The sequence below is a fragment of the Balaenoptera musculus genome, chromosome 19, assembly GCF_009873245.2.
Source record: "Balaenoptera musculus isolate JJ_BM4_2016_0621 chromosome 19, mBalMus1.pri.v3, whole genome shotgun sequence".
NCBI lineage: Eukaryota > Metazoa > Chordata > Mammalia > Artiodactyla > Balaenopteridae > Balaenoptera > Balaenoptera musculus.
In genome coordinates, this window is record NC_045803.1 from 39,254,289 (window position 1) to 39,542,646 (window position 288,358).

Here is a 288,358-nt window from a genome sequence, read left to right on the forward strand (position 1 = left end):
TTGGGTCACGAATCAAGCCTTGGTAAATTTAAGAAAATTGAAATTGTATCACGTATCTTTTCCGACCACAATGCTATGAGATTAGAAATCAATTACAGGGAAAAAAACATAAAAAACACAAACACATGCAGGCTAAACAATACGTTACCAAATAACCAAGAGATCACTGAGGAAATCAAAGAGGAAATCAAAAAACACCTAGAGACAAATTACAATGGAAACATGATGATCCAAAACCTATGGGATGCAACAAAAGCAGTTCTAAGAGGGAAGTTTATAGCAATACAAGCCTACCTCAAGAAACAAGAAAAATCTCAAATAAACAATCTAACCTTACACCTAAAGCAACTAGAGAAAGAAGAACAAACAAAACCCAAAGTTAGTAGAAGGAAAGAAATCATAAAGATCAGAGCAGAAATAAATGAAATAGAAACAAAACAATAGCAGAGATCAATAAAACTAAAAGCTGGTTCTTTGAGAAGCTAAACATAATTGATAAACCATTAGCCAGACTCATCAAGAAAAAGAGAGAGAGGACTCAAATCAATAAAATTAGAAATGAAAAAGGAGAAGTTACAAAAGATACCACAGAAATACAAAGCATGCTACAAGACTACTACAAGCAACTCTATGCCAATAAAATGGCAACCTGGAAGAAATGGACAAATTCTTAGAAAGGTATAACCTTCCAAGACTGAACCAGGAAGAAATAGAAAATTTGAACAGACCAATCACAAACAATGAAATTGAAGCTGTGATTAAAAATCTTCCAACAAACAAAAGTCCAGGACCAGATGGCTTCACAGGTGAATTCTATCAAACATTTAGAGAAGAGCTAACACCCATCCTTCTCAAACTCTTCCAAAAAATTGCAGAGGAAGGAACACTCCCAAACTCATTCTATGAAGCCACCATGACCCTGATACCAAAACCAGACAAAGATACTACAAAAATGAAATTACAGACCAATATCACTGATGAGCATAGATGCAAAAATCCTCAACAAAATACTAGCAAACAGAATCCAACAACACATTAAAAGGATCATACACCATGATCAAATGGGATTTATCCCAGGGATGCAAGGTTTCTTCAATATATGCAAAACAATCAATGTGATACACCATATTCACAAATTGAAGAATACAAACCATATGATCATCTCAGTAGATACAGAAAAAACTTTTGACAAAACTCAACATCCATGTATGATAAAAACTCTCCAGTGGGCATAGAGGGATCATACCTCAACATAATAAAAGCCATATATGACACCCACAGCAAATATCATTCTCAATGGTGAAAAGCTGAAAGCATTTCCTCTAAGAGCAGGAACAAAACAAGGATGTCGACTCTCACCACTATTATTCAACATAGTTTTCGAAGTCTTAGCCACAGCAATCAGAGAAGAAAAAGAAATAAAAGGAATACAAATTCGAAAAGAAGAAGTAAAATTGTCACTGTTTGCACATGACATGATACTATACATAGAGAATCCTAAAGATGCCACCAGAAAACTACTAGAGCTAATCAATGAATTTGGTAAAGTTGCAGGATGCAAAATTAATTCACAGAAATCTCTTGCATTCCAATACACTAATGATGAAAAATCTGAAAGAGAAATTCAGGAAACACTCGCATTTACCGTTGCAACAAAAAGAATAAAATACCTAGGAATAAACCTACCTAGGGAGACAGAAGACCTGTATGCAGAAAACTATAAGACACTGATGAAAGAAATTAAAGATGATAAAAAGAGATGGAGAGATATACCATGTTCTTGGATTGGAAGAATCAACATTGTGAAAATGACTATAGTACCCAAAGCAATCTACAGATTCAATGCAATCCCTATCAAATTGCCAATGGCATTTTTTACAGAACTAGATCAAAAAATATTAAAATTTCTTTGGAGACACAAAAGACCCCGAATAGCCAAAGCAGTCTTGAGGGAAAAAAAACGGAGCGAGAGGAATCAGACTCCCTGACTTCAGACTCTACTACAAAGCTACAGTAATCAAGACAATATGGTACTGGCACAAAAACAGAAATATAGATCAATGGAACAGGATAGAAAGCCGACAGTTAAACTCACGCACCTATGGTCAACTAGTCTATGACAAAGGAGGCAAGGATATACAAAGGAGTAAAGAAAGTCTCTTCAATAAGTGGTGCTGGGAAAGCTGGACAGCTACATGTAAAAGAATGAAATTAGAACACTCCCTAACACCATCCACAAAAATAAAATGGATTAGAGACCTAAATGTAAGACTGGGCACTATAAAACTCTTAGAGGAAAACATAGGAAGAACACTCTTTGACATAAATCACAGCAAGATCTTTTTTGACCCACCTCCTAGAGTAATGGAAATAAAACCAAAAATAAACAAATGGAACCTAATGAAACTTAAAAGCTTTTGCAAAGGAAAAGAAACTACAAACAAGACGAAAAGACAACCCTCAGAATGGGAGAAAATATTTGCAAACCAATCAACGGACAAAGGATTAATCTCCAAAATGTATAAACACCTCATGCAACTCAATATTAAAAAAACAAACAACCCAGTGAAAAAATGGGCAGAAGACCTAAATAGACATTTCTCCAAAGAAGACATACAGATGGCCAAGAAGCACATGAAAAGCTTCTCAACTTCACTAATTATTAGAGAAATGCAAATCAAAACGACAATGAGGTATCACTTCACACCATTTAGAATGGGCATCATCAGAAAATCTACAAACAACAAATGCTGGAGAGAGGGTGGAGAAAAGGGAACCCTCTCGCACTGTTGGTGAGAATGTAAATTGATATAGCCACTATGGAGAACAGTATGGAGGTTCCTTAAAAAACTAAAGATAGAACTACCATATGACCCAGCAATCCCACTACTGGGCATATACCCTGAGAAAACCATAATTCAAAAAGGCACATGCACCCCAATGTTCATTGCAGCACTATTTACAATAGCCAGGTCATGGAAGCAACCTAAATGCCCATCAACATAGAAATGGATAAAGAAGAAGTGGTACATATATACAATGGAATATTACTCAGCCATAAAGAGGAACGAAATTGGGTAATTTGTAGAGACGTGGATGGATCTAGAGACTGTCATACAGAGAGAAGTAAGTCGGAAAGAGAAAAACAAATATCGTACATTAACGCATATCTGTGGAACCTAGAAAAATGGTACAGCTGAACTGGTTTGCAGGGCAGAAATAGAGACAGAGATGTAGAGAACAAATGTATGGACACCAAGGGGGGAAAGTTGCCAGAGGGTGCGGTGGTGTGATGATTTGGGAGATTGGGATTGACATATATACACTAATATGTATAAAATGGATAACTAATAAGAACCTGCTGCATAAATAAATAAATTTTTAAAAAATTGATATTACACACACACACAAGAAAAAAGAAACAATTAGGTAGACAGAGTACCTGAATGTCTTGTTTTCCCATCTCTTATCAGGAATTCTTAAATGTGGTGTGATCCCTGAGAAAACATATTCATGTGGAAGTTAAGAGAAGTCCACTGAAACCACAGTGTTCATAGGAAACCAGGCCACCCTCATTCTTATTAATGGCAAAAGATGGGACCTGACCATAGGTTAAAAAAAAAAAAGGAAGGAAAGAAGATTCTGCCTTATTGTTCAAGAAATATTTGATTATTGGCCTAAATAGAACTACCACTTTAGATTGGGGGTTGTGTAAGTTACCTATATATTACACTTATAGTCAAAAAGCCAGAACTTAATTTTGAGGAATAGTTATGATGCTATAGCCACAACTTTAGGTGGTATAACTGTTATAGTGCTTTACATGGGTTTACATGTTTAATCTTTGCAACAATTTTTTGAGATGAATACTATTATTAGCATTACTATTAGGGATAAAAGCAACTAATTTCACATAAAAAATCTTGCATCAAAAAATGGTTGTGAAGGGATAATTTATCATTGTAAACTCAGACTTAGGGTATGACTGAAAATGAGTTTGCTAACCTTAGGAGATGTGAGAGTAGAGGGGAAAAAAAGTGAGGAAAGGTGGCTGTTAATTTTACTTCTACTTCAAACTTCCAATTTGAAAATAGTGATTCAAGAATTTGGGATCTTGGGTTTGTAATATGAGAAATTAAGAAATTATGCAAAATACTCTTTAAGATCATTTTTATTTTAACAATCCTATCATTTTTTTCTTCCAAATAGCAAGTTATTTATGGAATAGTTTCTTGTTATTGATATTTATAATAATTGATGAATGATTCTTTAGTTTATAAACACCATATAAAGCATTTGGGAGGACTAAATGCTACATTTAATTGAAGAAGTTTTCATGAAGAGCTGTTTTTACATATTATTTAGATCTTCTGTCTATAATATATGTGATAATTGAAAGCTGGTTGTTTACAAAACCATACAAAGAGCATAGCAAACTCAAGAGACAAAAGGGTGAGGACTATAATTTAATGAAATTATATTTGCTAACACAGGCTAGCCATTTGTGAAACTCCGCATGTCTATATTAATTTCACACTGCCCTGATTATGTGTAGCACTTTGTTCCGCTGAACCAAAATTTAGCCTCAGGATCCTTCTCAACACAAGGCTTTAGTAGCCATTACTGACGAAGTAGAGGTTTGCCACATAAGGTGAAACTTCATTTCCATCTAAAGGGTACAATATCTATCCTGTTGAAAATGAAACAAACATGCTTCCATACAGGTGTCTCACTTAGGTACATCTGAAACTGTAAATGTTTCTGCAAACTTTTAAGGAGAACAGCTGCCCCACACTATGAAGAAGTGCTTAGAAAATTGAGTATTTTCTTCAATTCTCTCTCCACATATAACTCTCTTAAGAACCTTTGTCCTGACTCTGTTAAAAGATAAAGACCTGAGAAAACTCTCTGCTGAGAACATCTCATTCAGAAGCTGAATATCTATTTATAGGCTGGGGGAATTAATAATAATGTTACCTAGGCAGTAAGTGTTAGATTAAAAAAGGAAGCCAGTGTTCGCTTGTGTTAATGGGTCAACAGACAGACTTTAGGACCCACCACCTGGCACATCTGGGCCTGCTGCTTCTCACACAGGCCCCATGACACATTGGAAAGTCAGGAAAAGAAGCGTCGCACCTTTATTTGTCTCTGAGCTCAGAAGAGGTGGTGTTGGGCCTGAAAAGAGCTTGGAAATTACAGCCAGGTAAATAAGGATTCATAAATTAGTTACGATGTTTGTTACTAGCTCTTGGGGGTTATATAGAGGTGCTCCCCAAGCCAGCAAATAAATTAAATGAGCTGGTGTTCTAAGAAGGAAGCTAAACCTGCCTCTCTGAAGTGATCATGGTGTCCTGAAGCTCCCTGGACACCATGACTTGATAGTAAAGTTGATAGGAATAACTTATCCAGAGTTGGAACACGTCCATCCAAAAGGTGGGAGGAAGTGGTCTGCCATGGAGACCTAGTAAGGGAGAGTCACAGAAACACATGCTGGCAATGTGTAAAAATGTCTGTGTAAAGACATCTAGATGAGGAGGAGCCTTAATTAACGACTGTTTTTTTAAGATAGGAGAGGGGGGTGGAACAGCAATTCTAGAATTCAGCGGCCTTCTTCAAATACATTCAGATAACATCTTTCAAGGAAATGGGAATGTCCCTAAATCACTAAACTATCTTTTTTTTAAAGTCCAACCTTTATATTTCAAAGCAGGAACTTTGAAACTAAAACATCTAATAATGAATAAAAGGCTACATCTCGAAGAATTGCCCCGACTAGATTGTTCTAGCAGTAAGAACAAATTCTTTTCATCAATACTGTTGTCTAAAAGCCAGCATTTTATGCTGAGGAGAGCAAGAGCACTTTGAATCCCAGGAGAAACTTTTCTGATTTTAATTTTTAATTAAATCGTTTCTTGCCAGCAATAAAGTAGTTTAGGGAAAGGTCATCCACAAAAAAAAAAAAAAAAAAAAAAAAAAAAATCATGATTTTAAGTGGAGCCAAGAGAATGAGAATAGAAAGTGTTTAAAATCTTCTCTAATCTCCCACAATACTTTTAGAGAGTGATGCAATGTTTAGTTGAAGGGAATCAGCATTTATCAAGTGCCTACTGTGTCCCAAACTCTGTGCCAGGGGTTTAACTGGCTACTGTCTCAAAACACCCATGAGGTTTGATCGTAACTATCCTGATTTTTCAGGTGAGGGAACTAAATTTGGGTGGCTTTAAGTAATGTGCCCCTGATTGTAGACCTGAACATGGGAAGATCTAAGACTTAAACCTCAGGTTTCGGAATTCAGTACCCACTTTCTTAGGCATAATCCTTCTCAGTGAAGGAACACACAAAAGAAACTTGAACACAAACACTTAGTAATATGCACAGCCAGAATCTGATAGAAAGAAATTCAATTCCCTAAACAATTTCCTATAAAATATAACAATCAGTCCTGCCTCTTTTCTTAAATAGGAAACTACAATCCATTGGATTAATAATATTCTTCTTTTACTGATGCTTGATATATCTTTTTCTCAGTAAATTTATTATGTTTGAGCATGTATGCATATGTGGGTGTATAATGTTTGCTTCTAAAACAAGAGGGCCTGATATTCTTCTTCTTAGATGCCTGTTTAAATTAGCCATGGGGAAAAAATTATAAAGTGATAAATTCATGCATTCACGCATACATTCTTTTAATGTCAATAGCAGTGTGATCAGTTAACAAGGTAACACTGGTAAAATCTTTGTTTTGATGTGAAATAGAATTACATCTCACTATTCTTTCTAAATACAGAGAAACTTCACATTCCTATGGATGCCATTTTTAGGTTTCTAAGTACGTGGCAGCCAATCATCCATTTATAAAGGAAATTATTTTTTCTCTGAGGCAGAACTTCATTGTACACTAGAAACTTATAAATGAAATTCCAAAAGAAATTAAAATACTTATGGAACATAGGGAAAAGGACTACATAATTATGTGACTGTAGTGGTTTGGAGCACTCAGTAACCTGGTAAACACTTAATATATTGATATGATCATCATTGTCTCTACTCCAACAGGGTGCTCTGTGTGAATTGCTCTTATAAGCCAATCAGGATCACACTTATCCTTAGGAAATAAAGAATAGTAGCAATGCCTGTGATGCCTATAGTGCGTTCATATTTCTAAGAGTCCACTGTTTCATTAGTCCTCACAAAAACCCCAGGAACAGTGATGATTTTTCCTCTCCAGAGAGGAAAACAGAGGACCAGAGACTTACACTGACTGCCTAATTTGACTCTGATAGTCAGTGGAAGAGCTTTGACTTGTGACATGCTCATCTTCTAAGTCTAGAGCCACAACTTCATACCACAACTACCCACAAAGAGTTCCAACAGTTTGATCACTTGACCTACTGCTGGACGACATTGCTGTATATCACTTATTCATTTAGTGAGCAAACGAGTAAGTGCCTGCTCTGTGCCCAGGACAGTGCCGGGCACTGGGAATGCTGTATTTAGCAAGCACTGTCACAATCTGAAGGGGCAGGTGAATGTTAAGCAACACAAAGCCTGATTAAAGAAATATGGTCAGGTGAGAAGCTGACCAAAAGTTCGGAGAAGACACGTCTAAGGAATAAATAAATACAATTTCGTGGGAATCTGAAGACTGAATAGGCATTAACCAGACAACGTATATATACTGTGTATGGATCAGCGTGTTCTAGGCCAAAGCGGCAGAAGGAGCAACGGCTCTGTGATATGAGTAATATGAGCTGAGGATGGAGAAGTAGGTGGGGGTCAGACTATAACAGGTCCTCTAAGCCATTAGGATTTACCATATCTCTAACAAATCAGTGGGACGTGACTAAAGGGTTATAACAGTTTGGGCAGAGAAAGGGTGATGTGACTACATGGTAGACTGGCAGCCTCAAGAAGACTCTACCTAGTTGGGATCCTCTGAAGGTAGCAAATGATATCTCCACTTTATTCTCAACTAATATAAGCAATACCAGATCAAAAAAAATGAAACTTTTTTTTTTTTTTCTAACAAGGACCTAGTCTCATGTTACAAAAAGGCTGGGTAAGGCTGCAATACTTATTATCAGTCCCCAAATATTCAGCATATAAAAGATTGCATGTAATTTCGGGAGTGGAAATAATCTGAGAAAAGCTTGAGTCATAGCCCTTCCCCTTACTGGCAAGGAAACCAAGGGTCAGGAAGTGAGTTATCAGAATTCATGGAGCAAGTGAGAGTCAGGAGCAGGGTTTTCTCTGGCTGCCTTAGCATTTTCCATTTCTAGGGAGAAGTGAGCAAATTTCCAGGGGGATTAATCTCCCCTCTTCATTCTGCACTATATGCAACCAAGATGATATGGTACCTTTAGATAACAAAGAGTAACAGCTCTCAGTTGACTGTCAAATATCCATTTCAGAAGCAGTGGGTAAATTAAATGTAGGAGGCACGTACACATTTATGTATTTTCCATATCAGAAAATGACCTTGTTCACCGTCATCTTCCCATTGAGGCATCTCCCTCAGCACAACATATATTAAATTTATGGATACAAGGTATAAATATAGTCACTAGCCATTCATTCAGCCAGCATGTATTAATCACTGTGTGCACAGCACCATAATTCAATTAAATTCAGTTCACTTTTATAAGTATTTGAAAGGCAGCAAGAGGAAAGAACACCAGATGCAATTTTGAATCATGGTTTCAGTACTTCCTGAGTGTAATGTTAGGTGAAACATATAACTTCTGCAAGTCTCAGTTTCCTCATCAGGAAAAGGAGGATAATAAATAATGACCTCATTATGTACGGAAACTAGTAAATGAAGTCATACTGCACCTAGTCCCTGGCACATAGTACTTAATACATGTTTCCTAAGTCCACGGTGACTTAAAAACACTCTGGGATTTTTCACTTTTCTTTCGGTGATTCTCTGTTTCTGCACAGATACTTTGGTATTTCTCTACTTGCGGGCCTGCTTAAAACAGAACCCATCTATTCCTTGGGTGCAGCAAAATGAACCCATTACTATAAAACCGCCTCAAGGATTATGAAGTGGAATTGGAAGGCTGGGCTCTGTTTTGCCCGGTGTTGGAGCACCATCCCAAGCAGGGAGGAAATACCACTCCTTTCTCGGGCACTGGAAGATTCTTCCATTATATTTCCACCATAAAGTGAAATTGACTAGAAGCCTTTACTGAATTCTTTCCTGCCACACTGTGGTTTGGCCCATGAGTGAACTGCTAACTGGCCGCTCAGTGTCCTGGACTGTTCTGCGAACCCAGAACTCAGCTCAGCTGAGGAAGCAGCAATGTCTAATTACATTAGTCTTGAGTGCCAAGGACAGAGTGGCAGAATTCATGAACTGCTGGGAGAACCACTTGTGTATCATATTTCTTTGACCATGTAGCTGTTTTCCCTGTGTGTCAATTTCTAGTTAGAGTTGGGGATGTGCCTGACAGTGCTCACCTTCGAAATGGGGGAGATGGCGCAGATTTGAAACTGTGCTTGCCATTTGATCAGATAGACAACCTCTTTATGTGTTTAAATATGAAGAATTCTACTGCATCGTGGTACACACACACAGACACACACACACAAATATAAGTGCGCTGTCTACTTATACTGCACTTTTAAAAATATACAGATGGATATAAATTAAAAGACAAGGGGTTCAGAATCAGTTGAATTTGGAATTGATCCTAAACTCAATCTCTTGCCAGCTTCATGACTTTGAGCAAGTTACTTCACCTTTCTGAGCAGGGCCAGGATGAAGGTGGTGTCAAAGAGGCACCTAGGGTGTAAAATTTAAGGAGGCACACATGACCCTGAGAATCTACTTAAATTTTGCACCCCAGGAGTCTTGCTTGTCTCACCATCATGCTGACCCTGTCTTGGAGCTTCAGAATCTTAAGAATCAAGACATTTAAAGCACCTACTGCACTTCTCGGCACAGACACCAAGTAAATGGTGGCCTTTAACCAGAAACATTCACATATATGGGAGCGAGTGTGCCAGTTGCAGCCAAAACCACATCCAGATATTACGCGTGTCCCCCTTCCACGCTGGGGCAGGGTGGGTGTCCGTGACCACCCAGGGGTCCACCAGGAAGCAGCTACTGATGACATGGCAGGGATGTTGAGATCCAGATTAAATAGCAACATGTGGGGTTTCTGGAGCAGTCCTGGTAACCCAGTCCACGCACACTCCTCAGGGAGCCACCAAACTAAAGCAAAGGAATACCAGCGTAACATTAGGAATACTTTTCCTGCTCATGTGAGTTAATTTTAGGGAACAAATAAAATAAAATAAAACAAAACCAACATTCTGCAACAGTGCCACTGTTCATTTCTGAGGTAGGTTTTTTCCTATATAATGCACACTTGTACATACTTTGGGTTGTGTTTCATAAAAAGATTTCTTTTTTGTTTCTTACTTAAGATTGTGTCACGACTATTACTCCATGTCATTAAATGTTTTTACAGTGTAATGGTTAATGCCTGAAAAGAAGGCCATTTCATAGATGTAGCATGACTAATGAATTTTATGTTGTTGGGTTTTGAACTTAGGTCTGGAATACATAATATATTTTTTTTTAATTTTATTTATTTATTTTTGGCTGTGTTGGGTCTTCGTTTCTGTGCAAGGGCTTTCTTCAGTTGCGGCGAGCGGGGACCACTCTTCATCGCAGTGCGCGGGCCTCTCACTGTCGCGGCCTCTCCCGTTGCGGAGCACAGGCTCCAGACGCGCAGGCTCAGTAGTTGTGGCTCACGGGCCCAGTTGCTCCGCGGCATGTGGGATCTTCCCAGACCAGGGCTCGAACCCGTGTCCCCTGCATTGGCAGGCGGATTTCCAACCACTGCGCCACCAGGGAAGCCCAGGAATACATGATATTTTGATGAATATCTTGTCCTCATTTATCAGTCCACTTTTGTTTATGTATTAATATTTGTCAGTGGAATTACTCATCAAATGTTATGAACATTTTTAAGGCTTCTGATGCATATTGGCAAATGTCTTTCCAAGAAAGCTGTACCAATTTACATTACCCACAGCTGGTGCTACAATGTGTCACAAGAGGACATTTTCACTGTTCCATGCTTGGCAGTTGAGGGAACAGACCAGGTCTTAAGCTGTTTAACTAGGGACAAACCTTCTCCTGCCTGCGATGGCTCTTCTCCACTCAGCTACCAGCCTGTTTTCTTAGCCGCTCTACTTGTGTTCCATCCCCATGGCTATAATCCCCATGGATCTGACCGAAAAGCAGGGCGTTCTTCATAGCTTTGCTTCCCCACTCTTCTGTAAAAGCAAACGATGGTATCAAAGAGTGAGTAGGCTGTGCTGGGCACAAAACAAGGGGAAAGGCACTGCAGAAAATTGACCTTATGTGCAAAGGTACAGCTGGATAAAAGGACAAGACGTTTCCAGGAATTAGTTAAATATGTAAACAAACATTCAGCATCTCAAAGAGTGATGAGAAAAATGGCTGGAAAGGTTGGTCTGAGTCCTTTATTTAAATTACTCTTTACTAAGCACAGTGTATTTTACTTTTTAAATTCTTATTGAAGTCTTATGGGCAAGTGTTATTATTCTCATATTAGATGAGAAAATATGTTCAAAGAAGTTCGGAGAAATTCAATTCCGGTCCCCCCAGAACAATCAACTAGTGAACCACTAAGCTTGGATTCAAACCAGCCTGACCTCTATGATCATCCTCTTTGTCTCACAATGTACTTTGGCACCAGGCAAACTAATTTGGATAGTTGGGCTTAGCAAGTCAATATTTTTAATCCTTCTGATCTTGACATTGTTTTGAAGTGGTTTAGCTGTTCCAACTCTCTAACAATAACTGGTAACTCGGTATTTATGCTCTTCCAGGCATTTTTCCAAGAACATTACTTCTAAGAAGTCATTTAAACCTCAAACATCCCCGCAAGGTAGGTACCATTATTAGTCTCATCTTACAGTGAGGAGGCAGAGGCCCACAAAGGTTAAGAAATTGGTCTGTAGCTGTGAAGTAATTGCATGTGGTAATTGAGTTTATCACCCAGATCTTCATAATTATGTCCTGCTTCAGAGGTGTTCCTGGCAACACCTTACATCCCGTTGTGGACACAGTGGTGGAATCCACAAGAGCCACCTGGACTGCACTGGTAGCATAAAAGCAATAGGTGAAACACCATAGGCCAGTTGTTTTAGACCTCGGACTTATCAAAGGTTATCAAATAAGAATAAAAAGCCAGCTGCCTCTATATCACTTGCAACTAAAATATATTCAAAGTTACTGATCTTGGTGGTGCCTTACCATCTTTCCTGTGCTGGATTTCACAAGTCTGACCTTTAGACACATAACACTGCCTGCATCCCCATGCCCTACACCTGGCCCCTATTAGAGTGAGCACATGCTCAACATTAATTGCCTGAATAACTCCAACCGAAGAACGGCAGATGAATTTAAGCAGCGAACCATCCAACAAAGAAATTTTCATTAATATTCACAGAACTTAGAGTGCAGTAGAGCAAAGATTCAAACTGATGTTGGTTTTAATCTGGTGGTGAATACATTCCTACACTTCTTGGTGGGGTGCGGGGACAGATGGGGACAATTCTTTCATGCAACTAAAATATAGTGATTTCCCATGCTCTGGTGTGGACACAGCCAAGTTCCATCTGCAACATGACCTTCAGATTCAGGTAAAAAGGTTTTAACTCCTTTAAAGACTTGGGTATATCCACATGCTGCTGCAACATTTGAGTGGAAAGTAAAAAATATGGTGCTTGTTCCAGATATTTTTTCTTCATTGAGCATATAGATGTTTCAATGTCTTCAAGTATTTGGCACCAAATAGGAAAAGAAAAATCCAGGTGATAGATTACATCTTTCCCTTTACATCTACACATTTTTGTGGGGCATATGAAATGGTGTGCTGCAGGGATCTATTTCTGGTTTGAATGAATAAACTAACCCATGAGTGTTTTTCTATTTTCTCCAGCAAAATAGAAAATAGCCACACACCACACAATCTCAGGGCTTGATATTATATCTCACCTTGCCATGAAAAAGCTAGGTGTATTATTTGGCAGAAAGAATAGAGGATATCTGTAGGGTGGGGAAGGGGAGGGACAGTGTTGTTTCTTCATAATATGTAGAAGATATTTGGAAATATTTGAGAAAAGGAATAGATCGTTTGGAAAGAACAGGGCTGAGGAGTCACACTGATCTTCCATTTACTAGCTATGTGATGTTGAGAAAATTGCAAAACCTCTCTGATCTTTGATTGGAGTGTCAGAGAGAGCAAAATTCTCTCAACTGCTGTAAGGACTAATGAGATGGCATTTGTAAAGTCCCTAGGTAGCTTATATTGGCACTTCATTTCATAACACTGTTCTAACCTCTTTATATAAATCAATTCACTTTAGCCACAAAGTAACCCTATGAGATAGGAACTGTCATTTTACAAATGAGGAAACTGAGCCTCAGAGAGGTCAAGATAGTTTTTTTGTAAATGACAGAACTGGAATTTGATCCCAGGCAACTTTACCTTGAAATCAATGTTTTTAACCATTATACCGTACCACTTCTAATATATCGTAAATGATTTATAAACGCCTGCCATTTCAGGATTATCTGTTGCAGAGTTAGCCAAGTTCTCTGAACAAGTTCCTCCCAATCAGAACACTCATAGGTGTCATCCCTAATAGTGGCCCAAGAGGTTTCAGACTTGTGTTCCAAACATTTGATGTACCTCAAGCATGATTCACCTGAACATGAGGGAGAATACAGTATAGAAGTAGAGAACATGGGCTTTGGAGTCTGGATGTATTTAGGTCTAAAGCCCATTTTGCCACCTAGTAGCTGAGTGGCCTAAGCTAAGCTAAGAGGCTTAGCTTGCTTCTCTGCTTGTTATGAGGACTAATTAGTACCATAAAAATAACACCGTTGAAGTTCAACAAATATTACTAATTGTGATGATGGGGTCACAGTAGTGGTTGTAGAGTAGTAGTAATAATTATAGTTGGAATGGTAATCATAGTAGTAGTAGAAAAGTAGGGTATTAAGTTGCAAGGGCCACAATAACAAAGCACAGTAGTCTGGGTGGCTTTAACAACAGAAATTAATTTTATCATAATGCTGGATACTATAGATGTCTGAGATCAGGTGTTGGAAGTGTTGGTTTCTTCTGAGACCTCTCTCTTTGCCTTGCAGATGGCCTTCTTCTCTTTGTGTCTTCACATGGTCTACCCTCTGTATGTGTCTGTGTCCTAATGTCTTCGTATAAGGACACCAGTCCTATTGGGTTAGGGTCCACCCATATGACCTCAATTTATTTTAATTACCTCTTTAATGACCTTTTCTCCAAACACAGTCACATTCTGAGGTACTGGAGGTTAGAACTGCAGTATAGAAATTCTGGGGGCCACAATTCAGTCCATAATAGCAGGTCTTAACACAAACCAATTTCCTGCGAGTCAAGAATCCTTCAGCATCCTTAATATTATGGAATTTAGGACACTTAACCTCAGAAGTAATTATATAAGTAATGTAAGACATTGGACCTTGGATACTCAACCAAGAGAGCACCACAGAGTGTGTGTTTTAATGATGATGGGGATGGTGGGGGGCAATACTGGTATTTGAATGGGTGGGGGTCAGGGATGCAAAGCAAGGACTGTCCTGTACAATGAAAAATTATCGTGCATTCTATATGACTTTTGAAAGTCCACCAGATAGTTAGGTAGATTAAAACCTCTTTATAATTATATGTACCTAGATTCAAGTCCATTTTACATATAAACATGTGGCTTTTATCTCATTGCTTTAAAATGCACTGAATTTTTCAGAAATACACCTTCTGTGTAAATTGGGGAAGGTAGATTTTTAAAATCTTACCAAGTCAATTATACTTCAGTTAAAATAAAAAATTACAAAGAGTTATTAGTTAGAGAAATACCCCCTACTGCTGTGGGTTTTTTTTTTTTTTTTTTTTTTTTGGCTGCATTGGGTCTTCGTTGCTGTGTGCGGGCTTTCTCTAGTTGTGGCGAGTGGGGGCTGCTCTTCATTGAGGTGCGCGGGCTTCTCTCATTGCAGTGGCTTCTCTTGTTGCAGAGCACGGGCTCTAGGCACACGGGCTTCAGTAGTTGTGGCATGCGGGCTCAGTAGTTGTGGCTCTCAGGCTGTAGAGCGGAGGCTCAGTAGTTGTAGCACACGGGCTTAGTTGCTCTGCAGCATGTGGGATCTTCCCAGACCAGGGGTCATACCCATGTCCGCTGCATTGGCAGGTGGATTCTTAACCACTGCGCCACCAGGGAAGTTCCCCTACTGGTGTTTATACTGCCAGTAAAATATATCTGTTTCAGCCTGTATTTTTGGCTGTTCCATTCATGGTGATTTTATGTATGGATATAGGTATCTTACTACTTCATTATATCTTCTTATAATGTCATGTCAGGCATTATAACTTAATTATGGGAAATAGTTATTAATATTATCACAGTAATACTTGTGCATAATAGTTATTACTTTATTGTAATCTATTATCTTTAATTTCTCTTCTGTATCACGATTAGGGCATTGCACTGATTTTATAAAAATGATGTATGTAGATAATTTATATTATTTATGAATTTCATTTCAGGATGATGAAGGGAATATTATAAAATATGTGTTATAAAAAGAGGCATTGAATCAATAGGATTTAAAATAACTACTGTCATCAGTGTTCCTGGGATTAGAAAGTCTACAGTGGCTAATGGGTTGAATGTTGGACCCTAGAATTGAATCCAAGGTCACAGAGCAAGAATTAGAATGTTTGTATTGTAGAAATACAATTGTATTGTAGAAATGTTGACTGCATTAGAACTCCGACTCTGAGCAGGGTTTCCCCACACTAGCTTTTCTGGTAACCCATGAGCACATATAAAGAGCCTTTGGGTTTGGGAAGGAAAGCTGAGGTTAACATGCAAAGTTTGAGTACCCTAATATGTCACTTCTATTGGTGGTTTTGTTTGTTCATAGCCCTAAATTAATTGTTCATTCAGCTTGGAGCTGTATGAAGGAAGAAGATAAAACACAGTAATTAGCTTATTGCCCTGCAATTATTGAAAGCCTATGATGGCAGTCCCTATAGGTATCTTCCCTTTGTGTAACACTCTTGGAAGAAAATGTTACTTTATACATAGCTTAATTTTGCTTATTTTATGGCATGCCACATGATTCTGCCACCAAACTGTGAGTTAGGACAGGCAGCGGCACCCTCCCCTTAGCTTTAGATGAGTGAATTGAGTCTCTTAGCTTCACCACGATCACCATGGTTCAGAAAAATATCTCAGTAAATTTAAGCCATTGATTGACAAAGCAAATTCCATCGAAATCTGCAACGATCCTCCAACACATAGATGATAAAATTCAGATTCTCTAGAATGGCATTTGAGCCCTGTCCTTATGATTCCCCCATTGATTCAGCCTCATCTCCCATCCCATCTCCTCCAGGTCCAATCCGGCCACACAAACTATAGGAGATGCATTACCCAACATGACCTCCCATCTAAACTGTTTCCAACACTGGGTTTCCTAGACTACTCAATATTAAATTTACCCTCAATATTACCCTCAATATTAAAGACCCAGCTCAAATGAGAAGCGTTCCTATTTCATCACCTTTCTTACCTTTCCCCTCCATATTCCAATGTCTCCCCGCCATATCACTTGTTACTTTAGAGTGTCATTAGTGATGAGCCTATTTCGGTGGACCCCACCCAATCAAGTAGTTTTTCAAAGGAAAATACTTTTCATCCTTATCTTGTATTTCCAGAGTCGAGAACAGAGTTTGGGACATTGCAGCTTGGTCCTATTCAGTGAATAGAGTAACTGATGACTACCCACTACAGAGTGTTTCGCCTCCTTGTATTTTAGAGTAAGGAGAGAGAAGTGATATTGAAGAACTGGGAGCAGTTAATCAGAGTTACTGGTAGAATCCTGTAAAAGTGGTATTTCCTTAAAAAATATAGGCTGGTAAGTCAACCTTGGTTGGGGTAACAGTTTTTGAGTCTTGGGCAGAAGGCTTGAGTTGAGACTTCTGGTGAGGCCACTGGTCTTTTACCAGTGGCTATGGTGCTAGAATGGCCCTCCCTCTTCCTGCTGAAGGCAACAAGGCAGCCAGAAGCGCTAAGAGGAGAGGAACCCTCTAATGCACAGCTGGCAAGAGGAGAAGTTGGTGCAAACTTTCTAGGGAGGAACTTGTACGTCTGTGTGTAGAAAATTTTATTAATAAAGATGTTAGCATATTCCTTCTAGAATTATTGATATGAGAAACTACTGAAGAAATTAAATGTTTAAAAGTAGGGACTAATTCTAGTAAATTATGTAATATCTACATGATGAAATATTGTGAACCATTAAACACTTATTCCAAATAATAATAATACCAACTGCACAGCTAGACAATTTTTAAACATTAGCCATTTTCATCCTATTATCAAGTTTAAGATATAGTCCTTCTCATCCCCAGTTTATAGACAGAGAATCTACACTAACAACAACAACAAAAATGTAGTCTTGCTTAACATTACATGATCAGGTAAAGCTGGGATTCAAACCAGATGTGCCAAATGAAAAAGTCCATATTCTTCCCACTTTAGTGAATTGCTTGTAATACTTTCAGTGACATGGGAAAGATGTTCAGGCTACAGTGCTACATGACAAAGATGATTATAGATACAGGTGCTATGTTAAGACCATGAAGGAAAAATAGAAGAAAAAAAAAAGAGGGAAATAATAAATTTGTGGTTTGGTTACACACCTTTTCTTTTCCTTGTATTTTTCTGTTCTTCCTAGTTGTTCTATAATGAGCAGGCATTACTTACATAATACAAATATTAAAATAATATAGGACAAGGAAATATTCCAGTTTTATTGTAGATATCAAATAAGATGGCATTCACTTATTTTCAGGCAGATCCTAGTGTACCTACTGAGCAAAACTAGGCAAGAAAGAGACTTCACTCTTGCTTGTTCCCAGCAAGTCCTGCTGCATTTATAACAGCATCACAGAACTAAGTAAAGCAGCATGGGTCAGGAGGGACAGGGTGGTCAGGTGACAAATGATCCAATCTGGTTGAAGGTAGCAGCAACCAAGAAAAGCCATTAGGTTTGGTGATTAGAAGGATATCGGCAGCACGTGCCAAAGTCGGTGGGATATCAGGTCCAGAGCCAGACCACAGGGTGTGAAATAAGACAGAGAAATGAGGAAAATGTCAGCAGGTATATACCACTTTCAATCAATGGGCGAGTAATAGCATATCAATTGAAGTGTGCCCAAGTTTATATGAAGGTTGCCCATTGTGATTCAGCAATCATTTTGAATTTCTCAACCGCAAATATTCATACACATTTGACAGGAGGTAGAAATTGGCGTTGGTTGTTTCTAAAGGAAGGTCTAAGACTGAGCCATTTTTGGATTGCCGTCTTAATACTCTGCTAATATCTGGAATAGAGTGAATTTTTTAGTCTTTCAATGACCTCATCTTGAAAATGGGGTTGTCAATGCAATAGGAGACTTGGTGTGGACCAACTACTGATTTAAATCCTTGTGAACTAAACATTCTTGCTCCAAGTAGCTTTCTAAGAAAAGAATACTACAGGAAAAGCAATTGCCATTAGCTCAGCCTGCCCTGGGAGAATTTAATGAAAAGAAGGAAGCTGGAGAGAAAACAGCACTTTTTAGATACAACTGGATACCTCATTTCCACGGGCTACCCCATCCTAATTTGTCTAAGCAGGATCCCTTTTTCTCCTGAGCCCAGCAAGGTTTGCCAATCTGCCTTCCTTTCTTTAAGTGGCCGCCTCCAATTTAACATATTTACTGGCATCCTCAAGTGAGCCTTCAACAGAACTGAGCCATTTAAGGGTTTGCCCTCATCTTATTATAAATTAGTTTTGAATATCTCTCAGTATGCACAACATTCCTCAGCTACCCAAGTTAGAACTCCTTATTAGACTAGGAAGAATTTGCGTTTTAATTAGTTTTACCTCTGGTGTACAAAGCCCACTGAGATTACTACACTTAGTAAAATTTAATTAACTTGACAAAAGATCCTAATTGTTTTCGTACCACTGGTCCTTTGCAGGGCTAAAATTAATGCCCTCCAAATTAAGCGGCCACAGCAAAGCTTCACTCTGACTGCCCTATATTGAAAAAAAAAATGCAAATTATAATTCACAGGAAGTTTTACTTTGTCAGACACCAGGATTTGGGTGCATAGGCAGAGATTTACAAACCCCTTAGGAAGAGCTGTCCAGGGGCAGGGATGAGCCCCCTACCCCCAGCACACACACCATCTCTCTCTCAACTTCATTCTTCTGGAAAGCTTTGTGGAAATGAGATGAGGGACATATTGATTTGTTCAACTCCTCAAAGACCCAAGCAGACATAATATATCATGTGAATTAATAATGAAGGTTTATAAGTAAAAATGCTGAATGAATAAATATTCATTCATTCATTCATTTATCTTTCATTTACTCCTTTAATGTGCACTTCCCAAGTACCTTTGGGGTCAGGTGTTCACAATGGAATATCTGATCTTTAAGAACCCTGAGCCTTTACAATGTCATTCCCAATGTGCAGCTTTCCTTTTCGTCTGCTCACTCCATCTAATATTCTGTAGCCTTCAAGACCAGCAGCATTTTTGTGCTCACTCCTTTGTGTTCCTGAAGCATTTTGTCTTCCTATTCTAGTAATGCTAACTGCATTGGAAGGATATATCCTGACATCGTGTGCCCCTGCTGCTGGCTTTTGTTTCTTTGTGGCAAAGTAGGTTTTAACCTGGTCACTCTTGGACCTTGTACAAGAAAATCTTTGTATTTTGGTCTACTCTTCAGAAGTGATAATAGCCTCTTGGTGGAAGTTCTGAAGGATTGAATGAGAGCTTCATATAAAAAGAAATGGACGAGGTTTGGCATAGAGCTGATGCTCAGTATTTTATCTTATTTTTATTTTTTTATCTTTTATTTTTATTTTAAGAACCAAGTCAGTTCCCTCAACCCTGATCCTACCAGGCCTAATTTCCCTGTCTCCTTCCACGGACCACCACGTAGTTTGAGAATGCACAGCCCTTATGATTAAGCCCATCTGACTTATGGTATATTTTTGACCTGAGACTATCATCATCATCATCAATATTACTATTTATGTAATGAACACAAGACTATGCCTGTTGCAAAAGCTGTATCCATTAAGTATGGCTGAAATTTTAAAAAGAGTTAACATTGAGTATGGGCTGCAGCATTTCAAGAGGTCCTAGTTTCTTTGTTGCAGAATCAGGCCACTCTGCCACATACTGGAATATTGTGCTATGCCCAGAGCTTTGCTTTCTTTGCTCTGTTTCTAACCGACTACCCTTACCAAACGAGTGAGGACTCTGAAAAAGTTTTTTACTTCACCAGTCAGTGTGGTCAACTGCCTAAAAAGGTCTTTCCTCCATTTCTGAAATGTCAGGTTCCTTCTCTTGTGTTTAATAACAGCCTCCCACTCCAGACATCCCTTTTGGAACATGTTGTTCTCTGCTTTGGCTGCCAGTCACAGTATCCCATCCTCCTGAGTGTGCACATCTGACCTGGGTCTGGACACTCAGGGTGCCCCATCCCAGTGGCCACAGTGACTACACAGTGACGATTCTGTTACCAGCCTGGATTGCATATAGACGAAGTAAGCTCTCCATTTCCTTCAGGTTCAGAAAACTGAGCTGGTGGAAGCCTGGAGCTGGGTATGCCTGTGTCTCTTTTTTCCAGGATAACTGACTATGGGATGGAGGGCAACTTACTGAGAGAATTAAAGCTAAGACATGTAGAAACGGGGAGGAAGAAGGAGAAGAGACCTGGAGGGGAAGAGAGGGAGATGACAATATTCCTGAAGTCACTGGAGACATTTGACTCCAACCTCAGTCTTTCTCATTATGTGAGAAAGTAAATACTCCCCGCCCCTCCCCTCCCATCCCCCTCCTTCCCAACCCCTCACCCCTTGCCCTAGGTTAGTTTGAGTCAGATTTCTTTTACTTGCTACTGAAAGACTTTTCCTCCATTCCTTTGTACCTTCAACCCCTTTATCATGCCTTCTTTCAAATTCTTTTCTTCAACAAGGACATGACCATCTCCAAAGATGGGGCTGCCACCAGTGCACAGTTTTAAGGGAATGTAGGTCAAATGCTGAGTGCCCGTGAGGGTGCCACTCTTCACCCTGCCTCCAGGCTGTGTACATCCTGAGCACACCAGACGGGGTATGGTTTCAGGGGCTTGCTCCGTGCTCGCTGATGAATTCTGATGGGGTCAGCCTTAGAGAATCTCAGGCTCTTTCAGCACCAGGCCTTTACAAATTTGAAGGACAGCCAGAAATAAAAGAAGACTCTTCCAAACCACTGCGCTTCAAACCACACGTCAGACTTACAGCTCAGAAAGGGGCTTTTTCCTGCTGAAGCAGATAGACCTTGGCAATTTCCCCTCTACAATGAAAAATTGAACTTTAGACCACATTTTAAATGAAATGAAGTAATCTTTGTTTTTCAAATACTATATATTTGTAAGGTCAACCATTAGCACAATATTTATGAACTTTGACAAGCACACATTTTAGCACAGGAGGAGAAATGTATATGTGATTGATATCCATAGTTTTATATATATATATATATATACACACACACACATACATATATATATACATATATATATATTATGATTATGTATATATAATCATACCTATATCTATATCCATTATCCATAGCCATAGCCATATCCATTACCTATATCTCCCTTCTTGCTCTAAATTTCCCAGGGATCAGATCTATAACATTTATGTTATTATAAAAGAAAAATAATTGTCCCCAACTGTTTTTTAGTCTATCCACAACTACTCTCACTCAACAAAACTTTAATGAGCACCTACTACATGCTGCTGAAAGGTGCCAGGAAATGAAGATAAGGGAGAAAAGTCCCTGCTCTCAGCTTATACTGAACTCATCTGCCCCCTATTTCATAGTCACATTTTGCACTTATGCTTTTTCTTCTCTCTTCAATACCCTCTCCTTCCTGATGTGCATTTGTCCGTATTCTTCCCAAACTTTACAATCTATGAAGTCATCTCTGACATAGGCAATGTGGAAATGGTTTCTTTTCTAGATTTTCATAGTTTATTTGCTGTCTCTCCCTTTGGACATATAATATATTTGGTCATTTAGTAGTTATTTATGTGCATGTCATCTCTGCAAATCAGAGATTCTATCATACAAGTATAGATATATATTCATACATATGTGTGAATATGCACATAATATACATAAGTGTGTATGCGTGTGTGTACATCCTAGGTAGCACTGACTATAGTTACTGTGGTTAGTACCGAGTCTGACACATCATAGGTGGTTAAAGTAATAAAAGAATGTTCAGTGACCATACAAATGACTGACTCAAATTCCCCATTGAGTGTAAATCCTTCCCACTAAGAAATGCTCTTTAGAGAAAGTGATTCCCTGAGACTGTTGTATTTCCCAACAAAAATGCTGAGGTGTGTTTGCACTGGACAGAATGAATTGCTTCCCTGTGACTCAAGCATCCATTTGAGGGGTGACATTACAAGTTCCTGTAATGACACCGAAAAGGATGGTATTGATCTCTGAAATTGGCAGGTACATGTCCTGCAGATGGAATATTCATTTAAGAAAATTACAAGGATCAATAGCTCAAAGGTCATCAAGAGAGATGACAGGTTCTAATTTCAACATATGGCCTGCCACAAGCTAATGAAAAGGGAAAGGGCCCATTTGTCACATCTGGGAGATAAATCTTCCATGTGCCTCTTTATTAAACATAAAGTCATGCAAGCTCTCGGCAGCTGTGGCCTGGGCATCCTAATCTGAGAAATGGGGTAAGGTTTACTTTATTTATCAAAAGTACTGTCCAAAGGGAAAGAAGTGAAAGCAACATTTGTTAAAAGCATGAAGCACATGTGAAGCTTGGCAAAACACACTTTCACAAATGCAATCAAACCTCATACTCCCAAAAGCCTCATGGGGCAAACAATGTCATTTCTGCTTTTCAGATGGAAAAACTGAAGTCCCCAGGGCTGGCAGGGCTTAGCACACTCTCAGCATCTAATTGATTCTGGGGCCCAGAATCTTAGCGCCAAGCCTTATGGAGTGAAGACTCCTGAGGAGAGCAATTGTCACGTGGACTGAATTTCAGAAAGATCATCTTGATCCCTAGCTGGATTTACCACTTTCCTTCTGGCTGACATTTGTTCTCTCAGCCTCGGTTCCCTCATCTATGAAGTGGGAATAAGATGTGTTAGAAAGGTATTTAAACACTGGAGGATTCTTGAAGCTTCTGCACATCACACTTTTAAATGTCAGAGCATTTTATTTATATGTTCAGATAGGGGAATATTTTTACCATAAAGGTGAGGGTAATGCCACATATAGGAGAGAGGGCTTTTTAAATTTTTTAGTTTGTTATTCACCTATCTAATTCATTTATGATCCAGTCCATTAACTTTAACACCAGTACTGGGAATATTACCCTTCCTCCGCCTCATGGAGATAGCAGAATTCATTTTGGATTCTTGGTTTCCCCCAAAAATCCATGCTTAGTGTCCCTTCCCTTCCACGCACTATGAAATATACAGGCAAATCCCAGATCTGATCCCTGGGAAGTTTAGAACAAGAAAGAGAGATGGTATAGATATAGATATAGTTATAGATATAAATATAAATATGAATATTAATCACATACACATTTCTCCCCTATGCTAAATCGTGTGCTTGTCAAAGTTCATAAGGGCACAGAGCTACATGCCTCCTGCATCAAAACCCTTAAGATTCAGGCAAAAGAAACCAATGTCCCTCCCCAAGGGCATGTTGATGGCACCAACAAATTGTCTGGGGCTGTAGAACATTAAAGAGTTGGCAGACAAGAGATAAGATACTGGGAGATGCTTTGGAGGAGGGGGAGAAGAAGGAAGTAACACACTGGGTCCTTGCTTTGTGGCAGGCGCTGTGCCAAGCATGTTGCACGCAGTGCATGGTTGGCGTGTCCAGACAACATGAGGCAGGCCTATGGTTTTGCAAATAAGGCCACTGAAGCACAGAGGGAGTAAGGTCTTCTCCAAGTGCATGCCTGGGAGGACGGGAACCCAGGCTGTCTGACATCACCGATGTGCTTCTTGGGGCTGCAGATTTCTTCTTGGGGAGGGGATGCCCTTGAACTCCAGGATTTGGCCCAAGCAGACTGCACTGGTTTTGTTTTGTTTTCTTTTTTGTCTGCGTTGGGTCTTTGTTGCTGCACGCAGGCTTTTCTCTAGTTGCGGCAAGCAGGGGCTACTCTTCGTTGCGGTGCGCGGGCTTCTCATTGCGGTGGCTTCTCTTGTTGCGGAGCATGCGCTCTAGGCAGGCAGTCTTTAGTAGTTGCAGCACGTGGGCTCAGTAGTTGTGCCACGTGGGCCCTAGAGGGTGCAGGCTTCAGTAGTTGCAGCGCGTGGCCTCACTAGTTGCAGCATGCGGGCTCTAGGGTGTGCAGGCTTCAGTAGTTGTGTCATGCGGGCTTCAGTAGTTGTGGTGCATGGGCTTAGTTGCTCCGTGGCATGTGGGATCTTCCCAGACCAGGGCTCGAACCCGTGTCCCCTGCATTGGCAGGCGGATTCTTAACCACTGTGCCACCAGGGAAGTCCTGCACTGGTTTTTAATTCCTTGGAGATTTGGGAAGTGACCAGAGACAATAACCAGCCACACTAGGCTCTGCTGATAAGACAAGAGGTAGGCGTGGGGCATAGCCTGAGGTCCTTGGGTGTGCATTTCTGGGCAGAGAGCCTGGAAGGAGGAGAGGCAGTGAGAGGCTAAGGCAGCCTTGCCGCAGTCTAGGAGGGGAAATGGGCTCTGCATCAGGCCTTGCACTATAGCTCCTGCCTCCTGGGGCCAATGCCACAGACAGTGCTCTAGGAGCAGGGCAATGCCAAAAAAAGGCCTTCTCCTCTGACCTCCTCTGTTATTTCTGGATCCTCCACCACTTTTGATCTCTCTGGCCAAACTGGGAAGTCCCTCTCCAATAGCAACCTATGAAGGTTATCGCTCATCTTCCCTTCCCTGTCTTTGCCCTCTGTGTTAGCCCTCCTGCACTTTAAAGATATTAAAATATTGTATGTCACAGCATTTTCTTTAAATAATAAATTTGCTGCAGCAAAATTGGAACAGCTTTCGAAGCACATTCTTTGAGATGAACCTTGATGTGATGTATTACAACATTTAAAGCAGGAATTCCATACACAAAGGACTCATTGGGACCTGAAATGATGAGATACATATGAAAAAGAGCAGTAATGGGAAAGGCAGGCCCCTCTCTGACCTTTGCTTCCCACAGTCAATACTAATCATGTTCTTTTTTAATGACACCCACAGCTCTTGCCTAATGAAAATTTTCCCACTATGAACTTCTGTCAGGAGAAGAATGCACCAGAATGATGCACGTATCCACATCTGGGTACTTACAGGGGTGTATTAGCAAATCTGAAAGAAGGACAAGCCTTCATAATAGCACATGCTTCTTTTCCAAAAGCTGATGGTAGCTATTCCCAATTTGTGTTTATCTCAAGGGCAGTAAAAATTCTGGCAAGTTGGCATAAAGAATATGATTCTTGGGCCCTAATTTAATAATATGGGGCCAACTTCAGAGACATATTTCTAAACTACCCTTTTAATTTATTTTAATACATTAGTCAGACATGGGAAGGGAGTGGACATAATTACCACACTTTTTGGGAGATCATACACTGTTTGCCAGCTAACACTTCAAAATAAAGGTGGCCCTCTTGAGAAAATTATGGTCTCTTAATTTTGTGCTATTGCATTTTAAGTCACCTTTGAGATTTTGTAATAACCTATAATTGATTGTTTTAGTGAATTGCATCTTAATTGAAAAGTATAATGTCTAAAAGCTATTTTAATTAGCAGTTATACCAGCATTTTGCTGCTGTAAACCCAAAGAAAATAAAGAAATGAGTAAATAAGTACATAAATGATTTGCCAGCTCTGTCTCATGGCAGTGTTCTGTTTCAGAACACAGAGCTGTGAACTGGGGATCCAAGGGTAGTTATAGAAAGACTAAAATCGGCACCTCTTAAATGACTTAAATTTCAGTCCAGGAAAAAGTAGCTGACTTTTCACCCTAGCCATCATACCCCATTGAATTGCCTTCTGTCACCCAACTGCTGTTTCAAAAAATCAGGTCTTCTGGACAAGGCTAGTTTTAGATTTAGAATCATGGATTCTTTACAAAGAATTAAAGGAGAATGCTTCACAAAGGATTTTTCCTATATCATTCGGGGGTGGGGGGCATGAAAACCTATAAAACTAATGCCTCAAAGTCTACTTTTTTCTTAATTTATTTACTTACTTTTGGCTGTGTTGGGTCTTCATTGCTGCACACAGACTTTCTCTAGTTGCGGCGAGTGGGGACTACTCTTTGTTGCGGTGTGCGGGCTTCTCACTGCAGTGGCTTCTGTTGTTGCGGAGCGTGGGCTTCAGTAGTTGTGGCACATGGGCTCAGTAGTTGTGGCTCGCGGGCTCCAGAACGCAGGCTCAATAGTTGTGGCACATGGGTTTAGTTGCTCTGTGGCATGGGGGATCTTCCCAGGCCAGGGCTCGAACCCCTGTCCCCTGCATTGGCAGGCGGAGTCTTAGCCACTGCACCACCAGGGAAGTCCCTCAAAGTCTACTTTTTAAAAATCTGATTTCCTTCATTATAGCAGTATTGAGTGGTCAAAAGTCACTCAACTCTACATTAAAATGTGTGTATTTACTATATGTAAATTATGCTGCAATTTAAAATACACAAGTATTAGGAACATAAAAGCCCACTTTACCTAGGTTCCTGGCCTGCTTGGCTAATTTAATGTGGCATCTACTGATTAAGAGAGCCACTCAGGACTTCCCTGGTAGCGCAGTGGTTGAGAACCTGCCTGCCAATGCAGGGGACACGGGTTCGAGCCCTGGTCTGGGAAGATCCCACATGCCGCGGAGCAACTAGGCCCATGAGCCACAATTACTGAGCCTGCGCGGCTGGAGCCTGTGCGGCTGGAGCCTGTGCTCCGCAACAAGAGAGGCCGCGATAGTGATAGGCCCGCGCACCGCGATGAAGAGTGGCCCCCACTTGCCGCAACTAGAGAAAGCCCTCGCACAGAAACGAAGACCCAACACAGCCATAAATAAATAAATAAATAAAAATTAAAAAAAAAAAAAAAGAGAGAGCCACTCATTGCTAGTGAGGCAACAAGACTTAAGGTTTTGTGCCACTGCATGTTTACAAAGATGATTATCATATAGTACCTTCTGTATTCGTGGTGTGCATTTTTTAATGAACCAAACAAAAATGTTTCAAATTTTTAGAAAAAAATGGGAAATCTTTGCAAAGCCAAGGGACATGAAATTGTATGACTTTAAGCCTTGGAGGAACAAAAAAGAAAGAAAGAAAAAAGAGAGAGAGGTGGGAGTGTAAGCTGAACCTGTTTATAATATATTTAACCAGCCAATTACACTGTTAGCCCACAATGGCAAATTTCTCTCCAAGTACTGCTTAGCTATTCCTCATTCGTAGCACTAATTTTCTTCCAATTTGCTACTGTTTCACAAAGTTTTGTCAATCATACGCATTTTTTTAGAAGATTGAAATGGCAAGTTAATGGTTTACTCTAAAAGAGACAAACACCGGGGGGAAAAAGCAGCTGCAGCATTAAACATCGATGGAGAACGTCAATGTAATGAAGGAGCTAGCATGCAGTTAAAAGGAAGGAAGTGCTCGAGGAATGAAATTCTAATGTGGGGAGTTCTCTAATTTGTAAATCTATTGAGGATTGTTTAAACATGTTCCCTTTGATCAGTAAAAATCCTGGTGGCCATTTGCATTCCCTCCGAATGTCCCCAAACTGGTATCTGCAAGCTTAGCAAAGTTGGACACAAATGAAGTCAAGGCAAACCCAGAACATCCATGTGTGTGCCGTTCCTGCAAAATTTTGAACTCAAGAGCAAAAATGGTGTGAACCTTAATAATGGTGAATTGAAAAGATAAAAGAAAGTTAAAAGTGTCTTAGAAGAATATATATGTATTTTAGAAGAATTCTAGTCCAGAATTTCCACATTGTCTTCTTTTTTTTTTTTCTTTGAAATCTAAAGAAGGATGGAGTGGGATATGAAAGCTGAACACCAATATTTAAGTCTCTGCATTAGGAAGCTTGGCATATCTGAAATAGATTTAGGGAGAAGGGTGTGTCTGCCACAAAGCATTTGCTACAAAAGACTTTCCTTGCACTTAACTCTTTTTGTTTATTCCAAATGCTTTAAGTTATCAAGTCTGTCACTGACAGCATCAAATAAGAGACCTCCTCTGGTACATGCTGCATATTTTTGTTTTACATGACTTATCTTTGCTTAACCCACACAACATTTCCAAACCTTTCTCATTCTTCCCATCATTTGATGGTGTGTGTGTGTGTGTGTGTGTGTGTATTCTTACTAACAATTTTCTTCTTAAATTTTCTATATTCTGCTATGACCTCTTGCTGCACTTTTGGTCTACAATTCGAATCCCACTGAGTTCCACTGTCATTAGCTGTCCTGGGTAAAAAAAAACCCTGCCCTTGTTTTGCTCCTACCTTCACACGTCTCTTTGAAGGGACTTTTCCTGATTTGTTAATCAGATAATAAATGTGCCCAAATACTAGTTACAATAATGTCCATTTACTTCCTCTTTGGAAGTGGGAGATGGATCAAATGAGTGGGTAAGGAAGAGCCTTATCAGACAGCTAGGAAAAAGTTCACTTGGGCAAGACCAAGACCGCTATAAACCCTGAAACTTGATGACGTGGGGCTCCAGTGACCCTCTCATCACAAGTGGGAAGCAAAGGGAAAACGTGGTACCCTTTGCCCCAGAGAGCTGGGACCTCCAGCTCTGTCCTCTGTGTTGGCATAGCAATAGCAAAGCTTATTCTCTGTGATGGGGGGTAGATGGGAACTCAGGATTATGGATAATTTCTGTTTATTTGTTTTAAGAAGAAACTTCAAAAGTAAAAGATTATCAGATGAGCAAAAGTTTCCTACCAACTACAGACGAGTGAATGAAAAACTTTTATCTGGCATTTTACAGCTGGGAAAACTGAGGAGAGAGGCATCTAAATGACTAGGCTTCTACTACACATTACATTGTATATGCACACATCCATTATTAACACAAACAAAACCTTTTCCTTTTGAAAATACACCCTATGCCAGTCCCTGTACTAAGTGCTGGGATAAAGTGATAGAAAGGAATGACCATGGCCCTCATGGAGTTTACAGGTTAGTAGAGGAGACAGTCATTAGAAACTGATATAATGGGGAATTTGGTTTTGTTTTGGCCAGTGTGGGGAAAGGAGTTTATTTTGATTTTCAAATTTAAATAGTTAAATTATTTTTTCTGATTATGGAGAAAACGTGTGCTCATGCATAAACATGGCATCACACCGTGCGTGCTGCTCCCTACGCTGCTTGTATCACTCAGTAACTCAAAACATGCAGAGCATGCTTTCCAGCATCAAAATAGGCTTCGTCTATTTTTTTTGAATGGCTGCATGGTACTTCATTGCATGAATGAACCGTTTCCCCTAGTTTTCAGTTCTTTCTCTTTAAATCATAATATTCCTGTTTATATCAGACTTTAAATATGGTTCTTTGTGATTTGCTGTATGCTTTGGAAGCATGTTAGACAAAATGTTTGAGAGCATTTTATAAGCAATGAGCACAATGCAAACTGTTATTTTTCTGTTTCTTTTCTATTTCAAGAATAGATTAGTATTTTGCTTCACGTAAACGGTGATCAAATCCTGGTTCTACCAACCAAAAGGGATTTTTGTCTTGTTTTGTTTTTCTCTCTCTGAAACGTAGGCTCCTCATTTTCAAAATAGGGCTACCTACATCTCAGGGTCTCCCAAGGACTAAGGGTGTCAATTCAGATAAAATGCTTGGTTCTGTACCTGGAATGTAAAACTGCCAATACATGTTAGGCGTTTTCATTGCTGTCACTGCTCCACTCTGAACTCTCGTTACCTCTATTACAATTTACTCCTACCTGAACTCCCTGTATCCAGTCAGCCTCTTAGTACTGTAGATAGGCTTGAAATGCTCGTAAGTACCTTGTGTGCGTGAATTCAACTAGTCTTCCAACAACCCATAGATGGGTACCATGATCACTGCCACCTTACAGGCAAGGAGGCTCAGAGAAGTTAAGCAAATTGTCTAAGATCATTCTGTCTATAGGTACTTCTCTAGGGTGGTATACAAACTAGGAGAAGGGAAAAGTTATAGTTGACACTGAAGAGATAGGCAAAAGCCATATGACATAAAGCACCTTGTGCATTGCAATATAGAACATGAGTTCAAAGAGCTCAGCTCCACTACAACAGCAGATAATAGGATCCAAGTAGAAGAAATCATCTCTGAGGGGCCAGCATGTAAGACAGGACTAGTATGGAGTGCCTGAGACTCGTGGCCATGTCACCAAGCCTTGAACTGGCCTGACAACAGTGATAGTATCACTTATTACTTATTAAACATATTATATACAAGTCATTGTTAGAATTGGAGGTAGAGTCAAGATCAAATACCAGGACTGATCAGGACTGCAAAGCTTTCTGAATTATCCCTGCATTAATAGGACCACATTTGTGATTCTATGACAGAAATGTCCAATGTGGTCTATTTGATTAGACATTCCAGCAAGAGAAGAGAAGAAACCAAACTCCTGGTCATTCCTGTTATCCACATTTGAATTCAGAGACGTTTTCCAAAAAAGAGGAAAAATATTTCTCTTCCAAATGTATCCTTTGTCTCAGAACTCTTTAAGAAAGACAAATGCTGATATAATGCAGTCATATGTATCTGAGTAGCTTGATATGTAGTAGAGGAAAGACTATATATTATGACAGACAGCAGCATGTGGAGGAAAATTCCATTGCCACGTGATAACTTCTGCTTCGATAATACATTAAAATTCAATAAGAAATCTCTAAGGAGTGTGGTTTGATGGGTTGGGATAGAGGAAAGCCCAGCATAAATAGCCATTTATGTATGAGATCACACATCAAAGAGCTGTTTTCACTAAGACTGAAATAGCTAACTAGGAGCCCATCTGACAGCAGGATGGAGTAGACCCTCCATAATGCATGTGTGTGAATAGGGCTGATATCTCAAGGGGACCCCCATAATGATGATGATGATGTAGTTTCCGAGAAGGGTGATACTACTTTATCTTGGAGAAAGCCTGAGTTACAGAAACCCAGTTTTCCCACTTCACCCACACTCATTATCATCAAGAAATGCCTTCATGTTTGATTGCTTTGAAAATGACTGGTTAGTGCTGGAATGAAAATTTTATAAATTATTCTGTTTCTTTTATGATTTATACAAGTTGGCAGAAAAGCATTCCATTAATCTGAAATTGCTTCCTTAAAAGGAGATTCTAAAACAAAACAAAAAGATCATCTTACCCTGGTGTGGAATGGTGGACCTTGTAATCCTGTTATTCTTCACCCAGTACTACCTATGCCTGACACTAAAGATCATCTTTGCTGAGATGATCTAAAAAAAAAAGTTAAAATTCAATTATAAATTCATCCATTCAACAATTTGAATACATCCTCTGTATAACAACTATGCTGAGAGCTGGGGATACAAAGATGATTGAGACCTTGTTTGTACTCTCAGGAAATGGAAAGACTCATAAATCAACAGTTACAATGCAATGTGATTAGTTCTATAGTGTGTGTGTTTGTGCACATAATCTGATAAGAATGATAGAGTTTATCTTAAAATGCAAAGAATAAAAGGAGATAAAGATCACTCACAGACTATGGAGTCACTGAGGCTTTGGCTAGAATGAACCAAACTTCAGTAGATCAAGGCAAGGATACTCAATGGAAGCATTTTAGGGCAGATAAAAGCATGGCACATGTCACAAAACAGCTAGCAATTTTGAGAACATTCTTTGCTCTAAAATATCATGCTTCCTGAAAATAGAAAAAGCTTCACAAAAATAGCATCTGCTTCTCAAGTTGTTGTAAAGGTACAAGGAAACACATATAAGACCCAAGCAGAGTGCCTAGCGTATAGTGTATGACCACTATGACTTTCTTCACCTACTTGCCCAGGATCCCTCAATCTATTAGACCATCTGGCCACATCGTGAAACTAAGCCCATAAGAGTAGATCTTTATCCAGAGAGAGCTAAGCTCTTTAGTGTCTTCCAACCCCTCTGACATTTTAAATATGTAAAAATCAAATTCTACCAGCAAGAATCCCTTTCAACCTTGTAGTTTAGACCTAATTATGTCACCAGCTCACCATGTCCACCACTGAGAATTACTGGGCTTCAAAGACTACTCTACCTAAACATGTGACTCCTTTCTATGTCTTCTCTATATATGTCAGTTCCATAAGTTCAGTTCCTATGAAATAGCTCACCCCTCTATCAAATTTATAAAACCAATGGACCCTTTAGTTGAAAAAAAATCACCTGTGGTTTTTCATCTTATGATAGTTATTATCTTAATAATTAATAATAAATCAGTACTTATAGTCTGCTAATAAGTTTTAATTCTGGTTTGACCTCTATAGCTCTGAATCTGAATTAATGAATACCTCATTAATAAAATGGAATTAATAATACCTGTTGCTTCCAAGAGGTCAATACTGATAAATACCAGTAGATCCTACAATAATTTCAATAGATCCTTGAGACAGGATCTATTGGTATTTATCTAACAGACTTCAAATCCTGTGATCAAGCATCATGTAGCTCCAAATCCAAAATGCTTCCCCAGTAACTTGCCTATTCTCTGATTGGTTCCTCCCATAGTATCCTGGGCTGTACAAGGTACTCATGACATCTGCACTTGTCTCACATATTCAGGGGAATGATACAGTTTAACAGAGAGAAAGAGAGATAGACAGACTGACAGAAACAGTGAGAAAAAGAGGTAGAGGATAGGGGCACCTGGGGATCTGAAGGTATCCTCACTCTCTACCAGTATACTAAGAATGCTGGCATTTCATTAGAAAAGTTCTTCTCACACTTAAGAACTCTCCAATCATAAAAAGTAGGCAACTTACTTCTCTACTTAGAACAATGCAGCTACTTAAGTTTGCAGGTAACTTTTCTAAACCACTTTAGAAAGATGAAGAATTAGGTATCTGATCCCATAGACTTACTTTGGGACTTCATTTGAGGAATGGAAGCAAAAACAGTGTTCTACATTACAGAAGAATCGTGTCCCCTAATGGGGCCCTTTGTCAAGATTCTATGAAGAAAACATGTGCCGTCACTGTAAGAGATTTGAGCCTAAAATATAGAATATTGATTCTAAAATATTATGAGGAGAAAGCTGGGAAGCGTGAAAAGTGCAGAAGAAACTCCTAGCATCTTAGATTTTGAAGATCCCTTAAAAGCACATGGCTCCATACCATAACCTTGAATCCTCCATTGTCGTTAAGACAGCTATCTAACGTTTTCTGAAAACCTCCAGATATAGGAAATCCCATTACCTGCCAAGACAGTGCATTTGATTTGTTTCTGACATTGTTAGAAGTTCTTGCCCCTTTTTAGATGAATTTTGCTTCTCCAGTTCCAACCTCACCCAGCATGAGTGTGGCCCCTTTTGATCATGACACATATTCAGTAAGACAAAGGGGATATCATCCTCCCTCCCCTAGCCCCCAGAGTATTCTCTGAAGTGTGGTGGCTGGGTCTCAACTATTTCTGGGAGTAGAGATTCATTGCAGAGTTAGGGTGGGAGAAGTTGTCAGGAAACAAACTGAAAAGAATAGTACTTCAACACATCTTAAAGGAAGAGAAAGAGATCCCAGGTCTTTTGCAATTCTTTGGATGGAGAAGCAGCTCAAGTTCCTAATATGATTTGACAAACCAGGACTGATGTTACATTGGGGTGATTTTCCTTACAGGTGAGTAATCATGAGAGGAAATGGGCGTTATTCAGAGAAACCACCGTGCTGATACGGATAATGTTCCTCCAGCAAGCACGTGCACTTAAACTCCTTTCTTTCTGTGCCTTTCTGGTCTTCCACACATAGATGTTTAATTCTCCATTTTGCCATCAATCAGCTCACTGCTCTGGGAAGAGTCTGTGGATAAAAGCTGCTGGGTGAGGTCTGCCTAGACCTCCAGATGCACTCAAGGCACCAAGAGCTTCTAAAGAGCTGATGTCAGGATGGGGCCCTTGATTAATGATTCCCTGGGACATTCTGAGTCCCCTGCAGGGACAGGAAAGATAAGAGCCTAGACGAGGCTGCCAGAAAGCCCTGCTTCAGAGGAGTGAGGTCAAAGTCAAAAACATTGGCAGGTCTACTGCAAAACCCAAGGCCAGAGTTTCCTCTGGGGCAGTGTGTTTGCTTGCAAAGGCCAGGAAGAGAGCAAAATATCATCCTATGGCACTCAGAGGCAAACAAGACAGATGGAGTTAAAGGGGAGAGCAGAGACAAGAGGAAAACTCCACAGATAAGTGAGGCAGAAGGCGCCTGGGGATTTGTTCCAGAATGCATGATTCCATTTGTCAGAGGAAGGACTGTTTTGTGTCACCAGCCTTTGGGTCTTCTTACTTGGGGCGGGGGGAGGAGGGGTCATCTGCTCAATGCAGGAACACCTCAAATTCTGGGACTTTTTGATAAATTGCAGCTCTAAGTTTTCAAGAGCTGGAAACAATATTCTCCCTGGTATGTGTCCTCACCAAGGAAGGCCCCTCTGGTCTTTCACTTAAAAAGAACATCTCAGGCCAGGAACAGTGCTATCACAAACTCAAGGCACGATCCACTCCCAGAAGAGAAGGAACAAGAATATTGTCTCCTTGATTTTATCTCCTGAATAGTCACCCCCTGCTGGCTGCACCCCAATCAGAGCCCTTCTCTCCATGCCGCCTGAGCCTAGGGCTTTGTCCCTCTCAGCTTGGATTATCACAGTGGGCCTCTGGTTGGCTCCATGGCATCTGTCCTAGTATCTTCAAGCTAGTCTCTCAAATCAGTGATCCTCAGAAGTTCGTACAGTGTGTTGGGGGGGGGGGGCGGTGCGAGGGGTGGGGAAGGTTAGCATCCAGTGAGTATTCTTTAAAAGTGATCCAGTTTAGGGCTTCCCTGGTGGCGCAGTGGTTAGGAATCCGCCTGCCAATGCAGGGGACACCCGTTCGAGCCCTGGTCCGGGATTATCCCACATGCCGCGGGGCAGCTAAGCCTGTGCGCCACAACTACTGAGCCTGTGCTCTAGAGCCTGCGAGCCACAACTACTGAGCCTGCATGCCGCAACTACTGAAGCCCATACACCTAGAACCCGTGCTCTGCAACAAGTGAGGCCACCGCAATGAGAAGCCCACGCACCGCAATGAGGAGTGGCCCCCGTTCACTGCAGCTAGAGAAAGCCCGCATGCAGCAACGAAGACCCAACACAGCCAAAAATAAAAGTAAAATAAAATAAATAAATTTATTTTTTAAAAAAAGTGAGCCAGTTTAAAAATATATATTTTTGTATGTGTGTGTATACACATATATATGTGCACATGAACACATAGATATGTATAAACAGGTATGTTTAGATTTATAGATATGTGTGTTGATATAGATATATAGAGCATAGTATCTATCTATCTAGCTGCCTAACTATTGCTTGAATGCACCCTGTGACTTTAGACCATTTTTGCCATAATTCTTAGACATCTAGGGAAAAAAAATGTCCGGATCATAGGATTTCTTAAAGGTCCCTCCTTAGCTATAAATTTCTCCGATATTTTGTCTGTTTGAGATTACACATTTGTCAGAGGGAGAAAAAGCTGACCCTTAACTTTATTGCCAGAGGACTGGAACTCAAAGCAATATCTATGCATTCATTCATTCACTCATTCATCTTTCAGTAATTATTTACGTACAGATTGGGCACTGCATGAGAAGCTGGAGTTACAATGATCAAAACAATTTAGTGTCTGCCCGAGAGGCTCAAAGTTTATTTGAAGAGACAGGCAAGTAGAGGGACAGATTTCAATACAATGGGATAATTTTGGTAGCAGAAAAGTACTCAGAATACTTATTATCCACCCCCCCAAAAACAGAACATACGCTCTTGTATATGCCATATAAGATACGGAAAAGCAGAGATTGATATTAGGATGTGGTTTTGCTCAAAGAAAACAGGCACTTGACAAATTATAGTAGCAGATAGTTTAAACCAAACAACTAAATGTGTCTTGATCTTGCTTTTGAATAATTCTTTTATTTTTGACTGAGTGGTCACCATCCCAGCTGACCCTCCCTTAGTGCTAGACAATCTTGTGAAGGTAGCAAAGTTAGCTGCATTTTGAGTGTTCTGAGCTCCCTGATCAAAGACCAAGAGACAGTAAGAAAACTTCTTAGTAAGACACAAGGGATGATACAAAAGCTTAAGGGAACAAGTGTATAATTTTTTACTGTACCATCGAGCCCCACTGCACAGGAAGGTAGTGAGCGCACTTCCGATACATCCTGTGGGAGAAACGGCACAGACCACAGCCAAACCATTCCGTGATCCTGCTGCTTCTGGCTTGAGAATAACCCCTGGCTCCTGCCCCCATGGGGTGAAAGCGTGGGTGGGGAGACAGGTGCTATCTCACACACGAGAGGAAGATGCCAGTGAATTCCACATAGGACTCTAAATCTGCTAGGATTTGGAGAGAAATGATGGTCAAAAGCCAGATGGAACCAGAATCATGATAAGAAGAAATAGCTGAAACTGAAGGCTTAGTTTCATGATCTATAAATGGTGACTATGATACACACCTCTTGCCAACCAGGTACAAAGGCAAAATGATGACATTTATAAAGCCCAGCATCACCTACTTGGTAGCCCAGCATCCTCTCTGTAAGGATGCTGTCTTAGCCTGTCTGTCTTGAATGGTCTTGATGACTTTCTCCCCCATTCACCCTCGATGAGTCCTGGAGGCCCAGACTTATTCCTTCTGATGCACCTTGTCTGACCAAAGCAAAAGGCACCCCCATTCTTCCCATCCCAGCCTCTCCTCCCCTAAAAGTGGTAACCAGCTAAGAAAGGAGGAGCCCTGATCCCTGGGGAGTTCTGCAGGAAGCTGAGCCAACACCCACACAGCTGCCAGACAGGAAGCACAGCAGACAAGCATTCTCTTCCCAGGGGACTGCGGCTTACCAGCAAAAGGGATTCCAAGGCTGGAAATGTAAAGCCACGAATCAGACACTTGGCTACCTCAGGCGTCCTCACTGCCTTGCAGTATACTTAGATACTTGTCACTCCTTCCAAAGGTACAACTGAGAGCCTTCTGCTGTTGTTGTCATTATGAATACAGAGTCTGAAGATTCTGGTGGCAACACAGCAATGGAAATGAGAAATTAAGATTTTGAAAAGCAACATGGTATGGTTAGGAAAAACACAGATACTCTGAACATAAAAGAAAAAAAAAACACATTGTCCAATAAGCCTGTAAATTAGTCTCAGTTTCCCTGCAATCAAATGCATGAAAATTTACAATATATAATTTGACTATCAGTTTGGCAAATATGAATGAATGAATGAATGAATGAATAAGAGACATAATACCCAGTGCCAGTAAGAGTTTTGGAAACTGGGACCCTCATGTACTATATAGGAACAAAACCTAGCACCACCTTACTCGTTAATGACATGTTTGAAAAATTTTTAAACATGCTCTGTGCCTATCACCCTTAGGAATTTATAGTAAATGAATCATTGGTTAAATATCCTGAAGAAGAAAGAACTCTGTTTCTTCTTTACTCTCACATTCTACTTCCAGAACATTTCTGACCCTGCTGGTCACTGAATGTATGGGGGATGCCCCACACCAAGTAATTCTCAGACGTCAGCAGGGTGTCCTACACTTTTACTCAAACTGGATGCTCTCTACCTAGAGGTAGCATCCGATCCCACAGGTCAAGGGCTCAGTCCCACAAGACTGACCCCACTGCAGATGCCAGTCGCAAGTCCAGGTTGTAACCTGTGCTTCTGACCCACTGGCTGTTAATCCGAGTTTCCCACGACCCCCTTTTAGGGTTTGATAATTTGCTAGCATAGCTCACAGCATTCAGGAAGACAGTTTACTTACTAAATTATGGGTTCATTATAAAAGGATACAACTCAGGAACAGCCAGAGGATTAGATGCATAGGGCAAGGTATGTGGGAAGGGACACAGAGCTTCCATGCTGTCATCCTCCAAACAATTCCACGTGTTCACCAGCCTTAAAGCTCTCTGAATCTGTACATAAGGGGCTTACATGGAGGCTTCATTTTGTATTGTACCTATGGTTTAAGTACCATTGGCCATTGGTGATTGAATAAGTCTCCAGCCCCTCTCCCCTCTCAGAAGGTCCAGCCCTATCACTCTAATCACTTATTTACCTACTACTAAACGACAGAGATTATGCTAAGGAATTTACATGCTTCATCTCATTTGAGCCTCACAACTTTTCCGAGGGCAGATATGATTAAATATTGTTATTATAATTCATATGGAACCATATACAAGCCAGGCAACTTCATTATCCCTCCTCACACAATTAAAATTTTTTTAATGAAAAATATCTAGGGACTTCCCTGGTGGTCCAGTGCATAAGACTCCTCGCTCCCAATGCAGAGGGCCTGGGTTCAATCCATGGTCGGGAAACTAGATCCCGCATGCATGCTGCAACTAAGAGTCCGCATGCTGCAACTCAGAGGTCCGCCTGCCACAACTAAAGATCCCACATGCCACAACTAAGAACCGGTGCAGCCGAAGGAAGGAAGGAAAGAAAGAAAGAGAGAGAGAGAGAGAGAGAAGAAAGAAAGAAAGAAAGGAAGGAAGGAAGGAAGGAAGGAAGGAAGGAAGGAAGGAAGGAAGGAAGGAAGGAAGGAAGGAAGGAAGGAAGAAAGAAGGAAAGAAAAAAAATCTAGCAAGCAAACAATTAGAAACAATTCAAATGATATCCTGGGATTTTTTATTAATATGGGAAAAACAAAAAATACAGGATTTGATAGGAAAACATACCATTAAAACTTTATACATAGTATAATCTTAACTGTAAAAAATTCATACAAACTCATGCATAAGGAGAGTGGGGAAAAAAATCCAGCAAAAAACTTATAGTTGTTTCTTTGAGCTGTAAATTAAGGTGGTATTGAGTTTTATGTTCATGTTCCTTTAAAACTTCAATATGAACCTAAATTAATTTTATAATGAGAACATTTTATAACCATAAGTCATATACTCAGGTAAAATATTAATTTTAAAAGAGTGTAAACACATAAGTATGTAAATAAATACATTAAATACATAAGTAAACACAGTAGTAAATATTTTCTCTTACTCAATTTTACTGAGGCCTGAGGTAGTCTGGCTTTGTCTCTATGCTTGTTTAGGATAGAAACAGAAAAAAAAAGGAAAGAAACAGAAAACTATGTATTCCTGGAATGCTATAAGAGAGCTGATGTTAAAATGCTTTTTTGACATAAGGATCTTAATCTTGTCTCCACATTATAATGACTTGGTGAACTTTAAAGGTAACAGAAGCCTGGTCTTCAACTTCAAGAAATTCTGACTTAATTGGTGGGGTGTTAGACCCAGGAGTCAGTATTTTTTTTTTTAAACTTTCCTAGCTACTGCTGTGTAGCCATGGCTGAAAATCATTAGATTGTATTCTTTATATTCCAAAGGCTCTTTCCAAAAACTGTAGCAAGCATTTCAGAGTATCATTGATGGAAATGCTTCCCCTCACAGCCTCCCCCCATACACGTATACTCAGTGGCTTGACCTAAGCCTACTTCTAAACTGGACACTTTTGTAAATTTTCTTCTATCTTCTCCCTCATTTTTCTTTTCAAGCTTCAGACAATGCTCCAAAGGATATCTTGAGATTAAAAAAATTTTTTTATCCTTTATAACATACTCTTTTTTATTTTATTTTATTGAGATATAATTGACACATAACATTGTGTAAGTTTAAGGTGTGCAGTTTGTTGATTTGATACATTTATATATTGTAATATGATTAACACAGTAGCCTTAGCTAGTTAGCTAACACCTCTGTCATGGCATAATTATCATTGCATTTTGTGGTGAAAACATTTAAGATCTAGTCTCTTAGCAACTTTGAAGTATATAATACAGTATTGTTGATCATAATCACAATGCTCTGCATTATATCTACAGAACTTATTCATCTTCTAATGGTATTTTTATACCCTTTGGTCAACATCTCCCCAATTCCCCCACCCCCAGCCCCTGGAAACCACCATTCTACTTTCTGTTTCTGCAAGCTTAGCTTTTTTAGATTCCGAATATAAGTGCTACAGTATTTGTCTTTCTCTGTCTGACTTATCTCACTTAGCATAGTGTCCTCAAGGTCTATCCATGTTGTTATAAATGGCAGGATTTCTGTCTTTCTCATGGTTGAATAATATCCCAATGCACACCTGTGTGTGTGTGTGTGTGTGTGTGTGTGTGTATTTCACATCTTCTTTGTTCATTCATCCATTGACAAACATTTAGGTAGTTTCCATATCTTGGCTATTGTGAATAATGCTGTAATAAACATGGGGTGAAAATATATTTTTGATATCCCATTTTTATTACCTTTGGGATTACTGGATTACGTAGTAATTCTACTTTTAATTTTGGGGGAAACCTCCATACTGTTTTTCATAGTGTCTGAACCGATTTACATTCCCACCAACAGTGCACAAGGGTTCTCTTTTCTTCACATCCTCGGCAACACTACTTATTATCTCATGTCTTCTTGATGATAGCCATTCTGACAAGTGTGAGGTTATAGCTCATTGGGGTTTTGACTTGCATTTCCCTGATGATTAGTGATGTTGAACATCTTTTCATATTCCTGTTGGCCATTTATATGTCTTCTTTGGAGAAATGTCTATTCAGTTTCTCTGCCCATTTTTTAATCAGATTGTTTGTTTTTTGTTATTGAGTTGTATGAGTTCTTTATATATTTTGGATATTAACCCTTTATCAGACAGATGGTTTGCCATTGAATAACTTCCCTAATATTAATTCTTTGGTTAGCACTTTCAAAGGGCTTGAATATTTTCATGATTCTGGACGTTTTGTATGTTGATGTCCAAAAAGTTTCTATCAATCTTCATTGCCCCCCCATAGCATAACAATTTGCTAGTTCACCACAAAAGTAAAATGCCAAATTACTCCATTTTTCTGTTTTTGATTATACAGCAGATGAAAACATTCCATCTGTATCCTCATTTCTGATTACAATTTGTTCTTCCTTACTTGAGAATTTTTCTGTACTAATATATATTATAATCTGTAATTGTTTTATTATCAATATGTGTAAATTCAACAGGTATTTTAGATATCATCACCATTGCTGATGATTTTAGCCTTTTTTTTCTAAATCTGACTTAAATTTGTTTGTTTTACTTTACTGTAGAGAACATTTTCATTTTATGAGAGATAAAACTGTTGGATTTTTCCTTTAAGATTATATTACTTCAAAATGTATAAGTATTTTCTCATAAAGTGTTGATTTTATTTTCATTTTCTGTGCTTAGATTATATATGTCCTTTATCCATTAGGAATTTATACTAGTATATAGATGCAAAGGATTTATTGAAATTTTCATTCCCTCAAAAATTAGCTAATTTTACAAACATCATTTATAAAATGGTCGCTTCTTTCCAATTATATAATGCTACAATTTTACAAGTCATATGGGTACCTACGCATACAGGTTTTCCCTTCTGTCTCATTGATCCATTTGTCTGATTTTGTACAAGCACCATGCTGTGTTATGTTTTGCTGCTGTATAATATAGTTTTACACCCAAAAGAGCTAGCATCTGCTAATTCATTAAGCCATTATTTGACATGTATATGCCCAAATATATTTTATAATAATTTTACTTTGTTGCAGAGAATTTCCTTTTGATGTTTTATTTCGGACTAGATTAAATATGTACATTAACTTATGGACTAAAGACATGTTAAGCAAATGGCTTTTTTGAACACTTAGTGAAATTTCCTAATACTCACAGCCACCCATTAGGAATCAAAGAAAAAAAGGTGATTACCTTGTGTCTTTACTGAGGACGTAATTTTGATAGTCCCTTTGGACTGAGTTTCTTACCTCCCGGAGGTCTGGGTATGAGTGTTATGGAGAAAAATCACAAGATTTTCATTTCCACTTTCTGACAGCGACATTAAACAAACAGGGCAATAGCAAATCAATGACTGGCATTGGATTTAGATTTCACCTGCAAACAAAGCATGCAGTGCCACACTGAGCTTGGGTGCATAATCATGCCTCATAACAAGAAAAGGGTCGAGGCAATTACGCAAGGCAGTCACGTTGCGGTGCCAGCCTTTCTCCTTGCTCAGTTCAAATATTATTGCTTTTAAATGTCAGCATATCACCATTGTAAGCATGTGTACTTATTAAAACTTCTTCTTCCTGAGACATTTCAGGTGGACACCTTGGAGCATGATATGTATTTAAAATGTTAATCACAACTCCAGAAACAGCGAAGCTTGGGTTGGAGCTGAATTGTCTAGGAGAGAACCGAATTTAATTAAGGTCCTGCCATAGGTGTGCAGTGTTAGGCATGTTCAATTCTCGTGCGCTCTCTATGAGGGCGGGATGTTTCTAAATTCCCACTTTACAGGTGATAAAATGAAGTTTCAGACTCTGGGGATCAAAGTGAGCCTTAAAGGACACCCAAGACACTGCCCCATCCATTCCTTGCTCACGGGTGTCTTTAATATCTTGCTAACATTGCAGAGAAGTCTTTCTGAATACACATGTCTGGACATCTCTGAGGATATGAGCTCATGCCTCTTCCTCCAAAGGGAGCTCAGTCCATTCTGGTCTGACCGTTTAAAAGCAAACAAACAAAACAGCACTCTTGAGATCTAACTATATCCAGTTTCCTGACCCTTTCTGACCTTAGGCTCTATTTGTGTCTTCTAAAGTCAAGGAGAAAAGTTCTTATCTCTCTGTTCAGATATGACTCAAAGGCATCGCAGGGACCAATCATTCCCACTGAGTGACAAACTCAGCATTTATGAGACAGAGAAACTGGCACCTGTTCTGATATCCTCACTGTTAGGAACTCAAAGTGCACTGTCTCTTTTTCAAAAGACCACATCCTTCATCCTAAAGGTATCGAGGAAAACTGGTTTCCCCCCAAATGTCAAGGCTTTCACTGAAAAATCCCTGAACCTCACCTTGAGCCCAGGGAAAACTGTGTCCTCAGCATCCATTTCTAAGATCTCTGTCTTCCAGGAACATATCACCTTTCCTCTTCCTAGAAAGTGGAGGGAAGCCAGAATTTTACATTATTGTTCTTTTCTCCTTTGAAACCTCTCAGGTGATAGCTTTTCAATGTCTTGTTTGATCCATCCTGGAGTCCCTCGGAGAATGTATGGGTGGCTTGTCCCTTGGCCAGTCTTCCTGAAATCTCATTTCTCTTGGCTCTGCTTCAGAGGGGAGCTGGAGACCAGACCATTCCAGGTTATGCCCTCTAATGAGGGCCTAGAGTAACAGCATCAGGGTAGGGGATTTGATGTCAGGAATGATCAACATCCAATCACTGTGAAATTATTTTCTGACTCCAGCTGACCACGCACTTTTCTTTGCAGCTGCAACTTCATTAAATGGAGGAGTGAGTTTCCAGCAAGAAAAGGTCAACATTTCCATTCGGGCATTCAACATCTCAAGATGGGTTTGAGGCTTTAGTGTTCTATTGATTCAGCCATCCCCATGCTGAGCACAGAACTTTGCCCAGAATAGATGGGCTGTGTCAATCAAAGCTCACCAGTGGGGCTATTTATTTTCCCTTTGATTCATGGGGCTATCAAATATTGAAGTTGAAGGGGGACTGAGGTAATTCTACTTTGGTATAAATGTGCAAATAGGACTTTACTTTCACAACTGTTATATTACTGAAATTAAAATTCATAAAGAACACTGAAATGACACGGTTTTCTCCTGCATGCATTTAGCAAATATCCACTAAACATGAAAACTCCAAAGTAGGAATCTCCAGAGGAGGCACTAAATCTGTCTAAAAGAAACTATCATAATTAAGTGACATAGAAATATAAAGCACTGTTGATCAGGGAAGAGGCAGTCTTTGATTTGGAATATAACAGAGATTGGTGGCATTTGTACATGCAGAGATGAAGGATGCTCTCCTGATGGAAGGAGTAGTAGTAGTTTACCTAACTGATGTTAATAATGATAGCAACTTCTCTAATTTTATACTTTTTGTGTACTTTTATGGCATTTAGTTGCATCCTGTAATGTTTTTATTTAAAAAAGCTATTTTTATGTTACACATGTAAGTTTCTTCTCTCAATAGTGTAAACTATATGATAGATGTTGTTTATCAGATTTTTTATGAACCCTGTATTTTGGGAGCTTTGATTTTTTTCAGGTTTTCTCCTTCTAATCTCCCTAAGGTGGGATTTTCACTCTGAGTGGATCACCTCCACTCCCCACACACACACACTCATACTTAAAAGATTCAGTTTTTCTGGTACCTTGGAAATTCTTTGTTCTCCAAGTTTGCCTTTGTCTTTCCATTCCTAGCTAACCCGCTTTAATTTCAAACATATTTAAGTAGCAGTGAATGTATCAAATAAACACTAAAGAAAATGATTCAATCACTTATAATCATATCCCCATACCCAAAGGCTATTTATAAACCTTCTAATAAAATGCCTGCCCTTTACTTTGTGTGTTCGGATCTCCAGTATCTTTACATCTCCAGCACCTTGGCTAATTGATTTCATAGGTTTTATGTTTTACTTTTTTTTGGTAAAGAAAAGGATCAATTTCTCCCTCTTTAAGCTTTTTATTCTTTTTTCCTTTGAACTTTTCTTTATAGATGTCCAGATTCTGACTTTCCTGAACCAGAATATAATACCTATGTTTAATATAAATTATATATATCATCTCTTGAAAAATGTATGCATAACCATTGACTATATAGGGTGACTGAGAAATTACTAAGTCTACGTATGTGTACGTTCTGTAGCAGGAGGAGAAGAAAAACCCGAGCAGAGTAAGTCATCTTGTCCCTGTTGTGTTGCTGTGTGACATGAGTTAGAATGGACATAGCTCCTTCCACCCTTTGTGTTTGGAAACTGGCTGTGCAGAATGCAATCATGAGCTCATCTTGACTGGTCCCCAAGGTGATGCTTCAGGTGTGCTTAGGAGCAGGTCCTCTGATCTTTTCTGCACCTCCTCATTTAGCTGACCTCAGCTCACTCTCTGGCAGTGACCCTGAAGAAGTCCCCATTTGCCTGGGAAAAGCTGTGCATTGGATGGTGACTCTATGCATGCCCCCACTCTGTGTTCCTCTGCCGTCCTGTCCTCTGGTCCTAGGATAAGCCCCTTCCCTGGGATCCACATAGGGCTGCATAGACATGGCCAGCAAGGTGCATGAAGGTTGTGTTGAAGATCTGATTATAGCAGAAAGAAGTACAGCCTATTTGCCCCCTCCTTTGGACACAGGCCACACTGAACGCCTCTACAGAAATGAGATTTTCTCACCCTGGTTCTTTCCTGCTCAAGATGACTTCCTCCCAGGGCGATTGATAGCTGGAGTCCCCATTCCCTTTAAGAAACACTCCCCTCACCTCCATCCCTAACACTCCCTACAGGAGACCCCCATGAGACCCTATCACAGTACACAGACACCAGCACATTTCTCAAGATATGAGTTACTAAATCTCTTATATCCCCACATGTGGGATAGACCTCAGCCTATACCAGTTCTCTGTAGCCTCTCCTCCCCAAAGGCTTCAGAAAATCTTGATGCCAGTAGTTTCCTTATCACGACCAAGAGAGAGCCAACCTTGCACAATAAACTGATATCATTAACTTCATCCTGTCTCTCCATAGTTATGTGCAGCTCATCTTTCTTCTTGATCCATTCTTTTCATATTCCCGTGGACTTTGGACATAGAAATTAAATTCAGCAAACATTTCCTGAGTCCCTGTGATGAACCTGAACTTGAGTCAGCACTGTGGTTAGGACTAATTTTAAGAAGAGAGGTCAGAGGAAAGGTTCTGAAGGAATATCTGCAAGGAGAAGAGTAACCTAGTTTGGCTGGAGTATGTGGGAGGATGTCATGGAGGTAGTATCATAGACGTTGGCTCTTGAATAAAGGTGATTATCCAAGAACAATCACCCACTTATTATTCAGGTATATGCCAGGAATATTCTCTATTTGTAAATGATTGATGTGATGATATTTCCTTTCATCTCTTGGGTGATACCCAGCAGCTCATTCCATTAATTCTTACCTAGAGACTCTGGCATACATACTCTCTCTGTGTCTTAATATTTATCTTTCTAAGAACTCCTATACACTGCATGGAAATGTAAATTGATGTGGAAGTCTTGCAAAGCAATTTGACATTAATGTATCAAGAGTCTTAAAAGTGTTCATACATCACACCACCAGGTTCCACATATATGTGTTAATATACGATATTTGTTTTTCTCTTTCTGACTTGCTTCACTCTGTATGACAGTCTCTAGATCCATCCACATCTCTACAAATGACCCAATTTCGTTCCTTTTTATGGCTGAGTAATATTCCATTGTATATATGTACCACTTCTTCTTTATCCATTCATCTGTCGATGGGCATTTAGGTTGCTTCCATGACCTGGCTATTGTAAATAATCCTGCAATGAACATTGGGATGCATGTGTCTTTTTGAATTACGGTTTTGAATTATGGTTTTCTCTGGCCCAGTAGTGGGATTGTGGGTCATATGGTAATTCTATCTTTAGTTTTTTAAGGAACCTCCATACTGTTCTCCATAGTGGCTGTATCAATACATTCCCACCAACAGTGTGAGAAGGTTCCCTTTTCTCCACACCCTCTCCAGCATTTGTTGTTTGTAGATTTTCTGATGATGCCCATTCTAACTGGTGTGAGGTGATAGCTCATTGTCGTTTGATTTGCATTTCTCTAATAATTAGTGAAGTTGAGCAGCTTTTCATGTGCTTCTTGGCCATCTGTATGTCCTTCTTTGGAGAAATGTCTATTTAGGTCTTCTGCCCATTTTGGGTTGGGTTGTTTGTTTTTTTAATATTGAGCTGCATGAGCTGTTTATATATTTTGGAGATTCATCCTTTGTCCGTTGATTTGTTTGCAAATATTTTCTCCCATTCTGAGGGTTGTCTTTTCATCTTGTTTATGATTTCCTTTGCTGTGCAAAGGCTTTTAAGTTTCATTAGGTCCCATTTGTTTATTTTTGTTTTTATTCCATTACTCTAGGAGATGGATCAAAAAAAAGATATTGCTGTGATTTATGTCAAAGTGTGTTCTTCCTATGTTTTCCTCTAAGAGTTTAATAGTGTCTGGTCTTACATTTAGGTCTTTAATCCATTTTGAGTTTATTTTTGTGTATGGTGTTAGGGAGTGTTCTAATTTCATTCTTTTACATGTAGCTGTCCAGTTTTCCCAGCACCACTTATTGAAGAGACTGTCTTTTCTCCATTGTATATCCTTGCCTCCTTTGTCATAGATTAGTTGACCGTAGGTGCGTGGGTTTATCTCTGGGCTTTCTATCCTGTTCCACTGATCTATATGTCTGTTTTTGTGCCAGTACCATATTGTCTTGATTACTGTAGCTTTGTAGAATAGTCTGAAGTCAGGAAGTCTGATTCCTCCAGCTCCATTTTTTTCCCTCAAGACTGCTTTGGCTATTCGGGGTCTTTTGTGTCTCCATACAAATTTTAAGATTTTTTATTCTAGTTCTGTAACAAATGCCACTGGTAGTTTGATAGGGATTGCATTGAATCTGTAGATTGCTTTGGGTAGTATAGTCATTTTCACAATATTTATTCTTCCAATCCAAGAACATGGTATACAGGCTTCTTTTTTTTAATGTGTAATATTTGCAGTCAATTTTTAAAAGGCACCTTTTTATCAAAAAGTTTTTCTTGTCCTTGCCAGGGCGATGTTTTGTGCACACGCGCAGAGCCCAGATGTCTCTGTTTGCCTCCCTTCATAATCAGACTCGGGTGCTCATAAATTTCACATTTGAGGCTTCTCAGCCCACACACACAACATCAGACACAGAGGCCAACTTGCTCCCTCCCTGGTCAGGGTCATTTCTATCCAGCCCACCCACAGAGCACAGAGAGTCTGGCTACTTTAATATACAATAAACATACATATTTCTGTGACTTGTCTGGTGTTCCTGAACCCTGAATTGTGCTAAAGAGAAAATTCCAACTTGTTTGATACAAACTTTGGTCTTGATTCAGCTGTTACTCCTACGCCTCTCTCATTTGGCATGAGTTTGGTGTCCCACAAATGTCAATATCAGCTCTTTTTGGAAGGTCTCTGCACCTGGCACTGCCAGCCTTCTGCTATCTTAGCAAAGTTTTGCCGCAAGATTTCCATAAACACCTGGACTTCATGTTTAGCAACGCCAGTGCATTCTTCCCACATTGGATGGACTCTTTCTCACATTTTGTGATGACATGCTCATTGTTGCCCCAGGTTTTCCACTGCCTACAGCTCTCATGTACCCCTGATCATCCAGCCTGAGATTTAGTCCAGGTAAGGAAGCGAGACTGCTAGTAGCCTCCTCTACAGTTTGGTCTGCTACTGAAACATACATAATCTGATGCTGGTCATTGTCTTGTCACTTTCTCTCTACCTTTCCTTTTTCCAGAAGAACTCCAGCATGGGCAATTTTGCTGAGTATAATTAATCAATAAACAGACATGTATTGAGTGTCTGCCACTTGAAAAGTGTAGTGCCAGCTTCATAGGAAAGTTAGGGAAAGAAAAATGGGCATCCTTACCCTCAGAGATTGAATAGTCTAGTGAGGGAGATAAGATAGGTTTGGTTAGCATCTAAACCTAAGGCATAGCAGGTAAGTGATGCAGAGGAAGGAAGGAAGGAAGGAAGGAAGGGAGGAAGGGAGGAAGGAAACTAATATTTATTAAGCCCCTTCCATATGCTAAGCACATACAAATGTGGTACAGAGAAATAAAGTCAATGATTTGAAAGAAGTCAATAAATACTCACAATTGTATTTATTTTTATAGAAAGAACAGAAAGATAAATGAAAACTCAGTGCATGGGGGAAGGGTGAATTTGGAGCAGAATTTCAAAAATCCAGGCTTAAGCGATATAAGTTTGTGTAGATAAAATTAAAGTGACAAGGTAAGCAAATAGAGATCATGTGTGGACAAAACATCACTCATTCCCTGATTTGGTATATTATACACTTGTTGTGGGAAGAAAATAATTCCAAGACTCCTAAAATGGTAGAGTAAGGAGGTTGGTGGACCCTTTCCCTAGCAAAAAAATAAATTTAACTGGTGGAAATTATAAAAAATAAAACAAAACAAAAAAAGATTACTTAAGGTATCTGGAAATGGTTTCAAGGACATACTCAAATGAAGAAATATGTGTTCAAGAAAATTTACTAAATTTCAATATGAAAAGCAAGAGTCTGTGACATCTGAGCCAGGACCTGCTACCTTTCCCCGCTAGCTCCATGTTACAAAAAACTCTACCCTGGGCACTCTACTCTGGACCCGAGAAGAGAGAGGCTCCCCCTTCCCCAGCTCACAGTGCGGGGGTTACTGGTCCACCTGGGAGAGGCAGGCTGCTTGCGGGGTTTTTATCCCCCACCCCTATGTCACAGAGTCTCTATTCTCTATTTCAGTCAATAGGCTAAAAGGTGTGAGGCTCTTTTCCCTCCATCCATCCCTCACTCCTAGGAGAAGAGAATGCTTCCAGCCCCACCCCTCCATCAACTCCTCCCCATCACCTCCACCCCAGTTCATTCATAGAGAGGAGGTTCTATTCTGGGAGAGGCAAATTGAGAAGACCATGGACTTCTGCTTCCACACAGTGTCCAATAATGGAGCATTGGTGTCACTCTTGGAAAACTGGGTCCCATCCCCAGTTCTGTGCAGTGCCCAGGGGAAAGGCAGGTCATAAAGACAAGAGCTCCACACTCTGCTTCCTTACCTATGAGTGCTATGGTCTGAATGTTTGTGTTTCCCCCAAATTCATATGTTAAAGTTCTTACCCTCAAAGATGATGGTTTTAGTAGGTGGGGCCTTTGGGAGGTACTTAAGTCACCAGGGTGTAAAAGAGGCTCCAGAGAGATGCCTACCCCTTCCACCATGTGAGAACACAGTGAGAAGGTGCTGGCTGTGAAACAGGAAGATGGTCTTCATCCAACCATGCCGGCACCCAGATCTTAGACCTCAGCCTCCAGAACTGTGAGAAATAAATGTTGTTGTTGATAAGATAGCCAGTCTGTTTTGTTATAGCTGCCCAAAAGGACTAAGACAATAGATGTTGTGGAGAACAAATGAGATCTTGGTGGAGAGCAATTAAGAAGAGGCTGGTAGATCCATTGTAGAAGCAAAATGGCAGAGCCAACAGAAGTTCAGTAGAGAGAACCATGTAAACAGACAGAAAAGAACATAGGCAAAACATTCTCTGACATAAATCGTAGCAGTGTTTTCTTAGGTTAGTCTCCCAAGGCAATAGAAAGAAAAGCAAAAATAAACAAATGGGACTAATCAAGCTTACAACTTTTGCACAGCAAAGGAAACCATAAACAACACAAAAAACTACAGAATAAGGGAAAGTATTTGCAAATGATGCGACTGACAAGGGATTAATTTCCAAAATATACAAACAGCTCATACAGCTCAATATCAAAAAAAACAAACAACCCAATCAAAAATGATGGGCAGAAGATTTAAATAGACGTTTCTGCAAAGAAGACATATAGATGGCCAACAGGCACATGAAAAGATGCTCAACAATGCTGATTATTAGAGAAATACAAATCAAAACTGCAATGAGGTACTACCTCACACCAGTCAGAATGGCCATCATTAAAAAGTCTACAAATAAATGCTGGAGAGGGTGTGGAGAAAAGGGAACCCTCCTACACTGTTGGTGAGAATGTATATTGGTGCAGCCACTATGGAGAACGGTATGGAGGTTCCTTAAAAAACTCAGAAAAGAGTTTTCTCTTTCTCTTTTCTCCAGCGATCCAGCGATCCCACTCCTGGGAATATATCCAGAGAAAACTCTAATTGAAAAAGATACATGCACTGCAGTATTCATAGCAGCACTATTTACAATAGCCAAGACATGGAAGCAACCTAGGACAGAATCTATTTACCTCTGGTAATCACTTCAGTTGTTTGTTTCATCACACAGGTTTTTGGACTTCAGACTTCAGCTGTATCCTCTCCCCTGGAACTATTCTGTATTGATAAGGCTCTAAAAATCCATCTCTGGTCACAAAGTAAAGTCCCCAGCCCTACCAGAAAAGTTTATTTTCTTAAATTTAAGTAAAGTAGCAACTAAGATGTGAGAGTTTAGGCACAGATTGGAAAACCTTCCTTTCTGCCCACATCAGGAATGAACAGGACTGCTTGGGGCAGGTCTGCTAGCCTGGAGTGGAAGTGCACAAACAGATGATGGAAATGTACTCATACAGCTGTATGAACAGATGCAGTGAACTTTCTGTACCCCCACAAATGCCAGATGGGCCTAAAAGTGATGAATATGGACGTATCAAGAAAATGTCCCTTCTCACTCTCAAACTGAAGGAGGTCTCCCTAATCACCAGAGGTTGGGCACCAACATATACAGCTGCCCAATTCCCCTATTTGAGCATTTAAATGAAGTCCTCTCCAAGAAGTGTTGGTATCGTTGCTTAGACTACGAAGCAGATGGAGTGTAGTTTATAGTTCAATCAGGAATCCAAATTAAAGTCATTGGCTTGTTCTTAATGGGATTAATGGGTGTTGATGAATACATCCTGGCAGCTTGAGAAGCTGCCTGGTTTTGGCATTAAGCCCTCCCTATGTTAAGTACACATAGGTATGCCAAGTGGCTAGGTCCCCACCTTCTGAAATTTCAGATCTGGACCAGGAAGCCTGCTGGGAGGATGGCACAGGATGAAGATGCTCTTGTTTATTAAGGCCCCAAAGTTTTGTATCCTATTACTTTCTTTTCCATTTCTTTTATTGGGGTGTAAGTTATATGCAGTAAAATTCACACTTTTAAGAGCAGAGTTCTGCCAGTCTTGACAAATATAGACAGTTACATAACTACCACCATAATTAAGATATAGAAGAAAATTCCCCCATCTCTCTTAGTAGTTGACTTCCCCCCTACCCCCAACTCTTGGCAAACACTGGTCTGCTTACTGTTCCTATAGTTTTCTTTTTGTAAAAAGGTCATATAAATGGAAGCATGCAGTATGCAGCCTTTGAAGCTGGATTCTTTCACTGAGCATAAATGCTTTTGAAACTCATCCATGTTGTTAACTGTATGAATAGTTCATTCTTTTTATTGGATGTACCACAGTTTATCCATTCCCAGTTGTTTTTATTTCACTTGTTTAAATACCTCAGAGTAGGTATGCCTCACTTTATGAAAAATTGCTGAAAGGTTTTCCAAATCGGTTGTAATATTTTGCACACAACCAGAAACATATGAGAATTCCAGTTGGTCCATGTTCTCGCCAACACTTGGTATTTTTGTTGTTGTTTTTGTTTATTTGTTTTATGTCACCGATTCTGAGAGGTGTCTAGTGGTGGTTTTCATTGTGGCTTCAATTTGCATTTCCTTAATGACTAATATGTTAAGCACCTTTTCATGTGTTTATTTGCCATCCATACATCTTCTTTAGTTTAAAAAAAAAAGCTAGGTTTTCTTAAAATGGGGCTGTGTCAAAATATTCATTGTGACATTGAGAAGTATAGGTGTTTAGACCTATAATACCCACACCCAACCCTAACATTCCTGGGTTTGGTAAGAGTATTTAGAAATTGAAAAAATAAATAAATGAAGGACCCTTAGATTTTAGATTTAAATCCCCAACAATCAATGTATAAGCAATACCCCTAATCAGTGATTCTATAGTATCTCCTTAAATACCGCCAGTAATGGGGAGCTTATTATTTTCCAAAGCATAAATTCCATAGTCCTTCCTTACACTGAGAATAATTTTTAAAATTATTATTCCCACCCACTATACTACCTGGAGGAAGCCTAACCCCATCCCACAGGATAATCCTTGGGATTATTGTCAGTCCTAAACACATCCAGACAGGTCTATTTTCTAGACTACCAGGACTGTACCTTTGGCCTTTATCCTTGTGAAATGGTTTCAAGATCCTTTATCACTTAAATGTCAGTTTGTTAGTACTTTTTGACAACTGGGGTTTTCATATCTAGAAACGATTCTATAGTTGTGATGTGACTAGGGCAGACAGACATCTATTATCTTCCCCTTTATTCTGTTGAACAAATAAAGGAATGTACCTATAAAATAAAATGATTATTTAGAGAAGGTATTAATGCCATACTGAAAGCTCTGAGCGGGTTGGCTAGGATAATGCCTGCAGTAAACTCTAGTCAGAACTTCTGTCTGCTCAAGATGGCTAACTTGTCCTCCTTCCTCTTGTATCTCTTTTCTCTAAGAGATCTATTTCATATGGTACAACTGAGGCTGCTCTCTTCCTACCCACTCCTGTGTAACAACATGTCATAAGCATTTACCATGTCACCATGTTACTTAGTCATTTTTGAATCATCACTTTTGATAGCTACATATTAATCCATTGAGAGACTGTGCCATAATTCCTTAGCTCACATCACGTTGCTGGACATTTAATTTGCTTCTGATACCACTGACCACTCTTATGAATATACACATGCATGTATTTTTCTGTATTTGGGTGACATCCCTGGATAGATTCTCAGTAGTAGAATGACTGCTCCTGTGACATTTTGGCTTATGATACAGATTACCAAATTGATATTCCAAAGTAGTATACCAATTTACATTTCTGCCATCAGAACACTAATGTGTTTGCTTCTCTGAGTTCTTGCCAGGACAAGCATTATAATTTTAGCCGTTTGTATTTGTTTTTATCTTGGTTTCATTGAAATACAGCAGTTTAAATGCTACTTTAGTTTAGTATATATTTGTTTGATTACTAGTTGGTGACGATATATACATGATTTTTCTGGGCTGTTGCTAGTCAGTGCAGTTACTCTTTTGCAGTTTGTTCATAATCTTTACTCATCTGTCTATTAGTACTTTATTGACTTATTTGAGCCATCTGGGTGTTAAAGATAGGATCCCTTTACCTGCCGTATTTCACATACGTATTTTCCCATCTCTCTCTTTGCCTTTCTAGTTCAGTTGTCTTTGCTTTAGCCGTTCCCACTGCTTGAAATACTCTTACACCAGATGTCTGTGTGATTAGCTGCTCCTCCCCTTCAGGGCTGTACTCAAATACCAGCTTCTCACTGAGGACTTCTCTGGCCAGACGATATAAAATTTGAGTAACTTCTCCTCCACTTGACAATTCTTTTCCACTTTCTTTTTTTTTTTTTCTCCTTACCACTTTTCACTGTACAACTATATATAACTTTAACTTTAATTATAATTACAACTGTATATACTGTATTATCTATTACTGATTTGTTGTGCTTACTGTCCTCTCCCATCACCAGAATGAAATAGCAGAATACTTTTGCTAAATATTAATCAAACCTGATTCTTCTTATGTTCTCTACCCTACACTATTCTATAAAAAAAAAAAAAAAAGCTGCCAAAATGTTTTGAGCTTCTAGCCTCAAGGATATTTGCCCTGGAGAAAGCAGACATAGCCTAAAGTCAAATAGCTTTTCAAACTGTTTTGTAAAACATGAAATCCAATGAAGAAATAATAGCAGTGAGAGGGGAGACATTTAAGTTTCCACCTCCACCCTCAACTGAGGCAAAAAGGTGTGATGTCCATCTTACTGGGCTGCCCCACAAGACCCACAAGGTGTCTGCTAAGACTGCACTGAGGTGGAAATTAAAGGTCTTTCCTCCATTTTCCAGAAGGTTCCCGGATTCCAGTGCAACCCTGAATAGGAAATTGAGGGGCAATAAAGGCTGGGGTGCAATTCCTCCAGTTTGGCAGAATGAACATGCCCCTGGAGACTAAACAGACTTAAAAAGAAAAAGGACAGTGGTATTCTTTGTAGTACCAAGGTTGCTGTCTGAGGTACAAAATCTATACAATTTCCCTAGTCAGAGAGCTGTTGGTTACAGCCCTACCCACCTTGAGCTGAACTCATCAAACCAAAGCAACAGAATTTGGTACATACTCCAGGTAGGAGGTTTTGCCCACTGACAGCTGACCTGAGAGGGACTTTTTCATCCAAATGTGGCAGGCTTGACTGGGGACTTGAAGGACGTATTTTAATGGGATATCAAGTAAGATAAGCAGCCAATGGTGATTTCCAAGAAATTGTGTTTGGGGGTTTCTTCTGGCAGAATCAAGGTCATGACCTGGTCAACATTAATGGCTAGAGGAGTCTCAGACCTATTGCTACTTGTTTTTCAAATCTCCGTTTACTTAATGGGGAGTCCTGTGGGTTATGAAATGATTTACCCCAGATGGTTCTGTCACTGTCAGTCACATTCTGCAGCACATGGATCCCCATCCATTCTATCTTTACTCCACGTGGACAGGGGACTGTTTGCAGTGGGATAGCATTCACTTTGGTTCCATGTACATATGAGGAATGTTTTACCTCATACCTTTCAGATTAGCTCAGAACTTTGTTCTGTAGACCAGAAGCATCAGCAACACCTAGGAACTTGTTAAAAATGTATAATCCCAGGCTTCATTCCAGACCTGCTGAGTCAGTTTTCAACAAGATCCCAAACTGGTTCACATGCACATTCAATTTTGAGATGTGTTGGCTTAGACTAGTCACTGGAGAAGGCTTCTCAGCCCTCACTGTACATGCATTAGAATCCCAGGGGGGAGGAATTGCCCCTGAGGCACTGGCCTTGGGTGCAAAATACAAGGGAGCTCTGAAAATTCAATTATCAAGACAAACAAAATTTAATGCAAACTTTTTTTGAAAGTCAGAATTAATGCAAAAAATACATGATGAAGAAAATATCAACTCTTTAAATAAAGACAGAATTAGTATTACTAATTTTTCCTTTTTATTCTGGCTCCAATATTTCTAGATAAGGCACTGCTTTAAAAAATACAGATGCATTAAGTACCATCTCATTCTGAATCAATCAGTCTGGGATGAGGGCAAGACATTATTGTTGTGGAGGAAGAAAATTTCCTCTACCCTTCTAGGTTCTTCTGGCTGGTCTGACTTAAATTGACATGAGACAAATTAACAGGAGAAAATCAAACAAAATTTAATAACATGTATATGTGGGAGAGACCCAGGGAAACTGAGTAACTTGCCAAAATGGCTGAAATCCTCAACCTCAAATACTATCTTTAGCTAAAGACAAAAGAGGATGTTGGGGCTAGTGGTGTGGTCCTTCAGTGGGGAGGACAGCAATTCACATGGAGCTGGAAAACCGAATGTTTGGTAAACAAATGTTTGCTGGGTCCTGCAGAGACACTGGGGCACACAGAGGAGTTTTAACAAACGGACCTTGCTAGGTTCCTCCTGTCTATACACCTGGCTCATACCTTAGTTATCTATGGTGATGGCTCCCTTCTTTTAAGTGGTTAAGAAGAAGGCCAAAGGTTCTTTCTGAGTCTTTTGGGCCTTAAAAATAATCAGCCTAAATTGATTTTTATGCCAAAGAGACATATTTGGGGATGGCAAATTTTACTCCCCTACATTATCAAGAACAGCAACAACAGTAAAGCCACTTGAACATTTTCTTTATTTTTTATTATGGAAAATGTAAAACAAAAGTAGAAAGAAGAGTGAGCCCACCTGTATCCATCAGATAGCTTCAGCAGCTACCGACACATGGACCATCTTATTTCACCCATATACCTTACTATTCCCCACCCCATCCCCAGCCCCAATTTATATGAAGTAAATTTCAGGCATCATAATATATGTATTCTGGTATGTGTTGTAAAAAGAAAAAAAACTCTTTAAAAAAATGAATCACACTAGCAATAACATAATGACAAATTATTATCAAATATTAAATAATATCAAATATCCCATCAGTGTCCCAGTGCCCAAGTTTTCTTTTTCTTTTTAGCATTTTGTTTGTTAGAATAAAGATCTAAGTAAGACTGAATAAGTATCCAAGATATTTTGTTTGGTTGCTATATCCCCTAAGTCTTACTTAATCTCTAGGTTTCTCCTCCATCTGAACATCCCCAGCAGGCACTTGTTCTATTTCGCTTTTGTTTTCCCTGGGCAGTGATGAGTGTCCAGCTTATAATTAGGCGTTTAATAAATATTTGCTAATTTAATGAAAACATAAGTGGGGATTCATCCACACTATATAATATTATTTAAGTAATGTAATATAATTTAAGTAAGGGTTAAAAAAAACTTTTTTGATATTGAATACTGCTCCTATGTTAAGTGCAACATACAGAACATCAAACTGTATAAACAATATAAACCCAATATTCTTTTTTTTATTTTCAGTATTTCTGTATCCTGGGGAAGAGGGTTAAGGTTGCTTTTTAAAAATCAGTCTTAAAATTTAAGCCTGCAAAGATGGTAGAAGTTTATGTGGAGTACTGCTTTAAGATTAATGAGACTGAGTCTCAGGTCTCTTTCCTTTTCTTTCCTTCCTACAGTAGGCTGATCACCTTTCTGCGGTTGTGGGAAAAGTCTCTATGAACCACTGAAAACCTGTTACACTGTCAACATACTGTGGGATAAAATTATTGGTAGGATGACCATATAAATTATTATCCATAATGGGCCATTTTGGAGAATGAAAGGGGCACTCTTAAAAAAATTGCTCTAGAACCACAAACAAAAACTGGGACTGTCTCAGGGAGAACTAGCATACCCATAAGAAGTACCCTGCCCCTACTTGTTTCTAATAAACAAACAAACAAAAATTATGGCTATGGGATATTTGGATCTTTGGGACTTCAATTATCTTGCTGGAGAGTTAAAAAAAAAAAAAATCCCACACAGTGAGTGGTATCTAGAATATATTCTATTTCATTTGGAGTTTTACCCATAATGCTGAACAATTGAAAGGGAAGGACTATGAATATTAAATGGGTCTAATTTCTAGAACAGAGCAGGCTGCCAGTAAATTGTCCATTTGATTCTTGAGCCTGGGAATCATGTTCATGTTGCATTCATTACAGGTAAGATGTAAGAGCAGGTGTTTAACATTACCAGAATGACTAATAACTGCTTTAGTTCCTTTTCTACCACCCTGTCTGGGTATAATAATGCATCATAGTTTAAACAAAAATGTATCTCATTAACCAGAAACTCACTTCATAGCACAGCTTTCTACATCCTTTTGGGTCATTAAAATGGGATTTTGAAGCTTTCTTTTTTTTTTTTTTTAATTTATTTAATTAATTAATTTATTTATATTTTTGGCTGCATTGGGTGTTTGTTGCTGAGCGTGGGCCTTCTCTAGTTGCGGCGAGCGGGGGCTACTCTTTGTTGCAGTGCTCAGGCTTCTCATTGTGGTGGTTTCTCTTGTTGTGGAGCATGGGCTCTAGGCGCATGGGCTTCATTAGTTGCGGTACTCGGGCTCAGTAGTTGTGGCGCACAGGCTTAGTTGCTCCACAGCATGTGGGATCTTCCCAGACCAGGGCTTGAACCCGTGTCCCCTGCATTGGCATGTGAACTCTTAATGACTGCGCCACCAGGGAAGCCCCTTGAAGCTTTCTTTCACTTAAACATTGGGAACCCTCAAAAGAGGGTCCTCAAAAGAGCTCATCTGGCCTCAAAAATGGCCAGATGAGCTCTTTGTGCACTCATGTAGTGCTGTATTCACTTCATCTAGAGTCGCTTCTTTAGCACTGGGGATGCCAAGCTGTTCAGTGCTGTAACATTTGGGATGCTGGAAAAGCTAGAGGGAAAACCCCAATAAGGGGTTAACAACTGCTGATCAATCACGGCTCTGAGTATCTGAAATGCCTGTATTCAAGGAGTGAATGCAGTTACACTGTCTTCTCTAATCCTCATTTGGTTGACAACATCATTGCTATTAATAATTGGAACTGAAAGAAGAAGTTGAATGAAGTCTCACTCGATTAAAACTAAACATTAAAAACCTAGGGTTGATAATGCTTATTGTTACACATTCATTAGTTCAACAATTATTTATTGAGCTCTTTTATATGTCAGGCACTGTTCTAGATTCTGTGTGTACAGATGAACAACACAAAACCACTGTTTTCATGGAATTTTCATTCTGGTGGGACGGGGGACACAAATAATAAACAATCCATAGATATCAATTATAATGTCAAGTAGTGCTAATTGCAGTGAAAGAAAAAATGAGATAAGGGGCTTGGAAAGGGACTCAGAGAGAAGGGATATTATTTACATAAGGTGGTCAATGGAGGCCTTTCTGAGGAGGTGACATTTAAGTAGAGCAATGGTGGATGTAAGGAGAAAGTCAATGTATCTGGGCAGGAAAAAAACACCTGGCAGTAAAAAACTGACTCAATGGCTGGTAACTCTGGAGTTCAGGCTTCTTAGAACTGAGAGTAAGGTCATAAGCAGAAGATCCATATTTTCTTTTCAGATCCTCTTGTTGGTCCTCTGATTCTTGAAGCAAGGTAACAACTTCTAGGACCTCAGTTCTTTTATCCATAAATGGACTGGTTGGACATGATCAGTGTTGCCCCAACTCTCAGGATACCGCTGAATTCAACATCACCCTTCTCCCCCCACCCTCTTCCCAGTCAACATATTTGAATAACTGTTTAAATAATATACATTTATCTTTAAATAGCTCATTTTTTATCTAAACAGATGTATTTTTAAAGGTTTCTGCACCCAATTCCAGTGGAGGGTGGAATGTCCCCACCAACAAGCAATCACTGGACACAAACTGGATATCCTACAAGTCAATTCAATTTTGAAACTATTCTGGAGATGGTGTTGTTACCGAACCACAGGTTGAAGGCTCAGGCCTACAGGACTGTTGCCCCTCACCCTGACCTATTTCAGATGCCAATCACAAGTTCAAGTTGTCACCTGTGCTTCTCACTGATTGGCTATAAATTGGTGGTTCCAACAACCCCTTCCTTGGGTTTGATTAATTTGCTAGAGCAGCTCAGGGAACTCAGAGAAACATTTTACTTACTAGGTAACTGGTTAATTATAAAAGGATATAACTCAGGAACAACCATATGGAAGAGGTGCATAGGGCAAGGTAAGGGGAAGGGGCATGGAGCTTCTAAGCTCTCCAGGTACACCACTCTCCCCAAATCTAACATATTCACCAACCTGGAAGCTCTCAGAACCCTCTGCTTTTGGGTTTATGGGAGACTTCATTACATAGGTATGGTTGACTAAATCACTGGCAATTAAATCATTGGTGGTTAGATTCAAACTCCAGCCTCTCTCCCCTCCCTGGATGGTCAGCAACCAGCCCCCATATCCTTAGGTGTGTTCAAAAGGTCACCTAATTAACATAACAAAAGATAACTCTATCTCTCTACTTAGGGAATTCTTTTTTTTTTTTTTTTAAATACATCCTTATTGGAGTATACTTACTTCACAATGCTGTTTTAGTTTCTGTTGTACAACAAAGTGACTCATCCATATACATACATATGTCCCCATATCCCCTCCCTCTTGAGCCTCCCTCCCACTCTCCCTATCCCACCCCTCTAGGTCATCGCAAAGCACCGAGCTGATCTCCCTGTGCTATGCAGCTGCTTCCCACTAGCTATCTATTTTACATTCGGTAGTGTATATATGTCAATGCTAGTCTCACTTCACCCCAGCTTCCCCCTCCTCACCCCGTGTCCTCAAGTCCATTCTCTATCTCTACGTCTGTATTGCTGCCCTGCCACTAGGTTCATCAGTAGCATTTTTTTTTTTGTTTAGATTCCATATATATGTGTTAGCATGCAGTATTGGTTTTTTCTTTCTGACTTAACTTCACTCTGTATGACAGACTCTAAGATCATCCACCTCACTACAGAGCTCTGTGCCAGAAATGGGAGGGAGACCAAATATATATTTCTTATTATAAATCACAATGTCACAATTTTAAAAGAAAACGTTGTATTATTGCTATGAGTGGAAAACTCTCCATGGTATGGAAGGTAACTGCACAAATATACACACGGAAAGAAAACCATGTTATTAAATTCTATCTTGACATTTGCCGCTGAGGACTTTAGGCTTGAGGTTTTATCTCCTTTTCTAAAACGGGATTTGCAGTGGTTAGACATACAGCCCCAGACTAGGCCTTACCCCATCAGAAGGAGCAATGTAAGTTTTACCAACACCCCTAAAGGGCCAACAGTTGTTTATTGAACATCTACAATACAGCAGGCTCTGGTCTAGGATTGGAGATCATGGAGAAAAATACGAAGTCTTTGTTTCCCAAAAGGCTTACAGTCTAGACAGTAAATAGATTTACTGAAAATAAAAATAAACAAAGCAATGAAAAGAGAAAAAAACTTAAAAAGTGATACATGTATTCTTGTTAAAGAAAAAATTATTCATGATATCTCTTAAAGACTGTAAGGCACATTTTCTTCAAGTTGGGCTACTATGTGAGGTGTTGCTGTAGGGGAGAGAGATCAAACTCAGTTCCAGTAGGACAAGTGGAGATGTGTATCCAAGGAGCAGGTCAGTGGATAGAACATTACTAAGAGGAAACCTCAAAGGTAAGGGAGATTCTCGGTAGACCAACCCAACAGAATTCTTGCTGAAGACAGGCCATGGTGATTAAGACATGGAGGGTGGAGAATTTTCCCTAAGCAAATTTAGCAAGATTCTTGCTCAAACTGGATTCTACAAAGACAAAAAAGGCCAAGTTTGGGCCTAATCCAGCAGCTGGGTCAGAGGAGCCTGATTAAAGTTCAGTCAAAGGAGAGAGTCTTTGTCATTCTGCAAAGAATGACGGAAGGGCAATAGGGAATAGGTGATAGGCAATAGGGAATAGAAGGAAACTTTAGATTGGGTGGTTTGGGAAAGAACCAGCTAAGGAGGAAGCGGATTCCAATCAGAGGGAGAATTGTGTGTATGTTATCACTTTAGTAATTTAAAAGAGGACACTATTCTCTCTTTAGTATTGTTAATGCCATGTAAACCTTTTCTTCCAACCACCAGTGATGCAGAAATGCACATTCCAAACTTGGAAAACAATGGACTAGAAGGATCAAGTTTCCTCATAGCCTAGACCTAAAAATCACTATAGTTGACCCTCCAGATAGGTGGGTTCTGTGTCCACAGATTAAACCAAACATGGATGGGAAAAAAATTTTTTTAATTCCAGAAAGCTCCAAAAAGTAAAAGTTGAATTTGCTGCAGGCCAGCAACTATTTACATAACATTTACATTGTATTTACAGCTATTTACATAACATTGACATTGTATCGGGTATTATAAGTAATCAGGAGATGATTCTTTTTTCGAATTTTATTTTATTTTTTTATACAGCACGTTCTTATTAGTCATCAATTTTATACACATTAGTGTATACATGTCACTCCCAATCACCCAGTTCACCACCACCACCCCCATTGCTTTCCCCCCTTGGTGTCCATACGTTTGTTCTCTACATCTGTGTCTCAATTTCTGCCCTGCAAACTGGTTCACCTGTACCATTTTTCTAGGTTCCACATATATGTGTTAATATACGATATTTGTTTTTCTCTTTCTGACTTACTTCACTCTGTATGAGTCTCTAGATCCATCCACGTCTCTACAAATGACCCAATTTCATTCGTTTTTATGGCTGAGTAATATTCCATTGTATATATGTACCACTTCTTTATCCATTCGTCTGTCGATGGGCATTTAGGTTGCTTCCATGACCTGGCTATTGTAAATAGTGCTGCAATGAACATTAGGGTGCATGTGTCTTTTTGAATTATGGTTTTCTCTGGGTATATGCCCAGTAGTGGGATTGCTGGGTCATATGGTAATTCTATTTTTAGTTTTTTAAGGAACCTCCATACTGTTCTCCATAGTGGCTGTATCAATTTACAATCCCAACAACAGTGCGAGAGGGTTCCCTTTTCTCCTCACCTTCTCCAGCATTTGTTCTTTGTAGATTTTCTGATGATGCTCATTCTAACTGGTGTGAGGCGGTACCTCACTGTAGTTTTGATTTGCATTTCTCTAATAATTGGTGATGCTGAGCAGCTTTTCATGTGCTTCTTGGGCATCTGTATGTCTTCTTTGGAGAAATGTCTATTTAGGGCTTCTGCCCATTTTTGGATTGGGTTGTTTCTTTTTTTAATATGGAGCTGCATGAACGGTGTATATATTTTGGAGGTTAATCCTTTATACGTTGAATCATTTGAAAATATTTTCTCCCATACTGAGGGTTCTCTTTTCGTCTTGTTTATGGTTTCCTTTGCTGTGCAAAAGCTTTTACGTTTCATTAGGTCCCATTTGTTTATTTTTGTTTTTATTTCCATTACTCTAGGAGGTGGGTCAAAAAGGATCTTGCTGTGATTTATGTCAAAGAGTGTTCTTCCTATGTTTTCCTCTAAGAGTTTTATAGTGTCCAGTCTTACATTTAGGTCTCTAAACCATTTTGAGTTTATTTTTGTGTATGGTGTTAGGGAGTGTTCTAATTTCATTCTTTTATATGTAGCTGTCCAGTTGTCCCAGCACCACTTATTGAAGAGACTGTCTTTTCTCCATTGTATATCCTTGCCTCCTTTCTCATAGATCATTCGACCATAGGTCCATGGGTTTATCTCTGGGCTTTCTATCTTGTTCCATTGATCTATATTTCTGTTTTTGTGCCAGTACCATATTGTCTTGATTACTGTAGCTTTGTAGTATAGTCTGAAGTCAGAGAGTCTGATTCCTTCAGCTCCACTTTTTTCCCTCAAGATTGCTTTGGCTATTCGGGGTCTTTTGTTTCTCCACACAAAGTTTAAGATTTTTTGTTCTAGTTCCATAAAAAATGCCATTGGTAATTTGATAGGTATTGCATTGAATCTGTAGATTGCTTTGGGTAGTATAGTCATTTTCATAATATTGATTCTTCCAATCCAAGAACATGGTATATCTCTCCATCTGTTGGTATCATCTTTAATTTCTTTCATCAGTGTCTATAGTTTTCTGCATACAGGTCTTTTGGCTCCCTAGGTAGGTGTATTCCTAGGTATTTTATTCTTTTTGTTGCAATGGTAAATGGGAGTGTTTCCTTAATTTCTCATTCAGATTTTTCATCATTAGTATATAGGAATGCAAGGGATTTCTGTACATTAATTTTGTATCCTGTGACTTTACCAAATTCATTGATTAATTCTAGTAGTTTTCTGGTGGCATCTTTAGGATTCTCTATGTATAATATCATGTCATCTGCAGACAGTGACAGTTTTACTTCTTCTTTTCCAACTTGTATTCCTTTTATTTCTTTTACTTCTCTGATTGCCATGGCTAGGACTTCCAAAACTATGTTGAATAAGAGTGGTGAGAGTGGACATCCTTGTCTTGTTCCTGATCTTAGAGGAAACGCTTTCAGTTTTTCACCATTGAGAATGATGTTTGCTGTGGGTTTGTCGTATATAGCCTTTATTATGTTGAGGTAGGTTCCCTCTATGCCCACTTTCTGGAGAGTTTTTATCATAAATGGGTGTTGAATTTTGTCAAAAGCTTTTTCTGCATCTATTGAGATGATCATATGTGTTTTCTTCTTCAATTTGTTAATATGGTGTATCACAGTGATTGATTTATGTATATTGAAGAATCCTTGCATCCCTGGGATAAATCCCACTTGATCATGGTGTATGAGCCTTTTAATGTGTTGTTGCATTCTGTTTGCCAGTATTTTGTTAAGGATTTTTGCATCTATATTCATCAGTGATATTGGTCTGTATTTTTCTTTTTTTGTAGTATCTTTGTCTGGTTTTGGTATCAGGGTCATGGTGGCCTCATAGAATGAGTTTGTGAGGGTTCCTTCCTCTGCAATTTTTTGGAAGAGTTTGAGAAGGTTGGGTGTTAGCTCTTCTCTAAATGTTTGATAGAATTCACCTGTGAAGCCATCTGGTCCTGGACTTCTGTTTGTTGGAAGATTTTTAATCACAGTTTCAATTTCATTACTTGTGATTGGTCTGTTCATATTTTCTATTTCTTCCTGGTTCGGTCTTGGAAAGTTATACGTTTCGAAGAATTTGTCCATTTCTTCCAGATTGTCCATTTTACTGGCATAGAGTTGCTTGTAGTAGTCTCTTAGGATGCTTTGTATTTCTGCAGTGTCTGTTGTAACTTCTCCTTTTTCGTATCTGATTATATTGATTTGAGTCCCCTCCCTCTTTTTCTTGATGAGACTGGCTAATGGTTTATCAATTTTGTTTATCTTCTCAAAGAACCAGCTTTTAGTTTTATTGATCTTTGCTATTGTTTTCTTTGTTTCTGTTTCGTTTATTTCTGCTCTGATCTTTATGATTTCTTTTCTTCTGCTAACTTTGGGTTTTGTTTGTTCTTCTTTCTCTAGTTCCTTTAGGTGTAAAGTTAGATTGTTTATTTGAGATTTTTCTTATTTCTTGAGGTAGGCTTGTATAGCTATAAACTTCCTTCTTGGAACTGCTTTTGCTGCATCCCATAGGTTTTGGATTGTCGTGTATTCATTGTCATTTGTCTCTAGGTATTTTTTGATTTCCTCTTTGATTTCTTCAGTGATCTCTTTGTTATTTAGTAACATATTGTTTACCCTCCATGTGTTTGTGTTTTTTACGTTTTTTTCCCTGTAATTGATTTCTAATCTCATAGCGTTGTGGTCATTAAAGATGCTTGATATGATTTCAATTTTCTTAAATTTACTGAGGCTTGATTTGTGACCCAAGATGTGATCTATCCTGGAGCATGTTCCATGCACACTTGAGAAGAAAGTGTAATCTGCTGTTTTTGGATGGAATGTCCTATAAATATCAATTAAACCTATCTGGTCTAGTGTGTCATTTAAAGCTTGTGTTTCCTTATTAATTTTCTGTTTGGATGATCTGTCCATTGGTGTAAGTGAGGTGTTAAAGTCCCCCACTATTATTGTGTTACTGTCGATTTCCACTTTTATAGCTGTTAGCAGTTGCCTTATGGATTGAGATGCTCCTATGTTGGGTGCATATATATTTATAATTGTTATATCTTCTTCTTGGATTGATCCCTTGATCATTATGTTGTGTCCTTCCTTGTCTGTTGTAACATTCTTTATTTTAAAGTCTATTTTATCTGATATGAGTATTGCTACTCCAGCTTTCTTTTGATTTCCATTTGCATGGAATATCTTTTTCCATCCCCTCACTTTCAGTCTGTATGTGTCCCTAGGTCTAAAGTGGGTCTCTTGTAGACAGCATATATATGGGTCTTGTTTTTGTATCCGTTCAGCAAGCCTGTGTCTTTTGGTTGGAGCATTTAATCCATTCACGTTTAAGGTAATTATCGATTATCGATATGTATGTTCCTATGACCATTTTCTTAATTGTTTTGGGTTTGTTTTTGTAGGTCCTTTTCTTCTCTTGTGTTTCCCACTTAGAGAAGTTCCTTTAGCATTTGTTGTAGAGCTGGTTTGGTGGTGCTGAATTCTCTTAGCTTTTGCTTGTCTGTAAAGCTTTTGATTTCTCCATCGAATCTGAATGAGATCCTTGACAGGTAGAATAATCTTGGTTGTAGGTTCTTCCCTTTCATCACTTAAAGTATATCATGCCACTCCCTTCTGGCTTGTAGAGTTTCTGCTGAGAAATCAGCTGTTAGCATACAAGGGAACTCCAATAAGGTTATTTGTCATTTTTCCCTTGCTGCTTTCAATAATTTTTGTTTGTCTTTAATTTTTGCCAATTTGATTACTATGTGTCTCGGCATGTTTCTCCCCTTGTGTTTATCCTGCCTGGGACTCGCTGCACTTCCTGTACTTGAGTGGCTATTTCCTTTCCCATGTTAGGGAAGTTTTCCACTATAATCTCATCAAATATTTTCTCAGGTCCTTTCTCTCTCTCTTCTCCTTTGGGACCCCTATAATGCAAATGTTGTTGTGTTTAATGTTGTCCCAGAGGTCTCTTAGGCTGTCTTCATTTCTTTTCATTCTTTTTTCTTTATTCTGTTCCGCAGCAGTGAATTCCACCATTCTGTCTTCCAGGTCACTTATCCATTCTTTTGCCTCAGTTATTGTGGTATTGATTCCTTCTAGTGTATTTTTCATTTCAGTTATTGTATTTTTCATCTCTGTTAGTTTGTTCTTTAATTCTTCTAGGTATTTGTTAAACATTTCTTGCCTCTTCTCAATCTTTGCCTCCATCCTTTTTCTGAGGTTCTGGATCATCTTCATTATCATTATTCTGAGTTCTTTTTGTGGAAGGTTGCCTATCTCCACTTCATTTAGTTGTTTTTCTGGGGTTTTATATTATTCCTTCATCTGGTACATAGCCGTCTGCCTTTTCATCTTGTTTGTCTTTCTGTGAATGTGGTTTTTGTTCCACAGGCTGCAGGATTGTAGTTCTTCTTGCTTCAGCTGTCTGCCCTCTTGTAGGTGAGGCTATCTAAGAGGCTTGTGCAAGTTTCCTGATGGCAGGGACTGGTGGTGGGTAGAGCTGGCTGTTGCTCTGGTGGGCAGAGCTCAGTAAAACTGTAATCTGCTTGACTGCTGATGGGTGAGGCTGGGTTCCCTCCCTATTGGTTGTTTGGCCTGAGGCAACCCAACACTGGAGCCTACCCAGGCTCTTTGCTGGGGCTAATGGTGGACTTTGAGAGGGCTCATGCCAAGGAGTACTTCCCAGAACTTCTGCTGCCAGTGTCCTTGTCCTCATGGTGAGACAGAACCACCCCCCGCTTCTGCAGGAGACCCTCCAACACTAGCAGGTATGTCTGCTTCAGTCTCCCCTGGGGTCACTGCTCCTTCCCCTGGGTCTCGATGTGCACACTACTTTGTGTGCGCTCTCCAAGAGTGGAGTCTCTGTTTCCCCCAGTCCTGTTGAAGTCCTGCAATCAAATTCCGCTAGCCTTCAAAGTCTGATTCTCTAGGAATTCCTCCTCCCGTTGCCAGACCTCCAGGTTGGGAAGCCTGACGTGGGGCTCAGAACCTTCACTCCAGTCAGTGGACTTCTGTGGTATAAGTGTTCTCTAGTTTGTGAATCACCCACCCAGCAGTTATTGGATTTAATTTTATTGTGATTGCGCCCCTCCTACCATCTCATTGTGGCTTCTCCTTTGTCTTTGGATGTGGGGTATCTTTTTTGGTGAGTTCCAGTGTCTTCCTGTCAATGATTGTTCAGCAGTTAGTTGTGATTCTGGTGTTCTCGCAAGAGGGAGTGAGAGCACGTCCTTCTACTCTGCCATCTTAAACCAATCCCCCAGGAGATGATTTAAAGTAGGCAGGAGGTTGTGCTTATGTTATAAGCAAATACTATGCCATTTTATATAAGGGACTTGAGTATCTGCAGCAAAGTTGAGAGGCGTCTGGGAGAACCCCTGGGGCCACAGTCCTTACATGGCAAAATGAAATAGCCATCTCTTAGAAGCAGTTTAAAGCCTGCCCTGAGGCTATTGCATCAAAGTCTTCAAAAGAGAAGCCCAATCTCCCTTGTCTTCACTTTTGGATCTGAAGTTATCTCTTGCAGATGCTAGAAATATCTGGTTTATTGTAGGAAACAGCCCAAATAACAGCAAAAACAACAATAAAATCATTCATTTGTACAGCAATTATACATTTAATTATTTTCCTATTCTAGGTCCATCTTTCCTAGAGTTCTTGGAGGAATGCCAGACAGAGATTACATATCTCCACGGTATAAAGTCAGTGAGACCCACAGACATTAAGTGGACTTTCCAGGGCTAGCAAGTCACATAGATTATCAGATGGCACTTCACTGATCTGCTCAGTGCATCCAGGCCCAATTTGATCTGACTATGTGTTGGGTGAATATCCAGTCATGACAAATCTAAATCCAAAGCATTATAATGGTACTATCAAAACATGGGGGCGGGGAGTGAGGGAAGATACCCAGAGGAATTCTCACATATACATTTCCAGTAGTTTTAAAATGCTATAATACCTAGACCATAAAGTGAAGAATTTATTTTCCTTTACCCATTCATCCCTATATTCCTGCCCCAAATATTTACTCAGCACCTATTTTGTGCTAGGAATCCAAAGAGAAAAAAAAGAAAAGGTGGGTGCCCCCACTGATCTAGTTTGCTAGGTCACCATCATCAAACTGACCACCTCTTTACTGATTTATAAGAGAATAATTTGAAAATTATGTTTCCAAGCACTACTATTTCATTCACATTCCAGTTAGTGTTTGGAAAAAAAAAGAGGAAGAAAATTACCGTAGCATAAAATAATTTCCAATTTCCTGAGTGCTAAATGAAGTAAAAATTATGGTTAAATTAAACTCATCAGGATGGTTATTTTAAAAAAACGTATGCTAATGAAATTATATGTCTTCAAATCTAAATATTTTCAGAGTTATGTCTATTAAAAAGGAGTTCCATTTTTGGAACAAGTGAGCAAAAATATATCGAATATGAAATTCCCCGTATTAAATGTCAGTTTGTGCAGTTCTTGACAAGCTCATCCAAATTCCATGTATCACTTGATACACAGTTTCTACCCAATTAAATATAATTCATAATCATGTGAGTTTATTTATTGTCTTGTAATGGAACATTTAAGACCTATTTTACCTGGCACTTTGCCAATATCATGCTATCCATTGTATTCAAACAGGTGAATTCATTCATCAGGTAATTAGCCTTATTTAAAAAAAAATTTTTTTTTTTTGCTGGTAGGAAACTTAATCAGTTCTCTGCCTGTCCTAAACTATGGTGTGCCAAGCTATGTTCTATTGTTGGCTCAGGACAGAGAGATGATAGAGTGAATTGATTTTGAAGAGGAAAAGGGAGGCATAAGGAAATGAAATTCTTCCCTTACATTGTTCTGCAACCTGGGATTGGGAAAAGGATATTGACGCTAACAGTATAATTGCTACCTTATTTTAAGGGTTTGCCCTGTTCTAGGAACTGTTAGTGGCTCTAGAAACATGTGCTCATTTATTCTTTACCACCACTGGCCATGTTATTTGCATTTCATGTTTGTGGAAAATGAAGTTCAGAGAGGTCAAGTTACCTGGCCAAAGTCACACAGCTAGTAAGTGTTGGAGCCAGGCTTTACACACAGTGATGCAATGAATGCCACACCCAACAAGGGGTAGTATATTGCTTTTACTCTTGAGCTGAAGATTTGAGGTCCATGAGGTTTGAGCCTTAGACTAGTGTTGCCTCTGTGAGCCTGTGACAGATGACCATGTGCCAGCCATCAGCTGATTAAAGTGGCAAGAGCTATAAAATCACATGTAAAAATGTATTCAAACACCTTGAATGAAGAAGGCCCTTTTATGAAGACAGTAGCCTCTGATCACAAAAATCATTAGCTGAGTTAGACTGCAAAATGAAAATTCAGTTCTTACTCCCAGTCTACTGGGGCCTGACAAAGACTCCAGACTGACATTTTTCCCCCCACACAATTTTAGTGCAATGAAGAGGATGGAATATCAAACTTCTCTGTGAAACATATTATAAAGAGTTATGACATGCCTAATCAGCTTCTTTTATATTTGATTTGCAACATACTGTAGAAAGACTGCAAACCCCAGCAAAAAGAATTCACAGTCCTGCCTCATGTATCACTTTGGACTTGGAAGGCAGGCTGGGCATTCAGAGGTGTGACTAGATCCTATTGTCCAGCTCTGTGGTGAATGGCAGCTTGAAGGAGCGTCCATCCCAAGTTCTTACTGCCAAGCTTGAGCTAAGTCACTGATTATGAGGAACAGTCATCGCTGTTAGCTCTTCAAGTTTAAAGGATAAAACCCTTGACCAAGGTGGGAGAAACGAGATCTATTCCCATCCAGCTTTGACAATCACCTCCTGTGTATGTGTTGGAGAGACACTTAGCCTCTCTGGTCTAGTAAGGTGGGGATTGTAGCACATACTTTGTCTTCTCATAGGAATGAGATCAGTGTCGTATCTAGTACACGTTCTCCCACACATTACGGGCTCAAAAAAAGCCTCATTAATTGACGAAAAGAATTAATGCATTAATTAATACTCTCTTCTTATTTTTCAAAGCATTTGATATACAAGGATAAGGTTTATGCTTACTAATGATCCTTATTAATAAAACTAAAGTCAGCATTACTCTTCAACACCAGAGGGACTTACTTTACCGTCGAAATACTCCTTTAAAGTTGGGAGAGAGCAGTGAAACCCAATTAGAAATACAGTCACTCCTGAGACTTCACCACCTGATGACTCTTACTCCACATGCCCAGCCCTACTTCTGTAGTGAGCTAAGTGGCAAATCCATGTTTCTGATCACCTAGTTCCACCTAGCTGCCACACAAGCATCTCTAATTTACAAGTCCAACCCAAACTTAATTCAACTTCTTTCCCCCTAAACCACTTTTCCTTTTGGATTTACAATCCCAGATACCAAGAGCACAATCCACTCAATTTCTCAAGTAAGGAAGCTTAGTATCTCACTGGCACTCTCTAATCAGTCATCAAATCTTGATCAGTCTGCCTTATCAGTGTACCATCATTCATTCAAGTATTTTTTAAAAATATTTATTTATTTTGGCTGCATCGGGTCTTAGTTGCGGCATGGGGTATCTTCGCTGAGGCACTCGGGATCTTTTGTTGCGGCGCGTGGGCTTCTCTCCAGTTGTAGCATGCAGCTTTTCTTTCTCCAGTTGTGGCATGCAGGCTCCAGAGCATGTGGGCTCTGTAGTTTGCGGCATGAGGGCTCTCTCGTTGAGGCGCGCGAGCCCAATAGTTGTGGCGTGTGGGCTTAGTTGCCCTGTGGCGTGTGGGATCTTAGTTCCCCAACCAGGGATCGAACCCGGGTCCCCTGCATTGGAAGGCGGATTCTTTACCACTAGACCACCAGGGAAGCCCCTCATTCAAGTATTGACTGATATGTTTCAGACAAAATGCAAAGAACTGGGAATACAAGAAGACAAGATCCCTGCCCTCTTGGGGCTTGCATTCTGGTGGGGTGGTCAGACTCACAGATACAGGAAAAGCCAATAAGCAAAATAAGTTTACAGAGTTGTAATTGATACAAAGGAAACCAACAGAGAGTGAGCTGCTTTAGATGGAAGAGGGGGCACATTTTGTCTGTACGAGGAACTAAAAGGTGGCCAAGGTGGTTGGATCACAGTGCACTGATAGGAGAATGGAGTAAGATGAAGTTGGAGAGATTTGCAGGGCGCTGATCATGTAAAGCAATAAAGTAAGGGAATTGATATATATTTAAGACTTTGGGAAGCCAGTGAAGAGGTTTAAGTTATGGCGTCATGTGGTCTGAGTTGGGAGTTCATATCCCTCTGGCTTCTTTGTGGAGAAGTTGGGAGCAGGAGATCAGCTAAGAGGCTGTGTTTGTCCTTCAGGTCAGAGATGATGATGGGTTAGACCAGGCTGGTGGCAGTGCAGGAACAGCAAAGCCTTGCCTCTTTTCCATCGCCAATTTACTGAATTATTTTAGGATACTTCTATCACATTTTGACTTTCATAATAACCCTCCTGACATGCCTCTAGGTTTATATGCTCCTAATCTGTCCTCCACACTGCCTGGCAGCTAGATTTGGCCACTCTTCTGCTCAGAGATCCCAACTCACCCCCCATTGTCCTACAGAGGCTCTCAAAAAGAGGTGAAGGATGTTGCATAATTACCCAGGAGCAATTTCAAATACTGTTGACCAGGTGTCACCCTATACACAGGGTTATACTCTCTGGGCAACTTGAATGTGTATTTTTTAATGAGTTCTCCAAGAGATATAGATAATCTGCTCTCTTATTTTCTCCATCATGCCAGGAACAGTGGCGTATAAAATGCAACTTAGCTAAACACAAGATCTGTCCAGAAAGGCCATGATTGGCGTACCCTCCATTCACAGTCAACATCTCACCATATCCTGTTATGTCTTTTATTTATTTTCTTCCCTCAACTCTGAAGGAGAGGAAAGAGCCTGATGCATTGTCTGGGGAGGTGGGTGGGCATAGAGGTAAATAGCTGATTACAAGGCAAAAGGATAGATATTTTGGAAAGGGTTGGAAAGCCTGAAACACATCAGGAAGCAAGACATTCTGCAAGCTTGAGAAACTAGCACAGGGTCTACAAAATAAGATTTTGATGAGTGAATGAAGGAGTGAATGAATGATGATTGAAACAATACCTACTACTGAAGGACAAGAATAACAAAGCAGAGTCCTTTCTTTAGCTGAATCCAGGTCATAAAGCAGTGATTACTTTATATTGAAATAAGGAAGGACCACTTAAACTAAGATTGCTTTTAAGGTAATATGTTCCAAATGAAAAAAGGACTCCACTAGTCGGGAAAGACGTTTTATTCCCAAGCTTCTAAGAGGGTTCTACAAACAATAGAGGCTTAAAGTAAAAAAGAGAAGATAAAAAGAAAAACAGGTATTTTTAACTATTGAAAAGTAGACAACTTTTTTTTTTTTTTAAATTAAACATAAAAAATGTGAAACTGTAGTTGTCAAATCTAATCCAAATACATTCCTAGAAAAAAGGATCATCCACGGTGACAGGCTTACTTACAGCTGTATATTTGTTTAAGTGCTATTCATTTTCTTTTTTTAAAAAAATTAATTTATTTTTGGCTGCGTTGGGTCTTTGTTACTGCATGCAGGCTTTCTCTAGTTGCGGCGAGGGGGGCTACTCTTACTTGCGGTGTGTGGGTTTCTCATTGTGGTGGCTTCTCTTGTTGCGGAGCATGGGCTCTAGGCGCACAGGCTTCAGTAATTGTGGCTCACGGGCTTAGTTGCTCCGCGGCATGTGGGATCTTCCCGAACCAGGGCTCGAACCCCTGTCCCCTGCATTGGCAGGCAGATTCTTAGTCACTGTGCCACCAGAGAAGCCCCAGTGCTATTCATTTTTTCCTTTTGAGTTATTTCTTCACTTCAAATTCAACTGGAGATCTGTGCAAATCTAGCAAAATATTCTTTGGATTACAAAAACCATATAAAAAATGAACAAAACCTGCAATTATGGAAGTCTTGAGAGTGTGCAATCCTTCACTGAAATGAAAGATTCCAAAGTGACATTGTCCACAGAATTTATTCCATTGAAGTGTTCAGACAATTTGATTTAAATGCAAAGGAATATGGAAGTGAGCACTTCATCAAAACATTTCTCTTTGTATGCATTTTGACTGAGTCATAAAAATAGTATGTAGCAGGATATCAAGAAATTGCTTGAAACAAACTCCCACAATAAAGTTAAAAAAAAAAAGAAGATAATCTAAAAATTATCTGCAATCCAAGAGAAAGTGTGTGCCCTCTGTCTAGGGGAAAGAGGAAAAGCACTTACAGCATAGCATAACCTGTATGTTCTTTCCCCGAGTATTGCTATGTTTTGACCTTTGGCCCTATGGAGCAGGTGAAGTGTCCTTCACAGAAGTCCCAACCCCCAGGCAGCAAGATGGGACTGCAGGAGACTGCAGGCATACTCACAGATCAAATGGCATTGACCCTCAGAAGCCACCATGGTCCCTGTCCTCATTCTGAGCTTATGGCCCAAAGCATATTTTAAAACAAGGTTTGGAAATGAATTGCTCTTTCTTTGATCAAACTTTAGAATGCCACATTGTTTTAAGAGGAGTTAAAATTATAAAAGGAAAAATAAGCAGTTTCAACTGGCAGAGTCATTATGATAGCCTGGCAAGATCAAAGTAAGGAAAAATAGAATAACATTGGAGGTCTGATCTGATAACTACACATGGCAAATATATATTTTTGACTCTTCACCCCCCCAACCCTCAAATGCTCGGTATGGGGCATAAAATCTACGTCTTGAATTTCAGAGTTCTGATAGTTTCATTCCCTCATGGGCTCGTTTCTCATAACCATCAAATTACTGATACACAAGATAAAGGCATATTATATAACAAGTATTGCAAAATCATAGACTGACCTAGATCTTTAGCATCCTTCATTTATAGAAGATGCATGTGAAGAGAAGTCAGGAAGCTAACACCGAGAATGAACAAAAAAGCTTTACACAATGCTACAGAATCTTGTCTGAAAAAACACTTGTAAAACATATTTGATTTTAAATAAACAATAAAAGAGCAGACTACAACAGATCATAAATAGAGTTATTAAAAGATCACAAATATCTTAAATTAGAATTATAAATGGGTCATTAGAAATAATTTTTTTCAATGTTAAGAATCAAACCCAGAATTAAAAAAGAATCTTTTTTTATTTCAAAGGTTGCTTCTTATATTGAAGCTCATATTAAAGCAACAGTACAATGTTCATAAAATATAAGTGTGATGCCGTAACATTTCTTACATGTCAGAATACTGATATTTGTATGTATACTAAAATAAGAACTTTAAAATTGTACAAATAGATACATTAAAAATGACATAGAAATAGGGCGCCTCTCACTGAAACAAGACAGTTATATCTGGCACGTATTAGTTTAAGATGAAAGTAGAAGCAAAAAGATTTACAAGAATCAGCAGTAACAAGAATTGATACTCAAGAGACATAATTGTACATTGTATTGTACATACATTGTATGGGTTTAAGCTGGCTGAATATTATATATTTCAAGTTTAAAAATGCACTACATATAGAGTGTCCATAGTTTAAGGCGAAATTACAGCTCAGAACTGTTGTCCTTTCTAATTTTGTGGAAGCTTCTTTGACAAATTTTTTAAAAAAAGAAGAAAAAAAGACTTAGATGTTCATAACACATAAACAATTTCCCTTCATTGTGAGTTCACCGTTAGACTTCCCCTTCTCTTAAATATTTTGTATGCCAAGTGGTTTTCCTCTAGCCAAGTTGATAAACTTCAATATTTGCCTTTTTTGTGAGAAAAGGTACTTCACAGTATTTACCACTTTGATGTCCTTGCAGTTTTATTAAATGTATCCTCTCTGTTAAAACTTTGCTTGTTTTAAATGAGCCTTTCCTTGATTTAAAAAAATACCTGTTTACATATCTTCTAGATTCTTCAGAACACCAGACACAGTTCTTAAGGCCAAATTTGTATCGCTATTGTTAAGAGTCGTCATCAAACGTGTCTTTGGAACCGTACAAGTCCGCTAGTTTCTTAAATCGAGGTCCCCAGTTCTGTAGGTAGTCATAGTCCAAGTCTGAATCTGTGGTGGCCGACTCTAAGGAGCTCAGGGAGCCCGCCACGGAGCCCCTGCCTTCGTAACCATAGATTTGGATGGAGTCATAAGGAGGGGCGGTCGGGTCATTATCCGCCTCCTGTATTCTCGTGTTGATGAAGTCATCCACATCCACACTGTTGGGTGCTGGCCGGAGCCCAGGTCGAGGCATGTACTGATATTCAGGTTTTATGTCTTTGCGAGGGATAAATCCATTGATACCGTCAGGGTTCTGGAGGGTGGCGATATCAAAGGCTTCTGTGTCTTCTTCCCCACCCCCCTCATCATCATAGGTAATGATGTTCTCACGGACATCTTCTTCCTCGAAGACAATGAGGGGTTCTTTCTTTTGCCTTCTCAGTGTCACAAACAACACTACGATGACTACAGGGAAAAAAAAAAAAAAAAAAAAGAAAGGAAGCATAGGTTAAGCCCAGTCTTCTGGGTTCTTTTCCCAGGGAAACTCTGCTTACCTTAAAGCATGGTGTACACATGCTTCAGAACTGGGACCAGTCTATGAAATGAGAGCTTTACCTGGAATCCCCAAAGATGTGCAAAGTTGCCCTCCACCTGGCTCTTCATCTGCAAAATGCTTCCAGGAAAATATTATATCCAAACAAACTGGCAAGTTGCATCTATTTTGAGTTTTTACAAATGAATCTGACACTATTTGGAAGTCATCTTCAGAAGAATTAGGAAGATTCTAAATATGTCTGTCTGCAGCCTCTTAAAAGTGGGTTATGCCTGTTTCTTTTTGCAAAGGAAGACAGCTGCCTCTCCAAAGTTTACAAATGAGGACATTCAGAGACTTGAGGTCCTAACTTTCTACAGGAGGTGCTGAGCCCCTGCCCAGAGTTCTGAGGTGGGGTCAGCATTGACCTTTACTCTACCTTTATAAGAAATCTTATCATAAGCATGGCTAGACTCTCTTCGCACCACTGTATAGAAGAGGGGTAGTTTATAAAGATCCCTAAGAGACAAATGACAAATCTTCTCTATTTATCTGAACACAGGGAAACAGCGTCAGCTGAAACTCCAGATAAAACCACTGTAACTGTCTCTTCCCTGAGAGAGGGGATTCCACTAAACTCAGGTCATCTAGGATGAATAAGCAGAGTTGCTTATAAGGAAAGCTCTGACACTGTTTCATTCTCTATCAACCCCCCCACCTCCCCACAATGTTCCATTGGAACACTCGCCCGCACACTCAGCAAGATTGAAGAAAATGTTTGTGGCTGAATTTGGCAAGTGACTTGAGAGCCCCTCTGGGTCCACCATCACTCTGAGATGCAGGGATGAGGGTCTGCACTTGACCAGACTGTGAACGGCTTCCAGTGCTCACCAGGCAGTGTCTTTCCCCTGTGCCTTCTTTAACAGCACCTTCACCAGGACCACTCTTTTTCACTTTCTTTGCTTGGCTGACTCTTTATCTTTCATCACAAAAATCCTTCCTGATATCCCATTCTGATACCAGACAGGGCTATTGGTATCCACTCTATGTACCCACCTGGCCATCATGGTGACACGTGTCACACTGTTCACATATCTGCCTCCACCACTAGATTATGAACTTCTCAGAGCTTTTCTGTTTTCTGCTCCCTCTGCTTGGACTATCCATCCATCCCAGCCCCTTTCCCCAGCTGGAAAGCTCTTTCAGCATCTGATAAGTACGTTACATCCTCCAGGAAGTTGTCTCTGACCTTCCCAGTCAATGTCAGGTACCTTCTCCTCTTGTGCCCCCACTGCCTTAGGTTCATGTCTCTATCATGGTGCTCACCATGTGCCTCTGCAATTTATCTGCTCATGCCTATTTTCCTCAATAGACTATGAACTTTTTGATCACTGAGATCTTGTATGATTCTTCTCTTTATCCCCCAGGGCTGAACACAGGGCCTGGTACCCAGAAAATACTCATTAACTATTGGTTGAACTAAACTTGCTGGCTCTTCCCTATGTATCAGGGACACATTAATTCATTCAGTGAAGAACTAACCATCATGGAACAAGTATAAATTTGATGTCAGACATACTTAGATTTGAATCCTGATTTTTTTGTCATACACGAGTTCTGAGACTTTGGGACAACTGATCTAATCTTCCTGAGGCCCGGCACTGGTAGATGTTACCTGCATCAGCACATTCCTGCTATTACAGAGTAAACCACAGATGGGACCATGTGCAGAAGAGGGGCACCTAACTCAGCAGGCAAGTGCAGGAAAAGCTGCTCTGGGGTCCCCATGAGCTGACGCATGCACCCAGATATTACACATGACATCTAGAGGAGGAGCCCAGATCCAACTTCAGCCAGGCCAGTCTTCATCCAGGTCCTTGAGTCCTTCCTAGACCATCTTTGACATCACGATTATTCTTTCTACCGCTAACTCTTCTCATTCCTCTTGTAAGGCACACCATTGTTCATATACTAGGTCTCTGCCTAAATCCCTCTCCTGCAAAATCTCTGATGTCCAACCCCATCCCCTGCTGATGCCCCCAGATGTCTTCTGCTACGCAGCCCTGTGATGCCCGGCATTTGGTCATCACAACCACCCCCAACTCGGCTCTAATGCTTGTCAAGTTGCCTGTTCCCCCGCCGTACCCTAAAATACACGAGCAAGCAGGCACCACCTCTTTTTTGTCTCAAATTGCCTCCACGGTATATAGCACAATTCCCGGTAACTTGAGAAATATATGTTTCAAGGGTGGGCATCTGGTTGAAAGGCCCTTCCTACAGGTGACCTGGGAGGTCCCTTACCCAGGAGAATGACGATGCAGGCAAGGATGGCGATCAGCGCCCCGGTGCTCAGGCCGGCGTTCAGGATGTAGGCCTCTGCGTTGCAGGACAGCAGTGCCCCGTTCACATCACACCCACAGACCTTGATGGTGAGGGTGTTGGTGCTACTCATGGGAGGGATTCCGCCATCACTGATCACGATGGGCAGGAGGTACAAATCCTGCTTCTGCCGACTGAACCCTCCGCGCCGGGCATACACCCCTGCGGTGTTGTCTGTTGGAAGAGGGGAGACAAGGTGTACTCGCAGAGCAAGACCATGGATTCACAGACTTCACATTTTTGCGTTCAGCTTGGCTGATCTGAATGTGCTCTTCTCACCACGAAGGCTACAACCAGAATCCTCCCCACTTGTTCTTTAATCTAGACATCTATAGAAGCTGCAGTCATTTGGCATGACAAGGATCCCTGAGTTTTGTCCCATCTCGAAATGAAACGCAGAAATCAGCTCTTTTTTATTTCGTCGATATAAATGCCTTCAGTGGCCGGGTAACCACACCGTTTTCTGTTTGGGTGTTGTCCCTTTCCTCAAATACAAGAAAGTATGGGCTTCAATCACACACTCTATGTTAATGTACGATAAAATTAAATATATAGGCGAGTGTGAGAAAAAACACACAAAACCCTTCTTTTTCATGTTTGCACTTTCCCTACTTCATGACAAGCCTTTGGCCAGTTTTTGTTAGTTTTTTGAGAGATTTCTAATCCACCCTCAAATCTTGCCCAAACTATGAACCCACCTATAAGTCCTAAAGGAAAATATCATCTTTAAAGTGGAAATATTTTATAAACCCAGCAGCAGGTTTACAGTTTCTCTGAAATTCAGCCACCCAGTTAAACATGTCACTCCTGCTTAAAAAGATGACGTTTTCTCTGCTGCTCACACAACACAGCCCACATCTGCGCGGTGGATCACCAGATAGTTCCCTGATCTAGATTTTACCTTGCCTTCCAGGCTCATGCCCGCCCCTTCCCACACGCCCCAGTTCAGCCTGCTGTGCAGAACTCATGTCTCTTCCCCAGCACACTACACTCTTTGTACGCCTTGGTTTTGACCCTCTGCTTTAATGCCCCCCAAAGCCGTTCCTTTGATCATGACAAGTGAGCTTCTCAAGCCTCAAAACTGAATCCAAAAGTCACTTTCTGGGAGCCCTTTCTAGACCTCTCCCCTCTTCTCCTTTGTGACCCATCCCACTGTACGTTCCTACAGAAATCAGCCTCCCACTCTTCTGTCATTATTTGGTGGCATAACTACTTGGGTCTCTCCTAGACTGTGAACTTCTAGAGAGTAGGGGCTTTTATCTGATTCATCTCAGTCTCTCCAGTGCTGGACACACAGCAGACATTCAATAAATATTTGTTGAACAAATGTCGTAACCTTGTTCTGGGAAAAGTTTCACTCAAGTTCCAGATGTTGGTTTTCATGTATTTCCCAATCGTTTGTAACCTATTCCCCCAAATGCTTCCTCATCATGTTTTCTGCATATCTGTACCAGCCAAAAAGAATTTTTCCAGGCCATATGCTCTGCGTTTGGAAAACATCACTATTATAAAACTGTGGAAGTTTTGAATATACTCCATCAAATTACACACACACACACACACACACACACACACACACACACATCCTCAATATGGCACACATTTTTTTGTGTGAGTTAGGAATCAGTAATTTATAGCAATAAGAATGTTATGACCAACATGATGGCCCAATAGCCAGCATGCTTTGAATGGATTGACAGGACCATGAATTAGCTCTTGTGGTAGGAAAAATTATCTTAGAATCTAAAAATTGAATTCATATATTTTAGGTTAAAGGAAATGTAATATATTCTCTGTGAGATAAAAAATATATACAAATGGCAGATTCAGTCTCATTTAGGACTGAGCAGATATTCTGAGTATTGCAGAAGGTAAGGTGGGTGTACCTGCTGGCTTTCGGGAAGACTTATTAATGATGGATCCTCTGCCCTTTGCTGCCAATCTCTCAATAAAAACAGGGCAGAACAGCTAGCCCTCATTTCTGTATTTTCTGAAGTTTGTGTGATTGGCATATATTGCTCTTACCACTGGAGGAAAATTATATATACTATGAAAAATCATGAAAAAATAAAAATAAGCTGGTCAAATAGAATGTTAACATTCAGTTTCCTGACCGTGCCTTCCTCCTCTAGGCTATAACATTGTTGTATGCTTAACAAATACAAAAAAATTACATATCTACATAATTAATTCAAATGTTATTTTTTCCGTCTCATAAATTTCTTTTGAGTTCAAGTAAGACTTTCACAAATTAAATGTTAAAATATCTACCACATTTTAATGATCTGAAATGGCACAAATGCCGTCGTCAATAAAAATGAGTATGAAAAATTTACGAAGAAAAGCAAATTAATTGCTCGATCAAATATACTTCTCTGATACAAATGACATCCCCAAGAGGGCATTCACTTAGTTTATCTATTGGGTCCCACCCTGTTACCCATGGTGTAGTTTGGAGGGAATGTGACCTGAGTGTTTTTATTTTTTTAAACCTGTGGAAGCCATAATTTAAAATCTATTTTTCAATGTGCCATCCATGCAAGACTGTACCTCCGCATCATAGCAGGCTGGCTTACACATGAAGGTAATTGAAAATCAAACACTAATGGAAAACATGTTTCTGAGCAGGACACCAGCCTGCGAGTTCAAGATGTTTCACATTCTGAACAGCTGAGTCCTCTCAGACACACTGTAACTATGAAATGGAAGCTCATCAAAGTACCCGGCTGACTGAACCATTTACTGTCTCTGAGTGATTCATCAGTAGAATCTCGAGAACTTTTAAAAACTGTCTTCTAGTCAAACATGTTTCACATATGGATTTTAAGATTAGTTTGAGAGGTGGAAGATAAATGGAGTGAAGGTCTCTTCCTGGGCATATTCTAAATCCATGCTTTAGAATGAGTCACTTGTCCTGTCAGAGCCTCACTTGTTCATCTTTAAAATGAGGACACTGGTTGATATCAAGCATGCCTCACGGGGTTGCTTTTGGAACCAAATAATATAATAAAAGCCCATGGTTGTCCTCTGGACTTTGCTTCCAGAGGGCTCAGGAATCATTCTACCAGAAAACCTAGCACCAGTATTGAGATCCTCCAGGGATGGTGAACTGGTGAAGGGTAGATATGGTTAGATAAGAAACATGTCTAACCAGACTAGTTTGGAACTTAGGTGGTTACTGTGGCACTTAGGTGGTTGCTGTGGCATGAATGCATAAAATATCCCCCCTCTAGATCTAAGTGGCCCCAGCACCAATGGGGGGATGAGATTTTCTGGGGGAGGGCCATATCAGAGGAGACAGTGCCATGTTCTCTGATAGGCTTTCTTGTGGTCCACTCTGATCACTGATCTTTTACTAACAAAAAGAGCCACTATGGGCAGGGACTCCATGAAAATCAACTCTAGAAAAACAAATGGAAAAAGAAACAAACAGTAATAAAAAAACCCTCTAGGAAATCAATTTTGCATCTTAAGTTTGGCTACAGATTCTCTCATCTCAATTATTTCAATTAGCCAGCTACTCCCTATCTATCTTTGAGAGGGTCCCCCTACTTTGGACATACATATTTCTGAGGTTTATCAGTGACCCAAAAAAAATAAGAGCTTCTGTGAGGACACATTTTTAGGGAAGTGTCAAATTGGCTCCATGGTTAATAAGATGAGGCAGAAAATGACAAATGTTGTATGGATTTTTAAATTTCCATCAAGAGATTTCTCAGATCCTTCTCCTTTATAAAGCTTCCAAAGAGCAAATCTCTCAGTATTTGGGGTCAGACAGACCTGGGTTTGAATCTCGACTCTTCTACATATCCAATTGCCTGACTTTTAGACATGTTAGGTAAATGTCTTGATTTGCTGTATTCTCATCCAGAAAACTAATAATTTTTAGGGTTATATCTGATTCCATTCATAAAGGTACTTAGCATAGTGCCAGGCTGTCGGAGCTGCTCAGTAAATACTAATTCTTTTCTGGAAGCTCTCCTCTTGGTGCAGTAGACTAATGAGGAAGAGAAACATATTGACAAAGAGAGGAAAGTGAATTCTTGGAAATGTCATCGCAGTTTTGAATGCAATTGCCTACATAGAAGGGCTCATCATCCAGAGGTAGGAAGATAGTTCATGCTCTTCAATCCTGGGTGATATATTTCCCATGGTAAGAAAATGTTTTTCAAGCACCTCGGTGTTTCATCCTGACACCCAATATTCTCCTCCCTGGCCACAAACGTGGAAGCAGTTAGCAGTTCCTTTTTCTTACCCCTACCTAGGCAAAAACTTGCGAATGAGGCTATAAATTACTAGTATATGTGATGTACAAATTGTAGTATTTCTATTAATGGAAAATAAATTCAGGTTTCAAATTTTTATGGCTACAACCTGGACTCCTAATCGTATGCTGTTTTTATCTGCACACTTTGTCATTACACTAACAAAATGTAAAAGTTCCTGATAATGATGGTCTCCATGGTACCAGTTTGGAGATGCAAATGTACGGGCTATGATGATGATGTCACCCAAGGGAGGAATATATACAACTGATATTAAAAGGGAAAATTATGATAGGGGAGCAGCCTTTGATACATAGACTGCACAGGGTGCCAACCGTGTATTAGGTAAAAAAATAATGGGAACAGGGCAAAATGGGCAGTATATGGGCATAGCCCCTGCATATTAACAACTTGAAAAGAGGGATCACTGAAGCAAAGGATTAGTGCTTTCTGCTCTCACCATGATGTCAGGAGAGAGGCTTGGCCTAAGGTGAGAGAATGTTGCCCCATTAGCTTTCCTAAAGAGCATCTTAAGATGCTCTTCCTTACCACTTCTTTTCCTCTGTCCCTCTCTGTTCCAAAGCTAAAAATTCCCCCACTGATCAACTTGATCAGAGATACTTTAGCCTGTGAAGATAGGCGCTGTCTGCATCAGACTGGAGCCCATCTCTTGAGACTGTTAAAGAAAAAAAAAAAAAGATATGGAGAATCTAGGCCAAGCCTTAAGCCTTGCTCTTATTTAATTCACTTCTGACCTAAATCTACCCACTCTACCCTTTCTACTCAAACCTCAGAGACAAAGTAGATCTATCTACCACATTAAAAGCTTCCACACACTTGAAGACAGTTATGCAGTCACTAGCAGAATAATCATTATTTGATTACTTTCTTCTGGGCCCTCTCTACTTTCCTTAGAAATGTGGCAATAGCTGTATCAGAATAATGAAAATATATATATATATATATAGTGTGTCCCAAAAGTCTCAGTGGAGTTTCAAGTTTAATAATTTCAGAAGTATACATGCTATACAATTACAAAAGACATCATTGAAAAGTCTAGTTATTTAGGTTTTTTAATACTCATTTAGAGATATGATTTTTGAAAAATTAATTTCAATTTTTGAAGCCAGTATTTGCCACCTTGAATCTGAGGGAGGGACTGAAATAATAGAAATTTCAAATAACATTTTTAAAGTTTGTAGCATTAATTTTCTGATATGAATAATGCTTAAAGGTGAACTTAATAGCTTGCGTATATATCTTTTCTTGTCTTTCTGAACACCATATGAGCTGTCTATCTACCCGTAGTCACTGCTCATATCTCATATTTCAGTCTATGGTAACTGTTTGAATGTCTGTCCTCTCCATCGGACAGTAACCTCCCTGAAGGCAAGAACCTTGCTCACTCATCATTGTTCGGTTAGCAGTATTTTGTGTGTTAGAGGACTAAACAGTTGAAGGATGTTTCTTTCACTATATCTCAGCATCCATCTGGCTTTCCCACACAGTCAGATTTTACTGATAAGCTTGCCATCAATTTGCAGACTCCATCTTCTCCCACTTTGTACGTTTGAACCCAACTCGATCAGCGCTGCCTCTATCAATATTATGGATCTTGTTCCTGGTAAATATCTTCATCTCTTTGTCTCATTATTCTTTTCTCATTATTTAGGGTGAGTCAGATTCAACTAAGTAACATTTATTGAGCTGCTAATATGTGCAAACCTTATTCCTTGTTACTTCCGCCTACCTTATCCCAAAGAATTTTTAAATTATGTGCAGAAAGTATAATTACCTTTATTTTATATGAAAAGAAATGGATAAACAAAGAGGGAAGCAATTGATCACAATAACATGGAAAATACAAACAAAACTATGATTCAGACTCCTCTAGGTTTCACTATATTTTCCCCAGTGCACAGCAGACCCTAGAATCCTGATATTATTGCATGCCAATTACATTGGTTCTTTTTTTTTTTAACCAAATTTCCCCAACATGGTTAGTTAATTAGATGGACCCCATCACAGCCTATAGCTAAATCCAGATAGACTCAGGTCCCAGATAAAAGAGCTGCTCTTAGAAACCTAAGACTTTATGTCAGAGAGACCTACAAAGAATTAAGGGCACTCATTCAACACCTCTCTTCCCATAGCACTTCCAGAAACACACACACACCTTCAGAAACAAACCAATATGCAAGGGGCAAAAAGAAATCTATTATTTTCTCAATATTTTGGAATAAAGGAAATGCTACAATGAGGTAAATTCTATGAGACTAGCCTTAAACTATTAATGCAGAAAATTGTTTGATCCAAGACTCTGATGGCTGTAATGTTTCCCCTCTAAATCAAGGAGCTGCATACTGCCGGGGAAGGGGGAGTATCATGATCTTTTATTTAACACCTTTGATACTGAGGGATCAGCAAAATACAAAATGCAACAAATAACACTGTGGAATAATTGCCTATGTGCAGGTGTGTATGAGGCATCTAAGTGTGCCCTGTTTGTGGTATCAATAGACTTTTCATTGTTATAAATTATCACATCCCTTAGAATCAACTCTCCCTCCACTTTTGTTAGAAGACAATTTTCTCCTTGGTGATAGGGAGGGAGAAAGGAATATATTTCTTGGTTTAAGACAAGGAAAACTACCAAGGAATTCAGCGGGATATAAACATTTAGGGTCTTTTAGTGAGTTGAGAAATCCCAAGAGTAGTTAAGTCAGTGACCAGAGGGAACTTTGAAAGAATAATCTGTCTGATCCACCAAGAAGACCTATTTCTCTTTCTCTTGGGTTGAGGAGGGGGTGGGTTTCCAGATAAATTGTATTCTGTGTTGGACAAACTGCAGCAATGAATTTCAGGCAGAAAAGAGAACATAATTATTTATACAGTGAAAATGGCAGGGCATTAAAAGCCATCTGCCATTTTGATCTGCCAACAGAGCATCTTCCATATTGAAGCAATTAAGGGGGGAAAAAAGTTCCACAGAAATCTGTTTGTCTATCTTTGAATTATAAAAGTGAAAAACCAGAAGCATATTTAGATGATTTTTGGTGCTGCTCATCAAAAAAAGAACTGTCCTTAGTTTAGACCAAAAAGGGGGGGGTGGGGAAGAGGAAAGAAAGAAAGATGTTTGCCAATTGGTCTAATCAGGGTCAGTCTGTCTTGGCTATCTTTCCTTACCCAGCCAAGCCTGCTTTCCATACAAACTCTTTTTTGTTCTCTTTGTTTTTTGTTTTTTTTTTATTTTTTAGCAGTTCAAACTTAACTGAATGTATCAGGTATCAGAGTTCATTTGATCTATAACTTGGCCCATATTAGATAATACACTTGCAAAATAAATACATTTGAAAGTCACCTCTTCCTGGATCCAAACCTTAGATTTCCAATATAACTTTGTGGAATAATAAATAATGAAAGGATGAATGGATGGATGATGTGGTATTGGCTCCTACAGAGCATTCCAACACCAAAAGATGGGTTGTCTTTTTCAGCCTGAAGCTTATCTCATAACATAATCATTTTTCCACAGTAATAACTAATCCCTGAAATGTCTGAAGCACATTACATGTCTTTCCATCTACTCTTTCACTTTAATTCATGCATTCAGTTAACCCACTTTTCTTAAGTTTTCGGGTACTGCCCCGACAGAGCTCATATTCTAATGGGAGACAGACAGGGAAATGTATGCTTAGAACGCAGAGTGATAAGAAAAATACTAGAGGTTAGTGCAGTGTTCCTGGCGCACAAAGGACGTAGCATCCAAATGGGCTGGGAATGTCCAGCAAAGCTTCCCCTAAGAGACTTCATTTATAGTGAGACTTGAAAGAGGAGGTATAATAGGCAGTGGGGGGTACATTTTCCACAGAACAAAAGCATGGACATGTGAGAGCATGGCATATTTGGGAAACTAAAGGTGGTTTGAAGTTTCTGGAGCCTACGTTTTAAGGTAGCAAGAGAAAGGAGATAATAGATGCAACGTTTATGGGAGGTAGATCATATAATTTCTTGCTCACTAGGCTATAAAGTTTCAGTTAAATCCACCAGAAATGGAGACCCATAGAAGAATTTTAAGAAGAAAGACATTATCAGTAAGGGCTGAGTTAAGGGCGGGCAAGACTAGAGTCAGACAGCCTGTTTGGAGGCCATCATGATAGCTACAGCTCCTCTGCAGGTAGGTCACGAAATAGTCACTATCAAAATTAGCTGTGCTTTCACCGTATAACTAACTTTGCTGCATGTGCTTTTGGGAATTTCCTGACATCTGGGACTATGTCTTATTCACTGCTAAAGCCAATATTTAATCTTTAACTCTTGCTCTTTTCTCTATATTTTATCATTGTTTAGAATAAGAGGTTTGGAACTTTAAAATGTGAGGTTCAGTATCAGGATATGTCAATTTAATTTATCAAGTCATTAGGTCAAGGGTCAAAATCATACCGTCTCTTTGTTAGAATCCAAAAATCGTGATTAAAAATTGAACATCCATGTTTTAAAAATGAAATGCTAATGGAAAGGAAACTTCCTAAAATACACACACACACCATAACACAAATCTTAATTTTAATCTTCTTAATTTTAATCTAACAACCAATATTATGCTTAATGATGAAACTCTAGAAGTAATATCCCCATTAAAATAACAAGTAAAGCCATTATTATTGCTATTATTTCACATATAAAATGCAAATCTATGCAATTTGTAAAAAAACCCAAATATTAAAAAAAAGAATGAAGCAAATTGTTATTATTTAATTTTTATGTAGCTGTCTCCCTACAAAACCTAAGAAAATAAGCTTAGAAGTTACATCACTTTAGAACAATGTCCAAGAATAAATGAACTAACTAAAAGAGCTATAGTTTATATTAAAAATTGTCACTTAGAAAATATACATAATTTAAAACTCTACCTCATAATAGTATCCAAAATTTAAAGTAGCTAGCCATAAACTTAGTAAGAAATGCATAGAACAAAAATGAAGAAAACTATGAAGCATTCCTGATGGTAATAAGAAGAGAACTGAGTCAGTGGAAAGTCAGATCATGCTTCTAGATAGGAAGAATATTTTAAAATTCTTAGTTGTTAAATTAATCCATAAATTTAAGGTAAACTCAATAAAATTCATGAAGATACTTATCAGGCACCTGAAAAATAATTCTAAATTATATATGGAGGAACAAAGAAACCAAAAGCTAAGAAAGAGTAATAAAATGAAAATAATGTAGACAAAACCCCTGTCAGATTTTAACACACATATTATACGTGTGCAACCATTAAAGAAAAATATGATACTATCATGAGAATAAATAGAATAGGGAGAGTTGATAGTCCAAAAAAAAAAAATCTAAGAGTATGTAATGTAGGTGAAAAAAAGGACGGCGTTGCAAAGCAATTAGAAATGACCATTTCTTAAATGATATTTAGGAAATGGCCAACAAAGGGAGCCTGTGTATTTATTTAACATGGATAAATGATTGAAATGGGAAACATGATATATAAGAAAGAAGATAAACTAGGTGAATATTGATATCACTTTTGCATGAGGAAAGTCTTGCTAAGAATAATTTTAAGCAGAAAAACTGATACAAAAAGCACAACATCTATACTTTAGAACATAGCATAATCAGGACTGAAAGGACATTGAAACATTGGAGAAATCTATGCAATGGGTATGATAGGTCACAAGTTAACAGCATTAAAAGATGAAGAGACTTCATAAATCAATTGCAAATTGATGAATATACAATTCAAAAACTGGGTAAAGGACATGAGTAGCTGATTTATAAAGCAAAAAAAAGAATCAGGGAATTCCCTGGTGGTCCAGTGGTTAGGGCTCCAGGCTTTGACTGCAAGGGGCACGGGTTTGATCCCTGGTCAGGGAACTAAAATCCCACATGCCACGTGGCCAAAAAAGAGAAAAAAAAAAAATTTTGGACTTCCCTGATGGCGCAGTGGTTAAGAATCCGCCTGCAAATGCAGGGGACATGGGTTCAATCCTTGGTCCTCGGAAGATCCCACATGCCACGGAGCAACTAAGCCCATGTGCCACAGCTCCTGAGCCTGTGCTCCAGAGCCCTCGAGCCACAACTACTGAGCCCGTGTGCCGCAACTACTGAAGCCCGTGGCCTAGAGCCCGTGTTCTGCAACAAGAGGGGCCACCACAATGAGAAGCCCACGCGCTCCAATGAAGAGTAGCCCCTGCTCGCTGCAACTAGAGAAAGCCCGCACACAGCAACGAAGACCCAACACAGCCAAAAATAATAAAAATAAATAAATAAATAAATAAATAAATAAAAGCAAAAAATAAAAAATAAAAAGAGCTTCAATTAAAAAAAAAGAATCAATACTTATTTAAAAAATCCTAACTTTACTAGTAATGAAAGGAATTGAAAATTTTAAATGTGATATGTGATTATAATTTACTTATCAATTTGTGAATCATTTAAAAAGAATAATAGTATCTAGAGTTGGCCTGAATGTGAGGAAATTGGAGCTTACCTATTTTACTGATGCTATTATAAATTGGTATAATATTTCTGATAGGCAATTTGTCAATTAAGTATCAAAAGCTTCTGATACAGTAATTCCACTCTAGGAATCTATCCTAAAAGAATAATTAGATATTTGGCAAAGGTGTGTGAAAACAACATACTTACACAACAATAGTCAACTGATATCATGTACCTTTGTAATGAAGTTAGGAGGATATTTAGGGAAAAAAATGTTGACATAAGTATACTAATGCTGAAAAATGCATATCATGTATTATTATGTAGGGAAAAAAGCGGACATCATTTTACGGTTGCCTTTTTTAAAGATCAAAATATATGCCAAGAAAAAGTCTGGAAAGCTATAAAAATTAGCAGTGATTATTTCTGGATAGTATATTATCAAGTTATTTTATTATTTCAAATTTTATTTCTGCTTGTTTGTATTTTATAATTTTCCTACAAGGAATATGTATTAATTATGCAGTAGAAGAAACTTATAAAATTCTTTGCAAATATATTTTACAACAATTACCATGGCTGTGATTAAAATTAAACTTGAAGTACAGTTTGTCCTTTTCTATTCACACTTTCCCTGGAATACTAGATTGATGAATTTATTTTAGAGTTTTTCTCTTCTGAAGATCATTGTTATTTGATTATGGGGTAAACAAAGATTTTTAAAGAAAATAATTAATTAGAAAAGACACAAGCTCTATATTCATAATATATAAAGTGTTACTACACGAGACAGAACCCTTTAAACATTCAAACATTTTAGTTCAATTCACTTATTGCTAGAGTGACCTTGGGCAAGTCTCTGAATCTTATGATGTTTCATATTCTTTCCTCATCTAGGAAATGGGGATAAAAATATCCAAAATGCCTACTTCCTAGGGCTGTTTAGGAACTAAGTGGAACAATGGCCATTAGCAGGTTTTATAATCCAGTGAAGAACTACATAAATGAGAGGGGCTATTCTCAGTATTTTTTTCTTTGCACTTTTCTTATTCATTACATGTTCCTTGTGTTTTTTAAAGATGCCATAAGTCTAATATTTTCAAAGTAAATGCATCTCAAAGCCTGGGTGGATCAGCTCTTCATTTCCCCAAACAGCACCACTCTTGGTATTATTAGCCCAAGATGGACTCATATGTTGAAGAGTTATCCAGTGTTCTACTTTCCTGCTGCCTGCTGGGTTGTCTTTGAAGCTTGGGCTGTAGAATGGAGTAAGATAAAAATGAAATAAAAGGCTTGTGTGTATTAAGATGGCTTCCCCTCTTATATTTTTAAAGAGGCCGAACGCTTGTGCCGAGTTTAGGCAAACACAATCCTGATTATTTACATGGCATAATGGAAGTAAGCACTCAAGGAGAGAGAAATCTGATGCTTTTACTCAGCATGCTGTAAATCATTATCTCATGTTTTCTATGGAAAACAGTCTCAGCTGGGAAATTTGGTAACTCAGTAGGCTATTAATAGGATGTGGAATGTGATTATTCTTTTTGGATCACTTCAATATGTAATTACTTTTAGGATCTGGTAGAAAGAAACTCTATTAAATGATAATTATAGGACTGTATTTGCTTTAAAGTTTTGTAATAGCTCTAAACATGGGAGTTTTCATTAACTGTTTGCCATAGTTAATAAAGTCATTTTTCTTAAAAAGTAGCAATTCCCTGCAAAAGTGGTAGCTCCACAAAGGATTAGTTTCTTATAGGAAAGGGCAGGGGAAACAGATTGTGCAGTAGGTTGGCTTCTCCATGGTAATATAATCTCCTTGAAAATATAGATGGTGTCCCCGAAGTACTGTGACAAAGTGAAATATTTATAAGTCCCTAGAGAACAATAGGTCTTAGTATAATGTTTTCAGAGGGTAAACAGCAACTAAATATTATTGCACACATAAAAAGAAGACAAGGCAGGTGATGGAGGCAAAGTTGGCAAAGAAAAGCCTAGAAACACCAGCTGTTTCAGGAGGTGTCCAGCGATAAACAGGGATATTGCCAGAAATACATCCAGCAGTTAGACCTCAAATGTAAATTAGGGATTATATGAACACACAGATATAAGGATCATAATGAAATGCTCAAATCAGTCCAAGAAATAATAATAAAGTATGCCAGGTCATATCCCCCCAAATCCAAGGAGCATGGGGCACAGTGGTTCAGGCTGCAACCTCTAGCCTCTGAATGTCCAGGTTTAAAATCTAGGTCTCGCTCCCACATGGTTGATTTACTTAATGGCCTGTCCCTCATTTTCCTCATCTTCAAAATGGGAATGATAATAATAATCCTTACCTATGATGCTGTTGAGAAAATTAAATAAAGTATGGGAAGGATCTTGGCACGGTGTTTAGAACATAGTTACTGGTATGTGTAATATAGATAACATTGATAATGGTGACGGGGAAAGTAATATTACTTATTAGATTAATTTAAGATCCTATAAACCCGATCTCAGTCATCAAGAAAGCAATATATCTATAACCTCGTACATAGCTAGCATGTGTCTAATGAAAACATGTGTTCAGAAGGATGACATTTTATTCTATGTCAAATCATGGCATTTGTCTTCCTGTTTTTACAGACCTGCATTGTCACAGGCTTATAGCAACAGGTGCAGGCCAAAATAGTCTTGCCAGGAGTCAAGAAATTTACTTTTTGATCTTGGCTCTGCTATACACTTTGTCAAGGGACTGCATCAGTTTGGGCCTATACTACAACAGCAACAAAAAACAACTACTTCGAATAATTTCCAAGTCTAGAACCTCCTTGACTAATGAAATGAGAAGTAGAAATCACATCAAATTTTGCATGTTTACAGTGGAGAAACAATGCTTTATTCATGCCCTTCAGGCAATAATTCCATAACTACCTTTAGGTATCAAGCTCTGTACCCAACCACATTGCATTAAAACTATGCTGGGAAGGGAGGGGCAGCTGAAAGATTACATTACCTTACAAGGTTGAACTAATCTCTTTTAATGCTTTACTTAATATCAATATTCATAAAGCCATGCTTCCCCCTAAGGATGTATCAACCTCTTAAAAAAAAGATAAATGAAGTTGTTTACGTATTGACCCTGTAAGCCTCCCCACTTGGTTTTTGCACTGCTTCGTGAATATCAAAGCCAACAACAACAAAAAAAGTAAAATAAAATTAGACTCACTTATTCCTATGCACCAAGAGAGCCCACATCTCAAAATAAAGGTGGCATTATTATTTCTTGTTTGTTCTTCAACAGAAAGGCATTATTAAGATTAGGGGAAATACTTGTGCTCTGCAATATAAAAGCCATTTATTTTCCATTTCTACTTCTCTGAATGCACAGGAACCTTGGTACGAACCTCTGTTGTCTCTGACTGTGAAATTTGGATTGTGAATGATTTCAGGGGGTAGACTGAAGATAAATCTTGGTCCATTGGCTGTGTCATCCTTGTCATCTGCACTAATTGTAACAATTGGCTGAAAGAGAAAGGTGGCCCATAAATAAATCATGCTGACATTGGCACATCATTCATTCAAAAATTCCTGGCTGGCTGAGAAGCCTGATTTTAATTAGAGAACATAGCTCCAGAGCTAAACCAGGGCTCTGAAGCCTTCTTGGGCAGTGGGAAGTATCTCCAGGTGATGCTCTCAAAACCAAACTCTGTTTCTAAATGCTTATTCATAGCCAAGGCAGAGCAGCGTTACCTGGTTAGAAAGTGGCTTGGTCTGGTCACTCTCACAGATGAAGCCTTCATAAGGGGCAGCAAACTTGGGAGCATTGTCGTTGACGTCAAGGACCCTAATGGCCACAGGGACTTTGGCTTCCTGATGCCGGTTGTCTGAAAGGAGAGGATTGAGACAGTAAACATGTGCAAGGGAGGAATCCATGTTGGTCCAAGGTTACTCTTGGGAAAAAGTGAGCTCCAGCCACTCATTCAGGCCCTGCGGGGAAAGGCACTGTTGGCACAAAAATCACCTAAAATCCAAAGTATGCCAAATCCAATGTGAGGGGGATGTCCTAGAATAAAGGTCAACATTAGACCAGTAAGAAATAAACCACTTTTCCCTTTCTGTTGAGGTTTAATTCTAAATGCTTATAATGGAGCCTGGCCCCCTCAGAGTGTAGTCAACAACAGCAGTTCTCCAAGTGGGATCCCCAGAGGAGCATCAAACAATTTGGGAATTCATTGGAAGTGAAAATTCTCAAACCCAACCCAAGACCTGAGTTAGAGGCTCTGAGGATGGGATCCAGAAATCTTTGTTACAACAAGCCTTTCACGATAATCCATTGCATGATCAAGTTTGAGAACCACCGGTCTATAGGTAAAAAAGAACCCACAAATCTTGGCTCTAAGGATTCTGCTGCTCTGGGTTTAAACAAAACTGAGGATAAAGTGGGGAATCTTTCAGTGGTGGTTAAGAGTTTCAAGCTGCTACAGGCTATCAGCTCATGTGCCAAGTCTGTACCCAGTTCTGCCAAAGAAAATGAAAACATCTCTATTTGCTTATATGTCTCACTAGATAGACGACCAAAAATAAATTTTAAAGATTGAAAAATATGTTTAAGACTAAAAAAAAAATTGTTCTATCTCAGCTGTCTGTTATTTTCCAGAATATATAGAAAGTCTCAAAGAATAATATTTGGTAAAGTAGGATCAAAACCCTTACGATAATACTTACGGATTTCTGCTGCAAAAACTGATATGTTGAGCCAGGCAGTTTCTTCTCTATCTAAAGGTTTTGTGGTTTTAATAAAACCATCCTCTGGATTAATAGTGAAAAACCTGTCCAGGTCAGTGTGACGATCGATTGAATACCTAAGCAGAATGCAAATGAGGCAATTAGACCAAGACATTCCAAGCAGCTTAATATTTGAATATTTTCTCCATGCTATATTTAAAGCAACTTTTTCAATGAATTGCTTGAGCTAGGTTTTCTTTTTAATCAGATTTACTTTTCAAACTTCATACATTAATCTTTTATAGAAATCATTTTGCTACATTGGAATTCTTTATTCAGGACAATGAATGAAAGAGCTGTTTAGCATATTTGATTGAGAAATGGAATAATATGTTGCATATCTGATTGAGAAATGGAATAACATGCTGCATATTTCTTCGTATTTACTACAATCACCCACCATCTGAATATTTATGAACCTGCATTTGGGAAGTGGGTTTGCCTTGCTCCCAAACTACTCAGAAAGTCACAAGTGTATGGAACATTTGCCAGATTTTTGCATATGAAATATTAAATAGTCTTAAGTTATCGTCAAAGATCATTTACGGTACTAAAAAATCAGTTTTCTCCTTACTTAAAGGAAAATGCTAACTGTATTTTGAATAAATTTATTCAATTTATTTGGTTTTAGGGGTTCTCAGGTAGCTTGGTTCTGAATTCCATTGTGAAATATGCAAAGAGGACTTGGCCATTTGTTTGTAGAGCATTCTCCCCACACTTTAATGACCCCAGGCTGAGCCTAACAGCATAGTTGGAAGGTTTCAGCTACTCCTGTCCACTAGAAAATTTGCCTTTTTCTAACAAAAGACAAAAGAATTTCCAGAATATTATGGGGCAAGGTGAGGTAGAAGATGGGTCAAGAGGAGTGGTGTAGTAACGTAAAATAACTTGCCCAGGATAAAGTTCTGGAGACCTGGCTTTAATAAGTGTTGACAGTTGTCCCATGGCATCCATGGGGGATTGGATCCAGGACACCTGAGGATACCAAAACCCATGGATACTCAAGTCTCATATAAAATGGCATAATATTTGCATATAACCTACACATATCCTCCTGTACACTTTAAATCATCTATAGATTACTAAAATACTTAATACAATGTAAATGCCATGTAAATAGTTGCTGGTGTGCCACAAATTCAAGTTTTGCTTTTTGGAACTTTCTGGACTTTTTTTCCCCAAATATTTTGGACCTGTGGTTGGTTGAATCCATCGACATGGAATCCATCAACGCAGAACGCATGGATACAGAAGGCCAACTGTACATATGTCTGAAGGCATTCATTGAGGGCCATAAAACCAAAGAATATTAGAGAATATTAGCAAAGACCATGGATGTCACAGAGTTTAGTCTCTTCAATCTACAAACGATGGGATTTGCAAATGGTCTATTATCTCGCTTCTGGGGGAGCCAATATTAGAACCTGGATCTTCCAGTTCTAGATCATGTTCTTTCCAAACGAGAGGAATTTAGTGCAGAGCAGCACTTCGCAATATAGAAAACATAAGCTCATCCATGATATCGCTGACTTCACAGCTCCCTATGAGAATGGAATGATGAGTCCCCTTCCCCAGTGAGGAAAGAGAAGATAAACTATCACACACCTCATAAATGTCAGTAGAGGCTCCGTGACTAAACCCTCAGCAGAGCTCTATGTGAAAATAAAGAGAAAATAATAGAATATTTTGTCCCTGCCACTAGGGAGTTTACTATCCAGTTGACATGACAAGACAGGCTCACAGGAAGAAAGATAATTAACAAGTATTATTCTATAGAAGTGAAGCGCATGGATTTTGGTTTTGTAAAGTCCTAGGTACAAGTTCTTGCTTGGCTACATATACGCTGAGTGATACTGGAAAAGCCACTTAAGTTCTTTGAATTTCAGCTTACTTATCACTTAAACTAGAATATTAATAATAACCTAACTTTTAGGTTATCCGTGAGAATTACATAAAATGATAGATGTTGAAGATACATAACCTAGTGCCTCACACATAGTAAACAGAACAACGAATATAGCTGCTCTGATTTTTGTTGTTGTCGCTGCTATTACACACTGTGGACAGATCAAATGTCAGTCTACAGAGTATGACTTTCATACTATAGCCAGTGAAAAATCATGAAAGGCCTTTGATCATAGGAACAAATAAACTGATTCAGACTATCAGGGTGATGAATAAGATAGGGTGGGCAAGGTGGTCTGAGCTAGTGAGAGTGAAGGAAGGAACAGAGGAAACTTAAGGAGGTGATGTATTGATAGTTTTTAAGGAGTGAGGTGATAAGAGAGTGAGGTATAGAAGCGACAGAGGGAATAGAAGACTATGTGATAAAGACAGAACCAGTAGGACTCAGTTGATATTTGGAGATCTGTGGGAGGCTGGGAGGGTCCTTGAGAGTTTCTAGCCTGAGTGTCGCAGAGAGGGAGACATTGGGAAATACAAAGTCAACTTACCAGGAAGGAGAGGTTGAATTTCCACTAGGGCTATGCTGCCACACCAGGAGAGCAAGATTCAACTTTATCAGAGGTTTCACAGAGTCAGGGGTATAGTCAGTCTTTTTTTTTTAAGTATGTCACAAGAAGTATAGGCTCAAAAATATGTTTTTAATGAATGAGCCAGTGAAGGACAAAGGAAGTGGGTAAAAATGCAGAGCAGACAGCAGAACAAGAACAGAATTAGAATCAGGGAGAAAGATCAGCCTAGAGGCAGAAAATTTAGAGCATTAACTCAATTCAATCAGTAGCATGGACGGAAACTCTATAGATAAGTGGACACAGAGAGAGAGAAAGTCTGAAGTGAAAGGCTGAGTGTCAGGGAGCCCCTGGTGCCTGGACTGAGATCTCAGACTAGTGGAGACACCGGGTACGTCTGAGGCATGAAGAGGTCACTACCAGTGAAGCTAAGAGGAAAGAATATTTCAGGAAGGCAATGGTAAACGAAAAGGTCTCTAATGCTAGAGTCTGAGAAGAAAGCTGCAGAAATTTCGAAGCAGCTAAGAGTTTGGCTGACACTATAAGGCCCTCCTACCCAGTATGTTTAAGGACACAAATGTCCTTAAAGGTGAAGATAAGCACTCAGGAAAGTAGGTAGTCTGGCTAGGAGACCCACTGAATAAAAAACTTTAAATGTTATTCTATGAATTGTTTGGCAATTCTAAGAATGAGGACCTGAGTGGGTGAGGGGAGTTGGTTCAAGGGCCATAGTGAGCATCTTTGGATAATTATAGACATGAAAAATGTCTCCATGCACAGAATAGCTTCCACTGAAAATATGACCCAAATAACCGATCACAGATGTGGATCCTTGGAGATAACGAGGTGCCAAGGAAATGAGCAGCTGTTCCATGTGTTTTTACATCATCACTCTTCTAAAAAGCTGCTAATGCACCTTGATATTCTAGGCCAAAGCTAACTCATTTAAAATTCACACCATGAACATTTCTGAGTAGTTTAAAGGTGTTACCAAGCTCCTCAGTCGTTACCTGATGTATCTTCTTGCACAGAGAGCACGGTACTCAAACCTTCCTGGGAGATCTTTCCATTAGTGGCTGCCCAGCGAGAGTAAACCGCTCATCATGGACTCAAGGCAGCTCTGGACTAAAATCCAGTCTCCAATACTGACTGGTCATGTGACTTTGGGTAAGTCACATCATCTCTTTGAGCCTCAGTATTTCCATCTATTGGACCCTAAAGTGATCACAGCCTCAAGGGTGTCTGAGGATTAACTTAAATAACTTAGTGCAGGGTTGTCTGGGGCCAAGAAGATGCTCAATAAAGGGTAATTTCCTTCCTTTCTCCCCAAGGGGGCAATGTTCAAAGACTTAAAGGCAACTGAACAGCATTTACATTTGGGACTTCCTTCTGCTCTGTCAGCATTTTCTTTGGTATAAATAGAAAAACTCCATTGTCCATGGCAATTTTTTTTCATACTCAGATCTATTTACTTTTCTTCCCAGCTTTATTGAAATATGATTGACAATTTAAAAAGTCTGTATTTAATGTGTACAACGTGATGTTTTAATATAAGTATACCTTGTGTAATGATTACCGTAATCAAGCTAATTAACATAGCCACTGCCTCACACAGCAACCACTTCCTGTGTGTGTGTGTGTGTGTGTGTGTGTGTGTGTGTGTGTGTGTGTGTGTGGTGAGAACACTTAAGATCTACTCTCTTTGCAAATTTCAAGTCTACAATACATTATTATTAACTATAGTTACCATGCTGACCAATATCTCCTCATTTTCCCCACTCCCTAGCCCCTGGCAACCAGTGTTCTACTCTCTGTTTCTATAAGTCAGACTTTTTTAGATTCCACATATGAGTGATATGCTATATTTGTCTTTCTGAGTCTGGCTTATTTCATTTAGCACAGTATCCTCCAAATTCACATATGTTATCACCAATGGCAGGATTTTCTTTTTTCAGGCTAAATAATAGTCTGTTTTATATATATAATATACACACATATATATATGTGTGTGTATATATATATATATATCTATATATATATATATCTCACTATTTCTTAATCCATTCATCTGTCAACGAACATTTAGATTGTTTTCATATCTTGGCTATTGTGAATAATGCTGCATTGAACACGAGAGTGCAGATACCTGTTCAAGATGCAGCCATTATGGAAAGCAGTATAGAGATTCCTCAAAATGTAGATGGAGGCTGGATTTGTTCTGTGGGCTGTAGCTTATTAACCCCTGACCTAGACAGACACATCCCTGGCCCTCTTTGACTGTGCCAGAGACAACACAGTGTAAGCTGTCATTGTGATGTATGGTGAGAGCTGTGAGGTGGAAGCTGCATTTGATCCACCTTAGGGTGCCCTGGAAGAATTCCTAGAGGAGGTGACACCTAAGTGGAGGTGGGAAAAATGAGTACCATGTAGCAATTTGGAAAGGATGAGAGTGAGATCTCCAACCAGAAGGAAGAACACGCGAAGGTCAGGAATTAGAAGAGGACAGGAAGTAGCCCCGTCTAGCTGCAACTGAGAGTCTGATGAGAAGGGAGAGTAAGACAAAAAGCAGGAGAGACCAGCAGGACACAGCAGGAATTGGGGGGGAGGAGCTCAAAGAAGAGCCTTAAGCCAAGTAAGAGAATTGAGACTATTTTGGAGTAGGGGACAATGGGAAACAATTTGATCAATGATTTTTTTTGTCGTTGTTGCTGTTTAACTGAAGTATGATGTGATGTTTGGATGTGCATTTTAAAACACTCAGTCTGGCTACAGGATGACGGAAAGGTAGGTGGGAGATTGGGGGTAGGGGGACCATGAGGAGGCAGAGGAAGGAATCTAGGCAAGAAGGGAATTAGGGGAGTGGCCATGGAAAAACAAACACCTGCTAGAATCCAGTCCAGGGCAGGTTTCAGCCAACTTTACATTTCTGCCCTATATGGACATGCCTTGAATCTGTGACTCAAGCCTCCTTCTCAGCCTCTTTCTCATCACCCTCTCATCTTCATCGTCAATCTCCTTGGTCATTAGCTCAGGTTGGGGAGCAAGGGAGACAGGGTTCTAAATGGCTTTTCTAGCTTTCTTGTCTAAGTCACAAAAGTATATTTGTGATAATTAAAAGCATCCTAAATTTGAGGGGCACTTTGTTATCTCTTCAAAGTGCTCAGCAGTTAGATAGATAGACAAAGCTTGCCTTCTGAACCTCCTGTTCACTGTCTGTGTCTCTTTGGTTAAGTCACTTTGCCCTGCAGAGCCCCAATTTCCTCTTAATTTAAGAGATAATAATTCCTAGAAAATAACACTGAGGGGATAAATTGGATTATATATCTGACACCCCTAGTACAGTAACTGGAGCATAGGAAGGTGTTCAATAAATTAGAATTACTGTTATTATTTCACAATCATTATTTATACTTCACCACAGTTCTCTGAGACAGGCAAAGCTAAGGGTTACATCACCTAGTATACATCGGGAAATCTGCTCCAGAAATTTTGGAGCTTGAACAAGTCTATCCAAAGAGTTGGTGCAGAGGTGGAGTAGAACTCATGTCTTCTAAGTCTTCATCTTGTTTACATTGAATGATATCTTGGACCCTTTTTGAGACTGAAGGACCTGGTTCCTATAGGGATTTCCTAAAACTTCTTGCCTCTGGAATTCCCCATCCAGGATTTAAAAATAAATCTCTCTGTACCTTATCGGGCTATTGGCAGCATCAGGGTCTTTGGCATGCACTCTCCCCACCACAGTGCCAGCAGCTGCATTTTCTTGGACTTCATGGATATAACTCGGGGCCAAGAACATGGGGGGCTCATCAGCATCTTCCACTGCAATCTTGACCGTCACGGTGTCTTTGAAAGGCCCGTTGCTGATGAACTTTGGGTCGATGTGCACGTTGGCTGCCTCTACCTTCAAGCTGTATGCTCTTTTGGTTTCAAAATCTACAGGCTGGCAAGAAAGAAGAGAAGATTGACAACCAATTCCTTGAAAGAATAATGGAAAAGAAAAACCTGATTGTTCTATAGGGCACCATGAATAGTTGTTCAAAGAGAGAAAATCAGTGTTTATTCAATATCCAATTACCTGAGCCATTTGGTTAGAAAATCAGACAAATCAATTGCTGAAACTTGGAATGTGCTTAATGGGTAATTCTAGGAGCATGACAGACACAGAAGGACCACATCATCGAAAGTGAACCACATTCTATGAACACACTAAGGCTGCCCAATTCAATCACTAAAATCATTTAAGGAAAGGAATTAAGACATTACAAAAATAAATGTTATAGCCCATTCTGAAAAGTACTAAGAATCTTGGTGATAAAAATAGTCAATGAATTTCAGGCAAAGAAAAAAGCAATGTCTTGTTAGATGACTGCTCCCCTCCACACATACACACTTCTGGCTTAATCATATTGATAGTCTCATTTTTAAAGTTGCTGACCATGTAGCATTTCTCAAAGTCTGGGACCCTTACCAGCAGTGGCCCATACACTGACTTAAGGTGGTTTATGGGTAATTTTGCGTGGGTGGGTTTTTTGAATGACATTATCCTAATTACTGATCCTATTATTCCTTTTCCAATTCTTCCATTCCCAAACACGTCAAGGACATCTCAGTATACTGCTAACTTTTAACATACCTGTTATGCTTCCTGATCTCCCTTTCAAGAGACTATGATATAACTCTCTAGCTAGAATGTAATGACATCGTTTTGTTTTGACTGCATTCATTTTTAGGTTACCTCCTACTTATGGCAAGTGATATAGTACAGTGTGAATACTTCCCTGTTAAAAGAATACATATATGTAAAAAAAGTCCATTTAAAGAAAAACAATTATAAACAATATAGATTTTACACAGACGTGAAAAAATATTAAGAAGCAGCATTTGAATGGCTGTCATTTTTAAGAAATTGATGGTAAGCACTCCCTAAATCTGAAGGAGACAAGGTTCTGTGACTCAATCAGTAAAGGGTGAAAAGTAAAATTATAGAAGAGAAACAAGCTTTCCTGCCTAGGAAACAGAACTTTCTAATTAGTACTCTGGATGATACTGAACTCCCACATGTTTGGAGTGTTGGGTCTTTTAAGGCTAGCATCTGCCTGCCATGTTGTCATCATCTGCCTGGTATTATTTTGAATGGGCATATAATCATAGGGCTTAGTCCTAACCTAATTCTCCAGCACTCTAAACTGAGGATGATTCCAGTTTCAGGAAGGTTAAACGCATTCAACACCCTTTACACTTTTTCCATCATTTTTCCACCCCCATCTCCCCAGAGTCAGAGAACACTCCCTTTTCCTGAAGCAAAATCTGTCACCAGCTGCTCCGACATTCCGGACTCAGCAGCATCTTTGTCCTTCACTGGGTTACTGAGCAGCAGAAAGAAATGATATTTATAGGCTGAAGGTATGAGACTGCTGCAATTCCTCAAAAATCTCTGCTATTATTAGACAAAATTAAAACATGAATATGATATTCTGAGACCAGGTAAGAAGAAATTTTCTGATCTCAGATAGCCTGTTGATTCTCCCAGAACAGAAAGTTTTGAACTTGGTTTAGACATATACCTAAGGACCCAGAGCATTGTTTCCACTGGAAAGCCTTGTTGTTGTTGAAGCCAGTATAGTCATGCTGCAGTTTGACTGATACTTTTTGAATCTCAAGCGAAGCTCCCCAGATCTTTGCAAGTGTTTGTCTGGGATGCCCTTTCCTAGTTTGGTGAGATATTACTGTCTTCTGGTGCTCATCCCAGGCTTGTGAAGTCCTCCCCATCTCCCCCAGACAGATTTGTGTGGCCCCTTAGTTGCCCATCTGCAGTCCCTCATCCCCCACCCCAGCTAGGTGAGGAGCATCCCAAAGGACTCTACTGAGTCTTGTTGATCTTTGCTGATCTTTGCCTCCCCAATGCCCAGTAATGACCATACCAAGTGATCACATGTACCAATCATTGCAACTGAATGGGAAGCAGAGTTGATGGATGGACAACATTTAAGCATTTGCCTACAATTTATTCCCTGCCTCCTTCCAAAAGGGATTTAAAGTAGTTTCCCATGTGAACCTTTATATCCATGTTATGAGTAGTTGAAATAAAGCTAAATGAGGCAACATACTACTTAAGCCATAAAAATCTCAATACCCCTGAGTTTACTAATCCCACCCCTAAAAATTCTCCCTGGGGGATTAATTCAACAGAAAACCCAAACAAACAATATTCAAAAATGCATGATGTTTAGATATCATAGAGGGCTTATATTTAATCATGGGAAACATACACACAGAACACCAAATCCAACTGTGAGATTTTATTAAGGAAATAATGGTCCATCAATAGGATGGGATGTTATGTAGTCATTAAAAATAATTATGTATATTATATAGCAGCATGTAAAATGTTTATGATGTGCCATTAAGTTAACAAATCAGATCACCCTATGACTGCAACTGTGTTAAATGTTACACATCCACATCTATATACATGTGGACAGAGAATATAAAGAAATAATCAGGCATAAAAGTGGCTTTATTAAAATTATTATTTTAAAAATATTTAAAATGCCTTCTAATGCTGCTCTCACACTGCTTTACAAGCAGTTTATTTGTTTGAAAGTAAATACCTCAGAAACTGTGCCGGGATCTCTCAGTGATAATTGGAGTCCCACTCGGTCAAAGGTGCTGCACGATTGGATTTTCCTCCCCAAGTCTACCAAGCCACCTACAAGTCTCATCTTTATTTTGCTAACCACACAGAGATTGTCTCAATATCCTGAAGGCAGCTTCTCTCTCTCATGCACCATTATAATCCTGACACCTACTGTGTCTGACACAGAGTACTCAAGAAATATTTATTGCTTTCTAAGCTATTCAATAAATGAATGACTTTAGCTCCTAAATAACTCTTGAATTCTTCACCTCTACCTCTTTTGCCTTCTTCAGGTCTTTGTAATTCCTCCCTTGAATTCCAACAAGATTTCTTCAACTGGTCCCACTGTATCCATCTCAAAACCCTCAAGACTGAACTTATTCAAGTTTCTTAACTGTGTCCTATTTCCCTCAACACCAGTCCTTCGTGAGCTCATTTTCTCTGACCTTCCTCTCCTTATCTATCTGGTAATTTCCTATTCATCTATGAAGGCTCAGCTCTAGAACTGCCCCCTGTAAGCAGTCATTCATGACCCATAGTCACAGATCTTATCATACTTTATCACAGTTGCTTCTCAGCTGGGGAGTGATTTTGCTGTACCTCACCCCAGGTATGTTAGGCAATGTCTAGAGCTATTTTTAGTATCATAACTGGTGGGGCTGGATGTGTGCTTACTGACATCTAGTGAGGAGAGGCCAGGAATGTTGCTAATCACCATACAATGCACAGCCCTGCCCCTACAGCAAAGAATTCTCTGTCCTGAAATGTTAATAGTGTCAAGGCTGGGAAAACCCCCTCTACGTTAATTGTCTTTTCGCTTTTAACTGTCCTGTTAAATTGTGATCTTGTGACCAGGACTCTGTTTCTTCAGTTTTAGATGTCCAGCCTCTCACAAAGGGTGTGCCTGACAAATAATAATAACTCAATAACTCTTGGTAGAAAAAGGTTGAATGAATTAAGGAATGAGTGAAAAAACTATATTAAAAAATATTTTTAAAAGACAAAAATATTTTCACGGATCTCTCTATATGTTTTTATATTATTAAATCATATATATAATGATTTCTATAAGGATCCATCATTTTACTCTATTAAATTCACCTCTCAATATTTTTTTCCTGCTGGACAGTTGGAACATTGTGTTATAAGCTTAAGCAAACGTTCTTTTACAAATTAAAGAACATCTTACTCTGTTTTAAACCTAAACATCAGTGCTTTATAGAAGATTATTCCTTTGCCCGGAAGAAACACATTGAATTGGGGGAAAATGTGCAAATTAATCATATGCAGAGAGCTCATGTGCGATGTGTTAGTTCCATGGGGTGATTTACATGTTTCAGATTTTAGAGACACAGTGTGTGTTTATACCCTGAATACATTGAAAACAGGTGACAACCTAAGCATAACCAACTACCCAGTTACTTGAACAGCAAAGGATGGGAGGCAGGAATCGCTGATGTCACTGCTCATATGTCAGTGGCAAGCAGGAGGGATAGAAATGTTAATTAACAAAGCCAGTTGACAGCTCTATGCTACACATAGTCACACAGCTACTTTTCCAGAGGAGAAACCAGAAGAAGTGATTACCCCAGCCCCTTGTGACTGGTGATTAGGCTTCTGTGGCTACACCATTCATCATCACTAATGTTGACTTTTCCAAGTATCCAGAGTTCACCCCGACTTCCATATTCTTTTATTGACAGTCACTTCTACTTTCTCTTTGTTTGGGTCCCCTCATATTTCCCCCAAACCCAACAATGCTTCCTTATGTTGTGAAAAGTCGGCTTCCTAGAACACCTCTCTCCTTGCTCTCCTTACTGAAAGGTTCCTCCCAGGCATCTCCCTCGGCCCCACCCTTGCCTCCTCTCCAGCTACTGGCCTCTTTATTGATTCTTCAAATTAATTTTTTTTATCAGTGTTCCAGGCCAATCTTTTCCATCACACCAAGGAGCTTAATATTCATGTTACAAAACCAAGTTGAAAATGAATACTTGATTAAAACCAAGGTAATTCCATCATCCAATTCAGATTTAATACTCCATATACTTTGATGATGGAGAAGTGTTGATTTCTCAAGTGGTAAATCAGGGGTAAAACCGTTTTAGAATATACTGTAACTGCTTCTTTACCTGAAAGTGAATCAAATCTGGCTCTCTTCTATAACCCCTTTCTGGTCCGTCTATTTGCAAAACGTCTAGAGTGGGAAGATGTTCTAGAATACACTAAGTTTGAATTCCATGTCTTTAAATTGCTAGCTGTGTGATTACAGCAGGGTCAAGTTATTTAATCTGTCTGAGCCCCAGTCTCCTCACAATTAAACTGAGGTGTCATTGCTGACTGGGATAATAACATCTACTTTATATGATTTTTATCATGTAAGATAAATGAATGCTTATAAGAGGCTCAGGCTTTGACCAATATTTAGAATTGAGTAAATGTTAGATTTTTTTAAACAAAACAAGAACAAGCAATAATCTCATTTTTGTAGTGAATTAATCTCAGGGACACATTTTTAGCAACAATTTAGCTGACTATGAGGGAAGGCCCATTATTATTGCTTCTCAGGTTCAGTTTTGAGGGAAAATCAAGCAGAGGATTGGTTTAAGTTTCATAGAAGGTCCAGCAATGTAATGGACCTTGGATGTTTGAGATAAGAAAGGTTCCAAAGAGCCTATATTAACAGACTCAGCTTGGCAGAGCTAAAGAGGGAACTTCTTGTATGCTCAGGGCTGTCTCTCCAAAATCTAGATTTATCTAGCTATCTTTCTTTCCATGGGGAAACTGTGCCAAGTCATATAAGAACTAACCAGCAATATCAGGGCAGGTATTATCACTCCCCCTTTTTTTTCCCAGTTTATTGAGATAAAATTTACATACAACACTGTCTAAGTTTAAGGTGTATAGCATAAAAATTTGACTTTCATACATCAGGAAATTATTACCACAGTAAGTTTAGTGAACTGCCATCATCTCATATAGATACAAAAGAAAAAGAAAAGGAATTTCCTTTTGATGAGATCTCTAAGGATTCACTCTGAACAACTTTCATATATAACATACAGCAGTGTTAATTATATGAATCACAGTGTACATTGCATCCCTAGGACTTATTTATCTTATAACTGGAAGTCTGTGCCTTTTGACCCCCTTCATCCAACTTCCCCTCCCCCTACCCCCCCACTTCTGACAACCACACATCTGGTCTCTTTTTCCATGAGTCTATTTGTTTGCTTGTTTGAAGTATAATTGACCTACAATACCATCTTAGTTCCTGGTGCACAACATAGTGATTTGATATTTCTATATATTTCAAAATGTTAAGTCTAGTTGTCATCTGTCACCAGACCAAGATATTACATTATTATTGACTATACTCCCCAAATCATTCAAAAACTAACCATCAAACTCAGGCAGGCATCATCGGCCCCTTCTGCCAGCTTCCTCTGGAATACAGTTCTGTTATCTCCCCAAAGCTCAGAGCTCAACTGCAAAGTCAGGTCCAGCCCTCAGTCGTCCATATTCTCCTTTCTTTAGCCTTCAACTCCCTGTTTCCAGCAGCGGTGCCTTGGCAAGGCAGGCCACACCACTGCCATATCTGATTCCTCACCCTAACTCACCTTTTTCAGTTTCACCACGCCCTCCTGTGTTTCATAGTCCGTTGTGATTTCAAACAATTCCATCCCATCTCCATCAACAATATTGTATGTGACTAAGCCATTTTCTCCAATGTCTGGGTCTTTAGCCTTCACTCGTCCCACTTCCTCCCCGGGGACAGCTGCTTCTGACACAGACATCTGGTATACGCCTAGAAGAAGAAGACATCTATTTTTATTTTCCCTTTTATTTGGCAGCTGTAAGACTTTAGATTTCGTTGAATCTCAATAAATTTCTCAAAGGGTTTGACATTGAACTTTCTATTGATTGAAAACATGAAAGAAGTGAATGGATGGGAGGAAGATCCCACATGGCTTGCTTGTCAAAGAAATGTTTTCTGCAAAGGATGATGAAACAATATCAGGGTCCAGGGTGGTAGGGTGGGGTCACCTGTCACATGTGAGAAAGGAAAACAATGCCCAGTTACATTTCCCATCAGGAACTGATGGAGGGCCATGTATATCTTCACACATTCAAAAAAATCAAAACTTCTTTTTACGTCTTTGGAATGGTCCATAAGTTAATTCTAAGGCTCACATATGGCACTGCCAGGTGCCCAGAAAAAGAACACCCTTCCCTGTTTAAAAGCCTTCCGTAGCTCCATATTTATTTTAAAATCAAATGCAAGTTGTATCCTTCATGGTCATGATCCTTCCAGCTGTATATCTGACTTTCTTCTTACTTTACCTCCTTCACCATTTGATTAACTGATACCTTATATGGAAAAGCTTCTCATAGTGTGACATTTCCATATAGATTTGTTTAATATGTATCAGGAACCTAATATATGCTAGGCACTGTCCTAGCCTTTGGTGACTCAGTAGTAAATGAAAGAGTCAAGATTCTTTCCTCATTCTAAAGAGAAAAAACCCCAAATGTATACATACGCTGATATCATTGCTAAGAAGGAGAAAAATAAAGTGCAGTGAGGGACAGAGGATAATGAAAGAGTGTAAGTGTGACTGTGTATAAATGTATGTTGTGTGTGAGTGTGTTTGTTCATGTGAGTGTGTGTGAATGTCCCCTGAAAGGACTGGGCCAGACAAATCATGTGAATACCTGGGGATAAAAATTATAAACAAAGCAAGCAGCAAATTGCAAAAACCCTGAAGTGGGAACACAGTGAATACATACAGAACAGCAAGACCACAAGTGTGATTGCAGCCTTCTGGTAAGGGTATATAGGGGGAGACTGGGGCCCAACTGTGCACAAAGGGCATTGCAGGAGATGGAAAAGACTTCAGGTTTTCTTTAAACTTGGTGGGAAGCCACTGAAAGGTTTTCAGTAGAGAAGTGAGATTTGAGATAATCTTTTTTTTTTTTTTAATAAGTATTTTAATTAATTAATTTATTTATTTATTTTTATTTTTTTTTGGCTGTGTTGGGTCTTCGTTTCTGTGCGAGGGCTTTCTCTAGTTGTGGCAAGCAGGGACCACTCTTCATCGTGGTGCACGGGCCTCTCACTGTCGTGGCCTCTCTTGTTGCGGAGCACAGGCTCCAGACGCGCACGCTCAGTAGTTGTGGCTCACGGGCCTAGTTGCTCCGCGGCATGTGGGATCTTCCCAGACCAGGGCTCGAACCCGTGTCCCCTGCATTGGCAGGCAGATTCTCAACCACTGCGCCACCAGGGAAGCCCTTGAGATAATCTTATTTGCATTATCACAATTCAAACATATTCTCTGCGAAACAACGTAGAGAAGCAAGGGTTGGAAACCTGGCCTCTACCACTTTCAAGCCAAGTGGTCTTGGGCAAGTTACTTAAGCTCTTTAAGCTTTAGTTTCCCCTTATGTGAATTTTATCAGTTCTAATACTCTGTCTACATTTATCTGTTGGGTTGGCCAGAAAGTTTGTTTGGGTTTTTCCATAACATCTTTTAGAAAAACCTGAGTGAACTTTTTGGCCAACCCAATCTATTGTTTGGCTGTGAATACTTTCAGTTCAGATCCATATTTAACTTAAACACACCATGCCCTCCATGGTAAAGGACAAGTGGGAGGTGGGAGCCTCTGCAGATAATTACCAATTTACATGAAGATTTAGAAAAACCTACTCCCAGTTGATTTTCTCTAAGTCTTCGTCAAGTTCATAGCTGTAAAACTGGTATCTTCACAATAGTGACGTAACTTTACTCTATGATTGTATGTGAGCAGGGGCATTAATCACTACCTGCTAATAGTCCTGCGTGGCCTTTTCCATCCAGCATACCAGCCAGCTTTAGAGTGGATAATGAAGATGCAGTTTCTTAGAGCGCTCTGTGAGGCTTAAGCTTATTGGGGATGCTGAACCTTGTGGCTGACCGGGCAGGGCAGTCTTCATCTCTGCGGTGACTTTAGGAGAACTGGCTGTTGCCTTGCAATCCTCTATCTCAATGTCTCCCTTGCATAGATTGTTGTCTTTGGATTCCTTTGAGCGACCATGCATGGTGCCTTCCTGGGGCCATACTTGGTGGCCTTCCCTGTTCTCTCATTTATACAAAGTGCCATCTCTCTGGCAATAAACTCACAGTCTCTACCAGCTGCCCTCCTCGTCAATGAAGAAGACACTTTCATGGTGAACTCCCTGAGAACTAGCAGCAGCAGCATCACTACGATCACACTGTACCTCTGTCTATACTATAACGTACACATAACAGATCTGTGTACAAAATCTGGCTTTGCCATATCCTTCGGGCAAGTTACTGCACCCTTCATGGAACTCAGTTTTATCTGTAAAATGGAGGCTCTCGTAGAGATCTGTAATAGTAGTAACTATTCACTAAAGGATGGTAGTCGTTTTAATTATGATTATTAATAATGACCTTTCAAATCATTTTTTCTTTTGTTTCCTGCTGCAAGCCTATCAATTTTGTAGAAGGGCCATAATCCCCTAGATAATATTGATAATAATGGCTAACATTTGTTGACAACTTATGCCAGATAACATTGTGAGATTTTACACTAGCTCATTTAGTTCTAACGACATCCTGTTAATTGAGCCCTGTGGAAGATTGTATTTTGCAAAAATAGTCCAAACAGTATCTCCAAGCCCACATGCTTTTCTTTCAACGTGACTTTAACAGTCCTTCCCTTGAAAGGTGGGGTCTACAAGAACTCCACTTACATTTGGGCAGTCTTATGACTACAGTAGAAATGATGCTATGTGATTTCTGAAGCTAGGTCACGATAGGCAATACAGTTTCTGCTTGGTGTCCTTGGGGCTCTCCTCACTTTTAGAACCTATCCAAGCCACTCCTTTGAGGCTGATATGAAGGGGAACCAACAGCCAACATTAACTTGCCAGCCATGTGACTGAGCCGTCTTGGAAGTAGATCTTCCAGCCCCAAACTGTGCCAGTTGATGCTATGGAAACAGAAACAAGCTGCCTCCTTCAGGTTTTGCCCAAATTGCAGACTCATGACAAAAATAAACGATTATAATTGTTTTAAACCACAAGATTTGGGGCAGTTTGTTAGGTAGCAATAGATAACTGATTCAGGTACTATTACATATCCAGGTTAGAAATGAGAACACTGAGACAGAGAAAGGTTAATTAATTACTACATCACACCATGAGCACCTAGCAAAATGGATTTTCTGTTCCCAGGGCTGCAGAACATTTTATGTCTCCACTTTCTCCCACTACCTCTCCTCCACTTAAGTTTTTTGTTGTCTTGTTTTTTGCAAGAATGATATAAAGAGCCTCCATTTTTCTAGATTTCTTCTGGAAATTTGAGTACAGCAGGAATGGGTCAGAGAAGAGTTGGCTGTGGCACCACTGGAAAGTGAAAGCCAAGCCCACCTACTTACTCTGTGGAAACTTTGGTGGGTTGTCGTTGACATCAGTCAGTGTGATCGTCACTTTGGTTGTCCCTGAGAGTCCGCCCATGTGTCCACCCATGTCCTTGGCCTGGATCACCACGTGGTACTCCTCCTTAGCTTCCCTGTCCATGTTGGGAAGGGCTGTTCTGATGATACCTGGACAGGTGAGCAGGGAACATCACAGATATTCATTGGTAACATTATAACAAAGAAGGTCTAGGCACAGGGGAAGCAAAGATGAATAGAACAGCACCTGCCCTCACAGAAGAGTCACTCCAACATGGTAATTATCATCACAAGTAGCCATACCTGGAGCATGATATAGATATATTTTCTAGCAAATTGTCATAATTATTAATATAGCATTAAAAGTTTATGTTTTATATGTTGTACTGTAAATGCAAGTAATACCTCATCCTTCTCAGGTGTGACACTTAAAGATCCTAAAGACTGATATATTTGAGGACACACTGCATGAACATCAGTAACATAAACCCGTGCTTTTGGACTGCCAGCAGAATCTTTTGACTATCTATGCCTGCATGCAATTCTTAGAAACATTTCTATGGTCCATATTAAGTTAAAAGTAGAAGGTGATATATTAAAATGTTAATATTAATTTTTTTAAAGTGTATACCAAATGGGTTAAAAATATATACAATGCTTATACAAACACTTACTGTCTACTATCTGCTATCACTGGAAACAATGATACATTAATAATTGAATTCTACATCATCTCTGGATATTAGCACATTATTGGTGTGGAAACCATGCTCACTTAAATCTTTTGGGAACATATTCAAGCTTTCTCTGTCTCTAGATACGGTAACATTTATATTGGAAATATAAGAGAGTGCTGTGGAAGCTTTAAGCCCTTATCCTTTTCTGACCCTGACGTTTGTATGTTTCTCAGCAACATCCTTGAACTCACTGAGCCTCATTTTTCTTGTCTGTTAAATAATTTGGTAGGTTCAAATTGGTGGTTCTTAACTATGAGTCCCTGAGACACGAAAGTTGCAACTGGAGTCCTTCCAGCAATTTTAACATCTCAAAAATCCATATAAAATCCCACATTTATCCTTGGTTAATCTGAAAATTAATTGGCAAAATTAACTGGTAAATGCCTTTGATGAAATGATAGCAAGTAGCCCCATAATTTGTGATCTGAAGCAAAGAGGCTACAAATAAATGATTACATAGGTAAGTGGAAATTATATTCAATAAGTGGGCAAAGTATCTGATTGGCAGGCTATGTATATACATATAAACATATATATTTGATAAATTTTAAGTATAATAATAAAAGCGGATTGTTTGTAAACATCTTTCAAACACATGGGGGTATGTTGTGGAAAAAAGAAATGAGTTTGGGGCGTAATATCGTGGACTAGCAGTTTCACAGGACTTTAGTGTTTATTCTGATAAAAGGATCCTAGGATCAAATTTGGTACAAATGGAGTGAAACATTTTGGCATGGGTTTTGGTTGTTTGTGTTTGTTCACTCTTTTGGTTTGCTATTTGTTTTCTGTACGGAATTTGCAGAGCCTCCTTCTTGGATGCTAACGCCCGCTGGGAATCTAAGCACAGTGGAGGAGGTTGGGGATATGCCTCCTCCCAGACACACGTGAGCATCAGTTCCCAGCCCCACCATCCCCAGCCCTGGCTTTGAGAGCTGCCAGTTTTCATACCAGTCTTCAAGTCCTGTGGTCTCTTAATTTGGATCCACAGTTGAATTTTATGATAAAACATATTTTAAGATAAATTCTTAAGTTTAAGTTGAATTTTAAGATATGGTTTTAAGAGAAAAGTTGCATCTAAGATTATATTTATTACTGTGACATGGTGCAATACAGACAGTATCTAATCCTCACAATAGTCTTGTTAGGTGGCCCTTTTTATATTTTAGAAACCTAAGACTCAAATAGGTTTTAGTGAGCAGACCTGGACTCCTTATTCACAATGTGTCGCAAATCGCAATGCCATTCCACGGTACCTGTCTGTGCTTCTACTGAAAAGTAGGGCTGTCCTTCCAGGATACTGTACACTAACTTGGCACTGTTTCCATAGGTGGGGTCATCTGCATCTGAAGCTGTCACCTGGATTACTGACGTTCCTTAAAAGTGAAATACAGTCATTAGCAACAGTCCCTCAGCTTTTCAAATTATATTCTAGTTTGCAAAGTTTTATCTTAAGATTAAAAACTGAGGAGAGCCCCAAAATTATTCAACATGCTTTCATTTTCCGGGATTGAGATGCAAAAATAACCTCCCTCCCTCCCTCTCTCCTTTCCTTTTGGTTTAATTCCCATAGCTTAAAAATGAACTTTCTATATTCATAGTGCATCCTGCTATACTTAGTAGTTAAAATAATAATATGAACATTATTGCAAAAACATTCTAAGACCCATGCAACTGGAATGTTCAGTATATCAAATAATTAAATAAAAATCTTCCCAAAGAGTATAATAAAGGATAATTAATGATGAATTGCTTTTCATGAAAGGACAGAGTGCAGTCTTCCATCTGTAGCAGAGCAATAAATACATCGTTTTATTGTTGCTTTGCATGTAATAAAATGGCTGCTAATACTACATTTTAATTAATTGATGGCTATAAATATTGTACAGAATGTTGTTCCCTACTGGCATGAAAATTGCATCTTCCCACCTCTAACAGGTCTGGTAGTCATATAACACAAACCACCAGTAGACATCTGGTGAGACCTAAGGCAAGCATTTGTGGGTCACAATGGAAGGAAACCAGGGAATTGAAGGAAGATGGGATTCTGTTTTTCCTAGAAAAAAACCTCTGTTCCTTGATGGTCACAAGTATCTGAGGGCATGAAATGCTGGGCTTCAGAATGGGGCAGGGGAGATGCTCAAGGGAGAGAGCTGGTTATTATAGAATTCCTCTGTGCCAGGCATTGTTTGGGGCATGTTCCATGTATTCTGCCCCTCTGCAGGGTGTTTTTACATTCACTGTGCTTGTGAGGTACTTAGTATGACAGGTAGGAAGTTTTGCAGCCTATTTTTCAGAGTGGGTTATTACCAGAGTCAGGAGTCTACCCAGCAAACAACCAAACCCAAGTTCTTTCCAAGACAGTTTCAGCAGAGGGGCCAGGTTCTATGTGAAAGGCAAGGGAGCCCATTTACACAGCCTCTGACAACCCTTTAATTTACAAGGCTGTCAGTGATTTTCACATGGCATAAAAATAAATCTCACTTTTTTTTTCTGTAATTCATTATTTCGTACAAACAACTTTTTTCTGAGCTCTTCCCACATAACTAGGCACTATTCTAAGTAGTGGAGATTTATAAGGGAGTCAATAAGCTCTATTCTCTACCTTCATGGTAGAGCTAGGGAAAGTATTATTTTTTATGCTTAATTTGCTTCGAGGAATCCACTAAGTTCATTACAACTCTTTGTATTTTACATCTATGTTGTTTAACTCTCATTAGAGTTTACATTATCCTCATTGTATAGATAACGAAACAAAAACTGAGAAAGATGTAAGATGTTGTCTGGGTTGACCTGGCTGGTCAGAGGCACGGCCGTGATTCCAACCCAGTACTGTCTGGCAGCAGACTCTACCCTCATAGGCCACGATGCAAAGTCTGATGTTACTCCTTAAGCACCAAGCTGCCCCAAGAGGTGGGATCAATGAAAATTCCCCTCGAGCATCATGTTTGATAGCTGGCCTTTGTCCCCTGGCTCAGCTGCGGACAATGCTGCCCCCTATTTACTGATTTATTTGATGTCTGCTACTTCTCATTAAAGTCCCCAGGTGAATACTGAGAAACTAAAGAATTGGGCAGGGCAAAGGGAAGAGAAGAAGGCAGAAAAGGCTCAGCTGGGTTTTCATAAAGTATGAGAAGGGTTTGACTTTAGCTGGAGGAGAAGAAGGGGACAATTTTTTTTAGCATCAAAAGTTCTATATGCAGAATGGAAGGAGCTTAGAGTTGTAGAGTCACTTCTGTAGCTAACACTCTTGAGCAAACTGATTCCCAATCTTGGTGCTTAGTTTTCTCATCTGTAAAATGGCCCTGATGATCCTTACGTTCATGGGAACTTTATTTTATTATTATTTTTTAAATTTATTTATTTATTTTTGGTTGCATTGGGTCTTCGTTGCTGTGCACGGGCTTCCTCTAGTTTGGCGGCGAGTGGGGGCTACTCTTCATTGTGGTGTGCAGGCTTCTCATTGCGGTGGCTTCTCTTGTTGTAGAGCACAGGCTCTAGGCGCACGGGCTTCAGTAGCTGTGGCACGTGGGCTCAGTAGTTGTGGCTCGCGGGCTCTAGAGCACAGGCTCAGTAGTTGTGGCGCACGGGCTTAGTTGCTCCGCGGCATGTGGGATCTTCCCCGACCAGGGCTCGAACCCGTGTCCCCGACAATGGCAGGCGGATTCTCAACCACTGCGCCACCAGGGAAGCCCTCATGGGAACTTTAAATCTCTGGTTCACATAACCATACTCACTCCCTGATTAGTACAGCTCTGATCACTGTGTGAAAAACAAATCCTTCTTAATATGAGGCATGCTTCTCAAAAGCCCACAACTACATGCATTCTATAAAGCCAAACAAAGTTTATTGCCAGGAGAAGGTAGCTAGTTGAATAAATCTTTCACAGAATTGTCCTCTAACAATGTGATGTGTCTTTATGCATGATAAAAGACATAGCTGCTTCTGAATTATTCTAACAGATGATGACACAGTGTCATGGTTAGGTGTATATTCTGGATTGACTTAATAGCTCAGATGACCTTGAATAAATTAATTAACCTGTTTCTAGCTTGGGTTTCCTATCTGCAAAATATGTCAAATAGGACCTGCCTCATTGCAAAGATGAGTCACTGCAAAGATTAAATGCAATACTGCATGTAAATCATTAATTAGCATGGTGCCTACATGGTACAAATATTGCCATTACTTATTGAACACCAACTAGCACTAGCGACCAGATGTATATTATTTCTAATCCTGCATGACTAGAAACTTTTATCCCCATTTTACAGAGGAGAAACTCAGGCTAAGAGAACAGATGCAACTGATTCCCAGTCATAAGGTTAATAAGCACCAGGGCCAGGATGACATGGATTTGATTACGTTTTTCCTACTCTTCCACACCTCCTCATATTTTGTCAGCTTAGAGTTTAAAACCTCAGGGCAATTTAAAATATTTGAAACTTCAGCTACGTATATGAAATTTTTTTGTTTGTTATTCTGCCATAGAAGATACAGCATACATTCTACTACCCGACTTGGGAGAATAGGCACCAGCCTGCCCACCCACAGAGACACCAGGCCTGCAGGTGGAGTGGGTCCGCCCTCCCCTGCCCTTACGTACCCACGTTGGACCTCTCGGGCACGTTGGCGTGATAGGTCTCGTGTAAGAACTCGGGAGGGTTGTCATTAATGTCCTGGACCTTGACAATGAATTCTGATGGTGGCTCCAGGGGCCGATTGGTGTCCCTGTCCACCGCCTGAGCCATCAGCGTGTACTGGGCTCTCTCCTCTCGGTCCAATGTCTTGGTAGCATGAATGTTCCCTGATTTGTCATCAATCACAAAAATGGTTCCGGCTCCTTCACCTGAGAGAATGTATTTAATGTTCCCATCACCAGAGTCAATATCGGAATGAAGCTAGGAAAAGAGAAATCAAGATTTGTAATTCCAGGACGGATGCACTGGGGAGGTAGAGACACACATGCTGTTGAGACAATACACTGTTTACACACACACACACACACACACACACACACACACACACTGAGAGGGAGATGTTCTCACCCCATTTTACAAATGAAGAAATGTAATCTTAGAGAAGATAATTGTCTTGGCCAAGGTCACACAGCTGGGGAGCAGTGAAGCCAGGGTCCAAACATTTTTAAATTTTAAGATTCATGCTCTCCCTCCCCCTCTCCCATTACATATGCACACATACAAAGTATATATAATATACATTAGTTCAGTTATTTTGAAAGTAATATGCACATACTATAGAAAATAAAAAACACACATTTGTGCAATAAGTAAATCTTATAAGTTCTGATTCCCATTCCTTCTTTTTCCCTGCTCAGAGACAGCTCTTATGACCAGTTTCTTGTGAATCCTCTAAGACATATTCTATGCATATGCAAGAATATCTATACAGATACACGTGCTTTGGTTTATTTTTACACAATAAAGTGCATAGTGCGCATACCACTCTTCACCTCTGCTTTCCTACCACAATAAATTCAGAGGACCCTTCCACACTGGTACATATAAATCGACCTCATCAATTGTATGGATGTTATTATAATTTCAGTCCTCTTCCAAAGGACACTAAGATTCCAAAGGACACCAGGCTTTTGTTACCTCAAACAATCCATTGATCAGACTTTCTGGAAGACCTGCTGTGCGGCGCAGGAAGTATGAGGAGCTGAGGATGGAAGCTGCCTGCACAAGCCCCCATTCCCGTCATAAGCATGGGGTGGGTGGGGTGGGGTGATGCCGCTCTTAGACATAGAAAGACTGTATATCCTTGGGAATTTCCCCTCTGTTGACAAAGCCCAGAGAAATGATGGGACTTGCCTAAATCCACAGTTGGCAGGGCCAGGAGGTCATCCAGGTCTCCTAACTACCCACCTGTGCCTTCTGCCTTGACTCTGCTCTGTGTTTTGTAACATGGAACTGCCCCCCAAAGACCACATCCAATTTTCCTGTAGCAATAAACTCTTTATTGTACCTTGTTGTCCAACCTCAATTTCTGCAGGTATCATCTTGATGAGTTCCTCTGCCCTCATTTTACCCTTTGTGGGAAAAGATAAGCATTACTTTCACCATTCTTATAGGCTTCAAGAGTAGCCAAGTGGATAAAAAGCCCTTGGTTCTACCTACTACATAAGAAAACCTAGTATAAACTAAAAAGCTTTATTCAAATGACATTTAAATATAATAATGCTTACTACTTATAATTATTATCTTATTATTTATTATTATAATTCTGTTTTAATATTATTAATGCGATTTTAATTATTATTATTATGAAACCGAAACCTAGAAAGCTTGTCCAGAATCACAAAGCAGGATTGAACACATTGCTTTTAAAAATTTTTTGTATTGTTTCAATTTCCCCCAAAATATCTAACTGATTTACAGTGCCTCAGTGAAACACCAAATATTTCAGCTCAGGGGGATACCTGTAGGTACAAATTACATGTTGATTTTAGTCTATAGTGCTTCTCAGGAAAAGAAAAAAAGCATACTTTCCTTCAGAACTTGTTACTCATAACAAGCTATGTGCTGTCATGAAATTATGATTACACATTTCTTATGAATAAGGCAGTTTGCGAGTAATATACAAAGCTATTTGAATATATGAAGCTAAAAAGGATGACCCAAATTGCCCCAGTCTTCATACAAGTTTCCACAGTGAGGGCAGGATCCCTGCCCCCATTCCTCTGGCTCCCCACCTAACCCCCAATGATAGTTTATGTTCATTTGTTTTCCCTGCCTCAGACCTGGCAAAAGTCAGGGGCTCAGCCACGTGAATGCACAACAAGGAAATCAATGCAACACTTACTTTAATGGGAGTGTTTAGACAAGGAATGTTTCTAGGGACCTTCATATATTACATATGAATTTGGCAAGACTCTTGGGAATTAAACAAATTTCATGATCAACCAAATAACTGAAAAAAATTTAAATATACTGCTCATTATTTTTATCTTGTTTTCAGAGTTCTAAGTTGGATATAAATTCCTTTTTTTCCCTCTCCAACAAAGATGATCCATACAACCAACAATGATATTTATTAGTTTCAACACAAAAAGCAGTTTGGCAAACCATTCAGTGCTATCAAGGGATCAGTTGCTGAGGTGGACACAGCCAGTTCCTAACTCCCAAGACTGATGGCATCCCCTCTGCAGAGCACAGCATGATGCAGACTGTGCTTCCTGCAGGAAATCCAGAAGTCCATGGTTTGCCAAATTCCACTTTTTGAGAGCATCTTAAATCACTCAACCTTGAATGTCATCAAATCAAAGGTTTTTAGGGAACAAGTCATCTAGTCTAATCCTCCTATTCATGGGGAACTACAGATCAGCATTGTCTCAAAAGGAAGTTCCATAGGATCCAACCACTTTATTTCTTTTTACCCCCATCCAATCCGACATCAGGCTCATTTTCATGTGTCTAGATTTTCCATCCTCTTCCATCTGCTGCCTTTTAGGAGGCATGACACCTGCTTGCTCCACAGAGATGCTGAAACGGCCCTCTAGGTCCTGTCTCTTCTGCACTCCCCACCCTAATACACACCCTGCTCCCCACTGAGAAAGTCCCCGTGGCAGATGTTCTGTTTTCTCAGAACAGTTCACGCACAGCTCTCCACATTGTTCAAGCCACACAGCTCCTGCTGTGGCTCAAGTCTCTTCTTCCTCTCTGGGCACACAGCCCATCTCCTTGGTGGAAGGAATTCTGTGTGCCAGTTGTTTCCCTGTGCTCCATTTCTCAAGGATACTTCTACTTTGGGTGTAATCTTTCCATTTTGGATATAAATGATGAAATTGCTCTAGTACATCGCTTCAAAAAGGCACTTTTCCATCCCTTAACAATAGTATTGAGACGCTAATATGAACCTCCTCCAAAGATGTCACTTCCATAAATATGGAATGCTCTTCTCAAGTTAAGCAGCAACTAAAATAACTTCATTGGAATCTATGAGGCTCAGAAATGAGCATCCCACAAATCTGCTCTTGTCCCTTTCCCCCTTCACAGGATAACTCTTACTCATCCTTCAGGTCACAAGTTGTTACCATTGTCTCCATGAAACTGCCCTTCATCCCTCCCAAACTTTACCATGTAGATTGAATTGCTAGTGAATTTCTTCATTATTCTGCTTCTTGTTTTAGTTTTTTAATTGCTTAGGTAAGTGTCTCTTTTCCACTAGTCCCTGAACTCTTTGAGACCAAGGACTATTTTACCCTAGTTTACCATTTGCCTCACTCTGTACCTTCCCATAGCAGGCTTTATGTTCTTATGTGTGTGAACACCTATCTCCTCGCAGTTCATGTCAGTGTCCTCTAAAAGATGGCTGTATGTTTTACCATAATTGATATAGCAGACAGTCAGTTTTTTTTAAATTAATTAATTAATTTATTTATTTTTGGCTGTGTTGGGTCTTCGTTTCTGTGCGAGGGCTTTCTCTAGTTGTGGCGAGTGGGGGCCACTCTTCATCGCGGTGCGCGGGCCTCTCACTATCGCGGCCTCTCTTGTTGCGGAGCACAGGCTCCAGACGCGCAGGCTCAGTAGTTGTGGCTCACAGGCCCAGTTGCTCCGCGCCATGTGGGATCCTCCCAGACCAGGGCTCGAACCCGAGTCCCTTGCATTGGCAGGCAGATTCTCAACCACTGCGCCACCAGGGAAGCCCCAGACAGTCAGTTTTTCAAACATATTTTGTTTGTTTTTGTTTTTTAATTTTGGCTGTGCTGTGTGTCTTGCAGGATCTCAGTTCCCCAACCCGGGATTGAACCCGGGCCTCCTCAGTGCAAGTGCCGAATCCTAACCACTAGACCACCAGGGAGCTCCCTCAAACATATTTTGAACTCTCTACCCTTGCACTTTTTGGAGGGGGTACACAGAGAATGCAGGATTTCTCAGTAGCACTAAGACTCTCAAGCCTTCTGAAATGGGTTTTGCCATCCCTAAGCCAAAGTGGATAAAATTCCACCCATTCTTATGACACATCCATTCATCTTGTCAAATATTCACAGAGGCGTCCCCAAAGCTGGACTTTGGTACAGGACCTGGGGATACAAAAATGACGCTGTTCCTGATGGAAAGTAGCTCAGGGTCCAGTGAGGGAGATAGATGAATACGTAGACACGTGTACTACAGGAAGGAAAGCTATGATGAAAAGAGTCCAGAGCATCATAAGAACACAAACGACGGCATCCAAGCTGGGGTTTGGATGTGGTAGGGGAAATGCCCCCAGTTGGAGAATGGTTAAATAAATAATCATCATTTCTATTCAGTAGACTACTGTGTAACCATTAAAAAACAGAGTTTTGAGGGCATAACATCAAGTGGAAAACTGAAGTGTTCTTAACATGGATAAGTCTATGAACTAAAAAAAAAAAAAAGGCTAGAAGAATGTATGAACAATGATTTTGCGGTTTTTACTGATGGCCAGACCATTATTATTTTCCCTCCTATATTTTTGTTCTGACCATACCCTAGTACAGGGATGGTGGAGAGTGAGAAATAAATGTGGAGTGACAGCAGCCTTACCCTGCCCACGAGCACGGGGTCAGGCCCGGTGTACTCCTCTATCACGAAGAACTGGTTCCAGACCCAGCCTCTCTTGGAGCGCTGCAGCACCTGGCCCTCCTTGCCCTTCTCGTGGTGCCCGTGGAATGAGGGTCGCAGGTGGCTCCTACGCTCCGTGGCGAAGGCCTGGCTATGGCACAGCATGCCCAGGCACACCAGCGCGGCTTGTAAACAGTAGTTCTCCTTCATTTTTGGTTACGTGGTAGGCACAGGAGAATGCGGCTGTCACCCCTTCCAGCGACTGTGCTGCGGCCTGGCCAGTGGTGGCCTGCCACGCGTCACGCCGAGCTCACTCGGACTGGAATGTTTCTCCTCGCTGAGCACATCACGTCAGGGCTGCCCACTTCCCCGGTCGGCCTCTGCAGGGAGATAGAAAGGTCAGACTAGTCGCAGGCTCCATCCCCACTTCATTTCAATTCCATTCTGTAAACACTGACCCACTTTGGACCCTGTTAGGGCTTTGCTCTGGGTACTGAGGCTGCAGACGCCAGTGACAAATAGTCCCTGCTCTCTGGCCGTTTACCACGCGGTGGGTAAGATAAACACATACACGAAGAAACCCCTCAAGGTCGATATGAGGATAAAACGTGTGCGCTGTGGAATTCAGCTGCCCAGGTCTGAGTGTCAGTTTTACCATTTTCTAGCTCTGGGTTTGGGGTAAGCCGACACTGAGCTCAGCTTGCTCATTTATGAAATGGGCTCGCGAATCGAACTCACTGCAAGATCTACACAGGGATACACGGGTAATACCCCTAAGTCTCTTAGCACAAGGCCTGCTATACAGTAAACGCTTCATATTTATCTGTTATTATTAGGATCATAACTGTGCTTGGGTATGTTTTCATAATAGGGAAACTTAGGGCATTATGGGCGGCCAGGAGAGGAACACATAACTGATGGGGGTTGAGGATGGAGATGGCAGAGGGTGGGGACCGTTAAGGAAGACTTCCTGGAGGATGGGATGGTTGGGCACAACCATCAGATGAGTTACTGTGATAAGAAAGGAATGGATGGGATGTCCAGGTAGAAGGAACAGCGTGCCCCAGAGCCCAGAGCTGGTCACAAGCACAGCACGTCCCAAGACTGTTCGGCTTACTGGATGGTATAAGAAAGGAGGAAGCCAGCAATGAATCCTTCTAGATATGGGAGGTCGGGGCAGACCCTAACATGGTCACTGACGGCCACTAAAACATTTGTCAGTGAAATAATGGGTCAAGTTCTCATTGTTGGATCAATATAGTGTCAATTCAGTAAGCAAGATTTGCTCTTGTCCGGTCCAGTGTCCGCCCAAGAGCCTGACGATCCTACCTTAACCTGACAGTCTTTCCAAGGATACTTTATAAGCTCTCTCCAACAAGGAAAAGCAAAATAAAACAGCATCCCCACCAGCTGGTCCAAAGGTCTTGTTCCTGGCACCCAGCCATGACTCAGCTACTCATCGAAAGTAAAGATGAGTGCTAACGCCTTTCCATGCCTCTTGTGGTTTCTCACCTACAGTCACTCCAGTCCTCTCTCCAGCACTCTGGTTCTTCTCTCTGGTCCTTAACTCCTGCCTCAGGTTTCTGGGCTTCTTCACGGGACTTTGTTTTTCTGGTGCTGGAAACTTAATTCTCCCCTAAGGAACTTCCAAAGCTCATTCTCCTATCTTAGGATCCTACACCTTCTTCTGGACAGCCATCCTCTCCCCTTGGAGCACCTCTCAGAAACAAGTCGGACCCCTAGTTCCCAGAACCACACTGTCCTCACTACCACCCCCATCCCCGACGGGAGGGACTCTCAGAAAGTTGCTGGGCATGGAGGATGACACTTCATTTCAACACCAGTGGGTCTAAATGAAACTGGTGAGATTCTTTTTTTTTTTTTAATTGAGAGGTATAGTTGATTTATAATGTTGTGTTAGTTTCAGGTGTATGGCAAAGTGATTCAGTTATATGTGTGTGTGTGTATATAGGTTTATATATACATATATATATATATTCTTTTTCAGATTCTTTCCCCTTATAGGCTATTACAAAATATTGATTATCGTTCCCTGTGCTATACAGTAGGTCCTTGCTGGTTATCTATTTTATATATAGCAGTGTGTATATGTTACTCCTGAACTCCTAATTTATCTCCCCCACCCCATTTCCCCTTTGCTAACTCTAAGTTTGTTTTCTGTGTCTGTGGGTCTATTTCTGTTTTATAAATAAGTTCATTTGCATCATTTTTTTGTAGATTCCACATATAAGCAATATCATACGATGTTTTTCTTTCTCTGTCTGGCTTACTTCACTTAGTATGATAATGTCTAGGTCCATCCATGCTCCTGCATATTGCTGCAAACGGCATTATTTTATTCTTTTTTGTAGCCGAGTAGTATTCCATTATATATATATATATATATATATATATATATATATATATATATATATATATATATATATATATATATATATGAGCTGCTAATGCCTTTCCATGCCTCTTGTGGTTTCTCACCTACAGTCACTCCAGTCCTCTCTCTAGCACTCTGGTTCTTATATATATATCTCACATCTTCTTTATTTATTCCTCTGTTGATGGACATTTAAGTTGCTTCCGTGCCTTGGCTATTGTAAATAGTGCTGCAGTGAACATTGGGGTGCATGTATCTTTTCGAATTATGGTTTTCTCGGGATATATGCCCAGGAGTAGGATTGCAGGATCATATGGTAACTCTACTTTTAGTTTTTTAAGGAACTTCCATACTGTTCTCCATAGCGGCTGTACCAGTGAAATTGGTGCGATTCTTGAGTGTTGTAGGAATAAAAACCATCACCTAATTCTTTGCTATATGATTTGGATGAAGTGGTTAGATGTGGGGGGAGGGGAATAGGAAAGAGAGAGAATGCATCTTGGCAGAGTGGAATGTACCTAGATTTGGAGGTCAGGTAAAGCTGAACTGGAATACCACTTCTATATATTTCAGTCAGGGTGGCTTCGACATGTCAGTCAGGCACTCTTAGCCTCCTCAGTCTCGTCTGAACAATAGGGATGACAAGACTTGGTACACACATGCAGGGCTGAAGACAGAGAGGGAACTGGGCACACACTGGGTCTCTTCCTCTCTTTCTAGAGCACCACAGTCCAAGCATGCAGCCCTCACTCAGCAGAAGGAAGTGCGCTTGCCTTGCAGGTGGAGATGCCCAGAAGACAGGGGTGAGGTGCTTTCTCTAAGACAGGAATTGAGGAATAAGAGTTACATGGAGGTACCACAGCCGTCTGGCCTTAGAGGTCTCAAAAATAAGGGAACTGGTGGCATTCTAATTTGCTGGTGCAGAACCCCTTTCTTCTGAGGCTCTTTGATTTCATCAACCCGAGTCTTTCTGCTCCTTTGTAATAGGGCAAAATGTTATCTGGGGAGGCCACAGATGTGCATTCATTTCAGGTGTCCATCACTGTCCTCAAGACCATTTTATGATGTTTTATGCAAGACCCTTTTCAGGGAATAGGGAGTTTAGTGTTTGTTGTAGACAGACTCTGGGATATGTAAAAGGCTGTGTGGAAGAGAGAGAAAGATTCAGAAGGCAGTGTCCTCACTTAACAGCTTCACCCTGAGACTCAGGCATATCAATACTACATCAAATGCTGTTTCTTACAAGGCAAACTGACTGCATAGAAAGAGCACAGGGAGGGACCAGAAGGAGTTTGATCCTACACTGAGGCAATGTGAAGCCATAGGAAGATACCTGCATTTAAGTCAAAAAGCCAAAGATATGATTAAGAATCTGCCACTTAGCTGGTGGTGGGTCCTCCCTCAGCTCCGAGAGCAGTGGCTCTGCCTCATTCCCTGTAAAGTGAAGCCATTGGGTGACATTTTCTACAAGTGGTTTCCAGGTTCATGTTCTTGTTTGGAGTTGGGGTGAGATATCTTGGGGGCACTTCTGATTCATACACCATCTCCTTACTATACTGGTTTCCTCTGAATGGTTGGGATGATATCTTATTCACAATTAGATGGCCAATGCCTGAGCTCAAAGCAGGACACCAATAAAAGCTGAATGTATGATTTGAACCCCATACTTCAAGTTCAAACTTGATATTGCCACCATAGAATCTCAAGAAGAAGAAATAGAAAAGAAAAAGCATATGGTGCAACAAGATCTCTGCCCATTTTACACCATGCCAATTATTAAGTGTTCATTCACACGGTGATAAATTATTCTTGCATATAAACTGTGAAGTGTATTTGAAAGAAAGGGTTTAATTAAACTTGATATTTCTGCACCTCTTTCTTCTGGCTGCCATTTTGCTGTAAAGCACAATTATTTCTGACACTAAACGTGTTGAAACTAGATGACAACTTTCTTTTTCCTTTACAGAAGAAAAATTCTAGCTTGATACTAATGAATTTAAGAGTTTCCACATGACCAATAAACAATAAATTTCACCCTTTGTTTAAAAGGTGAAATTATCTATTTTCTTCTGTTGGAAAGAATAGCAAAATCAACTTGTTTTTAAAAGTAATTCCTTGAAACCATTATTTATAAGTGCTTATATGGCTGTATGTACTATATAAAGTTATTTTAATGGTTAATCTCAGGTATGTTAAGACGAATTTTAAGACATTATTTTTTAATTCAATTTCAGAATGAAAATTTACTTAGCAAAAGTTTTTTCTAGCTATTGCTCTAAAAACCTTACAAATAGTAACTCATCCATTAATTTCTATAACAAACTTATGAATAGGTACTGTGAATATTCTTATTTTAAAGGATGGAAACTGAGGCCCGGATAGATTAAGCTACTTGTGCAAAGTTATGCTTCAGATAAATCGTAGCGCTGAATCTGAGCCCATGATGTTTGCCTCTAGAGTCTGTGTCCTTAACCACTGAGCAATACCAGCTATCACCACTTGTTGGTTTCTGAGATTCATAAGGAGACGATATGGACACTGTGATAAAAACAGTAACCTAGATGCCATGTGCAGTAAACCAGTATGAGAACCTAGTATATACTCATAATATGACTATGATGAAAATGTTAATAACAGTAAACATTTGTCCAGTGTTATTGTCTGCCTAACATTCTTCTAAGTGCTTTCAATGAGTTATGTCGTAAATTTTCACAGTAACTCTGCACAATAGTATTATTGTTATCCCCATTTTACAGATAAGTAGTCTGAGGCATAGCAAGATTAAGTAACTTGCTCATAGTTACAGAGCCAGCAAGTGGAGGAGCTGAGATATGAACACTGGATGCTTGGTTCCAAGACCTGCATTGTTATCCCCTATAATCCCATGTGATATTGCCTCTCTAAGAGAAGGCTGAAGATCAAATATGGACACATATCATAAGACATATCATAATAGTCTAATGATGAAAATAATTTAAGTTTTGGTGGCACTGTGGTGGGGGGTAATACTGTAACTAAAATATTAAACCAAACTAGAAAGAGGAAGATAAAGCATTTTATAGCAAGGATCAAAGTGAAGAGGAACAGGAAGTGATTATAGCAGTTCATCAACAACACAGTACAACCAGGTCCTTGAACAGCACTAGTACACAAAAGTAAGTCTTTGCTTTTTATTTTCAAACACCCTGTTTCAGAATTTCTATATGTATAGGTTAAAAAAGATGTGTTCAGAAAGATTATTATTATTATTATTTGGAAATGCTCCTAAAATCTAGAGATCTGGTTGATGTATGCAGTGGTACAGAGTTTGCAGGAATCACTCACGAAAATGAACAGGAGACCGCCCTCCTAAGAAGACCTTGACGTTGGTAACAACTAAGGAAATATATCAGTGTTCTAATTGGTTTTAATAAAGACCCCCAAGGCAGTTCTTGAACAATCCTTCCATTTAAGCACTTTCTAGCAGTATGCCAGAATGTCTAAGCATTGAGGTTCCACTAAAACATATAGGAGGACTTTATTTTATGATGGGAGCATATTGCTTGCAAGGAAAAATAAATGTTGTTGAAAGTCACAGGAGTAATAACATGACAGGAAAATGGATTTGCAAAACCACCAGCTCTAAATGGAAGGCTCGCCCCTCTATCTTGAGAGCAGATAGCCCGTCATAAGCTACTGCGCCTTGAGCATAAAACTCACTGTGCTTGCTTTTGTCTCCGTTAAAGAAAATGACATACGGGTGTTTAAGTATATTTGGACTCCTGCTGGAAATTGTTATCGGGTAGAGAAAAAAAGACGAAAACGCTTAGCAAAAATCAAGCGGCTTTGGTTTTTTAGCTTTCTCCTCCCCCACAGAGCTGGAAGGATCAGACGGGCTGACCTGTTCTTTTCATTTCCAGGGAGTTAATTTACAGTTAAAGACAGGTTATCATTACATTAAGAATATTACCAAGCCCACCAGAACTCAAAACCTTATTCTGCAAGTGCAGTGTTCTCTTGTCAGGAGCTCAGGGGCTCTGGTCCCCACTGCAACAAACACAGCTTTGTAACCAATCGGATTCCATTATGCAAATTAATTCAAGCATATTTTATTCCCCGTTCAGATCTCATCACTCAGCACTGAGCTGGTCTCTAGTTTCAAATCAAATCACAGGAATTATGCCATGTCTGTGGAAATCACAGAGAATGGGGAGAGGAAGTATTACAAGAACTACTGAATCACATTTCTTCCCCGATTTCTACCCTTGGAGCAAAGCATAAGCTTGCGGTAACAGTCACTTCTGCTCAGGTGCAGAATACACAGCAGAGACTGCCAAGCAGGCATTGTATATGTTACTCCACTCTCTGATACCAAATTCAAATGTTAAAGTAGGTAGCAAAGAGGGCTCCTTATCAATGACCATGACGTGCTTTAAGGGCAAGTGGAATGTTTAAAACTGTTCCATGTAAGTTTCATTCTCTGCTTCTAGAGAAATAGAGAACCACAGGAGTGTCAGCTTTGGAAGTGAAAAGATCAGTCCCTGCCTGGTGTTGGGAAGGCCTGGGTCCAAATCCTAGTTCCATCACTTATGGGCTATATAAAATTAGGTAATGATAGTTGAAATTATCCTTGACAAGGTGCTTGATTTTTATAGTACTGGGCAGTGTACTCAGGGCTTGATATACACCATTTAACTGTATTGTCACCACAACTGTATGTAAATATCACCCACAATATTATCTACAAGGAAACTGAGGTTGTGAGTGATTAAGTAAATCACTCAAGGATACACTCTGAAACACTGGCAAGGCTGCAATTCAAATTCAAGTTTATGTGACTGCAAAACCCATGCTATGGCTTTACCTGGCTCCCAAACACTAAGAGTCGATGTTCCTGATCTTCAACACAAGGACGTGGTTTAGACCATCTCCAAGGATGGTCTAAACTCCATATTGTATTTGACATTGAAAAAAATCTTTGTTAGATGTGAATTTCATTTACGTATGTACAATCAGCCTTTATATTCTTAGGCTTTTGTGGCCACAGAGTATTCTAGAAATCCATCTTAAATCCCCAGACCCCAAACATATAGAATCATTCACTGATTATTTATTAATCTTTTCAAGTAATTAAATCATCTTCAAATGATAAGATGACTAAACACAGTCTGTGATATGAAGAACTTATTATTTTTGCTCTACTCAATCCTTAAGATAGTCTTTTTCTCACTGTAATATTTTAAAATGTTAATCATTAAGATGAATAAAATATATCAACACATACAGTTAATAACATTGTCATCAGTATCATCTCGGGCTATGAATACACACCCTATATGAATGTGTGGAAAGAGAGAGATCTTATTTTCTATTTTTCTTCTGCATGAGTGAAAGTACCTGAGGGAAGATTAGGGCAAAAATGGTAATGATAAACAGATGCTCAACATAATGTAACGTCATTTGTGGTATTAAAGGCCTGTATGTAAATCTCTCTTTGTCTCAGAGCAGTGAATATCTATAAAGCTTTCTTTATTTCCTGGTTCCTTCATTCAGCAGTAACTTTTCACAGTGCCAGACCTGGGTTGGACCCTGGAGGCTGCAGTGCCTCTCTAATCTGTAGACTCTACTCAAACAATGGTGAAACAGTTGTCTAAGCAGATAAATGATGGTATGATGTGATAAGTGCAAAAGGGACTGAGTAAAAGAACACAGAGGAATCAGTGACCACATCTCTGCAGATGAATTTGTAACATATCACTCCTGCCTTCTGGTACTTGCCTACTCCAGCCCCTTCCAAGCAAATACCTATATTAACAGTCTCCCACATCTGGAGTTTCCACTCTCACCCAGAGCCATGGATGATTGAACCACATGTAGTCCAGTGATAACCAAACCATAAACCAACCCCTGATTTTATCAAACTGTGTAACCTCATTCAAAATGATAACCTGGGTGAATCAGATTCACTGGGGAACTTGAATGAAAGAAAACAGGACCATTTGCCAGTTAGTAAGGGAGCTGAAACAGAAAGGTTATGAGGCACCTGGGGGATGGAGTAGCCACAAAGTGACATCTTATGGCCAGTGTTTGAGTGAAATCAAGGTATGAGCAAGTCAGTTAGAAACCAAACAGAAACAAACATGGCCTCTGTCCTTGAGCCACGTAAATGGCAGAGCACATGGCCCTGTTATCTGAAGATCCTGGCAATCAAGGACTTCCCTCCAGCTGTTGTCTCCACGGGGCCCAGCCCTACTGGTATTCTGTTTCTGAATTTCTATGAGGTTGTTTGCACTGCCCTCCCTATACATCAGATGACAATAAGCCCCTTGTACATGAGCTAACTTGAGTGCTTTCTTTTATCATCAAACAGCAAACCTGGTAAACTATCAATACAATAATCAAGAGGAAAAGTTAGGTGATTCTTCCCCTGGTCAAGGGTGAAGTACTATAGCTGTGGAGATCCTTTGTTCAGATGTAGAAAATGCCTATTTCTTCTCTAAATTTCCAAGGAATACTGGGCAATAGGGAGAGATGTAGAACAAAAGTCAAGACACTTGTGTTGTAGCAAAGGTTCTGCCACTAAACAGTTGTGTAACCTTAGAAAAGACACTCTTCCTTTGGGGCTAAGTTTCTCCTTCTATAAAATAGAAGACTGGCAATAGCTCCTGTTAAGGAGCTGTCTACAGGAGGCTGTGAGTCTGTGCTGGGCTGAGACACAGCAACTTTCCCTGGATGGAGAGAGATGAAAATTCATTTAGAAGGTCTGGATCCTGCTGCACTGGCAGGGCTGCTCCATGCACAGCTCCAGGAGTCCCACTTACATCAGATGTAATGTGAATGGTGCCCTCTGGGACTAGGCAGTGCAAGACCTGCTAATGTGACAGGTATTAAAACCCAGCATTAGGCACCAGGACTTTACCTGATGGACAGTGGGAATCCATTAAGTCCTCTGGTCAGGAGATTGATGGAGTCCGAGCTGTCAGGGGTATATAGGATAAACCAACATGAGAAATGGCAGTTCTGACAAAATGGTTGAGAGCATGGGCTCAGGAGTCAGATGGGGTTAGAGGATTACAGCTGAAGAGTTACTACTCACTACGTGTGTGACTCAACCTCTGTAGGTCTCCACACTGCAATACTGAAAATGTGAAGAACACCAGGACCGGTCTTAACGGGGGAGTTCTAAAATGAAACAAGATGGTGCATGAAGAGAACTCCGTGTAGTACTTAACATGGGATGAGACACAGCAGGTGATAAAGATGATAAATTAGGAGTTTTGTTCCTTCAACAAGAATACATAAATATGTACTATAAGCCCTGGATGCATGAATATGGCATATAATACACATACAACATGCAATACGGTGCAAGCCTTACAAAGGTCTCCAGGAGGCTGTCCATTAAGGAGATACAGACAAACTGATATTTATAATAGGGATTGCTAAATACAATGATACTAATATATGAGTCCAGGGAGACTCCTGGAGTCATTGCAATAGTTCAGGTGAGAGATAGTATGGTTCTGAACTAGAAAAATAAGCCTTGTATGGAGGAAAGAAGGCCTTTCTAGAAATCATGCGATGTGAAGGGCCTTGGGAACTGGATAGATTGAGGACAGAGGATGCAACTGCAGTCCGGGGAGAGTGAGAAGACAGGGTTGCTGCTCCTGGCCTCAAAAGAAGAAGACACTCGTTTGGGGATAAAGAGCATGAGTTTGGTTTTGAACATATTAAGCTTGTAAAGCCAATGGATTGACGTTCAAGTGGAAAGTTCAGAGTAAGTCCAGTTCCCAGCTTCTTCCAGTAGTAGGTATTGTCAGTGTCAGCATTTCTGTTTCAAGTTCGGACATTTTGCTGCATTAATCAATCTTAGAATCTCAGAACTGGGGGAAATCCTAGCTTAGATTTTCCACTATTCATCCTTCTTCAACAGACAGATGGGAAAACTGAGATACAGAAATGATAAGTAACTTGCAAAATAAAAGACAGCATGAACAAAACCTAAAGACCTCACTGTATAGAGCGAAAATATAGGGGGAGGAACAAGTATCGACAGTGAAAGATAATTTTTATAACATCTACCCTGCCCTTTCCCCTCAAAACCTGGATTAAAAGCAGTCCTCCTTTTCAAACAATTTCTATGGAAACGGCCAGTCTAGGTTCAAGAAAGGAACAGACATTCAGAAATAAGGACCTGGGAGCTCTTTAAAGATGATCAGTGGAGAATTGGAAGAGGAAAAGCAATCTACATATTCTCGCTAGAATGTGACATCCTGCAGAGAACTACTTTCCACAAAGTCTGTTTTTTAAAGCATAAACAATAAGAGGAGGAGTTATCCCAGGGTGGCCTTAATAACTGACAAGGGCTTGATGTGGTTTTCTGAAATAATTACTAAGGCGAGGAGAGAGAGTGCCTCCAATCACCACCTCCGCGAGCCTTTAGAATTCTGAGAAGGCCAGCCTGTGACCTCAATCCACTGCGGTCCACATGCATCTGTCCAGCTTAATCAGCCACTGAACAGGAGTGAGGAATGGAGAGTCAAGCTGCTTCCAATTATCAGAAGCCTGATTTTTACCCGAGTGTGGGTGGGCTGTTCTGGAGGTCTCTTTCTACTGGACCTTCCCAAACTATGCTATCATGCTAACAGTAGACTAAACTCTGCCATATTTTAAATGGCTTTTTTTGTATCTTTACATACCCCACAGAGAGTCCCCGCCCCCCTTGTTTTCAGAAACCAGACACCAACAATAGCTTCATAATGATCGCATTGTGGTTTCAAATAATCCAATCTTTGAAGCCCAATTCTTTCTTTTCAAATGCATTAACGTCATTTATCAAAAGTAAGGGGTTTTTTTTGAAAAAAGTTAAGCATAAAAGAAAAGTAATGGGATACAGCAAACTCGTCAAGTGCCTTGTATGTGTGCAGAGCATTTTCTGAAGCATACGCCAAACACTCTCAGACAGGCAGGACTTTCAAAGGCAACGCTAAGTGTCTTTTGTGGGTCTCAGATGCTATGGTTCACTTAATTAGATTTTCTATAATCCCAGGTTAATCCTATTGTGAATTACAGACGTGAGTTCACTTGCTTGGCAAAAACATCTACTGCTACAAATGCATTTCTGGAAAAAATACATACCTTACTTATAATTCATTACCAGAGTCATTATCACAAAGAGACCTACTTCATCCTCTCCCTCTGCCAGGAAGAAGGACCATTTCCATTCCTTTGATCACACTGTCCTTTTAAGCAATTTAATAAGGGCACTTTTAACCCTTCCTTTTCCCTAGGATACATAAAGTTCCCTAAGGTTTGGGAACATAGCTAATTTCTCACTGAATTCCTTGCCCCTGACTACAGTGATGTACATGCCGACATGGCCTCTGCCCCTCATAGGGCTTAAAATTTAGACGATAGTGTCTCAGGAACTTTTCTGCATATTAGAATTAACCAGGGGGGAGCGAGGTTATTTGAAAATTCCCATTGCCAAGACCTTACTCTAAACCACTTGAAAGCAAAGAAACCAGGATTCAGTATTTTTGAAGTTCCCCGGGTGGTTGCAGTGTACATTCAAGCTGAGAACCACTGATCTAGAGCTGTGCTATCCAATATGGTAGCAGCCTAGACACATGTAGCTTTTAAAATGTAAATTCATCTAAAGTAAATGAAATTTAAAATGTACTTCCTGCACATGCTAGTCCCATTTCAAGTGCTCAATGGTGATTTCAATCATCAAAAAACAACTTCTATTATTAGTCAGCGTTGGTCTTGGGCACTAAAACATCCTCACCTTAAGCAGAAGTGTCTGTTCAGGGAATGAAGGCGGACAAAGAACACTGTTCTAGGCATTCAAAACCTGCCGTGAACTCATTGCTTACGGCCAATCATCTAGACCTCAGCTTTCCGATCTGTGAAATAAAGGGCTGGGTAACACGGTGACTCTCCACATGACATTAGCAGAATGTCTGGAAAAATCAAGGGATAGGACTACAATGGGTGGGGGACGGCTGAACCAACGGGCCCCATGCTCCACGGCAAACAGGACACACAGCTAGACTGGGCAAAATGCTTCCTTGAAAAGCAGTTCAGCTGCCTTAGAAAAAATAAAGGAAAAAAGAAACCGCTCCTGAGATCTTGATACCTAACAGACTTGCTGTCTCAATCCAGCAACAGCTAGTAAGTTCCTGCTTCAGTGCCTATAATCTCCTGGTTTAGGGAGGAGGTCGGGCTCAGGAAACCGTGGGACCACTGACAACCGACAGCTCACTTCACCTCTGTGGATCTGTTTTCTCTTCTGAAAAGAAGGGCAAATGATGCATGACCTCCCTGGCTCCCCAGTTAAGTTGAGGGTCGAATAAGATAATGGTTTGGGAAGCTCTTTGTAAAAGCATAATGTGGGCTACACAGGTGAGGGGACGCATGATGAAATGCTGACAGCAGTGGCAACTTCCATTTCTTTGAGTAATTTTTAAAGTTTTGGCTTTTAACCTTTAGTGGTGTGGATTGTAGATAAATGTAAATGACCTGTTATTGTTACAGAAAGGAGATGTGATTTCACTCCTTTTCTCTGATAAGGTTATAAAATCTGCCAGATGCTGCAAATGTACACGGGCATCCTTTTTGTTTGCCCCAGGACCAGAGGGGATTCTGTAGTGGTGACTTGTGAAGACACTGACCTCCTTGCCTAAGGGATGGTGTGTGTGTTGGGGAGAGGGGGATGCCTGATTCCAACAAGGACCCAGACTCAATAGGGATAAAGGCCAGAAGTTTCTCTGCAGAGACTAAGGGTCTTTCAGTTGTCCTTGATATGGGATGAGAATGGAGCAATCATAAGGAGTATGGACAAAGCTGCCAAGTACTTGTCACATGAGAGGGTGGGCTCACCTGACCGGATGAGTTAGGGGAGGCCATCTTGGCAAATCACTCATTCTCCATTCAGCCTCCTTTTGAAACAGCCCAGTCCATGGGGAAGAGGGGGGTGGCATAACTGTTAGTGAGTTATCATCTACAAACTAGGTTCTGTTTTTATGAGCACCTACTGTGTGGTAGGCACCTTGCTAGGTGCTAGGTGCTTTATATAGATTCTTTATAGCCTCTCTCCCTCCAGCATCTTTGAGAGTTTTGCATTATTGCCTCCTTTGTCCAGATAAGGAAACAAGGGCCAGAGGAACTTCACTTTCAGAGCATTCGGTTTAGTTGGCACCTGAAATGAAATTTGAAGCCATATATGGCCCATTAGGAAGCGCTTATCTTTCCACCTTTGATGATGAACTTCTCTGTAATTGTCCTCTGAAGGTCTTAATTTTTCCTTCTGGGGATGCTCAGAGCTCAGCAAGATCTTATTCCACATCGCAACCACTTAATAAATATTTGTAGGATTTCTGCAATAGTTAAATGCTACAAACTTAGGTGAAACATATTCTTTGCTCTCAAGGAACTCAGGTTACTAGCATTTTTAGAGAGTGCGTATTTCCTCCAAGAGTCTTGCAATTAATTCTCCACTTCAAACAAAACCAGTCCCTTAACATTTCCTTAGAGGAATTGCCCCAACCCTTCCCTAGGTGTTCTCCAGCCTGCCCCACTCTTCCAAACAGTCCTTGAAGGAATGAATCATGATTTCCAAACCTCTCTCTCACATTATTTTCCACTTTAGAACAAAATTTTGCTCTACATCCTTCACTGCCTCAGCCTCAAAGGAAGTGCTAATGAGTAATAATATGCAAGTGGTGCAGGGAACTATAGGAAGGCAGCCAGACAATAAATGTCTTCCAACAATAGGAACCAGCCCAACGTGAGACAGCTCTGTGAGATCTCATGAGGTAATCATCATTGAGAAGATTAGGTATGCAGCTCATGGAAGGAAGGATTATGCCTTGACGGAGGCAAGTCCCACACATCAGCAGTTCACCTGAGGGCATCCAAGGTGAAGCCCAGAAGTATTCTCTGACAGGAAGACCACTGGTTGCTTCAATACCCACACTGCAAAGGAGATTCAATCCTGTTTTTAACAGCAAATGGAGAGGAGGTGACAATAATCTTTTTATTTTTTTTTAACAAAATTACGTAAACAAACAAAAAATATAAAACTTTAATCAGTGTATAGAGCACCAAGGTGACGAAGTACAATGGGATATTTCCCAGGTATGCCATGATGTCTCCCCAGGAGAAGCATGAGCAGCAGGGGATGGGTTCTGCCCTTGCTCTCAAGAATCTTACATCCTTTAATCAAGTACCTCTTTCCAAAACGATTTTATCAGAAGGGCAGATTTTTGCAATCCATGGTACTGCTGGTAAAGTGGAATGGGCTCTCTAGCATCACCTACTAAGGGGAAGTCCCTTGGACCAGAGTTGCCCCAGTCACACAAGGAGCAGATGAAGACTGAACAACAAAGTAGTTATTGTGTAAGTCGTTAACTTTATCATCAAGGACTTACTTAGCCTTCCTGTCAAGACATCCATGACAGAGATGCCCACTCTTGCATCTCAAGGATGGCTGCCCTCAGGGACATAGAAACATGACTTGGTCTCCTCATTCAGTCTCTTCCTGCTTCTGAATCCAGCCTCTTCACTGGGTATCCCAGGCTGGGACCCTCTGCATCCCCAAGGTCTAAATTCCCATCCTCCATCTCTTCTATGCATAGACGGTTTAAGATCTAAACTCCAGCAACCTAATAAATCCCACCCAGAACTCACAAGGTCGAGGCGGGTTGGGGAGGGAAGATTCAGAATTTGAAAGCTAGTTGATTTGACAAATATACACATTCAGAAAATACTAACAACCCCAGATTAAGTAGCTCATTAAAATGAACAGTAAAGATGAACATTCAGAGAGGTCAAAATATACTCAGGATGGCATAGCCACTTCACCAAGAAAGGAAATAGGACCTATATCTGGAAACAGATGGGTAGAATTTTGGAATGTAGAAGTGGAAGGGCAGTACTAAAGCCCCCTTCTTATCCCTCCTCAGAAGCCATGCCCTCCACATCATGAGTTGATGCCTTGTTTCTTTGGAAACCCACTACCTAATCCTCACCATGACTGCTTCTCTGGTGATAAGCCCAGTTGGACTGCCTAGGGCTTTGAGGTTGTACCTAGGCCATGCCAGGTTTTTCTCCTTGGGGTCTGCCCCTGACTCTGGCATTTTTACCTACTTCTTGGGGTCTCCCTTCTATCTGGGCAGAGGAGACAGTAAATGATGCTGCCTCCTGCCTGTCTCTGCTGTGTAACTCTGGCGATGGCTGTACTTCTCCCTCAGATGTATACCCTTTGGACCAACCCAGAGCAAGGACTCTGGGATTCTGGGATCCTAATATTTTCTACTGCATTAAAGTTATTCTAGCTAACCGCTCCAACCAAACACACACACGCGCACACACACACACACACACACACACACACACACACACACACACACACACGCCTGTGTCTCACCATCCTGCCCTTCCCACTCTGCAGCTGAGATGTCCCAACAGGCCCTATGGCAGAGTCTCTGCACCTTGCTGCTGAATCATGTTTTATCCAGCAGGGAGTGAACTGAACCCTCGGCTGCTACATAAGTTAAATTCTTATTTTGTGTCAGTATTTCACCAGCTTGTACACCCTCTTCAACAGATGCCCAGCCTTCAGTTCTTGGGTAACCATTAAGATCTTCCTACAGAAGAGGAAAGATTTAAGTGTTACCCAGGATGCATCCTGGCAACAGGATGGAATGGCTTTTCTGAAAACGGAATGGCTTTTCAGATTGTATCCAGATTGAAAAGTGACTCTTACCATAAGTGAGTATAGAGTATAGGTTTCTTGACATGAGGAGGGGACGGAGGTTTCACTTTGAGAACACTCAGAGTGAAACACCAGGCATATCTAAACCAAAATCCAAAAAATATCTTCCTGGGGTCATAAGAAAAAGCAAGCAGACATTTTGTTGAACATATTTAAAAGAAGCAATGTCTCCTTCAAATCATTACAAGTCACAAACTTGGCACTGAAATTGCACTTTGAGCAGGCAGATGAGAAAAGATACATTTTTTTTTTTTCTGCAAAGAGTAATGAATTGTTATACAGCAGAAACTAACACAACATTGTAAAGCAATTATACTCCAATAAAGATGTTAAAAAAAAAAAAAGTAATGAAGACCTTAAGACAAGGATGTGATTTTTTTTTTCTCTAGTGAAGCCATCTTGGAACAAGAAAGCATGATAAAGAGGAGAAATTCAGATTATAGCAGAAGAGTGAAAATTCTTGTACTTATAACTGGCTAAAGAATTTTAAGTCAGTTCCTTAGTGAGCGTGGAGAATCGGAGTTTATTTTGGAGACAACTAGACATCATGCATACTGGATAAATGGATGGCTTCAGAGTAAACTGCTTGCCCATATTCTGTTGTATGGCTCTGGTAATCCTCAATACAGTTGCTTTTGTTACTTTCTCAATGTCCTACACAACGGAAAACAACAGCAATTTTTTTAGAGAGAGCCTGGCCTCAGTGGGCACACACCCGGCATTTGCAGTCAGGCTTGTGGTGTGCTGAACTGACAAAACTATGTTGCAATTACCCTTGATAAAACTGTTTTAATATGGCTCACTTTTCTTGAGTTGGGTTGCACGTTGAACCAACTCTTGCTTTGCTAAGATGGGGCAGATTTCTAGGATCACAAACTTGCCAAAAGCCCTTTGTGTTACGGTAGAAAAATTTCCACTCCCAATCATATGATATAGGAATGAATACTGGTTTGGGTCTCAGAAAGCCTGCGTGTTTCCAACCCTATCATGCCTGATGTCAAGCCTATCAAATCATAATGGGCAGGTCATTAACTTTAGTGGAAAGCAGGGGTGCTAGACTTAGCAAATGAAAGTACAGGACATCCAAATAAATCTGAGTTTCAAAGAAACAACAGTTATTTTTAGTACAAGTATGTCTTATAAAATTTGGGGGACATATTTATACTAAAACACTTTGTTGTTTATCTGAAATTCAAATTTAACTGGAAGTCCTGTATTTTGTCTGACAAAGTGGAAACATTTGTACAAATAAAGAACGGGACTAGGTAAGCCAATCTTCAAGCTTCAAATTATTTTTATCCTAATTTCCAGAATCATTTTGTCTTCAAATATCTTCTCTGTGAACTCAGAATTCTCTTGCCTATTTCTTCACAGAAGCAACATCACTGGGCAGAAGAGATCACATTTGGGTAAATGTTGACAGTTTGGGAACTTTTAAAATCAGTGTAACTGAGGTCAGAGAAAACCACGGAAGGATTTTAGATTTCCCAGGAGAAGGTAGAATAGGCCACTGGATATTGACAGGTGAACTACAATGTAAAAGGCCTAAGGATGAAAGGATTATCTATAGTGCTAATGATTGAGGAATTAGGAATAATGTTCTCTTTCATCCTCTGACTTGACACTGGTTCTGAGAAAATAACCAATACCCAAATCTGAGAGTCAGGATCATTCATATTAGGAGCATGTACCATGCTGGATTAGCAGGCAACTTCCAAGGTCATTTCATAAGGCAGCATTCATGGATCTTTATTCATACACACACACACACACACACACACACACACACACACACAGAAATTAATAAAAATGCATTTGCCAAATGTGCCCTCAGCATGAAGTGGGAACCTGGTGTTGAGTTAAGCAGAGGGAATAACAAGAGGATGTTGTCATGGTCCTCAAGTCACCGAGTGTCTCATGGTGGTGGCGGCAGGCTGGGCAGCAGACTGGAAAATTGGGAAACAATGTGGAAGGTGCTTTGATGGGGAAATGAGAGAGCTGAGAGAACTCATAGGAGACTCACATAAATGAGGGCACGAGGATGTGGTTAGTCAGAGAAGACTTACTTGATAAGCCAGAATTAAGTCTTGAAATATATGAATGAATCGGATGTTCAGGGTCAGACCAGCGGGAACAAACATCTAAGGCATGGAATTAGATGCTGTGTTTGGGTAACAATGGGGATGTGGGACTGTGAAAGCACAGGAACTGCTCAAGAAGAGGAAGTGGGTGAGGCAGGAAAGGTAGGCACAAGGCAGACCACAAGCAGAAATAATAAATAATAATTATAATATTGATAGCGTTTACTCTTTGGCCAATGCAGGTGAAGGCAATGCATGGATTCATACCTGTACTGCAGCATGCAAAGACGGAAAGTCAGCAGCAAGTCAGTTGACCATGCAAAAATAGCCAAATGTCCATCACTGTGGTTCTCCTCTGTCAAAAGAAATGGGTGTCTGCTTCAATTAGTCATTTTTCATCGTTAGACGTGTTAAGACCTTAGAACTCCGAAGCAGCAGAGTGCCTATGACTCAGATTTAAGGTGAGTGTGTTACGACTGTGGGGGAAAAACAAAACCCAAAACCAACCACATCTGTCCCACCTTCAAGGGTTGGTGGTTGGGGGAAGGGACAGAGAACAAAGGGAGAGGCAGGTAATATATTGTATTGCATGCCTGCAATGTTAGACCTTGAGCTAGGAGCATGAATGATACTTGAACTCCTTACAGTCTTGTGATGTGGGGATAATTATTCCTACTTGACAGATGAAACGGAGAGTCAAAGAACTTAAGTTCCCCAAGTTCTGACACCAGATAAAATGGCATAACCTAAATTTGACCCCAGCTACAGGAAATAAGCTCAAATACACGTTCCAAGCATTCTCCAAATCCCCAACAAACTCAGCCAAAGAAAAGTGGTTCTTGGTATAAGAGAGGTGGTGCCTATGCAAAGAAGGAAATTAATTTTATTCTGATTTCCCCTGATCTGTACTGTATGTACCAAATCAGAGCCCTCTTTGCAAAATTAAGGGCATTAGTTATCTTTCCATTCAGTCAGAGTGGCATTATACTTGCATGCAGACACTCCTAGCTAAGCAGAGGAATATCAAGTTTTTACAAAATCATTCAAGAGGTGAGACCTAACCCTGATTAGCGTTTCAATAAGAAGCGTAAGACTAAATAGAGACTAAACACAGGATCACAGAGGCAATTAGGCATCTTCTAGACAGCCAAGCTTTTCCTCAGACCAATCGACTTGGAGCAAATGAGAATTTTTTTTCCTATCTCTTTCTTTTTTTCCCCCTGCTGTGAAATGACCTGCCTTAAATAACTGAGGAGGTGACAGCAAGCCCGTTAAAGAAAACGTTTGCCCATTAAGTGAGGCTTAATTAAACAGAGCACAGGCTAATTGCTCTTCCATCTAATAAGTGGTACACTGGTCAAAATCATTCTATTTGCAGTGTTTGGTCTGGGAGGCCTGTGATGACACCCTACCAGTAAACTAGGGGAAAAAAACACACAGAGACTTTAAGAAATCACATGCCACTTTGCAAAGCAATGGATGAACTGGAGATGTGTACATGCAAATGAAGTTAATCAAATATTAATATTTATGTCCGGTTACTCTCTCTTTAGATTTACTCAGAACGATGAAGCTACATTCACTTATCCCTTTAGATGAGGCATTTGGAATTACTGATAAAAGGCTTAGCTGTAGGACTGTGAGGGTCTAGTGATTGAAATTCTCCAAGAGTGCATCATCCATGCTCCATGACGATGGGGGTCACATGTGTTTTGTTCATCATCTTACTTCCAGTGGGTAGCTTGATATATTGAGCACGTGGGAAGCATTCAATGAATACTTGTTGATTGAGTCTGTGGGAAAAGACTTAATAGTGGACACATTTGTGTCTAAAGTGGTAACCCTAGAAATGAGCTTGGATGGTATTATAGCCTGAATTGTTTCCCTAAAAGATGCTGAACTCCTAACTCCCAGTACCTGTGAAGGTGACCTTATTTGCAAATAGGGTCTTTGCAGATGATCAAGTTAAGATGATGATGAAGTCATTAGGGTAGACTCTCATCCAATATGACTGCTGTCCTTATTAAAAGGGGACATTTGGTCACTGGGGAACACCATCTATAAGTCAAAAACTGCTTGAGGTCCCCAGAAGCTAGGAGGAAGGCGGGGCACAGATTCTCCCTCACAGCCCTCAAGAAGAAGCCCACTCTGCCAACACCTCAATTTTGGACTTCTGGCCTCCCAAACTGTGAGACAAATTTCTGTTGTTTAAGCCACCCAGTTTGTGGTACCTGGTTACTGTGGCAGCCCCAGGACACTGACACAGAAGGAGAAGAGCAGAGTGCAGGCTGAGCAAGACCATTGTGATTGTCAGTTCTTCCCAGTCACCTGCCCCCAGGCCATGAGCCTCCACCCCCCACCCCATGAGCCATGGGCACTGCTGTGGCCAAGAGCATGGGGTTTAAAGCCTGCCTCTGCTCTTCCTCATCACATGCCTTCAATTGAAAAGCGGGGGAATAGTATAGCACATTTCTCCTTGGGTGGTTGTGAGCATTAAATGAGATAATTCTTGTGAGGTGCTGGACACTGTATGTGGCATGTAGTAAGTGCTCAATAAATACTGTTTCTTATCATTGTCAGCATTAAAGCCTCGGCCCCTAGAACTTAATAGTGTTGAGGTCAATTTTACATTTCTCTGGTTTGTCACTGAATCAGTGTGCACGTGGCTGTGTCTGGACTGTCCAGATGGATCTGGCTGGTAACGTACGGTGCTTGGAGCCCAGGTGGGCCCCTCACCACTGCAGGGTTGTGGCCAAGAATTCAGGCTGTTCACACTGGCTTTAATAGGTGGTCTCCTGCTCTATATCATGCCCCACCCCACTGAGCACACACACAGATTTATCAATAGGAGGCACTGGAATCTGCAAAGGCCTGGCCATACTGGAACTGACCTTGGAGGCCTGAACAACAGCAGGGCAAGCCAGGTGCTGGGCTGCTGAGTGAGCGTGGCAGTGGCCTCGGTGAGGCTGCTGGGAGCCCCGGAGATAGCGAGGGCTCTAACTCTGACTAGCGTTTCAGTGGGAATCCTCAGGTGAAAGAGAGCACACCTGTCAGTCAGAAGGCAAGGGGGCTGCAATGAGGGAGGTTTCTGGGTCCTCCAGATCACCATACTGGGTAATGTGTCCAGAGCTTGATGATCATTATGTTACTTACCCCTCACAGCAACTCAGTGAGGTACGAATTACTATCTTTACAGATTAGGAAAGTGAGGTTCAGAAGTCCTTTGGTAATTCTGGGCAAAGTCACAAAGCACATCAGTGGCTGGTATTCAAACCTGGTGGAATCCCAGAGCTGCCCCCGCTAACCATTACGCTCCACTGCCTGCTGGCACTGCCCCTGCTAGAACGCTGCCCTCAGTGGGCAGTATTTAAGCCAGATTGAAGACTGCAGTATCAAGTCCATCTGCTGATAGTTTATAGTCACACACTTAAAAAGGCATAAATGCTTTTTGAATACCAGTAGTACTCATCCTTAATTTTCTGCATTGTTTATGAGATGCCTAGAATGGAGCAATCACAATAATAATTCATACTTTATAGCACTTTGTAATTTACAAAGGACTTTCACACACATTAGCTCATGTTACACATCAGCCAACAAAAGCAAGGGTTATTATTATCCTCGTTTTATTGATGGAGAGTGAAAGAATAAGTCAGACTAATGTTCAGAGATACTAGTGAAGGTGAAGGCTGCTATCTGAGAGTAGGGCTTAGGCTGAAAATCCTGCCCCAAGAAAGGAAAAAATTTCCTTGAGGGGAAACAGGGTTTCCAAAATCAGCTCCCATTTGGCCTTCCTCTCATCCAGGAGGACACAGCTGATTAACAGCAGCAGATGGTAGGGGGGGCTCACAATCACGGGGTGCTTATTCCATGCTGAATACTGCACCTAGCAGTCTACGTGCTTTATTTCATTAATCTGCACACAGCCCTATGGGTTTTTTACTACTGTTATCCCCATTTTATAGGTGAAAAATTGAAACTCTGAGAGGTTAAATAACTCACTGAAGGTCACAGAACTAATACCACCCCTGACCATCTGATCTTAGAGGTTCTACTTTTAGCAATTTGACTTTAAGGATTGCCCAATTAGTACAGCCTTTCTCATAGAGAAAAAAGAAATACTCTATAGTATCTGTTTTCGTTTTTCCGCCCCTAGAGCCTCCTGACTTTCACTGCACCTTGCACCAGGTCAGATTCAAGACTTGATTTGTGTTTGATTCAAGGCTTGGCTTCATTCTGCTCAGGGCTCTTAGAGGTGCTGGATCTGATACTGCACCTGCTTGGAAGGTGCCTGCTGTGTTCCTCCTCTGTAGGGACTGTGGTTTGCAATTAAAGAGATTAATTTTGTGCCAACACCTGAATCCATGCATCCAAATGTCCTGTTGGAGGCAGCTTCTGAGTCACAGAAGACATGCAGACCCATCTCATCAGAGTTACAAGTCACTGGTCACCACAACCCACGTTAAGTGGCAGGACCTCCTCACGGCCTGCAGCCATCTTGTCTCTCCGTGGCTCTGACGAGCTTCCAATATTCTCCCAAGACAGTGCTCTTGCCACTTCTAAAATGATTCAAAACACAGATCCCCCAAAAGAGTCCCAGAGAGATCATCAGTGAAGACGGTGCCACAGGCAACGAGTGTCCAGCTTCCAATGGGAGGTGAACTCTAGAGGCGAGAGGGATCACTGGGATGCAAGGGTTTCAACTTGTTTGCAAACATCCCTCACTCGACTTTGCCTGAAATAACTTGGAAAAAGAGGGATTTGAGATGGGAAGACAGAGGGCTGTAAAGGAGATGACAGGGCAGATGGAGATTTTTTTCGCAAGAATTTGGGTAAAAGAGGAAATGATGAAATATACTGTGGCCTTGGCTTTCTGTCCACTAGGGAGGGAGAGTGGAGACATTCAGGGGGCTGACCAAGTCACTTCACAGTGGCCTGCCATGTACCAGAGAAAGCCAGGTCGCCCAGACTGAGGAAGGCTCACTGCTACAGCTAAGAAGCTCCGTTTTGGATTTGAAGTATTAATTCAACTTCCTTCTTCTCGAGTCACTTACCAGTTGTGAGGCATCAGGCAAATTAGTCAATCTTTCTCACACTCTGTTTTCTCATTTGAAAAATGGACATAAAATGCTCCCCAGCCCAGGCAAAGTGGTGGGAATTAAATGATACAAAGACAGCATCCCTACATGTCTGACACATAGTAGACTTCTTCCTCTTTTTGCTTTTTTCCTCTCCAATCCTGGATCCATGAACGATGTATCTTCTAAATAGAAGAATTCAGCCCCCACCTTAATCTTGGAAACCTGAGCTCACATCCTCACTTACCTGGGATCCACACATTACAGAAAGCACCCAGTGCCAGCCTCCTGTCTACGTCATCACGTGGCCCAGCCTGAGCCAGAAGCACCCGCAGTCAGAAACCCTGATGAAGGCTCATGGAAAGCAAGAGAAGATGATAGCTGTTTCTATTGTTGTTGTTTTGCAATGGGCTGTTTTCCCTGAGAAGCCAGTAAGCATACCTTAACACCAACCTGCACTTTTTTTGGTTCACCTGTGATCATTTCTTATAGTTCATAGATTTTCAACAGAAGAACCGTTGAACCCCGGGGCCCCAGAGTCAAGCTCCTCCCCCTAACCTCAGTTTACAAATAAGAAAGCTGAAGCTTAGAAAAGAGGCAAAACTTGGTCAGGCTAACTCTGTTGGAGGGAGCATTATTCAGACAGAAGTAGCTTCGCAGACTGGCTTCCTTACAGGGCTGAGATGAGTGGAAGCCTCCAGCCACGGCCAAACAAGGCCACTGTTCCTGCCAGCGTGCAGAGCTGGGCATTTACAGCTGTGGCAATCCCTAGCTGTCTCCTGGAGGTATGCAAGCAAATGTCATTATCAGTGATTCTAAGGAGGAGAATAAACATGTATTGAGTTATTACTATGTGCTGGGAACCGTGCTAAGTGTTTTACATGCATTGTCTCATTTGATCCTTGCAACAGTCCTGTGAGTACAAACGAGGCCCCAGCACAAAGATGCCCATGTATTAATTCCCAGAACCTATAAATGTATTAAACTGTAAGGCAAAGAGGACTTTGTGAATGTGGTTTAATTAAGGGTCTTGAAATGGGCAGATTATTCTGGATTATTCAGGTGGAGTCAGTGTAATCACAGGGTCCTTATAAAAGGGAGGCAGGAGGGACAGAGAGAGAGAGAGAGAGAGAGAGAGAATGGATGAGAGAAGCAGAGGATGAGGTGATGAACTTTGAAGGCAAAAGAAGAGGCCATGAGCCGAGGAACCCAGGAGACACCTAGAATGTGAAGAAGACAAGTAATAAGATTCTCCCCTAGGACCTCCAGAAGGAACAGAGCCCTATGGATAACTTGATTTTAGCCCATGGGGCCCATTTTAGGCTGCTGATTTCCACAGCTGTAAGATAATAAAGTTGTGTTGTTTTAAAGCCACTAGGTTTGTGGCAGTTTGTTACAGCAGCAACAGGAAACTAATACGCCCATTTAACAGTTGAGAAAGCAGAAACTTCATGAGGTTAAAGCACTCAGCAGAAGTCACACGTAGCAGTTCACAAGGAAGCTGAGATGATGCACAGAGGGGGACGCCGTGGCCCCTTCTCCTCTGTGCTGAGCTACATCGCGCTGGGCAAGGAGAAGGAAAGTACAGTTTCACAATGTAAAACATGCAAGTCCTTCTTCAACCCTGGGAGACAGTCAAGACGGTCACTGCTTCCTGCTCCATTAAAAACAAAAACAAAAAAACATGAGCACAAGAGAGAGTTACTGTTCTGTTCAAAGTCACAGTTAGAGGAAGACCCGAAATTCCAACCCAGGTCATTTTGTGTGACACCACTCCCGCCCCGTGCACTGTGCTTCTTCTGTATTTTGTGGGACACTTTAGTTGGCACCACCCTTCTGCAAAGAGGGGCACCCTGTTCATGGGAACCAGCACGTGGCACCAGCAGAGCCCAGGGAGGCCGTGCCTGTTGCCATGTTCACAGGCTAACACTCAGGCCAGCTCGAGGGGAGGCCGGCCCTCCAGGGCAAACCTGCGTGCCTGTGCTGTGCAAACCTGGCTGTGACCTGGGTTCCGTCATTCACTGCGAACTTCTGTCTACAGGAACCTGAATTTGGAAACACCTGGATATTTAGAATTGTGTAGACTCAGGCATTGCCGTCACCACCACCCTGAGCCCTGTTCAGGAAGCCATCTCTATGTGACAGGCATTGTTCTAAGTGCATTAGAGGTAATAGCTCCGTCAACGGTCACAAAATCCCTATAGACACCGATTATTGGACAATTACAATAATCACCCCACTGTTGACCACATTCGACAAATTAGCAAAGAGGAGCACAGAGCAGTCACTTTCCAGCAAGAAACAAGATTAGAACCTGGCCATTCCCACCCCTGAGTCAGGCCACTAGTCCAGACCCTTCAATGAGGGGAAAAAAGCAAACACTCTGAAATAGGCAGGGATATATTTCAGGAAGTATTAATCTTTTATTATTATTTTTTTATTCATTTAACTTCTTTAAAAGCTAAGAAAATTGTAATGAAATTGGGAAAGAGGATGTCTGCTGCTTGAGAAAGACTCCCATTTCCTAAATCTCAGCTCCTTTTGACTCTACAAAGATCTACTTTTATTTACGCTTCCTGAACGCAGCCAAACAGTGGGGACTGCCGGGATTTGGGCTCTGGTGGGAGATCGCAAACAGAGCTTCTGTTTTGATCTCACTGCTTAGGTTAATGCATCGTGATTCCTCCACAGGCTGTTTCCCAGGATGCTGTTATTTCACTGTCTGCTGGGGAAGAAAATGTCCCCGTGAAAATAAATGAAATGCAGCAGTATTTACAAATCCTGAGTCAGATTTCCATCCTGTCCAACAGGATGAGAATTTGACCCATTATTTACGCTAGTAAGCTGAGAATGACATCAAAAGCTCTCTTATGAACTGCAGGGGAGATAATGATTTAAGTGACTTTAATCTAGACGTGTGCTTTACAATAGAAATGTGTATCTGCTCCTTCTACAGAGGAGAAGAGAAACAGCATTGACTTCTATATTTAACGGACAGGACACCCAATTCCAAGCCTTGTTTCTAAATATCCATGGATTCCACATCTCTATGGTTTCACTTAGAAATTCTGCTTGCCCTGGAGAAATAGGATGCGTATAAAGGTCCAGGGAGAGACAGAGCCCTAAGTGGAGGTGGAAACACCCTGAATGCCTGAAGAAGAGAATTCAGCGTTCTTTATGCAGCCTGGAAAGCAGATGTGATCTCCTTTCTCCCGGTCCTCCTTTTCTCCTAAGACACACCCCACCTCCACAGATGCAGGCACACTCATACTGATCACTCGTCACAGGGGTACCGTAAGAACAAATGAGAGAAAAAAGAGGCAAGGGTGCTCTACAGAGGGAAGTCACTGTCACTGTTGTCATTCGTGTTATTGTTATATTCCAGGGTCTGTTTTTCCTGGGCACCAGGAGTGTGGTATGGGAAGCATCTAAGTGCTGGAGCCAAGAAGGGCTAGAGGTGAAGACTCAGCCCCACTATTCACTGTGGCTTCATGGGCAAAGCAGGAGCTGATCTGACCCTTCACTTCCTCATCTGTAAAATGGGTATGAGCTTCCTTCCTATCAATGTCAGTCTGTCCCATCCCGTTTTTCTATTGGAACTAAGCTCAACTCCCTGAACAAGATTTACTGTAATTTAGCACTTAAAAAAAATAACAGCTTTCTTGAGATATAATTCACATAAAGTCCACCCTTTTAAAGTGTACAATTCCATGTTTTCAGTAAATCTGCAAAGTTGTACATTAATCCACTGCTATCTAATTCTAGAACATTTCACCAATTCCCAAAATCAAAATCATAGCCATTAGCAGCTACTATATTTAGAGTACAGTTTACTAATCAACATCCTATTCTTCTTCAAGGTCTAAGAAATCTTCTCCAAAGTCCACACTGAATTACTCCTGAACTTACAGTCAGCACCAAAGTGTCAGGCATTTGATGTACACCCCTCTGGGGCTTCCAGATTGACAGCTGAAATCTCCCCAGCCTTCCCAAATAGATGGTACGCTCTTGGAGTGCAAAGGCCGTGTTGCCTGCATTTTCTTTCCCCCGGCACCTCAGCTCAGGGCTGAACACACAAGTTGGCGCTCAGTAAACGCCTGGCTCCTGACCGACTGGCCAATCACCACTCCTTCCGAAGACCAGCACGTTTGTCATCTGTCTGCTTCTCTGAATGCCAATGCCTCCACAAGCTGTCATGTTCCATGATTATTCTCCCCAAAGCATGTGCTGTTAATTTTTCATCTTAATGAACTGTCCAGTCGAGTTTAGCAACGGGAATAGTGATAGAGGCACAGTAAAAATGGCTTATGTCCTGCTATTGTCAGAAGCCTTCTCCCCACAACACTGGCACATAATTGGAATAAAATATCTCAATGGCTACAAACATCATTTGTCAAGAATAAAGTGGGGTAAGTGCTATTTCAAAAATTCATACTCATGGGCTTTATAAACACGGATTATTGGAATGTTCCTCCAATTGATATCTGCTCAAGCATTTAAGTGCATGGCTATTATTCTCTGTGTTTGCTTGAGTGAAACCACTTTGGGTACCAAGCTACATGTCAGCCCCAATTTTCCAGAGTATTACAGATGCACGTTCTTTCCCGGTGGGATTAGGGTCAGGCAAGCCAGAGCAGGCCCGAAAGGCCTGTGTTAATGCGCAGATGCACACGCGGGAAAGCCATGATGCAGCTGTTGGCATCCCCAGAGTGGAGTGCTCCGGGAACCGATGCCACTCCAATCTGAATGGTGGCCCAGGAGGAACTCAGAGCGGAGAGCGAGAGCAAAAAGAGAGAGAGGGAGGGAGAAATGAGGAACAGAGAGAGAGGCGTCTGAAAATTCTGAGCAACCCAGCAGCACGGAGGAGCCTCACGCTCCAGCCCTCGGCCACACACAATTTTCTAAGACAGGCAACCGACCATCATATTCCTGTCGACCCATAAGAGAAACATTCAAGAATTAGGTCTGATTTAAGTCATTCATTCAAGAAATATTTACTGAGCTACTACTAGTGTGGACCACATTGCTCTGGATGTGAGAATATAGGGGTGGGCAAGGCAGACCATGTCTCTGAACCTCGAGGGGCTTAGACCTCTCATGGGGGGAAACAGATAATAAAAAAGTAAACCATGAAAGGGAATAGACATGATATTCACACATTATGATGACTCCTGTGAAGGATAAGACAGAATGATGACATACCGAATAACCGCGTGGTGGGTGTGCCTTTACAGGTTGTGACATCAGGAAAGGCCTTAAATAATGGAGAGCCAGGCATGTGAAGGGACCGAGACTGAGGGAACAGAAAGTGCCAAGCCCCTGAGGCTTCTCCATTAGGTAGAAGTATTGTGCCTGAGGTCCACAATACCTTTACGGGCTCACAGGAAAGTTTCAGTTTCTTTTAAGGTCAGAAGGAAAATTGACCTTTGAGGGTAAAGATTATATTCATCTTCATACCAAAGCAGCCATCAAATATAACATTTAATTCTTTTAATAGAAAAAGGAGCTCATAAAGGCAAAGATGCCCAGGGCCCATGAAGACATATCAAGACCCCCAAGGAACCAAGGCACTCAGGAGTCAGGAACCTGGAAGAGAGGATCCTTCTCAGCATCTTCAGACAAATGGAGACTGAGAAGGAAAACTGATGCAAGAGGATGGAGTGTTAAGCATCATGAAGCACAGGGACCCTCAGCAATACGGTATGGATGGGGAGTTAACTGGGAGGGTGGAATAGGGGCTTTAAGAGATGAGAGGGGGTGGGGACTGGATCATGTCAGTCTTAGGAGCCAGGCGGAGGGACCTGCAGTTTATCCTGTGAAAGACCGCAAACTTCTGAAGCTTGGAGTTTTAGACTGAAGGAACTTGATACAATTTAGACTTTAGAAGAATCTATACTGCTGCAGCTCGGTGGAGGAGGACTCGGGAAGAGATCAGGGAGCCGGATGTGCTCCCATGAACCTGGTCACCAGCGACCCTGGCCCTTCCCGTGTGAGTGTAGGCTGCTCCCTGCCACTGTGCGGTCCAGCGCAAACCCTGGACAAGAATGCAACTACACAAGCGACAAGGGCCTTTTCTTTGCCCAAAGCATGATGCAAATGGTTTAGGGGCATTGAGTAACAATACTCCTGGGTCCGTTTTTCAAGTGGAAATTCTGAAAAGAGAATGGGAATGTTGAGAGGTCCAATATATCATCTGTTATGGACAGAAATGTGATACTTAAGGGAACTTGCTAGATATTCATTTAGAGAGGTCCTTCTAGCTCTTGCAGGTATGTGGTCAAACTTTTAAACATTTGTTTTCTTTAAGAAAAAAAAAAAAGTATAAGAACTGTTGCTATGGAAACCTAACATCATTTCAAATGGTGCTTAGATTCTAAAATTCAGAGCCTCTTGAAAAGATGAACTCACTGGCCCCTCCACAATTTTTCTAAAGCCTCTAAATGGAGGCATTTGCCAGGTGTCTGGCTGCAGCCTTCTAGATTCTCAGCAGACACGGTTAATGGGTGGCTGATTTTAATATGTCTTGTTACCCTTCCTTCTTTGCTGTCTCAAACTGCTTTGAGCTCTGCATGCCCCACAGGGCACAGGGTAATTTGGGTTAGTAGCCTCTGGAGGAAATGGTGAGTCTCTGTCTTGGAAATCACATGGGGCTGGGAGGCTGATGGGCAATGGCCTGATTTTGTCCTGAAACATTCTGGGAGCAGCTGAACCTTCCTGATGGGCCCAACTGAAGAAAACAGGTAGACTTAGAAGGGGGTCAGGGGAGCCCCCTTCACTGGCATTATGAGTTCCATGAGAACAGGAACTGCAGTAATCTTAGTCACAGGTGAATGTGCGGATTTAGCACAGTGTAAGCAGTCAGTAAATGTGTTTGATACATGAATAAATCAATTACTGAATGGCCAGGAAGTCATTCCCTGGTGATTCCACCTGACCCCTCTCAGGTTCACCTACTTTCTTCAGCCCAGATATGTTTATCACCCCATAGACACTGAGCACCCAGCCTGCAAAGAGCACGCATAGGCCTTGGCACAAAGCATGAAAGAATGTCACGGTGTCTTTCAGGAATTATTTGATGAGTGAATGAGTGAATGAATGAATACCTGAAAACAATCCTCCTGGGCCCAGAGCACTTGACGGCAAAACCATATCACACTGTCTTCTTGGGTTACTTCCTGCCTGTCACTGTACTCAAAGTCCCTCTCACATTGAGAACAAACTATTCCTTGCCATGTAATGCACGGAGGAAATGCACAGATAAACGAGCAGTGTTCAAGTGCTTTGATCTTTAAAAGGAGGGAACCCTACACCAGCCTTTGAGATGCCGTGTTGACTCTGACAAGCAGAACAGAAAAGTCACACTATCTACGTGGCTGGTTGCCGGAAATGAAGTGAGTAGATTTCAGCGGGACTGTCTGTTCCCATCCTGGACCACTGGGTCCAGAAGGCAAGTGTGCAGAGAGCGTGATCACCTGCCTGAGACTCCCCTACTTGATGAGACGGCGGAAGATCCTTTCCCAAAGATGAGCGTCAAGTGGGTAGCAAGTGGCCCAAAGAGGGGCCCCTCCTGCCATCTCCATCCTGGGGGTACATTTGCTGCTTCTGGCATCTCAGGGAAACTGACAAAGAGAGGAACGTATTCTTGGTTTCAAGTACATCTTGGTTATCTTGCTAAGTAAGTGCTGGGGAGAGAGAAGAAGCTCACCTAAGTGTCTGGGTAACTGACGTCCAAGCTGTACCTCGATTAGGCATTATGTTCATACAGCTGTTGCATGGAACATGGGGAAAATGATTTTAAAAAATCAGTGACTCAAGATGAAGGGTTTATAAGAATTAATTTTACTATTTTTGCAGCTTTTCTGTAGGTTTGAAATGTTTTAAAATTTAAAGAAAGCTTAAAGTCAGAGAACAAGCAACAAAAACAAGGGGGGAAACTTAATAAAGTTTTCTTTTTAAAATCAAGGTGTAGAACAGTGTACATACGAGTGTTTACAGTTGGATACCACCTACGTATACAAACATGGAAGAAGCGAGTACATGGGTGTGTGGTTGTAGCGTCGTAGCTGCCTGGAAGCTCTCTGGAGGGTCACGTAGAAAACTGAAAATAGTAGTTGCCTCCAGGGAAGGAAACTGACAGACTAGAAGATAGGGATTGAAGGGTACTTAATTTTCTGTAGACCTTGTAACTATCTTACCTATTTACATAAACAAACAGACCACCTACTCATGAATATTTTGGCTCAAGAACTTCTGCACTTTTCTCTTTGCTTGAAAAATCCTTCCTGATTGTCTCCTGGTAAATTCTGACTCATACGTCACATCGAAACCCAAAGGTCACCTCCTCACTGAAGCCTTCCCCGATTTTCTCTATCAGAGTCAGTCCCTCTGTGCTCCTACCAACCCATGGAGCTGTCTCTAAGAAACTCTAAGCCATGGTTATCTACTGCTGACCTGGCTCCATCACAAGAAGGGGTGCTCTTTAAAGACATGACTTTGGTACAACTGTCGTGTTGATTCATGTGCATTTCGTTTATTGTTGTATCGGCACCTAGTCCAAGGCCTAAAATAGGAATGGCTCTCAAGAGATGATTGATGATTTTCCTGTCCCCATGGGTTACCTCTCACTCAGTGCCTACATTCAGCAGCACACTGCTGCGTTAGCCAGCAGCACCTAGGTCTGTCTCCTATTATAACCCACATGGAGATTTATGATATGACCACCAAAAGAATTGTAATATAACCACCATCCAACTTGGTTAAGACCAGAAGGCAAGACACCAAAGAATTGGAAGAGACACACTGGAGACACTACGGTACTGTACTGGGGCGTGGAGGCCCCGGCCCTACACATGGCTCATCGCTTGGCCCTCAGGAAGTTCATCCACCTCTCTGAACCTCCGTGTCCTCATCAGAAAAGAATCAGGACAATGGCACATACCAAAGCGTTGCTGACGTCAAACAAGACAATGAACATAATGCACGTAGCACAGTGTCTGCACATGGGCGTTGCATCGAACATCAGCTCTCACTGTCCTGATCAGGAGGGTCTGTGCACTTTGTTCACCATTCCTTAAATAAAGCAAGATCAGAGAACCATGGCTTCGGTTGAAGTTTGTCCTTTAGTACCGATTCTGGCAAAGGTGGGATATTTACATTACCTGGCACATGAGAGCTTCCTGTATCCCTTAGTTGATTGCATTAGTGACAGTCACACTGTACACACTGAAGATCTGCAGAGGAGTCAGCAAGTGAACTGAGTGTCTGTTTATGATTCTCAGGGCACCAGCTACAGACAGATACTTGGCCTCTTTCTCCACAGTGGCCTATATCTAAAAATAGGAGATGTGCCTTCACAGACAGACCCAGCAGGCAGAGGGGGTTAGGAGGCAGGCTGCCGACATTTCACACTGTCAGGGACAATGCAGAGCCTGGTGGCTGCTCCAGCACAGGTGAGCTGCCCCCCAAGGGGCTTTTTGGGATTGATTTTTATGCAAATGTTTATGCAAATGAAAGATAATTGGGTGGCCTGTGATGAGCAGCCCCTGCTGATTATCAGTCAGGAGGGTCTCAACGTGTGTACACTTGTCATGAGTATAACAGCAAATACTTTTCGCTTCAAGACATTCGAATCTGTGCCCCAATGCCCTACTAAAAGCTCAGTGAGGTAGCAGGGCCAGGAAGCTCTGTCCTGTAGCTACTCAGGTCATTCCTCTCCTGCTCTGAGGAGGTGCCTAAGTAAGAAAAATGTACCAGGAATGGAAGTTCAAGTGGATTTCCCTAGAAGTCAGCCAGAGAGTTGATCCCTAAGTCCAAACCACTTCACAGCCATTTGTGAAAAGTCTTTCTCTCTACCTCCCATCACCCTCTCTTTCCTTCCCACTAGGATTCTGAGTGCTTTATACAGAGCTCCTTGACTGTAAGCTCCTTGAAGAAAGGGAAAGAGCCTTTCATCCCTGCCTGTATCCTGGCACATCACAGGCACTTGTTCAAGAAACACTGCCATCCTGAATGGATTGGGGATCAAGAATCTGAGTCTTGAGCCAAAGTTGTAGGTAAGTTTCATTTTGCTCTTCCAAAACCTTATAGTATGATCCAAGTCCTTTCCTCCATCTAGGGAAAAAAAAAAAAAAAAATCCTATGTCTAAAACAAGAAGATTATCCTGAAAGATCAAAGGACTGTTCCGTCTGTACCATGCTGTGTTTTTTTAAGGGTGCTACAAACATTAGAATAGTTTACCTTCCTCTCTTTGGAATAAAAGCTATGCAGAACTCTTCAAAACAAGCTGTTCTTAATTTATAAGTGGAAAAAAAAAACCTAAATGATTTCCTAGAAGAGAAATTAAATTGAAGTACTTTCTATTTAACTTCTGACTCTGTTTCATTGATACCTCATTCTAATTGTCCCTATTACCAAGAAAAAAAGGAAATGTCAGCCGCAAGTCCTACTGAAGAATTCAAAGGTCGGATGAAATGAAGAGACCCATTTGGCTTGGCAGAAATGAGATGATCATCATTCACAGGCATTTCCAGAGGAGGGATGCGTTTCCTCTGCTGAGCCAGGCTTCAGAGCAAATGAGTGCAAAATATGCTAATGTGAGAGGAGTTGGCCACATAATTTCCAAGTCATATTGGTACATTTGCAGGAAAGCGTGGCTCTGCCTTCACTAAGAGTGTTTTCATTCATTGGTTTATTCCCATGACAAACGTTGACCAGAACATGGGAGAAAGAGTTGGGGGGGCTCCCCAAATTGAAATTTTGTCCCAGAACAAACCCACATTAAAATATGGGTGTAAAACACCTGGAAAATCACCAAAGATTTACACGCCCCAGTCACAGGGGCTGACCATCTAAGTAAAAATAGCTTGTGTGGGCTGCAGGAAAAGTCTTAAGCCTTACGTGGAGGAAATGTTTTTTGTCCATAATGGACCAGATTAATTCTGGGGAAGACAAAAGAAAGGAGTAGTCAAAGATAAAAGCTCTAGCTAAAGTCAGACCTCCAAGGATAAAAACGTCCAAGGATAAAAGTATGGCAATATGGCCATAGGCAAGTTACTTATCTTTTCTAAAACTCGGTTTTCTCATTTGTAATATCTTGGATATTAATAGAATCTATCACAGTAGGTTTTTGCAAGGATTAAGGGAGGTGATACCTTTAAAGACCTTATGTGCCTGACATATCGTAAGTACTCAATACCTGTTAGCTGTCAACATTGTGACTTTTCTCTCTGTGGTAACATCAGGTCCCCTTTTTCATCTTCTATTCAAACTATACTTAAAGTCTCTATTCATATGTTTAGTAAATATTTATTGAGAACCTACTTTGCGCCAGATACAGTGCTTGCAACTGGGAGCCTGGTGGTTCCAAAATGAGGCCAATCCTCAAGAACCTTCAGGTCTAGCTGGGAAGACTGACAACTAAACAGGCAATTACAGCCCAATGTGGGAATCACAGTAAATGGTGTAATCTCGATGACTAAAGCCTAGGGGACACCCAAAGCCCAGTCTTCAGGGATCAGAAAGAACTCCTTAGAGATAGTGAGGTCCAAGTGAAGGTATAAAATTAGTAAAACTTAGCTTGTGAAGAGAGGGAGATTACTGGGCTTTGGGGAAATAAAGGTTGTGCCTTATAGTAGATCCTAGAGTGGACGTGTACAGTGAGGGCTTGGTGTGCAGAGAGCAGCTGAGAGTGACTCTGGGCAACAGAACAGTGGCCCCATCAACGAAGGGTCCTAGAAGCCCGAGAAGGAGTTCAGATCTGTAACATCGAAAGCGATTAAGTAGCAAAGTAACGTAATTTCTGGATTTAGGGACACTGTTCAGGATATGTATGAAAGATGGATCATGCTGGAGCTGATGGGGAGAGAAGTAACACTGGAGGCAAAAAGATCTGTTAGGTGGCAACTGCGGCAAAATCTTGGAGAAAGGGGATCTGGCTTGCATTTGGATGGTGGCAGTGGGGATAGAGAAAAATAAAAATGTTTCAGAGATAGTCAGAGAGTAAATCAACAGGAATCAATTGTTATTGGAGGTAGGGGTTGGGAGGCATATGGGATCCCTCCCATGTTTTGGATGTGAGTGAATTTTGGTGCTATGGCTGAAATGTGGCACACAGGACAAGGTAAAGCTTTAGAGGAGAAAATCATGACTTGTATTTGGCCCCTGCATTTAAGGCACTTGGTGGACACACACGTGGAGATGAGCCACCGACACGTGGAAGGATGGGTCTAGGACACTAAAGTGTGGAAAGTCATGCTGGTAGAATTAATTCTTAAATTTTTATTTGAATATTTGGACATCCTATAAAATATAGCTCCAGTTACCACTGAGCAGATAAAGGAGGTAAATACATTCATAGAATCCTAAGACTTAAGGACTGTTAGAGACTCTGGATCCAACCACCCTGTGGCCCAGAGAAGAGCTCCTTAACCTAGGGGCACACAGACAATGAACGGCAGAGCCAGGGCTTGGAGCTGAAGTCATCCTCCTGGCTTATGATCTAGTGCTCTGTCTTTTGAGATCTAAAAGGTTCAGCCTCCTAGCGATCTCTTTTTCTTGTGGGATGTAAGCCACCTTGTACACATTTAGAGAATTCTTTTCAAAAGAAGAAAAGGGGATAAAAAACAACATGTCGGTTGCCTTAGTCAGTCTATCCAGCCGAGCTCTTGCTAAGGAATTATAACCCCCTTTAGTTCCTTCTTTCTCCTCTGAACCTTCTATAGTCAAAAAAAAAACCCCAAAACAAAAAACTACCATCATCCTTGTATGGGAACATAATAGGTGCTCCATAGAGATAACCCAATAACAACAGTGAATAATCACATTCCTCAAAGCCCAGGCCTACTTCCCTGTCAAATTCTACTCTGGATTTGCGAAAGTTCAAACCACAGCAGGTTTGTGTGATGGGCCTGGAAGCCATCATTTCCATCTCCACAAATATAGTTACATTTGAAACACTCAGTAACGCTGGTCCATCTTACCTTCTTCACCCATTGGATACTTGCTGCCAATTTCTATAACGCAAAACTCCACCCATCTGATTGGTCATTCAACAAATGGCAACAGGAATGATCGTCAGGAGGCCACTGAGCCGAATATACAGTGATTTCTGCAAAAAGTGAAAGGATCGTTAGTAACCTAGAGGTGACATGAATCAATAAAGTGATACACTACTAGACACTGGGGGTACACAGTTGCATAGGACACACTTTTCTCAGACAATAACAGTCCAGGTGTAGAAAGATGTAAACAAATTATCACAATTGTGTGCAAAGTGGGAAAAACTTGTCATGGATTTAGAGGTACCCACAGGATGGTTTGATGAACCATTTGTGCATCTGGAACTTTGATAACAAAGATAAAAGCAGTCATACATCCAACTTCTTATAATATGCTACATACTTTACACGCATCTGCTCTAGCACTAACAACAAACCTGTAGGGGAGACAGGAAGTCTTAGAGCCGGTTGCTGATAGAATCCACATTTTACTGGCGTCCAAAGCAAGTTCCTTCCCTCCTAAAGGGAGAAGCACTGTTCTGGTGCTGTCGAATCCTCATGGAATGACAGACTCAAGGGCAAAGAGTGACAGTGGTGGCAGTTGTGATAGGAGATGTCATCCCCATGCTGGCAAAGCAGAGCACTGGGCTGACAGAGCTGCAATTCTTTGTCAAGGCGACATTCCTCTCCGCCCCCCTCCTGCTCTGCACCACATTCTGGAGTTTCTGTGTGGGGCTGTGTTCTGCCTGGATTCGGGTCTGATTCATCTTCACGTCTCCTGAAGTGTCTAACACGTTTCCTAGCCCAGAGCAGCTGTTCAATGTATATTTGCTGAATGAATGAAGAGAGGAATATGGAGTGTCTGAACAGCTGTCGTCTTCCAAAACCGAGGCACTGAACCAAGGAAGGTGCGGCTGGCATAGCGTCCCTGACACAACAGCATAAAGGAGTTCTTGAATGTCCTTCCTCTCCAGAACTTCTACCTTCTAGGATCAACTCGGGCTGCATTAAGGGCTTAAATAGCTTCTTACTTTGACTTTGTTATCCTTCATTTTTCCTAAATCCACTTTTCCTTGCTTCGTCTTGGTTCCACCTAACAGCTCCTCACACACAATGCTGTCTCCAAAACAAACAAGGACAACAACAACATGTGAAAAACCCTCTGGTGAAGGGCTGAGGATGAACTGTACATCTACTGAAATCTGTTCATGGCTCCTTGATTTGGTGACTGTATCAAGAACAGGAAAACTGTCCTAAGGTGTGCTATTTCCAGGATGTCAAAGATAGAGTAGCAGATGCACATGGAGTCACAGGGGGCAGTTCATTCAGCACATAACTGATGAGGAAGGACCCAACTTGCAACCACGTTGTAGCCAGTTTCCAGCAACCCTCCCCCAATGAATCACACGCCCAGACATTCATGCCCTTATGTGGTCCCCTTCCATGTGACTCTGAGTTGCCCCTGGGTAACCAATGCAACACTGCAAAAGTGATACTATATGATTTCAGAAGCTGAGTCATAAAAACCTGGTAACCTGTCTTGTGTTCTTGGAAAGCTTGCTCTGGGAGAAGTCAGCTGCCATGTCTGAAGTCTGAATGCTCTAGACCTCCATGCTGTGAGGAAGCTCCAGCTAGCCATGTGGAGAAGCTGCACAGAGAGTGAGAGAGATGCCCAGCCATCTCTAGCTGTTCCAGGCATCCAAGCTGAAGAGCCAGATGGTAAGTCCAGGTGCCATCTTGGACATCCAACCCACTCAAACCTTCATGTGACTCCAGCCATCTGACTACACAGCATGAGAGCCCAAGTAACAACTGCCCAGAAGAGTTCACTCAACTCAACTGTAAGAGGTAATGATAAATAGTTGTTATACGACACTAAATTTGGGGGTGGTATGTTACCCAGAAATGGATAAATAGGAGACCATAAACAGGGATGGAACCGGCATTTACTGCAGTCCTTACCAATGTATTCTCTTTAAATGCATATATCCACTCTGGGTATCATGAACTCATCAGGGTATCTCACCCCACCACTCAAAAAGGTCAAACTCTTGCCCGAGGTGTACAGCCCATAACACCCAAGGTGGGATCAGAATCCAGCAGTGCAGACTTCATAGCCTGTGTTTCTTCTCTGGTCTCCAATCAGTTCATGATACAGCCGTTGTGCTTTTAAAAGTTTACTTCTCAAATCTATAAAAACGAATTGAACTCCCACTTGACCTTGCATTCTTTACCTCCCTGCAAAATATCTCCTTTAAAACTCCTTTCACCAAAAGCTTGCACTGACAATTAAGAGCCTTGGAAGGAAAGCAAAAATAAATGGGTGAATTGTCTATGAATTCTGATCACTGCAAACATTTGAGAAAGAGGGGCTTTGGGTTCTGTGGACAATGTCTGTAGTATATGATTATACCATCTTTCTTAGAAAAAAATGAACAGAAGAAATCTAAGTTGTTTTTGTGCTTTTAACAGAATTGATGGGAAAAAAAGAGTTCATTAGGTTTGAGAGGGCTGGGCAGGTATAGTGCAGGTGTTCTCTTTCTGCATTGGTGTTCTTGGTTGGAATGTTCATTTTCCCTCTCCCCCCAGCCCTGCCCCACATCTAATGACTCCTCCAAGGCCTGGAATCATGTGGTCCCTTTTGAGACAGAAAAATACAACGCAGCCCTGCTGCACCCACTCCTACCTACTGTCAGGGCATCTTCCCTTCATTTCCCAAGGCTTGCATGCCATCACGGGCCCTCTTCAAGTACAGGAACCACTGCTCTCTACCAGCCCCTTCCATTGCTGTGCTCAGCTACCCATAGTACTGAACCTTTTGGAGGCGCAGACACTCCATGCCACATATTAGTTCAGAGACTGAGAAATCAGGAAAAGGAACACCATGAAGTAAAAGGTGTAAAATGGGATGGAGAAAATACTTGGCAAGCATATCAAAATCAAGGAGGAAACTCAGGGACAGATGGGGATGTGATTGTGGCAAATTTCTTTTGCTGAGCCCTGATTGTATTGAAGACTCAGTACATGCAGAGCCACATCCTTCCCTTTGACTCACGAGTCATGCTGCCATCCCTCTCTTAGGATTTCTGCTCCAAATCAAATACCCTGGCTTATAGCTCTCCATGTGTGGGTCTTCCTCTGGAATGTGGGCTCAGCCCAGCCAGGCGTGTGCCAGGATCATTGTCAACAGCACTCCAGCAACAAAAACACCAACATATAGTGCTGTGGGGGAGGATAAGGGCTGAAAGTATATGTGAATTAGATTAAAATAGTCCCCACCCCACTTACTCCATCAGTGCATGCTTCAGGATCCTCAGGCCACTAACTGTGTATATAGGTATGACACAGGGGTGATGGGGATAAAAGGGAAAGAATTGCCATTGAGTGGAGCAGGGTAGCCCAAGGAGAGAGTGACAGCTCCATTTTACAGGTGAAAAAAACTGAGGCTAAGTGGTAAATACCCAAATTCATAGAACAAGGAAGCAGCAGACCAAATCACTAAAAAATCTACTCCTTTCCTGCCAGCTTTAAGAACCCACAACGAGACCTACTTCCCCGGGTAAATTATGCCCGTTTCTCTAGGATGTGATAACATAATTTCTACTTTTTGGTATAACAACACAACAGGGAATTTGAGATATTTTGGTATGGAGCTGAGTAATACCAACTATGATTAAATACATTACTATTAAACAATAAAATATCAGGTTTTTGAAACTTTTATTGGGCAAAGAAGTCAAGCAAAGGCCGTATAATTTTCTGTTGGTCTAGAAACATCAAGTTGTTTTGTTGATATTGCTGTGTGTTTTTCTTGCTCTGCAGACAGGAGAAGGGGCACAGGCAGTAGAGCCTGGGTTCCCTGCAAATGGGGGCTTCTTCCTTTTATGGGTGTCACATGTTCCTGACATTGTTGAAGGGATGAATAAACCCAATTAAATACTCACCACTGGGTGTTTTTCTTTCCTGTTATCGCCCAACTTCCAAAACCATATGGTGAAGCATATTTTGTAAGATAAATTTGTAGATTACGATTACAAAAAAAAAATGAGGGAAGAAGCTATTAAGTGTGAGGGGACAGGACTTAAAATCCAGGCTTTGCCTCTTCCAAGCTAATTTGACTTGGCAAGAACTCTTTGAGCCTCAGTTTCTTCACTATAAAATGGGGATATTAATAACTCTTTTGTAGGATTAGTGTAAAGAATAGTGATAATAAATACAATACCTCACTTAGAGTAGGCACTCAATGATTAGTAGCTGTGGTTATGAAAAGGTATAGATTGTGCTTTTTCAATTGTGCATGATTAAAAAATTAGTTTTACCTTTTATTGTATATTTGCTGTTCACAAAGCCCTATGGTAGACGGATAAGCTTTCATATATTGATTAATAATCATATATTTGCATATATTAATATACATTCATGGAATATATAATTAATATTAATCTATAAGCATTTTTCCACACCATTCCTTTTCAGATGAGGAAACTGAGTTTTTAAAGAAGTTCAGGGATCCCTCAAAGTACAATGGCTCAGCTTAGACCTCTGCTCCCATAGGACTTTAAGGGCTGCCAGCTGCCCACAGCTCAGGGCTCCCTGCAAAATCTCGAAGGCCGGCTACTCACTGCTTGTGCAGGGATGACGCCCAGCGTCTGGCTGTAATTACGGGAAAACATCCATAAAGAGTTCCTGGGCTCCAAATGGATTTGACACAGTGGCCCTTTAAATCAAACTCTTAGCATGATTATCTTTATTTCTCTTTAGTAGTTTTTCTAAGTAAGCCATGCCTTTAGAGGCACCTAATACAAAGTGACAACCTTCGCCGTTTTCCAAAGCACCGATGGACTGGTGTAGAGAGAGTCCATTGTCACCATGGTAATTACCGCACAATACCTGATGGCCAATGGACAGTCAGGAGGCGCAGGCAGCAGCTGAATCCGGCATTGTCCGGGCCCGATAAAAAGATTAGAAGCCCTGAAAAGCCGGGGAGCGGGATCTCACAGCTCTTTTGCTGGGCCCTGAAAGGCCCATTGTGCTGTCACCATAAATTCTGGGTTCCCCGGGCACTTGACAACTGAAGCCAGTGACAATAGAATTCTTGTGTCCAACAAAACACTCCTTGTCCAGTGTCAGTCTTATCAGCCGCATTTACAAATGTCTTTCGTTGTACCCAAATAATTCCCTATTAGAAGGGCTATTGGGAGCAGAACTAAATAAATATTCACAGCCTTTGTAATATCTTTGGGAAATGAATAAACAAACAGTCATCTAGCATATGAGCAAACCTCCTGCTACTCTACATTTTATCCCTATTTCTCGCCTAAATGATGGAGTTTCGCTTTCTCCCCTTTAACATATTAACACTTGCAATACTGGGAGCTCCAGTTTTATTTGTCACCCACTACATATCCCCAATATATATAGCCTTGGTGCCTGTACGTGCATTTTTCTTTTAATTAATCTTCCCAGCAGCACTGGGCGGGGCTTGTTTTATTCTGTTCCTACCTCCTAAAAGAGAAGGGAGTTAAACCTCAGAGAAGTTAAATAACTTGCCCAAGATAACAAAGCTAATTAGCAACAGAATGGGAATGCAAATCTAAATTTCCCATGCTCCCAAAGATCTGCCTTCCCACTTTGCCATGATGATTCCTCTACTGAATAATAAAGGAATTCAACATCAGAAAAGGGGGGAAAAGCTAAACACATCCTCTGTAAAAATCTGGATAAAAAAGGAATTCAACATCAGAAAAGGGGGAAAAGCTAAACACATCCACTATAAAAATCACACACACACTTAAGTCTATTTATATTGTTATAGAACCCGGGAACACTTAGAATCGAAGGAAAATAAAAAGCCTTTCTCCAAGAGAGTATATTTTATTTTTGCCCTAAAATAGCAGCAATTTTACTTTTTATTTATTTATTTTTTTGGTGGGAGGAGGGTAAGGAGGAGGTGGCAAGCAAATAAAAATAAATATAACCCAACTTCAGGAGAATTTCTGGGATATCTACTGGGTCATTTGGAAAACTTTCAGAAAGAATTGCTGGAGTCAACAAAGCAAGTAGGGCACACACAATCACATCTGTTCTGGAACAGTATTTACCTCTTCCATAGTTTATTTAGCTTATTTGTCTCCTTGCCGTGAATGAACAAATAGCTCAACGTTTGACAGGAACGCACAGGACAAGACAGAAACTTCCTTCTGGTAGGAGCCACCTACTTCTTAGAAGGACAGCAATCTTTACGTAAAGAATTCGGGAATATTTAAACTCTAAATGGTTCCCTACCAGGTCAGGAAATGCCCGCACTGGACGACGGAGCTCACGCATTTCTCGCTTGTCTGTCCTGGCCTCACCTCCTGCCCAGGTAAGACCTGCTGTTCCCTGAGCCTGGCAGGCTAAGCACCTCTGCTCCTCCCTGCACATACTGTTCCCTCAGCTGAATTCTCCTCCCGTTCACTGCTGGTGTAACTGTGCTGGGACTTTATCCTGCTCCCTGTGGTGGACTCGAGGGCTTCCAGATTCCGTCAGAACTCCATATTACGTCTTGATTTCTCCCACGGGTAGAGTTCTTTGTTATTATGGCTGTCTGCCCCTTCCAACATTGCACCCAAGGAAGCTTTGAGCTCCTTGAAGACAGAAATCACATCTTATACTCATTTTTGTCTGGCCTGGGTCAGCCTGCTCACCCTCTAAAGGGCTTGGCCTATTGGAGAAATAGAGCAATGGTAGAGGTGAAACAGAGAACCACCATAAAACTGTATTTGTAAAATTTTGAAACACTGAAAATCTATTGCCTTTTTATCTACTTGATGTCAAATGACAGATGAAATTCGTAATTTTTTCAAAGGGCTATAATAATATACTCACTTGGCCCATATTATTCAGCCTTGATAAAAGTAATATGGAGCTGTCCGCTTTGTTTTTTAAAATAGTTAAGATCGGTAAAATAGACTATCATTTTGTAAGCAACTGGCTATTAACAAGACTGGGTAACCAATAGGTACTTCCTGAGTGACTGACAGTAAATCCATGTGTTTGTACATGTACTGAGTTTGAAAAAGTGTGATCGATATTTCCCAAATACCTCTGATGCCAAGTGAAGCATTTAATCATCTTTGAGGACTTAAGGGCATGATTATAGTCACGTACATGTGATGCTAACTCTTTCAGCTCTTCAACACCCCCAGGAGCTGCGTGTCATGTAGACACAACTTAATCCAAACAGGTGAGATGATTTCTAACATTTACTGAGAGTTTGCAGTGTGCCAGGTCCTGGGCTAAGTCCTTTCCTATAATATATAATTTAATCCTATAACAATCTGATACATCAAGTACTATGATTAGATTTCATAACTAAGAAATTGAGGCACAGAAATGTTGAATAAAGTTGCCCTCATTCACAAAGCCACTAAACGGGGAAGCCAGGACACAGGCAGCTTGAATCTATAGCAATTCATCCAACAGCTACACTCAACTATTTTCTCCAGACATAAATTAGGGCACTAATTTAGGGAAATAGTCCAATGATTAAAAAAAAAAAAAAGATCAAGGAATGCATCACTTTACCAGGCCAGAGAGAGACAGAGAGAGAGGGAGAGGGAGAGAGGAAGAGAGAGAAAGAGAGAGAGAGAGAGAGCAAACATTGATGAAGCACCACCCCCAAATGAAATGATAACAGCAAAGACCTCTGACTATGACCCAAGGCCTGAAACAGTATCTCTAGTGTTTCATCAAATCTGAGCAACTTCCATACAACCAAGAAAGCTACTTATTTGCAACTCTTCATATTCACAAAGTCAGGGGAGTATTTACACACACACACACACACGCACGCACGCACACACACACTGCAGACTTAATGCTATGTGTTAGAAATAGTCACGGCCTCCTACTATCTTCTCATAGTAAAAAGAGTAAGCTGCACTGGCCATAGCAATGAGACTGATTTATGATATAATAGGAGGGGGTTCTCTCTGAGGCCATTACACTCTGAAAGCAACAGGCTTCTCAAAATTACGTGGGACTGTCCTTTTGCAATGTGAAATTAAATTAAGAAAAAGAAAATGTCATTTTGTTATTTATCTCTTCTTAGACACTTACTCTGAAGATACAAGCTGTACAAATTCAAATTGTCTACAAGCTCCACAAGGGCAAGAAGCATGAATGTTTTCTTGCTTACTGTAAATCAGGTGGAGAGAGGCACAAACTAATGCTCCCAAATAGCTTCTGAACAAATGATCCAGTATGAGTCCCTAATACCAAAGTCCCACCTGTGTACAGGCGCCAATGAAGGCCCACACTAGGTGGTGACTTGAAATTTTCTCCAGGAACAAATATGAATTTGGCCATAGAGAGGCTGATGCGAGCCAGCAAGCGAGTCTAGCAGGCGCTCTGCATCCTTATCACACCTCATTAGGTACACTGGATTCATTCAGGTTCAGCAGGGGAAGTGGGCCATTAAAATGTTTCAGCTATAGTTTGCTGCACTTTATTGGTGGAATAGTATTCTCTACTTGTGTGAACCAATTTTGACATTCTTTAAGATCTTGGGAAAAATCACATGCCAATGTCAAGAATCTAATATCCTCGTAGGAAGCTTTATCTAGGCTGTTCCCCCGGACTCTCCTCCCAGGCAGATGTACACACCCACACCCCCCCCCACACACACACACCCACACACCCACACCCACACACACCATCATCCCTTTCTTTCTTTTCATCTTTTAAAAAAATTTTCAAATGATTACAAGTGAAGTCCATTTTTACCAATTTCAATGATAAGAACGGAAAATGAAGAGAAAAGTGGCATTGTCCACAGTTGTGTAGAGTTGGGTCATCTTATTAGACTGGGTTTGGATCATTAGTGTGGAAGTGACAGGCAAATGGTCCTATTTGTACTCAAATCAGAAGCTCTGTGAGGTCCTCCACTGCAATATCCACTTATTAAATCTCTGTCTTAAGGCTTCAGCCAAGAAAACCAGGCTGAATTTTGAAACAGGTTTTCAAAATTCAGCCTGGGCTGGATATCTGGCTTTGATATCTGGGCTTTGATATTTGTAGCTGTGTGAAACTGTAAGTGTGTAAGTTACACACACACACTATTAACATGTTGATCACTTATTTCTTAAAATATTTAAACCACATTCCTTATCCAGCAACTTATACAAAATTTTGACCCTGGGGACCGGGCTGGACTTGATGGTCAGTAAGGTCCTTTCCTATTCTGAGTCTACAGAATTCTGTAATTGAAAAAATCAGTTCCCCAGCTAAAAGCAGCCCAACTCCTTCCAGCAGGGTTCTGACCACAGTTGGGAAAATAGTGAGCTAGAAGATCTCTAGGATCTTTCCCTCTCTAATAGTCGTTATGAGTTTGTGTTTTCATGGGGCAAACCTGGTATCATGATGAAGCCACCTTTAAGAGGACACTGGCTGTGCAGGAGATCATGAGGGCAAGCAAAGTCTTCCTTTAGCTCTTGGGGAGACGTGCAAACACAGCCAGGTTTCACGGTCCCTGACAAGATGGTCTGGTCACCTTGCAGAAAGCCAGAAGACCCTGTCCAGGAGCCAAACCAAGTGGGCGTGTCACCCAGCAAGCAGGAAGAGAGCAGGGGGCCACACTGTGGATTAGACAGACCCTGGCAGGAAGCGCAGCCTCTGCTGGGGTGTGAACTCAGAGTCCTGCCTGTTCCCAATATGGGGCTTGACTCCTCACCGGCTCCGTGACTTAGGACTGTTTCCTTACCTGTAAAACGGGCACTATAACACCCCACAGAGCCCCTGGTGGTGAGGACAAATGAGATAATACATGTAAAGTATACTACTGTTTCTGGCACAAATTAATCGTTCATTAAATATTCGTCAGCATCCTCATGGTCAAAAATTTATCGCTTTTCTGTTATACAGACTCTATATAAAGACATACAAGAAATAGTGCAATGCCTGACACAATAGGGGCCCAACAAATTACTACTATTATTATTGGCATTAAATGACAATGAATCAGGAAGCAGAGAAGTACCTTTTCAATTACCTTTCAATCCTGATCTCAGCAAAGGGAATGTCTCCATTCGCAGTGATTCCTGAGCAAATCTCTCTTTTAACAGAAAAGGCACTCTCAGGCTCAGAGTAGACTCAACTATATAGTTTCCTTTTAATTTTATCTATTTGGGGGTTATCTTCTGTTTATGATAAGAGGTACTAGTTTGCCATCAATGATAATGATATAATTTTCTTTCAAAATATTTAAGGGAAGCAGAATGAGTCAAAAGAAAATATTAAGTAAATAACAGTGTGGGCGGTACCCAGATATTGTGAAGACAAACATGAATGACTGAAGGAGGGGGACTCTGATCCATCACGCGGCAGTTATTTTACGGAAGGAGAGACCGAGGCCCCGAGTGGGAAGTGGGTAAGGAGCGGGGCCCACAGGGACCCTGCCTCAGACATCTCACAGTTTCTCTGCAGGATCCTCATCAATACCCAGTGTCAGATCATATGTGTGAGGGGAATGACCTTGGTTCTCTTCCAAGGGCAGAGGCAGAATGACAGGAAGAGACAAATGTCAGTCCCCACCTTGTGGTGGAGGTGAGAGCAGAGTCTAGAAATCTCCAGGAATCTAGGTCTTCCTGGAGAAGAAGCTAGGTTGAAAACTCACTGGGCACAGAACCCACCCTGCCTCTCTCTACAATTCATGTCATGCTTTTTACGCACATCCCATTTTATTCCAAAGGGAATTTAAGGCTGCCTGCAAAGACACATATAGCACAGAAAACATATAGTATTGCTTTACATAACAAAAGTGAGAAAAGGAGAGATGACAGCATAAAATAATTTGAACCAAGGTTCACAGGCAGAGCTCTGGCTAAGAAGTCATACACTTGGCAGGGCTGCGTCACACAAAGGGACAGGAAAACACCATCAGGTGCAAGATCACATGCCCATGAAGGGAGAACTGGCCCTCAGTTAGATCACAGCCATTCCAGATACTGATGCCAGACAGTTATTTATCCCATTGGTTCTCACACAGATGACCCTGCCTTAGGCAACGAGCAATATCCTGAGAGTAAACATAATGGAACTAGAATTATTTGGCAGCGCCGGCACATGGAGGACACTCAGAGTCTCTAGCAGGTAAGGGAAGGAGGGGGTTGGGGGAGGATGCAGGCAGTATCTTTCTCGCAGGAGGACTTGAGAGCCAGTCCATCCTCCACACGCTGCTACGTGCTCACTCTACACCACGAGTCTGCTTGTGCCACTCCTGATTTCAAAGCATCGGATGTCTCCTTGGGTTGGCCTCTTCTGTTTTTAACAACAAGCAAGCCTGCTTTGTTCTAGGTCCTGTGCTTACATGGATCGTCACATTAATTTGAAAATGGAGAAACATAAAACAGAGAGGCTGAATTAATGTACCCCAGTCTCCCAGCTTATAAGGCTTCAAACCCAGGCAATCTGACTCCAGGGCTTCCATACTCACCTCATCCTGACCCCCAGGGAAGGCCCTTCATGACCGAGCTGAGCCGGCCTTCAGCTTCACCTGGGGCAGCTCCTTCCAGGAACTGATCTTTTTTTGCTCAACTTACTGTATGATCTCACTCTTCCCTACCTTTGCTCCCGCTTTTGCCTTACACAGAATGCATTTTCATCTTTTCATCTTTATAAACTTCTTGTTCCCCAAGGCCCTAACAAAATGATTGCCTTCTGATAGTTCACCTTCCTTTCCCGACTTTGCACCCACAGCTCTTCACAGCATCGTCCCTACCAACCATTCAACCTGTCCATCAGTGTTTGTTGAGTATCTACTATGTGCCAGATCCTGCTCAAGACCCTAGAGTACAAACATCAAAGCTGCTGTTTCTGCAGAGCTTTCACCCAGTGGCAGAGTTAGGAAGTGAACAGAAAAATAAACAGCAAACAATTAGTGACGAATGACACAGAAAATTTTAAATGGTTTTAATCTTAGGATCCCTTTAAATCAGCTGTGATGCTCAATCAGTATTTGATGGAATGAGAGGCAATACCTACTGCTTACAATCTTTATCAGCCATTCTGGCCTTAGGTCCTAGGATACCTCATTGTTTTAGGGAATAATTACATTTGTCTGCCACCCCCAGTCCCTGTGAGATTAATGAAGAGTGGAAGCTCTGTTGTCTGCATTAATTATAGCTCCTATAGCACCCACTGCATGATTATCTGCATTTGCTACAAACCTTAAACACAGAGACGCAGACTTGAAGTTTGAGGGACATCAGAAATCACAGGATGTAAGGGCAAAATGGAAACTCAGTGGTGATCTAATCCAGTGATTCTATTAATTGTGTTTAGCAGAGACTGGGTAATTCCCAGATACCCCAAAGGCTACTGCAGGCTATGGTGGGTGAGGGCAGTATGGATGGAGGGTTCTGGGATCCCCACATCTTTCTCCTTTCTTCTATTTAATTCACACAGGCTCTGTTTTGTCCATTTTATACATAGCAGGGTTGGGAGTAAGATTTTATTCACAAAAATCTGCATGAAATTCACAGACTCAAGAGGGAAAAAATAGAAATAATGAATCCAGGAGTTAAATGACTCCTTGGAATTTTTACAGAACCTCATGCTGAGTGGATGTGCATGTTTAGATAGGGACAGATGTACACAACAACAGACAGATGACTAGACAGAGAGAACACATATGTGAACAGGTGACATATTACATAGGAAGTGGGGGTGGGCACAAGGGAGTGGAAAGAGGAGGGTATTACAACAGTAGTGGGATGTACACTGAAGGGAGGGAGAGGTCTTCCTGGCCCCACTGTTCCCTCACTAGAACACTGCCTTCTCTACAGCTCTCACCATTCATTCATTTATTCTTTCTTTCACTGATTCAATAATTACATATTGAGTAGTTCTATGTGCCAGTTTCTTTGCAGAGATAAACACACAGAATTGGGGGCCAAGTTAAGGTGAGACAGAAAGGTAGGGGGAGGGAAGGAGGATGGAAGGAAGGATGGATCTGATAACTGCAAGGTGAGTGGGGGTCCTGACATTCCCTGCCTTCCCTCTCATGCCCGACACACGGGGACAAATGGCTTATCCAAAGCAAACACAGAGTTACAGAGGAGGCAGGTGGGTGAGAAGAATGAAGAGAGCTCCCCAAATAAGACACGACGAAAGGAAAGGAGAGGAAAGATGACAGCATGCTTGGATCTATTAGACTGTCTATTTTTAGTGGCCTAAGGAAGATCCTCTCCAGTGACCTTGCCGAATTACGACACAAACAGAATTAGTGAAAGCACTCCCAACCTTCTCTTCCAAGTCAGCTCGTCACCAGATCACTTCTGCAGCCTCATCCCCTAAAGCCCCATAACTTCCTCTAAGGACTAATCCTTACAGGTTTTTGACCTGAACGTGAGCAGGTGGATTTACTTCAACCGTTTTCTGCCTTTCTGATTGTTTTTCCTGAAGAAGTTTAAAGACCAGGTTAGCTTTCCTAAGTACTTAGCTTTCAATGTTTATTGCTTTGGTTGTTTTGCCTGCCAGTTAAATGCTACCCATTTTCAGAAATGAGGAAAATGCTCCTGGCAATTAGGAAAGATGCTTGCTTTTAAAGGCATCTTAACTATCTGAATTATTAAAAATAGAAAAAGGACCAAAAAAATTCTGGTATTGACCAATTCTAGGCTTCTCTATGCATGTTTCAAGTGTTCTTTTTTTTTTTTTTCATTAAGGAAACCGAGCATTTGAGCTTTAACAAGCTGGTGGATATGGAATAACTGACTTGAAGTACAGCACCTTCTAGGTATTGCAAATCTTTTCTAATCCCGTTTTATTTCACCCAGATTCCCAATAAGACTTACGTCTTTCTATTCACATAAAGCCAAAATTGCCTTCTTGTAATAGGACAATTTTTAAGTAAGACACAGTATACACCCTGCATGAAATAGCAGTCCTTCCTCAAAGCTGAAATTATGTGAATTGTAAAGCAATGTGGAAGAACATGTTGGGCTATTTCAATGTGGTTCATTATGAAACACAGTCTTTACTCAATTATGATGATGTAAAAATATTCCTGACTAAGTTGAGTACTGGAAGGGAGGAGAAAAATAAGGACAATTTATGAGTCAGAGTGAATGAACCATGGGTGTTTTTTTTCCTCTCTTCCTCATTTCTTTATAATTTTTAAAAATATTATCTGTCCTAGACATAAATTTGTAATTTTGTAGTCTCATCATGCAACTCGAAGTGTCTCTCTTGAAAGGAAGGTATGTGAGCTGGCCACACCCAACGTGTACTAGTGGTCTAATAACTGAGATCCCTCTATCAATTTCCCATACAACCAAAAAAAAAAAAAAACCCAAAAAAACAAAAAACAAAAAACAAAACCTATTCTGTCAAGAGGTACCAAAAGAACCAGCCAATTTATTCCAAAATAGAAACAGGAAAATAGTTTACGATACTAAATGACTGAATCATCGAAGTGTCAAATTAAATACTGATACCATAAATTTGATTCTAAAGTACCCTGTGGTATAGAAGAATCCAAGAAGGGAGGTCAGCAACTACCAAAAAGATAGCACGAGAGGATTATCCCTGGAGGGCCCCCTTCATTTCATCCAGTTCATTCATCCAACACACACCTGCTGACATCCCAGGGTGGACGTGGGAATATGCTGGAGACTGGGGACAAAGGGGTGGACAAAATTAGACCTTGTGTTTAATGGGCTTGCATCATCATCTAATTTTGGCTGCTCTAACCTCACGCCTGGATAGAATTACCCAGAAGATATCTTGAGATGTGCCACCTAGCTCAGAATAAATTAGCCAGTAACAAGGAAATGTGCTGTGATCAACACAACTGGCCTGCACATCAGGGGTGCTGAGTTCAAGCTCAGACTCTGACACTGTGTGACCATGGGCAAGCCCCTTTGCTACTCAGCTTCCCCATCTAAGCAATCAGGAGGTGAGTAAGTTGAATGTCTTAGGAAACTTGAAGCTCCATTTATTCTATGAGGCAACAGACTCATTTGTACTTAGGGTTTTCAGAGACTTCAAACTAAACTATAAACAGAGACTTCAAACAATCATGTATTATATATTTGAAAGTTGCGAAGAGAGTAGATCTTAAAAGTTCTCATCACAAGAACAAAAATTTGTAACTATGTGAGGTGATTGATGTTAATTAAGTGTGGTAATCATTTTGCAATGTATACATATATCAAATCATTATATTGTACACCTTGGACTAGTACAATGTTATATGTCAATTATATCTCAGTAAAACTGAGGGGAAAACCCTAAACTAGAAGCAGTAGAACATGGAGAAAACGTAGGTCACTCTCCTGCCCACAAAAGCAAACACCTACCCAGTAGAAAAGAAAAGGAAGGAATTCAGGGAGTTGGTGACTGTAATATCCATGGGAAAGTTTTAGAGTATTATAATCCTGAGTTCAAATCCTCTGCCTTGTAATTAAATGTGTGACCTGGAGCGAATGACTCAACTCTGTAACTCTTGTCAGTTTCCTCACGTGAGAAGTGGTGTGTCTCTAATGCCTAACTCACCGGGTCGCTCTGAGCAGGTAAAGAGGTGATACACTCGAGGCACTCGGCACCGCTCCAAACACACAGAGGGTGCTCAATAAATTTTACCCAAATTAAAATGATGAGTTAACAGGAATATTATATATTGGAAACTCCCACTAAGACTCCCGCTAATCTTGTTCACTTTTCTATCCCCAGCACCTGGCACAGGTCAGCCATATGGAAGGTGCTTGGTAAGTAAATAAATGTTAACTCTGATTAACTCATACTGATCAGAAACTCTGATTGACAATTATGTATATATGATTAATTAAAAATGAGAACACAGATTGGTTATTACTTTATAAATGCAGTTTGTTAGGGGGAAGTATCTTTCAAAATGCATGATAAAATGGTGTTGAAAAGGTCAGACACCGGGATACACCGACAAAGCCAACATCCCATGTGGCTTCTGAGATCAGCAGAGGCAGAAGCCAAAAGGCATGAGTCAGGGACCAGTTGGAAGCATGTGCTGTCCCAGTAACTGTCCCGAATGAGCTCTTCATTCATTGAACAAACAGTTCAAAAGGTCCTTTGAGTAACTCCGTGGTGCCCTTTGGCAGAAGAGAGGCAAACAGAGCTGACACCAAGAGCAGAAAATGTAAGCACCCGGACTTGAGAGAAGGTGCTCCAAGTAGAAAATGAAAGGAGATGGACGCAGGGAAAACAGCAAGCCCTTTAACTATTCTTCTATACAAAGCAACAGGACTGCTGTCCAAAAGCAAAATCCCAACATAGCAATGGAAAACGCCAGCCTTCATTCAGGCAGCTGCACAACACACACACACACACACACACACACACACACACACACACACACACCTGGATGTACATGCATCCACACACATGAATACATATATGTATCCACCTGCAGAAATACATACCCCAAGGAGGTAGAAAGGACTCTAAAATAAGAGTCCACTTTGGATCACAGTGAACCAGCCGTTATGATCCATTTGTTATGATGCGTAAAGGGGAACGCAGTGGCTCCCTGTAAGTAGGTCAGGCACCAATTGGTAGTCAACTCCACAGACCCAGGAAGATTTAATGAGGAGGAGACCAGACACAGACAGAGATGGAAAGAGCGCCCCAAGTGCATGTCCCCAGGCACCACAATCTGGCAACAGGGCCCAGCCCACGCCAGTTCTCTCAAAGCTGGGCCAAAACAAACTTTCGGAAACTCCTAACATAGGATCGACAGTCCAGGCTGAGCCTTGAGCCTTGGCTCTGGCAGCAGCAACGCCCAAGCCAGAATTACAAACAAACCCTGAATCATATGGGGGTCAGGACGTGAGTAGCAGGTACAGAAATAGCGCACAGCATACAGAGAGGTACGGAGGGGACAGCTGCAACAGCGTGGGCAAGGCATAGATAAAACGGCACTGAGCTTGTGTCCACAAAAGCCAGTTCCCTTTGCTGGGATCTCTGTGCCACTATTCCTGTCCCTCATCCAGGCTGGCCAGTGTCGCTGGCACCTTCCCCCCCGGGCTAGCAGGTGGAGAGGCCAGGCGCGTTAAATCCAGTGCCTACTCACTCCACCATCACGAAGGTCACCGAGCAGCAGTTGGCCACCTAGAGTCTTCCTTGAGAGGCAGGATCCGGCGGTGACAATGCCATCTCCAAGGCACCTTCCCTCCTCGATCTTAGGACACCTCCTGTGGGGACACCAAAGTCTGCAGGGCCATGAGAGGGTGCAGCCCAGCTTTGTACTGGACAGCCCAGAGAGGCGGCCTCCCAGGACAGCCAGAGAGGCGGCCCCGATCCCTGGCACTGCTGGCAGCCCTGAGAATGAGCCACTGTGGCGAGACACACACCCACTGCTAATGAGTTCCACACAGACACCAGCCGGAGAGGCGAGAGCAGGGGCTGCAGCAGAAGCAACGACGGGGCGGGGCAGGGCCACATGGGGCCCACTTGGGCTCATAGATGCTGCCAGCATAGCAAGGAGGACCCTGAAATATTTGTCTTCCCTCCAACTAAACAGCGTCTTCTCCCCAACCCACTCCTGGCTTAATTAAAAAGAAAATGGCAGCCAAAATTTTATGGACATTTTTAAAAGGCAACTACTATCGTCTATTACTCTAATTTCATTGTTTTATTAAAGAGCATTTTAACATAAAAAAATGTAAAAAGGGACATTTTCAAAATAAAAAGACACTTGGCAATCTAATACTTGCACACTGAAGGAAAAAGAGTGTGCATAAATTTGCTTTAAAACTTTGAATACCACGTAAATTCATTTTTCACGATTTTATTTGTAGATTTGTAAAGCAGTAAAGAGAGCAGTCTCTGGAGCGAGTTGCCTGGATCTGAATTCGACCTCCGGTAGTTACTACTAACTGGACAACCTCAGACAAGCTACCTAACTTCTGTATCCCTCCATCTCCTCATCTCTAAAGTGGAGATAAAAACGGTACCTCCCTCCTAGGGTTCTTGTAAAAATTAAATAAGTTCATTCATGTAACGCACTTAGCATACAGCAGGGCCTCGATAAACGTTACCTACTTTGATCATTATCATCATCATTAGTATGACCTATGTTTGGCAGTCGAACTGAACTTGGAACTTAAATGTTCAGGTTATAATGGTACATTCTTTGTGTATAATTACAGTTATGGAAAATCCAATAATATAGAGGTATGCAGACCAAAATAGAAACAACTCACTCAATGCAATTTCTCTTGCTGAAAATTCAGACTATCTAGAGAAAACAAGAAATCAAAGCTGCCAGACCTTCTCTAGCCTTTTCTCCTGCCCTCTCCCCCAAGGATCCAGAAAGGAGAATACTGCAGATGTCCAGCTACCTTTAAAATTTTTTAAAAACATTTTTAAAATATTGCATTATATAATTGCTCATGTTGATCACTGCATTTTTGGGCACTCAAATTTTAGACCCTGCTGAGTGACTCCCTCACTTCATCCTGGCCCTGGCCTTGGCTGGGCGGTACTGGGCAAGTCACCTGGGGACAGTAGTAGAATGTAGTTCTGCTCCAGCAGGTGTGGGCGAGGGGGCTGAGGCCCTGCGTATCTAATAAGAGCCCAGGTGATGGATGTGATTCTGCTGAGGCTTGGGTCACTGGGGAAAGGAAGTAAACACCTGAGCTTCATTTTGTTGTGTCTCTTTGATGTCGTGGTCGTTTTTCAGACAACTTGGAAATTCTTTCATTATTCATGGGAACCGCTGTTGTTAAATCTGCTGCTAAGTCCTTGGACCCAGAGGCAGGGAACATTCGTTGTTTTGTTTTGTTCTAAATCAAACAAATAGAATAAAGCAAATACCCATTGACTTCTGGTGACTGCCCTTTGGGGAGTTCATTTAACTTTCTATTTCCCTTGTTCCTCTGCCTGGCTGTGGAAGCAGGGACAGGAATGTCACAAAGGACAGGATGGGGCTGTGCATCAGTTAGCACTGCAAAAACACCCAGGCTCCATAGGGAATAAGTTGCTGATACAGTAATAAAACAGCACTAGTTCGACATGCCCAAATTAACTCTTTCACTGCCCTTCAATAAAATTCCAGGGAGGAGCAAGAACGCAGGTGCTTTGGACGTAGCAACCTGGGGTCCAGGTGACGGTTCCTTCACATATTAGCTGTGTGACCTCAGGCATGTGACTTAACCTCTCCGAACCTTCTTTTTTAAAATTTAGAATGTGATCCTAATGGTGTCTACCTTATAGGATTGTTGCTGTGAGATAATTCACATAGATTTATGTGCGATGCATGAAAAATAACATTACTTTTCCTGAAGTCCAAAAAAAGCACCCAAGCAGTTGAAGATTAATAAGAAGCTCCCATGGATGTACCCTTGTGTGTAATTTTCACCTCTGTTTCCAAGTCCAACCCTGTCTCAGAATATATGTTCAGAATAGTATTTCTCTGTATAAGCCTTTCCTAATTGTTATACAGAATAATGCAAAACTTATTATGGTGATATTAAAGCATCTTCCATCCTTGGGTGGAAGAAATGGTTAATATATTTTTTATTAAAATGCATGTACCTGGAAATATCCTTTCAAAAGGAAGAAAGCACCCCTAAACACACATGCACACACACACACACACACACACACACTCACACACAAAGTTTACTGTTCTCCTCCCTTGCATCCTACACCCTCTAGCACAGATCCCTGTGTCCTGCACATGGTGGATCCTGGCAAACATGAGCAGACTGATTTCACAGAAGGAAAAGCTTGTGTGTCTGGTGATCTGCTCATCTCTCCACAATTTGGAGGGTGTGTACTGCCAGACTGGTCTGCCAGCCTCACTAGACTAAAAGGATGGAGAAAAGAAGACTGGAAGAAATGGCTGTCAGCCATGCCTTTAATTTTCACCAAGGTCTGGGACAGAATATCAGACAAGCTTGCTTGTCTCTGAATGAGACATAGCAACTCAGGCCGAAGATTATAAGAATCCACATGTGACAGTGGCCACTCAGCAACACCGTCCAAAAGCCCTTACCCACTCTCCTGTGGGGGAGGGGGACTCTTCATCAAATCCTACTTATGGGACCATCTGTGCCCCTGCCCATGTCAACAAGCCCCTCGGCTCTCATTCAAGCATTGTGGCAAATTTCCCTCTTCTGGACACTATTGCTCCAGGCTGTGGGCCACTGCAAAGAACCTTTCTTCCTTCAGGGATTTCTCTGTCTGAACAGGATTTATGATGATCCTTTGGCAAGGATCTTTGAATCACTGGCTTTCACAGTATAGCTAAAAGGGTATTTCAGGAGAATCTACCACTAACAAGCAATACAGCCCTGCAGATTTATCTCTTTTGATGAAACGGGCACAGCCCAATGCTCCCAGGATACTGTCCCTGGACAAGGTGCTACTGCAAAGCCAGTGTAGACCACATGGCACTGAATGGACCAGCTGTGTCCCAAATAGCTGTGTGACCTTGAGGCAGCTGTTTAACCTCTCTGAACAAGCAGTCTCATCTATAAAATGGACATGATTAGGGGACTGTCATGAAGGTTAAATTGTTGCTGTGAGATAATTCATATATATGTACTTTTGTATGATACACAAACAATAACATTACCTTTCCCAAAGTCCAAGAAAAGCACCCAAGAAGTTGAACATTAATAAGAAGCTCCACTTGTTTGTAATTTTGGATATACACTTGTTTGTAATTTTCCCCTGTTATAGTCGAGTGCCCGGTTTGTGGTGGGGCTCAGTACACAGTACCTAATATTTTTGGTAAGGGAGGTGTGCCGGGAAAGAAGGGGCATTGACTGACTGCCTAGAGCTCTGCCTTTGAGAAAGGCTATGAGTCCCTGATCCCAGGCAGGATGAGATTAGTACTCCTGTGCCTCTGAGAATTTGCCAACAAGCTGCCTTCCCCCTGGAGGTACAGTACTTGCGTTTCAGCTAGAGGAGCACAAATCCTGCCTCACCACTCCAGCACTTGTTAAGCTCAAATTTCGTTTGTACCAATTCTAGACAATTTTCTTTGATTTATCGCCTACAAACCCCTCTTCCAATTCCTGTATCCCGGCTTGAAAGGCATGGCTGTCTTTGCTTCTTGTTTTCTCTTTTACAGGGTGATGCCGACAGACAGAAAAAGAAAACCCTCCTTCTCTGGGGCTCACTGAGCTGCTTTTCCACCTGGAGAAGCCATCAGTAACCTCCATCAATGGCTCACAGACTGAAAAAACGGAGGGTGGGTGGAGAAAAAAAAAAAAAAAGAGAGAAGAATAGCTCCCTCTGATCCAGCCCATCCTGGGAGAGTCTGGTATTTCTAATCCTGCAGACACTTGGAAAGAGAGCTCTGGTCAACCCCATTTTTTAAGGGGCAACTAAGACTCGAGAGAGTCTAACCAATCTCCAACAGGCATCCAGGGAGTATCAGGAGCATAAATGGGACCCAGACCTGCCTGACTGCACATTCCGTACACCTTCCATAACACCACGTTACTTCTAAGTGGAAAAAAATATCCCGTAGGCTCTTATTCCTCAGCAAACACTCTATGCAAAGGTCACGAAGAAGTAAAGCCATCGGCAGGTGTAACTTCCGACTCTACCATTCCAACATATGAACACCTGAAAATCACTTAATCTCTTTAAATGTCAGTTTTCTTATCTGAGGAAAAAAATGGGTATAAGCATCTTTATTGATGATTACACAGGGGTAAAATGAGATAATGGAGCCTGGCACGATACAGAAGCTCATTACATGTGTGTACTTCCTTTCTTGGCTCCAGAAGAAAATGGTTTTTTTTTACCATAAGGCGCCTGTGGCAGAAAAGTGAAAATTTAATGTAAAGAGGATAATTAATAACAATGAAACTGAAGCTATTGCATAGGCTAATTATACATGTGGTACTCAAATGCAAAAACACAATGGCAACTGAGAAAAGATAGGAAAAATAAAATTAGTAAATGCTACATCTCACCCACACAGTATCCTAACAAGTTTCTTGCAGTCAAGACAATGAAAAAGTGAATTATGAGGTACCTTAAAAGGAACTGTACAGGTTTTTACAATCAACACAACAAGCTTAAAGGAGGAAATCCTTTTAAATTAAATATTAAGTCATTAGACAGCTATAGAACTCAGCAATATCAAGCTTCCCACATATTTGATGGGACAGATAAAACAGCTTTAACATTATATAGTTCACTCTTCTATTCATCTTCAAGACTTTGCAGCATCGTACCTCTTCCTATCAAGGATAAAGCCTACTCTTCTCAAATATTTTCACTTCAATTTATGTTGGCCAGAAATGCATCTGTACGTTCTCTGCTGTGCTTAACACCTGTGTCCACATCGTTCACAGGTATGGAAACACAGAGACATTTAGTTCAAGTGTTTCTGAAGCAGAAGGTGGCAATTATGTTGATCCTCTGATTCTCGGACTATAATCACTTGCTTGAGAAACTCCCACCCCCCGGAGATGCATTATCACTGAAAACAAATTATGGCGTCGTCTGTTCATTCTTCTGGAAATCTCTTCCATGTCTATCCCTAGATATAAATATAGATATATATTCCGACAATATATAAAAGTCAAAGGAATCTCCCCAACACTGAGAGTGAAATCAAGGGAACTAAATCTGTGATGGTGTTTGTCTACAAGACTTCACAGTGTCTTGCCCTCACTCTGCTGTTTCCATGTGTAGAAAAACAATTCACAGACCCCTGCTACGGAGTAAATATGAATATATTTATTGCGCTCAAAACCTCTGCCTTCTGCTTGAGACATGTGATACATCAGTGTTCCTGGTGGCAGCAGGAGCATTTAATATATCAGTGGGGATAGAATACCTTCAGTATTAGCATCAGCAAAAGCACTGCAGTTGTCCCTTGGTATCTGAGGGGGACTGGTTCCAGGAACCCCACCTGCGGATACCAAAATCCATGGATGCTCAAGTCCCTTATATAAAATGGTGCAGATTTTGCATATAATCTACACACACCCTTCTATATACTTTAAATCATCTCTAGATTACTTATAATACCTAATATAATGTAAATGCTATGTAAATAGTTGCTGGCATGCAGCAAATTCAAGTTTTGCTTTCTGGAACTTTCTGGAATTTTTTTCCAAGTATTTTTGATCTGCAGTTGTTTGAATCCGTGAATGCAGTGGATACAGAGGGCTAACTGTGTTTCATATTATGCTATTACCCTAATAAAGGGATAGAGAGTCCCCAGAGGAAACCATGGACTCTCCCATTGAAGTACAGTTGTAAAAAATCCCGTCACACTGGAAGAAACAGATATTTTCTTCAAGAACTTCCCAGAAACTTTATAGGATGGTGTTATCAGTCTCAAAACGTAAAGAATTCTAATCTAACAGACATTTTGATGAACAAGCCGTCAAGCATTTGTCAGCTGCTGCTTCCTGCTGTACTTTGCACTAGAGATCATGAGGTAGGTAAGCAGTGAATGCTCCTGTGGTGGGATCCTAGAATCAGCCACTCAGAGGGAGTTCAGAGCCTCTTAGCACAGGGGAGAAAACTGAAGGAACAAAGCAAAACTATCAGTAATACCATTTGAGGAATCTGTGGCAGAGGCTAAATGAGAAGGCTCTGTGGCAGAAGCCCAGGGCTTCTGACTGCCTAATCACAAGCAAAGGGTTATCCAGCCACTCTTTGTCTCCAAAACTTAACAACAGTTTCAAAATGAACACCCATATGTGTATAAAAAGTGATATCACCCCATTCCAGCACGCCTGCATTTATTCCTAAACTAGGAGTGGTCTGAGTCATGAGAAGTTACAGAAGTAGCCAGCCTCATGAATTCTGATAAAGCCTTTCATGTGCAGGGGCATGGGGAATTCATTCAGGTAGGCACTATGACTGAGCATGCTCTGTTTCTGTTTTTGTTTTTTTTAAAATCTTGAGAAAGATTATATTTCAAAGTTACAGAAATCAAAATAGTATTACTCTATTTTTGAGTAAATTTAAATTTAGACTTACCCTAACTAGTCACTAACCCTTCTTTTCTTAGTTCTGCGTTTTGTTTCTTTTACTTTTTTTTTTTTTTAACATCTTTATTGGAGTATAAGCATGCTCTGTTTACTAGGTGCTGGGGATACAATGGCATGTACGATAGGTCTCTTCACTATTGTGTACGAAGTGTACACTATTGTGTACGAAGTCTACAATCTAAGTAGTGATCACTAATAGATAACCAGGAGGAAGGAACAGCTGCTATAGGAAGAGTTGCTCAGGAATAGCCTCTCCAACAGATTTATTGAAGGCTGGGAAGCCTTGAAGGACAGGGAAGAGTTAACGATGGGAAAAAAACAGTATTTTTAAGTATGGCAATTTTTTTCCTACCGTGGTTTTCTTTGGATTTTATCATAGAGAAAACACTGATTTTTTTACCCCCTCCCCAAGATGTTTTCTGAAAAGCATTTATACATATATTTATATATATGCTTTTACTTTGATTTGTGTTATGAAATGTATCTTACTCTGTGTGTGTATGTGTGTCTTTCCCAATCAGCATTCAGCTGTGAGTCTTCCAGACTCTGTGATTATGTTTTAATGCTTAAACTCCTTAGCATGGCCTGAAAATGGAAACCCTTTTACAGCCTGGCATCTCTTACGTTTCTTGATTCAACTGAGCCCTGTGCCTTGCAAAGTGCATGGTCCAGTCACACCAGATCAATTTCATCCCTTCAACATGCCAGGTATGTTTATGCTTCTGTCATTTGCACAACACATGCTCCTGGAGGTCCCAAAATGAACTTCTTTCCCTTTTCCACAGGGCAAATTATGTCTCAGTCTTTAAAATCCATCTCTTTTCTCCAGCTTTCTCTGCCTGACTCATCAAGTGGAATTAAATGATCAATCTCCTGGAAACCTTTCTTTCCTTTGTATAATTCTCGACTCACATTGCATTGTGATTATCAATTCAGTTCTTAGGTTTTATTTATTGATATTTTTTTGTTCTTTTTTTTTTTTTTTTTTTTTTTTTTTTTTTTTTTTAATTTATTTATTTATGGCTGTGTTGGGTCTTCGTTTCTGTGTGAGGGCTTTCTCTAGTTGTGGCAAGCGGGGGCCACTCTTCATCGCGGTGCGCGGGCCTCTCACTATCGTGGCCTCTCTTGTTGCGGAGCACAGGCTCCAGACGCGCAGGCTCAGTAATTGTGGCTCACGGGCCCAGCCGCTCCGCGGCATGTGGGATCTTCCCAGACCAGGGCTCGAACCCGTGTCCCCTGCATTGGCAGGCAGACTCTCAACCACTGCGCCACCAGGGAAGCCCCGATATTTTTAAATTACCAGATAATGCATACTCAGTGTCAAAATTTTGAGAAATAAAATGTATAAATGAGAAAATAAACATTTCCTTCCACTATTTTCCCCTATTTTTAAACACAATTGAGATCTTTCTTCTACTGCACCTGACCTCACCACTGCTAAACATTCTTCGGGAACCCTCTTTTAACAGTAGTGTAATTGCCTGTCAGGATGGACAACAAATTATATAACCATTCAACCTCCTACTGTTGGGCTATTCAGTAGTTTTAATTTTTTCTTATTATAAGTAACAATGCAGCAAACTTAATTGTGCATTAATCTCTGTCCATATACCTGTGTATTCTCTTAGGAGGGATGCTTACAAGTAAAACTGCTGGGACAAGAGAGGTGATATTTTAAAGCTCTATGTATATATTGCAGATTATTCTCCAGAAAAGATGTTTTAATTAACACACCCACCAGTAGGGTGGAAATGGCCATTACACTCCTCTGTCCCGTCATGGTAGCAACTGCTCCACCCATATATTTTTGTAAAAGGTGTAAATGCATAGTTGCTTCAATTTCTCTTTCTTTGAATAGCAACACAGTTGAATTTTTCATATGTTTGTGTGTATGTGTGTGTGTGTGTGTGTGTGTGTGTGTACAGTCACACATACAATTCTGGGAACTGTATGACTAGGTCTTTCCCCTCTTTTCCATTGGGGTGATGGTATTTTTTTCTTATCCACTTGCAAGAGCTCTTTATTCAAATATTAAAATACTTCTTTAGATCATATTAGTTTTGAGTATGTCCCAGATTTGCTCTTTAGTCATAATTTTGCTTATGATATTTTTTTAAATAAATTTATTTATTTATTTATTATTTATTTTTGGCTGCGTTGGGTCTTCGTTGCTGCGTGCAGGCTTTCTCTAGTTGTGGCGAGCAGGGTCTACTCTTCGTTGCGGTGCGCGGGCTTCTCATTGCGGTGGCTTCTCTTGTTGCGGAGCACGGGCTCTAGGCGCACGGGCTTCAGTAGTTGTGGCACGCGGGCTCAGTAGTTGTGGCTTGCGGGCTCTAGAGCGCAGGCTCAGTAGCTGTGGCGCACGGGCTTAGTTGCTCCGTGGCCTGTGGGATCTTCCTGGACCAGAGCTCAAACCCGTGTCCCCTGCATTGGCAGGCAGATTCTTAACCACTGCGCCACCAGGGAAGTCTGCTTATGATGTTTTTGATGTACAAAAGTTGGCAGTTTAATTTGTCCATTCTTTGTGATTTTTTTTTTTTCCTTTATGGTTGTTTCTTCGCATGCCTGGCCCCCGGATGTACCATGACCTCCATTAGGACAGGTGTCCTACTTTATTCATCTTTGTATCTCCAGCACTTTATGGAATGGCAGAGCCCGGGATATAATCTTTCCTCCATAAATCCTTGCCAGATAGAATTGTATTGTATTTTCTTAGTAAAACTCATCTCTCAAATGATTTGCTTTTATATACGAAAATGCACATATATATAATTTTTATATATTGAATATATTTCATATTGGATAATACTGCAAATACACACCTCTCTGTATTCACTATTCTATTATTTCTCTTAAATACTTAAACTGATCCATCAAACTACATATCCTAAAAATTGATATGAAAATTTAATGGTATTGCAAAGATGAGCCACTCAGTATAATAGTAATGCTAGGATGGGTCACACAAGATAGGTAGGGAGAGTGTCCACTATCGATTGCAATACAATAGAGCCGATCAAAATGGTGGATTACTTTGTCTATCAGAGTAGAATGTTATCTGCTAGATCAAAACTCAGAACATCCCAAAGGGACCCTGGGCATTTTTTTTTTTTTTTGTATTCTCCAAACCATAAAGGCATCGTATCACTCAAAAATCTTCACTCTGAATATATTCTGAAATAAAACTTGACTTCAAATAGCTGTATAGTTTACTAATGTGTTCTGAAATCAATCTGTGTTGAAAACATAGATGTGACTTGTAGTGTGAACACAGAATGGGTTCAAGGAAATGTCACACAAAGTCCATGTAGCATTCCCGACAGGGAGGGGAACAAAGGAGAGAGAGGTGCTGATGACCCGCTCTGGTCCGCGCACCACGCCCAGCACTTGCCCAGTGTCGCTGCTTCCCATCTCAGTGGGAGTTCACCTAACAGTCTCTCCCCTTCCCACGTGGATGAGGCCCCACTCAGAGGCTGTGGACAGGAGATCCCCACCCGCTGGAGGAAACCACAGGGCTGCCTGTCCACCCACATCCTTTTCAAGAAGGCTCAGCTTCCTGGGCCATGCCAGCTTAAATTCCTTCCAGTGGCACCCTGACATCTGGCCAGGTTCCCAGCTCCACTGTCTGCCCAGGTGACAGCTAGGAAACTCACCCTTTAGCAGGTAATAGCTGTGTAGAAAGGAAGAGGCAGGGACATAGGCCTCACCCAGGGCGCTATGCTGCCAATAGGACTGTGTAGACCAGTGAGCCCCTCATCATAAGAGGGGGAAGAGTTGGCTAGAAAAAAGTGCTAGGCAGTGTCTGAGCACAGGTGAGGAGCATGCAAACCATACCACCGGGGACAGTCACAGAAGCCGGACTGGACCTGACATTCTGCTTTCCCCCAACATCCGCACCCAAATCATGGCTCTGCTCCTTCTTGCCTCAGCCTTAATGTGAAATGAAAAGCCCAGATTTAACTGAATTTCAAGAAAAAGAAGCCCTCTGGGGAGAAAGAATTATTTGATAATAAACTTCTAGCATCATCTTCTTATATCCATTCATTTAGTCATTTATTCATCCATCCATTCATTCAAAGCTTAACACCCAATTAAAGGCAGGATGCACAGTGGATAACAGAATGGATTTTAGCATCAGGAGGGTCTGAGTTTAGTCTAGAGTCAACCCACCATCAGCTTGGAAGTTTTGGACAGGCCGCTTAACTGTGGTAAACCTCATTTCCTTCACCTACCACACAGGATAGGGGCACTGCAGGGGGATCAAATGAGAAGGCACACAAGGGGCACACGTAGTAGAGCATGGCCCATAGTAAGTGTTCCTTAAACAGGAGATAGATACTTTTTTAATAGGAAAGAACACCATATATTTGTAGTGAATGTGTCTCCCATGAGCACTGTTCCAAATGACTTGATCCTGAAAAACAGCTCTGTGAGATCTTACTTTTTCTATTTTGACAAGTAATACACTGAAGCCCCAAAACGTTGAGTGTCTCGCTTGAATTAGCCAGCAGCTACTTTTCAGATTTGGAGTTTGTGTCCAGTTTTGTCTCACTGCCAAGCCTGTGCTTTTTCCAAGGTACCAGGCTGCCTGGTTCAAATCTAGGCAGTGAGATGAAGGAAGAGTGAGAAACAGTCTTTCCTCGCTTCCTAGTGAGAGAGGACATGGGAACCAATCACAACCAATGATTATGCCCAACATGGTAAGTTTCATACTGAGCCTGAGCAGCACAGGAGCGCTGGCTGACCTTATGAGGTGATTGATGTCAGGGGGTCACACTGGTCCTGACTCATTTGATAAATTGGGTCTTAAAAGCTGAGAAGAGTGTGTCTAAATGGCAAGAATTGTAAAGGCTGGCTGTTAGGTGAAAGGCATTCCAGGAGAATGGAAAACCTGTATCATACCTTTCCCATTCAGACCATACTGGCACCCAAATTGTAGCTGAGGCAGGCTTCTCTTTATACAGATGTTCTCACAAATCAATGGCTAGGGGATGATAGAATTGGCATGTCAACATCCTGCAACCCCTTACAAAGGATCTAGGCACTGGCATCAATGGTGGCTAGCATCACAGAAAGAGAAATTACAGACATTATGTGCCTCCTGGGGGAAGTACACACCACCACCTAGGAAGTAGTCTTAACAATGAATAAAATAAACACAAAAATTGAATCTGAATCTGGTTAAGACTGTCATCCAAGATCCAATTTTCAGAAGATTAAGAGGACTGAGGGAAACTCTACAGCAATGGTTCTCAATTGGAGGCAATTTTAGCCCCAAGGTGCATTTGGCAGTGTCTGGAGATGTTTTTGGTTGTCACAACTGGCAAGGAGATGCTATTGGCATCTAGTGAGTAGAGCCCAGGGATGCTGCTAAACATCTTATAACGCATAGGACAACCCCCACAAGAAAGATTATCCTGCTCAAAATGTCAGTAATGCTGAGGCTGAGAAACCCTGTATTATAGGATTATTCCATTTCTTCAATGACAGGGAGTGATGGAAGCACTTACAGATTAAAATAAACTGGAAAGGACTACGTAAAGATAAAAAAAGAAAAACAGGCAAAATTAAATTATAGTGTCTGGGGATGCTCACATTGGCAGTGAGAAGGTGATCACCATACAAGTCAGAAAAGTGGTCACGCTTATGCGGAGGGAATGTCCTGCATGTTTCTCCCTCCTCACAGGGATGGTGGCTTAGAGGTGCTCACCTTGGAACAATGCACTTAGCTGCACAATTGTCTTTGTGTTTTCTGTATTATATCTAACAAGAACAGAGTTTAACATTATATTAACAACAAAAAAAAAGCCTTTCTTTTCTCACTTTGGCTAGGAGTTAATTAGCTTATAGCTACAGGCTTTAAAACAATCACTGATTCATCCAAGTGCATAATTTCTTTTTCCATGTTTCCATAATTTCTTTTTCCATGTTTCCCACAGGTACTTAAAAAGTTATTTCTAACCTCGTCCACCCCTGTTGCTTATTTCTAGAGAATACCAGCTAAAGTCTCCCAGAGTGTTAAAGCAGCAAGCGGAATAATTAAGCATAGGTGCCCTGAGGTCAGATAACCTAAACTGTCACTCCATTCCACCGTAGTCAGTTTACCCAGGCTCCCTGACTTGGGTTCCTTCTCTGTAAAACGAGATAAGTACCTTCTACCTTCCTCATGGGGTTGTTGGGAGTATCAGACAAAGAATTTTGCTCCTACTAATAAGCATAATTATCATAAACAATATTATCATAAAGATTATCATAAGCAAAATAAGATATCTAGATTATCTTAAGAATATAGTATATAACTAGATTCTGAAAATAGCTCCTTTTGTAAAATTTAGCTCTTGATTAATTGCACACATGTCTATTCAGCAAGCGCTGAACATGTGCTGAAACCAGTCCTGGAGGCTGGGGATGCAGACAGGTCCAGTCTCTGTCCTCTCATCTTTCATAGAAAGATCTGAGATTCTATTCCTGCGTAGATTCACTCAGTTCCGTTTTTTTATTACTGAAACTCACCACTTTTAGGCACTACAATTACTTCCAATTTAAAATGAGGGAACTAAAGATCAGAAAACTGCAATGCATATCTATGGTTACAGGTCTTCTGACATTCTTTGGGCACTTGCTGATTACCGGGCCCTCAGCAAAGCCCTTTTCACTCACTGCCTCAAAATCGCCATGTGAAAGAAAGGAACTCTCATTATATCTGTTTCAGATATGAAAAGTAAGGCTGTCAGATAATCTTGAGCATTCCCAAAAGCTGCACAGCTGGTACATGTCAATACTAAGATTCAACTGAACCAGCTTCAACTTAGGAGCCTGTCTTCTAATTTAAAACCCAGTGGGTCTTGTCAGACTAGCTGGAGGCTGCTTTTAAGAGACCAAACTTTTCCCTCTTCCTGGTAGGACCGCTATCTGTTTTAAAGGCATCATCTGCCTATGACATTGATTCTAAAATCTCTTCTGGATCTTTAGGTCTGTGAGCTTCTCTAAAAAGAATTGTGGTCTGAAGGAAAGCACTGTCTCATCCTTTGCAGAAATCAGAAAGGTGAACACCTTGCATAAATGAAGGCATGCAGCTAGCGCTGGGAGACTGGGCATCTATACCATAGACCAGTGGTTCTCAAACTTTATAAATCATCAGAAGCACCCGATGACGTCTTCAAACCACTCCAAGTGTTTCTGACTCAGAAAATCACTGGATGGACCACCCTAAATGCATTTCTAACACAACCCCAGGTGATACAGATGCTGCTGGTCCAGGGAGCACATTTTGAAAGTCAAGTCCTAGACTCATCTCTGTTGGTTCTGGGATATTAGAATGTTTATTCCCCCTTTCTGAGTATCCATGTGCCTCTGTCAAGAAAGCTGTTAAGAAGTAAAGAATGGAGCAGTAGGGGTGGACGTGTTCTGAAAATGGACAAGAGCTAACCCAGCACTTAAACTTTACAGAGCTTCCCCATCACCTGGAGACTTGTTATAAATGGAGCTTCTCAGAACCCACCCCCCATCCGGCTGCACAAGGCTGGGTTTAGGGTCCTAGAAGCTTCCTTTGAAACAGGGTCCCCGGGAACATGGAAGCAGACGGTGTGCAGACCACCTCCTATAAAACCCTTGGAAAACAAAGACAAATCCCAGAGCTTGTAAGGAAATAGGTCCTAAGACCCTTTGCTCTGGAGGCCAGGGTTTGGCCTAGAGATTGGACATCCCACAGAACTGTATGCTCTTAGATGTTCCACAACAGAGAGTAAGAGAAAGTGCATCTAATTTGGGTGTGTGTGTGAAAACATCTAAGTCAAATATTCGACTTTAGGACCTTCAGAGTGAATTTTAAACGAGAAAAAAAATGATACCATTTGAGAGGAAAGGAAGCTCTAGACCAGCACACCCTGGAATCTTTCAATTGAGAGCAGGCTTCAGAGTCAGGTGTGAATTGGAAATGTCCCAGAAGATAGGTACGGGGTAGTCAGAGCTGCTACATTTTGCACCTGACACAGGATTGCTCCCTCCAGGAATGACAGCAGCACAGCCTGAGCAATTTCAGTCTCTTAATCGCTTTCCCTTTCTTTCAGAATCCAGGGAATTTAGTCTAATTCTTCATGCCTTCCCGTAGGAATTATCAAGTGTCAGCTACCATAGAGACTCTGCAAGTTGCTTTGTATAAAAAATGTTTGCAGCAATTCAGAGAACGGTGTAATTGAGTTAACAAGTTGCAGGAAATGCGTTTACATCCTAGACTGGAACCGACGACCTGTCCATGAGAAGGTCTCGAGCAGCGAGGGCTGGCTTATTCATGCTTGTCATTCGCCACACACTGCTGTAGTGAGCAAATTCTGAATTCCAGGCTCTTAACACTTTGATTACAGTTGATACAAATGATGGAAATTCAAAACCCCACTGTTGGCTAAATGTCAAAGGGAGGATTTATGTAAATTGATTGCATTAGGCGAATTGTTTGTGATGTAACATGTTCCACGTGCTATCTCAAGGCTGATACACGGTAACTATGATTGAGAAAGTGAAATGATAATGGATTTTGCCAATCCTATTTAATTGGGTCCTCCTCCCAGGTAAGGACTATCTTTGGACTATAGCTGAATCTACTCTAAAATATGCCACACGTGGTCATCCTTTGATATCATCAAGATGCCGCTAAAAGACAACGACACATTTTAATATTTTAAAATTCCCTTCTCCTAATTTTTAACAGTAATTCATTTTCATGGAAGAACATTTTGAAAATGCAGAGGTTTAAAACAAATTCAAGTTGTTTACTTGAATAAATAAACAAATGACTGCAAAATGAACTACTGATAATCTTATCACCCAATGATAACCATCATTAGTTACCATCTGAGTTTATTACCTTCTAATTATTTTAACCATGCTTTTTAAAATTTATTTTTCAAAGTAGAGATTGTGGTTTGCATGCAATTCTTTTTATGTATCTTCTGATAAAACTATACCACATTTTCCCATATTATTAAAAATATCTTCATAAATCTAACAAATGACTTCTCAAATCTAAGTTGTATGAATGAACTGCTACTATTTAAAGATTTCCTCTAAGGGCTAGTCATTTAGCATGGTTTCACTTTTGACTCCAATAAAAAAAATCTGATGAGCAAATTTTAAGAGCTTTATTAAAGTATGATTTATATACCGTAAGAAATCACCTGGAAGAACATTTTTTTTTGTGACTCAATCTTTGTGTTTCAGGTGTTTCCTCAGGCTAGATATCCAGAAGTAAAACAATTAAGACGAAGGGTCTGTATATGTTTAATCTCAAGAAAAACTTTGACAAATGCCCTCCGGTATTGATTTATACTCCCATCAGCAAAGTATTAGAGTACTCATCTTATTTCACCCTGGTCAGCATGAGTAGTAGTAGAAGTATTTTAGGTCCTGTCACTTTTAATGAAGAAGTCAAGATGTCACCATACCGTTCAAAAATGGAAACTGCATTTAGAAATTTTCATTTTCACTTTCGATGCACTTTGCTTTTGTCCTTCCATCCTGCTTAGTTTTAAGGTAACATGGTATTCACATGGGCTTCCATTATTGAACTTCTCGCTAATAATTAAGGTTGAGTGACAATATGAGTAAGTTGCATGCAAACCAAATAACAGCCTTACCTAAACAAAGAGACATAAGCTCCAACTCTGGGTTCCCCGTCATGAGCTATATTACCCTCTCTAAGGATTTAACCTTATCATTTTCCTTATCACTAGAAAAAGGGTTGAAAGAGAAGATGATCAAACAAAAGTTGCAGTCACTTAACCAGACAACTAATACATCTCCAGGTCACTGTTTGAGACAAGTGGTTTCATTTTTAAGAAGGTATGTTACATTTATTTAATAGATACCTAGAATCAAATTCTTTACAAAAGTCATAGTTTGCTTTGAAAGAAGTGTCTGCCTGGGCATGCCAAACAATTTAATAACACTCTGTGTTTGAAGAATACAAAATGATTTCTAAATATTCTTCTACCCTCTAGTTTCAGTAGCCCTTCTAAAAACTTGTTCTTAAAACTATCAAAGGGGCTTCCCTGGTGGCGCAGTGGTTAAGAATCTGCCTGCCAATGCAGGCGGCACGGGTTCGAGCCCTGGTCCGGGAAGATCCCACACGCCGCGGAGCAACTAAGCCCGTGAGCCACAACTACTGAACCTGTGCTCTAGAGCCTGCGAGCCACAGCTACTGAAGCCCGTGCACCTAGAGCCCGTGCTCCGCAACAAGAGAAGCCACCGCAATGAGAAGCCCGAGCACAGCAACGAAGAGTAGCCCCCACTAGCCGCAACTAGAGAAAGCTGTGCGCAGCAACAAAGACCCAATGCATCCAAAAATAAATAATAAATAAATAAATGAATTTATATTAGAAAAAAACTATCAAAGAATGGCAAAATAACTAATTATGCCTGAACTACTCTCATGACTTATTCCATTCTCTTGAGGCATGCTGTGATTTAAAAAAATGAAGGATGTGTAACTGTTAGTTATCAGCACTTCATGTAACTTTTGATTCAAGTAGCAAATAGCATTTCAGCTCTATGTATTCATTATGCCACTAAATTGCAAAGGAAAGAAGCCAATTCTAATGAATTGTAACCATAGTTTCTTTTGCGTATTACATATTAGAAGTGGGTAGCACTTTAAATTATGGCACACAAAACAGCATATAATTAATTTTGAATAAAAGATAATGTATTCTTGCTAAATACGAGTTATTTTAAAATCTCTTAATGAAGAACTAAGCATATGCTGTGCTGCACTGTGAAAATGTTTAGCATATGTCATTAGAGCCAACATTTTGCATTTATTATTATATTTATTTTCAATAATAATATATTATTTTAAGTGAACACAAAAAAATGTAATCACTAGCATTCCAAATGTGGAAAATATATGCAAATTACAGGAAACTTTTTGGCTCCCTAGAAGTTGTCACTAAATAACTTTTTGATAGCATGGTGTGATTGCAATTTGCAATAGAATGAGAAAAATGGAAAAGACTGTTACTTTTAAATCACAGAACATATGCACAATGAATTTTAAAATTCAGATATGGAGATAAACATTTCTATTCTGAAAATTGACATGTTCTGAGTTTTCATGGAATAGCAATGCTTAAATCTAGACCTTAAGTTCTGTCTGATTTAGTACTGGCTCTCTTTCTGACATTGTGCTTCTGGTTTTAAAAGGATGTATCCTGAAGGTTCTACACTCTTACGACGACTGCATTGAACTTCTAACTGAGCATGATCCCTAGTCTTCATTCTGCCTCTAAATACCATGATCATCATTATCACCAATACCTCTACAAACAGCACTACCATCACCACCAAAACAACACTGAATCGTGGGCCATATCCTTCCTAGCCTTACTCTCCACATCTGTACCATGATGATGCCTAATGTCCCTATAAACTAGCCACGTGACCATAGGCAAACCACCCCTCATCTTTAAGCCTTACCGCTCTTAGCTATAAAATGGCTATGCTAAGGTCCTTTTTATTTCTAATAGATCTGCCCTTTTCCTTAGCTCTTCCTGACTGCCAACAGAAACACACAATAAAACCAGATTTTCTAAACTCACATACGCTTTCTACTCTTGCTTCATTTAAATTTGGAGAGAGGAAAAAAAAATGTGGACAGTAGAAATGAATTGTGATATTGCAAAAGCGTAGAATTAAAAACAAAATGTAAAGTTTATTTTTAAATTCAAGGTTCAGCTTCTGTTCCAGAGGAATAATGACTAATTCATCAGAAACAGACTGAACTAGAAGGAACCACTATTTCATTCTTCTCCAAATACCCTAGGTTTGGAGTTACGTTCAACATGTTTCTTTCTCAAGTACTAATGTGCAGTAATGAAAAATTGAAAAATGATAAAATTTTAAAAGAAAACAAAATAATTCATCATACCCTCACTACATGATTGCCACTGGTATTTCAGAATGACTCTTTTCCATGACTCCTTTCCATCCTCTGGTGTGTGTATGTAGAAAGTTGAAATCACACTGAACAGATAATTCAGTGGCCTACTTTGCACCTCTTAACATTTGACTCTAAGCATATGTCCATGTAGCTACATCTTCTTTGTGAATACTTCCAGTGACAATTACAGCCCACCATAAAAATATACCATAATTTATTTAACTGATCTACTCTTGATAGATATTTAAGCATTCTTTTCTTTTTCTTTTTTTTTTTTTGCTATGATGAATATTTTGTGCATCTGATTTTTTTAACATTTCAAGCTACTTCTTTAGTATTAATTCCCCAAAATGTGAGATGAATATTGTAAAATCTCAGCAGAAATAATATCATTACTTTAAAATAACTTCGGTGGTTTATTTTTTGCACCGAAACACTCATCCTTAGTGTTTTCTGTGAACTGTTTTGATCATACCTCAGCAAACCAGCACTGTTACCAATGTCCCTGAGTGTCCCATATCCCTTCCCACCACCACTGTTACAGTGGGAGAGAGATATTTATTTTTATATACTGCTTCTCTCTCTAGACTAGGCTTTTCTGCAGGAAGATTCTAGATGATTAAACATCTTAGCCTCAGTTCCCTGCTTAAAGTCAGGCACATTGTAGGTGCTCAATAAACATTCTCTGAATTGATTAATGCATCTTGAAAATTATTTATGGAGCCCCATCCCTGTCCCAGAGCTATAAATGTCCAGAGCTTGCTCAAGATGTAAAGATCTTCTCTATTTATTTTCCTTTATTTATATCCTGGCACATTCCACAAAGAATTTAGTGCAGGAGACCTCTCTGTAAATCAGTTCTGTCATCTAATGCTATTGCTGAGATGAATTTGCAAAGGACAAAGCTATTCTTTCAGATGTCATTTTAACTGTTTAGTTTGCAAGGATGAAGAGGAACATCAAATTATGTCACTTCTTCAGAGACGTCTTCTTGGGTCTCCTTAGCTTGAGTGAGCCATTCAGCTCTTTCTATTACATGACTCTATTTATGTGCTTTATGACAACTACCCCAATCTGAGATGTTCCTATCATGGATGTTCTGCCTCTTCCAACAGAAGTCTCATACAGGGCAGGGTCTGTCTGGTTCACTCACATAGCTCCGTCTTGTAGAACTGTAATTAGTACCTGGTATACTCTCAGACCTGGAAAGGTTCTGAGAGGTCACCAAGTTTAGCTCCATTATTTAAAAAGAAAATGTAAACAGATGCCCCAAGAGGGAAAGTTAATTGCCCGAATTATAACTAAAAAATGACAGAATCTGGGTGAGAATCTGGAATTCCTGACTCCCAGGGCAGTGTTCTTCCATAGCTTCTTGGTGATGCTATCTCTAAGCCTGGAGCAGAGGAAAGAGGTGCTCACTCACACTGAGTGAAGGGAAATGGAAGTCCTTTGGACCAAAGCGATAGGAATCCCAGACTTCCCTGGTGGCGCAGTGGTTAAGAATCCGCCTGCCAATGCAAGGGACACAGGTTCGAGCCCTGGTCCGGGAAGATCCCACATGCCACGGAGCAACTAAGCCTGTGCGTGCGCCACAACTACTGAGCCTGTGTTCTAGAGCCCCTGACCCGCAACTACTGAGCCTGCATGCCACAACTACTGAAGCCCGTGCTCCTAGAGCCCGTGCTCCGCAACAAGAGAAGCCACCGCAATGAGAAGCCCACGCAATGCAACGAAGAGTAGCCCCCGCTCACCACAACTAGAGAAAGCCCACGTGCAACAAAAAAGACCCAACGCAGCCAAAAATAAATAAATTAAATAAATAAATAATTTAAAAAGTGATAGGAATCCCTTTTCTTGGTGTCTTTGGCACTATCAAATCCCTAAGTATAATTCTCTCTTTATATAGCCATTTGCACATCAACCATAATATAGATGGCAGCTGTCATTATCTTCCAATTATTGGTAGGGACTCCTGGGACACAGAGGAGCTGTGGGACATGGCTACAACTATGTGACCAAGCCCAGGCCAGGTGCCAGGTGGCCATTAACCTGGTCCACAGACACATCTCCCCAGTTCTCTTATAACTCAGCTCAAATCGTAGGCTCATTGTCCCATTCCTGCACAAGACCATTAACCATGATTCTACAGCAGACACTGTGGTTTCTCCTCATCCTGAGAGGCTTTTCCTTACAGGAAAATACAGGCATACCTTATTTTCTTGTGTTTCACCGTATTGTGCTTTGCAGATATTGTTTTTTGGTTTGTTTTTTTTTTTTTTGCAAATTGAAGGTCTGTGGCAACCCTGCGCTGAGTGAGCCTATTGGTGCCATTTTCCCAAAGCATTTGCTCACTTCGTGTCTCTGTGTCACATTTTGGAAATTCTCACAATATTTCACACTTTTCCATTATTGTTATATTTGTTATGGTGATCTGTGATCAGGGATATTTGATGTGACTATTACAAAAAGATTAGGCCTTGCTAAAGGCTCAGATGATGATTAGCATTTTTTAGCAATAAAGTATCTTTAATTAAGGCATGTACATGTTTCTAGACATAATGCTGTTGCTCACTTGACTACAGTATAAAGTAGACTACAGTGTAACTTTCACACACACTGGAAAACCAAAGAATTTGTGTGACTTGCTTTCTGCAGTGGTCTGGAACCAAACCTGCACTATCTCCAAGGTACGTCTGTATATAAATAAAAAGAACCCTGTGTTAATGTTGTTTATGTAGTGATGTGATATACTAAACAGATTCATTAAGCTTCCAGTAATGACAAAAAAAAAAAATCTCTTTTCTCAGGAGTTCATGGGAGGCCAAAGGCTAAAACCCACCTTGGATGCTGTACCTGTTCACTATTTATTTCTGAGACCCAAAGACTTTTAGGAGTCCAGTGACCCACTCATAGACAGGTAAACTCTGGGGCCACAAAGAGAAAAGCCTTGTATGAAGCTAGTAGAGGAGACTAGAGGCAGAGATGCCCAGAACTCAGGGCTCTCAGTGGCTCCGAGCCCAATACTCTGAAGAGTGGTGTGGTTCTAGAACAATCAGCAGCTCTGGTTTACCTGGTTATATTCCTCTGTTTCTAGCCCACGTCCTCTTGGCTCCTTCTGGGAGGAAGCTATGGAGCAGTGTGTTACAGGAACGTGGAGAGGACTGGGGAGATGCTGGACTGAGACAGGATCTTCTAAATTCCATGCAAGTGCCACTACCTAAGAATCTTGATTACTAAGCTGGTCTAGTGTGCTTGGGCCCCCACTTGAATTAAGCAACCCTAGAGATATGTGTGTATACATACATATACACACACACATCTATACCTATATATATAAATACATATGTATACTATGTGTGCAGATTTCTGGGCTTATTGTTATACTGTTAAAGGCACTGGTCTCTTTATAAGTCTCTTTGAAAGAAATTCTACTGGCATCAGTGCCAAGAAATGTTTTGTCTCACCTGGAAACTAATGCATTTTTCATTTGTGGTGGTTGTCTAACTCTTGGTGTTTCTCCAGCTGCTTAGGTTACTAGGAAACAGTGCTGTACGTCATAAATTATGGTGTGCTTTTCAGTGAAGTTTCTTGCTCTACCTTACAACCTTCCTCTTGCTTCCCCCCATCTTAATTTCTTTTTAACTTTATTTTGTTGAAATTTTAGTGCAGAGCTGGTATTTATGAAGGTCATTTCAACTTCTCTTAAGAACAGAAACAGCCATAAATAAATGGACAAGTAAATAAACCATACTGTCTAAGCTCTTCACCTGGCCAGCCTCTGGGAATCCAGTCACCTTTCTCCTGGCAGCCTGTCCAGAGCTTTAGTTAAACCCTAACACGTAGTAATTCCTTATTAAGGCAGAGTTGGTCCTCATGGTCATCCAAGGAGCATAAACTCAAAGAATAGAGTTCTAGCTAATTAATTTTGCTTTCAGTTATTCAACATTTAAGAGGCCTTTTTATGGTTCTAAATGTGTGCATTACAGCATGGATCAGAACATACTGCAATTACCAATTTAATTATATCCTCCTTCTTCAGACTATTAGCACTTTAAGGGAAGAGACTGTGATAGTTTTACCTCAGTGTGCCTAGTACCTAGCACTGTGGCTATTACCTAGTAGATGCTTTGTGTATAAATGGATGCTTGCTAAAATAGCTTCTGTGTGCATGTGTGTGTGTTTGCATACGTACATACACATAGCTATGCATGTATGTATCTATATTGCCTTCCACTGCACAAGCCTGTCTCAAGTCTCAAGCGAATCTCACCAGAACTTATGAGGCAGTGTATTATTCTCTCGTGCAGTTAAGTCACAGACGCACTCACATGGCTCTTACATAGCACAGCCAGGCTTTGAGTCCAGATTGGCCTCACTCCTAGCTCTGTCCAGTCTGCTGCATTGCCTCTCAGTGTGACATCATAGTGAGTTTCAAGACAGAATCACAACTACTTGGTTGTATGCAAAGATGTCTCCAAACATCTTTGGAAGAGATGAGCTCTAGATAGCTGGGTATGGCCGACCATATTCTCACACTGTTAAGAGAAATACCATATTTTACATTCCTTCATACTCATTATACCCTTTGATTACTATACTACACCATCTAAAATATAGTTTTTAGAAAATGTAGTTACTACATGTGATGGTCAGCTTTATGTGTCAACTTGGCTAGGTTATAGTCTCTAGTTATATAGTCAAATACTAATCGAGGTGTTGCTGCAAAGGCATTTTGTTGATGTAATTAAACTCTAGACTCAATTTTCTTTAAGTAAAGAAGATTATCCTAGATAATCAGGGTGGGCTTGATTCAACCAGTTGAAAGGCCTTAAGAAGAGAATGGAAGCTTCTTCAATGAAGAGGAAATCCCACCTGAGGACTGAAGCATGAGCTCACACCCTGCAGCTCCTGTCCGTCCTTCCTGCCCACCTGCCCTTTGGGTTTCAGACATGCTTCACCAGCCCTCACAATAGCTTAAGCCAATTCCTCTCAATAAATCTCTTAATATATGTATATCCTATTGATTCCGTTTCCCTCATAGAATCCTGGATGAGGTACTATGCATACATCAATATTTACAAATGGGAAACTACAGAAAATTTCATACTCAAAAGAAATGGGAGGGGTTATACAATCTCCTGACAGCAGTCAGGGACACATTTTAACTCCCCTGAATGACAGTTCAATGTCTCCTTACCTGCATCCAAAAATAAAATTTCAAATTTCTTAAGAAAACCTAAGAGACAGTGAATTTAAGGAAGTTGGATTAAGGGGCAACCAGGGTATCTCCACCAGAATGGCATTTATTGGTGATATGCAAGATGGGTAGACAATTGCTATGTTTAATGCCCTCTGAGAAAACAATTCTCTGTTCTTCCACTAATAGTTAACATCTCTTATGTAGGCAGAAGTTCAGATTTAATGTAAATGTTTCTTCCTGATATGGACATTTAGTTGCTTTTTTTATATTGTCAGAAGTGAAAATCTAATAACTTTCCCCCTCAAAGCAATCCCTCCAATATGCGCGGGCTATATTATTGCAGGCATCATCTCAACGCTTCTTTTCATTACTCAGAGGAACTCTATTCTAATAAATCTATCCATTTCAACCATTTACTTACACAAACTTGTTGTACACATTCATCCACCTCTCAGAAGCCCCAAGGGTTGCATAGCACTACTCCAATACATCATTGCTAAGACAGACCATCCCTGGCATAAAGGCAAAGAACACCCATGAGGAGACACGGGCATGAACACACATGCCGTGACCAAGAGGCCCAGATTCTGCCCTTGGCAGAGCCCTCACCTCACCTGTGTTGCTGGTCAAGTTCCTTTCCCTCTCTGGGGCTGTCCTTCAACATGAGGGGACCCGACTCTCAGAACAAATGTTGGGATTCCCTGTAATCATTTATGAAAAATGTCAGCCATGACACTGATATCCTGTCCTCCTTTTCTCCCTCCCTACAATCCTCCCTTCCTTCCTTTTCACTTTCCTTCTTCTTTTTTCTATTTTCCTTCTTCCTTCCTTCTTCTCCTCTACTCATCACTTTGTAGGCCCCCAATAATGGTAAATAACATCACAATCATCTTCATCAGCTGTACTCCTCAGCTGGGATGGGCAGAGAGCGTGGCTATCATTCTCAAATGTCAGTCATTTCCTAACACATCATATTGCCATGTTTTACAGATCACACTCATCATTACTGAAAAAATATTTTGTTCCTTTGTTTATATTTTATTGGCTTTCCCCTCAAACTAAAATATAAGGTCCATAAGAGTAGAAACTATGTCTGTCTTGTCCACCCTTTTATCTCCAGCCTAACTGATTATCAGTGTATCATGAAAACTTGCTAAATGTATGAATTGATGGATGACGCATTTTTAATCTAATGTATTTTGCTTTGTACTCACAGGTAGCCCACACTGCAAGGTCTGAAGCTTGTGTCAACGTTAGCTCACTCCTACTTCTAGAAGCCATGATTATCTCTGGGTGTAGGTAAGAATGACTCTATCTTGGCCATCCCCTTTCTATGGATCCCTCTGTTAGACCCAGCTTTGGGATGGAGACTTGGGAGAGCTGCAATGGAGCTAAGAAGTGTTAAAGAAGGGGGCTAAGGAAGCTGTGGTTCAAAAGGTGCCAAGACTGACATGTGGCTGTGAACCTGTCTCCTGTGCCTTCCTTGTCTCCCTCTGTCCAGGTCTTAACACAAGCATGTTCACACACGTGTGTACCCACATGGCCCAAGCCCACACTGCATCTCCCTACTGTTCCTATTATACGTTCCATTGAAACTCTCTCTAACCTTCACATGAATCTGATTTCCTGGATAAACCTGGCATTGGAAGCAGCTGGGTTCACTGAGTTTTCACATCTTCTTGGTTTGCTTTGGACCTTTCTATCTCCAAACTGCTCAGGGCTCATTTAGGATGTAAGTACTTATTTTAAAGGATTGTGTTATCATATGTGAATAAACACAACCTTAAGTGAGACAATGTAAGAGAAAGTGTTATAAATTCACCAATACCAGGGGTTAACAGAGTTATTATGCTAATATTACTAATGTTTCATCATCGTGGCATCACTGTCATCATCATCATCAGGTGGTTATAGTATTGTAGGAAGAGCCCTGGAAAGGGAGACAAAATTTGTGAAATCTAAATTCTATTTTTTTTTTGGCTGTGCCGCACGGCTTGTGGGATCTTAGTTCCCTGACCAGGGATTGAACTTGTATCCCCTGCAGTGGAAGTGCGGAGTCCTAACCACTGGACCGCCGGGGAATTCCCTGTGAAATCTAAATTCAAGTTCTGCATCTTGCCAGCTGCATAATGATAAGCATGTTACATAACCTGAGCCTTAAGTTTCTTTGTCTGAAAAATAAGGGTGAAAGTACAGGGTTGTTTTGAGAATAAAATTAGATAACATAATAATGTGTCTTACAGAGCATCTTCCTCACCAATAGTTGTTTAAAAATTTTTTGTTGTATAAATTGTCCTTTGAAAAATTAAGACCTGCTCTATCTACACAGTATCTACTAGCTACAAGTAGCTACTGAGCTCTTAAAATGTGTCTAGTTCCAACTGAGATGTGTTTTATGTATATAATACACACTAGATTTCAAAGACTTAGTATGAAAAAAAGAATGAGAAATATCACATCAATCATTTTATATTAATTACGCATCATGATATTTTGGATATATTGGCTTAAAATGCATTATTAAAATTGTCACATATTTCCTTTTTACTTTTTTAATTGTACTACTAGAAAATTTTAAATTACATGTGTGGCTCACATTGGTAGCTTGCGTTACGTGTCTATTGGACAGCACTGGCTTAGAGAGCTATCGTTCTGATATTTCAATTATAAACATACAAAAGCTCAAAACCAAAGGATTTAGTGGAGAAAATTGAGTTCTTAACATCCTCAGAGCTATGCAAATATGAGTCATGCTGGGAAAGAGAGCATTATTTATGTCAATTTTTTAAGAAGTACAGCATGAAACCTTCATAAGCAATGGAAAACTAGTCCTCATCAAATCCAGATGAGAGTTTGGGATGGAAGAGAGAAACAATAGCTGAGTAAACTTTAGTAGAGGGAACAGAAAGGAACAAATGAATTTGGAGTCCTTGAACTTGGATACAGTATCCACAGTGTCACTCGCCGTGACACTGGCGAGTAACCCAGGGCAAGAGTGTCTAAACTCACTGCATCTCCACTGCCTCTCTGCGGAATAGAAATAACAATACACTTCTCACTCACAGATTATTAGGTAACATTTACTAAGTACTCAGATCTTTGTAGATGCCGTTGTCATCCCAACGGTGCAGATGAGAAAACTGATACAAAAAAAGGATAAGTTATATACACATGGCCACACATGCTGAAAAATGGTGGCAGTGAAATCTCAACCTTCCTAGTCTGAACCTTCTTCACAGTGAGCTTTTAATCATTGCTCTATACTCAGATCAGACTTTCCCTGCTGTCCACAGAACTAGAGATAATGAACTTAAAGCACGTTATCAAGATCACCAAGGAATGGTACACATTTTTACTGTTGTTATGAAGGCACAACAGGGCATTGAGAGGATGTTGAATTTATATCACTCTGTGCTGCATTAGCTCAAAAGAGAAACCCCAAAAGATGAGGAGGAACCCACGCTGACTTTGGAAACTCAGAAGTATTAGCAGTGTCCTGGATCCTGCAAAAATTATTGAGTGCTTTGGGGAAATAACATTCAAAAGTTAGCCTATGAAATATGAAGCCAAAAGACTTCTGGCCTCACAGATAATAGATTTAAAACGTTTCTACATGTTCAATATAATGAGTGACAGAAGCCTTTCCCAAACTACATTGCATCCCCAGGGTCACCTTTGTAGACACAGCATCAAGTCACAATGTCTTTATTTAAGGTCAAGCATAAATTTCATAGAAATCAAACTATTTACGTAAAGGGTTGTTTTGTTTTGTTTTGTCTTGTTTTTGTACAAGGCCCAGCAGGGCACTGGGAATGAGGCCGAAGGGGAGCCAAATACAGTGGGAGATAAGGGAATATTCCTAGCTGGGGTAAGCTTCTGCCAGGAATGGCCCCTAGGAATTCCCCAGGGGGTGTAACCAGGTCCAACACGCTGGATGACCTCCATCTACACACCCGCCCAACACAAATGTCACCTCACGAAGTAACAGTCACGTTTCAGTAACTAGCCAACCTGTCACCTCTGCAAGAGCCGTGATTATTTCTGACAAACTAATTTCTTAGTTAGTTTTGTTAGTTAGTTAGTTTTGTTCAATTTGGTACAAAAATTAAAGTTGTGTTAGCATAATTTCTTGCATTCAAGAGCATATGAATGGCATTCTCAATGCTCTCCAGTAGCAAGCCCAACTGAGCCCTGTGCAACAAAGCAGGTAAAGTTACTGTTTCTAAAACAGCTCCCTTTTGCATCCAAATCAGCCCTGCATGGGGAGGCATGATCAGTGGGCCAAACCGATATGGTCAATGTAACTTTCTCAGAGGAAGAAAAACCATCTTCAGAAAAAAATGTTAGTCAAGTCATTTCCCATGCAAATGTAAAAACAGGGGAAACAATACTAGAGATAGTATCAATATTTTCAACATTAAGCAAAGGCAGGCAATCTTTGAGGAGCGATGCTATTTCCATGAATTTAATCAATTGACATTCTTACCCACAAAGCTTGTCTCACTTGCTTTGTTTTTATAACCGTTGATTTAAACGAGTTTGGAACAGGTTCTGGAGGCTCTTTGCCAGAGCTGAGGACTAAGTTCTGAGTTTCCAAGAGCCTACCACCCATTTGGTTTTCACGGTCCAAATGAAAATCTGAAGTCCAGGAGCTGGGTTAAGAGGAGAATAATACAGGTATTCTCTGGGTCAAGCAGGGTGACTGACTCTTCTTTTTTGGACTTTTTTAAACAGAGCTCAGCTGTTCTTCCTGAGGGAGGCAGTTTTCCATTGGAACCTTCTTATTCTACAAAAGAGGAAACAAATCCAGACAAGGGAAGTGAGTTCCCTCTTGTCCCACGGTGAGTTGATTAACAAATTAGGGATGAGGAAATGGATGGATCAAGGGGAATACAGATGAAAATGCTCAAAGAATATGAGAGCAGACAAAGAAATACTAAGCACAGAGACCCCGTGGACTTCATCTCTTTGAACAAGACTTTGCCAGGTTGGTGTTTGCAATTGCATTTGTTTTTGAGTCCTAGCTTGGAGTGTCAAATCTGTTCCCTCTTCATGTCCTCTTCAAATCCAGTGTAGATGATTCTTTTCTCTCTCAGAAACCTGGGTCCTTATTAATATGCATCAGAGCAGCTGCAGTGTGACTCTCTTCTCCCACCTTTGCTGCGGAAGTAGAGAGTGCCCACTGAAGGACAAAGACTGGCTTTGCATGTCTTCTCTCAACATCCCCTAGAAACACCTTCTGAACCCTGGGTGCCAGATAAATGTTCTTCGGTGGCACTGTTGATGGCATCTTCCCTTCGCCTATGCCAGGGCTGGACAGGAACCAACATATCAAGAGAGGACATGGATCATGGAATCACAACTTCTTTTCTGCCTAACACATCTTTTAAAATAGTTAAGTCGTATGAGCACCTGACAGAAAACAATATTTGGTGTCATCTATAAATCATCCCAGGTGGGGAGAAAGCCAAGAATCCAGCAATTTGGGATGCATTAGAAGAGTCACAGGAAAAGCTTTCTGGTTCTTTCAGGTCCTGAGTTCAAATCCTTTGCAACTGTCTATCAGTGTGATATTGGGGTTTATTGGGAAGATGCAAAGAGATAATCTCTGGAAGGCTCAGTAGCAGGCACTCAGTAAGCGCTTGGCAAAATATCCATTCCCATTCCTTATCGACAATCAGTAGCAAGTCTCATGAACCTATCCTGGAAGCCTCTTAAGTCTGTCTTGCTGTAACAGAGCAGTGAAGAACATAAAATCTCTCTGTTCAAATCCCTGATTGTCCACTTACCAGCGACGTAACACTGGGGAAAATTGTTTAACTACCCTGAATCTTGGTTTCCATGTTTTATAAATGGGGATAACTATAGCTTCCACCTCATTAAGGTTGTAGTGAGGATGGATTGAGATAATTTATGGGAAGTGCTGAGCACGGCGTGTGCACATAGTAAATGCTCAGTACACATCAGTGATTTGTAATAATGCTGCCCTCTAGTCCCGGCTTCCTGTCAGTTTCCCTGTTTACAGTCTCTGCCCCTTTGTCAGTTCTTCTCAGTGCTGGTCCAGAAATCATTTAATAAAGCATTGAACACATCACTCCCCTGCTCTAAACTCGCAGAGGCTCCCTAGAACCTGGGGAATGAAGTCCAAAGCCCTAAATTTGACATGCAACATACTTCACAAAGAGTCCCAAACTCACCACCCTGCATGCCTCCTCTGCCCACTATCACCAGCAGGCAAAACAAAGCTGTGCATTTACATCCTGGCATTTTTGTCTGCATGGCTCCTTCTCCAGAATGCTGAGATGTGATGGTCAGAAGGCACCATGCCAAGTGATTTGTGGAAGAAGATTTGAGAGCCAGACCATTTTAGAGCTGGAAAGGACCCAAAAGGCCACTTTACAGATGAGGAAACTGAGGTTAATTGGCTTGCCCAAGGCCACACAGCTATTTATCAGAACGCCAGGGTTTCACTAGGCTGGTCTGCCTAGAAGGAGGAAACCACAGGGCAGCCTATTAGGGAAAATCTGTCAGCAATTGGCTGCAAACTTGCTGACAGGTTATCTTTCTCCATTCATGAGAAATGAGACAGAAGTTAAGCACCCAATAAGAAAAGAACATGGGGCATGCCTCTGTGTAAGTGAAAACCGGGTCCCTCTCTGGCTTGCAATGCGGGGCACGGCAGGAGGGGGTTCATGGGGAGAGAGCAGCTGAAATGATTCCGCAGGATCCATCCCTCACTTCAAAGACATATCCTCTCAGGCTGCAGTAGTCTCCTGACTAATGCTCCCAAACGCACTGTGGAGGTTTGCTGAAGTTGAAGATTCTCTGTAAGGTTTGCAGGAGGAACAGTGATGAATAAAACACAAGAATCGCCAATGCATTACTTTGAAGGTGAGTGTGCCCAGTTCTAACTGCTAAATTGCAATTTTTACTCTAATAATGCTAATAGTGATGCTTCATTTATATAGTGCTTCTTAAGTTCCCAAGAATAATAATAAAAATGAAAACTACACCTTATACTACAGCTGTGTCTATATATGAAGTCTATAGTGGAGTGAGACAGTTCAAGAGCAAGCTCCCTTCGCTATTGGGATATTTTAGGGCAAAGTGTTGTGAATTGGAGTTGTTTGCATAAAGTATGCCGGATTTTCAATTTGGATTTGGAATTTAAACACAGTTTTGCTGCTATTATCAATGAAATATTTTATAAAACCTTTAAATATGTTGTGAAATATTTAAAACCTTTAAATATGCATGCTTTAAAAACAGACAATGGAAAGATAACTATTGATGTAGCTGCCCAACCAGCCTCACCTATGTTTAGTTGGTCATTCTTGGTTTGTGATCTGGATTTGTGTCCACGGTGACCCGTCAGGGAGTACCACACAGAAGCTGAAATGCATGGCTCCGAGACTTCTGTGCAGCTTGGTGACGACTGGGTCAGGTCTGGGCAAGGGGTGCCATCAACCACAAAATCAAAACCATTCAATGGTTTAACTCCCTGGCCCAGCAAACGGGCTAGCAAGTCTCAGAAGCTTTGAAACTCTGAGCTTCCCTGAAAGCTCCACTCTCTGGAAGGATGATGCTGATTCCTTTCAGCAGTGGGTTAGGCTGTCCTGGGATGATAAGGGACCAACTGCAGAGGAAGCTTTCCTCTGTCTTTCCTTGCTGCCCTAATTTGCCCTAATTTAAGCACTGACAACTTCCACCTGATCACCCAATCCTTGGGCCAACAAAGAGGCCAGGATGCTGGGAGGGTGTGGGAGCTGTCCCCTCCAGAAGCTGGGATGTGGTGAGGTCATTTGCCCATTCTTATGGGGGCATCCTTTGTGCTCGTATCAATGCCTAGAGAGCTCCTATGTATTCCATCCTGCCTTCTCCAAGATTTTGGCTCTGAATTCAGAATACTCCTTTCTATCTGGCTGCCCTTCGATTAAGAATACTATTTGGACTCTTGTCCCTGAATCTGGCCTTAGTTTTCTCTGGATAATATCTTTGGGAATTTTGCATTGGTTCCAGAGCCAGCATCCATGGGCCACTTTACCATACAACCTGCCCTGTTCTTTCCAAGAGACCATTTGCCATTCAGCTGCCTAGCAGTTATGCTGTCCGCCATAGCTGCCCATGGAAATCCCACTTCATCTTCTGAGCTCCTGAGCCTATCACTAGGCTTCTGCTCCGGTCCTGACATCCTGCCCAATTCTTGCTCAACACAAATCGGACCATTCAATGTTTAATAAAGGCTTTCTCTGCTCTATCCTCACACCTTAACATCTAACTGTCTATCAACATTCTATTAAGCATTTGAGAGGAACTCAAAAGCCAGATGCCCCACTCAGTATTGCAGGGGATAAGTTTTCTTACAACAGTCTTGCAAGGATATGCAGGGAAATGAAGCCTTTTGGGTTTCTTAGTTCAAAGCAACAGATACAGGCTCTGGGTAACACAGTGCTTGCAGGAAGACTAGAGAAGCAGGGTCAGAAAATGGTCAGGAATGTAGGAGCCTGGGCAGTTAGAACCACAGACCAGATCCTGCCACAGAACCAGGTGGGTGAGGGCACTGTGGCTGTCCCCGCTGAACACGGGTAGCGATAGCTTGCTCCACCACCCTGGTTACCCCTGGAAGTTGGATGATACAGCAGTCACTGCTGCAATGACCAGAGTGAGTTCTTCATGGCCAGTGATTGTGTGTGTGTGTGTGTGTGTATGTGTGTGTGTGCGCGCATGTGTGCACATGCTCACGTGCACAAGCATAAGTGTAAGATACTGAATCCAAATTTAAAGCACACTGGGAAGTTGAATCAGCGTTTTAGCTTCCAGGAGAGCTAGGGAAGCAACTCTGTGGCCTTTCAAGGCTGTGGAGTAGAAGGAGGGCTTTCTTTCCATAGAGTCTTATTGTGGGTTAGTCTCCAAACACAGGAAGGGGGTTTGGGTGCTATGCAGTCAAACAAACACACAAACAAGCAAACAAAATGGCAATTATGCATTACAAGAAATGAGTAACATGAAGAATATTATATTCCAGGGTGTGGAATCACTCAAAAGGAGTGTCTTCTGTAGTTTAACAAGATTCTGTCCCTGCTTCTATTCTGGGTTTTTTTATTGTTGTGTTGTGTTTTGTTTCTAATAAGAAAGGTAGGTGTCTGAGTAAACCAACCTATTGCATGGGGCTAGGAGGGATGACAGATATTCTGGACAATAGACTAAAGGTTTAAATTTAAAAAACATTTTGGAAGACTGGATCAATGGACCCAGACTATAGATATGAAGTATAACAGAGATAATAATAACAGCAACCTCATTCCATGCACTCTTTAAACACTTTTATATATTAATATCATTTAATATCAGAACCATCCTATAAGGTAGACATCATTAACCCAGTGTTACAGTTGAGGACATTGAGAAATAGATATAGTGACTTGCACAGCTGGGAAGCGGCAAGCTTTGAAGCAAGGCAGCCTGACTCCCTAGCACTGCTGAAGGTGCCTTATCATGTCTTATGTGCACAGGGACAGGTGGGGAAATGTCACTTAACAGCATCACGTAAGGAAAAACAAACAAATTAACTGTGGAGCGTAAGTCCTCTGGGTGATGTGGCTGGCAATAAAAGCTAATGCAATGTAGCCTCGGGCTGCAATAAAAGAAGTGTGTAGAAGGGAGTTGATAGTCTAGAGTCTAGCTGCCTCTAGATTTCTGTCTTCAGTCCTTCCCTCCGAGGAGGGCTGGAGTAAAAATGAATGGGGTGTTCATTCTAGAGATGTTAAGACCAGGGAGAAGGCATCCTGGAAGACAACTTAGACCCTGAATAACTGCAGTGGGGAGGAAGAATTGTATCTATTCTGCATGACATCAAAGGCTTGTACCAAAGAATACCACCTCTGGGGAAACAGAGTTTGGCTCAACCTAAGGAAGTATTTCTAAAAGTGAAAGTTCCTAATGTCTCAGTGGTTTGCATCCAGGGGCAGTGAGCTCCATATGACTAGTGAGCTCCAGTCATCACCAGCACATGGTAGCCAGGAATGGCATAACGGGTTGGTCTGGGTGGCCTCTAGGGTCCCCTCCTACCATGCAGCAGTGCAATGCTGTTTTTGCTTCCCCAAACCACCCCTGATCACTGAACTGCATGTGGCTTGTCCTTACTGTGGTCCTCTTTGTTTATACTTCCTTTGCAGCACAGACAGTATGAGGCCTTGAGATTTTACAGACAGACCTAGTATGTTCTGCACCATTGATATCGTCAGCTCTCTGAGGGAAGGCCCTGTGATTTGACCATTTCATTGTGCCCAGCCCAGGCCTTTCAATAAAGTATGGGACAAAGAAATGAGTTTGAGATGGAGTTCAAACCAAACCCTGCCAGAGGGCCCTGTGAAAGCTTAGGGGTGGCAAGGTGAGGATGCCATTCCTACTCTGTTATCTCTGGAAACTTGGAATGGAAGTATTAGTGGTAGATGTCTTTCAGATAGGACAGAGCTGAAGGGTGAAGTCAAATGGTACATATTGCAAAATATTATCAAATGGCACTGCATTGGCTGACCATGACTTCCAAATAGTAGGTTCATGCAAAGCCCCATATATAGATGTTACGATTTAACTGCCAAATGATGTTACAGGGGGAATATATATATATATATATATATATACTTGAACCAATGATATGTTTAAATAAGAATCAGACCAGAGGTATATAGACTCTAAAAAAATAAAAAAAAGGCTTTTGCTTTTAGATCGTGGTAAAAGGTTGGGTTAAGAGCCAAGACCCCCGCTCCCCAGTTCTTGCTCCCTCTGCTCCTAAATTACCAAGTGACTCAGGCAAGTCATGGTTCTTCTCTGGGTCCCTGGACCCTCATCTCTAAAAGAAGGTTGACTGGAATAGCTGATAGTTCAGTTAATGACTTCAAACATCTGACTCCTGAGAGTTCTACTTGGTAAAGTGGGATGTCCAGTCCTTGCTACAGGAAGTAGGAGGTCCAATCACCGTATGGTGGTTAGACTGCAATCGAGACTCTGATTTAAGATGCCACATGTTAATGGGGACAATGACAAAATGGAGTGGAAGTAGATGGGAGAGATGAGGATGGTGCGAGGTCTGTAAACTGTATCTCGCCAGATTAGCTGAAGCGCTGAGCGGCAGAGCACACTGACATAGGGGTTAAGTTTGGTGTCAGATACCCGAGTCTGAATCCCAGCTTTGCCAATTACCAGCTGTGGAACACTGGGAATGTCTGGGTTTTTTCCTCTGTAAGGTGCTAGCAATAACTTTACCAGCTCATAGGGTCACTGTGGCTAAGTCTCATATTATAGAATGTTCTTAGCACAGTGCCTGAAACTAGCTAAGTGCTCAATAAATACTTTTTATTGGATTTTAACTGTTCCTGGATGCCATTTTCAAATATTTGTAGGGCTGTCAGGAGAAGGAAAAAGTGATGGGGAGCGGGGGCAAAGTAACTGTTGGGAGAAAGTTACAGCAGGGGGGTATTTTAGCTCCTCATATGAGGGGGCATTTTAATGAACAGAGTTGATGAATCACCTCTCATGTCATGGGGTTCCAGAGAGGTCGCTAGCATGCTGTCATCAGGACATTTAAGCAGCTGCAGGATTAGTGGCAAGCAGAAAACCTGCTGAGAGGGAGAGTTAGACCATAAGATCTCAGAGGTTCCTTTTATGGTCAAGATTTGGGATCCTGTAGGGGCACAGGGTCAAGCCGTCAGCTCAGCTCTCTGTCTAGCTGCTCTTCTCCAGGAAGCTGAGGAGGCCCAGGATTGCAACACACGTCACCCATAGCAGAAAACTGCTGGGCATGTGGAGTCAGACAGGCTTGGACACCCGGCTTTCCTTCCTTCAGCCTGGTGAGCTTGGACAAGTGTCTGGAATCCTCCTGGGGGTCATTTTACCCGCTTGTAAAATGGAGCTGACAGTACCCTCCTCATAGGGTGACTGCATAGAATTAAGGAGGTAGTGGGTGCAGCACCTTTCACAGAGTAGCATCTCATAAAGTTGGCTCTCTCCCCTGCCCTTTTCCCAGCAAACACAGGCAGAGCCTTCCTTTCATTGCACCCTGCACTCAGGAGGGAATGCATAGGGCCTGGGGTAGGAACAGATGACACAAGGAGGCCACAGATGGGACACAGCAGGACAATCTGGAAGAACCAGGAGCCTTGGAAAGCCCAGCCTGACTGTGATACTGGGTGTGAAAACAGAGCACCATCAACAGCTGCGTGGGGGTGAGGGTTCCTGCTATTTTTAACGTGATGCCAAATCCCTGGGCTTTTGCTTGGGCCCGAGGAAGAGCGCAGACAGGGCAAGAGCTTCTTCAAGCTGCAGTCTTCCCACGGGTCAGACTGTCACTGCTCACCCTCCTGAAAACCCCAAACTACATTTACCTGAAAAACAAACAGGCATATTCTGGAAATGACGACATTTTTTCAAGAGAGTAATTATCATTTAAGCTAGTCTGGAATAGTAATGCGTCCCTTTTAAAGGGAAGCAACCCTTGTGAGGAATATCTCAACATCACATGCTTAGCAAGCTTTCCCAGTAAGATATTACTTCAGGGCAACTTTTCCACAGCAACCCATATGTAAAAACAAGCAGGGAGAAAATGCAAAGGTAGGAAGGAGGCAGGCAATTTTCAAAAGCGGTACTTATCTCTAAAATCTCGACTGCCTCTTGAATATTTTACATGGAAGAGGGATGGGTCACTTTAACTTATGAAATGTTTTTTTTTAAAAAAGGCAGTTACTAATAAACAGTTCATCACTAATTCGGAGAGGCCTCAAGCCAAAGGGAAAGTTTAGTGAAGGATTTTGGCCTAAAAATTGTGAGGAAGAACTTCTACCTGCCACGATTAGTCTATAAAAGTGAAGCTCAGGTCTCTTTCTGAGAGGACAACAAGGCCCGAGCAGTCACTGCGTGCTTGTTGTGAACCAGGCATTGCACCCAATCCTTATGTTATCTTACAACAATCGTAGGACATGGGTATTGTGAGGAGCTCCATTTTCACAGATGAGGTAGCTGAGTCTTAGAGAAGTAAGGTAGCTCATTTTTGGTTACTACTTTGTAAGCAGTGGAGCTGGAATCGAGAAGAATCAAACTGCTGGGCAGGGCTGGAACTAGGGTGAGTCAGGTGGAGCTCTGTCCTTGGGCACAAAATATAAGGGGATGCCAAAAAACTCAGTAATCAAGATAAATAATATTTTAAGGAAATATTTAAAAAATCAAGATCACTAGAAAAAATCCACAATGAGCAAAATATCAACATTTTAAATAAAGACAGGATTGGGACTTCCTTGGAGGTCCAGTGGTTAAGAGTCCACGCTTCCACTGCAGGGGGTGCGGGTTCGATCCCTGGTCGGGGCACTGAGATCCTGCATGCCATGTGGTGTGGCCAATAAATAAATAAATACAGACAGGATCTAACTCTGCACTTGTATGTCTTAGCCTCACTCTCCTCACCCTGATCTTGGCCCTGCCACTCGGCAATACTGCCTCTAAGTCTGAATAGGTGGTCCAGGCCTGGGGGATGATGGTAATACGCCTGAGTGTTCAGGATGTGATCATCAGTAACACATACCCAGAGATCATGGTGGGGGTGAATGTACCATAATTAGAGGATATGTCTATCCCTGCCTTCATCCATGCTTGTTCTTACTGAGAATAAATCAGCATCCATGGCAGGGATGCTGCTCTAAATTCTCACTGTTTGATCTCACTGGTGGAGCCTAGCAATGGCTGGAAAGAGACCTCTGTGTGTCTTAAACTAAATTCAGGTAGGGGCCTCCACTGCTATGGTTGCTATGTTAGGTGATCATCATGGTGGCCATTTTCTTCAAGAAAAGTGAACGTGGAGAAGTAATCTTAATTTGTGAAATCATGCCAGTGCAGAGGACCGTGTCAGGAGGATTTCCAGCAAATAAGGAGGTTCATGGAGTAAATGAAGGTTTGTCTTCAACTGGAATAACCAGAAAAATTCGAGAAAAAGGCAATGCTTATTCACAGTATCCTTTGATGAGTACTCAGTGCCAGACGGCAATAGAATAAGGCTCTGGCCACTGTTTACTGTGGCCTGTAAGGCTGTGTATGCCAGCTTTCTGGATTCAGCACCTCACATGGTCTAAATGAGTAGAAAGAGAGAGAAAAGGGAAGAGAGACACCAGTCCTTGGCCTGCCATGAGAAACAGCATCATTAGTCTCTCCCACACTCTTTTTTTTTTTTCCCCTCCTCTTTCTTCCTTTCCTCTCTTCTTCTCTCTCAGACTCCCATCTCATTTAACATCCTGTGTACTAGGTGCTCTGCCTGAGCAGAAACCCTGACCACAGAGACTCTGAGAACAATGCTTTATCTCTATAAGCATCTTGGAACTCTGTGACTGTCTGACGGCTAATTAAACCAAATAACAGTGAAATTTTCCCTCCAGTTCTAATGAGCGTGCATTATTCACAAGCACTTACAATTTAAAAGTGCCTTCGTTTTAAAAGTTAAATAAACTGTCCGGCGGTAAGTGAGCTTCGGTTTACAAAACACTTTGTCTTACTTTCCACTGAGTTACTTAATACTCCCTCCCATAATCCATTTGCATTGATCCCTCCTTCATCAACTGCCCATGCATTCCAACACACTCAGAGCTGCAAAGAACACCACTGCTGATTCACCAGGGAGGCAACTGTACTCAGTTAAAAAAAAAAAAAAAGATGCAAATAAGAATCTACTTAAGACAGTACTTATTTTTTTAAATACAGCTTTCCTCTTAATTATAGTATAGCATTAGTTTTTTGTTTCATTCTTCTGAATTTCATAATGACACTATCAAACAGTAACAAATATAAATTTGTGCAGCCTGGAATACGCAATTTAATCATAAGCAGTAATTTCCATATCACTGAGGAGGAAAGAAAAGTCAAATGATTAAACTCCAGGGCATGAGGACCAATCTTGAATTAAATTTTACACTCTGCTAAAGTTAGGTTTTGTACAGCAATATCAAGAATGGTTTAAAGGTAGTAGTAAAACATTTACTGTTTTATTAAAACTCCATGCCCCAAAGTGTTTACCAAAGATCAAACTGCTATTCTTTTTTGCAAATTAAAAATGTCTTGCAGACATCTTCAAAAACCTCTTGAAAGAGTAGGCAATGATATCACAGCAATCTCACTAATATTTCTCTTCTTTATTCATTCCCTTCCTCTCGGAGTCTGAAATGATGCTTTTTTGCAGGGAAGAAAAAAAAAAAAAAAGAGCCAGAAAATCCTCCCAGATCACTGACTCAGTGAGAACTGACCTTGTTTCTCATACAGCCCAGCCCCCATCCATCTCCTGCTCAGACATCTCAAGATTCAGGTTTTGCAACTTTCTAGTAAACTCCAAGGTGGGAAGAGAGTGAAGGTAACGGGATCCACCGACTAGAAAGATGTTAATCCTGACAAACTGCTCAAGCAGTAGCCTGAACCACAGCTAGATTGAATTCCGTCTCTCCTGAGAGGTCCAGACAAGGCTGCTGGTAACAAAACCGCTTTTCATGGTGCCCTCAAAAGCAGATGGGCCCCACGCACAAAGTTGGAGAAGGGTGCCATTGCCCTCTAGTGGCCAGAAGTGCAATCTTCCGCGAAGGAGCCCATTTCCAGAGATGCACAAGGCTCTCAATGTCAGCGTAAAATTATAGCAGAAAGATGTTTAATTATCCTCCTCGAGTGTTTTCTTTAGTCCTTCTTTGCCCATAGAGGAGGCTGTGGATGGCTATCATAGTAATCCTGATGGAAAAGCTCACTCCTACTCCTACTGGTGCATCAGAATTTGTCCAACTTTCTCCAGCTTTGTTTTATTTTTTTTACCAGACCTGTTGATGTTTTTCCCCTAGTCCCTTAAATAACACACACGCACATATCTATAAATAGAGAGACAGAGAGAGACCAAAGATATTTACATATTTCAGGGGCAATAACTTTGGACTGGAAAGGCTGACAACTACGATGTTTTGGTAAATCTAGAACAGGGGTTCTTGACAAATCAGGTAACTTTTTATGGAACAAGGACCAATTGCATAAGTGGGAAAAACATCCCAAACACATTTCAATCCCTTAAACCATTGGCTGGTGAATTTACACAATGATGAGATATTCTAGGAAAAAAAAAAACTTAGGAATTTATAGTTATTCTGCAAATTTGACAGTTCAAGAAAAAAAGATTTGCTACCTACTTTCAAACTCTATAGACCACTGTCTTATCATTACTATTTAATGATAAGGTATTCCTATGATCAAAGTGAAAAAAATCAATATTGAAAATAAACTTAAACGAAATGATCATGTTTCTGGAACATCTGCCTACATAAATGTGTAGAAAATGAAGGCAGACTAAAATCAGATTTGCAGATCTTTAGATGGTTCTGAAAATAGCTTTGAATATCACAGATCAAAGTTTACATGAACTGTCAACTTCGTAAGTCACAGACATTCACAGGCAAGGTTCTGGGACACGCTATGCTCATGGGACTGTAGCTCTGGCATTGTAAATCAAGCCTTGAGGTCAAAGTCATGGCGTTTCCCATATGAGGGTCCCCAAACCAGAAATCTTTACAAAGCAGCCATGTAATTCTATTCAAAGTGGAAGAAAAACCATGAATTATGAAGACAAGTGCATTAAAGGAGCATGAAATTGATCTGTATTCCCCCAAATCACAGCATGGCTCGCCAACCCTGCCCCTCCTCTTCACACGAATAAACAAACAAACATACACATCCACAGCCACCACTGCAAAGAGGAAACATGAGTTCTGAGTCGTAAAAAACCAGATGTAACTTTTTAAAAAATTCTCAAATTAACAAAATATTGCATCTTAATTGAAAACAGAATTTAGGTTTCTAGTAATTTTACTGCCTGGTGTTTCGATAAGAATGCTGAACATAATGAAAGTTCTGAAGTGCTATCAAGATGGTCCAGTGCTTCAATCAGAGCTATTTCAAAAGCCTATTTTTCTAGTAGGCAATAAGCTCAGTTTGAGTAAATCTACATGTCTGGGCCTCAACAGATTATCCTATCTCAGTCCGTTCAATGCGGCTCTTCATTTCATTTTCTCTCCCCCAGGGGTGGGGAGGGTTATTTCTTTCTTTCTTTTCTGACAATGTAATAAAATGACCCGCTTATACAGACTCTGAAATAACAAGGAAAATAATGATAGTAATAATAATTATTAATAATAAAGTGCAGCTGTAAGATTAATGTATTAATTTGCAGTGTTTCAAAAGCAAGATGTAAAGATAATTCTCACTCAAGGAAAGTTTCCTGGCCTCTCAGATGCCTTTTCCTGGTCTGTACTTGAAAACTACTCACATTCCTTTGTACTAGGCAGGATTTCAGTCTTGCACAGAGGTTTGAATTCTAGGGCCCACTGGCCAACTCTAAAACTTTGAATTAGAGCTCATGACTAAGGAGCTTTAGTGACCAGGAGCTTCAGGGTCCCTCTGGCATTGGCCCCAACCCTCTGTCTCTTTGTTTTGCAACTTTTATTCCTTTGTTCTACTGGAAGAAGACCAGGCTTCCTGCCGCAGGGGTTGGGCAGTGATTACTTCTGGGTTCTGATGGCTGCATCTCTGTATTTGTAGGGAAAATAATTCCAGGATTAATGAAGTGAAGGTCAGCCTCTTCTCTTCTCTCTCATGGTATTAGGCTCTAGCTCTCAGAGCCCAGCGTGGCAAATGTGCTCATGCGATGCTGGCGGATCCTCGCTCCTGAGAACACTTCTACACCTCGGTCCCTGGGAAATCCAGACACCCCGCAAAACCATCGATGTTTGCTGCAAGCCCAAGTGATAAATCGATCCTTCCTCTCACCAGATTAATTATCGTGGCTTCCCTGTGATTAAATCGAAAACTTACTCTGCCTCGTAGGAAAACTGATAGGAATGATAGGAAGAGGAAAACCAGGAAAGATTGCAGAGCCATCCGAAAAAGATTTCTTTAGAGGGAAACGGGAGGGAAGACTTTATAGGCAGATGTATACCTTCATGCAGCAGGATTTTAGAAACAACCTTCCACCCCACCCCTTAGGGACGACCCGTCGTCATGCAGGGATGGCATTATTAAATAATTAAAAGATGCAATTTCTTAATAGCAGTGCTTTGGCCCGTGAAATTCCTGCTGCATTATCAGCAAAAGAAACAGGGCTTTCTTTTTCTAGCATTTCGAAAATCTTTCACCCGGGAAAAGGAGGCGTGTGGACACAACCGCCCACCCCCACCCCACCCCCGCCCAGAAAGCAAGGAGCAAGGCCTTGGCAAGAAAGGGATGAAGAAGCGCGACCCGGGGGCCTCCCTGACCCCAGTTTCTCTGGGGACTCTCTTCTTCACAGCACCAGGCAGGCCTCCTACAGCTGTACCCGGGTGTAAGGGGAGAGGGGTGCTCTCCTCGCCGGCCCCCACATTCTGCGGGGTTCTCCAAGCTCCTCACCCCCGGCTCCCGTTCCGGGGCAAAGATGAGGGAGGGAGGCCGTGCGTGCGGAGCTGGAGAGGCTCGGCGCGTTCCGGGAGGAGGCGCAGGCTGCGGGGAAGGCTTGCTTCGCAAAGTTAACGTTGACCCCGGCAAGCTCCACCAAGCCCCAGCCAGAGCCGAGCCCGAGTCTGAGCCGCTCACGGGTCACCCCTTGAGCTGGCGGGTGCTGACAAACGGCCCCCCGAGCACCCGAAGAGACTCCGGCTTGAGGGCTGGCGCGCGCACCGCAGTCGGCAGCCCCAGCCGCAGTCAGCGGACCCAAACCCACGCTATAAAAGTGCGGGGGAAATCGCCGACCCGAGCTGGGTTCCTTCCGTTTTCCGGGGCTTCCCCGGCGGTCTCGATGGAGGAATTGAGTCCCCGGGAGCGCTCGGCGGGGATGGGGAGGAAGGGGTAGGGACCCTGCAGAGCGCGGTCATGTCTTCGCTTTCGGAAAGAGTCGCAGCGCGGGCGGGCGGACACCGCGCCAGGGGCGACTTTCCCCGGAGACCTGACCGGGGGGCAGTCGGCGTGTCCGGAGCGCAGCTCTGCAGCCTCTAGCTCCAGCCGGGTGCAAAGCCCCTGTCTCGCGGCTTCGGCGCAGACCCCATAAAAGGCCGGAGCTGGGGGAGAGACTGGAGCGCACATCTGGCGCCTCTGCCCCCTGAGCTGCCCGCGCCCACAGCTGGCTCGCTTCTTCCTTTTCGATTTTTAAACAAATCTTCTCTTACCTCCGCCCTCCCCCCGGTTCTGCTTTGCATTAGTGAAACCTTCTCGAGTCAGTCCTCCCCCGTCCCCAAACATTCTCATCCAGAGACAACCCCCACCCCACCCGAAGAAGCCCCATCCAGGCGAGAGGAAGGCACTGGCGGTGCGCCTCACCTGGGGCCCTGGAGGGTGGGCGCGAGGTGCGGGCCGTCGGTCGCTGGCGCAGGGCGAGCGCAGCGGTGTCAGCCCCGGCCCTAGTCCGGGTCCCATTCACAAGTCGGCGGCGGCTGCGAGCGGCCCCCGCGGCATCTGCTCGCGACGCTCCCCTCGTCTGGCGGCGGCCGCGGAATGAGCCGCCGAGCGCGCTGGTGGCAGGAATGAGAAACCGGGGGGAGGTGGCGGGCGGGGTGGGGGGGCGGAGGAGGAGGGAGGCCGCCGCTGGGAGGGAAGGAAAGGGCGGGGGGCGGAGAGGAGCGGAGGCCGCTAGTCGCGGCGAGCTGGGCCTCGCAGAGGCTGCGGGGGCCGGCCCGTCCGCGTCCCTCCCCCCAGGGGCCCCCGGGGTGTCAGCCCCCGGGATTCGTGGCCTCCCCCTTCCCGCCTTGGGTCGCCGCACTCCGGCTCCCCTGGGGCTCAGACGGAGTCCAGAGCGACTGAAGTTGGGCTCCAGGGACGCACAGCCAATCAGGGAGGGCGGCACAGGGAGACTGGGGAGGGCTCCGGGGCCCCTCTTTCCTCCTTCGCCCAAATCCGCTCCAGCTGGTCAGGCTGGGCCCTTGGCCCAGGAGGCCTGGGTGGTGGGTAGGGGGAAAGCGTCGGCCAAGTGGGGGAGGCAATCCGGCATCGTGCTTCCTCACCCCATCGCCCCACGTTCCAAAGATCCCTCCACGTCGGTGGCTTCTGCCCTACTCCCTCTCCCCATGCCTAGCAAACTCTGCTTGGGGCGCGGGTGGTGAAACCTGGGGGAGGGAGACTTTGGACTTGGGAAGAACCACATCTCTGTTCTCTCCCAGTTCTCCCTCCCCCCACCCCCATCCCCAAAGCCTAGTGTGGGGAAGGCGGGTGCCGGGATCGCTTAGCCAGGGTCGGCCCGGCCCCCGTACAAGGCAGGTACAGTGGCCCCCGCCAGCACGCAGCGTCACTTGTTGCCTCAGGCCCCCTCGCCGCACGCCCGCCCCGGCTCGGTGAAGAGTGCGGTTCTGCGGGAGACCGGGCCTGAGGGCGCAGTGCCTGCATCCTCCCTGGGTGGCCCCCGTAGCCCTCCAGGAGGACTCGTTGGAGGAGGGGGCCCCGGGCCTGCTTCCTGCCCTCGCGGAGTCGCCGGGAGAAAAGACTGGCGGGGCCTGGGCTTCGGAATCACGCCAGGGACTGGGCGGGGCGCTCGTGCTTCGGGAGCGGTGCTGGGACCCGCACACGCCGCCGTCCCTAGGGTGGAGGGGGACGACTGTGAGGACTCCTGGCCGGAACAAGTTCCTTTGGTGGGAGGCGGCGGAAAAAGCAGAGACGGAGGGAAGATGAAGCAGCAAACGGATAATGGGGAAAAGGAATCCCAGGAGGGACGGGGATGAGGACGGAAAAGGAGTGATGGGCCCGCGAAGAAGGGGAAGGAGGAAGCGGAGGGAAAGCCGGGCGAGAGGGGCGGAGAGGAGTCGAGGAATTAACACTAATGAGGTCGAAGAATGAAGAGAAAGCCTCGGAGGGTGCGCGAAGGGGGAAGGGACTGTAGTAGTGGGAGGGGAGTGGGGGCGGCCAAAGCCTGCTCTCGGGCTCCCAGCCCTGGGCGCCGGAGTCCCAGCGGTCCGCAGAACCCTCACGTTTGCACGCGGCACGGGACTGCGCGGGGCTGCGCGCGCGGGCGACGGGCGGGGCGGGGCCATCCGGCTACCACGCCCACGCCCCCCCGTGCGCCCGCGGGCTTCTTGGCGGCTCCGGGATCCCTGAGGCGTCGGCCGCCGCCCCAGCCGGCGTCCTGAGCCAAGCTGCCGCGTCCTTCGCCCTCCGTGTGGCCGTGGCCTTTAAACTGCCGTTTCCTCGGCTGGGGGCGGGGGCGCTGAGTTTCCCGCTGGGAGGTAAAGCGGCCCCCCTTTGCTTCCCAAATGCCGCAAGGAGACAGGCCTCTGGGCGCTAGGTACCCCCCCACCCTCGCCCTACACGTGCCGGTGCGAGGCCCTCGAGAGGCCGAGGAGGCGGAGCGCTTTCCCCGAGAGCGCAGAGAGTGGGACGCGGTGCCTGTCTCTTCTCCCTCCACAGGTTGGTCCCTTCCACACTCTGCCTGCTTCCTTTATCATCCTCTCTGGTCCTGTCTTTTCATCTGCCACTTCTGTCTGCTCTAAGCCCTGAAACTTTGTATGGGCTTAGTATGTGCTACGCCACCGCCCAGGTCCCCGCACTCTAAAGGGGCAGAACATGGTGATGGGGTGCTCTGACCTCAACGGTTCCACTTATAAATGAAGTTACAGAGGAGAGGTTGGAAGAGGGCCCCACTCTCCCTCAGAGATACTCGGAGTTTGCTCTTGTTTGTCTACTAATGCTTGTCTGAATTTTCTCATGCTTTCCACGTAAGTGAAAGTGGAAACAGGAAGGGAACGTGAAGGGCTCATCAGTCTAACTGCAGGTATACAATGATGTTGGGGATTGGTGATGGTTAGGACAGCGCTTGATCCGTGAGAAAAGTTTCATTAATTCCATTTTGGAGACAGGACCAAGGATGAGCCTTGTCACATTTGACCTGACGTTATCCGGAATGTGTTCTTTGCTTTTTGGTTCAGAATTCGTTAAGTGACAGCAGTTGTTTGTTGGTGGTGGTCGGTTTTTTTAGACCATCCCTTCCGTGAATGATAGCATCAGCGGATTTTCAAAAGTATGTTAAAAATTGCTTGGCAGATTTCTACTGACATGGCACACCTGAATCAGATGGAACCCAGTGTATAGCAGCACGCAATATTCCTTTGCACAACCCAGCAATTTTATGCCTGGGAGTCTACTTAAGACAGCTGGAAACTTATGTCCGCACAGGCACATGTGCCTGAATGTGCATAACAGCGTTAGTCATTATAGCCAAAAACTGGAAACAGTTAACATGTCCATCAACGGGTGAGTGGATAAACAAAATGTGGTATATCCATATAATGGAATAGTATTCAGCATTAAAAAGAAAAGAAATACTGATGCATGTTACAGTATGAATGACCCTTAAAACATGCTAAAAGCCAGATGCAGAAACCAGATATTTTCTGATTCCATTTATATAAAATATTCAAAAAAGGCAAATTTATAGAGACAAAGCAGATCAGTGGTTGTCTCGGTATGAATAGGAATTAACGGCAAATGGGCATGAAGGAACTGTGTTGGGAGATGAAAATGTTCTAAAATTGGATAATGATGATGGTTGCACAAATCTATAAATTTATTAAAATTCATTGAATTATAACCAAAAAGGAAGGCAAAAATTTACACGTTTATTCCCGGAGTATCTATGACCTACAGCTGAGCCCCAGGGAGAAAACATTGCAAGGCAGTTTTATAGAGAGAGAAATGTTTAAATTAAAAAAAAAAGAGTTCTAGTTCTTATGGAAAGATAACCATACTTCTATTCAGCAAGTTCTATTTTGGCGACGGCTTTGGAGAGTCTTATAAGTGTTAAAGCAAGTTAATTCCCCCCTTTCACTCTTCTAAGTGATTAATTCCTGGGAACTAGAGTTAGGCATTCCAGTTCGTGACATTTTAAACACACCTACACATAGACACAGTACAAAGTGCACATTTCCGAGGGGATTTTTTTATGACTGTTAGGATCTGTCTTAGAAATCCATATCAAGCACTTGGGTGGAGTATTGTGTGATTACAGTTTGGATTAAAAAAGGAAAAGAGAAAAAAAAAAAAAAAGAACCCACTGACAGTTTAAATGAAAAGATTCAGTTCATCCAGCAGCCAAAAGTTTGGGTGTTTATCTTGCCTCACCTTTCCTTCACCTTATTCTTCATGGGAGGAAGCCAGGGTTCAGGGTTGCTCGGGAGGCAGGATTGAACGGTCCCCTCTGCTTCCTGACTCTTCCGGTCCAGACAGAGATGAGGCTCAAATGGGCCTTTTCTTGTCTTTGTCCTTGTCAGCAAGAGGCTGGTAATTTCCTGTTGGTTCCTTCATCAAAGTTACCAGGCTCTCATCCCTTTGATGCGTCTGTCCTCAGACTCTGAAGATAGCCAGGCCCTGCTGAGTCAGTTCCTTGTTTTCACTTAGAAGCCCCAGGCTACCCCGGGCCTTCTCAAAGTTTCCTGCTCTAGAGGCATCCTTTGGTAAATGGTATAAAAAGTGAGGCAAGATCCAAATAGGGAGATGGTTTTATCACATTGCAGTAGGCCCACATCATGCCTTCCCCAGGCAGAGGGAGAACACTGAGAAAGACTGAACAGGTATGCCTTTTCTGAACCAGGCATTTCAGATAGAGATTCCCACAGCTGAGGCCACAGAGATAAGTGGGGAGGCCACAGGCCTTTGATCTGAGTCTGATTCCTGGTTCTGCTGCTTACTAGCAAAGACTTTAATCTCTGTGAGATTCAGTTTCCAGTTCTGTAAAATGGGGCTTGCTATCTGTGCCTAGATTGTTGCAGGGATTAAATGTGCCCACATACCTAGAGCAGTAAGCACTGTGCATAAAGCAGAGGCTCAATAAATGAAAGTTATTAATTACTATTATTAATTATGAGGTCTGATTATTGTCACACCTTAAATCACCTGAGCAAGAAAGGAGTCATGTTACAGTATGAATTATAATAATGATGGAGATTAATCTTATCATAAATGATATTTGTAATAAAACTTCTGGTCAAGAATATTTTAGCAGTTCAAAATTTACTGACACTGTAAGGCCTGTCATGGGTCATATAGAATTAGATGTGCCAACCTTGGGGGCAGGGGCCCTGGGTTCATGTCCTAGATCTGCAAATTCACTGAATCTCCTTGGGTAAGTAATTTTCTTTCTGTGAGCCTCAGTTCCCATGGCTGTAAATGAGAGCTTACTCAACATAAGTTCTGAGGAGGATACTTCCAGAGCTGATATACTGGAGTTTTTAAGTCAAGACTCTGTTAAATTGAAAACCTCTCTTAGATGCATTTCCTCTTTCCACCACTAGGAGCAGTCAGGCAATCATCTCAGGCGAAGCCCTGACTCCAAGAATCCCCTATCTCTCAAACATAATCCACTTTAACTCTATCTGTAGCGTTTCTTTGTCTTTCCCTCTCACCTAGACTATAAGTTCCCCGAGGGCAGGGATGATACCTTTTTTGGTTTTTGTCTGTATCTCCAGCACCTGGTGCATTAGAAGTCCAATCAATATATTTGATTAATTGATAATGTTAATTAAGAAATATTTTTATTAAATTAAGGCCAGTATATCAGTCATATATCACCACAGTAATACTAGGGTATGAATAACCACAGCACTCAGTGACTTAAAATAAGTTATTTACTCTCATACATCTGTGGGTTGGCTGGGGCTGGGCTGGGGTAACTCCACTCAGCTTTCTGTATTTCTCATCCTCCTCCTTAGGGCTAGCTTGGGCATATTCTCATGGTGATGGTCACTGCACAAGATGCCAAGCAGAAATATGTGCGGTGTCTTGAGGTTGAGGTTGTCTCCAGTAGGCTGAGAACTGGAAACTATCTTTTCTATCTCATTTTGTTGGCCAAAGCACACCATATGGCCAGATTGAAAGTTAATGGGTGGAGAAATATAATCTGCTTTTCTAGTGGAAGAAGCTTCAGAAGTTGCATGGCAAAGAGTCTGAATACAGAGGAGTGTAAAGAGTTGGGGCCATTAATGCACTCTCCCACAAGCAGAAACAGATTTCCATCATGCCACCATTCTGGGTCATCTTGGGTTGTCAGGTCCCATAGGTTATATCCTATAATCATGAATACAATATTCTAGAACATTAGAGGAGACAGAAGATCAGAAGGCGATTTCAGTGTCTTACCAAATTGTAACCATGTCCTTCCTTTACTTTGAAGTTCCAGTTGTAAAGGAAGAAAGCAAGCAGAAATATTAATGTAATAATATTAATCACCAACTTATATACAAAACTAGAAATTCTCAAAACATTCCTTCAAAGTATGTATTATTATCCTTATTTTACAGATGAGAGAATTGAGACAAGAAAATTATATGCCCTGCTCGATATAAATACAACTGGTAAGTACTGGAACTGGGATTCCAGCCTATGTATGTTTGACTCACAAGTCATCCCACTAGCTTGCCCTTTGAATGGAGAAGCTCATGCAACAGATTCTAGTCTTGATATGTTTGGGGGTGTGTGGGGAAGAGAGAGAAGAACTTTCCTCTACACCCAAGGCAGAGGGCATCTATCGGATCCCTAGGCACAGTGCCTGCAACACAGTAGGTACACAAAAAAGTATTCATGGAAGGGTAAAAGATGAAAGGGTGAAAGGCGGTAAGGGAGAGAGGAAGGGGAAGTCAGCAGAAGTGGAGAAAGTAAGAGAGGAAGAAGGAGGATATAAGCGAAAAGATATAAGTATGTTGATCTATATGGAAAAACCATACCTTTCCGTGATGGGCAGAAATCTGTGGATTCTGAGGGTCACTCATCCCTTGCCCCTACTGGTGCTGAGAACAATTGCCTCCTGCCTGCCTCCATTCCACAGTGTAGATGGTACAACTTGAGCCAGCCCCTGACTATCTTGCTGATCTTCCAATCTCTCCCTTGATCACTCAGGCCACACTTATTTTCTTGTTGTTGTTCAAATGCACGTGTACTCCAGATTCAAGACATTTGCATTTATTCTGCCCTCTGCCTGAAGCACCCTGCACCTATTTCATGGTCTGCTCCCTCATTTTGCCTATTTAATCAGGATTTACCTGGCTCTCTCACCAGCAGAATCACCCATTTGATGCTCTAATCCCCTGTAGTCTACCACTTTCTATCCCTTTAGTCTGCTTTATTCTTGTTTATAACATATATGTACTTGACATCATATTACATATTTTAATTTACATGTTTTTATTGGTCATCTTGCTCCACCAGGCTATAAACTTCAGGAAGGCAAAGTACATCATCTCTCTCATTCACTCCTGTGTCTTGAGCATCCAATACTGTGCCAGGCATATGGTAAGCACTCAGTAAATATTTGCAGAATGAATACATGAATAATATATGCATGAAAGATGCTAACTGAATGAATGAATCCCCAAACCAAGAGCAGATGAATCATCTGCTTGAATCTAAATGTGGTGCAAGTGTCCCTTGTTTACAAAGTGAATTTAATGATGCCAGTTATTCACACTACAAAATGATTCTGCATTTACCAAAGGTTTTATTCGAAAGCTAATTAAAATAGCTACCTTGTTTAGTGCTTTTAAAAATATAATCCAATTTACAAAGTGGTGGTGTGCAGGCAGCTTTTCTAGAACATATGAATTTCTTAAAATGAATTACAGGTATGCATAATGACAGTTCTGATTCTGATTTCTAATTCTTGTTTGTTTGTTGTATGGACAAAGAAATTGGCTTAATAAAATGCCTCACAGAGGGCTATTTCAATGTTCGTATGTGCATACATTTACGTTACTTTTTAAACTTGTGAATAGGTGCATTTAAATATGTTTGTGCTCCTGGAGAACCACTGGAAGTATTTTCAAGGTTGGTACCGGCTTGCTTTGCAAATAGTCTACAATTTAGACTACAGGATTTGAGAGCTCTGTGTTCCAGTTTTCATGAATGTTGAAACACTGACTATCAGTGCTGAGAAGGGAAGGCAGAAATGATCCTTAGCTGATGGAGAAGGCTTAAAAAAAATCTTTCTTTAGTGTCCTCAGCTTAAGATAAGTGAACTTACATAGCATAGACTATTTCAGTGCTTTATCTAGTGGTTGTGTGTTTCCCTTTCCCTATTCAGTTGCCTTTTTGGTGGCTAAGAGATAATAGTGATGTTTCCATAGAGCAAAGGTAGGTCAAAATGGAATGCAGTATTTTACACAGGTGGCCCAAGAGCTTTCTTCTTGGAAACAATATTCCAGAAAATTCCCTCTATTCTGATTGACAGTCACTTTAGTTCTGGGTCTTAAGCCATGATTGATTCCCCATTGCAAAGAGTATTGTTCTGGGCATGGGTAGAATTAAAGAATAACACTTTTAATAGCTATTCATTGAATGCCTATTAAGTACTTTAATTTCAATCTTTACAACTGTTCTACAGAGCAAGTATTCTTAAGCCCATTTTATAGGTAAGAACAGGGAAGCTCAGAAAATTGGACAGCTTACTCAAATAGTTTGCTAATAAATGAATAATTAAATGTGACTTAACTGCTCAGAGTCTACAAGGGAATATAACTAGGAACTAATTTATATGGGAGAGGTGGTAAGGAGAGGTGAGTGGAGGTCTCCGTAAAGGTATGAATCAAAGCTGAGAATTAAAAGATGAAGACGGGCTAGTTAGGATAAGTGTAGGGAGAGAACATGAACATTCATGGAAGAAATAGACTACATAAGGGCATTGAGGCAAGATGGAATTTGGAACTTTTGAGGAGCTAAAAAATATCTGTAAGACTGATACTTAATGAGCTTTGAGGAAATACAGAGACAGATAACCCAGGGCTTTGTAGGACAAGGAAAGAATTGTGAATCATATCTTGAATGCAATGGGCAGTTGTTGAATTTTTTTTTTTCTTAAGCAGAAGTGATTGATTGTATTTGTTGACGAAGAGCCTAGTGGCTTCAAGTGGATGAGAGAAAAAAGGGATGCATGGATCTTTTCAAATTAATGATTTTGTTTTCTTTGGATATATACCCAGGAGTAGAATTGCTAGATCATATGGTAGTCCTACTTTTAATATTATGAGGAACCTCCATGCTGTTTTCCATAGTGGCTGCACCAATTTACATTCCCACCAACAGTGCACAGGGGTTCCCTTTTCTCCACATCCTTGCTAATAACACTTACGTCTTATCTTTTTGTTGATAGTCATTCTGACAGATGTGAGGTGTTACCTCATTTGCATTTCCCTGATGATTAGTGATGCTGAGGGTCTTTTCATGTGCACCCCAATGTTCACAGCATTATTATTTACCATAGTCAAGGTATGGAAGCAACCTAAGTGTCCATCAACAGATGAATGAATAAAGAAGATGTGAGATACACACACACACACACACACACAAAATGGAATCCTGTGTCATCATTCACATCATAAACATTGCATTCCTGAAGACCCATAGTGGGAGATACGGGATAGAAGGTCTCAAGAACATGATTCTTAGTAGCTTCTACTTCCTCTTGGAAGGCGTTGGGGGGGCAGAGGATCCTTGGCATTCAGCTGGGCTCCACTGGAACCATGGACCTGAATAAGAGTAGACTCTCGATTCCAGGTGGTGGATAACGTGTTGTTTTGGGCACAGATCTGCCTGGCCAGAGAAGGATGCTTGAGAATCTGGGATTTACACAGCTGTATCAGACTGTCCACAATGACTGGGCAGTAGGTCTCTCTCTTGGGGATGTTGTTCAATAGAGTGCCAGAGACAAGCACGAGAGATCACATTCAGAACACGTTCATCCTGGTTCTCTATGTGGTTCCTTGGATCGTCAGCAAGGCTAAGCACTTTCTCAGGAAGGCCTTCTATTAACTTGGTCTTGGTAAGCCAGAGGGCCTGCTTTACACCCTCAAGGCAGCGGCAACGCTGGTGGACGATGTAGCAGGCCTGGTCCTTGTACAGCGGGTGCTCGTGAAGCGGGGGCAAGTGGCGGAACTTCGGGTGCGTCCAGCCGGGGTCCCAGGGCGGGAAGACTCGCCGCGCCAGACCATGTATAAAGTGCATCTTCCCGGCGTAGGTGATGGGCTCCAGTCCAGGAATCTCGTACACCCCGTCCGGGGGAGGAGGCTCGGGCTTCCGCGTGGAGCGCATGCCCCACTCTTATGCCCCACGTCTTGGGGCCCCGCAGCTCCCAAGACCGAGCTGCCCGGGGCGAGCAAGCGCCAGCCTTGCTGGCCCCGATGCCAACGCCATACCAATCCGATCTCTTCAAGACCTCCACCGGGACGCCGCCATCTTCCCACGCGCAAGGCCTGCTGAGAACCCAACCTGCAGTTTTATGAAATCATTTTGGGCCCTAGGCTGCTCTCCTTTCCTGTGCCCGCGAATATCCTCCTGGGTCAGGAAGACAGTGTCACCTGATGTTTAATTAGTTAAAAAGAGAAATCCCTCAGCTCTGAGCAGACTTTGGACAAATACTTTCCTCTCTCTGAGCCACTTCTTGTCTAAAATGAGTTTGGCCGAAAGATTTCTACATTTCTGTTTCCCTCTGAAAGCCTATGGTTACTGATTACCTTCACTCCAGGCACAGCTTTTCAAAAGTATGTCCAAAGGATACATTTATATTGATTCTGTGTCAGTTGGAGTCCTGCCCTGAAACACAAGTGATAGGACACGGAGGGCATTCAGTTGACCCCAGAGCTCAGTGCGAAGGTCAGCCAGGTCCCCTGATGTTGCCACTCAGGGCCATTTGTCAACAATTCCTTGCTGTTCAAGGCCTCCAAAGATTTTTACCTGTCTACTTTCTTACCTAAAGTGTCCATACCATTGCTCATCTTATTTTCTCCTTCTCTGCTCCTATCAGGGGAGGGAGCAGGATTCCATGACACAGACAATGGACTTGGAAATTGAGCTGCCCAAGTTTGAATTCTGGTTATGGCCCTTACTTGCTGTTGGCAGATACTTTACCTCTGTGATCCTCACTTTCCACATCTAATAACATCAGTACCTCCTTCAGAGAATTGTTGTAAGTTAGAAAGGTGATACATCGCAGTGCCTAGAATATAGTAAATACTCAGTGAGTGTTTTCTTTCTTCTCCTGTGCTCCTCACTCATCTCACTCCTACTTCTCATTAGCTTTCATTTCTCAAAATTGAACTAAGGCATCAAACGTTTCAGAAAAATATTTCCTGACCTTTCCCTTCCCACAGTCTTGTCTACAGTTTGATTTTGCTACAGTGTATTATCCCCTATGCTCGTCTGTCCCGCCACTGTCCCTCTGCAGGAGACATCTAGAGACCAATAATCACTGATACTTCATCACTGTCTCTCAAGCATACAGGCATACGGTAGGTGTTCAATAAATGTTTGCTAACATTTACTGCCAAAGAGGATGCTAAAAGAAGGCATCCTCGAAGAGGGATGATGACCAAAGAGGAGGGGAAAAAAAATCACGTATGTCAGGCCAGCTCCTCTAAAGAGATTTGGTATAGAATATGAAGGGAAAATAGAGTAAAAGCAGAATCCATTAACTGGCCCAAATTACATTAGTAGTTCTCTACTATGTGACATATAGTCATCATTTAGTCTTTAGTACAAGCAATTCTTTTACATATATATATATTTATATATATATTTTAAAATAAATTTATTCATTTATTTATATATTTTTGGCTGTGTTGGGTCTCTGTTGCTGTGTGTGGGCTTTCTCTAGTTGCGGCAAGAGGGGGCTACCCTTCATTGTGGTGCGTGGGCTTCTCATTGCGGTGGCTTCTCTGTTGCAGAGCATGGACTCTAGGCACACAGGCTTCAGTAGTTATGGTGCACGGGCTTCAGTAGTTGTGGCACACGGGCTTCAGTAGTTGTGGCACACGGGCTCTAGAGTGCAGGCTCAGTAGTTGTGGTGCACAGGCTTAGTTGCTCCGTGGCATGTGGGATCTTCCCAGACCAGGGATTGAACCCATGTCCCCTGCCTTGGCAGGCAGATTCTTAACCACTGTGCCACCAGGGAAGTCCCCAGTACAAGCAATTCTTGATTGACTAAGAAAGGTTTATCAACAGAAGCAAAATTTATCATGTGTATTTACAGTCTGATTTGCTCTCCTCCTATAGCTTTTCTTATATCTATAGAAGGGGAAAATGCACCCAGACAGTCTATTTTCTTTATGTCAGTTGAGTCACAGAAGCAAACATTGGAAGATGTGCTATAAAATAATCAATCATCAGGTAAAACTGTTTTGGATGTGGCAGATGTATAAAATGAAGTAAGATTATTTTTCCAGCTAAAAGTTTGTGTAGTTACAAAAGATTCTGGTGGAACAAATAGATTTATCCAGATCAACACTTGTAAGGAGGTATGATTTCAAAGCAGAAAGGCAGCTGAGAATAGCAGCTAGTCCTTTCCAGCCTTTTCCTCCTAACCCTATTTCTTACCCTCATGCCCAGCACCCAGTAATTGCTTTTCCACGATAAACATCTTTTGCTTTCCTTTTGTTAACAGCATGGCTTCTAGAGTACTTATACATTTTATTCGGCCAATGTCTGTTTTAAGTATCACGTCACAAGTGAGCAGCAGTAGTGGCAGCAGCATCCTAAGCAGTTACTGGAAAGGAGGTGCCTTCTCTGTGTTATTGCTGAGTGTAGTTACACTGATTTTGCTGATGAAGAAGCTGTAATGCCAGCTGATAAGCTGTATATCCAGGGTGGTACGGCTTAGACATTGTGGAGCTTGGGTGTCTCCCTAGAGCTTTCTCATTCCAATATGCGCTGGTATTTCTCAGATGTAAACTGGCAAGCATTCAGTCTGCTGGGATGGTAACTTCCTATGAACTGGACATTTAACATCGTATAATGCATCTGTATCCTGAAGCCAAATGCATGGAAACCTATTCAACTCTGCCCATGCTCAGATGCCCACAGCATCATCCTCTTTGCATATATTCCTCCCCCTGCTTAGAACAAGTTTGCTCCTTTATGCTCTGGCTAATTCCAATTTATTCTTTGAAAATTCCATGCTCAGGTGTCCTATCCTCCAGAAATATTTTCCCGATACTCCTTGCCCATCTCTCTCCCCTGCTGCCAATATGAACTTAGTATCCTTCCTTTGTGTTCTGTGCACCCCACCACGTGCCTAATTCTTAAGGTCTTCCTTGACTTACAATGGGGTTACGTCTCCATGAACCCACCGTAACTTGAAAATATCGTTAAGTCGAAAATGCGTTTAATAACCTAACCTACAGAACATCATAACTGAGCCTAGCCTACGTGAAATGTGCTCAGAACACTTACATTAGCCTGCAGTTGGGTAAAATCATTTAACACAAAGCTCATTTTATAAGAAAGTGTTGAATATCTCATGTAATTCATTGAATACTGTGCTGAAAGTGGAAAACAGAACGGTTGTCTGGGTGCAGAACGGTTGCAGTGTATTGGTCGTTTACGCTTACTTTTGGGTGGCTGACTGGCAGCCTCAGGCTCGCTGCCCTGCCCAGCACGAGGGATTGTCAGACCAGGTATCACTAGCCCCAGACCAGGTATCACTAGCCCCAGACCAGGTATCACTAGCCCCAGACCAGGTATCACTAGCCCCAGACCAGGTATCACTAGCCCCAGACCATGTATCACTAGCCCCAGACCATGTATCACTAGCCCCAGACCATGTATCACTAGCCCCAGAAAAGGTCAAAATCCAAAATTCCAAGTACAGTTTCTACTGAACGTGTATCACTTTTGCACCATTGTAAGTTGAAACATCATAAGTCAGGAACAGTGTACAGTACTTGACCCATCATGTAAAAAAATTTTTTTCTCCCAGGGCTCTTATTTCTTTAAGGGCAGAGGCCGTATTTTATACATAATTTAGGGATACATATTCCCAGATATATCAATATCTCTAGAACCTGTCGCAGACCTTGGCAAACAGACCATGTTAATGCATGTGAAGATAAAATAAGAATAGGTAGCATTATAGTCATCTGATCCATGTAAACAGTTTACATGTAGACTCATTTAAATCTCATAACTTGCAGGTGAGATTAAAACTGTTAACAAGGATCATTTCTAGCGAGCGAGAGAGAGAGGACAAGAAATATGCACACAAATATATGTGTATATACATATACATAAATACACATACACATGTACAACTTACCTGTACAAACACACACACATCATAGATCTGTACGTTTTACTTAATCATACACTTGATAAGTTTTCAACACAAAGAGATTGACAACTTATTTAGCCACATTGTTAAACACACAGTGCAGATCACAGGTGGTTCTCTGCCCTCTGTATTCTTCCATAGACGGTGTTAGAGTTTTCATTCCTGGGTGTCACACTGACAATCAGGACATTGAAGAGCCCGGAATGTAAGCCACATGGAGAAATGATCTGAGGCTGTATCGTTTGTAGAAGAGAATGCTCTGGGGGCACATGATCACTTTGTTCAAATATCTAAAGCACTGTCATGAAGAAGAGTGATTAGATTCATCTTGCTTCGCCCCAGGGGGGTACGAAACTGGGACTGATGGATAGAAACTTCAGGGAAGGAGAGAAAATGCTGCTCAGCCTAAGGACAGATATCTGGCCGGAAGAGTCTCTGCCACTAGATCTTGTGCTCCTCAGAACAGAGGCTTTGGTTCACGTCAGGCACAGGAACTCAGACTGGCCGTCCGCCTGACAGGTATTATCATATTTCACAGGGGGCTTCTCCTCTGGGTAGGAGAAGATATTACAGGACCACCATGATCTCATCTAAATATAAATTTTAATAGAAATTATAAAAAGTCTAGTTGGAGTACCATATGCCTCGGAAAGAATTTTATTTCTACTAATGGTAAAACTACCACTATACTACTACTACCACCACTACTATGATTACTATTACTATTACTATTTGCAGGGTAGCTACTGTGTAAAAGGTACATATTCCCTCTGCTAGACACTTGGCATGTTGCATGCACTATGTCATTTAACCTGCACAGCAATCCTGAATGGTCCATGCTCTCATCCCCATTTTGCAGCTGTGGGGGACTGAGGCTCTGGGAGGTGAAACCCTCTGCTCCTGGTTGTCCAGATAGTAACGCTCAAGCCCATGTATGTCTCAGCACAAAATTAGTTACCTGTCTGTTTTACAGAGAGGGTGGGGGAGAAGAGAAGAGAGGAAGGAAGAGGCGAGGAGAGGAAATCAAAGGAGAGGAATAACATATGATAATCCTAGGCTTAAATCAGATTTAATTTGGGAAAAAGTGATACTCTGTTCCTGAAATGTTCTTTCTTGAGTATCTAGGTGTACATTGCTGGTTGTGTAAATTGCAGTTATCAAAGACAGATTCTTTAATTCTTTCTGTGATGAATCCACTTAATTCTGTGGCCACTGCATCCTTCATAGGAAGAGCTGCCTCACAATTGCATGAGAACAGGTCAATTTATGTGTGTGGCTCACACACATCTTCTCCAAAGGAGAAATCAAAAGGGACCTAGGTAGGGTAAGTGGAAGAACTTGAATAGGAATTGGAAAATCAAAGTTGGTGAGAAGATTTGGAGATATTGTCAGTACATCAAGAATAATAAAATTAAAGATATCTGAAAACAAGTGATTGTAAGCAATTTTAATAGAGATAGTCTCTTCCCCCAAGGGACTTAAAAACCCAAGTTGGATGAGCTGATTCAGATAATTATGCTAGCCTCAGTGGAATAATATATGGAAATATATAAGAAGTACACGCGCCTTCTTTTTTTTTTACGCATACGATGTTCTCTTTATGTGTCATACATTCTGCAGCCATCTTTCAAGACCTGCACCCCAACAAAGTCTTGATTCACTTCTCTAATTCCTGGTGTTTTCTCTCAAGCTCCTGTAGATGTTATCCTCTGCCTCACAAAATTAGATTCAGGATCATGTGCTGTCTTGTACTACTGGATTTTTTTCCCTCTTGAGTCTGTTTTCCTTTCCTGTGCAAGTGGCAAGAGATGCATATAGCAAGTTACAGTATCACTAGGGAAATGCCAGCTGGAGTTCTTAAGTAGCTTTACAGGGTATTCTAACTGTGAAGAATGCACTGAATCTGGACAAAACAGAAGCACACAATCTCATTGTAAGGCAGGGAAGAAACTTCATTCACCAGAATTTTTCTTAAGAGGGGCCCCATATGTGTTTTGAAGAAATAAATAATATGTGGTATGGATGGTGAGGAGCAAGAAGACACTCAGTGTGGTTCCCAAATTGCCTTCTCAAGGACACTATAGCTCCAGGAGAATTCTTTGCTGTGACTGAGCACCTTCACTGGTGGAGAGATGAAAAATCGGGAGTCAGAGCCTAAATTGTACGAGGCTGCTACATCACACCACTTCAGGTGATACCAGTGGCATCAAAGCTAGGAGGTGACTATGGAGCAGAGGAATGTCTAACGGAAATTTTTTTTCTATATAGATGCAGTGTTAAGTCCTCGTCTTTATTTTCCTGCCAAATACCTTCAGTCAGTTCTATCATGTTTGATAATGCTTTTATGACACTGAATTGTTTTGTGGGGGTAGGATATTAAAAAGGAGTTGAGGATCTGAGTTGATATCAGTGAGAAAGAAGACTTCCCCAGCAGCTTATAAACTAAAGGTGGAGGGGACATTTGGATTACACATAACAATGGAATACTGATATCAAGCTTTTAGGGTTCTTAGGAGTATTAAACAAAAAGAAAATGTAAACTATATGGAAATAGTAAATACTCAACATGTGCTTACTATCTTCTTATGGGAAAGCCAACTTATATCCACTATTCATAGGAAACTAAACACGTTAGTGAAGTTGGTAACAATGAAAAGTCTAAGAAGAGTGTGTGTGTGTGTGTGTGTGTGTGTGTGTTGGGAATTGCATGAAAAGACCTGTTATAATTAGATTTTGGGGAGCCTCACAAATGAAGGAGGAGAGCACAGGGAAGATCCAAGTTGTCAGTGCTTCAGACTCACAGCCTGTGCACCACCCCTGCAATAGGATCAGCCCTGTCAAAGGAAGAGCGGTCCATGTGGGCATGTCTGCCCTCTGTTTCACCCCCCAAACGTTGCTGGGACACATTGTAAATCTGTCTGTCATTTCCTTCTCTCTCTTTTGATAGCCGCACTTTTCTTCAAATATGTTAATATAAGCGGTTCTGCTACAGCCAAATCTTTCTGTTGCCTAAGAGTCATTTATCTCTTTGTGACGATCATACTTATCATTTATTTTATTTTAAGGCTTTTAATCTTGAGCTTGTTGTGTTTGTTGTTGCCACTGTTTTGAGTTCTAGAGACAGGAGACTGGCAATTTATCAAAACCCCAACTATGGGTAACATTCCCAATGTGAAGTGTAAGTTTCTTAGGAAAGGAATCTTGCCTTCCTCATTGTCTGCATCCCCACACAGAACAAGGCACAGAAGAGAAGCTCAGTAAACACTCACATATTCCCTGGGGTCTGCCTGAAGGAAGAGTCTATATTCCATTTCACACATTTCTTACTACAAAAACTTTTGCCTTATTCTTAAAGTCTATTATTATTAAGTGCATTTTCTTATGTTCCGGTAAATTAAAATTTGTAGGAACTTAATCTGTCTGTCTCCAAACACATTTGTAATGCTTGGTATTTTTTATCCTGTTGTTCTCTGGGTGTCATATATCATTATACTACGTAGCATTTCTTAAAGAGAAAACCTACGGAAAGTGTATTTAAAAAAAAAAATCCCTGTTAGTATGGCCTATAGCAATTAAAGCTTGAAATTAGAATTAAGCATTGTGCATTTTGATGCAGGCGATCATATAGATATATTAACATTGTGGCAAAGGTTTTTCTTTGCAGGCACAAAGTCGTCATTAGGAAATATAATACTCATTTTTTGCTTGATTAATTATAGCAGAGGCATAACAAAATATATATTGTGTGTTGGAGCATGCACCATTTGCAAAATTATAAGTCATGGATAAGCTGAGGTATGAATTCAAAACATTCTGTAAGACACAGAGTAAGTATGAAATTTGCTTTTTGAAATACTTTTGGTAAAGAGAATTTATGCACTTAAAACATGAAGAAATACATCTTGAGAACACAATTCAGTCTAAAATAGTCTAAGTTTTCCTCCCACCTTCTCAAATCTATGGCTTTCGATATGTGTAACTTTGGAGGATATTCTGATAATGATACATAATAAATAATCCATAACACATAGCACATAGTATAAATGTAATAATAGCTACTATTTTCTAATAATAGCCAGACTTCCAAAAAATGCCAGACATCAGGCTAAGTGTTCTCCGTGGTTATCTGATTTAATCCTCACTAATCTGCCTAGTAGGGACTGGTGTGTTATTATTATTATTATAAAACTTTAATTCAATGAAATGCACCTATATTAGCTGTATAACTTCATAAGTTTTGGCAAATGTATATATTTGTGTATCTGATACTCTAATCAAGAAAGGAATATTTCCATCACCCCAGAAATAGATGCTATTTTTATCTCTAATTCCCAGATGAGAAAAAGTGGGCTCAGTGGAGTTATATAATTTGCCCAATAAATAGGCCAGTAATAAATAGCAACGTTGGTAGCCAAATCCATGCTCTTCCTTATACTGTGCCAGAATACCCAAGGCTTAGCTCCAATATATGTGGACTTTCGTGTGTGTGTGTTTCAATCATGGTAGGGTTTGGAGAGGAAGCAGGAAGCTGACATCTAACAGTGTTTTTTTAAAGTGCTAATCATTAGAATATCCTAGCTGAGTAAAGACAGAGATTCCTGCTCCATCCTTGATTTAGTAGACTGACATGTGGGCCTAAAACCTGTATTTTTTTGTATGCTCCCTACGTGATCCTGATACCATGTATTTATCAGGATAGGCTATGTAATGCTGTGGTAACAAATCAAACATGAAATATCAGAAACATATCACATTAAATTTTATTCTTACTCAACAAATACACTGCTTGTATGACTCTCTAAAGAAGATGTCCTCTTTTTTATTTTTCCCTTTATTTTTTCGAGCTTTACTGAGATATAATTGATGTATAACAGTGTGTAATTTTAAGGTGTACAAAATGTTGATTGATACACTTAGGTATTGCAATAAGATTATCACCACAGGTTAGCTAACGTCTCCATCATGTCACATAATTAATTTCCATTTCTTTTTTGTGGTGAGAACATTTAAGATCTACTCTTTTAGCAACTTTCAAATACATAATACAGTATTATTAACTCTAATCACCATGCTGTACATTAGATCCTCAGAACTTACACATCTTTGAACTGGAAGTCTGTTTCCTTTGACCAGCATCTCCCCAGTTCCCCCCAGTCTCTGGTAACCACCATTGCACTTTCTATTTCTACGAGTTTGGTTTTTTTAGATTCCAAGAGGATGTAGAAAAAAGGAAATCCTTGTGCACTGTTAGTTGGAATGTAAGTTGGTACAGCCACTTTGGAAACGAGTATGGAAGTTCCTCAAAAAATTAATAATAGAACTACCATATGATCCAGCAATCCCACGTCTGGGTGTATATCCAAAGGAAATGAAAACAGAATCTTGAACAGATATTTGCATGCCCCATGTTAATTGCAGCATTATTTACAATAGCCAAGATATGGCAACAATTTAAGTGTCCATCAGTGGATGGAAGGATAAAGAAGATGTGGTACGTACATACGGTGCAGTATTATTCAGAAGGTGTCGTCTTTGCAGAAACATCCAAGATACTCCTTCTTTGACTCTGCCATTTATGTTCTTGCCAGAGGCAAAGAGAAGAGCTGAAGGGTCATGCAGTAGTAGTTCTTAAATCTTTGCCAAATCCCTTGGTCAGAACTCACCCCATGGCCCTCTTGGAAGGGAGCTGAGAAACGAGGAGTGGGACATAGGTTTTGGGAGGAGAGTGAATGTCTTTACCACAGTCAGGTTTTGAGAATCATTTACCTCTAACTTTCTTTCTTTCTCTGGAAGTTTGTGGATATGATGTGGTATAGATAGATTTAATCTTCTCTTTTCGTAGGAAGTAATGCCCTTACTGTGACAACTCCACCGTGGCATGGGGTGCTCGTTCTTGTTTTCTCTTTGACTATTGTGTGCGTGAAAAAATGTGAACCTGTTGGATTGCTGCTGACAGTCCTGCCACCAGTTCCCTTTGTTGCTCTTTAATTCTTTCAAGATACGTTATTTAAGTTGTTCCTAGCCAGATGGCTTGTATTCCCAGATAGATGCCAACTTAATGCTTGCTGGTACTTAGAAGGCAAAGGTTTTAAGGTTCTAGCCTCTAGAGGTTATGAGGCAAAGTGAGTCAGACTGCCTAGCTTCTGCTCCAAGCTCCATCATTTACTAGGTATGTGAGTTAGGTAAGTGACTTAACCTTTCTGAACCCAATTTCCTCTTGAGTAAAATGGGGGTAATTATAATTTCTACCTCATGGGACCATCATATGTATTAAATATGATAATCCACATAAATGCTTAGCACAGGAGCTGGCATATGGAGAGCAGCCAATAAACTTTGTCCACTCTACAATGGGATGTCTTTAAGACCACTGATCTGCCAATATCTAATAAAAAGAAACTCCTATGCATTGTCTCACGCAGTGAAATGGATTTCGCCATTATTATGCTGAGAGAGAAGCCTTTTCCCATGCCTTCAAATTAATCAATTTCATTTCCCTACCTTTTTATAAAGCCAGCTTTGACCCTGTCTTTCAACTCTAAATGATGATTTTATGAAAGTTAAAATGAAATCAGCAAAATGGTACTTTTCTGTCAATGAGAAGTCTATCAGCCAAAAAAAGGTTGTGAACAATAACTCACATTTCTCCTACTCTCTCCTACATGAAGCTGTGTGTTATCTAGCAACAGGAGGCTGTTAAATCCCCCAATGTAAACTTCCTTTCCCCGGGGTAGCAAGTGAGCTATTTTCAACTTTCTGTTGTGACATCATTTTTTAGGTTGTGTCAGCATGCCTATTATCAATTTACCTTTTCACAAGCTGTGTACATTTACTTCGAGTTTATTGAGATCTCTTCCCCAAGATTGTCTAGGCATTTCCCTGGATGTCCAAGTTGGATTTGTGCTTGAAAATGTGCTTTCTTGCTCAAATACGAATATAATAACAGCCTCTACCTACCTAAAAGACTCATATATTGACACATAAGTATATAGTAGCACATTCAGCATATATTCCTGGACATTCTCAAGTAATATCTGTTTAGCTGTGTTTAACTGATCACTTACAAAACCAATTTGGCCATGAAAAATTTATTTTCACAAAAAGGGGTGTTTCAAAGAATGATATATTTGGTAGGATCATGGGCAAGATTGATGATGACTTAAGCTATAGAACTTGGCCTGTTTCTCAGTTTAGAAAGATAATAATAAAGAAGCTATTCCTTGGTCTGATCTGATTTTATAAAGCCAGTGGGGACCATAAGCACCTAATTCTAATCTGTTCCACAGGGCTGGGACTAGGGCGAGGAAATGGAGGCTCTTGTCATGGGTGTCACACCATTTATGAAGGTACCAAAAAGCTCACTAATCCAGATAATATTTTAATGCAGTATTTAAAAAAAAATAATGCAAAAATTCCATGATGAACAAAATGACAAATTTTAAATAAAGGCAAGATCAATATTACTAATGTTTTTCTTTTTCTTTTGGTGCTAATATGGCTCTGTACAGTAGTTACTGTTACTGTCTCTACATAAAATTTTGATAGTTTGTCTACCGTGGATTTTTTGCATGAATTTTGGTATTTTAAAAGAGTGCGTTGAAATACTACGGGCCTTGATTGCTGAGTTTTTTGGAGCCCTTTTGACTTCATGCCCAAGGCAAGTGCCTCATCACCTCACTCCACTACCAGCTCCAATGTTTGATCCCTACCCAGACGCACCTGGGGAGGGAAGAGAAAACTCATTTTATCTTGTGCTGAGGTTCTGCACAAAGTCAGCCTTAAGAAGGGATGGCATATCCATGTACACAGCAGCATTAATTACAATAGGCAGAAAGTGAAAGCAACCCGCATGTCTATCAACTGATGAATGGATAAGCAGGATGTCATATATACACACAATGGGACATTATTCAACTTTAAAAAGGAAGGGAATTCTGACACATGGTATAACGCGGAGGACACTTGAGCACATAGTTTAGTCACAATAAAGACAGTAGTCAGTCACAAAAAAGGCAAATACTGTGTGATTTCATTTCCGTGCAGTATCAAGGGTAGTCAAACTCATAGAAACAGAAGCTAAGAATGGTAATTGCTGACACTGGGGAGAGAGAAATTGGAAGTTGTTATTTAATGGTATAGAGTTTCAGTTTTGCAAGATGAAAAAGTTCTGGAGATTGATTGGACAACAATACTGATCTGTGCACCTAAAAATGGTTAAGATGGTAAATTTAATATTATGTGTATTTTATCACAATTGAACATTTAAACAAAAGAAGAAGAAATGGCAAAGATCAGGGACAGAGAAGCACATCATCAAAAGCAGAAGTTGAGAGTGGAGACAAGGAACCATAATGCCAGGAAAGGGAGGAGAGAAAATAGAAGTTGGGCGAGTGGCCTGGGTGAATACTAGCCGCAGAGCTTCTGTCTGCTGTTGGAAACAGGTGCATCAAACAGATGCATCAAAACACGTTCACTTCAGGTGTCTTTTCTGGCTCTTCTTCTTCTTTGGCTACTTTCTTGGGGAAAAAGTCTTGAAATATAAGATGTATTTTGATTAGAGATCCTGTCTGTTAATGTACACCTTTGCAGTGCCGATGGACTGGCCAGGATGTGCAGCACATTTTGGATTCTTTTATAGAATAGCTAAGACTTATTTTTCTAATAACTCTTTCATCTGCAGCATCTAGTTTTTCCATTAGGAAAACTAAAATAGCTTGTGGAATTGCTTTTTGTCCTTGTACAATAACAGACACTGCAGTGAGCTCGTCGCTTTGGGATATATGTAGAATATGATGTAGATACAATGAGAAAAACAAAAAAAATCTCTCTTCACTCCACACCCTTTTGGCAGAAGGACATTTGTTGACATCTCCTTCAAGTTTCCAGGTCAGGGAGCATCTTCCCTTGTGTGAACAGAAAAGAGATAATTTATAACAACATATGCTGAAATAATGGATTGTGATCTCTTTGAGGGCAAGTAGCATCTATAAATAATTTTAATAACTCACAGAGAATCTTGGCCATACTTAGCATGGCTTTTTTTGTGTGTGTTTTGGTTTGTTTTACATTTTTTTCACCTGGATACTCTAGATGCTTCTTTTTTGTTATTGAAGTGGGGAGACACTCTAGATGCTTCTTTTATTGTAGGGGTCGGTTGTCAGGTTAGGCTAAAATTAAACTGTGATAATACACGCACCCAATCCTAGTGACTCAGAAAATGGAGGTTCTGCTTTCTCAGATGCTGCATGTCCATTGAGGGTCAGCTATGGCTCTGTCCTCTGTCATCTTTACTCTGGGACCCAGGCTAATAGAGTGGTCTTCCTTTGGTTGTCATTACCTAGAGTACAACAAGGCATGATTGACCAAGCTTCTGCTCAGAAGTGACACATCGCTTTGTCCATGTTTCACTGACCAAAGCAATTCACATGGCCCTTAGAGTTTAACAGTGTAAGTCTGTATAATCCTCCTTTAGGGAGGACCCCTGTAGCAACAACAACAACAACAAAAGAATAATCTACAGTTGGTTGAACAAAGGGAAAGAGAGCTAACAACTCTATAATTTTCCAAGAACTTTATATACTGTTCTCATTCAGTTGTCATTCAGTTTTGACCACAACCCTATGAGTTCCTGCTACTGTTCCTATAGGTGAAGAAGCTGAGTTCAGGTTGACTCAGCAACCTGTCTAAGGTCACAGAGTTAGAATGTGTTAGAGCTGGTGTTCGAATCCACACCCAACTAACTCAAAGGCCATGTTCTTCCCAAGACAACATAGTGATGTCCACACTGGTGTGTGGACAAAGTGAGGCCTAAAACCCTATTGTGAAAACCATTTTTTCAATAATGCAACCCAATATGAATACTCATATTAATTGATTAGGCAGGTGGAAAGCATAGCATGTAAAGATTGGTGGAAAAGGTTAAAGTTCTGGAAGCAGAGTGGTACTAAAAATAGCCAAGTTACTCCACATCATGCATTTTCCATATGAAAAAGCGTGAGCCTCACTGACCATCAAGATAAGGGTGATCCAACTCCTTTAAGAAAACTAATTTTAAAAAATCACTGTGGGCTTCCCTGGTGGCGCAGTGGTTGAGAATCTGCCTGCCAATGCAGGGGACACGGGTTCGAGCCCTGGTCCGGGAAGGTCCCACATGCCGCGGAGCAGCTGGGCCCGTGAGCCACAATTACTGAGCCTGCACGTCTGGAGCCTGTGCTCCGCAACAAGAGAGGCCGCGATAGTGAGAGGCCCACGCACCGCGATGAAGAGTGGCCCCCACTTGCCACAACTAGAGAAAGCCCTTGCACAGAAACGAAGACCCAACACAGCCATAAAAATTAATTAATTAATTAATTAATTTTTTAAAAAATTAAAAAAAAAATTCACTGTATTTCTGGAGCATTGGAAACAGGACTAAGAAATGTATTTCTAGAAATGGCTAGGAGTGGAGAATTAATAAGAATAAATACAGTAATAATACAAGAAAAGAGTTTACCAAGGCTATACATTCATATCAGCATAAAGTCAAGGCTGGCCAAGGAAACCCAGTATTGGAGTACAAGTAGGTTTAACCCTTCTGGGAGGCTATATAAACAATCTTTTAAATCTCAGAGAACTCATCACTCTCCCACCCATTCTGTTTTCACCCGATCCTAAGGACATTATTTGAAATAGTAAAAAATTATTTGGTAAAAATGCTTATTATCCTGTTAATAAGAAGAGTGAAATAAAAAATGGAAAGAACCTAAATGTCCAGTAATGGGCAGATGGATAAGTAAAATCTGACTCATCTCTTTGAAGAAAGGTTACCTCACCATTGAAAGACTCATTTATGAAAAGTTTAATGTGTGAAAATGGTTTGCTTTTCATGTTAAGTGAAACAATTAGAATATAAAATGGAATGAATATATATATATATATATATAAAAAAGATATCCACTCTGTAAGACAAAAGAATAGAAAAACAAACAAGGTATGTGTATAGGTAGGAAAAGATAAGAAGGAAATATACACAAATGCTAAATCTACTCACGTGTGATGTTAGTATTTGTGTATATAGTCTGTATGACCATAGATGATTAGTACATTTATTTGTTTATTCTTTCAGTGGGCATTTATGGAGAGGTTACGACATTGTAGACACAGTTCCACGCACAGTAGTGAATAAAGTTGACCAAACTGCTGTCTTGTGCTGCTTATATTATAAAGAGGGGAGGGTATATGAGAAAGAAACAAACGTATAGTATGTTAGTTGATCAAACTCCTTTGGAGAAAACGAAATAGAATAAGGGACTAGAGTGCTATTGGGGTTATTTTATATGGGTTGGTCTTAGAAGCCTCATAGAAAAGATGATGTTTGACTAGAGGTCTGAAGGAAGTGGGGCAGCTATCCAGGTAGGTAACTGGAGACAAGCTTTCAGGCAGAGAGAACCCCAGATGCAAAGGCCCTGGAGGTACTTGGAGTCTTCAGGGAGAAAAGGAAGCAAATATGACTTGAAAGAAGTGAGGGAGTCCATTCTCTACGTCTGCATCTTTATTCCTGTCCTGCCCCTAGGTTCTTCAGAACCTTTTTTTTTTTTTTTTTTTTTTTTAGATTCCATATATATGTGTTAGCAAACAACTCAATTTTGTTTCTTTTTATGGCTGAGTAATAGGGAAGGGGAAGCTGGAATGAAGTGAGAGAGTGGCATGGACATATACATACACTACCAAATGTAAAATAGATAGCTAGTGGGAAGCAGCCACATAGCACAGGGAGATCAGCTCGGTGCTTTGTGTCCACCTAAAGGGGTGGGATAGGGAGGGTGGGAGGGAGACGCAAGAGGGTGGAGATATGGGGATATATGTATATGTATAGCTGATTCACTGTGTTATACAGCAGAAACTAACTCACCATTGTAAAGCAATTATGCTCCAACAAAGATGTAAAATAAATAAATAAATAAAGTTAAGGAATATTACATGATAAAAATATGAAAAAAAATTATATAATAAACATAATCTTTGAACCCTGCAAAAAAAAAAAAGTGAAGGGGATAAGTCGTAGGAGAGGAGGTCACGGGGTGGTGGTTGGTGGCAGGGGAGTCACGTCAGCCTTGTAGGCAATTTTCAGGACTCTGGCTTTTTTACTGAAAAAGATAAAAAGCATTTGGAGGATTCTGAGCTAAAGTGTGGCATGATTGATCTTAAAAGGGTCATTCGGTCTGCTGTGAGGGGAAGAGATTGGGAGCAGCGTAGGCAAAACAGAATCAGGTAAGAAATTAGTAGCTTGGACTTGAAGGTCGCAGCAGGGAACATGAAGAATGCTTGGATTTAAAATATTTCAGGGATGGATCTGTTGGTGTTTGCTTATGAATTTGAAATGGGGTGTGAGGAGAGAAGAGGACTCGGCCCTGACACCCAGGTTTGTGCACTGAGGTAAAGATAGATAAAGATAGTAAGATAAAGTTGCCATTTACCAAGAGAAAACTGTAGAAGGAACCAATTTCAGGGTGGGATGGGAAAAAAATGAGGAATTTGGCTTGGGATGGAATAATTTGGAGATGTTTAATCAAATAAGCAGATAAACACATGAGTTCAACATTCAAAGGGTTGAATGAGATAACCTAGGTATTATGTAGAGCTAGATAAATAAAAGGAGGACTCGGCCCTGGGATTCTTCACTATTTAAAGTGGGGGAAAATGAGGGAAAACACGAAAAAGAAACTGACAAGGGATGACCAGTGATGTAAGAAGAGAACCGAATGGTGTCCCAGAAGCCAAGTTATGTATTTATTTATTAAAAAAATTCTTTATTGAAGTATAGTTGATTTACAATGTTGTGTTAGTTTCAGGTGTACAGCAAAGTGATTCAGTTATACATATACATATATATACATATATATATATATACACATATATATATATACATATATATACACACATATATATATATATATACATATATATATATATTCTTTTTCAGATTCTTTTCCCTTGTAGGTTATTACAAAATGTTGAGTATAGTTCCCTGTGCTATTCAGTAGATCCATGTTGGTTATCTGTTTTATATATAGTAGTATGTATATGTTAATTCCAAACTCCTAATTTATCCCTCCCTCTCCTTTCCCCTTTGGTAACCATAAGTTTGTTCTCTGTGTCTATGGGTCTATTTCTATTTTGTATATAAGTTCACTTGTATCTTTTTTTTTTAGATTCCACATATAACTGATATCATATGATATTTGCCTTTCTCTGTCTGACTTAATTTACCTAGTATGATAATCTCTAGGGCCATCCATGTTGCTGATGGCATTATTTTATTCTTTTTTATGGCTGAGTAATATTCCATTGTATTCCAGTGTGTGTGTGTGTGTGTGTGTGTGTGTGTGTGTGTGTGTATACACCACATCTTCTATCCATTCATCTGTTGATGGACATTTAGGTTGCTTTCATGTCTTGGCTTTTGTAAATAGTGCTGCAATGAACATTGGGGTGCATGTATCTTTTTGAATTACAGTTTTTCTCTAAAACCAAGTTATGTATTTAAAGATGAAGGGAGTTTATGTCAATTGCTGCTGATGTGATAAGTGCAGTGAGGATTAATAAATGACCATTGTATTAGGTGAGAGAAATAATTGACAGGAGTGGTTCCAGGGGCATGGTCACATTAAAAACTTAATTGGAATGGGTACAAAGAAGGGGAAAAGTCAAGACAGTGAATGTACATCTTGTTCTAGGAGTTCTCCTGTAAAGGGGAACATAGATATTAGGCAATAGTTTAAGGTGGTTCTGGGATAAAGGGAGAGCTTTTGGTGAAGTGGGAAATATTACAGTGATTTTGTATGATGACAATGCAGTCAATAGGGGAAACTTGATAATGCAAAAAAGAGAGAAGATAACAGCAAAAGAGAGATCCTTGGCTAGGTCAGAGAGGGCCCAGGGCATACTGGAGAAATTGGCCTGCAAAGCATGGTGAGTTCACTCATCATAACAGGAGCAAAGACACACCTTTGCAGATAATGATAGAGACGTTAGTATATTTGCTGATGGGAGCAGGTGGAACTTCTTTTCTGTATATAGTTTCTATTTCCTCAGTGAATCAAGAGAAATTATGTTCTTTCCCCAAGTCACATAGCAATAAATCAATATAGCTGTCTGGATCCCAGATTCCAAACTGTGTTCTTTCCATGACACCACAGTGGTATTACCTAACTTTCTTCAGGGTAAGGAACTAAAACTTACCTACATTTTAGACATCCTCATTTAGCATTAATATTCTGAAGAGGGGTCTTTGTTTAATTACCAAAGCTCGTATTGGAACCATTTTTATCAGCCAGGGGCATCCGTTGAACTTTTCCACTTATACAATAATAATCCCTTAGCTGATTTCCTACAGTTTCCAAAGCTCAAGAATAATAATAATAATAACCTGTTCTCCATAGCAAGATTATGAGGTCAGTATTAGTAGCACCACTTTGCAAATTTGTAAGTTAAGGCTCAGCAGGATTAAGAAACCTTATCATCATTGCACCTTTCACTCCTAGAATGGTTCTTAGGACTCACTAAATATTTGGTGGATGGAAGGAGATCACTTGTCTTGTGAATTTCATTGCTTAGCTGGCTTTCAGTTGAGTTGCAACAAACATAAAACCCATCTGAAAGTGGCTTAAATGATACTACTGCTATTTCAAGTCCAAGACAGTTTAATTCAGTGACTCAGCATCATCCCAGTGGGTCAGGTTTCCAACAGCTTCACATTTTGCCACCCTTAATTTAGCTTGTCCAAATAAGGCAGCTTGGCACATGCAGCTGGCACTCTCTAGAGGCCGAACTAAGGGACCATTTCGGTCTTGTGTCTCTTTAAGATCACAGAAAGCTTTTCCAGAAGCTCTCCCAGAGCCTTACTGTAGATTCATATAGAGTTTGTACCTACATACACCAAATCTTTCAATTAGCAAGGTAAATGAGACCACCATAATATGACCTTAGACCAAGAAAGATTCAGATCATGAAGTTGAGGTGGGCTTAGTCTCCCTGGTGACATTGCCATTTAGAGGATAATGAAGACAAGACCAAGGTGATCAAGGAAGAAGGGAAATGGGATGTCTGCAGGTTGGCAGCCAGCCTTCTCTCATGTCCAAGTGGAAGAGTTGGGATTTGAACCCAGATTTGACTGATTCAACTGTCCAATTTTCTGTCCTTGAGAAATTACTTATCTTTTTTTTTCTCTTTTCCTTCTTCTCTTCCTCCTTCACCTCCTTTCTTCTCTGTCTTTTTCTCCTCCTTTGCCTCCTCCTCCTTTTTCTCTCATTCCTCTCCTTCTCTGCCCCCCCCCCCCAATCCACTTTTGCTCTGAGTATTCCAACAGCCAATGCTAAATAGGTAACTAAATCCCTCACATAACACCTTAAATTATCCTATAAATGGCCAGATTCTTAAAAAAAACATGGTCCTGAGCACAGTATAGTTACCTAGCATTAGTCTAGGGTCATCTCTTGTTTTTTTGATCTTGGACATTGCTGGTCTTGGTTGCAAATTATTTTATCAAGTCATTAAAGAATAGACCTTATACTGATATGAATTTACACGTGAAACTTAAAATCAGATTTGCAGAGGTCAAGGAATCAATTACCAACCCTATTATTTATCTGGTAATGATTCTGCATCAGTGAGACAATGAGTGACCTGGTCAAGGTCAGGTCAAGTTTTTTTTTTTTTGAAAAAAAAATTAAAACCTTTTGAATGAGAACCGTTCTGTATTCATAAACTAAAGGATTTAAATGGTCTCAGGCTATCTGATGGGTCCCTCCCTCATCTTGCTACTTCTCTGACCTTACCTTCTACCACCTGTTCTTGTTGGTGTTTCTTTTACACAGTTCACATAGTCATGCTTCATGGCCTTTGCAATAACTGATCTGGAATTAGGACCACCTCAGTTTGAAGCCTTCCTTGATTACCATTTATAAATTAGCTCTCCTGCCTTCTAAATGCTTACATTCCCTATTCTACTTTCTGGGTTATTTTTCTTCATAAGGACTTTACAGCACCAGGCACACTATCTATTTATAAAGTTGTATTTGTCTTTCTTCCCCCTCCAGAAAGTAAACTCCAATAGACTGTGGTGTTTTTTCTATTTTATTCCTTGTTATATCCCAATTACCCAGAACAGTGTCTAGTTTGTGGTAGAAGATCAGTGCTTCAGGAATAAATAAGTAAATTGTAATCCTTATTGTCAAGAAGCTCCCTGTTTATTGGGAAAGGCATGCAAACCAAACAGATGACCAACCAACTAACTGACCAACCCAGCAGCCATCCAACCATCCACCAAATGGGTCCCACTGCTTGAGACTTAAGAACATCCTGCAAAGCTCGGCTGCCTGAGGTCCCTTCCAGCTCCACCAGTTCAGCCTGATGTTTCAGGGAGGATTATTAAACTCTAATCCTCAATTTTCCCATCAGCGAATGGATTATTTTTGAGGAATTAGGAAATCTCTGTAAAATCCTTGACACAGTGCCTGACATAGAATAAGTGCTCAGCATGTGTGCAGTTTTATTATATATAAATATTAAAAAAGAGCTAGATTCTATGGGGGCACAGATGAGCTCTACTTGGGCAGTTCAGGAAAACAAGGAGGATATGAACCTAAAACTCAGGTGCTATGTAGAAATGTATGCCTCATTTTAAAAAGAGTGAGAGTATGGTAGGTTTTTAGTCTCTTAAAACTTTTTAGTATAGGGAGACACACAGTTATTCCTTTATCTCTGATCATCAATCCATGTTAAACTTGGAATGATTGGTATAGGAACAGAATCACTTCCCAGGTGGTAAAGAACTGGCAAGTAGAATACGCCTAAAGAAGCACATTTCGATTTATATTTTACTAAAATTTTCTTCTTGTTTCACATGCTAGAAGGCAAAAACAGGGAAGTTCAGAATTATAATTCAACATAATATTATGTAATCAAATATAACTGTTACCTTTGTCATCACATATTATGAAGGTGATTTCTGTAATATCAAAATTTCTATACCATTTTAATGTCTTTTTTTGCTTTCAAAGTAGAAGATATGATGCTTTCTTCTGCTTAGTTGTATATGCATAATATAGAGACTATTAGACCATGATTTGCACGGAGTTAGGTGCACAAAGAACATTAGAGTTCAAAACTATAAACTGCCATGGTAATTTGTTTTTGCCAATAATATGCAACTTGTGTCAAGGGGAGAAAAAAACTCACACATTATTTCACTTAATAACAATTATCTAGGAAATGTTGAGTTGTTATTATTCTGTGTTAGTTCTACTTGCCTTCATGTTAAATGATGAAAGCTGAATTAAAAGGTGACATTTGGGCTATTTCCTAAAAAAATGTGGTTTCTCAGTCTTTAAATACATTTCCTTAGCTTGTGTTTTCATCTAGGCAACTTCACTACTTTAATGTTATTTAAAATTAAATGTGTTCTTTGGTTCTTACAATGATTAGCAACTTAATAAGTTTATAAATCATAATTAACTACTACTCTCTGTTCTATTACCCTTTTGAATTGCCTTTTTTTGGACTTTTTTGTTTTTTTCTTTTCCCATGTAATTTGCCACATGTGTAATTTATTTCAAAGATGGGTAGACCTCATTTTCAAGGGGTGGGGGGTTGGCTTCGCTGGGAATGTGTGACTGTATCATGCGTGATACACATGTGAGTGGGTGGGTGCATATGCTTGCACACGTGTGAACATACATGTTTGTGTAAATGCTTAATTGACTTACAGGGAGCATCGGTTTTTTAAAGATTCTCCTCTACTTTGCTGGGTGCAGTATCTGTAATGTTGATTCCAGAATTCCATCAGGGACTTCTTATTTCTGTACAATAAAAGGAAGTCAAATAAAGTATAATGAATTTTCAAACACTTCAGCAAAGCTTTAAAATGTTGAAAGAGAGAGTCAAAGGCCTCAGTCATTAGGATTCTACTTAGGAAATGTGGGTGAGTATCATTAGAATGAGAACTACAGGGGGCAGAAAGGATCCCTGCCAGTGCCTCTTCATTGTATCACATCACACAGATATTCCCTAGTGGCTTATCTAGAAAGAGCTCTGATTTTAGCAAGAGGGGATGCAGGGGCAAGTGGTTATAATGAACAGGTCATAGGCCTAAGTGTACTAAAATATGTGCAAGTCCTTTCTCTTCCTCTGGCCAACTCCACCCTCACAAGCATTCTTGTCTGTCTGTATGCCAACTTATACACATGCTTGTCCGTGTTGTTCTTACACCTAAGACATTTATATTTTCTTCCTAAACCTCTACCTTTCTTCTGGTCGTTGCAGGTTTGCTTTTTTTTTTCTTTTCATTCTTGTTGAAATCATTTAAGTTTTATACTGATGCCAAAACAATTTAACAGTGATTTATATTGTACAATATATGTAGTTGATCTCAGGCATTCTTTACAGTTGTCTCATGTTTTCCACAAGTATTGTTTTTCCCTCTGTAAGATGTGAGGACAGATGCTGCTTATGTCTTCTGGCCTTTTCTCCACTCTCAAATGTATGGTGATGAGTGGTTGATACATCTTACACTCATTTCTTGGTTTATTTTGCAACCTTCTCTGAGGCATGTCAATTGCATGAGACTATCTTCTATAGTGGCTTTTTAATTGATGCCACTATAAATTCACAGGATCTAGCACTTTCTTTGCCCCTGAATTGCTGAAAGGAACATTTCCCACCTCTGGATGTCCAGGCCAGGTTAGCACCTGGAGCAGCTCCATCAGTGTCCACATTCACAAATCAGGATCTTTTAAAAAAATACACTTTGATAACCCTCTTCACTGTCAGGAAACTCTACCAGATTTTACCTTCCACCTTTGTTCTCTGGTCTCGTGTATTTGGTTTCCGTCCTAGTAGCTCCACATGTAGATAGTGATCTTCGTAGATACTCTTACTAAACTGAGAACTTACTTGAATGTTGTCCCAAACTTTTCTACTCCACATTTACCTTGAGATGCTGGGCCCTTTCTTGTCTACATATCATACAGTGGGTCTATGATTTAAGCCCTGATGATACTAATCATGAAAATGATTCACAATTAAAATTTTATGCAAAGCAGGAGTGATTCAACCTTCTAGACTGGGAGGAACTCTAGATAAATGTTGTTAAATAGATGAAAGGGAAAGAACACAAGTCCAACACTTCTCAAGAAAATCCTTTCTTCTGAGGTAGTCAATTATGCTAACACTGATGTAGAGAGTACTGGGTTATAGAACTGCCTCTCTCACAAACCTTAATTGAGAAATATTGAATATGTCTCTTCCTTTCTTTGAGATTTAATTTTCACATTTTTTAAAAAAGGAAATGTGTTGTTGCTCTTGTTGTTATTGTTTTAACATTTCCTAGCTCTTACATTACATGGAGGACCTGCTATGTTAACATTACTAAGGTGTGGTACAGGAAGGGAAAGAATTTGTTAACATTTCTACAATCTACCACACAACAACTCAGGGCTGATGTGAGAGAGTTAGAGAAAATTAGGTATAAAATGCTTAAAAACATAATAGATATTCAGTAAGTTTTAGGTCTTATCATACACAGGTATTTAATTTATCTATATTAATGTACCAAATTAAGAGTCTGCATAATACATTCAATATCTATTTTTACTATATTGATTTTTTAAAATAAATTTATTTATTTATTGGCTGCATTGGGTCTTTGTTGCTGCGCGCGGGCTCTAGTTGCAGCAAGCGGGAGCTACTGTTTGTTGTGGTGCGCGGACTTCTCATTGCAGTGGCTTCTCTTGTTGCAGAGCACAGGCTTTAGGTGCGCAGGCTTCAGTAGTTTTGGCACTCGGACTCATTAGTTGTGGCTCGTGGGCTCTAGAGCACAGGCGCAGTAGTTGTGGCGCACGGGCTTAGTTGCTCCGCGGCATGTGGGATCTTCCCAGATCAGGGCTCGAACCCATGTCCCCTGCATTGGCAGGCGGATTCTTAACCACTGCACCACCAGGGAAGTCCCTATATTGATTTTTGGAAAACAATAAAACCTTCCCTCCAGAGGCTGGATAGAGAAGATAACTTCTTTGAAGTCTATATTAGTCAGGTAGCTTATATTATGTTATGCTAAGGAAGTGCCCTCAAATCTCAATAGTTTACAACCAAGGATTATTCTCATCCACTTTTACATGATCATCATATGTTGGATGTGGCCTGCAGTGTGCCACTTTTATGCCAGAACTCAAGCTGAAAGAAAAGTTTCTGTTGGGAATATTACCAGTCTTATGCCAGAGGGACTATGCATGTTGGGACCACATGATGATGTATAGGTTTCTGCTTAAACATAAACATGTTATTTCCACTCATATTGCATTCACCATGCAAGTCATGTGGCCAAACCAGAAAACAATGAAGCCAAAGTATTTAACCCTTGCCAAGGTAGATACAGTAGATATTTGAGAGTTCCATATCGAAGGAAGTAAAACACATGCAGACATCCACTAGATGAGAAGCATTTGGCACGAAATACCAATACACTGGTCCCTACTCTGTCATTAATTTGCTGTGTGATCCTAAACAGTCCACTTAATCTTTCTACAAATGAGGACATTTTAAAATTTAAAGTAGCATACTAGCTTCTTTGCTTACTTTCTGGAATTGATAGTAGGAAGAGATCAGGTAATGAAAGTGTCAAAGTGTTTTGCAAATCAAGCAAAACCTAAATAAAATTCCAGTGGGATCCAGGTATCAGATGCCACTGTGTTTATTCATGCTACAGATCAGGGATTGTCTTAGACAGGGAGATCCACTATACTATAGCCTGGCAATATCTGTAACATGGAGCAAGAAAATAAGTGAAGATTTGCTTCATCTTGGAAGAGTTCTAATTTACAGTATTGATTTCAAAGAGATGTCAAAATATTAAAGAGGGTACAATTTTAAATGTAAAGAAATTCTGCTCTTTCATGATCAGTCTTCAGACATGGGTGTGAACTGGACATATTCTAGGAGAGAAATCTGACCTCTGGGTCTGAAATCAAGGCATGTCCACAGGGCCATGCTCCCTCTGAAGGTGCTGGAGAAGGATCCACAGCAGGCCTTTCTCCTGGATTCTGGTAGCTCCCTGACTTGGGGCAGCATTCCAGTCTTTACATGGTGTTTTCTCTGTGTGCATTTCTATCTCTGTGTCTGAAATTTCTCCTTTTTTTATAAGGACACCAGTCGTATTGTATTAGTGCCCACCCTAATGAAGTCATCTTAGCTAATTATATCTGCAATGACCCTGTTTCCAGATGATGTGACATCCTGAGGTACTGAGGGTTAGGACCTCAATATATGAATTTCTGGGGACACAATTCAAGCCATAACAAGGCTTAACTTACTATGTGATTTTTAATTAAATCATTTCACTCTCTGTCCTTCAACACTGGTTTCTTTAACGTGACATCTCTTTGCCAGAAAATGTCTAGAAGTACCCTCTGTTTCAAGTTTCTAAGATTTTGAGATACCAGACTCATAGAGGATAAAACCAACCTAGGTGACCCCCAGGTATTTGACTTGCTGATTTAAGAATCCACAAGAGCTATTGTTTTCTCTCAGGAGCCTCTGACCTAGGGGGAGAATCATAAAATAACCAAGTTGAGAGACACTTTCATGGTCATCCAGAGGAAACCGCCTTCCTTATCAAGTGGTTTTCTTGCCTTTGCATAAATACTTCCAGTAGCAGGAAACACATGAGCTCTAAGGCTGTCTTCTTTATATTGTGATACTTTGGGCTGATCAGACATTCTTTCTAAAGTTGGACCAATTACACTCACACATAGTTTCCAATTTAATTATTTGTGACTAGATTGAGCTAATGTCATCTACTTAGAGCCAGTGTCAGCCCCCTTCCCTGCTGATGATCCTTATTTTTGACACCCTCAGGATAACTATTTGAAGGTACAGTATCCAGGGAGAGAAGACAGCTTGGATATTCCTGGTTCTTTTTCTTTCCGTCTACATTCCAAGTTCCTCAGCTCTGTCTAAACCACACAAAAGCAAAAATAGTGACCCAGCCTATATCAGTATCTGAACTCATTGAAACAAGAGGAAAGCCACAGTTAAGATATTCTATCTGGTAAACATAAGCTATGACATTTTTACTGTTTCTATTAAAGTAATTTAAAGAGAAAATTACCTTTGCACTACATTTAGGAGGACATATTAATTATGATATGCTTAGAAACCATTAGTATGTGTGGATTCCTATCAAGTAATTGTTCAAACCCACACATTCACAAAAAAAAAAAATGGAAAGAAATAGAAAGATTCTTGCTAGAAATTTACATATACACATTTGAAAAGTTCATTTCTAAACTCTGCTATGATTTATTACACCCACATTTTGATCATTTGAATTATGTATTAAACACATACTTTAAAAATACTTGTCATTATAATACGCTTTATACAACAATGTGTTATATTTCTTGCTAGGAATTCATTATTAATATATATTTATAGGACACATTCAAATGTAGCAAGAAATCTAGATGCATTTGTTGGTAACATGAAATTGATGAAGCATCTGTGAATGAGATTTTAATTTACTGTTACCTGAAACTTAATAAAACCTTAAAGCCTGATTTATAAATTCATCAATATGCTAAAAAGTGAGATTTTTTTTTTTAAGGATAGAAGAGAAGGAAAATTAACATGTTTCTACTTTTTTCCTAGCACAAAGCACAGTTTACTAAAGACTTCAATATGAATATGACATTGCAGTGACCTACAAAATAAAAGCAGTCAGAATCTAGCCTAGGCAACCTACCAGAAAAATTATATATATATATATATATATATATATATATATATGCACAATATGAAATCATATATATATATACATACACATATGAAATTGACTATGATAGCTGTAAGGCAGCACACAGAGGTGAGACAAGAGAGCTTACCAGAGAATAAAAACAGAGAACACAAAGAATGTTAATTGCAGTATTATTTAAAATAGCATATTATAAAATCTCAATGAATCCTAATGAATCAGAGGATTTATTTGAGCCTAACAACGGCTAAAAACGTCTTAAAATGAAATCAAGAGAGATCAGAAAAAGAAAAAAAATTTTAAAGGATCCATCTTGAGCTTAAAAGTCAGGGAACAAAGAAGCATTGCACATAAGGTCAGTGGAGAACTTGAAAATTCGTTCTGATTTCACCAACATATTTAATTCTCTGGGTCTTTGCTTCATAGTCAAGTCGTGAGACTCCACCCTTGGCAATATTTTCTCAGCCCCTAGCTCTGCCTTCTGTTATTTATTTCCCTTTCCACCACTTGGAAATGGTGACTTAATAAAAGCCTATTTTATTTCTTATCTGCTATTTCATGGGTCTTGCCCTGATAATCATTACTTCCTTTTATTGCAGAAAAAAAATTCTTTTTTTTCTTTTATACCTTAATTCTTTTTTTTTTAACATCTTTATTGGAGTATAATTGCTTTACAGTGTTGTGTTAGTTGCTGCTGTATAACACAGTGAATCAGCTATATGTATACATATATCCCCATATCCCCTCCCTCTGTGTCTCCCTCCCACTCTCCCTATCCCACCCCTCTAGGGGCAGGACAGGAATAAAGATGCAGACGTAGAGAATGGACTTGAGGACACGGGGAGGGGGAAGGGTAAGCTGGGACGAAGTGAGAGAGTGGCATGGACATATATACACTACCAAATGTAAAATAGATAGCTAGTGGGAAGCAGCCGCATTGCACGGGGAGATCAGCTGGGTGCTTTGTGAAAAATTCTTTTTTAAGAGGCGTGCATCTTGAATGACCATATTTATGTACTGGCTATTCCATAAATAATAACAAACTTCCCTTTAGCTGCTCCAGCTCTTCTCAGTGGGTTGGGGACAAGGACGGACTGAATGATTGACGGCCTTTATTGGTGAGCAAGGCTCCTGGTTTGACTCCCTTAGGCCAGAGCTGAACAGCCTAAGCAAAGTGGAGGGTTGATAAATTACTTAAATATTTTTACCCAAGTTACCCTTGAAGCCCCACAACCCTAAACAGATCTGAGAACAGAGGAAAAATGGTGATATGATTCCAAGGAACTCAAATCAAGCTCATAGTCTTGCTACCCTCTGAAGCAGAAGGTAGGAGATCTCCTTTACGATCTCCTATGGAAAATGCTCGTGGTAACTATCCCGATACTTGAGATCAAGCCCAGGCTCCACTATGAACCCCCTGTAACCTCTCTTTGCACCTTAGTTTCCTCACCTGTAAAATGTGAATTTATTCTTTCATTTAAGCACTGCCAAATACATGACAATTGTGGTTGCCCTGCCTCCATGAATGAATGAATATATAAATGTGAATAAACATCAGAGAGATTCAGCAGTTTTTCCCCAGGTCATATAGAGAGCAACTGAACCAGAGTTCCAACCCATTTTGGGGCGTTCTAGTAACATAAGACCGCCTCTGTGGGGATTTGGTCTAAGGGATGTTACATCAAAAGGTTGGAAGTGAAAAGAGGAAGATCTCTGCCTGTCCAGGGCTTTATATTCCCTTCTCTAAATGTTTGCTTTTTCACAATTCCTGGAACAATCCCTATTTTCCACTGTCTACACGCATAGAACTTGTTTTCAATTTGTTTGTCCTGGTGCACCCTTAGCTGGCCATCCAGTGACATCTTATCTCTGTTGTCCGTGCTGTTTCCTTGAACTCTTCTGCCAAGGAATTTGATACAGATGGAACAAAAAGGGACAGACAGAATAGGAACAGAACCCCATCTCGAGGATTACCCATGGGAAGAAGATGGAAGTCACCTCAGGTCACCCTGGAGTTAGATTTTATTCTCCTATAATTTTTATTCCTGTGTAACTAAACACACAAACATGGGCTTGGAACCCAGCTTGAGAAAAGCCATGAATTTCTATACTTTTCCTCACCTCTAGCCGGACCTTCTCCTAATATCCTTACCTTGTGAATCAAGTAGGAGTCTCTCTCCCTTTTTACAGCAGGCAATGAATCCCAAAGCAAGAACAACTACCACAAAAATTACTATGACTGGTGTTTCCCCTTATACTCCATTGGCAAGGCTAAAGCATAAAGCATTTCACATTGCTTAGCGTTAAAATAACTAGAGGGTTGAGAGAGCTTGGATCCTTACTTGGAAAACCAAGACAACTATGTCAAATACTTTATCACATCTAGTTAAGAATATATCTCTAATGAATGAAAAACACCTCTAGTTCAGATCTCTGTGAACTTTTTTTTTTTTGATGTATCCTACCCATCAAACTTTGTCTCTCTCTGAGTTCCCTACCTCCGTGAGTGACCTCACTCTTTACCCCACACCCAGTACCCTTACTCAGAAATCTGAGGGTCACCTTACCTTTACTGCATCCAACTGCGATTTTGGATCCCAGCATTGCCTCCCCCTCTTTACCATATTGTTTCTCAAAGGGCCTCATGGGACCAGTTTTAGCCATCTTCAGGCCTTCATATTGACACCAGAATGGTCTCTTTAACATGTGACCGTGATCACTTTCCTTGCCTGTTTGCAAACCTCCAATGGACAGTTCACCTCCCTGACCTCATCTTTGCCATTTACCTATTGGTACCCTCTACTCCACAGTCAAGCTCCTGGAAGGGGCCTCTAAGCATAATGCTGCCTTTGCTCAGGCTGGTTCAACTATCAGGTACTTCTTCCCTGCCCTTGTCCACCCAGGAAGCCCTTACTCATCTCTACAACTTCAGCTTGTGTCCTCTTGTGTAGGAGGTGATGTGTGTTTGTTTGTTTAACACATCAAATAAAGTTGCACATTTGAGAGTCCTCTCTGAGCTCTGTCGTGTTACCTCTATCACTGCATTGAATTTATTTGTGTAGGATTTGGTTTCCTCCATTGTAATGTAACCTTCTTGGGGCAGGAATCATGTCTCTTCTAACTTTGTATCTCCTGTGGCCAACACAAGGTTTGATATTTAGAAGGCACCAGATAAATATTTGTGGAATAAATAAACAGAAGCACAATTCATTTTCCCAATTTCCTGTCATCTACCTCAGAACAACCCTTTCAGATACCCTAGAAAATTGTTTTCATTGTCTCAGATTTTGCAGTAACTCAGACATCCTGTCTATAACACTTATTAATCATAATAACTTTGAAATAATTTCTCTGTGTACATACTCAGGGTCTCATCCATAACTAAGTGAAATATAGTCTAAAATAATCAATCATTATTTTCTAAACCAAAGACCCTGTAATTGAGGAGTCTGTCAATGTGCCAGCAACTTGTGGGTCTGGAAATTAATTTTTGTTTGTTAAAGGACCTTAAAGATAATGTAATAGGGGCCTATTGTGAAATGGATTAATAAATTGCTTGTCTTGTTCCACTTGTTCTTTTCTATTTAAATTCTGTGGAAAAGTAGGAAAGTCATGCAGTTTTATTCCTTTAAATATTTTCCATAACGCATACTTTTTTCAAATCCAGAGGAAACATTATTCCTGCCATCATCCTATTTACTTGCATTTGACTGTAAAATGCATGGAAGGAGGAAATGGACACCTGAACACATATGTCAGGTAATACAGATAGGTTATTTCATCTAGTTTTCTGTTGAGTTCATTCACTCAACAAATATGTATTGAGTGCCTTCTGTATGTCACTCACATATTGCTGTTTCTCTTTTGAGGATGATAAAAGCCAAGACCCAGAGAATGGGTCTGAATTGACCCTGGGATTCACAATTAGTAACTGACAGCACCAGGATCAGAACGAGAACTGTCTGACTCCAGGGTCCAAGGCCTTTACATCATACCTTTGGTCCATAAGCATTTGACTCTAAGCCCCTTGATTTACTGTTAGATGTCTTTCTTCCTTTCTTCCTTTCTTTTCTCTTTTCTTTTCTTTCTTTGTTTATGGCTGCGTTGGATTTTCATTGCTGCACGTGGGCTTTCTCTAGTTGTGGCGAGCGGGGGCTACTCTTCGTTGCGGTGTGTGGGCTTCTCGTTGTGGTGGCTTCTCTCGTTGAGGAGCATGGGGTCTAGACACACGGGCTTCAATAGCTGTGGCACTCGGGCTCAGTAGTTGTGTCTCATGGGCTCTAGGGCGCAGGCTCAGTAGTTGTGGCACTCGGGCTCAGTAGTTGTGTCTTGTGGGCTCTAGGGCGCAGGCTCAGTAGTTGTGGCACATGGGCTTAGTTGCTCCATGGCATGTGGGATCTTCCAAGACCAGGGATCGAACCCGTGTCCCCTGCGTTGGCAGACAGATTCTTAACCATTGCGCCACCAGGGAAGTTCCTGTTTGATGTCTTTTATTTGAGGCAGTTGAAGGCAAGTTGAAGAAAAGCCCAAAGAGGCCAATATTATTATGAAAAGATCTATTTGACATATAACTAAAAGCATTTCTGAGCTGAAACAGGACTTGGTGAGCATCTCTTCCAACCCTTTAATTTGAAAGATGAGTGAACATTCATCTTCTACAGTCCACTCTCTTATTTATTTATCCAACCAGTATTCATAAAACACCTACTATGTGAGAAGCAGTGCTAAAAACTTTTGTTAAAACACGAACAAGACAGATTTGCTCTTCAGCTCTAATAGAAGTCAGAATTTTGCTTAGAGTAACAGACTGAGAAGAAGTTAAACAGAAGCTCCCTGAGCTGTTGTAAATGTAGGGCTTATTTGATTACATTACACTGATGTGTTATGTCGATCATACATTAGGAGACTATACCTGCCCCAGAAATAACAGAAGAATGAAATGCAGCACCAGTTGGCATTCCATTTAGAAAAGTGGAACAGAGGTAATGAACAGTTTCCCTTCCTTAAGAAGTTCACCCTGACTCACCCCCTCTGGATCAGGTGCTTCCTTATACATGCCCATCAGCACCCTATATTTTCCTCTACTGAGGCATGCATCCACTCCCTTGTGGAGGTAAAGGGAAATGTTTCTTGTCTCCGCTAGACTTAAGCTTTCAAGGTCTGGAACTATGTCTTGCTCATCAGGGCACATCAGGAACATAGTATGTTCTCAGTACTCATTTGTTGACAAAACAGATGAATGAATGAATGAGTAAATGAATGAATGAAAACATTTGACATACATTTTGGAGGGAAGCGAGTTTTCTTTGCCATGTTAAGTTACATAAAGTGAACATTAATGAGAACATCAGCAAAAGCCAGGGATTTTATGCATAGGGTAACAAGAGCTCTAATACAAGAGAGTGGAATGCAGGTAAATGTGAAAAGAAGCAGAGAGGACTGAATAGAAGCACATCAGCAGAATGTGGGCAGCTCCAGGAAAAAAGTCCAGAAGAAACTTCAGCTGATACACTGGCCCCATGACAGTGGTTGTTAACAGGGTTGAATAGTTTCCCAATGAATGCGGAATTAAAGGTTTAAATCAGGAATACAATCAGCAACTCTTACGGGTTGTTTTAAAATATTACACTTGAGACAGTGATACAGTAATCTGTATGTAGTTCTTATCCCAATAGTTTTTATCTGTTCAATCAATAAGTATTTTTAAATTGTTTACTACCTATTAAACACTGATATATAGCAGTTCTTATGACTAATAATTTAAGTCATTTTTTAAAAAATTTTATTTATTTATTTTATTTATCTTTGGCTGTGTTGGGTCTTCATTTCTGTGCGAGGGCTTTCTCCAGTTGTGGCAAGTGGGGGCCACTCTTCATCGCGGTGCGTGGGCCTCTCACTATCGCGGCCTCTCTTGTTGCGGAGCACAGGCTCCAGATGCGCAGGCTCAGTAGTTGTGGCTCACGGGCCTAGTTGCTCCGCGGCATGTGGGATCTTCCCAGACCAGGGCTCGAACCCGTGTCCCCTGCATTGGCAGGCAGATTCTCAACCACTGCGCCACCAGGGAAGCCCTTAAGTCATTTTTGATTAAACATTTTATCACTGTTGCACATGCATGTGATTAAAGGAATTTCTTTAGATATTGGTGGAGATGGGTATGTGTGTTGCCAGGACCCCAGGTCACAACGGGAGCCCAGATTGGATAAAACTAGTGAAGTCACCTTGCTTTCGGAATATTACCTTTGGACAAAGCTAATATCTTGTCTGGCTGTGCCAGATGTTACCATTTCTCATTTAATCTGCACATCATTTCTCCCTATGACAGCCAGATTTATCTTCCAAAACTCATTTGCATTTTAAAATCAAGGTTTTATTTCTTATTATAAAAGTGAGATATGTTCACAGCAGAAAATTTTGAAGGTACAGAAAACTTCACAACTAAGAGAAAATCAGTCTTTACATGTTGCTTATATTTCTAGGATTTTCCTATTTTTTTAAAAAATATACCAAACATCCCAATATAGACCTTATTATCTTTTTATTATTTATTGTATATTTTTACATAGAAACATCATTTTTCAATGGCTTTGTATAATAATGATACTAGGCTGTGTATAATAATGATACTGTACTTTTTTAGCACTTCCTACTTAGCTGGAAACTAATCCACTGAAATTTACTAATTCTTTAATCCCACAGCCAAGCTATGAAATGGGTCCTTCATTTTTTTTTAAATATCTTTATTGGAGTATACTTGTTTTACAATGTTGTGTTAGTTTCTGCTGTACAGCAAAGTGAAATCAGCTATATGTATACGTATATCCCCATATCCCCTCCCTCCTGAGCTTCCCTCCCACCCTCCCTATCCCACCCCTCTAGGTGGTCACAAAGCATCGAGCTGATCTCCCTGTGCTATGCAGCAGCTTCCCATTAGCCATCCAATTACATTTCGTAGTGTATATATGTCAGTGCTACTCTCTCACTTCGTCCAGCTTCCCTTTCACCCCCAATGTCCTCAAGTTTGTTCTCTATGTCTGCGTCTTTATTCCTGCCCTGCCACTAGGTTCATCAGTACCATTTTTTTTGGTTCCATATATGTGCGTTAGCATACAGTATTTGTTTTTGTCTTTCTGACTTACTTCACTCTGTATGACAGACTCTGGGTCCATCCACCCCATTACAAATAACTCAATTTCGTTCCCTTTTATGGCTGACTAATATTCCATTGTATATATGTGCCACATCTTCTTTATCCATTCATCTGGTCCTTCATTTTCTTTATGAAATTGTCTTCCATTTACAGATAGGCGAATTGAGGCAATCAGAGCATAAATAAGGTCCCCAGGGCCATACAACTTGTAAGGCTGTGGAGCCAGAGGAAGACTCCAGACAGCCTAGCTCAGAGCTTACATCTTAACCACTGGGACCCACTGCCTACTGTGTGCAACAGCGTATGTTACCCTAGTGCTATGTTAACTAGTTTTTTGTAAAGGTACAATATGGGCGTAGTTTTTTAAAAATCACATTATTCTATAACATAGGTAACAAAAATCAGCAATTTCTTGCCCAAACTTTCCCCAGCCTTATATCTTCTACCCAGAAACAACTGCTCTCAAATCATTTGGTTGTCTTCACCAAGTATATACCTTCATGTTTCTAATTAATATGCCCAAGGTCATATTGGGTTTTTTTTTTCATTTTTAGATACCATCTAATGACTTCCTAGCATGAAGATGAGATTCAGTTCTTTTATATACACTTCCTCTTGTCAAACATTCCATCTTTCTCTCCCTCTCTTTTTATTTCTACAGAAGCTTTATATGATATTTCTTTCTCTTTCTCTCTCTCCATCCATTTATCCATCCATCTATCCATCCATTAATCTATTTTTTTTCCATTTATGTTGAGTTGGTCAGTTTCTCCAGTAATGAATCCTCACATTTCCTGCAATTCTAAGACTGCTTACCAGAATTCCAGGAGCCAAACAAGGAAAGGGTTTGAGGTGGAGTCTCATCTTTCAGTCTGTAAACATTCACTTAATCTCTCTTTTTTGGGTATGTTGTCTCATTTAAACCCAAACTTTCATCTGTACCTCATGGTCTGGGGCTAGAGTTTCTGGTTCTCTTTCTCTAAGTATTAAGTTCAGTTCTACTGAAGTTGGGAGATGGTGGTGACTTGGACCCACAGCATGGAAGAACTGACCTGAGCATCCTAGCAACCTTATATAAAGACAGTGAAGAAGCCCTCCTGAGTACAGTCTTTTTTTTTAAATTTATATTTGGCTGCGTTGGGTCTTCGTTGCTGCACGCACGCTTTCTCTAGTTGTGGTGAGTGGGGGCTACTCTTCGTTGTGGTGCGCAGGCTTCTCATTGCGGTGGCTTCTCTTGTTGTGGAGCACGGGCTCCAGAATGCAGGCTCAATAGTCGTGGTGCACGGGCTTAGCTGCTCCGTGGCATGTGGGATCTTCCCGGACCAGGGCTCGAACCTGTGTTCCCTGCATTGGCAGGCGGATTCTTAACCACTGTGCTACCAGGGAAGTCGCCTGAGTCCAGTCTTACAGTGCATTCTGCCTTCAGAGACAACAGGAGTGTCTGATTTCAGAGCTTTTCTCAAAACAGACACAAAGTGGCTTGGCTTGTTGATGCCCCTAACTGTGTCCCTTCTACTAAGTCAGTGTTCTCGTTCATGTGCTTCCTGTGTTTTCATTCATTTTCTTCTTGGATTTCCTTCTTTGTTCTCCTTGTGCTTTTAGACTTGGGCCCCTTTAGTCTTATAGTGTCATTTCAGTTAACTCTTAGGAGGGATCAGAGACAAACCAATGTGTTCAGTCCACCAAGTTTAGCAGGAAGTTCAGCTAGAGACTCTTGCTCCATTTTACAGATGAGGCAATTAAGGTATGGAGAGTTTGGAGAATACTTAAAGTATAAAGTGAGTGAACTAATTTGTGAATTAACTTGTGAGGTAGGTGCTTGTCCCAAGGGACTAGCTAACCTGGGTCCGCATTACTGCAGTGTTTTATCCACCTTCCTTAGATCTAACCAACCAAGCTCCAGCCTTTATTTATTAGTCTACTCTAAACTCTAAAGTCTAAAGACAGATATATGTGATTTACAAAGCTTCATTCTCACCCCTCAAATGTGTCCTTAATTTATTTCCTTGAAATCCAAATAAATAAAATTTTGTATACGAATGATGTAATGGCTTCAGGCCAGAGCTCCCTGTGATCCTGCTACAAATCTTGGGTTGGCTGTTTTCATAAAATGTCTCTGCCCATACCTCAAAAACACATATATACCATCATTAATCTCTGAACTTATGAGTTGTGTTTTCATCTCAGATTGATGGATACATTTTGGGGTAAGTATGCATAAAGGGATTGACCACCTGGGTGACCTTTAGTGATTTCCTTCTCCCATGGAAATATTTTGCAAAGGTTCCTTCTTACCTATTTTATAGCACAACATTGTTATGTGAACCATAGTGGGTACTTAAAAATAAGTTAATGAGGAAAAAATTGAGGTAATGCTGATTGTCAGAGTTAAAAGGGATCATATTGATTACTTTGTTTGCATTTATCCATTCCTTGGTTAATCTTTCCTTTTCACCTTTTTCCCCACAGCATTTTATTATAAAATTTTTCAAACATACAGCAAAGTTGAAAGAATTTTACAGTAAGCATGCACATACCTATCACGTAAATTCTACCATGTACATTTTACTTGTTTTGCAAATCACATATCTATCCATCTATCTATCCCTCTATCCATCATTGATCCATCTATTTTTTACACATTTCCAAGTAAATGGTAGATACCTGTATACGTCTTCTAATTACTTCAGTATGCACATTACTAACTAGAGTTAATATTTATTTACAGTATTTTTTCTTTAAATATAATAGTTTATATCCAATGAAATGCAAAAATCTGAATTGTATGTTCATTGAGATTTTACAAATGCATTTCTTTCTTGGTCTTTTATTTTCTCTTGTGGTCCCTGCATTTATCTAATTCAGTGGATGTTTATCAAACACAGCTTTTGTGCCAAACATCAATAATGACACATATTAATATGATGTAGGCAAGACAGAGAAGACAGTGGCTAATTCTCACAGTGGAAATCTGGGAGTTAAGCAACAGGGAGTTACAGATGACATTTATCACTGAAGAAACCCATGAACAAAAGCACGAAGAATAAAAAAACAGTGTTTGGGGGGGTGAAATTAGTTGTTTTTTATAGCTTGAGCCTAGTGAGTGTATGCATGTGTGGCAGGGGGATGGGTAAGAGACATAATTTTTTTAAGTCTGAAATTCAAAACTACGAGTATTAAAAATCAGCAATAAACGAGGTGCTTTGTACTATAGCACTGAGCTTAGGAGAAAGCCTGCACTTCCTCATTTGGTCACTCCCGAACCCAGACTGACAATTTGACAACTCAGATTTCAGTCTGTTTTATTTCATTGGTAAACTGCTAAAATTTGGCTTTATTTTACGTTTGATGGCTGGCAGACTACAAATTTGCTCCCCAAAAGCCTTAATATAAATACGTTTGGGGAAAACAACCGGGTGATTATTCTAAATGTGAAAAGATCACTATGTAAAATGCTCCATTACTTAAATTGAACTATAAATGAATTTGCTACAAACTGGTGAAAAAGGAGAAATGTGAAGTTGCAAGAAAAGACTTAAAATAGTAAGAAAAAGAAAATAAACTCTCTTTAAATTTGTGAATTTATTATTTTGAATGTGACAGGGTGCAAACCTCGTCACCATTCATTCATTGACCCGACATGCTGTGTTGATAGATCCCCGAGAGAAGCTGTGTGTGTGTCCCTGAGCAGGGCAACATTTTCTCAACTATCTGGTTAATTCTCTGACCTCTCTGCCACTGTCCTCTTTCACGATCTCATTTCAGGCAACACCCTCTACCTGGCCTTCCTGCATCATAACTATCTATGCAACCTGAATGATTGCTAAAATGCAAATCTGTTCATTCATTCATTCATTCATTTAAAAAAATTAGTGAGCATTTACCATACACCTTCTGTTTGCAACACGTCTTGCATCTTCTGTGGTAATGACTACCATGTTGTACTGCTATGAAATATGTATAAAAGGAAAACAAACTTCTTGAAAGAAGAACCGAGTTTTGGCCATTTTTCTTTAATCTTGAAGTCATAACTCAGTCCCCACACAGAATAGGTGATCAATGAATTTTTCTTACCTTGAGTTCTGTTATTCAGGCAGCGAGTATTAAATTGGTTCAGAGAACAAGATAAATTGTTGAAGGCAGAGATGTCTGGGGGAATTCTTTTGGATCAGGAAGGATGGATGAAACGAGAGTGGAGACCAGGAAAATCACAGATGGAGAGAACTGTGCATTGGCAAGAAACAGAGACAGACCTGAGCCTGGTGCATTTGAGATCAGCAAGATTGGTTCCCTTTGGCACTGGTGTACTTTATTTTACTTTCTTTCTTTCTTTCCAACCAAAGTTCCAGTTTGAGCTTCATTCTTTCTCTTCTGATATTGCAACAAAAGGAACAGAGGGAGGAATTTTAAGATAAACTAGCCAGAGGGAACTCTTTTTCCATCAAATATACCCATCCACTCATCCATAAATCCATCCATTTTCCACAAATTTCCATCAAATTGCTTACCCATCAAGTCAGCCTTATATGAAGGAACCTATTCCAGGCCATCCAGAAGAACAATGGAGACCTATCAGAAGGGAGTGAAAATGAAGTCTTCTGGCCAGGAGGTGAATTGAGAATGGGAGAATAAAATAAGCCAGGCAACAAAATATTGGGAGAAAGAGGGCAGGCCAGGCAGTAGGTGCCTCTACTAGTGTCAGTGACAGTGAGCCTATTGAGGAATTCGTAGGTAGCTATCACTAGTGACAGATCATTCTCCATACAGTGAGAAAGACACAAGAATTCCAACCATTCTCTAAGACACCTCTGCCAACACAAAGCCTTCCTACTTCCTCGCCAGGCATTACTGATTTCCGGACAGGGAACAGAATGCATCATTATAATGGTCCACCCAGACCCATTATAGGAAGAAAGAGCCTATCGTTCAGCTACTGAAAGTGCCACTGGCAGATAGCCCCCAGGCAGTCAGTCCCCTCTGGGAAGTGCCTTGGCTAAACAGAACTGCCTTGCTCAAACTGGGGCAGCCTATATCCAAAGTCTAGTTGACACAGGGATATAAAGGCCCATCTCCCCACTATAACTGGAGACAACTCTAAAAGGCCATCCAGGTTTCAGCGCTCCTCTTGAAGTCATTTGAATCCCTTTTTGAGACCACACTGCACTTGACTTTTCTGTCTAGCCAATTCTGCTTCTATCCCTATCCTTCCACAGGTGTTGATCCCAAGAATATTCCATAATAAAGTTCCTGCAGCATTAATCTTCGTCTCAGGGAACCAAGCCTGCAATGGAAATGAAGACAGATAGGTGGGTTATCCAGGGAAGTTCAGACAGAGGCAGGTGATCTACTGAGACCCCATAGTCCCATCCTGCTCATGCAGGAAGTGATTCATGGTTCTCTGAGGCCATTATAGTGGAAGCCACACCAGGAAAGAGCTTAACTCATGGCTGATTCACAAGGCATGATTAAGGAGAGGGTTATCCTACCACATTATTTTATCCAGTGTCTTCAATTTACTGATGAGAAAACTCACGTCCATTGGAAATCCACTGATCAGGCAGGACAACATATCCTGCCATTCATTTTATGGTCTTTCAATGTATCTTTTCATTTCATGTGGGGTAACTAGGTAGGAGTTATTCCTAGGATGGCAGGGAAAAGGCGGAGTCTGAGAATTGGGTAACGCTAGAGTCTTCACGCTTTCATCTGTAGGGGATTAGCAAAGCCAGTTCTCCCTGTTTGGTGTCTTAGGCTGAGCAATGTAGGAAGTTAGCTGTTTTTTTCCCCACATATTTAAATCTTATTCTATAACACACACTGTGATCTGCTACCTCTTCATCCATGTATGCTTATATTCATGCATCCATTCTTCCACTAATCCTTTTGCAACTCATTCCCTACGATGTTATGGAAAAACCCGAATGAACTTTTGGGCCAACCCAATAGCTATGAAGGTGGGCAATGGCTTGAATTCACATCAATCTCTTCTTGTTATCACATTATTTCCCATATGGTTTCCTCCTCACATATGTTCTTAAAACTTCTTTAGGTTATTTTATACAAGTTGCTAAAAGATATTAAGCAAGATAGAGACTGGACCCAGAGCTTCCAATCCAGAGGTTCTGATACCAGTAAATAAATGGATAAACCAAAGACGTAGATATAAATAAGTACTTAAAAAGAGGAGGGTTTGATTTTTAAAAATAGTGCAGTTTTATATATACAGATGGAGGTAGAGGGTGGGACATATTGTAAGTCATTTTAATTTTGGGATTAAAAATTGTAAACTTAGTTCAGTATCCAGTGGAAGGCGATAATTGTTACTGAAGGTCATGAAAATGTAATGGTGCTGTGAAATATTAAATAGAGAAGGGAAAGATTGGAGGTGAAAAGTTAGCTAAGGAGACTGTCACAAGTGTTTAGGAAAGAAGCCATGGGGAACTGCAGAGAAGATGGAAAGGGGAGAATGAATATTAAAGGTTGTTGAAATATTGAATTTAAAGGAGGTGGAATGGTTAAGTGAAAAGACTCTGGATTTTGATGTCTGGCAAATAGAGGTTTATGACATAGGTGCATTACTTTTGTTTTGGTATGAACTTAACATCTAAATCATATTTTCCTTAAGGGAATGGGTATATATGACCTAATTCATATGGTAAGTACTGGTACTCTGTAACTGGTAATTCTGGTACTATGATTTGGAGGGAGAGGTGGTAGAACCACCTCCAAGTTTCTCGCTTAGATGATTGGGTTTGTGGAGGTGGCTTTTCCTGAAATGAGGAAACTAAGAAGAACACCAGTGTCTTAGTGAGCTCAGGCTGCTCTAACAAAATACCATAGCAGCAGTCTTACACAACAGATGTTTATTTCTCACGGTTCTGGAGGCAAGGAAGTTCTAGATCAAGGTGCCTGCAGATTCAGTTCTTGGTGAGGTCCCTCTTCCTGGCTTGAGGGTGGCTGTTTCCTTGTGTCCTTCCTCCCATGGCAGAGAAAGTGAGAGCTCCAGTCTCTCTTCCTTGTCTTAAATGACACTATCCCATCATGGGGACCCCACCCTCATGACCTCATCTAAATGAATTACTTCCTATAGGCCCCACCTCTAAATACCACCACATTGAGGATTACGGCTTCAACATATGAATTTTAGGGGGAGACACACATTCAGTCCATCACAATCAGGGTTGGGAAACTGCAACGCAGCTTTGGACAAGTTGGTTTGGAGTTGCTTTCGCAACCCAGATGGAGGTGCCAGTTGCTGACTGGATACATGAGTGTGAATTAGAGAGGCAACATCTGGCTAATGAGACAGATTTAGAAGATGCCCCATAGAGATAAAGGAAACCATGAAAATTGACACGGAGTGTGGGGAGGCAGAATAAAAAGATATGTGTCCTGGATACTGACTGTCCTGAGACAATAAACATTACCGTTTGGGAAACAGGATGGGAAGTTGCAAGAAAGGAATATAATGAGCCTTTCGGGATACATTAATAGAACAGGCAACATGAATCACAAAGAAACACACAGGTCAGAGAAAGAATATAAAAAGAATGATGTGTAAGTGAGTGTGGGTGTATAGGGGTGTGGGGCTATGTACTGTGTAGCAGAATTGCCAAAAGTGGTCTCATGTGGAACACCAGTCCCATGAATTAGCTCCCTGAAAGAAAGCATATGTGGAAAGATACTTAAGGGATTGTTTCAAGCTCTGACAGATTCTTAGAAGGACATAAAGTAAATCACCTCATTAAATGCTCTCAGCAATTTGGCAGTAAAGCAAGTTGTTTTGCTCAACATTTTAGAAATGCTTTTGAATAACAGACTCAGCTAACATTTTCCTACTCAAATATCTTTAATCAAATCAGTGTTCTTCAGGACAGAGTTTGGTGAATATTCACCACATGATCAAATCCCTCTAAAAGACTGAGAAGAGACCAAAGCATTGCCAGGGACCTCAAGGAAAATAATTAGAATGAATCGGTAGGAGGTTCAAGGAGATTGTGAGTGATAGAATCAATGAAAGAGAAGCATGAGAGGCAAATATAGGTAGGCGCTTTTTTATGGGAGGAAAAAAATGGGAATCATTTGTTGACATACTGTGCTCAAGGAAATGTTTATTTTTTTACTTTTTATTTTGAAATAATCATCGACGTGCAGGAAGTTTAAAAGAATGTTTGGAAGTTCCCGTGTATCCTTTGCCCAGTTTACCCCAGTGATGACATCTTCTATAACTATGTAAGATATAGATATTAGGAAATTGACATTGGTACAATTCACAAGGCTTATTCAGGTTTGCTAATTATATGCACTTATTTGTATGCATATATAGTTATGTACAGTTTTGTCACATGTGTTGATTTTATTACCACCACCACAATTAAATCAAGATGTAGAATTTTTCCATCATCACAAGGCTTCTTTTCATTATCCCATTATAGCTACACCCACCAATTCCCCACCCCAATCGTAAGGCCTGGCAACTATTAACTGTTCTCTGTCTCTCCAATTTGGTTATTTCAAGAATGATATATAAATGGAATTGTACAGTATTTAATGTTTTGAGATTGTCTTTTTTCACTCAGCATAATTCCCTTGTAATCCACTGAAGTTGTTATGTATAACAATAGTTCATTTCTTTTTTATTGCTGCGTAGTATTTAACAGTATGGATGTGCCACAGGTGGCTTAACGATTCACCTGTTGAAGAACATTTGGGTTGTTTATAGGTTTTGCCTATTGTGAATAAAGCTTCTGATAACACTCATGTACAGGTTTGTGTGTGAATGTCAGTTTTCATTTCTTTAGGATAAATGCCAGAGTGTGATTGCTGGGTTATATAATAGTTGCAGATTTGGTTTTGTAGGAAACTGCCAAACTCTTTTCCAGAGTGGTGGTACTGTTTTACATTTCCACCAGAAATGCATGAGTGGTTCAGTTGCTCTTCATTGTTGCCAGTATTTGGTGTTTTCTCTATTTTTTATTTTGTCATTTTGACAGACATGTAATGCTATCGCAATGTGGCTTTAATTTGCATTTCCCTAATAGCTAATAATTTTGAGCATCTTTTTATGTACTTATTTGCCATCAATATATCCTCTTTGGTGAACTATCTCTCCATGTCTTTTGAACATTTTCTAATTGAATACTTTCTGTTAGTTTCTTTTTTTCTCTTGAGTTTCAAGAGTTCTCTTTATATTCTAGAAATTAATCCTTTGCCAGATACGTGGTTTGCAAATATTTTCTCCCAGTCTGTAGCTTGTCTTTTCATCCCCTTATCAGGATCTTTCATAGGGCAAATTTTAAAAATCTTGATGAGGTCCAATTTATTGCATTTTCCTTTTGTGGTTCATAGTTTTAGTGTCAAGTCTAAAGGTGTTTTGTCTAGCCCTAGATCCTGATGATTTTATCCTGTTTTTATTTTCTTCTAGAAGTTTTATAGTTTTACATTTTTTATTTAAGTTTGCAATTTATTTTGAGTTAATTTTTGTACAAGATTTGAGTTGAGTTTTAGGTCAAGATTCCTTTTTTTTTTTTTTTTTTGCCTATGGATGTCCAGTTGCTCCAGTACCATTTTTTGAAAAGGCTATCCTTTTGTGCCTTTGTGAAAAATCAGTTGGGTATATTTACATGGGTCTATGTATAGGTTCTCTATTCTGTTCATGGCTCTGTATCTTTCCCTCTGCCAATAGCACACTGTCTCAATTAATGTAGCTATATGATAACCGTTAACATCAGATAGAGTGACTCCTTCATTCTTGTTTTTCAAAATTGTTTTACTTGTTCTAAACCCTTTGCTTTTTCATATAAATATTAGAATAAGTTTGTCTATATGTCTACAAAGAAATCTTGCTGGGAGTTTGATAGGAATTGCATAGGAGGTACTTAGAGATAAATTTGGAGAGAAATTGACCTCTTGGCTTTTAAGTATTGTCTTTTGAATGGGGAATTTTCAGCAGTTTTAGAGTAAGGAATTAAAAAGGGGTATGTGTCATGTTGAAGTGGAGTCATTGAGGAAAAAGAGAGTTGAGGATGAGGGCTCAGATAGAAGAATGGCTCAACTGCAAACCTCAGACCCCAAAACCAACATATATTGGGAGAAAGAGAACCCCAGGGAGTTAACTGACCAGCAGTGAGAAAGAGGAAACCACACCTCTGACCTTGAAGCCAGTCCTCTAGATCCAACGGGTGATATAACTCCATCTGGAAGACCACATCCAGTTCTCACCTCCAACCCAGCAAGAAGAGGTGATGAGAATTATGCTGGGGACCCATGTGAACCAGGCTGTGCAATAAAGAAGCAGCATCTCTGAGAGACAGAATGCTACAGAGAAAGAGAGGAAGCAATAGGGAAGCCTCCTAATTGAGGAATAAAAGCTTTGGGTGTGGCCTCAGGAGCTGCTCAGTATCCCTTCTCCTCTAGGATTCTGCCTGAAGCCCTCTCTGATGCAGGAGATTAGAACCGTCTATCCTTGGGTCTCTCCTGCTGCCTGTCTTTCCTGCCCAAGTTGATCTCCCCCTAATGCTGAGTGATCATGTGTCAGGCATGACCTCTCCTCAATCTTGTAAATATTCTTCCTAACTAATGTTTCCCATCTATACTAACCCAGTCTTGCCCTACACGAGCTGCTTAGTTTGTTGGCTAAATTACTGATACCTGGATAAGAGTGTAGAATACATTCATTCATCAGAGTAACGTGCTGAAGAGTTCTGCAGAGACATGACTGAAATAGCGAGATACGGACCCAACATACAGTAGGCCCTCTGTATCTACGGGTTCTGCATTGGCAGATTCAATCAACTGAGGATCAAAAGTATTCTAGAAAAAAATTCCAGAAAGTTCCAAAAAGTAAAACTTGAATTTGCCACACAAGGCAGCTATTAACATAGCATTTACATTGTGTTTACATCTATTTACATAGTATTTACATCCATCGTATTAGGTATCATAAGTAATCTAGAGATGATTTAAGGTATATGGGAGGATGTCTCTAGGTTATTTGCCGTTTTATATAAGGGACTTGAGCATCCACGGATCCATGGGGGGGGGGGGTCCTGGAACCAATCCCCCGAAGATACAGAAGGATGAACCTATGTGTTGACTTTCTGGTGGGAACACATACTTTTATTGTTGTATTGTTTGTTTTTTCATTTATACCCTCTGCTGTATTGATGTGCAAGTCAAAACCCCCCAGGCACCATTGTAACTTAGAGATTGCAGTCTCCTGCTACCTCTCTAATTTTTCCCTGATAGGTTTTTAAACTCTATGCCACCAAATGTTTCTCCTCCACCTGATTTACTGGGTTTCTTACGAGAAGTAAATCACTTGTTTTTAGTGGCACTTAAATGTCTCCATGTATCGAGAAACCTTACTATGAGCAGCCCCTGGCGCATAGGCTCAGCTGAGGTTGGAAAGGAGGCACTCTGGTACGTGCATCCCCGTTCCCGCACTCCACACCTTTGCAGCCCTTGTCACTTCAAGTCTCTGAGACTCCACTTCCCCATCTGTAAAGTGCCAACAAGAACACCTCCTTCATGGTATTGGATGGGGTTCAGTGAGATGATGTGATGGGAATATTCTGAAATTAGATAGTGGTGATGGTTGTACAACATTGGGACTATTCTGGAAACCACTGCACTGTATATGCTTTAAAATGGTTAAAATGGTGAATTTTATCTCAATAAAGAAGTTTTGTTTATTTGGTTTTTTTTAAGTACATAATGCAACATTGTAATACACTTGGAATGTATCCAGTAAATCTCATTACCTTCTGATCTGGTGAAAAGTTGCAGCTCCTGACAGAAAGCTTGGGGCCTTTTGCTTTAGACCAAATAAAAATCACTTGGAAGCAAGTCCTGGAATCCACAAAAAGGACCAGTAGGGAGATAAACAGGAGCAGCGCTGGAGGGGCTCTCCGCATCTGCCGATCATCCCAACAGCCAGCCCCCCTCAGCCACGGAGGGGCCAGAGGCATCTTTGGCTTGGATTTTCCCTGGCTTGTGCTCCCTCCCAGCCTCGCCCCTGCCCTAGAGTTCTTCCCTCAAAGAGCACCTCCAGCAGGGCAGGGTAGACTATGGCTTCTGGACCTTGGTCTCCAAAGAGCTTCAGAAGCAGCTGGAAGATTTCATGTGGATGGTGATTGTTCACACTTAAACCCATTTAAAAAAAATAACACCAAACCTCGGGAGAGGGAGGGTCAGTGAAAATAAACATCTTCTCTGGAAGACATCCCACAGCTGTGTGCTGATGCAGCACAGCGCCAAGGTTTGGGAGCTTCCAAAATGTATAGCTGCGGGGAGGAAGGAGAAAAGCAAACGCCTACCCATATGTCCCCACCACTTCATGGTGGCCACAACCCGGAAATTAGAGAGGAATTTCCTTAGCATTCGGATTTGTCAAAGGAACTCCTTTCAACGATGGGAAGTTACTAAAGCAAGTCTATGGTTTGGGCATGGAAGCTGGAATTGGATAACATGTTGAGGTTTTTAGGTCAGGAAGGTGTGTGTCTGAGTCATGGTTCTACCACTTACTGATGACCGTGGTCAAATCACATGACCTCTCAAATCCTCAATATCCCAGTCTCTGAAATGGGGTTTAATAAAGTTTACCTTGATGTTATCTTGAGACTATGAGAGATTCTGAATATGAAGAAAGTAATAGTGTCTGCCCCATATCAGACCCACCGGAACGATGGTCTTGTTGCCATCGTTCAGTCCCCCAACGTTCAGTCATCTTTTGCCACTTTGCGTCATGTAAATGTTCATAGAACAGCAGACTTATTTCCAATTGATGTTTATAGGCATTATTAACCAAGACAGAGGGAGGGACACCTGGTATCTGGCAGGAAACCAGATAAAAATACTTGCCATTTAAAGTTTGCAAATAAACCTCTGTGGGATAATAACAATGATAATAATAATTATGTTGTTGTCAGTAGGAAGGTGGTATTTCACAATACTTGTCATACTGCCCAGAGCTTTCATTTTCAAAGAGAGATGATCAGAATAGATTTGCCAATAGTGATTATAATGTACTTAAAAATAAGCTAGCTCCTGCCTCAGTGCTTCCATCAACAGCTCCCTAGACTGTATCTCTGTGCTTCACCTTGAAAAGACAGGTGGAATCCAAGGATTAAAACCACAGGCTATAATCACCTTCAGTCCTATCCATCCTAACTTGGGGATGATTGTGCAGGCTCAGCATTACTCTGGAGATAAAAATTCCCCCACCACAAAAACGGGGAATAAGCTGAGCTCTGATATTCAGGAATCATTAAGAAGAACCCTAAATCTTAGAAGAGGTAAAATTGAACAGAGCTAGGTAAGATAGGTACAAGAACTGCCAGACAGAAAAGTCAAAGAGGCGGGAAGTGGTGAGGAATCATGACTGGGAGCTAGTGAGCCCAGGTGAGATCCATAGGAATATGATTGTGATAAACCAGTCCTGAAGGGGTGAGTCCTTTTGGAAGGTCTTTACCCCAGACATCAGGGCTCACAGAGTAACACTATGAGCCTGCTACTGGACCCAGAGCATAAGTAGACATGTCCCCTCTCATGTCTCCACCCTCTAACTGGGGCTTAAAGGCATCAGCCAATTAGGCAATGAGAACAAACACCATGGGCTCAGCTGGGGATACAGAGCTATCCCTGTGAATCTGGTACTTCCTTCCAAGGTTAAACGAAATTAACAATTTAACATATATTCTTCAAGCCCTACGATACAGTCTAAAATTCAGAAGAACTATCTAAGGCATTAAAATTCCTGGGTTAGATCTTGGCTCTACACTAACAGGGTGATGTTGGGCAAATGGCCTTACCTTCCTGTGTCCTGAATTCCTCATCTGTAATATGGGGTAATACTGCAACCCCTTAATGATTTTGTGAAGAGTTAATGAATGAATTAATCAATCCAGGCAAATAGCAATGAGGCATTCAATAAATTGTATAGACAAAGTGGCTCTCTTCCCATGTAAGTATATAGATGACTCCATTTTTAAAACCACTTCAAAATATTATATTTTATGGAGGGAGCATGGTCATTTAGCCAGTCTTATATTTATAGATATTGCCATTACTTCCATATTTGTCTTTCCAAACAATACTAAGATAATCATTCTTGTACTCATACCTTTATACCTTTAACAAAATATTTCTGATTAATTCCTTCAAGTGTAGCACACTTAATATCTATAATCCATTTGTTCTCTAATGGCTTTTTGAGTCTTAGTAGGTGAATGAAAGTTGCCTAAGTGGAGAAAGATGTGTTTATGAGAGGAAGGATTGCCTTGAGGAAGAGAATTTTTAGATCCTAGAAGCAATACATGTAAAAGCATGGAGACCTGCAAGAGTAAAGGAAAGCTTCACCCTGTGTCTGAACCCTGGAATGGAGAATATGAGGCAGGGTAGATAGGCAGGAAGGAGATCAAGAAAGAATCTAAACTTCATCCACTCCCAGGTGCTAATGACTCATAAGTTCTTAAAAAGTTGTGCATTACCAAGTGATAAGGCTTCTATATAGAGCAGCAGCTGTCCACTAGAGAAGGATTTCCCAAGGCATGAAATACAAACCACAGATGCTATTATAGATGATTGTTCATGGTAGTATGATCACATGACAATAAATATTACAAAATGTAAATGTATAACTTTTTCAGTAGTCAGTCAGTCCATGCAATGACTTTATTGGTAATTTATCTTTAACATCTATTAAAACTTGCTAACCTCCCTTTAAAAAACAATCACCACCAAAGGCATCAGACTGAGAGTCTTCAGGGAGCAACCGTTTCTAGGACTATTTTATTTTCCTTGTATTTATTTGTACATAACCTTCTGCTTATGGCAGTTGATATTGGTTTCCCATATATGAGAAAGGCATACTTGTGCTTTTTAAATAGATTAAATGTGTAAGTCAGTTTTAATAATGGAGTTGTGAGAAACACCTAGCTAGATTGGGAGGAGTGTGGGAAATAGACTTTGCTTAATTTCTCCTGCATCAGCCAACCCTGATGATTGCAACTTTGGTTTTGCTGTTAAAATCATTGAGTATAGCCAACTCTATGCCTTGGTCTTATTCAGATGATTCCAAGAATTAAATCAACTTAAAGCACATGTGATTCTTGAGTTGGGGCATGGAGCTCATTACATAAAAGTGGTTTTCCTCAAACCCTCTCTCACCAGTGTTCTCCTGACAGTGACCACCGCCTCCAGTGAATTCAGCCTGAGTTCTGGCCATTTATTTTATTTAATTAATTAATTAATTATTTTTCTTGCCCTTTTATTTATTGATTGATTTATTTTAACATCTTTATTGGAGTATAATTGCTTTACAATGGTGTGTTAGTTTCTGCTTTATAACAAAGTGAATCAGCTGTACACATACATATATTCCCCGTATCTCCTCCCTCTTGTGTCTCCCTCCCACCCTCCCTATCCCACCCCTCTAGGTGGTCACAAAGCACCGAGCTGATCTCCCTGTGCTATGCACTGGCCATTTATTTTAAAAGCCATTGCTGGACTAGGAAGAAATAACTAGAGACATTTTAATCATTGGTGTCCTATAAATCCAATTTAGGGATTAGTTTACCAGATTCAAAGTGTTTTACCCAGCCTCAATAAAAAGGTTTAAAAATTCAAGTTTATCAGTGCCCTTTGGAACATAAACCCAAGAACAGCCTTATTGCAACGACAGCAGACTCCCAGCACAAACATGTGGCAGAGGCTTGAAATTTGGAGATCAAATCCAAAATTTCAGAAGCACATCTTTTTCTGTATTTCAGGAAGGAGAAAGTAAGCCCAGAATTGGCCTGATTTGACTGGTTAATTTTTTTTCTGAATCCCATAAATGGAACTGCATGTTTAGGAATTTTATGCCCCACATAGTATTTATAGGTTATCTCTGATTCCTTGAGATTTTGGAGAGTTATAGCTCTGTACTAGGCTTTCCAAGATTTTTTTTTTTCTTTTAAGTGCCAAAGAGGCTGAAATCTATCCTGGGAAACTAGTGGGGATTAGATATTTTTTAGGTCACAAGTCAAAAGATTCCTAATACTCACAGACATTCTATGTCTAGGAATGTTTGTTAATTTGAGACCCTTTCTCTCTCCATGTATATCTTTAATCTCCCAACCAGCTGTCTCCCATAAAAAGATATTTCTGTTTTTAGTTACGAATCTGTTTAGAGATAAAACTCGCTCATAAATACACAACCACATGCAAAGATTTTTTTTTTCTGCTGACAGTACAGAAATAACTCCAGATGAAAAATATTAAGTTTGTTTAGAAATAGAAAATGCATTCTGCTTCCCTCGATGAGGGCCCATGTTTTATAGATGTTCAAGGTCTTTTCGTGTCTCTGTGTGAGCCTCTCTTAGAGAGCACAGTCTTCTGTTAGCTTTGTGATTTAGTCCTTCAAGTAGTCAAAATTGTTGGGTGCATTCCTAACTAAGGAATTAACTCCTTGCAAAGGCACGTATTGGTCACCTAAGGAAAAGAAAGCAAGCTCAGAAATAGGTCTGTGAATTGCTACATATGTGCATACTCTTAACTAAAAGACTGATTCAATGCCCTACTCTTATTTGCTTGTGGATCACTTTCCCTGGGAAGCAGGTGAGATCTTGTATTTTCTTTCTTCTTTTCCTATTACTTTTGAAACCAAGTACTGCGTCTGCCACATAGTATTTGATTAGTGCTCAAATGTGTTGTTTTCTGTTAATTGAATTGTTATAATCTTGTTATATAATAAATTGTGCAGAAAAGAATAATATTTAGACATCACTTCTTTCTCAGAGACTTACTTAGAGCTGAGGTCTCCATCTTTCCCACATATTCATCACCAGTAAACTTAGTTAAAAAGAAAGTGTCCCAGTTCTTTCCTGGATTGGTTGTAATTGTCTGAGCAAACCTCTCATAACCACACCCTGCTTTTGTTGAAGCTCATTCAGTAACAGCTGGTACAATTTATTACTACCACACACTGAACAATGTTAAATGAAACATCGTTGGCTATATTTCATCAACCATGTAAAGTAGCTACTCCCATCTCCATTTTACAGACGAGAGTGTTGAGACTCAGGGAACTTAAATTACTCAAGTTCATAAGACAGTCTCTAGGTTTATTTGATTCCAAATCATCAGATATTCCTTTACATGAGGCTGCATCCTCTAAACAGAAGGATGGAATGATTAACTTCAAGTGAGCCCTTCTATATATCAAACTGTATGGTGGTCATCTTACTCACTTTCTCTCATTCTGGTTCACTAAAGTCTGATGAGATCAGTATTAATTACCCCTTTTAGAGTTAAGGAAATGAAGGCTGAGACAACTTATGTAAATTATCTAAGGATATAGAACCTGCTCATGGATGCCTGTTGCAGAGAACTCAAATTTTGAGAAATGTTGTCTTTGGTTGAATTTTCAGTGAAATAGCCCAGGCCCACTGAGAAGCCACATTTATCTATCTGTTATCTATCTCATGTTATGGAATTATTTCATCAAGCACAAGTTCTCATCCTAGTATTCAAAGATGCAACATGTCCTGAAACATTAACCCTTCTTTAAATATTTGCATGTGGAGCTTCATGCTGCAGATTCAAACCACAAACTTCTTTCCAAAAATAGAGCTGCTGCTTGCTGACCAGAAGACCACCTTGGGCACGATAGTGGTTGCAATAGAGATCACTCATTTTCCCTCTATTTCAGTAAAGTTCTGTCTTCCAATCTGCTAATCTTACAAATGGCAAAACCAAAACCTAGAGGGAAAGGCATTTGTTTAGAGCTTTCCTCACGATCACTTCTTTATCCACCCAGACAGGTTAAGCCAGCAAACTGAAAACCTGCTCTTTCCCCCATTTCTTCCTACATCCAGTTGATTTTTCCTGAGGATTACCTCCTCAATTTAATAACTATTATTTATCCTCACTGTAACTTCTCTATTTAAACTGTGTGTGTGTGTGTTCGTGCATGGTTAGGAGGTGGTTAAGATGTTCACATAAGGAAAAAATATATATACTTTATATAAATATATTATATAAATATTATATAAATATAATATGTATATTATATGTATATATATAATTTAGAAATCTGGATTACTTCAACAGCTTCCCAACTGGTGTTTTGTTTCCTTGTGTCTACATTATCTTCTCTCCATCCTTCACAAAGCCTGCCAGAGTGAGACTGACATTTCATAATCACAATCTGATTGCGCCCACACCTCCATGTCTACCCTACGTGAGCTGATTTCTTGTGGCTCATGAGAGTAAGAAGAGCTCTGGAACAACAGGGGCCCTTTTATGACTCTTCCCAACATCCCTGCCTGTCCTCATTCTCCATCACCACCCCAGGAACCCAAAGGCTGCAGCTACACTGAGTTTCCACATTCTTTCTACATACCCCAAGTTATTTGGTTGTCTCTGCAACTTTGCACATGCCATTCCCTCTCCTTGGATGCCCTTTTATGGACAGAGTCATGTCCAAACTATGTCTCCTGATGCCAAGTGAGTGCTGCTTGACTATGGTACTCCAAGCAATATTAAAAATGGAAAATTCTGTTAAGAAGTGCTCCGTATGCTAATCAGAGTTTGGGGGCAGCCCAAGCCCATTTGCCATTTCCCAAGTTAGATGCTGCAAGTGAAAAATGAGCTGACAAACTTAAAACTCTTTGCAGAAACCACTGGGGAGAAGATCTGGCAGCTGAGCACACCAGGTTAATACCTGAATTACAAGGTGTTCATGAGCACCCTTGGTTGCAGAACTCAGCTGTGAACAAAAGCCTCTGAGGTGGGCCCCAGGTGCCTTTCCCTGCCACCACCTGGCTGAGAGCAATAGGCAGCCTGATTCTTTCAGGCTCCGTCGTCCACTAGGCCCTGGGGAGTCACTTTTTTCTATTTTAGTGTTTTAAAAAAAGCATCCACTGCATCTTTCTCAAGGCGTTAGAGGGAACAAGAACAAAGGCTGATAGCCCAGCTTAGCCTGACCTCAAATCTGCTTTGCTTCACAAATGAAAATTCCTGTGACATCACTTTGTGGTAGTATGTCAAGCTTTGGGTTTCTTAAAATAATAGCTGATTAAAATCGTGAGTCATGGAAGACAAAACAAAAACAAACAAACAAAAAAAACCTAGCATTTATTATACTTCATAAGCTGGGCACTTTACATACATTATCTTATTTATCCCTAATCTTTTAAAAACACGTTTAACATTTCCAGTTGAGGAAACTGGTGGTTAGAGAAGGTTTACATAATTTACTCCAAGAGATAGAGCTGGCCATTGTCGCAGGCAGGATTTGAACTCAGGTTGCTGTGACCCATGTTCAGCCTACATGCTTCCACTGCACGAATCTTTGTGCCTCCATTGCAGTTTCCTATAACAGATTTGGAGCCTGAAAGCTTTAGGCTTACAGATCAGGGAGGCCAGAATATGAGTATTAAAATGATCATAGATGTGACCCTGGCTATCCCAGGAGGCCCCGGGCAGCTTGTCTAAGGTTCAGATTCCTCATCTAGATTGGCTTGTAAAGCATAAGGTTTCACTCTTTAATGGAACCCACCCAAACTATCCTTGCCAGCGATTGAAATCTTAAACACACTGGTGATATCCAAGTTTTCAAAGGTTTTGCCGAGAGAAACAATACTCTTGGACTACGGCCTGGAGTATGTAGAGTCCACCTATTCCTCTGAGGGCTCTAAGTCAACTCTGGATTAAACCAGAGCATCAGCCATCAGCAGTGTACCTGCAGAATATCACATTGTGTCTCCGCATCAGCACCATGGCGTGCTCTGGAAGGCTTCCCCCAGCCCACGCTGGGCACTGAGTGAGAGACAGGAGCCAAGACCCTGATTACTGGGTTTGCAGTTGGAATGACATCAATGCATGTTCTGTGCTTTTGACTGACTAGCAGGTTTGGGTTACATGCGACCCCACGCCAGTGTAAGAATCAGAGAATCAGAGATGGTTGTAATAGTTCTGAACAATTGATTTCCTTGAAACTTATGAGTAACATAGACTGTGAATAGCATTTTTTTTTTTTTTTTTTTTTTACATTGTGGCTAGAAAGTTAGAGGTAAATGTGAGATCAACTTTATCAAGTATATGCAGTCTTATGCCACTAAAAGTAAATGGCTTTCCTCTGTCCCAAGTAGTGTGCTAGTGAAACGGTGAATAATCATCAGTTAAATCCATTTAACCTGCCTTCACTAATCAAGGTCATTTTAAATATTGCTGCAAAAGATTTGCATGTCCTCCAGGCAGCAGGTAGCCTAAACAGTGAGATGATTGCCCAAGTTGTTTTCCAGGAACTTGGAGTCAGCTGTGTCTAGTTGGAGCTGAGCCGGTTAAGACTGGACAGGACCACCAACCCTCTTTCTGAGCCTGGCAGTGTCCACTATGTGACATTTTGATGTTAGAGGCCGAAAACTCCACCCTCAGATCATGCTAAGCACCTCCATTTTTGAATGTGCAGAGGCCTATAGCTTAGTTGCACCAGAGAAGAATGATGATTACCACAGCTTTTTCCAGCCACCTTTTCCCACACTCCCCATGCCTCAGACCATGATGCTTCTTTATTCTTTATCCCAGAAATACCCTGAGCCCATTGCCTTTGGGGAGGCAGATCTGAGACTTGTTCTCGCATCTCCTCGCTTGGCTGCCTTGTGAATAAGCCCTCTCTTTGCTGTAAACCTTAGTGTTTTGACCTGCTGCACATGGGGCTAAAAGAACCTAGTTCAGTAACACCAGGACCTCAGGATAAATCAGTGCACAAAACCAAGCACAGCTCCCATTCTCATGGGGCTTGGAGCGTAGAGGAGGAGGAAGACTTTAATCCACAGGTCGCACTGATGAATGGATAGTTATCAGTTGAGATACGTATTGTAGAGGAAAGGAATAGGCTAGTGTGGGAGTATAGAACAAGAAAACCTGATTTAAACGAAGGGCTTCCCTGTGGAAATGACACATGAGTTAACTAGACAAAGAGGGCATTGGACTAGGGGTGGGCAGGGGTTGTGAGATGAGGTTAGTGGTGAGAGGGAACTGCATGTGTGGGAGAAGGAAGGATGGCTTGCTTAAGAAACTGGGTGAAGGGCATTGTAGTAGGAGCTTAGAGGCTCAGGAGAGAATCTTGCTAAACAGACCTAAAGAAGAAGGGAGAAGCCAGAACTGCATGGCCTTGCAAGTCAGAGGAAATACATTGTCCTGACCCAAAGAGTGCGTGTTGTATTGGAAACCATAAGAGCAGTGGGTCTCAGAGTGTGGTCCCCAGACCCACAGCTTCAGCATCACCTGGAAACTTGCGGGAAAGGCACCTTCTCAGGCTCCACTCCAGACCTGCTGAATGAAAAACTCAGGAAGAGGTGCCCAGCAATCTGGGTTTTTAACAGGCTCTCCAGGAGATTCCTGTGCGTGCCAAAGCTGGAGGAACACTGCCAGGGCAGAAATGCTAGACGGGGAACTGGGTGCAGTGAGTCAGTGGGGAGGGGTGGGATCAGCATGATGAAATCAGCATCAGAAGACCATGCAAGCTGATAGTACTGGGGAGACTGGGGCGGCCCTGGGAGCCTCAGGGAGTCCTGGGGAGAGAAGACCGTGACATAGACTCATACTTGGCTTCATTTTATGGGTGTGCCCTTGCTTCTCTTTGTTTCATTGTCTTCACCTACTTCCAATGTATGTTTCTCTTATATATATAGAATTACATTTAAGAACTTTTCTTAATCTGTTTTGGATCATAGGCAATATATAAAACACATACTTTTTTTCTTTTTAACTCATAAAGGGAGGTATGTATTTGGGAATGAGCCTCTCTCACCTGAGGATACCAGCTCAGCCAACGGGGGTCATTTCAAGGGCAGGCTAGTAAGACGGTGGTCATTTACTGGATTTGCAAAACCTTTTCCCCCTCCCAAATTCAAGCTGCCACGGCAATGAAACATACCATGGCCTTTCCAAACTAAATTATTAAATAAAAGTAAATGACATGAAACTACAATTTCAAAGATGGATTCTTTCCCGGTTTATTTCTGCTCTGGTTCATTTTAATGCAGTGAGCTTTTCCCTTGATTTTAACCAGAATTCAGCATATAAAATGTTTTGAGTCCAGCATATTTCAGAGAATAAAACAACCAATGGTGAGGAGGGAGTTAAGAGGGGTTATGTGAAATTTTACTGAATGTGGTACAGGTGCCGATGAGGCAGGGTCGTCCAGCTGGTTATATTGAGGACACCCATCCTACCTACTGATCCCTGAGCCCTGTCTTCAGATTTGTGAATTTACTGGCTTATGATATACCTCAGGCGTCAGTCTTTTTAAAATCCCTCCATCCAGTGGTTCTAGTGTTGATCTAGGACTGAGAACAACTGTACTAACCAATATCTTGGAAAAGGTGGGACCCAGAAATCTCTGAACATACAGTGTAGTTTGAAGTATAACTTGTTTGCAGAATTATCTATTCAGCCAATGGCCGAGTAAATTTAGCATTACAGAGGCAAAGTCTTGAACTGGAAATCAAAGTTCTGGTTTTGATACTGAGCCATTAAACTGTTCGCATCAGAATGTCATATGGCATGTCTAGTGCCTCTTTGGGCACCTGGAAATAACTTTATAAAGAATTGGTTGGGGTTTCTCAGTGTGGCTCACCTGTATCTGAGTCATCTAGGGATAGTTCATTGAAGAAGTAAATATCTTGGACCCACCGCGTACACACAGAATCAGAATTTTTAGAAATGGAGGCTTCGTGTATACCCCACAAGTGATTCTCATCCACTTTAAAGTCTTAGCACAATTGCTACAATCACCTTCTCATTCATTCATTCAGCAATATTTATTCAGTGCCCATTGTGTGTCAGGAATTGTACTTGGTGCTGGACATATAGACGTGAGTAAGATAGGCTTCGTTCCTTCCCTCACAGATTTTTCGATCTAGTCTTTTGCTGTTTTTCTCTTTCCTTTCCCAATTTCACAGTATGCATGTAGGTACATTTGATTTGCCTGCTTTTCGTTAGCTTTAGAGTTCTTCATACACATGTTAGAACCCTTAGGTTTAATGGAGCTTTTGGCATGTTAAAAATGTAATTCCATTATTCACCAAATTCAAAGTGATTGGGTCTGTCAAACCCTTATTCACTCACTCTTTCACTTATAATTCACTTATTTTTTCACTTATGTATTAATCCATCCATCAGCACTGACAAAGCCTTCATAATAAGATAATAAGATAAAAAGTCATATTAATTTGTTTGATTAATTTCCAGTCAATTAAATAAGTGAAATCAAGTGTGCTTTCCTCATTGTTAGATTATTACACTGGATCTGTCTGTCTTGAGTTTATATCTCTTGGATCTCATGTTACTTGACACACATCCCAGGGACCGAAATGCAAACCCCAACATGCCTTTTTATTTTGGTGAGAGTATTGTCATGGGCCCCTGATGGGAACATGCTGCTGAGAGCATCCGTTTCTAGGAAAACACAAGGTTTGCCTGCCGTCTTCGGTGTGATTGACTTGCTCCTGCTTAATGATGATTCCACCATTCCTAACGACCGGTACCCTGCCCAGCTCTGCTAAGAGTGTCAACTTCCTTGAAAACAAGGCTCAGGTTTTATTGCCACTTAGTCTCCCTAACTCCTTCAGTTAATGATATCAGTCCTAATGAGGATTAAACGGTCTGACTCTTGGCAACCAGGACTGTAAGAACCTTAATGGTGCTACAGCCATTTCATGCATGTCTTAGTTGCTAATGTTACCATTTTTGTGTTTGAGACACTTTTACAAAAGTGCAGTGTGCAATGTGGGGGGCTTTGTACAGTGAGCTTTCCATTGAGAGAGAGAGAGAAAGAAAGAGAGAGCTCAAAAATATTTATACTAGGTGTTTCATAGTTCACAGGGAGCTTTTACATCCATGATCTGATTCATAACAGCCAGGGGAGGAAAGTAGAATGAGGTTGGGGGCGGGGGTGGGGAGGGGCATGTGTTTTTCAGATAGCATGTGATTTTTTTTTTTTTTTAAATACTTTTGTTCCTTTTTTTTTTTTTGAATTTATTTATTTATTTTTGGCTGTGTTGGGTCTTCGTTTCTGTGCGAGGGCTTTCTCTAGTTGCGGCAAGTGGGGGCCACTCTTCATCGTCGTGCGCGGGCCTCTCAGTATCGTGGCCTCTCCTGTTGCGGAGCACAGGCTCCAGATGCGCAGGCTCAGTAGCTGTGGCTCACGGGCCTAGTTGCTCCGCGGCATGTGGGATCTTCCCAGACCAGGGCTCGAACCCGTGTCCCCTGCATTGGCAGGCAGATTCTCAACCACTGCGCCACGAGGGAAGCCCAGCATGTGATTCTTGAAGGTCACATGAGAGAGAGAAATGGTAAAGCAGAACATCCGGCTTGCCGGGACCCAGGCGCAGGGCTCTTTACGGCCTGGCCATTCCAAGTTTGTGGTCCATGGCTCAGCATCCCTCGCATCACTTGGAAGCTTGCTGGGAATGGAGAATCTCAAGCCACATTCCAGATCCACTGAATCAGAATCTACATTTTAACTAACAGGATCTGCAGGCCAGTCTTATCTGAGAATGTGAGAAACATTGTGTTTAGCATATAGCACTGTTTCCTACTCTGTGCCCTTGGGATGACCACATGGCTGATACTCATCCTTGAAAACTAGTGAAAAATCCCACGTATATCTAATCCTTAAGAAATACTCTACTGTGTGGAAGATGTTTTATAAATAGAGACTCTAAATACTTTAAATATACAGTAATAGAGTTTGAGTAAATTATGGTACCTCCATACATAATTTTTGCTGCAATTGCAATGATTTAAATAAAAGGTTTTTTATAATGAGGGAAAATGCCTATGTCTAGAATAATTGAAAAAAACCCCAGATTATATAAGTACAAACAAAATCAATTTAAATGTATATAAAATAAATAGGAAAACACTCTTGAAGGAAATATACAATGACTTGAATCACTGTTCTCTTTATAAATAACTTTCATTTAAGAACAGTTTTAAATTTACCCAAATTTTGTTAAGATGGTATTGAGTTATATACCCCACACCAAGTTTCCCTTAATGTGCATTGGTATTGTACATTTGTGACGATTCATGAAGCAATATCGATACATTGTTATTAACTAAAATCCGTATTTTATTCAGATTTCCTTATTTTTTTCTTACCTAATGTCTTTTATATGTCCCAGGGTCACTAAGGATACCACATTATATCTACTTATTGTTTCTCCTTAGGCTCCTCTTGGCTGTGACAGTTTTTCAGGATTTCCTTGTTTTTGATGATCTGAATATCTTTGAGAAGTCCTGTTGAGATGCTTTCAAAAATGTTCCTTAATTGAGAGGTCTCTGATATTTTTCTCATGATTACACTGGTGTTATGTGTTTGGGGGAGGAAGACTGCAGAGGCAAAGTACCATTTTTCTCACATCACATCAAGACCACAAGTTCTCAAGATGACTTATCACTGTTGGTATTAACTTTGGTCACCTGGCAGAGATACTGTTCATTAGGTTTCCCTACTCTAAAGTTATTTTTTGTGCCCTTCTTTCCAAACTTCAATCTTTTGATGGAAGTCACTGTGCACAGACTGCAGTTAAGGAGGGGGAGTTATACTCTACCTGCTTGGGTATGGATTATCTACGTAAAAAAATTTGCAATTCTTTTGTATGGGGAGATTTGTCTGTTTTCCCACATTGATTTATTTATCGGTATCGGTATCACTATGGACTCATTGATGTTTACTTCATACTCAGAATTTTAATCCAATGTTATTTTATTTTGTTGCTCAAACTGTTTCAGCTTTGGTCATTGGGAGCTCTTTCAGTTGACCCCTGTGTCCCTTTGACATACCCCCATTATAATTACTTATTTTTAGCACTTTCTTACTTTCTGATGCTCCTAGTGCATCTTGAATATTTATTACCCCAGTCCTAGAATAATCCATTTTACCAAGAACCCCTGTTTCCTTTCACTGGAGAATTGTATCAGAAACCAAGATCTGGGGGCTTGGGGCACTCATTGTCACTGGGGTGTCATTGCTTCTAGGCCAGCAGAACAGGGGAAAATATGCATGTTTCCTAAAACTGTGTATATACATGTATGTATACATATTTCTCTGTATAACTGCCTGTATCTATATTAAGCTAAGCATGAATTCTCACTGATATCTCCAGCTATAATTCATCACTACATAGATCATTCTGGCCTCTTCCCTTTGCTTCTGTGTAACCTCCCATCCAACAGTGAGAAATCTGACTGCCATTCACCATCATTTACTTAACCATTCAATTCACATGTATAGTGGTATGAGATCAGTCAACCCCTCCCCCATGAAAAATAGCTTTATTGATGAGAGCACAATGCTTATGTACAGGTCCTTTTATCTTTTTCTTATAGACTCCACTCATTTTCACTTGCTTAGGTCTCCCTCTTTTCTCTCCATCCCCTTCAAATGAGGTTTTTCATATATTTGTAAAATGGTCAGACTCTTTTATCACATTATGCATT

At 40.8% G+C, this 288,358-nt stretch overlaps 1 protein-coding gene and 1 pseudogene across 3 annotated transcripts; both read right to left on the bottom strand.

Annotated features, from left to right (window-relative positions):
- Positions 1-75,295: 75,295 nt before the first annotated feature.
- CDH11 (cadherin 11) lies at positions 75,296-218,411 on the bottom strand. Of its 3 annotated transcripts, none has more exons than XM_036835053.1 (14): positions 218,186-218,411; positions 157,699-157,826; positions 139,910-139,997; positions 121,390-121,787; positions 116,466-116,760; positions 113,115-113,234; positions 111,107-111,274; positions 107,284-107,471; positions 100,716-100,969; positions 94,496-94,632; positions 93,521-93,654; positions 93,175-93,292; positions 78,990-79,241; positions 75,296-76,621 (listed from the first exon to the last, which is right to left on the bottom strand). In XM_036835053.1, the coding sequence occupies exons 4-14, from the start codon at positions 121,615-121,617 to the stop codon at positions 76,125-76,127; spliced, it is 2,391 nt and encodes a 796-aa protein (XP_036690948.1). In that variant the 5' UTR covers positions 121,618-121,787; positions 139,910-139,997; positions 157,699-157,826; positions 218,186-218,411; the 3' UTR covers positions 75,296-76,124. The 3 variants fall into 3 exon arrangements, with proteins under 3 accessions (XP_036690948.1, XP_036690949.1, XP_036690947.1); XM_036835054.1 differs by having other exon boundaries at positions 139,910-140,017; XM_036835052.1 differs by lacking the exon at positions 139,910-139,997.
- LOC118884617 lies at positions 217,574-228,327 on the bottom strand (annotated as a pseudogene).
- Positions 228,328-288,358: the final 60,031 nt, after the last annotated feature.

Excerpts from the sequence above, each read along its gene's own strand:
- CDH11 (XM_036835052.1), bottom strand. The coding sequence starts at position 121,617 with ATGAAGGAGAACTACTGTTTACAAGCCGCGCTGGTGTGCCTGGGCATG. Across the intron at positions 113,235-116,465 it reads GCCCGAGAGGTCCAACGTGG|GAACGTCAGTAATCCAGGTG; the intron begins GTACGTAAGGGC and ends TTCACTTTTAAG. Across the intron at positions 107,472-111,106 it reads CCCACCAAAGTTTCCACAGA|GCGTATACCAGATGTCTGTG; the intron begins GTAAGTAGGTGG and ends TTCTTCTTCTAG.